At 49.9% G+C, this 251262-nt stretch overlaps 4 protein-coding genes across 7 annotated transcripts; 2 read left to right on the top strand and 2 right to left on the bottom strand.

Moving 5' to 3' along the window:
- Positions 1 to 1169: 1169 nt before the first annotated feature.
- Positions 1170 to 2870, bottom strand: Tmem251 (transmembrane protein 251). 2 transcript variants are annotated; one of them, XM_036205389.1, is made up of 2 exons: positions 2815 to 2870; positions 1170 to 1982 (listed from the first exon to the last, which is right to left on the bottom strand). In XM_036205389.1, exon 2 carries the CDS (start codon positions 1964 to 1966, stop codon positions 1571 to 1573), a length of 396 nt encoding a protein of 131 aa, XP_036061282.1. In that variant the 5' UTR covers positions 1967 to 1982; positions 2815 to 2870; the 3' UTR covers positions 1170 to 1570. The 2 variants fall into 2 exon arrangements, with proteins under 2 accessions (XP_036061282.1, XP_036061281.1); XM_036205388.1 differs by having other exon boundaries at positions 2394 to 2852.
- A 36-nt stretch (positions 2871 to 2906) lies between these two features.
- Moap1 (modulator of apoptosis 1) lies at positions 2907 to 4916 on the top strand. Of its 2 annotated transcripts, none has more exons than XM_036205387.1 (2): positions 2907 to 3082; positions 3263 to 4916. In XM_036205387.1, the coding sequence occupies exon 2, from the start codon at positions 3363 to 3365 to the stop codon at positions 4422 to 4424; it is 1062 nt and encodes a 353-aa protein (XP_036061280.1). In that variant the 5' UTR covers positions 2907 to 3082; positions 3263 to 3362; the 3' UTR covers positions 4425 to 4916. The 2 variants fall into 2 exon arrangements, with proteins under 2 accessions (XP_036061280.1, XP_036061279.1); XM_036205386.1 differs by having other exon boundaries at positions 2907 to 3110.
- A 32359-nt stretch (positions 4917 to 37275) lies between these two features.
- Itpk1 (inositol-tetrakisphosphate 1-kinase) lies at positions 37276 to 178317 on the top strand. 2 transcript variants are annotated; one of them, XM_036205994.1, is made up of 11 exons: positions 37276 to 37539; positions 70604 to 70628; positions 122484 to 122609; positions 138998 to 139115; positions 157690 to 157788; positions 158263 to 158303; positions 161887 to 162052; positions 165912 to 166037; positions 167158 to 167225; positions 171793 to 171955; positions 176498 to 178317. In XM_036205994.1, exons 1-11 carry the CDS (start codon positions 37445 to 37447, stop codon positions 176854 to 176856), a joined length of 1386 nt encoding a protein of 461 aa, XP_036061887.1. In that variant the 5' UTR covers positions 37276 to 37444; the 3' UTR covers positions 176857 to 178317. The 2 variants fall into 2 exon arrangements, with proteins under 2 accessions (XP_036061887.1, XP_036061888.1); XM_036205995.1 differs by lacking the exon at positions 165912 to 166037 and having other exon boundaries at positions 37278 to 37539.
- Positions 178318 to 181607: 3290 nt separating this feature from the next.
- Positions 181608 to 193461, bottom strand: Chga (chromogranin A). The gene is made up of 8 exons (XM_036206345.1): positions 193267 to 193461; positions 192518 to 192564; positions 190129 to 190222; positions 189306 to 189374; positions 186718 to 186849; positions 184753 to 185154; positions 183780 to 184246; positions 181608 to 182083 (listed from the first exon to the last, which is right to left on the bottom strand). The coding sequence occupies exons 1-8, from the start codon at positions 193310 to 193312 to the stop codon at positions 182000 to 182002; spliced, it is 1341 nt and encodes a 446-aa protein (XP_036062238.1). The 5' UTR covers positions 193313 to 193461; the 3' UTR covers positions 181608 to 181999.
- Between the last annotated feature and the right edge of the window lie 57801 nt (positions 193462 to 251262).

Here is a 251262-nt window from a genome sequence, read left to right as displayed (position 1 = left end):
CCCATGGAAATCTTAGCCTCTCTGCTCAAATACAGCATAAAGTGGGGTTCCTGAAAAACTTGTAGGACTGCGGTTATATCAAAGTGGTTGAGAGTTGGCTACCATGTACGAGGGCCTGCATTTGATCTTGAGCACCACAAAAGGCAGAAACAGAAAGCTTGCAAATATATAAATTGAGAAAAACTTTCACTAATACTCATTTTCATTTTTGGTATGAGTCAGTAGGCAATATACAGACAGAATAGTTGCCATTTGTACAGAGCACAGGGTGGTGTTTCAGTGGTGAGAAACAGGCGTCTGGTGATGACTTAGCTTTGCTGCTTAGTAACTGACCTATGGCAGACTGCTTCTCTATCTCCTGTTCCTCATCTGTAAAGCATAGGTAATAAAGTGCTGCTAGCTCTCAGGGTTGCTATAGCTTAAGAGTAAAGACCGCAAAGCCCTTGGTTATTAAACCAGTGTGAGCTGTTTTAGTATCATCATTACTGCATACCCCATCTCACCCAGAACAGTCTCTCTTTAGTGATCTGTACTGGACCAGACACAGATGCTGCTAGTGCAGAGTACAAGGGATCACGTCTTGATGCAGCTGCTTTAAGACTCAACGTCGGGTTAGAAACGAGTGAGAAAGAAGATGACATGATAGCCTTTCAAAAAGGTTTGATACTGAGAAAGAATTACCTAGTTTCATCTTCCATGTTATTTCTAGACTTTCAACCATTTTTTCTGTTCAGGTGCTAGTAGTTCTTAAAAGATTAGTGGTTTAGGTAGCCATTAACCTCCCCCACCCATCCCCCCAAAAAGAACAAATTCTGTGTATCCAAATAGCCATCATGGCTGGGAATGTAATTCAGTAGTAAACATACAAAAGGCAGTTTTTAATCCCAGCACTTCTGGAGGCAGAGTTCCAGAGGCCAGCCTGGTCTACAGAGAAAGTTCTGGGACAGCCAGGCCTACACAGAGAAACCTTGTCTTGGAAAAGAAGTACAAAAGGCTTGGGTTCAACCCCAGCACTGCTCCCCCCCCCAAAAAAAAAGAAACCCAGAAAGGTGGTCGCCACCACCTGAGTAATTTTATACCCATCCCTTTTAAGCCAAAAACAAGAAAGCAGTTAGCTCCAGCAGGATGAATTAGTCTTAGTCTGAAGAATTTTAAAGCAAGCCAAGTAATTGTATAAAATTTAAATTTTATGATCATGGCCAGACCTTTTTACACTTAGCACATGGAAATATTCATTGTTTTCCCCAATGGAAATTTTTCTGAATCATACTATGTTACACATAGACTAGAAATAAAAATTCGGGTACTTTTTCAAGTTTCTAAAGACTGCAAATAATAAGCCATTATTTTACTTCCAATATCTGAGGTGATCAACATGATTCTGTAGTACTGTTTCTCAGGCTTCACCTAAAAAGTCATTATTATTCAGATAAAATAGTCCTCTTGTCGAATTTTCTGTCTCTGTTCCACCACAACTTCCTGAGATTTGTGAGGAAACTGCAGTCTTGTGATCAGCCTCCATGTAGTGCCCACAGTCTTGTCATCATAAGGAAAAAACCGGTGACTGGCTTTATGTGTCAATCAGTTGTAGCCTGCTGATCTGATTAGAAGCCTTGACAAATGCCTGGTGCCGATTGCAGATAACTGCCAAGCATATGGGGATGATACAATAGCCCACTGTTTTGGGATCAGCTCTTGTACAAGAATAAAGAAACAAAAACATCTGTAGGTATGGTATCAGAAAAATAACTGTCCACAACCAAAAGGGCAGGGAAAGTAACCGAGCTTTCAAGGAGTGTGTCCATGTGGTTCCTTCCCGAGGCTCCTCAGGGTGCTGCTGAATGTGTTCCAAAGCCAGCCTGTTGTAAGTCTCATTGATTTCAAAAACATAGTAAAATGCTGCTGCACTTGCTAGCAAATACAATCCCACTCCAATCCATCCCATCCGCTGACGGAAGTTCATCATTCTCCATGCTCTGTGCCTTCAATGTAAACACAGAAAAACTACAGTTAGGGGCTAGTAATGTTGCCATGGCAACTATTCAAAGTGCACTTGATTTAAATTTGAGTTCTGAAAAGCACGAGCATATTTAACAGCTGTAAACAACTTACAGGTGGTTGTTTTTATATAACAGTTGTGAGCATGTTTGGTTTCAGTATATATTGAGTGCTGCTATTTATGTGAACCCCAGAGTGAATGAATCATCACATCTTGTTTGAATAGACACAGTACACCTTCGTTTCAGATAAAGGGGTATCTAGTTTCCACAAAGGACATTGCACTTGACAGTTGAAATGACTTAACACCATTACTTCAGACATGAACACTGGGTGTTCCACTCGTTAAAGCAATGTCGAAGCCCCCAAGTTAAGACGGTAACTCAAACACTTACAGTGGTCCCGAAAATCTTCCTGTTCCCCCAGCGAGCGTGCAAGAGTCACTCAGTTCTGAATAGTCAGGTGCCTTTGGCATTTCAGAACAAGCCACCTTAAGAGAAACCCTCTGGGTCGCACAGCTCGGTGGAGAGCGCCGCCGCCGCCGCCGGGGAGCACGAGCTAGTAGTGATTAAGCTCAGCGTGACTACGGCTGGTCACGCGGCGGCGGGCCCCATGGCCCTCTGGAGCCCCAGTCGGGGGCAGCCTCCTGGAGATGCTCGGCCGCCGGGGCTCGGAGCAGCCGGGCCCGCCCCCGGCAGCAGCGCTGCGGCGCCCGGGCTGAGCACGCTGCGCCAGACCTAGCCCGCAGAGCCCCAGCTCGGCACCCGGCTGAGCGCGGGCCAGCCTGACAGCAAGCTGAGCAGCCCCGGGTCTCACCTTCCTGTCCTGAGTGGCCCGCCCGCTCGCAGTCCCGGATGCCGCCGCAGTCGGCGCTTCCGTCTGGGGCCGGAAACGCGCGCTCGCCTCGCGTGACGTCAGTCTGTCTCCACTGTGCCTCCGCCTACACCTCTGCCTGCCTCTGACAGAGGTGGTTGTCTGTTCCCTGAGGCGGCTGCGGCGGTCGATTTCCTGCCCTCCCCCGCACCGTGTACCCCACTACCGAGCTCGAGACGTAGTCCCCGGGTCCCGTCTGAAGCCCTCAAAGGTCAGACGCCTTCCCCAGGATCCGGGCGGTGAGTCTGTCCATAACAGCGGGGCCTCAGGCCCGATGTCGTCTGTGGGCGCCCAAGGCGGGAGGGCGGAGGAGCGGGCTGCAGCGCAGACCGCTGCGGGGCGGCGCGCAGTGCGCACACCGTTAACTAACAGGGGTGCTCTGTCTCCTCAGGCTCCTGGACCCCGGCGAGTTGAAAAGGCAACTGCGCACATCACTGTGAGTGGCGGCGGCAGCACCCGAGGCGAGCTAGGACTTAAATTCTCTGGGCACCATGACGCTGAGGCTCTTAGAAGACTGGTGTAGGGGGATGGATATGAACCCTCGGAAAGCACTGTTGGTTGCCGGCATCCCGACGACCTGCGGAGTGGCAGACATCGAGGAGGCCCTGCAGGCTGGCCTGGCTCCCTTGGGGGAATACAGACTGCTTGGGAGGATGTTCAGGAGGGATGAGAACAAGAATGTAGCCTTGATAGGCCTTACAGTAGAGACTAGCAGTGCTCTGGTTCCCAAGGAGATACCTGGGAAAGGAAGTGTCTGGAGAGTGATCTTTAAGCCTCCTGATGCTGATAATGAATTTTTATGCAGATTAAATGAGTTTTTAAAGGGAGAGGGCATCACAATGGGTGAATTGACCAGAGTTCTTGGGAATCGAAATGACCCTCTCAGCCTAGACCAGGGCATGATCCCTGAAATGCGAGCCCCCGTGTTGGCACAGGCATTAGATGAGGCTCTTAAGCCTACCCTGCAGTATCTGAGGTACAAAAAGCTGAGTGTATTCTCAGGCAGGGATCCTCCAGGACCAGGTGAAGAAGAATTTGAACCCTGGATGTTTCATACTTGTCAGGTAATGAAAACATGGCACGTGTCGGATATAGAGAAAAGAAGGCGGTTAATAGAGAGCCTTAGAGGCCCAGCATTTGAAATTATTCGAGTCCTCAAGAAAAACAATCCTTTCATTACAGTTGCAGAATGCCTGAAGTCTCTTGAGACAATATTTGGGATTATTGATAATCCTAGGGCCTTGCAGGTCAAATACCTTACTACTTATCAGAAGGATGATGAGAAGCTGTCCGCATATGTCCTAAGGTTGGAGCCCTTACTACAGAAATTGGCACAGAAGGGACTAATTGAGAGAGAGGTTTTGAATCAGGCCCGGCTAGACCAAATCGTTGCGGGGGCAGTCCACAAGACCGTTCGGAGAGAGCTTGGACTGCCTGAGGGTGCAGCCCCAACCTTACTGCAGTTACTGGCACTGATAAATGATAAGGAGGCGGAGGAGGAGGAGGAGGAAGACGTCCTTCTTCAGCCTGAATTAGAAGGGCACTTCACTTGACCCAAGACCAGCAAGGATGTTATGATGAGCAGAACATGATGGAGGAATTCATTTCAGTGATCAGCTCATTCCCACCTTGTGCTGCCAATGTGTTACTGACATGGAAAATGTCATTCCACGTTGATGATTATTTAAATCAGTCAGTCATTCTGATTCTAGTCATTCTAGTGCAGTGTTCCAGGAGGCCCGACAAAGTCCATCTGTACATCTAATAGTTGTGTGTGACCTTGTTATCAGTTCAAAGTTTGAAGTGTTGCCCACATTTATAGTGAAGACCCTGAGCCAAGCTGGCTAACATATTTAGGGTTTCTTTCTTTTTTTTATAATCAGTTATTGGTTCTGTGCAATAAAAAAGCAAATTGAATACTGAGGCTGAGTCTACAACAGCTATCTTTAGGTTTGTGATATATCTAGTGTGTTGTTAGAGTGTCTGGTTTTCAGTGTCATTTTGTTGGTGTTATAAAATTGAATAAAGAAATGCTAATAATAGAATGTCGTGTTTGATGTTTCTCTACTTCGGGATTCCAAAATACTACATTTCCCTAGACAGGCTCTCTCTGCATAGCCCTGGCTGACCTGGAACTCACTCTGTCGACCAGGCTGGCCTCGAACTCAGATCTACCTGCATCTGCTTCTCCAGTACTAAAATTAAAGGTGTGCACAAAACAGGAACCAGACTGTACACAGATTATGGCAAGTAGTAGCCCAGCTACATCACTCTTGAATTTGGAGGTAGAAAGGAAACAGTTTTGTGTATTTTTCCAGTCCTAAAAATCTTGTAAAATAACCCAGGCATGGTGGTGCCTGTAATCCCAGCACTTAATGTGTAGGGCCAGTGGCAGGAAGATTGGCCTTTCAAGGCCAGCCCAAACTATGTAGTGAGCCCTTATCTCCAAAGACAAAACTCTGTACATAGGGAAACTCAGTTCGCACCCGGAGAAATGGACACATGCCCAAGATGAAAGAGGTGGTGATGGGATCAGTTCTCTTCCTTGCAAGGTTGGTGTTCTCTCCACTGCCAGGGAAGAAGCAGTGCTAAGGAAGGTGGCTACATCAAGAATCTGGGCCATTGGGGTTGGGGATTTAGCTCTGGTAGAGTGCTTGCTTAGCAAGCGCAAGGCCCTGGGTTCGGTCCTCAGTTCTAAAAAAAAAAGAAAAAAGAATCTGGGCCAGCCTCACCATACATGCATGTGGCCTCCTGTGCTTCGGAGTGCAGTAGATTACTCTGAATTAGGATACATAGTCCATTCCCTTAAGTTCCCCCACTACAGAATGGCATGTGGACTCTGGAAAGCTGTGATTCTGCCCTTATTTGTATGGTGGCTTAGGACATTACCTGGCACTGTCCTACAGCTCACTCATTTGCTGTCTCAGTTGTGAGAAACATTTTGTTGTGTAGACACACAAGTATTAATAAATGCTGCACCTCTCCTGAGAGACCCTGAGCTGAGGAAGAAAACAAATGTTGTAGGATAATTCCTGCCCTGAAGGTTTATTCAGACTCAGTTATAATAGCTGATGTTGCACATGTCCTTGGCCAAGTACCGAGTACCTATGTTCCAAGAAGCTATGTCTTCTCCCCACCTCCCATTTAATGAATGAAATGAAGCAAAAAGAAGTAATTTATCTAGGGTTTTACAGGTAGTGATGTACCAGCCCCTTCACCCCCCTCCCAACCCTCCCTCCCCCATTGGGTCTTTATTCTGGGTAGAAATCATGAGTAGGTACAGAGACCTTTAAATGCTGGTCTTCTTTTTTTTGTTGTTTGTTTGTTTTTCAAGACGGTTTCTCAGTGTAGTTTTTGGTGCCTGTCTTGGATCTTGCTCTGTAGACCAGGCTGGCCTCGAACTCACAGAGATCCGCCTGACTCTGCCTCCCAGAGTGCTGGGATTAAAGGCATGCACCACCACCGCCCAGCCTTTGACAGCTTTTATAGCCCATGGCGTTTGGCAATGGTGGCAACAGACAAGTGGGAAAAGCACATGGTGCCCCCGATGAAGGCCTAGGATATGCTGGACCATTCAGCATTACAGCTCTTTTCTGTGGGAGCCTCTAGTAACCAGACCCTTTGCTCTATAAAGTTCTAAGTTACCATGTAGGCCTCTCTAAAGTGGTACAGCGGTTATGTAGACCATTGGGATTCCTTAGCCCTTGGCAGAAGCCAGTGTCAAAGCTCACAGACCTCAGGGTTGAGACTTGCAAAATCACACAAGGTCTCTGGAACCTCTGATGACAAGGCCTGCAGTTTTTCTTTTCTGGCCCTTTACAGCCTTTTGTCCATCTCTGCTGTCTTTGTATTATCATCCTAGTCCCAAGTTATTAAAAATAGGCAAGGAGACACAACTTGAGAATATGGGGGAAGCAGTACAAAAGGGTCTCTCCTAGTAACTCAGCAAGTGAGCTCTGCGGCCTGCTTAGTTAGGCAGGGTGTTTGTGCCAGCTTCAGAAAAACTCGTGTAAATGAAAGATTGTGTCTGTACCAATCACAGCATTGGCCTTCTAACACTAGCTGTGGCAGTCACTACTAAGTGATCAGAGAAACATTCTTTCCTGAAAATGGTTGCAGCGTTAGCTAGGGTTCATTGAGGTTGGGCTAGCAACCATCTGGTAGAAGCTGAACCAGTCCTGGCTAAGGCTGCACCTTCAGGAGCTGGAGCAACTGGCTGCAGTTGGGTAGTGTTTCTCAGGGTGTCCATGGGATGTTCAAAACAGTGATGTCATAAGGATAGTCTGGCTGGCTATTTGACAATCCTTTAGCTCAAAGCAGCCAAGACAGCAAGAGCAAGACCAGCAACTAGTGGATTAAAGAGTCAAAGTGTCCCATCAGTTTGAGTGCTCACAATAAAAAATGAACTTACTAACAGAGATTTTAGCAGCACTTCAATAATGTTTAACACCTGCTGAGTGCCCCCACAGTCTCCTTATCAAATCAAATTGACAGCCCAGGATTTACGTCCAGGCTGCCCATTGCCAGAGTCCTTGATCTTTCTTTTCCAGAAAGATTTATTTTTATCTTATGTTATGATAGCTTTGCCTGCAAGTATGCATGTGCATCATGTTTGTGTGGTGCCTGTGGAAGCCAGAAAAAAGAGTGATGGATCCCCTGAGACTGGAATCACAGAAAGTTGTGAGTCATATAGGAGTGCCAGAAACTGAACCCAGCACCTCTGCAACAGCAGTAGATGCTCTTAACGGTTGAGCCATCTCTCCAGCCTCCTAGAGTCCTTGATCTTAATCTGTTCTATATATCTTGTTAACGTCTCACAGGAAAATGTCCAAAAAACAGTTTGCATTTGACAGATAGGAAGCTTAAGGTACAGGGAGATTCAGTGCCAGGAAGAAGGGAACACAGTCTTTCTCCAAAGAGCTTTTCTTAAAAACAAAACAAACAAACAAACAAACAAAAACCCTTTTTATATGTATAAATATTTGTTTGCATGCACGTATGTGCAACCACACATGCGTGCCCTGTGCCCGTAGAAGCCAAAGAGGATCACGTAAGTGGAACTGGAGTTACTCATGATTATTTGCTGCTCTATGGGTACTGGGAACGAATGTTGAGTCTCCTCCAAGAGCAACAAGTCCTCTTACCTGCTGAGCCACCTCTCCAGCCCACAGACTGGTCCTCGGCATACATCTGGTGAATGCTACATAAGTGAGAAAATAAAAAAGGGTTAAACTTAGGAAGTTGAAAAATAATAAAAGCCCAGATGCCCTTTTAAACGGCTGTGTTTCAAAAAAAAAAAACACAAAGGCACTAAAATGCTATGTTGACATACTAGGACTTGAAGGGGAATTTCTTTTGTTTAAAAAGGAAATGCTCAAAGAAATGAAAGGAAGATGGCATGTCAACAGTCAGGGGCCATCCCGGAAGAGCCTGCTCACAGCTACAGAGCAAACATCATAGTGTTAGTTCTAACCCAAAGTAAATACCTGTGAGTTGGTGCTGATGTAAATAAAGATTGAGTAAATAACTATGGGAGAAAAGATAAATCTTTTTTTTAAAGATGTATTTATTTATTATGTACACAGAGAGGGTGCCAGATCTCATTACAGATGATTGTGAGCCACCATGTGGGTGCTGGGAATTGAACTCAGGACGTCTGGAAGAGCAGTCAGTGCTCTTAACCTGTGAGCCATCTCTCCAGCCCCAGAAAAGATAAATCTTTGCATAAGAATTTCAAATAATTCATACGGCTACTTTACCTTTTTGGAAGTTTGTTAGTTACTTTTTATTCTTGTGATAAAACACTATTTCAGAAGCAACTTATGGAAAAAAAGAGTGTTTCTATTGTTGTTAGTTTGTTTGTTTTGTTTTACAGTTCCGGAGGGAGAGTCTATGAAAGTAGGGAGGGCATGACAGCAGGCTGCCAGAACAGGAAGCTGACTGAGTTTGTCATTTGTGAGGCCCAGAGCTAACTGGAAGTGGGACAAGGATACAGACTCTCAGAGTAGGTCCCCAGTGAACACTGGGAATTCCTCCAGCAAAGTTCCATACTCTTCCTCTAAACAGCGCCACCAACTGGGGAACTGTGTGCAAATACCTGAGCCTATGGAGGACAACTGTCATTCAGACCACTCAAGGAAGCAACATTATTTTTGTGTATTTTGTTTTGTTTTTTGAGACAGGGTTTCTCTATGTAACAATCCTGGCTGTCCTGGAACTCGCTTTGTAGACAAGGCTGGCCTCGAACTCACAGAGATCCGCCTGGCTCTGCCTCCCAAGCGCTGGGACTAAAGGCGTGCGCCATCACCACCCTGCTAGGAAGCAACATTTATCATGTTCCTTTCCCTTTGCATGTCAGCTCAACGTGATGACTTCTTTCTAAGGATGAAGAGTATGGAATGGGACAGCAGTAACTTTTCATGGGAAGACTTGGCAAATGCTCCCTTGGCAATATCACAGTGATATCTGTGATGCACCGAGGACCCCTAGTGCAATGTGATAAAGCTATAATCCCAGGCTAATGATGACAAATGCACCAGAGAAGCCCAGTTGGAGACATTTTTAAAAGTACTGAAAAACTATCCCAGACCAGAGGCAACTAAGGAGTCATGGTAACTAAATATAATGTGGTATGCTGGAACTGACCTTGAACACATAAAGGACACCAGTGAGAAAATTTAACCCAGAACTGGGAAAATGGCTCAGTTGCTAAAAGCACTTGTTGCTTTTTCAGAGGACCTGGGTTTGGCTCCCAGTACCCACAGGGTGGCTCACAACCATCCATAACTCTGGTTCCGAGGAATCCAGTGTCTTCTGACCTCCCTGGGCACAAGGCATGCATGTGGTAGACATACATACATGCAGGCAAAACACTTATTTACGTGAATAAATCTGAAAATAAAAGATCCAGTCAGAGGCCTAACTGTCCTCGCTAGATTCTCTGTTGCTGTGATAAACATGACCAAAAGCCATTTGGAGAGGAAAGGGTTTATTTACAGCTTACAGTCCACCATCAAGGGAAGCAGAGGCAGGAGGTTGAAACAGAAACCACAGAAGAAGGCTGCTTTACTAGCTTGTTTTCCAATGCTTGCTCAGCTTGCCTTTTTTTTTTTTTTTTTTTTTTTTTTTTAATATAACCCAGGACCATCTGCTCAGCAGGGGCACCCACCACAGTGGGGCTGGGTCTTCCCACATCAAACATCAGTCAAGAAAATACCCCCAGAGACTGGCCAATCTGATGAGGGCATCTTCTGAACTGAGGTTCCCTCTTCCTAGATGACTCTACCTTGTGTCACAGTGACGAAACTCATGGGCACACTAATAGCAGTATCTTTTTTTCTTAGAGGGCACAAATGCACAGCCGTAAGGTAAAATGTTAGTGGTAGGGAAAGCAGGTGAGTATGTAGAAACTCTGTCTTTGTGACTTTTCTGTAAGCTTAAAACTTAAATAAAATTAGGCAGAGTGATGGTGCACGCCTTTAGTCCCAGCACTTGGGAGGCAGAGGCAGGCCGATCTCTGTGAGTTCGAGGCCAGCCTCATCTATATATCAAGTTCCAGGATGGCCAGAGCTACACAGAGAAACCTGTCTCAAAAACTTAAATAAGATTATTAAATGAAATGCATACATCCATTAAGTACTCATATGCCAATAACACGACCATTGCAATCATTCATTAGGGAGTGAGTCCCAGGAGCACCCACCTTTCCCAAATGTTATTCATTTAATCCCCACTAAATGGCACAGAGCACTGATCTACACCAGCCAGAGTAGGATGGATCTCTATGAGTTCAAGGCCAGCCTGGTCTACACAGAGAGTTCCAGGTCAGTCAAGGTTACACAGTGAGATCCTGTCTCCAAAATAAATAAATAAACAAAAAGTTATATTCCTGCTTTGCTCTAGTGAAGACTTCATATTTGTGTAATGTTGCAGAGGTTGAACAAATAAAGCAAATATAAAACACAGGAGATAAATTACAAAAAAGCCACCCCTTCCTTTTCTCTTAGCTTTTGTTAGTAATGACACATAAAGCTGAGTGAAATGGTTCCTCTTTAGGGAGTGGCTAGGCCAGCTGCCCAGGATTCCTCCTAGACCAGGAGAAAGGTCCAGCCTGGGAAACTACCTGGTCCCCTTGAGCTTAGTGCAGACCGGGGCACTGAAGGGACAGGTGTCCCCATCCTCCGGGAATTCTTGGACTCTGCTGTCCTCCTGAGCCGAGGTCACCCTTCCAGCCACAAGTTTGAGGGTTTTCTCCCCACCCCAGTTCAGTTCGGCCACTTAACAGAGGTGGGTGGATGACAGCCTGTGGGCTGCATTCTTCAAGGCTGTAACCATGGCTTCAGTGGAGGGCACGGGACACCGTCCAGTAGATTGTCTAGAGCTCAGCTCCCAACTTCCCACTGAAATGTGCACTCTCCGGGTCAGGCTCAGTGTTCCTCGTCGGTCCGGTTACTCCAGTTCCATCACAATACCATATTCTTGTCTGTTTGCTTCTTTGTTGCAGTGGTGGGGATTGAACCCAGGGCCTTGTGCATGCTAGGCAAGCACTCTGCTGCTCAGCTACATCCTCTGCACCTTGCTTTACCACTCTCATACTTGCATACAGTAATGAAGGATCCTTCGATTTCTTTGGGGCAGGATCTAGTTGGGGGTGTAGTGCGGTTGCTTGTCTGAGGCCTAACGTCACAAGCCTCAGCTAGAAGAACCCTGAAGTTCCAAGAGGCTCGTCGCTCATCCACCTATTGGTGCCGAGTCAGCCCATGCCATGTGTGCTAGCATGCAAGATTTTGTCTACCAGGGCTGTCTGGGTGACCAGGGTTTCCTTATAACACAATAGAGAGATTTTTGTCACAAATGGCTTTTTATTCTGAGGGGCTGTGCTGTGTTTGCCTCACAATGGAGACAGGGAAGTTCTTATTAAATGCTCCTCAGAAGACAATATACCCAGTGGCCTTATCTGGGGGATAGAATGCTTTATCATATGCCCAACTCCAAATACCTTTAACACTGCCCCAATCCAGATGGATTGTGAAGACAAGACAAAGACCTGTCTTACACATAGGCGTTGTTAAGTGCAGTGATTCCAAAAGATCTGCAGGCATCGGTAACAGCTTGCCCTTTCGATCTTTCTGTCTTTTTAACTTGAAAACTACTATCTTTTTCTTTTCCTCCTTTTTGTTTTTAAAGGTAGTGCTAGATATTGGACCCTGTTAGGTTCTAACTGCTAAACATATTCTGATAGTGGGCTGTGCCCCAAGGCCCCCCAAAATCTGTTTCATGCATAATTATTTCATCCCACGGGCATAGAAAAGTCTGCCCTAGGCAGAAGGCTTGTTTTTGTCATGGAAGAAACACACCACAAATTCAGGCACATTCTCCCTCAGCATAGGAGGTCCTCTGTTATTGCTGCTGAATACAAGAACCTGCCAGAGCTGATATTTTCCAAGCTCCTTTTCTGACAGCCACATGGCATGTCGCTTCTTGCTGGGGTTATGTGTACTCACAAACTTTGTCAAGCTATGGAAGAAAATGCCTGGGGTTGTAATCTTGTGAGAAGTTAAGCAATCGAGTTTGGATACATTCAAAAAAATAAGAAAAAGCCTCAAATGATGCTCTGTCATTGGAATATGGGATGTCATGCAATTAAAAAAAAAAGAATTGACCCAGGATCCCTTCAGTCCAAAGCTGGCAGGGCGGGGATGCCGCTCAGCCACTGGAGTGTTTGCTTATTAGCATACACAGGGCCTGAGTTCCATAGGCACACAGAGGAAATCACAAGCCAAACAAAATAAAACAACAAAAAATCCAACCTGGTGGAGCTGTGTGCTATTCACGGTGTTGCCACAGTGTGGCGATATTCTAGCGGGTGGGAAGAAGCTTCCTCACAGCAGCCAGGGCGCCACAGCTGGCTGAGATGTGCAGGGACACGTTGTCTTGGAAGTGCTTGGGCTGCAGAATGCTTTGAGGTTATAATCAATTTTGCAGACAGATTAGCTGACATAAAGTGCTCTGAGAAACCAGGCACTGCAACAGTGTTTGTTATTAGCCCAGGAGCGGGAGAGAAAACTTCCGCAAATCATAATGCTATAGCGGCTATAAAATCCATACTATGAGGGTCATGCCCTCAATTTTAGAATTATTCGTATGAGAAAGCATTCTTGAATTTTAGAGTTTTAGATGATGCCCGTCCCAGAATCCCATTATTTGCTCTAAAGTCAATTGATTAGGTGAGACTGAGCCTGCTGGGAAGTACAGCCAACAACACCCCCTACTCCCCCCTCCCCCCACCCCTGCTTAGCCTTGGCTTCCATGTTTGATAATTCTACCCACTGGAAGTCAAAGATATTTGGGGGACTTGTGTCTAGGACTGGAAAGATAGGCCAGTAGTTAAGAGTGCTGGATGCTTAACCGTGAGATCCTGAACTTGGGCCCCAGCACCCACATAACAGGCCAGATATAGTCTTAGTACCCATGTAATGAGCAGGGCGTGGATGTGATCACTGAGCACCACTGTAACCTCAGTGTTGTCTGAGGAGGAGACAGGGCCATCACTAGGATGTGCTGGACCCCAGCACAGCTGAGAAGATGAGGCTCTTGGTTCAGGGACAGACCCTGCCTCATAATCTAGAAGTGCTTTAAAGTAGGCTACATAAAGGGCTATATAAACCATTTCTTGATTATTTATAATGCCCTATAAATAAATGCAAACGGTGTGTAAATGGTTGTTACACTGAATTGTTCAGGATATAATGGCAAGGGGAAATGTATTCACGTTCAGTGTAGACATGATGGTTAAAGATTTATTTTCTGTTCCTATGTGTGGATATGTGCTCATATGCATGCATGCCACAGTACAGAGTGCCTATAGAAGTCAGAGGATGAACCAGGAATGCGCCTTAATCCCAGCACCAGGAGGCAGCAGCAGGTGGATCTCTGAGAGTTCAGGGACAGCTTGGTCTTTGAGTTCAAGGACAACCAGGGATGTTATACAGAGAACCCCTGGTGTTTTTGTTTGTTTGTTTTGGTTTTTGTTTTTTAAGATTTATTTATTTATTTATTATACATAGTGTTCTATATGCATGTTCTATCCTTGTAGGCCAGAAGAGGGCAACAGATCTCATTACTGATGGTTGTGAGCCATCATGTTGTTGCTGGGAATTGAACTCAGGACCTCTGGAAGAGTAGTCAGTGCTCTTAACCACTGAGCCATCTCTCTAGCCCAAAATCCTGTCTTGAAAAAACAAAACGAAAAGAAAAACAAAAAAAAACAAAAAGAAAAGAAAAAAAACACAAAAGAAAGAGAAAAAAGTCAGAGGACACTACAATAATTGGTTGATCCTTCTGCTATGTGACTCCCAATGAATGGAATTCAGATGGCCAGATGTGTGAGCAGGTGCCTGATCTTGTGTGTGTGTGTGTGTGTGTGTGTGTGTGTGTGTGTGTCCAAATCAGTCTTCCAAGGACACCAATAGGTGCTTATAAAGAACTCTCAACTGCACAGCGCATACAGCAGACAACCAGCAGAGTGTGCTTGGGATCTACATCAGGTCGACATCAGAGTCACCACCCTCTAAGTCAGGGTGCATCTACTCTGCCTGAACACTTACCTGAGAACAGATGGTCAGCAGAACCAAGAGGTGTCTGTCTGTGAAGAGGTGGAGGGCCAGCATTTCTCAATAGTGTGTTTTTTCATAAATTATGTGAGCATTGCAAAGGTCTCTGATTTGCAAACTGGGTAGCTAGAAAGAGTCACACCTTCTCTCCAGATAAAATGTCACCATCCTGAGACTAACAAGGCAGTGGTGCCGTCAGTCAAGCAGAGCTCTCAGTCAGTGACTCACTCCCAAGATTCTCTTTCAGTGAATTAGCAGCCTTCCCATTGCAGAGTCAAGGAGAGGTTGATGGAAGCAGAGTAAAGAAGGAACACAACCTGTCAGCCCACAGCAAAGGCCGGTGCCAAACATTTCCTAAATCCCTGGGAAACCTGACTGCTATTTATGACAAAAGCACAAGAGGAACCTCAAGCCCGAGTGAAGCCTGGGTTGATTTACCCAGTGCCAGATAACAGGCTGCCATCCACGATTGCATCATTCTGAAAGAAAGGTGGTTACCTTCTTGATTGAGTGGAAGGGGGAAATGCAATTGCGTCTCATAATTACAAGAGAATTACTCAGCTCAGGCTTTTCCAAATCCCCTTTACATCTGTTATCTTAATTTATCCCTGGGCAATCTCCTGCTTTGAATGACCTTTTATGACAGCACTCACTCCCCCGAGTAGTTAATGTTTAGTGTATATGTCTGGCCCTCCTGCTGGTTTTATGACCTTCTTGGGAGCAGAGACCATGCATCCATAAAGCCCCAGCGCTTGGCATGGTATTGGTTAAGACTTGTGTTGCAATCCACAGAAACCCACTGGATGCAACTGAAGCAGAAAGAGGGCTTTGTTCTGAAGAGCCCCAGGGCAGGGGTGCAGCCAGGTCTTGGGCGCCCAGGAACCAGGTCCCACAATTACTCCTATCTTGCCGTCTTCCTCATTAACACCTCACCGTTTCTCTTCATTCGACTGAAAAGCTGGCTGCCAGCATCCGCCTAGCCAACGACCCAACTTGTCTAGCCCTGCAAGCAAAGCTTCAATCACTCTCTAGGTCCCAACCTTCCCCAAGTCTCCAGGGCCTGGGCCTCTGATTGGTCCAGCCTCAGTGAGGTGTTCACCTCTAGTCCAATCAACTGTGGCCAGAGGGGTGCGGTCCAATGGTAGGACCGAGGTTGTTCCGATGGTAACCATGTGCGGTGGGGGTGGGGCGGCGCAGGAAGTAAGGCACAGTTCCCAGAAAAGGGGAGAGGGCAGGGCTGCTGAACAATAGGGGGCCACGTTCTGGCAAATTCTTGGTGTTCTCTAAATGCTCACTGCGCTGCCTTTCTTGGAAGACTGTAGGTCCCCCGAATGCTGCTGAGTCCTTATGGCTCTGGTCGTCTGTGATAGCTTTTGGTAACCTGCACTCCCTTGGCGTGGCTGAATCCTGCTCTCCCTTGGGCCTCCTTAAATGTCTTGTCTGACCCGGGCCCAGAATACACTGGGGATTATTTCTTCACAGTCATCACCGAGGCCGGGCATGGCAAGTTGTAATTCCCGGCCATGGGGAAGGTGGAACAGAAGGACCTTCGTGGGCTACCTAGGAAGACCAAACGAACCAAACAGAAGCACACACCCCTAAAAAAACAGAAGCCAAAACCCAAACCACTACCTCACCTTGTTAGTTATTCATATTATTAGTGTCTTCCTTCCAAATCCCAGTGCTCAAGATTGACCCTGCCACCTGTGGAGTGGGGCGGCTAAGGAATTAATTCCGCATTGAGCAATCATTTGGCCAATGGGTAATAGGAGAAGTTGAATAAATTCTTACCCATTCCTCCCCGTGAACTATCCCAAAGTGAAATGTACCCCTTGGGAGGGTGGTCCTGGGAGTCTGGGCATCCTTGAATTGAAGGGGCTGCTTATCAACTCACCTCCCTTGCTTGCCCTCCATCCCTGTTCTCTGGTCTTGCTCTTCCTTATGAAGGAGGAGCCAAATGGGCCTTTACTTCCAGCTCTGCTTCCTAGGGAGTTAGGGATGTCCTAAGAAAAATGACTGGTCGGGCTGGAGAGATGACCCAGCAGTTACGAGCATTGGCTGCTCTTCCAGAGGACCGGGGTTCAATTCCCAGCACCCACATGGCAGCTCACAACTGTCTGTAATTCCAGTTCTAGATCTCACACCTTCACACCAATGATTAGTCTTAACAGGCAAGACATTTCAGCAATGCATCAGAGGCTGGAGAGATGACTCCATGAGTAAAATAGCTTGCCATGCAAGCAGGAAGATGTGAGTTCAAACCTCCCGAACCCACATAAAAGCCAGATGCAAAGCACAAATGTCTATACTTCCAGCACCGAGGTGGGAAGATGGGAAGTAGAGACAGGTGAATCCCTGGGAGTTTGTGGAACAGTGAGTCTGGAGTACGCAGTGGAAAAACAGCAAGAGACTGTCTCTCAAACAAGGTGGAAGGCAAGTCAACACCCAAGGACAAGGTTTTCCTGTGATCTCCACACCAGTCCCATGCCTGCACACACACACACACACACACACACACACACACCACACACACACACACCACACACCACACACCACACACACACACACACACACACACACACACACACACACACACACACACCAGTGTTGTCAGAATTCCCGGTCTATCATCTTTGGGCTCTGCTTTCCTCCACACTGGTTCTCTGTTTATTCAGACTTTCCATAAACAGAGGCCAGTTTGTCTCCAGACCCAGCTTGCTTTTCCTTCCTTCCTTCCTTCCTTCCTTCCTTCCTTCCTTCCTCTCTCCCTCCCTCCCTCCCTCCCTCCCCCTCTCTCTCTTTCTCTCTCTCTCTCTTTCTTTTTTTTTTTTGATTTATTTATTTTATATTATGTGTATGGTTGTTTTGCCTGCATCTATACCTGCAGTACCTACAGAGGCCAGAAGAGGATGTTGCATTCTTCTGAAATTATAGTTAGAGATTGTTGTGAGCTGCCATGTGGGTGCTGGGAATTGAACACGGGTCCTCTAAAAGAGTAGTCAGTGCTCTTAACTGCTGAGCCATCTCTCCAGCCCCTTATTTTACTTTTATTAATATTTTAAAGATATTACTATATAGTCCCAGATTGCCTCAAACTCACAGTGATGCTCCTGCCTCAGCATCTCACGTGTAGGGATTATTACAGGTATGAGCCACCATGATAGGATTCTGCATTGTCCTTGAATGTAAAGAATGCCTGTTCCCCACAGTTTCAACCCAGTATAGGGAGCTCTTCCTTATGCGCTCTGATTGGCTTTTAGACTGTAGTGTGTTTGCCTCAAACCAATCACTGGAAAGTGGGCGCGATGCTTGTTCTCCAGGTTTCCAAATAAATAGAGGTGGTATTGGGCAGAGAGCTAAAGTTCTGTTCCCTCCCCATTCTCCCTAAGTCCAATGGGGATCTGTGGGGCTGGGAGAAGGGTGGGGAGGGGAGGGAGAAGGAGGGGAGGGGAGAAGGAGGGGGAGGGGACAGGGTGCGGAGGGGCAAGCAGTTCTCAGAGCAGTTGAGTGGGAAGCTGTCTTAGTTACTTTTCTCACTGCTGTGACCAGACGTTTGTCAAGAGACGACTTATAGAAGAGGGTTTTGTTTATAGAAGTGGTGCTCGTGGCTGGCCACTGAGTGCTGGAGGAGAGTCATGAGCCATGGTTACCTTTCTAGAGCTTTATTGAGAGAGAGGGAGATGGGGGGCACTGCGCGGAGCGGGGAGAAGGCGGAAGGAGAGAGTTGGGGGGGGAAGCACAGAGAGAGCATGCCCACTTTTTAGGCTGGGGCTCTGTCGCAGGCTGGTGACATAGTAATTAAGGACATAATCCTTACAAGTTTATTTTGGCTCACAGTTTCAGGATAATGTCTATCATGGCTGGAAAATTAGCCATGTTCAGGAAGCAGAGGAGATGAATGATATTTGCTCGGCTCACTCCCCCCACCCCGGTCCTGGCTGAGCCCCCAGCCTATAGGATGGTGCTGCCTACATTCAGGGTGCTTCTTCCCTGTTCTACCAAACCTTTCTGGAAACACTGTCACAGGTATGTTTCCATTGTGATTTTAGATCCCATGGAGTAGACATTGAAGAGTAACTATCACAGAGGCTGGAGCTAGAGCTGGCTAGGGGCACTCTGTGGGCAAGGCCCTGGCATCCAGATGGGTCTGCCTTAATTACTTTGCAGCCCTGGCAAAGCCTCATCTGTCGCCAGGTTCTCAAACTGGGAGAAGCACCTCCATCACTCAGCAGCCAGGGGCCACACAGAGACATGATCTGTGGGATCCTCATTCACCACAGGCTGTCATCCAGATGGCACTGAGTCCTTCCCCTGGGGAGATACACAGGGATGTTGGCAAGACCATCCTGGAGGAAATCACCATCTCAAGAGATGTCAGGATTTTCCCAGAAGTCAAAGGTCAGCAGCTCAGCTCCCCTGTGGGCTATCTGCCAGCTCATGGTGTTTACTCTCCCAGTCTTTCTGATCTCCTGGCCCTTGCCTTTCTTCTTGTGTCCCCTTGTTATCCTTATGATGATGCCACACAGCAAGCCTGCCCATGGGTCCCCAGCTGGTAGAGCCAGTCTCATTTTCCTACGCCTAAGAAGACCTGGTGCTCCAGAACACAGTGTCAATCAGTGTTCATGAGTCCTGTGATGGTTAGCTTTAACTGTCACTTCCTGTGAGTCCACTGAGATGCAGCGTCACTGAGGGATTATCTACACTGACCTGTAGGCATGTCTGTGAGAGATTTTCCCCTAAGTGATGTGGACAGCCCCATCCAACTGCAGGGGTGGGGGTGGGGGGTGTGCCGTTCTCTAGGCCAGGTGCGGAGGCAGAGGTGGATCTTGAATTGTATGCATGGAGGAATTGAAGGAGCAAGCAAGCATGCATTTACTTCTCTCTGCTCTTGCCTCTGGATATACTATGACTAGCTATATGGAGTTCCTGCCTTGATTTCTCCACAGTGATGGACTGTAACCTGGAAGTATAAGCTGAGATAAACCCCTTCCTCCCCTCAGTTACTTCTCTGCCAGGGTATTTATTACAGCAAAATAAACTAGATAGGCCTCTAAGACCCTCTGAACCCCGTATGTAGGTCTTGACTGGGGTTTGATCTCAGAATGTAGTAAAGATGGCGGAACGTCTCCTTGCAACCCAGACCAACACTTTCATTTCAGAAGATTCTCTGAAGCTTTCCTGATACCCACCTCCCGACATGACCCCATCACACTGTCACCTTAGAACTAGAGCTTTCGTGTCACTGTGTCTCTTTTTGAATCTTCACCATGCTGGGAGCTCCTCACGCGATGCCCAGACTGTCACATTTATGAGCATTGGGATGACTGAGGGATGACATGGTGTGTCCCCCAACTGTAAGTACTTATCCTGAGATCAGGGTAGAGCTGCTGTTAAAGCATGAAAGTGTGCCGCCCAGAATGGCATTGACATCATTAAGGGAAGATGCTACCCACACACAGGCCTGGCACCAGCAGAGTGGAAACCAGGGATAGCATTGATGATGTATTCCTAGAACCAGGGTCACAGGGTACAGAATCTGCAGGCCAACTGTGATGCTAAGGACTTGACTGTGAGGGTTCCAGAATCTTGGCTCCCATTCTAGCTGTCACATAGTTTGAGGGTAAGAATAAGTCACATTGTCACTCTGATAGCCAATCCCTCACTTGTCCACTATTTTATTGAATTGCTATCAGCTTTATGAGAGATGGATCAATAAGATGGCTTGGGGACCATGTCCTCGATGCCAAGCCTGACAACAGGGTTCGGTCTCTGGGACACACTAGCTGGAAGAAGAGAAATGAATCAAGTATCCTCTGACCACCACGGGCATGCTGGAGCATGAGTGTGTCCTGCCCCTGCATGAATAAATATTTTAAAATTGTAAATAGAGGACTGGAAAGATAGTTCATCAGTTCATAGCACTTGCTGTTGTAGAAGACCCATGTTGGGTTCCCAGCACCCACATGATGGCCCACAACCATCCCTAACTCCAGTTCCAGGGGATCCAATCTTCATGGGCAACAGGCACATATACACACATTCAGGCAAACACTCCTACACATAAAAACAAAACAAAACAAAAAAAATACATAAATATAAAAATAATGAAAATGAACTGGGTGGTGGTGGCACACACCTTTAATCCCAGCACTGGGAGACAGAGACAGTCTCTGAGTTCGAGGTCAGCTTGGGCTACAGGGTGAGTTCCAGGAAAGGCACAAAGCTACACAGAGAAACCCTGTCTCGAAAAACCAGAATAATAATGATGATGATGAAAATAGCTGGGAAGGGACTGCTGACTCAAATCTTTAATTCCAGGACTCTGGGAGGCAGGTAGATATTTGAGAGTTCAAGGCCAACCAAGACTGTACAGTAAAGTCCTGTCTCAAAAATAAATAACTATAGCAAATTAAATATATATAGGGGGGGGGAAACCAACTGGAAAAGAGAAATGTCAATCTGGAGTGCTTGGTATAGAGGGTGGTGAATAAAAGTTAGTGTCTCATTTGCCTGCTCGTCATGTATAAAAGAGTCAAGTCTCTTAAAGGAAAGAAAAGAAGAATTTGTCACAAGAGCAGACGTGCTTGCTGTCTCTCAGATCCTGCTACCCCTTTCTTGCATGGTAAAATTATTTTTAGCCAGGTTCAGAATCGCTTAATTACTATGTGCTGCCCCAGCCTCCCTTACAGATTGACACGTTCTGCAACTAACTTCTAGACATCGGGGGTGTGAACAGAAGTGAGAGGTATATATGCATTCTAGGTCATATTCTTAAAGCGAAGGCACATATTGTCATCTTCCTTTTGACAATTTTTCCCCTTCTTTCTGGCTGGAACGGGAATGTGCCGACAGGAGTGGAGGAGCCACGTTGATTTCTGTGGCGGAAGATGAGGGTTTGTGATGCAGACCAAAGGAGAGCAGAAAGCAGGATGTGGTGGCGCACGCCAGCACTCAGGAGACAGAGGCAGGCAGATCTCTATGAGTTCTAGACTAGCTTGGTCAACATAGTGAGTTCCAGGTTGACCAGGGTTGTTACTCAATGAGAACTTCACACACACACACACACACACACACACACACACACACACACACACTCCACAACAACAAAACAAACAAACAAAAAACAGGTAATGGTGGCGCTCGCCTTTAATCTCAACACACAAGAGGCAGAGACAGGCAGATAAGTGCCATGTTATCCTAGCAGCTCAGACTTTCAAGTGCAAGCAAAATTAAAATTCCTTTTATTTGCAAATCTGTGAATTTGAGGCCAGCCTGGTCTACAGAGCAAGTTCTAGGAAAGCTAGGGCAAATCATCCATCTTTGAGTTTTATTATAACATCCAAACCCAACCTCAGTCATCAGGGAACTCACGGTATCTGAAAATGAGGCAAGAATCAGATAGCAGGAGGAGCAGGCATCAGGATGGCTCCGGAGCTTGTGGGCAGCGCTTCGGTCAGCCAGCCTTGCCAATGGGGAGTTTATTCAGCTGGCTTCGGTATCTGACATCTAGCTACACAGCATTCTTGTGTTTTGAATGCTTTCTTTTTCACACAGTGCTTTGGGCTCAACTTGTAATTTTCCAGCCCTGGCCTTGGAATTGACATTCCCAACGATGGCTTTTCATTTTATCAGTGTAGAATGGAAATTAAAAATCTGGGCACAGGTATGCAGTTTACTAAGGGCTGCTGTTTCTCCTAGGTCTCTGTCAGGGAGAGCTAGGAAGTGTGTGTGTGTGTGTGTGTGTGTGTGTGTGTGTGTGTGTGTGTGTGTGTGTTTACACATCCATCTAGATCTCTTTCTAGATCTATCCATACAAACTTAGAGTTCACACCAGCATCTCAGTTGATCCAGCGCATGCTTGCTCGCTCGCTTGCTCGGTCCTGTTTCCCCAGAAGTTGATTCTCTGCTGGGGCAGTGAGAATCCGTTGCTTCCCACTCACTCAGCCTCCCTATATGAGCCAATCCTCACCTCACACAGCTCATGTCCTCCAGCGTGGACCCTACAGGCACCCCTGCTGGTCCTCGGCTCCCACCCAGTGCCAGGGGAAGAGCACAGAGGTGCAGTGTAGAGTGATTCCCATGCACCTGCTCATCAACTTGTTTCCTCCTGCGCTCTGGGCCCCTGAACCCGCTTCTGGGGGAACCATTTACCCTGTCTCTGAGTCTCTACACAACTGGCACTGGCTTTTGTCTCCTCTCACAGAAAGCCCCCAAAGAAGGGGCTGAACAGTGGGGTACAAACGGTAGTGTTGGGCTCTGGGGCGGCACTAACCCCACACCACAAGGGTCCTGTCAGCTTATGGTACTTGGTGGTGGGGTTACTTGGGCCCAGCTGGCCCTCCTGACCCCATGCTCAAGTGGAGCCCTATCTCCGTGTTTTCTGTCTTGATGACTCCAGGAGCCAGGCATCCTGTGAGAGACTTCACAGGGACTAGTCCTCCCTCGTCTTCGGAACGACATGGAGTTCCCTGATTGGCTAGAGTAACTGGACAGAGAGTCCCTTGGGATCCTCCTATCTCCCTGGGTCCTGCTTCTACATGGGTGCTAGGGATCTGAACTCAGGTCCATAATGCTTCTGCAGCAAGCACTTTACCAACTGAGCCATCTTCCATGCTGTTGACTCCTATGTCTTCATACTTGTCTCTGCTGTCTGGAGTGCCCTTCTCTGACATACCCACGGCTCCCTGCTTCCTCTAGCTGGTCTGCCCATTGACCCTTGCTTGCTCCTCTGCCTGCCCCCGGTTCTTATCCTTGGTATCAAAGTCATTGAATTTTCCTCCCTCCAAACATTCTGCAAAGCCCCCTCTACTTTACAAGCACAGAATAAATTCATAGATAAGAAAATCTACCCACACACACACTTTTCACAAGTGGATAGGATGAATGTGAATTCACACTGAATAGGTTGAATGTATTTTTCCACATAAGCTTTCTGGCAGCTGTCTGCATGGGTACCTAGAGTCACAGTAAATGTCACAGAGGCTCATGTGGGATGACAGATAGCTGACTCAAATTCCTCAGAGATGTGATTCCTTACCACAGTAAGCAACTCTTACAGAGCAAAGACCTGCCTTCCCTCCCTGCGCATGACTCTTGAATTCTCCGTGAGTATAAAATTCTTCATATATGATGATAAAACTGAGGTGGGCTCTGCAAATACAAGCAAAATATTTAGCTGCGAAACTGGCCTTCTTGAACACTCTAGAATGACAAAAGAGGATTGTTTTTACTCTTCATATCTTTAGCTCTCTTGGACATGGCAGGATGTCTGGCGACCATGGCATCAACCGACTGGTAACACCCTCTAATTCATGGCTAGCCTATGCAAATTTCAAAGATGTCCACTAGGTAGCGCTGCTGCACTGGGCAAGAAACAGTAGGGGCCTAGGACTATTCCTGTCCCCGCCCCTTCAACCCACTACACTCTCTCTCTCTCTCTCTCTCTCTCTCTCTCTCTCTCTCTCTCTCTCTCTCTCTCTCTCTCTCTCTCTACCTGACACTTTTTGTGTGTGTGTTTTGCCTGTTCCTACACCTCTGCTGTGAGCTGTGGGAGCTTACTGATGCATCCAATGCCCAGAACAATGCCTGGGCCAGACCAGGCAGTAGGTGAAAGAGAGGCTGCCTCAGTCAATCCCCTAGAACTCTCTGTAGAATGGGTTCAGACTCTACTCTCAGGAGACCCATGATTTGGTAGTCAAGGTGATCCAAGTTCAGTCCTTTTTAAAATCCACCCCCTGGTAGGGGGTGGCTGGGAAATGTACCTCAGTGAGTACAGTGCTTGTCTGACATGCACGAAGTCCTGTGTTCGACTCTTGGGACTATATAAACAGGGTGTGGTGACACATGCCTAGAATTCTAGTATTCAGGAGGTGGAGGCAGAAGGATAGAAAGTTCAGGGTTATCCTCTGCTGCATAGGGAATTTGAGGTCAGCTTGGGATACATGAGACCTTGTCTCAAAAATAAAACACCCCCATTAACTTTGTATAGTACTGAGGTTTCCCCACAGGCTGACTGACATCATTTTTTCACAATATTTTAGTTTGGTTGGTTGTGGTAACAGTTGCTGGCATTTTTACCAATGCACACACTACCTTGTCCTCAGGAAATCCCTGAAATATGGTATCACCCTATTCCATGTACACAAGATGGAACCAAGACTGAGCGTCACACACTCAGGCACAAGGCCTGAGACATTCACTGTCCACAGGCAGAGACCAAGGTCATAGCTACCCTCTGGATATGCTGCAGGCAAGATGGGGTCCTTCAGAGGCCTGCATTCAAGGTGTTAACTCTGCCTCCATCTTGCTGTGTGACTTTGAGCAGGTCACTTAGCCTCAGTGGCTTTACTGATGAAACAAGAGAGCCATTCAAAAATGTAGTTTGACTGCAGGCCACAAATACTGCAAATCTATTCCAATAGGACACAACGAGGGCCTGCTGTGGATGGTGCGCCCAAGTGTGCTCCTAGTGTATTCAGAGGGTAGCTAGGAGTGAGCTTGGAGGACATGAAGGTAGCAATGTCTCATTCTGACCTTTAGAGAGAAGGCAGGGGTGGGGGGTGGGGGTGGGTGGGAGGTGGATGTCATGGAAACAGTGCACCAAGCAAGAGCTTGTTGGTCACGGTCCCTCATCTGGCTAGATTCCAGGCCACTGTCCACACCCTAACTGTCATACTCTTCACACTGACCTCAGTCTCACGTTAGAAGGATAGAGATCTGATCGCCCCTGAAGGAATCATCCAGGGGTCGAAACAAAGAGAGAAAGAACTTACTCGAAGCCAAGGAAGTAGCTTCAGTATGGGCTGTCCTTGTAGAGGCAGAAGCTGGGGCGTCCGGTCAGGAAAGTAGTCCATGAGCTTCAGTAAGGTCTTTGAAGTTCTTACTGTCACTAAGAAGCAGAGCTGATGGTCTTAGATGTTTCCAACCAGTCCAGCCTGCATGCTTCTTGAGGCAAAGAGGCCTTTTCGTTCCCTTGTGACTGGCCTTTCCAAGTCCTTGTGTGGCTTTCCTAGGGACATGGAAGACACTTCTGTGACTTATTTCTCCAACTCTACTGGGGCCAGGCCTGCCTGGATATTTCTGTCTCTCCCAAAAGAAAACAAAACTTTACTCACTAATGTAAGCAGGCAAAATCTTTACCCACTAAAACAAACAACCCAGCTCCCCTAAGCCATGCCCAGTGTTCCTAATATGGCATCAGGGACTGTTCCCTGAGACCCAGTGGACACAACCATCCCATTCCTGGAAGAGGAACAGGGATGGATTCCAGGTGGCAAATGAAGGTCACATTCACACTAAGGGGCTTCAGAGGTTGGATGGGGCTCTTCAAGACCAGGGTTGCCAGAAACAACACATGACGACTAACACATTTGCATTTCCTATCCGTAGGGACATTTTCAGTGTGAGTTTATCTCATTTGGGATATGCTCAAGCTTCAAAATTATTCCTTGCTTGTCAGAGTTCAGATTTAACTGGGCCTCCTGTATGTTCATTACAACCTTCTGGGCTGCCTATAAATATGGTCAGAGACATAGAATGCCTGGTGCCTGGAAAGGGACAGAGAACCTGCCAAAGAGGGTGGGACTAGTATCCCAGGGCTTCTCCAGAAAACACAGTCCCTTTTGTCCCCAAAGCAACGAAAACGGAAGTGGTTCCTGCTGAGTAGACTTCACCACCCAGGAAGTTAACGTCACCTTGAGCCTTTGGGAAACACCTGTGACTTGGAATTTGACCCTGTAATCCACCCAGGAGGAGCCATTTCCAAGAACGGAGTCATAGGTAAGCTATACAGGCCAAGACGCCCAACCCACACTATCTAGAATAATCACACACACACACACACACACTTCCATGGCTGTGCTGTTTTGCAAATGATCGCTTAGTTCACACAATTCTAGCACATCAAAATAACAGGAATAAGCCAGGTGCTCAGTTTGTGCCGACTGGTGAAGTAAGGCGACAGCGCAATTAGTTGGTAGGCTGACTATTAGGCACCCATTAAAGCTAATGATTATTAAAGTTGTTGTAACACAGGAGATGTGTAAGGGATGTTGACAGGAAGGAGAAATCAGGATTTGAGATTAAAGATACGTTGTCTATTTAATAGGAAAGCCACAAGAAGGAACTCTGTTAGCCGTGACCACATTGGGTAATTTGAGTCCCATTTTTGCAAACAACCTTTAATGAATGTGTCGTGATCATCGACATTCAAAACAGCATAAGGGCTGTCTCCACAGCTCAGTGGTACAAATGTGTGCTCAACAGACACGAGGTCTTGGAGTTGGTCCCCATACATGAGCACAGAAGCATGGAGGGAACAACAACAACAAAACCACGCGGAAAAGCTTCCAGAATCTTCCTTTTCTTCTAGCCAGGTGGAATCCTGAATCTACTCACCACTCTCTCCCAGAGGCCTGCCTTGCTGTTTTTACCTTCTTCCCCTGCTTTCCACTGAACTAAAACTAAGATTTCATAAGCTCATCTTAGTTACCAGGACCTGCAACCAAGAACAGTTGAGACAGGAAGTTGAGACATACACATAGGCCCGCCTTCGAGGGTAACGGGGGCCATAGCCCTTGAATGCTTGTGCTTATAGCTGTTCTTAACGCCCCCAGTCCCAAGATGTCTTCCAGCACCCCAACCTCAGGGTCCCATGAGGCTGAGTACTCTGATCATCACCCCCTTGAAACTGAAGATGGCATCTTCCTTCATTGCCTTTCCAGTGTGAACTGGCATCCACAGACGTGCTAAAATAGCACTCTGTGGATCCAGCAAAGGCCTGGCCATAATTTAGGGTTGAGTATTCTCTCCACCTTTAGCTTGACATTTTTGTTTGTTTGTTTTTGTTTTTGTTTTTCGAGGCAGGGTTTCTCTGTGTAGCTTTGTGCATTTCCTGGAACTCACTCTGTAGCACAGGTTGGCCTTGAACTCACAGAGATCTGCCTGCCTCTGCCTCCCAAGTGCTGGGATTACAGGTGTGCGCTGCCGCCACCACCCAGTGACATTATGTTTTTAAGTCAGCTGTTTGACTGTTTCCGGTAGGTTCCAGGCTCCTGGAGGACTGTCAGCAGGTGCTGTGTCTATGATAAAGGTAAGCCCCAAGGTCTCTGTTGTAAATGTCATGGTTTCACGCATCCAGACTGTCATAACATTGATTCATGGAATCAATTTCACCCAAAAATCTTGGACAAGCAACTGGTTGACTATTAACCAGCTTTTTTTGTTTGTTTGTTTGTTTTTTTGTTTTTTGTTTTTCGAGACAGGGTTTCTTTGTGTAATTTTGGTGCCTGTCCTGGATCTTGCTCTGTAGACCAGGCTGGCCTTGAACTCACAGAGATTTGCCTGGCTCTGCTTCCTGAGTGCGGGATTAAAGGCGTGCGCCACTGCTGCCTGGCCCAATTTTTTAATTATTGTTGTTGTTGCTGTTAAAATGCATTTATTTGTTATTTATTTTCTGCAGAGGTGGATGCATGCCACAGCATGTATGTGGAGGCCAGAGAACAGCTAGTGGAAGTGAGTTCTCTCTCTCCATTTTTTCAGTGAGGGTCCCAAGGATCAGACTCAGGTCATCAAGCTTGGCTGCGAGCATTGTTACCCCCTGAGTCACCTCACCGGCCTTTGCCTTTATAAATCGAGTTTTGTGTGTGTTTAAATTTGGTAGTGTCTGGGGTTTCCCCAAAGTGTAAGAAGGAAAAGTGAAGTGAGGAGGGAGACCCTTTTGAACTGGCTTGGCAGGCCTGGACAGCAACGACTCTAGGCCTTGACTGTCCTGCTCTCTTTCCCGATGGCCAGGAATAAGCCAGAGAGAGAACCGGAAGGAACAGCTGTCCCAACAAGGCTTGGTACGGGATGCTGGGGTCCCTCTATAACAGTCTTACTTATTAGGAATGGTGCTCACACTTTTGATCCCCACCCCCAACCATTTAAACACGTGAAGCCATTTTTAACTTGAAGGTCATACTGAAAGCTGTAGACTGGAGGGGAAGTTCATCTGGCTGTCATTTGCTCCCTTAGGAAGCAAAAGGGTTTATTTCAGTTCACAGGTCCAGGGTCTGGTCATCGCGGCAGCTGGTCACATTGCAGCTGTAGCCAGGAAGAAGAGCAAGATGAATGATGGTACCTGCTTTGGAGTTCCTTTTTTTAAAATTCGGCCTATGAGGATTTCTTTCCTTCTTTTTTATTCAGCCCATGGAGAGTTCTTTTCTTTTCTTTTCTTTTTTTTTTTTTTTCCCGAGACAGGGTTTCTCTGTGTGGACCAGACTGTCCTTGACTCAGAGATCTGCCTGATCAACCCGAGGTCTGGGATTAAAGGCGTGCGCCACCACCGCCCAGCACACTTTTCTTTTCTTCCTTCCTCTCTCTCTCTCTCTCTCTCTCTCTCTCTCTCTCTTTCTAAATTCAGCCCCTAGAATGGTACCACCCACATTTTGTGTGGGTCCTCCCACCTCAATTAACATAATCAACCCAGTCCTTTGTAGACATCTCTCACAGGTGTGCCTAAAGGCTTCTTTCTCTCAGGTAACTCCAGATCCTGTCAAGTTTGCAAGTGAACACTAAGCATCAACCATACTCCCTACTGGGTCAGAAGTGGCTGGTGATGGTTGTTTGGGGGCTTGCGGTGCTGGGGTTGAGTCCAGAGCCTCCCACATGCTCAGTATACAACTCTGCCACTCACTGTTCTCCATCTTCAGGTCCCCAAATCCACTGTGTAACAAGTTTCCCAGGAAAGTGAGAAGACACAGCTCTTGGGTACATGCAGGCTGCCTCCTTATCTTCACCAACCTGTGCTTGAACATGGCCTTTGAGCCACAGAGCTAATGATGGATACTGTTTGGACCCAAGCAGTACCCATAAAACTCTGATCACCAAGACATGTGGGCTGTGAGCCAGGCGCCCCCCCCCCATTTCTTTTCCTTTTTAAATCTAAATTTTGAACTGCAATGGTCTGTCTGGCAGAGCCTCTAGGGTGGGACTGTGCCAGGAAAAGCAATTTAGGATCCAAGAGGCCACCAGAGGCCTCTTTCCCCATGACCCCATAGGGTCGACGTCACTAAGGCCCATGGGGCTGGCTAAGGGTAGGCACTAGTTGGTATTTCTTAATATAGTTAGTCAGTAGCTGTGTTTTCTAAGTGCCACAGAGGACTAAAAGAATGTCACGAAATGTCTGGCACAGAGGGAAATGATGGTTTTGTGAGGGATAGTTCCCAGGCTCTGGGAACAGAGATCACAGAGGCACTTCATGGTGAGCAGTCCCCATTGCCAGGTCTCACTGTGTGTCCCCACGTTGGTTCCAGGCTGGAAGCAGTGATTTGAGCAAAAACAGCAGTGGCCAAGGAGGCCAGGGCTCTGTCATGCTCAGGTGCCGAGCAGGCAGGACTGTCTGAGGCAGGCTCTCCCACAGGCCCTCCCAGAGGCAGGCTCTCCCTCTTCACCTCTGTGTACTGGCCCGCATAAAGGGCTGTTGTTGTGGAGCTCCCTTTAAAAAACCTGCTTCATTGCCATACTTCTCTTCCTTCTGTCTGTCCCTTCCTCCCTCTCTCCCTCCTTCCCTCCTTCCCTTCCTCCCTCTCTCCCTCCTTCCCTCCCTCCCTTCCTTTCTTCCCTTGGAGGGTCTGAGAAGAGGCAGGACTGCCCTCTGCCTTTCTCCAACTCCGTGTGTTCAAGGATCTCCTAACCCTGCTCTTTTCTCTTCCCTCTCATATTCTCTCAGTTGAGGACTGAACTCAAGACTAGACAGGCACTTGACCTCTGTGCTACATTCCCAGGCCTAATTGAACATCTCTTTAATAATTTTTTAAACATTTGTTTATTGAGTGTGTGTGTGTGTGTGTGTGTGCCACGGTGCATGAGGACCAGCTAAAGGACATGTTGCAGGAGGTGGTTCTCTCCTTTTACCATGTGGTTCCAAGGCTCGAACTTGGTTATTAGGCAAGCATCTCTACCTGCTGGCCCTTAAATAATCGTCTCTTGGATGAACTCATCTTTCTTCCTCTGGTTTTCCAGTGTCCATTTCAACCTCTCCTGTCTCCTCTTTCCAGGGATAACTTTAGTGTCTTGATAAGTCTTGCTACCTTTGAGGAAATCACTGATTTAGGCAATATTAGCCATTGGGGTTTAGATCATTAGGAAGTCTATTGTCAGCTAGAAAATCTAGGAAACTGTGATATAGGGCTGGAGAGATGGCTCAGTGGTTTAAAGCACTTGCTGTTCTTGTAGAGGACTCTGGTTCGATTCCCAGCACCAACATGATTGCTTTTGACCACCTGTAACTTCAGTCTCAGGGAATCTGGTGTTCCTTTCTGGCACCAGGCATGCACATGTGTGTGTGTGTGTGTGTGTGTGTGTAAACACTCATACATATAAAATAAAACTTAAGAATCTAAAAAAAAACACAGAGTGAGATGAGATCTAGGATAGGCACCAAAACTACACGCTGTCTCGAAAAACAAAAACAACAGCAACAAAAAATCTAAAAAAACGCAGTTTCTAAAAAGTATGATATATTTGTGGAATGAAATAAAGCAGTAATGGTGCTATGCTGTGAAAGGTTCACTCACGTGCAGTACAGAAGTAAACAAATCATCTGTGACTTTTGAATAGGGTTGACTTATTTCCATTCAGAGAAGAGGTGTGCTTGTGTGGGAGGGAGCGCAGAAGAAGCCAGCTAGGGAACTGTGGTTATGGGATGGATACATATGTAAACATCTTAGAGTAGGGCCATGGAGGAAGCTCAGCAGTCGAGACCCTGGATTGGGTTTCTGGCACCACGCACCAAAATATCATATTGTCTGCGGTGTCTTCCAGCCAGAAGCATTTAACTTGTTTCTAACCAGGATTTTAGCTCCAATTTCCAATTTGCAGCAAATGTTAGGGCTAGAGAAGCAAGCTGACTAGCCCCAGAGAACAGCAGTCAGCAAATTGAAGGGGTACAGCTTCTGCAGTCCAGTCCATTCTGTCTCTCTCCCAAGGAGAACTGCTTTCAATCAGAGGAAGACAGGAGGTTTCATGACAGATGCCACACAGGGACCCATTTTGGATCTGGGTCGTACAAACCAGTTGTAATGAGAACTTTTCAAGGTAATTAGGGATATTTGATGTATTCATCCATTTTCTGTTGCTATTACAAAATATCTGAGGCTGGGCATGTTATCAGGAAAGAAGTTTATTTGATTCATATTTTTAGAGGTTCAAAAGCACAGCACTGGCATCTGCCTGACTTTGGTGAGGAACTCCTGGCTCCACCACCACATGGCAGATGGCATCATGGTGGGAGCCTGTGTGAGAGGGACAGACCACATGTTAAGAGAGGAAGCAAGAGATGTTCCAGGCCAGGTTTGTTCCTTCTGCATACCCAGTTCCTATGGAAACCAACCAGGGTCAAGTGAAAGCAACATTATTCTCTTCTGACATCAGCACCCCCATGACCCAGTCACTTTCCACTAGGCTCTCTACCTCTTAAAGATTCAATGCCACACTGGAACCCGCTCAAACCACATTCAAAGCACAGTGATAACAATTAAGTTTTAGATGATGGTAAGGAATAAGTGTTTAAAGGCATGGGGACTGGAGAGATGGCTCAGCCGTTAAGAGCACATACTACTCTTACAGACCAAGTACAACTGCAGTTTCAGGAGATCCAATGACCTTTTCTGATTTCCATGAAGACAACCCCTACCTTCCATATAGACACTATGTGCCCAGCCCTCCATGGACTTTCCAGTTTGTTTGTTTTTAGCTGAGGATCGAACCCAGGGCCTTGAGTCTACTAGGCAAGCGCTCTACCATGAGCTAAATCCCCAACCCGACCTTCCAGACCTTCCAGTAATAGCTACGTGTTTCCCCTGCTACAACCTCATATATTAAGTAATATATGATGAAAATATATATTTTCTATGTTTTCATGTATTTGTGGGTATGTGTAGGCCTGAGTCAGTGTTAGAGGGCCTCTTTATTTTATTTTATTTGGTTTTTGAGGAGAGGGTTTCTCTGCCTTCAACCGGGAGAGCTGGGGTTACAGATGTCCCTTGCCACACCCAGCTCTCTGATGGGTGTTTGGGATCTGAACTCAGGTCCTCATGCTTCAAGTCAAGCACTTTATCCATTGAGTCATCTTCTCAGAACTTCAAAATATTTTAATAGTTCCATAAATATGCAGTGAAAAATTAGGCTTCTCTCACCTTATGTATCTTTTCAGAAATTAGACTATCTTTGTTCACACAAAAATAGCAGGGTTCATGTTTCCCTGACTTTTTTTTTTTTTTTTTAAAGATTTATTTATTATGTATACAGAAGAGGGCGACAGATCTCATTACAGACGGTTGTGAGCCACCATGTGGTTGCTGGGAATTGAACTCAGGACCTCTGGAAGAGCAGTCGGTGCTCTTAACCTCTGAGCCAACTCTCCAGCCCAACTTTTTTTTTTAAATGTGTGTATGTTCATGATTTTATGTATGTAGGTGTGTGTGTGTGTAGGCCTTGGGACTTATCTTCAGAAACACCATCCAAATCCTTTGAGATAGAATCTTTTATCAACTCAGAGCTAGAGCTCACAGGTTAGGCTAGGCTGGCTGGCCAGCAAGCCCCAGGGGCCACTTGCCTCTGCCTCCCCAGTGCTGGGATCACATGTGTGTTTCACCACACCTAGCTTTTGTTTTTGTTTTTGTTTTTTTTGAGACAGGGTTTCTCTGTGCAGCTTTGTGCCTTTCCTGGAACTCACTCTGTAGACCAGGCTGGCCTCAAACTCACAGAGATCCACCTGCCTCTGCCTCCCAAGTGCTGGGATTAAAGGCATGTGCTACCACTGCCCGGTGTCACACCTAGCTTTTTATGTGGGTGCTGGGGGGTCAAACTCAGATTCTCACACTTGTGAGGCAAGCACTTTACAACAGAGCTGTCTCCTTGGCCTCTTTACTTGATTTTTTTTTTTCAATACAAAGACAGTCTACTACAGTCTCTATCACACTTAAATGGTTTTTCTTTTTTCTTTCTTTGAGACAGGGTTTCTCTGTGTAGCCCTGGCTGTCCTGGAACTCACTCTGTAGACCAGGCTGGCCTCAAACTCACAGAGATCCACCTGGCTCTGCCTCCCGAGTGCTGGGATTAAAGCCGTGCGCCACCACCGCCTGGCTTTGTTTTGTTTTTTAAATAACACATCTGAGAGACACTTTGATATCTGCTCCTCTGAGGGCCACAAGTGGCCTCCTGTCATTAGGTCCAGGGCCACCATCAGTCCTTGCTTTTATTCTCCAGCTGGTGGCCTTGTACTTCCCTGACTTGGCTCCCTGGACTGCACACACCCACTGGCTTTCATTTCTTCTTGGCTTTGCTGGGTCCTCTGCCCCTCCCGGCCTCTGAACCATGCCCCTCGGCTCCATCCTTGACCTTTCCTCTGCCTACTCTTACACCCTAGGTGATCTCATCCAGTCTTGTGGCTCCAAGCAACATCTCCACACTCACACCACGCCTCCGATGTTATCTCCAGCCTGAGTCACAGCGGACTCCAGCCTCTTTCATCGACTGCCTTCACGCTGTCTTTCCACTGAATAGCTGGTAGAACTCCTGACTTGAGGTCCCGAACCAAACCTGTGCCTCCTTTTGTCTCCCTGTCTACACAGCTGGTGACTCCATTCTGCAGTCATCCAGGCCAGGATCCAAATCACGTATGCCTTCTTGGCTTTTGTTTGCCATTGCACGTCCCACTCTCAACAGGTGCCGCTGGCTCTTCCTTCCAGCTTGTCCCTGAGCCTGACCATACGTACCTTCCTTGCCGAGCCACAGTCATCACTGGCCTGGGTTACTGAGATAGATAGCCTCCTGCTTTTCTCTCTCCCCTATTCTTGCTTCCCTGGCAGTGGCTCAACACAGCAGCCAAGTGATCCAAGGAAAAACCAGACAAGGTCCTGTGGCCATCCGTGAGATTTCCCATTGCATTTACAGGAGGAGGCCCACAGCCCTCTGTTATAGGGCACCCCGCTCCCCACCATCCCCCTTCTCAACTCTTGTTATTCCAGCCAGCTGGCCTCTTCACTACCCCTAGCTGACATCAGACCCGTGCTCTGCCTCAAGGTACTCGCTGTTCCTCAGCCTCACCCCGCTCAGGTATCTGCCTGACTCGCTCGATCACCCTTGTTGAACTTTTGTGCAAATATCACCTCCCTAAGGTGTCTGCCTCAATTACCTGTCCAAATCTTTAGCACGGTGCTTCCAGCCAAGCAGCCCCTTTCCTATATGCTCGATGGAAGAAGCCATTGCCCGAGAGACACCACCACTCTAACCCTGTCCCCACTTCACTGTCAGAGCATGGCACTCTTAAGACAGCACAGCCACCGACCAGTCTTTTGTATCCTGAAGTGCTTTTCTTCAGGGCTTAATCCACAGAAGAGAGGCTCTGAAGCCTAGGGACCTGCCAAGTCACTTAGCAAGTGGGTGGGCTTCCCTGGTCACTTTTAGTGGGGACAAACCTTTCTTAGTTCCAGCTCAGAAGGCCAGAAGGAAGAAGGGTTGGAGCAGGTTTTGATCAGGGGACTAAAGCAAGCCCTGAGGCTGGGTCTTAAAGGGCTTCCTGGGAGCCAGGGGACGGACGTCTAGGACCTTGCATACACTTGCCCTGAAGGCCAGGTCCCTGCTAGCATCTCCAGTCCTCTGAGAAACTCCAGATGGGGCGTTTTCTGCCCACTTTACAGATGAAAGCAACAGAGGAACATCGCCTTGCTCACGTTAGGAGGCGATCACAGGGTCCAGTCCCTGGCATCTTCCCCGATCCCCCTGGTTACTCTTCCCATCTCCAGGCTCACTGTATTCTCCCTACAAGGTCCATAGTTCTTGCCCGTTCACCCCCTGAACCATGGCACTTGCTCTGCTCTTTCTCTAGGAAATGGTCCCTAACCCCAGACTCCTATCCATCTTTCAGTATCACAGTCTGGAGTCACTCAGCAAAGCAGGACAGACTGCCTTGTGCCTTGCATCTCTCACATGGCCCTCATCACACGCTCCAGGAGTCAATGGCTTGTGTGCCTTACTCATCTCTGGACTCCAAGGCCAGAACTACCCTGCCACACCCTGGATTCCCTACTTCTGAAGAAAGGAACTCCAGCCCGTAGCATGAACCACCCAGACGACTTGCTCCGAAGAAACTCAGCCTGCACCAGGGTGTGGGGATTTCTATCCTTGGTCCAGGACCCAAAGTCTCTGCTCTCCAGGACCACCCTGCTTCTAACCCCTCTCGTCCCTTTCTCCTATTAAAGAGAAATTAAACCCACTAGATTTTATTAAAAGAGGCACCCAGGCTGCACAGCAGGGGAGCACCTGAGCTCCACTCTGGCTACAAGGAAAGATGGGTTAGTCCCAGCCAGGGAGGAGAGTGGGACATCTGTGGATGGAGAATTACTGAGCAAAACCATCAGGGCTCCCAGGATTCTGGTTCAATTACCTGATGGGATTACTATTATTATTTACGTTCATTATTTGTATGTGTACATATGCCACAGCACGACTGCAGGTCAGAGGAAAACATGGGAGTTGGTTCTCTCCTTCTACCCCGTGAGTCCTGAAGAATTGAACCCTGGTTGTTAGGTTTAGCCACAAGTGCCTTTACGGGCTGGGCCATCATCTCCTCAGCCCCGCTGACAGGATTCTTACTGTAGGCAGGCCATGGTGATCTGATAGCAGGGATGGTGAACTTCTCTGACTCAGCAGGATTCTTGTTAAAACTGAACCTAGGGGGGCCAAGGATACCGCCCAAGGTCAGGATCTACACGGAGGACTCAGTCTGACTCCAGTCCGGCCAAGGCCCATTTCTGCCCTTTTACTAACAACTTTCGATTCTTCATCTTCAATCCAAGCATTTTCTCATCTCAGACCTTCAAAAACTGTCTTTATTTCCAAAGTCAGCTTAAATGTCTCCCCCCACCCCCACCACAGGAACCCATTTTTTCCTGCCTGTGTCTGGGAAAAGCCTCCAATTTCTCCTGAAGCATTCGGATGGCTAAAATACTAATTACTACCCCATGGGCCCTGGCAGGGCAGGTGATGCAGAGAATCCAGGCACTGAAGCAGTCGCCAACCTATGCCCCTTCACCTGGCAAAGGAAAGGCTCTTCTGAAGATGCTCCGTGTACTCTTGCTGCTTCAAGTCACAGACCCTTCTCTCCCTCGGTTATAGGGCACCCCAGAGTGCGAACCTGAGTCAGCTGTGGAGATATTACAGGACAATTGCAACGAATTGCCTCCGGGGCAATCCCGCTGGGCTGCCAAGGAACAACGACGCCCAGTGGTTTGGCCAACCTCCAAGACATACACAAGGCGCCCACACCACGACTCCCTCACCCCGCACTCTGCCCTGGCCACCATCCAGCACCCCGCCACTAGCGGCGGCGCCTTTAAGACTCAGCGGCTCCCCCTGGCGGCCGCTCGCGCTTCCTCCTTCGGGAGCTCTGCTCCGGGCTCCCGCGTGTGCGCGGCGTGTGCGCGGGCGCCGGGGCACGGAGGGCGGGGGACACGGAGGCGCGCGCCCCGCGGGGTCCACGCGCGCCCGGGAGGCACGCGCTGGGGGGGGGGGAGCCGGCCCCACGGGAGGGCGTGCTCAAGTTCGGGCTCGAGGCGCGGGTGCGGTCACGGGCGGCGGCCCGATCCCTAGGACCCTCCGGCAGGCGCGCGGTGCTGCGGGGCGCACGTCCCGGCGCGGGCGAGCCCCCCGGGGCGGAGGGGGCGGGGCGGCGGCGGTGCGCGCCCACCCGCGGGGCCCAGCCAGTGGCGCGGCGCGCTGAGCCTCCGCCCCCGGCCGCTGCCCCGCCCCGGCCCGCCCCGCCGCCGCCCCGCCCGGTAGGACCGCGCGCTGAAGCCCGCTCCGCGTCCCCGCCGCCGCCGGAGGAGGTGCCCGCACGCTCGCGGCGCGCGCCGGCCCCACACGCTCGGCCTGTGGGCGATTTCCTCCGGACCCAGGCTCCCGGGCCGAGGAGGAAGAAGATGCAGACCTTCCTGAAAGGGAAGAGAGTTGGCTACTGGCTGAGCGAGAAGAAAGTCAAGAAGCTCAATTTCCAGGCCTTCGCAGAGCTGTGCAGGTGAGGAGGGACGCGGCTCGGGGACCCCCCGCTGCCGGAGCTCGGCTGCCCTCGGCGGGCGCGGGGCAGACGACGGCGACCCGGGAAGGAGCGGCGCGCGCGGGGGCTGGTTCCGAGCAGCCGGGTGGCCGCGGGGGGCCGCGGGCTGTGTCCGAGGGGAGCGTGGCCGCTGTGGGCGATGGGCTCGGACGGCGGCTCTCAGGTGCACCGGGGTCGTGCCGGGAGATCCCCGATGGTCCAGGGCGGCGGAACCCGGGAAATCGGGAGTCCAAGGCGTCAGTCAGGGGCTTGAGGGTACTTTTTGGACCGGTGTGTTTTGCTTCCTCCCTTTCCTTCCCCTTAGCAGAGCAGGGTACCCGCGTTTGTGTGGAGCCTACTACGTGCTTCGCGTGTGCACAGCTCCTGAAGCTGTCATTGCATATCACCCGGTTTAAACCCAGTTGAAATGAGTAGCGATACTTGGCTTGTCTGTGTTGATTTGCTGTCTCATTAGAGCCTCGCAGCAGCCTTGCAAATTAGCCAGGGTGGTGATTCTGGGCCACGTGTCTGAGAAGAGGGACACCCATCAACAGAGAGGTAGGGTACCTGCCTGTGGTCCCAGGGCTGAGGCGTGGCAGAGCATAGAAAGTGATGGGTGGACCCGTATAGGGTAGAATTGTCTTCTACCCTCCGGGCTGGCCACCTCGTTCTCACTGTGTTGGTGCTTCAGTGGCAGAGACCCGGGGCTGTGATAAATCTTGTTCTTAATACATTACAGAGGTGCCGAGTGCCTTGAGTCAGGTATGCCTTGCCTCTCTGCAAAGCCGATGGTTGCAGCCTCTTAACGAAAGAGAATCTAGCCCCCAAAGCCTTTTGCAAACTCGGGGTGGAAACCTTTTGTTGAGTTGTGTTTCCACTTGGTAGATTTGACTTTTAAAAATGGACATCATTTGTATTTCCATCCCTGGTGGGCGCCCCGAATCTTGGAGAATCGAGCAGTTAGTTTTCCTTATCCTTTGGTGCACAGAGGTGAGTAGCAGTCTGGGCTGGCACATAGGCCTGGCAGCGTTACCTTGTCCCTCATGGCTGTCCAAGAGCCTGCTGCTTCTCTGCCCCACAGCTGGATGGGATGGTGCCTTTTTATAAGGGGCCCTGGTTCTGCATCCCTTGGTCCCCTTGTGGGTTTGGCCAAGTCTCCCAGACAGGCCTCTTAGGAGAAAGTAGGCTTTTCATGGCTGGCAGAGCAGCCAGTGCAGCCCAGAATTCACAAGGAAATCAAGAGGAACTCAAAGCCAGAGCTTTGGAAAAGCTCAGGGCTTATGGAACATTTTTAAAAAGGACAGTTGGACGTTTGTACCGCAAATAAACACACCATGAAAAGGATGCCCTAGACAGCAGAGAATTTTGGAGAAGCCCCTCTGTCATGTTCTAGAAGTCCAGTTCAGACGTGAGGGGAGCAGAGCTCCCCCTGCTGTCATATAATTCTTAGGGAATCCCAGTTCATCCCTTCTACCTTGCTTATTGATAGCAGGATGGGTCACCCTTCATCTACACCTGAGGCTTGGCCTTGGCCTGACATGTTTCATTCTGGAATTAGTAGACTGTAGCAAAACAGCCCTAACCGAGACTGAAGGATTGGGTGCTCACTGCCAGACAGACCTGCAGCTTGGCTTGCTCTTCTCGTGGGCCCATCTGCCTTTAAAGAGGCTGGGGGTGGGAGGGGACCCAGGGCACTCCAGGGTGTCAGCCTGACTCAGGGAAATGTTCATTGAGCTTTCATTTTTTTCAGGAAGGGTTGTGAATTCAAGGTCCAGTTGCCTTCTCTTGCCCAAGTATTGGCTTCAGAGAGATGGCAGAAGGTCCCTGGGCCCTTCTAGCAGCCCAGGAATCCTAATGTGTGTTTTTATTAGAATAGCTTTAGATGCTTTGTAGCTGAAGCTTAAGAATGAAAAGAGAACGCCAGAAAGAGTTTTTTTCTGTTGCTTCTTTACTTTCAGGGCAGTGCCCCCTGGTGGCCGCGTTTTTAACTAAACAACTGTTGAGATAGTGAACTCCCCTGCCTTCCCCCCCCCCCCCCCATGTTTTGTTTATTGTGAATGCTGGAGTGGTCTGAGAAGCTCCAGAGACACTGAGTGGGCATCATCCTATTCTTGACATTCAGAAGCTGGGGGTGCAGCACTTCTGCTGTATTGATGGATGGTGAATTGTCTGTGAATTTCCTGATGAAAAGGGCCGGGGGGGGGGGGGGCTGTTGGGAAATGACTTGAATTCTGCTTCAAATGTTCGGGACAGGACCGTTCTGGGAGGACTGACTGCTAGACTGCACAGGGATGAGTAGTTTAGTTGACTGTCAGGCCTTGTGAAAATCCTATCTCGGCCAGAAGAGATCGTCTCATCTAGACCTTGTTTTACAGATGGGGAGGCGGGTGCCAAGGCTCCATACTGATCCTTTCCTTTAAGAGCTCACAGTCCACCCTGGAGACCTGGAGACTTGCTCAGAGAACAGAGCCTGTCCTTCAGGCTCTCCTACCCTTGTTAATGTCCCAGGGTTCAGCTGCTGCTAATAGTCTCCAGGGGCACTTCTCCTTTAGAGGCCGAGGTGTGTGTGTGTGTGTGTGTGTGTGTGTGTGTGTGTGTGTGCCCTCTACAATGTAACATGTTCTGTTTTTCCTGAAGGGGGTGAGCAGGGTCCTTCCATAGGTAGTTGGAACCAAATCCTGGCAGGTATAAAAGCCAACCTTTTAAATATCTGTCTGATAGGAGGGGGCCTCTGGCTGGCCATCAGATGAGCTTTGGACCAACTTGTTTCCAATGGTGTTGTTTATTCCTGTTGCTTTTCTGTGTCCTCTCCCAAGGACAGGAACACGCTCTGGTTGCGTCTGTGTACCCTTCCACCTGACTCTCTGTCTCTAACCTCGGAGTGCCTGGGATACCCCCTCACCCCTCCTCTCTATGGCTTTTCCAAGATGTGCAGCGGAGGTTCCCCAGGGGAAGTGGAGAAGAGGAGCTGGGTTGGGCCTTGGGGAGTGCTCACCTGAGGCTAGCTGCCCTGGATGTCCTTCTTTGGTGTGTAAGCCTCTCCTTCAGCTCCTCTCCTTCTCACTCTTTCCTTCTTGGAGACCTGTGTTTAGGTAGTGGTGAAGAGTCCTTTGGTGTAAGGTAGTGGTGAGCCTTGTCTGCCCCACAGTCACTTTGTTTGTTTTGAGACAGTGTATCACTGGACCAGACCCTTCTGATCTCGAACTCATGACGACCTTCCTGCCTCAGCCTCCTGAGTGGTAGGCTTAAGAATACAGCTACCACATCCATCATTCCGCTGTAGATTTTAAGGAGGTGCTTGCATGTGTCTTAGCTCATGCAAGCTTTCTAGTAGAAATGGGGAAACTGAGGCCTGAGAACGGTGAGGGACCCTGCCACCAGTTGGAGGGCTTCTGTGAGCCCAGCCTGTCTCTGTTGGAGAATGCAGCCTCCTTGTTTGCTCAGTGTCTTTTCCTTGCTAAGCAGGGCCTTTTGGGAGGCTCTTGCCCTTGAGAGACCTGGAGGCCATCTGGGCTAGCTTGGCTTTTAAGAAATCTGCTTACTGGGGCATCTCAGACCAAGTTATCTCTCTGTCCTAACGCACCAGGGCCCTGTTTATACAGGTTTCTGAAAGGACCCAGGGGTTTGTTTGTGCTTGTGTGCACCAAGCTCTTTCTGGGGTCCAGGCTAGGTATTAGGCAGTGTGTTGGCATACAGTGGTGTTCATGGGGCTTGGAATTTGGTATCAACTCTAACCTAGTCCTGGAGAGTGCTTCAAGGCCTGTTTCTTCCCCTTGGGCTCTACATTCCCACCCCACCCATCCCCTCCGCTTAGAGACAAAGTCTCACTGTGTAGCCTAGGCTGGCCTTAAACTTGAGCTCCTTCGTCCTTGTCTTCCTCCTCAGTGCTGGGGTTATAGGCATTTCTAAGCATACCTGGCAGTCTTTTTGTGTTATGTGGAGAATTGAACCCATGCATAATAGGCAAGTACTGCTAAATTAAACCCCCAACTCTATTTCATCCTTTAAAACAAGGCCATCTGGAGCTTGCTTTTTGCCGAAATAGCTTAGTATTCTGGGCTGGAATTCTAGGAGATTCTGCAGGAGGAGAAAAGAGGACCATTACCGGGATTGAATGAGCTGGTCTGTGGCTCGGCTTTTTTTTCTGTATATTTCAGCGGCGCCTGGCTTTGCCATGGTCTCAGAGCTGTGGAGGAGGGAAACATCCTGAGTCAGGTTCACTTTACAGCAGCACATGAAAACTGTAGCCCAGCCTTGCAAATAAACCTTTTCCTCCAGCTCTTAAGTGCTGACCTGCTGTGGGGGCAGACATCCAGTCTTTGATAAAACTGCCTAAGTTTCTAGGTCTGGCTTCACAGATGACCATCATGTGATGTCCATTTGGTGATCTTGGATTTGGCAGTTTGGTGGTAGGGTCTGTGATATGTGCTTATAGACCATCTTGCTAGGGGATGGGGTTGGTGGAATTGAACCTCGGGTCTTTGGGTCAGGTCAGGGAGGGGCTCACCCTGCCCAATGGCTGTTCTTTACCACTTAGCTCTGGTTCTTACAACCTTTGCCTTTGGCAGGCCGCTGCAGGCTGCTGCAGTCTCCTAGCTGGAGAATCTGAGAAAATTTATGAATGCAAAGGAGGTTGTCTCTCTCTCTCTTTTTTTTTTTTTGGTTTGGTCATTCAAAAGAATTCATTTATGCTTTGTGAAAATGTCATCTTCGTTAGTAATCCCATTACTATTATTAGCTAACATTTCTGATTTTTTCCTTTTTAATATTTAGGGCTTGAGATGCAGCTCAGTTGGTAGATTGCTTACCTACCTGGCATGCATGAGCACCTGGGCTTGGTCTCCAGCACCGCATAAAATGGGGTGTGGCTCAGGCTCCTGTAATCACAGCATTCCCAAGGTGGAGGCAGGGTGATCAGAAGTTCAAGGTTGTCTACGCAGAGTGTTCAAAACCAGCCTGGGCTATGTAGCCCTGCCTGCTGATCTAGAGTTTGATTTGTAGTAGTTCAGGGTGACCTCAAACTTACAGAGATCTGCCTACCTCTTCTTCTCAGTGCTGGGATTGAAGGTGTACCACCATGCCTCCCCCTCCCCGCACCCGTTTTCAAATACAGGCACTTGCTGAAATTCAGAGGGCCCAAAGCACATAATGAGAAGCCAGCCTGTCCTTTCTTGGCCCTGAGTTCAGCACCTCAGGGAACTCAGCAGGCTGTCTCCATGGGCGTTGATGTGACCAAAGGAGGAACCTGTAGCCAGCCTCCATTCTTTTTTTTTCTTTTTCTTTTTTTTTGGTTTTTTGAGACAGGATTTCTCTGTAGCTTTGCACCTTTTTCCTGGAACTCACTTGGTAGCCCAGGCTGGCCTCGAACTCATAGAGATCTGCCTGGCTCTGCCTCCCCAGTGCTGGGATTAAAGGCATGCGCCACCACCGCCCGGCTCAGCCTCCATTCTTAAAGTGGTTACAGTTGCTTGGTGCATGGGGCTGAGTGTCTTAGAGAAATTCCACGTTGCTGCTTCCTTTGGGCTTCTGTATTGGGGTGGTCTGTGTGTGTGTGTGTGTGTGTGTGTGTGTGTGTGTGTGTGTGTGTGTGTTTCAGCTCTTCAAAGGATTGAACCTTTTTCTTCTCCTGGGGTTGGCTTCTGCTGGCCTAGACAGTTTGACATTGGGTGCCCCATCCCTTGTCTGGATGTGCAGTGCTAGATGAGTAGTGTAGGGTCAGAGGTCACAGACATTCTACTTTTTCTTGCAGTTCTGAAACAGTTTTACTGTTTCAGTTCCAGTGGGTGACAGGGTGGGAGGGGACACAGCCCACATGTTCACCGCATGCCTGGCCAGATGCAGGGGTGAGAAGTACTGCTCTGGGTTTGCATTTCTTTCACCAGAGTGAGATTGAGGGGCTTAGCGGACACCAGACACAGCTGAGCTCCTGAACCCTGGGTGTCCTGTTCCTAATCATCAGGTCTCCCAGGCTCCCCTGGTCTCTCTCACATGAATTAGCAGGTTTGGGACATTCAGAGGAAAGCTTTGTGGTGTGGCTCCTGACTGGCTGTAAGGAGGGGTTTTGTTTTTGTTCACCTCGGTAAACGGGCTTCTGAGACAGTGTGCAGGATGTCCTTTTAAAAAGTGATACTCGCTTTGGAAAGCAGATCCTCCACTGCAAGAGCTGTGTTTTGACGGCCTTCTTCCTTTTCTGCTGGAACTGGGTCTACCCCAGCCCTCCTTCTCCAGTGCTCCTGGAGAGCTGGCCTCAGGGAAGGTGGAGAGAGAAAGCAAGACCTGCTGGGTGAAGAGGCTGGTACATGCTCACGCAGTAGGCCCTGCTTTAAGGCCCATGCCCTTCCTGTCAGCTGGAACTAGTCTCCTAACAAACAGGCCCTTCCTGGGAGCTGTGAGTGAGGGTGTAATTGTATTGGGGCAGGTCTGGCCATTCCCATTGGGCTATTTGAATTTGTCTGGGGCTTTGTCTAGCCTGCTCTGAGCCTCCTCAGAAAGCAGCCTTTGTGGCCTGCATCTCCCCAGCAGGGCCTCACAGGCTGGTGTCTGGGCCCCTTATGGTGCCAAGCTGCAGGCTGTGGTATCCCCCTCCCCCACCCCACAGTAACCCCCCCCCCCACCTGCTTTTAAGGTTCAGTAGGGTGGATCTGTCTCCAGATATGTGAAGATTTAAGAATTACTCCCAGGAGGGAACCTCCCACCCCCATCCCCCCCACCCCCACCCCAAATTCCTGCCTGAGTACCTCTGCTGCCTTCCTTAACCACCTCCCCCTCCAGGCTCATGCCTGCTGGGTACCCCACCCTTTAAACCTCTCCAAGTGTCCCAGGGCACACCTAATGGACTCTGCTAAGTCACCAGTTGTCCCTGGAGGGTGAATCAGAATCCACAAGCCAAAGGCCTTCCCCAAGAGCTTATGGGAGATGCCTTTCCTCTTTCTCTCCATCTGCTCTTCAGTGATGCTGAATCCCCCACCCCCATGGCTAGGCTTTGCATCTTGTCTGTCTCTTAAAAAAAAAAGAGGGAGAGATTTGGGATGCCAATACTTGCAACAATGCACATGGTTACTCAGAGGAGTAAGATAGGGGTCAAGGAACTGCTTGGTGCTTTTAGGAGCCTCTCTTGATCGATATGGCTCAGCTAAAGCTCCTTGTGACCCTGAAGTGCTCTGGTCAGGAGGGAAGCACCTGAGGTGGGAATTGTGGAAGGAGAAAGGGTTAAGTCCTGGGTTAGCCTCATTCATGAGCTCAGCAAATCCTGAGCAAGCGAGCAAGCAAGCAAGCGTCTGCCCAGTGCTCCTGTGCTGGGTTCTGTGGAGTTTATCCACTGGTGTCTGTGGAGATGAAGGGGAGCCAGCACTTAGGCATGTCACTCACTACAAGATTGCAGTGAGAGCCCTCATGCTTGCTAACTGGAAAGGGTTGTGTTGGGGTAGCTCATGCCACTTAGTGCTCTGGTCAGAGAAGGTCTCTGAGGAGGTGGTATTTAATGAGAGGGGCTGAGAGCTCCCTGGGAGGGGCTGAATGACTCACAGAGTGGACAGAGTCCTCTGTCTAGGAGCTACATGTCTGGCTGCCCGGTCACAGCTCTGAGCTCCACTTGCCTGAAGTGGAGCTATCTAGGAAAAGGCAGGCAGCTGCGGGTATAATTGCAGACTGGCATCTGCATCCAGAGCCTGTTCCGTGAAAGTATGATGGAGGCCATGTGTTGTGGCCATGTGACCTTCCTACCATCGGAAGGAGCTGCCACCATGCTCTGGGGACCGACTCCCTCTGGTCTGCCTCAGTTCCACCCTTGCGTTCGGGAAGTTGAAACTGTGGGCCCAAGGGTGGGACGCCGGTGGGCCTCAGGTCAGCTGGCCTTGCTCAGAGCCTGGGGCTGGTGGAAGACCCAAGTGATGCTTGTGCTTTGTGGTAGTCATTTATTTGCTGCTGACGAATGCTTGCCCAGCTTGCCCAACCAAAGGCGCCTGGGCAGTTGGTGCAACACACATCTGTCTTCATCGTTGTCCAGCCGTCTCAGAAGGTGAACCCTCTCCAGGAAAGCAGGCTGGGGGTTTTCTTGTGGAATGCCCTGGTGATGCTTCTGGAACATGCAAACTGTCATCCTTTGTGTTACTGGGCCTCATAACAAAACTCTTACGTGTAGGCAGCACTGGTTAAGTAGGCTAAACCAAGACTGGGCAGGTCCCCACTTCTTAGGCAGGGCGTTTTTCGGATGAGCACGTTGGAAGCAGAGATTACCAGACAGGTGGTCTGTGCACATAGTCTTTGGCTGTGGGATCTTGAGGCCCGGGTCTCTCCGTCCCTGGTGCTCACACTATGTCTACCATGAGCTAAAGGTCATCAGATGCCTTGCTGAAGCCCCTGCCCACAGGAGAGAGGCAAGGCAGGGTCACGAGGCAGGTGGCCACATTTTGGGAAATCCGTTCTCCACATCTTTTAAGATTTCTTGACCCTGGCTGCTGGTTTGCTTTGGAGTGTGCTGGTGGGGCTGGAAAGAGATGTTCCTGGGGTCTGGCCAGCCACAGTCAGGACTGGTTATCTGAGGAGGGAAGCTCAGAGGTTGGGGGAAGGTGAGGACACAGTTCCAAGGTGTTTTCTTCTGTAGCTTCTGGACTCTTCATCAGCTGACTGTGTGTGGCATTCATGTGCTCTTAGGCCCAAGCTGGGAAGCCGGGATGGCTGGCTTGTGAAGTGGCCGTCAAACCTTTGAAGGGCTATGTTTTACCTCCTCTCTTCTTCCTTGTACGTTAAGTAGCTCACATTGGATCTCAGAGGCTGCTGGGAACCTACACAGACCTGGCATGATTGTAGATGGGAAACCGACTCTCCCAGGTGGGTGGTACATCTATGTTTGCTAGATGAGAATTTAGATTCAGGGAGAGTCGGGATTCCCCCTTGGGGCTGGTTGACTCTTGAAACCACACTGCTTCCCCTCCGCCAGGTCACCTTGTCTTAAACATAATATCCGTCCACCATCCACTCCACTCGGTACCCAGTCTCCGAGGAAAGTCAGAGGGTTGTAAGCTGAGCATCCTCAGTGTGCATTTGCTGTCCCAGAGGGTGGTGGGCGGTGGAGATGGCACTGAGCTCAGAGCTCAAGACTTGGCCAGCTGGCTGTGGTGACTGTGCTGTTCCTCCTCCCTGCCTCTCTGTTCCTCCGGGGCTGGCGAGTGTGGCAGGTGCTTAGAGAAGGAAAGAGAAAGAGAGTCCTCTCCTAGGGGCGAGAGGCGACAGACAGGTAGCCCTCTCTCCTGAAGGCCTTTTCTGGGGGTGCTGTCCACTGTTTTCTAGGAGGGCAGAGGGTGGCAGGTGGGTACCAGGGTCAGAGAGGCCTCTTCCTTAGTTTCGCTTTCATTTCTCTCTGAACACTCTTGTTTCCACCCAGCAGCCAGGCCTGGGCTGCTGAGGCGAGGGAACGTGGGGACAGATGTGACCTAGTGAGGCTCCCAGGCCACTCTTCGCTCTGGACTAGATCTGGGGATGAGCCTGATGACTTCCTTTTAAAAACACCCCATATACTCCTTTACATGCTCATGGGATAGGTACCCATAACTACCTTCTGCATACCAGCCACCCCTGGGGTCAGGACGGCTGAGGGAGTTCTGTTAGGGCCATCGTTTGGCCACAGCGTGCCAGGCTTGGGGCCTCTTAGAACCCTGGGATCAGTTTCTTTCGGGGAATAAAGCTGTATGGGCCTGTTGGTGTCTCGCTGGATGACGTTTCCTCATTACCCTAGACCTCCCCCATGTCTCTGAGACACAGAAAAGAGACTGAAGGATGGAGCCGTTTAACCCCAGATATAGAGTCAGCAGACGGGCAGCTCAGATTCGAACCTGTCTTGGTTTATTAGGGTCCTAGTACCCATCATGCGATTCCCAAGGCCTGTTGCCTCCATCCTGGGGCAAGCCTGGCTGGTGTGGGAACAGTTGTTCTTCATGTACCCCCTTTTGTCACCTTGAGCCAAATTCAGCCACACGGTAGCCTGTATTCCAGGAGGCTTGGGTACCCAGTCCCTTTAATGCTCTGGGGACGGCTGAAGCTGTGGGGATGGTCAGAGAAGTCCACTTCCAGCTTCTGACTTGAAAATCTGCAGGTGCCCCAGTTGGTGGGACGTGGTTCCTTCTTGGAGTGGTAGAGCTGTCATGGGCTGCATAGAATGAATGCATGGGGTCAGGAGATCTTGTTCAAGCCGTGGGAGTGGAGCCTCCTGGAAGACATACTGTGTGACGGGATGTTCACAATGCCACCCACTGCTTGCCATCTCTCTGTGGAAATAGGCTCAGAAAGAACCCTCTGGAGTTTTGTGCTTGGTTGCTCCAGCGTGTGGAATTTGAATGTCAGTACTGGTGACTCCATAGCCCACATCCTTGGCTATGTATTGCTTGCCAGAGGGCATCAGGTGCTGATTCATTTATACCCATTCTGGTCAGGGTGCTGGGTCTGTCGAGGAGACCTGCCGTAGTGTGGGTGGCTGTCCTGTGCTGCCGAGCATGGCTGCCCTGTTTGTAAAGTGCTCTGTTTTAAGCCCTGACTCTGGGTATAGCCTAGTGTCCTTACCCACCATGCCCTGAGCTCTTGTGCACAAGGCCACGAGATCCACTCTGTTTAACTGCTATTCATGTTCCTTCTAGGGGACCAGTTTTGGGGACCCTGGAACCTTATCCACTAAAGCTAGAACCTTAGAAGGTTTGCAAAACTGTTTACAAAGATCTTCCAAATCTGGCAGTCTTTTGGGAATATTTTTTTTTCGGGGGGTAGTGGGCAGTCTCTGGGCCTCAGAAGAGTGGCTGAGGGATTGCTTCTTGTGTGACTTTGGGACATGGACTTAGCTTCTCTGTGCAGATGGAGTAAGTGAGGGCGCCATATTGCCAGGTTCAGCCAGTGGGAACTGTTACGCTCCAGTTGACCTGAAAAGGTTCTGTATCCTGGAGCTCCAGCTCTAGCATCCCTGGGAGGAAGGGAAGGGAAGATGGGACAAGGCAGGGATGTAGCCTCAAAGGCCTCTTGGCTAGATTCCTGTCAGAGCAGGGGTCCCCAATGGACCTCCTCACTAGGTGGCTGACTTGGCTGTGTTTCGGTCCTCTCTGGTCTTTATTTTCTCCCTGGTTGGACTTGCTCTTGGTAACTGTGCATCAGAAGTATTCAGAATGCATAGACTTCTGTCCTCTTTCCTGTCCAGAGGCTAGCCCTGGAACTTGCTGCCCCTTGGTCACCTGATTTACACGTGTTAAGGTGACTTTCTGCAGGGTGAAGGGTGGAGGTTTGAGCTAGAGGAATATGGTTTAGAACCTTCATAGCTGAGGCGGCGGCGGCAGCGCACGCCTTTAATCCCAGCACTTGGGAGGCAGAGGCAGGTGGATCCCTGTGAGTTCAAGGCCAGCCTGGGCTACAGAGTGAGTTCCAGGAAAGGCACCGAAGCTACACAGAGAAACCTTGTCTCAAAAACAAAAACAAAAACACCCACAACAAACAAACAAACAAACAAACAAGTAAAGGTCTTGGCAGGTGCAAGCTCAGAGGGGCAGGCCTTGCATGTCTGTGCAGTGGACATTTGCCCTTACAGTTCTGGAGTCCTCAAGTATCCCTTTTTTGACCTGGACAGTACTGAGTCGGGGCTGTTCTGTTCTTGGCCATTGCTGGTGGACTCCATCCCTGCCATTGATAAATTATTTTTGTTGATGTTCTCAAGGTGAGTGGTACCCCCTGCCTCAATCTAGTGGCCTTGCTGGGAATTCTTCTATTTTGGGGTGTTCTCATGGGTGAGGAGGATTGGTTGGGTAGGTGTCCCTTCACCTGAGGCAACCCTTTGGAATGTGGCCAGTTCTGTGTGTGCCTCAAACCAGCATATATGGTTGAGTAGTGGGGACAGGGTGATTGGTCTAAGGGTCAAGGTGATTAGATGGCCAGTCCTGCAAGCCAAAGGGTGGATGGGTTCTGAGAGAAACCTGGGTGCTACCTGGGTCCTGTGCTAAGGGGGATGTGCTGGCTCTCATGGTATTTGGTTCATGGAGAATCTGCCTTCAGGTATAGGTGAATCTTGGGCCTCAATCGATGGCCCTTACAGCCTGTCATGTGTCTCTTTCCCTGCTGTTATCTACCTGGTTTACTCTCAGGCCCATGTGATATGAGGTGAATCTGCACAGCTGGCTTCTAGGCTGTACCAGAGTTGGCCTGAGTTCCCTAGTGTGTTTCCTCATTTGTCCCCTGTCACAATCCTGCAAAGGCCATGTTTCCAGGACCCTAATTTCCTAATCGCACTTGCCTGGAGTCATACAGCTTGTGGGTGTTGGAGATGGCTCAGAGTTGGCCTTGCCAGCCTAGGGCCCCACTGGGTCCTCAGGCCTAGGTTTATAGGGGCAGGGAGTCATTGTGACCTGTCACCCTGAGCCACAGCCTGTCTCTGAAGCAAGATTTCATCTAGGGAGTGATAGGTTAGGGATGGGCCATTCCCTTCACAAGGTCTCAGTGGTGATGAGGTGGACCCCCAAAGATGCTGCTCTTCCTAGAGGCAGTGGGATGAGGTGGCAGCCAGGTGAGGGAAGGTCCTCTGTTTCTGGGATCAATTGCCAGCCATGTGAGGGCAAGGGCTGCTATGTATCATCTCTCAGGTCTGGAGAGTGTAAAAACCCTAGGTGGGGGCCCAAGATTTCACACACACTGTCTAGAGCCAGGACGCTATTCCTAAGAGGAGAGAGGTAAGCGCCCACATAAGTCAGAGCCTCAGCACTGGCCACCTTTGTCTTTAAATAAGTCCGATTCTGCTTTGTTCCTATGTGTCAGTCTACACAGATGTGCCCAAGGAGCTAGGGTCCGAAGGCTGGTGGATGGACATCCTTGGATGAGGGCTGGTGTCCCCAGAGTGAAGGATGAGGTTGCTGTGCGGACCCTGAGGTATTGATACCGAAGTGTTTTGGAGTGAAACAGTCCATGTGTTTGTTCTGTAAACACATCGGCCTGTTGCCATTTGGCTGTGCTCTGCTTGGGGAGAGTTGAGCTGTCTATCTGCCAGGATCCCTGAGGATCCTGTGAGCCAGGAGCAGCTGTGACCAATCAATTGGGTCATTGGATCCAGAGGGATTCTGGCCTGGGGAGGGGGGACATTGACCTATCCAGGCCTCAGCTCTAATGGTGTGTCAAGCCAGGTCCTGGCATCTCGTTGCTGAGAGCAAGTCCCATGGGAGCTGTAGAAGGCCCCTCTGGGAACATTTCCACCTGGAAAAGTGGAGGCAGTGGTTGCCAGACTGCTGTTGGCCACAGACCTCAGCAGTCACTTGAGGACCCTGTGCAGAGTGGACAGGTAGTGGGGTTGAGGGGGATACTTAGGCCAACAGGGCCTGGTTAGGGTTTGAGGCCTTGTCCTTCCTGGAGCCAGTGAAGAGGAGAGCTGTTTGGAGTTCTTCCCTCTGCTTGCTCAACCTCTCTCTGTCAGGTGCCTCCTCTACTGGGTGGCCCAGATTCCCAGGTGTGAACTTTGGCAGTAACAGCCAGGTTGCACAGCTATGTGGACGATGTGCTATGGAAGCTCTGAAATGAAGGGCTGCTCCCAGCCCTCCTCGCTGTGGCCACCACGAACAGCAGGCCTTGCCCAACCTTCGTCCTGTCCACTGGGAAGAATACTCTTGGGCCTTGAGCTGCCCAGGGACGCAGAAACTGGGGTCAGAGCTCTGTGTGGGGGGATGTGTTACACGTCCTCCGTGAGAATCCAGCTCAAAGGTCCTGGGAAGTGAGTTTGCCCTCCACCACTTCTGCTTAGCAGTGGGGCTTCCTGCTGTCAGGTTGGATATCCAGAGACCCTCAGGGCAGGGCCGGCCCGATTTAGGCCATGGGAGGTCATGAAGAGGGTCGTTGGTTAATCAGCTGATGAAGCCACAGCTCTGGAAACTGAAACTAGACTTGGTAAGTCAGGGACTTGACCCGTGCAATTCTGAGAAGCCTCTGGGGCCTGGCTCAGGCAGGCTGCGAGAGATACCAAACAACTGTGGTTAAAAGGCCCTACCCCAAAAGAAAGGAGAGATGAGGCGGGGGATGAAGACACACTAGCACACCACCAGAAGCTGAGCGTGTAGTAACCCTGGTACTGGGAAGGTTGAAGCAGGAGGATCTCCAGTTCAAGGCCGGCATGGACAAGAGAGAGAGAGAGAGAGAGAGAAACTACCCATGTCCCCAAATCAAATGGCACCAAGGGCTTGTGGGTAAAGTGGGTCCTCTTACACTAAGCCAGTTCCCAGAGGCAGTTGTGTTGCCATTTGTGTGTTCTTAGACTTGTTCTGTGTTCATAAGCAAACACGAGAATGGACACACATGCACTCTTGCGGGCACCCGAGGCCCTTCTGCACTTTTTCCTCTGTCTTCATTGACTTTGAATTGTCAGTGTTTAGGAAATGATGCCCGAAGACAGGTTACCTTTGCTATTCTTGGGCAACACTGGGCTTGTACGTGTTCTTTTCGGTCTCCTTGGAGACTAGACCTCCCCAGGGCTCATCGGGACCCTTTCCCCTTGTTTTAGTCAGCGCTGGCTCCTGTAACAAATACCACAGCTTACGGGCTTGAAATATATTCAGTTGTCCTGCTTGGAGACCAGAGGTGCAGGCAAGGCTTTCTTCCTGGCTCCTGGTGAAGGCTTTCTTCCTAACATACGAGCAGCTGCTTTCTAGGTGCATCCAGTGTCAGGAAGGGAGAGCAAACTGATCTTTTTTTTTTTTTTTTAAGTAAGGGCGCTTTCCCACGTGGGAGTCCCATCCTTATGATCTCATCTAAACCTGATTTCTTCCCGAAGACCTATCTCCAGATACTGTCTCATTGAAGAGTAAGGCTTCAACTTTTGGAAGGACTCGACTTTCAATGTGATGCCTCTTTCACACTGCAGAGGGGCTCCACAATGCAGCCTGAGTCACTGCCCTCCCTTATCAGGCTGGGAGGGGCTTCAGGATCTAGCCTTCACATCAGATGCTATGTAGGAGGCAGGCTGTCAGGTGTGCTAAAACCAGGCCAGCATCTAGGGCATGACCAAACCTGAGCTCTGTAAAATGGATTATCAGCTCCCAACTGTGGGGCGGTTTGGGGATGAGGAGGCTCCCACTGAGCTGATGGAGGTGGGTCCTAGCACAATGAACTACGGTATGATTTTGATTTATTTTCATCTAAACTTTTTTTCCCCCAGCTGAAGATACATTTGAAGGCTGACTCTTACTGTTGATCAAAATTGGTCTAGGGCAGGTGGCTAATGTGGCCCTTAAGCAGAAGGGGCTGATCTTGGGCCATGTCCCTCTCCAGTCTTATGCCAGTCAGGGTGGGGAGCTGAGGCCTGTGGAGGGCTGAGCAGGGCCTGGGAGGGTGAAGACCCAGCAAGGCTCACTTCCTCAGCGCCCCTCCCTCGTCTAAGCAATGCTTCCTCCTCACCCTGATCCCATTTGCTTGTGAGAAGGGCCACAGTTGCCCTGGCTTGCACTGAACCCCAGCTGAAGTAGACAGATGGGTATCATCTCCTCCCTGAAGTTAGCCCTCCGCAGACAGCATCAACCCCAAATCTGAAGAGATTTCCACCGCACGCCTGCCCACATTTCTTTCTTGTGTGTTCTCTTCCTTTTGGTATATAATTGTCATAGACTCCAAGTCATTGTACATGTAGCGTTTTGGTTTCTGATTTCTACACCTGGCATTGTAGTGTAAACAGAGTCCATATTTATACTTTATACTGTCTTGCCTCGCACCCCACCCCCTCTCCCTTCCTCTCTCCTTCTTTTGATGTTGCTGCTGGCATGTTAAGCACACAGTCTCTAATAGAGAGTGTCTTGGTGACCAGAAATCTAACGGTCTCCCACGGAGTACGGCCCCAGTCCCATGAAATTGTCTTTTAAAAATTTTATTTTGGGGGCCAGGTATTGTAGCATATGCCTTTAATTCCAGCACTCAGGAGACAGAGGCAGGTGGATCTCTGTGAGTTCCAGCCTGGTCTACATAGTGAGTTCCAGGCTAACCAGGGCTACATACAGAGTGAGACCCCGTCTCAAAAGGAAACAAAAACCAAACCAACAAATACGAGGTTTTTGTTTTGTTTTGTTTTTTATTTTTGTTTTTGTTTTTTTGAGACAGGGTTTCCCTGTGTAGCTTTGCACCTTTCCTGGATCTCACTTGGTAGCCCAGGCTGGCCTCGAACTCACAGAGACCCACCTGGCTCTGCCTCCCGAGTGCTGGGATTAAAGGTGTGCACCACCACCACCTGGCTACAAGTTTTATTTTGATCAGTTTTTTTTTTTATGAATATCTCTGCCCGGCACATGTGATGTTTTTGTGCATAGCAAGTATACATTAGGTTATGTGTGTGAGAAAGTATAAAAAAACTTCCCAAAGAATAAAGTACAGTAAAGACGGTCTCTAATTGCTGTAGGATGGATCTGCTTATTATGTATGCTGTGCTTTATTGAGCTGTAATCTTCTTACTGACTTTTTAGGATTCTTTCAGTTTTCTTGCCAGGGTAGGAAACACTACACATACATCACTATGAATGCAAATGTTTTCCTTCCTTTTCTGATTCCTTTTTCTTTCTCTGAGACAGGGTCTCTCTGTAGCTTTGGAGCCTGTCCTGGACTAGCTCTGTAGACCAGGGATTAAAGGTATGAGCCACCACCACCCACCAAACTTGTTTTTTAAAATTAATTAAAAGGAATCAGATAGCCAGGCGGTGATGCCTCACGCCTTTAATTCCATCACTCAGGAGGCAGAGGCAAGTAGCTCTGAGTTTGAGGCCAGCCTAGTCTACAGAGCAAGTTCCAGGCCAGCCAGGGCTACATAGAGAATCCCTGTCTCAAGGAAAAAAGAAAAAAGAAGATTTTTGTTTTTAATTGTGTGTATGTGTCTGTGTCTGAGTGTGGGTGTGTGCACATGAATACAGGTGTCTGTGGAGGTCAGAGTTGTGAGATCCCCCTGGAACTGCAGGTAGTTGTGAATCTGTCCTCAGGAGCTTTAATCTGTGGAGGCAGGTGGGGGCAGAGAACAAGCATATTAAGTAATTAAGGGGGTCAATCCAGCTGGGACCAGGGAATGGCCAGCAGAGATAGGAGTCTGGGGCAGGCCCCATTGCAGTCAGGGAAGGCTTTTCCAAAGACTAGAATCCAGGTTGCTCTCTGAACAGTGGGAGAGAAATCAGCTTCAGAAAGGTTGGCATGGGGCATCCCAGGCATCAAATAAGTTGTAAAGCCTGAGACACAGTAAGTTCAAAAGCGCTGAGATAGGACAAGGGAGCCGGGAGCTTGTGTTTGGGGATGAGGTGATGTGGTTGAAACAAGGTCTGTGAGAGGGAGGACACTGGAAAGGCTGGCAGGGGTCAGTGCTCAGGAGATTTTGGCTCATGGTGCACCTGAAGGCCAGAGCAGCTCACCCTCTGAAGCCGCTCATGGGCATTAGGTGCCTTGGCCCTGTGCGTGTTGTCCCCAGGGGAGAGTAGACGTCAAGTGAAAAGTCACTCAGCATCCTTGGGCCTGCACACCCGCAGTGGGTGATGGTGTCCTGGAGCAGGTCTCTCTCTTTCAACGGGTGGAAATGTGCCCCCAGACACAGGACTCCTCTGCTCTCAAAACAGCCTGGGCTCCAGCAGGCTTCAGTTCTAGATGTCTTCCTGCTGCCCACAGAAGACACAGGTGTTGGCTCCGGAACAGGAGGGACCTGGGTCTACACTTGTTTCTATACTTCCACAAAGCTGTGGATTGTGGCACATCATTGAGTTCCCCTGAGCCTCAGTTTCTACATCCGCAGCATTAAAGAAGCCCTTCTGTCTTAGTCGATGTTCTGTTGCCCTGAAGAGACACCATGACCAAGGCACCTCTTAGGAATTTCTTCCTAAGAATGTCAGTTTTCTTGAAGCTGTTGTGAATGGGATCCCCCTCTCCCCGCCCAATTTCTTTCTTGGCAAGTTCATTATTGGTACGTTGAAAAGCTACTGGTGTTTTATATATTGAATGCTTATCCTGTTCCTTTGATGAAATATGTATCGGACGTAAGAGCTTTTTGGTGGAACGACTAGGATCTTTTAACCAGGATCATGCCGTCCACAAACAGTAGCTCTCTGACTTCTTTCCCTTGAACGTCCATATTTGTTTGTCTCGTGATTGTGCTCTAGCCAAGATTGTGAGTGCTCTACTGAGCAGCCGTGATGTGAGTGGGTGGAGAGGGTGAGTGGCAGGTACTTTCAGGTTTCCCCCACTGGCACCAAGCTGACTCTAGTGTTGTCAACTCGCCTTTATGAGGCTAAGATACGGCTTGTCTGGTTCTAGTTTCTTGTGGGCTTTCATCAGATATTGAACTTTGTCAAAGTCGTCTCTGTGTCTGTTGAGATGACCATGTAACTTATGTCCTTAAGTCTATTTATTTGTCTTTCTGAGACAGGATTTCGCTACGTGTTCAGACTGGCTTTGAACTCATGGTGGTCCTCCTCCTCAGCCTCCCGAGTGCTAGAATTATAGGTCTGTGCCACAATGCCAGGCATTAATAAGCTCTTGAATATGTTTTGCAAGAAGTTTCCTGAGGATTTTTGCATATGTATTCCTCAGGGGTGTTAATTAATCTGTAGTTTTCTGTATTTGCTGTGTCTTTATTTTGGTATTCAGGTCATAGCGGCTTCCTAACTGAACTTCACAGCATTCCTTCTCCTTCTGTTTGTCGAACAGTTTGAATGATACAGGCATTAGCTTGTGATTATGAAGTCCCACCCCTAGCTGAGGATGATTGGTGATTGGTAGCTGTGGGAAGAGGAGAGTTGGTTTTCTTTAAAGGTGTGGTACTTGGTAGGTCAAACATACTTCAGTGGCTGGCCACACACCCTAGAATAGATAGTCAGGACTAACCGAATGCAATTGGGTAGGTTTGGAATGGGGCAGATCTGGGAGGAGCTGGGGAAGGGGCGTGAGTATGACCAAAACACAATGAATGAAATTCTCAGAGAATTTAGAGTGATTTAGTGTGTGTGCATGTGCAATACCCCACTCCTGGTACCACCTTATATCTTAGTCATTGCTTTGTTACTATGAAGAGAGACCATGGCCAAAGCAACTTTAAGCATTTAATTGTGGGCTTGCTTACAGTTTCAGAGGTCAGTCCATTATTAGCATGGCAGGGAGCATGGCAGGATGCAGGCAGACTTGGTGTTGGAGAAAGAAGTAGCTAAGTGTTCTACATCCTGATCTACAGGCAGCAGGAAGAAAAGACACTAAGCCTGGCTTGGGCATTTAAAACCTCACACCCAGGGGCAATCTTCCTCTAACAAGGCCACAATTCCCAATCCTTTTAATCCTTTCAGAGGTCCATCTACTCCCTGGTGGCTAAGCATCCACATATATGAGCTTATGGGGCCATTCTTTTTGTTGTTTTTATTTGTTTTGTTTTGTTTGGAGACAGTGTCTCTCTGTGTAACTCTGGCTGCTCTGTAGATCAAGCTAGCCTCGAACTCACAATATCCACTTGCCTCTGCCTCTCGAGTGCTGGGATTAAAGGCGTGCTCCATAACTGTCCAGCTACACCTTTTTTTAAAAAAATTATTATTAAATATGTTTATTTATTAAATTTTTTTCCATTTTACATACCAACCCCAGTTCCCCCTCCTTCCCTTTCTCCTGCCTCCTCACCTCCCTCCCACTCTAGCCCATCCACTCCTCAGAGTGGGTAAGGCCTCCCATAGTAGTCAACAAAGTCTGGCATACCAAGTTGAAGGAGAGCCTAGCCCTTCCCCATTGTATCAAGGCTGAGCAAGGTATCCCACCACAGGGAATGGGCTCCAATAGGCCAGTTCATGCATCTGGGATAAGTCCTGGTCCTGCTGCCAGGGACCCCACAAACAGATCGAGCCACATAGCTGTCACCCACATTCAGCAGGCCTAGTTCGGTCGCATGTAGGTTCCTGAGCTGTCAGTCCAGACTCAGTGAGCTCCAACTAGCACCGGTCAGCTGTCTCTGTGGGTTTCCCCATCATATTCTTGACCCCCCCCCCCTCCTCCTCCTCTTCCTCTTCCTCTGCTTCTTCTTGTTTGAATGCCAAATGCCATTTATTGAAGGAGGGAGGAGGTCTTAAATACAGACTTACAGCGCAATGGGGGAACCCCAGATGGCAGAAATTCGCTTCTGATTTTTTTTTTTTTTTTTTTTTTGAGCTGAGGATCGAACCCTGGGCCTTACGCTTGTTACGAAAGCGCTCTACCATTGAGCTAAATCCCCAACCCCACTCCTGATGTTTTACAATCTTGCATCTAAGCAGTTAACGCCCAATATGCTAGATTCACAGACGAGGAGCTTCCCTTAAGCATTCAGGAGGGTGGAATCTCGCAGGGAATCCAGCTACACCTTCTTAATGTGTACAGTGGTACCAGTGGAGATGATAGGCATAAAGGCCCAAAGCTTACTGCCTTGATCACCAGATACTAGTGCACCATCGAGTCCCCTTTTGAATGGCAGGTGTGAATTTCACATAACATTTGACAAAGAGCGTGGAGTCTGAATGTGGCTTCCTGCCTTGGAACCTGACTGCCCTGCTGGGGCCAGGGTAGAGATAAAGCAGTCCTTGCATCTCAGGTCCAGTATGAGGACAGTTGAAATGTCCCTGGATAAGCCCTGGGGCTTCTCCAGACTTCCTGGCCCATCTTAGTGTCCAGGCAGGTGATGATAGGGATGTAATTTACTGTTGGTTTTCTTTCCTTCTCCCAGAGTTGCCGGACCATCCCAGATCCTAACTTCCTCCCCTCCCCCAGGGGACTGTCCTCAGGTGGAGTTAGCCTTCCCCTGCACAGCCGAGGAAAGTAAGGCTTCCCAGAGGAGTTGAGTGACCTCCGTGGGCCCCTACCTCCCACCCCACCCCATGTGAGGAAGGTGGGCTGGCAGGAAGCATCCTGGAACAAGGAAAGCTTGGAGCTTGGCTTCTGGGGCAAGTGTTGGAGTGAGCCCGTTACACAGTGTCTCATCCACCATGGTTGTGGTCGTTGTGGGTCTGGGGCTTTGTCCCAAGGAGAACACTGCAGGCCTGGAAAGCCTGCTGCCATTGGAGGACAGTTGAGGAGGCAGCAAGGCTGGGGATGCCAGCCACTGCCGTGCCTCAGGCAGTGAAGTTGAGGTGGCTGCTGAGATGGACCAAGGTTAATTAGGAGTACTCAAGGACTCAGGGCATGGTCCAGGCAGGACCTCTTTAGTACTAGAAGTTCATGAGCAGTACAGAATGTCCCCACACCTCCTACAGCGTGTCCCACACCTCACATCCACAGGCTCAGACCTGTGGTCTGACAACCTAGGCTTCAGAAGAGGCCCAGGTGTCCTGACTGCGAGGGTTGGCCTGACCCTGAGGTCTGTGTGCACTGGTCACTTGACTTTGCCCAAGAGCTGTGGGCTGAGAAGCCCAGAGCAGCACTTTCCTAGCCTTCAAACCCAACCAGGAACAAATGTGACGACAGCATGGATTTGGATTTGGCCAGATCTAGGCTGCATCCATGCTGCTGGCCTGAGCTAATGGCTGCTTAGCCTTCCTGGACTTCATCTTCTGCTGTTGTGGACGCAGAGTGGGAGAGGCTGATGGCCCTGAGTGCTTTTCCTTGTGTGTCAGTCCTCATTCAGCCTGCATCAGCGTCCTGAGCTGTCTGCTGCTAGCATACCCATTTTCGGATAGAGAGACTGAGGCATTGAGCACAGCCTGGCTGTAGGAGGCAAGTAGTCGGTAAGGCTGGCCGTTTTACCGTCTGGCTGCTGGTAGCATTTAAGCCCGTGAGGAAGGGAATGGGAAGAAGGAGGAAGATTGGCAGGTGCCTTGTAGGGAAGGCCTTGAGCTGAATGTGTGCATCTCCCCAAGCTGGTGCTTTTCCCGGGCCACTGGAAGCACTGGTCTGGGTGCCGCCTGGCCCTGGCGCCTTCCTGAGTTCCATTCTTTCTGCCTACAGGGTGGGGCTTGGGCTGCTGGTAAAACATTTGTTGGGCCGACGTTGTAATCACTCTGCAAGGACACTTGCAATTATATCTGCATTTGGGAAGCTAATTTTCAAGAGCATTTTTTCCCCTTCCTAATTATGTGCAATCAGCCAACCAGTGCTCTTGGGATCCACTATCCTTCAGCTGAGAGGCACCTGCTTCTTTCTTCCTGCCTTTCCTTCCAGCTCCGGGCTGCCAGGACACCACAGTGAGCCCTTTTTGGCAGAGACAGAGATGAGAGACAGAAGTAGGAGAATGGGGCTGGACTCTGGCGTGGCTCCAGGTTGGAGGCTGGTGTCCGTCTTCACCAGGAGGCAGGTTGGTGGAGCAGTTGGCGGCAGGTGACTTTGCAGTTTGGACACTGAGCAGCAAGTGACAGCAAGCCCAGTTCAAATGAGCTTAAGCCAGAAGGCGAATTCCTGGATTCACGAAGTCTAGCCATAAAAGGACTGGCCCCCAAGGCCTCAGATTGTTACTTCTGTCCTTCCCTACTGTTTCCCAGCCACTGGGGATCTTTTCTCAGGTCCAAACTCTACTACCGCCAGCTCCTTCCTTCCTCAGAACCTGGTGGGCGCCCTCTTTCTCTCTCCACTGCCAGGCCCTCCTAGTTTGGGAAGCTGGTGCAGCCCTGCTCCAGTCTCTCACGGTCCTACCCTGTGCTTATTTCAGGGCTTGCATATGTACCCTCCTTGAGGTCAGGATCCGTTCCTGCTGTTTTCACTGTTGTGTTCCATTGGTGAAACTGCCTGGCACCTAGTCAGTCTTCAGAAGCACGTAAAACGTGAATGGATGGATAAAACAATCTCTTAGTAGAAGGCGGCTGAAGGGGAAAGTCAGCAGTCATCCAGGACAGACGACTTTAGCTTGAGAAACTGAAACTAACTGACCCGTCGTGAATTGGCCCCGTGAGCTGCATTCTGACATTCTGGGGTCATTCTTGCATACCCGTCGGCTTCCTGAGTGGATTGCAAATCACAGCTGACCGTTGCATGGTCCTAGATGGAAGATTAGGTCCAGAGCAGGCCTCTGGCTGATGGCCTCGGCAGGCTCCTGGCCTCCGCAATAGCCCCACTTTTGCATCCTTTGAGGGGTCCTTCTAGGGAGAGGATTTAGCGGTAGATTATAGAAAAAGGGTGCGTCCAGCCTTGGGGTAAAATATAGGCAGGTGGTCAGTGTGTGTGGGAAGCAGCCTGTGGGTAGGGCACAGCAGACAGGGCGTGGACCGCGGGTGGGGTGGTGACATCTGTTAGGGGCCTCAGTGCCAGGTGGTAAGAGAAGCTGCATGAAGACATGACGGGGCAGGATGGTGAGGTGAGTCATGCTTCTGAAGTAGAAGGTCACTATCAGGAGGGTGGACACGTGGGGCAGCAGGGAGACCGTCTGGAGACCTGTCTGCTGGTCCACAGTCCACAGGCCTGTGCCTTTTGCATATGTTGTTCCCGATGCCTGGCAGCCCTCTCCTTTCTTCTCTTCCAGGTGGAGCAAGATAGTACTGTTTTTGTTGTTTCTTCTGCACAGGGCTCTGGCTCTTGGCACTGGCGTGTTGGCTGCTGTGACCCCCGTGTGGGGCTCCGAGGGATTATTGCAGATGTTTGGGGCCTGTTGCCATGACTCCCGGCTGCAGAGCCTGGCAGTGCATGAGCACCGTGAAGGAAGGCAGTGGGGTGGGGGGGCATGTGCCTGCCTGCTGGGACCTAGCCCTGGAGGGTGACTCTGGGCAGTGGGGTCCTCTGAGGCCTTCCCACCCGTGCCACAGTCCTGCAGTGCAGCTGATTTTTCTCTCACTAGCAGATGCGGAAGCCTTTGGAGGTTGGATGGTATTCTCTAGGTTTTTCATTCTGTCATCTTTCCTGTGCATCAGTCTCCTCTCCTGACTGTAGGCATCTAGAACCTGCTTGAATTCCTCTCTGCACAGGACACTCACCTCTTTTCTTTTTTCTTTTTTCTTTCTTTCTTTTTTTTTTTTTTTTCCCCCAGACAGGGTTTCTCTGTGTAACTTTGTGCCTTTCCTGGAACTCACTCTGTAGCCCAGGTGGGCTTTGAACTCACAGAGATCCACCTGCCTCTGCCTCCCAAGTGCTGGGATTAAAGGCGTGCGCTACCACCGCCCAGCCAAGGGACACTCACCTCTTACCGGGCAGTCTTTTGCTCTGAGAGCTAACCACCTCTTCTGTGGCTTAGTAGGCATCTGCTTTCTCGTCCCTTTTGTTTCTTTTTCTTTTTTTGGAGCTGAGGATCGAACCCAGGGCCTTGCACTTGGTAGACAAAGCGCTCTACCACTGAGCTAAATCCCCGACCTGTCCCTTTTGTTTCTTAGAAGGTTCCTTTTGCTTGCAAAGTCAGCCAGGGGACCCAGGTTTATCCTAATTCTGGACCTTGGATGCTGCAGGCCATGTCCAGGCTACAGTATTACCGGATGTTTGGGACCAGCCACACCTTAGGGAGTGTCTTCTGTGCCCTTGACTTTTAGTCAGGGCTGTTCCTCAGGTGTGGAGGATTCTGCCCCTTGTGGACCAAGGCTCCAAGAGAGGATTTTAGCCAGGCTTGGGACAAGGGTGGGCTGAGGGACCAGAGGCAGCTCTGTCCAGAGCACTTCCTCTCCCAAATATCTCAGAGGTCTCCTAGCAGATCCCCATCAGAGCGTAGTACATGGTGTGGGTTAAGGAAGCTGAGGACAGTCCTGAATTTAGACCATGGCTTTGCTCTCAGCCTTGGGCAAGAGTGTTAGTGACTCTAAATTTGTCACCTGAGCGTGTGTCAGGGAGGCAGGGAGCCCACGGGAGTTAAGCTTGAGGAGTACTTCAGTGCATGAGCAATGCCTGGCACTTACAGCTCCTCCCCAGCTTCACCTCCTCCCCATCCTCTCTCACATCTGGCTTCGGGGAGCAGGCTGAATGGGAATGAGACAGCCCAGGTACTGCAGCTGCTGGCCTGTTTGTTTGAGTCATGCCCAGGCCTTCAGAATCCTCCGGAAACTGGAGGGTGTTAGGCATCAGATCAAGCGGCTTCTTTTTGAGTTGAGGTGCTCAGTGCATTTGGGATGGGGACTAGGGCCAGGTCACTCTACACTCCCAGGCCTATAAACGGGGAGCCTGACCGGCTCCTGCAGGGCCCTGGTGTGCCTGGGTGCTGGCCCAGTTTTAGGTTCCAACTGGCTCCACATTCAGAGAATCTGTTACTGCTCACAGCGCTTGGCAGAGTCCAGCGTGGGACCTGCCTGAGAGCCAGGAATAGGGTGTGGCTGACCTGGGCATCTTTCCTTGACCTCAATATGAACCTGGGGTCAGGATTTTCAACCTTCTTCCCAATTTTCAGCCAAGGTCTGAGGCCTGGGTTCTTAGGTCTGCAGGGTCTGTGACCCTCACCCAGTCTCAGGCCTGCTGTTCTCATTGGGACCCCTGATCATGCTTGCTCGTTGACCCTGTGGGTACCCTGTGAATCTGAGTGCCAGTTTCCTTTTCCTTTGGCTGTCTAGGCTCCCTTCGAATGCCTGGGCAGGTTTTCCTGTCTCTCCCTCTGGATATTTCAAGGGAGTGTCTGGGTGTCGTAGGGTGGCAAAGCTGCTGAGTGAAGCCTTGGTGCTGTAGCTGACAGAACAGGTTGCCTAGCAGTGATGGCCAGGTCCTCGTGTTCAGAGGGCACAGTGTCATCACAGGGGCGATCCTGAGGTGGGGAAATTGCCCTGGATTAGTTGGGTGGACCCAGGGCGGTCACAAAGGTCCTGATAGGAGGAAGTGCCAAGGAGAGGAGGGCAGTCAGTGATGTGGCTGGCAGCCATTGACAGTTTCCAGAACTGGAGAGGACAGCCTGGGGTAGAATCCTCCCATCCTGGGAAGGAAGAAGGCTGACCCACAGAACCACAGAAGGTTCTGTGTTGCTTGTAGTTATCTGCTGTGGTGCTTCATTTGTTACAGAGGCCATAGGCTATGAATACAGTATTCACATTGCCCATCTCAGGCTCTGGGATGAGACTGCAGCCTCAGAACGCAGTTTGGGGTCAAGGTCAGAGCTCTCCCTGGCCAGGTGGATGTCAGAGCTAGGCTTCTTGGCTCTCTGCCCTACCGCAGACCAGTGCTCCTTGGGACTTGCCATTCCGAGGTGCCTGAGGTTTGGATGGTACTTAGACAATTCTCTGAGACGGGGACAGGGCCAACTCTGGCCCTTGTTTGAATGTGAAGCCTCAAGCACTTCCTGCTGGTAAAGACAGTGAGGCTGTTGGCTCGGCTTGGGATCCCGTGGCACACACACACCAACTCATCATTTGTATTCCCCCACCTTTCATGTGGCTGTTAGCATCCTTTGGCAGGGCCTGTGGCTTAGGGGTTCCTCTGGACCAGGGTTCCACAGAGAAACCCAGCACTCACGCGATGGTGACAAGTCCTAATGTCTGTGGCTTCAGGATCCTCTCTGGTGGTCCAGGGACTAGGGGCCAGGCTGAGGGGTGTGCTGGTTGCTCAGGGGACAGTTTGGTTACAGGTGTGGAGCCTTTCTGAGTGTCGGTGCCTTGCATATAGGCAGGATTACTACTGTCACAGGAGGTGGACCTTGAAGGTAGGTGTTAGCAAAGCGCAGTCTGTGGAGGGCGGAATTCTCCCTCGCCGACTCCCTGCTTGCAGCTTCTCTTGCTCTCCAGGCCAAGATTGTTGCATTCTTGGGACTCAGAGTGCTGCATCCAGGGAGCTTCAGAAAGGTCGGCTGGTAGCCAGGTTGGAGGAGGCCTATGGGTATGTCTCCTTAGAGTCCGTCTCTCCCAGTTGAGAGCCCAAAGGCTTTCAAATAGAGATTCTTCTACTCTGGAGAGTGGAGGCGTGTCAGAGCTTTGAAGGGTTAGACTTGATGCCTCTGTGGCTGTATTGGCCATGGTGTGGATGCTGTAGAACATGTCCTGGAGGGCTTTGTGGCTCACCCCAGCCCCACTTCTGATTCTCTTCTGGAAACCAAAGGGTGGGTTGCACGGGCACTGGAGTCCCAGATGCCTGCTTTTCCTGGAAGGGCAGCAGGGTGAGTCATTTGCTCTGCCCACTTCCAGGGCCCCACCAACTTGTTCAAGGTCCGAGGGATTGATGAGTCAGGTTGCTTCATCTGTACTGGGAGAGACCCACACCTGGGCCTGCCTGCCTCCCTTGGGTGGGGCACCTAGTATGAGCAGGGTCTTCAGGATGCTGACTTTCCAAGTAAGGAAAGGAAACCCCCCCCCCCCCCCCCCAATAAAAAAAGACATATGGCGGCTCTCAGTTTATCTGGTTCTTCTCTGGTGCTGTCCAAACAATTCATATGTTTGTACTGGCTTTAAAATTCTGTTCATATGTTGTCTTTATATCGGGCCATTTCAGTTCTTGGCACTGTTAATAGGAGGAAAATCCAAATCACAGAGCAGTCGGCAAGGGAACCAGGATTCCAGGGAGAGAACAGGCAGGCAGGTGGCTCCAGGCTGGGATGTGGGTACTAATAATGTAGCATTGAACCTGCTGGGCATGGGCTGTGGGCATGGGAGGCCAAAATTAAGACCAGCCTCTGGGTCCAGGGCCTCACTGCCTATAGCCATTGAACCATTGGCAGCATTGGCTGGTACTGTAGGCTGAAGATCAACTCTGAAAGGGCCCTTGATGTAGGTAATGTGAGAGCTGGTCTTATGGGTGAGCTGCTGTTTGTCACGTGAAGACAGGCATCTATGCAGAGAACACAGCTGTGAGAGGCCAGATGTGGGCCAGGCTTAGGTGACTTAGAGAAGGGGTCTCTCTGGGGAGGGGGCGAGAGAAGGATCTGATGTGACTGGCTGCCCAGCTCTTTGTAGGCTGCTTTTTCATGTGCCCCCCTGGCCAAGAGCTGTATTAACATTTGGGGGCATGGAGATAGATTGGGTGAACCCCTGCTTCCGGAAGGGCAGTTGTCAGTCAGGGCAGGCTAGGCCAGGCTGCAGGGATAGAGTTCAAGAGGGCAGAAATGTCAAAGGCCTTAGCTCAAGCTCATACAGAGTCCATCCACTGTGGATATGCCTACTCTTCAGTGCCGTGGTGGCTCAGTGCTGTCCCTTAAGCCACGGTGGTCACTTTAGGTAACTCTGTCCTGTACATTCCAGAGCCCCCGTCTTCCAGAAGCCTGTGGCTCCACTCCCAATTTGTAGCATCCCCTGTTTTCATAGATGGGGTTCGGGGAGCAGCATCTCTCCAGCTGAGGCTGGTCTCAGACTCACAGTCCTCCTGCCTCAGCCCTCCAAATGCTGGGTGAGGGCCCTCCTCTTCCCACCCTCTCATGTCTTCAGGTCAGGAGGACTAGCTGGAGGGTCCGGTAGTCACAACCCAATGCTGCTTCCCGAAGTACATGGCATTTCAGTTCATGTTTCGTTAGCCAAGGCAAGTGTCTGGCCATGGCTGACCTAGGTGGGGATGAGGGATGAGGCCGTAGTGACGCTTAGGAATAGGACTGCTGCTGTGGATGGCCACCCTCCTGAACCTAGAGCTGTTCCTCTCCAAAGGAGGGGTCACCCTTCCTCTCTGTAAGTCCTTAATTCCTTCAGGGTGCACTCTCCCTGGAGTTCTGGGGAGGGGTTCTTCCTTCACTGCTGTTCAGCTGGAAAACGAGATTATGAGTCTGAGTAGACCTCTGCCCCTCATCCCCACCTAGGTCAGCCATGGCCACGGTACTTGCCAACTTTACCAAGAAAGCGAAAATTGCCCCTAGGTACAGGCTTTTAATAACCTTTAAATTATTAAGCTTTAACTCTTATTGTTACTTTTCCCATATTGTTGAAAGTAATGGATTTGCCCATGGTAGAAAACACTGAAAATGAAGAAATGCCTCCAGGTCATCCACTGCTGTCCCCAGCCCTGTAGCCCCAGCCTGGGCCTTTCTGACTTGCCTTCCAAGGACCCGGATGTTGACAATGGCCTACAGTCTCAGTTCTGAGTGTCTAACATGACCATTCTGTGGCCCCTCCATGGGGGGGAGGTCACTTCAGTTTGTCTCTTGGAAGGACTTGGGAGGCTGCCTGATGTTCCATCTACCCGCTGTCAAGGACACAGTGAAGGAGAAGTCCGCCTCCTCTCCAGCCCCTCCTCCCAGCTGCCCTTGACCTTGACCTGAAGCCCTGCTGAGGTCATTGTCTTGTGGTACTTTGGATTCATTCTGTGTGCACAAGTACCCATTCTCCTTCCGAACATTGTTCTCAACTGAGTTGTGCAGGGCACACAGGGTTCTGCCCCTTAGGGCTCCCCTGTGGCCTTGGAGTTGTTCCTCCTGGGCGTACACCAAGCTTCCCGCCTGGTTCTTTGTGCTGCTCTGGGCTGTTTCTTCAGTGGCATGTGGCTTGTCAGGGGTGCCTCTTTCTCCTTGCAAGTAGTTTGCTCTGATCTGCGCCCACAGTTTGGCAGCTGACATCCCAGAGCCCACAGCAGTCGTACGTTTGTGTGCTTCTGAGTGATGAGGGCGGACCGTCACTTGACAGCCAGCTCCGTTTCCTCTCCTCTCCTTTGCCTTTATGTTTTTCTCTTCTCCCTCTCTTTGGACTCATGGTTTCTTTTCTCAACTTTCTGCTTGCAGCAGGATTTCAGGAGTCTACACTTCGGGACTCCCTGATGAAGATTGAGTTGAGCCTGACGGGTTACTTAATTTTCCTGTGAGGTGGAAGTCGTAGATGTGGTTTCTACGGAGCCCCACCTCTTCCCTGGGCCGGGGAGGTCTTAGAGGCTCAAGATCTGTTGCCCAGAGGATGAAGGTTTTTCTTGCCTTTCTGAGGGTCAGGTCTAGCTGTGTAGTGCCGGCCTGGGAATCTTCCCTGAGGAACATCATCCTGTTCCTCCTTCAAGTAATGGGGTAACTCGGGCCCCCTCCTTGTAGGGCTGCATGTTGCCAGTGAGGAGTGAAGGGCGTGTGGAGTGAGTGAGAGAGAGTGTGTGTGTGTGTGTGTGTGTGTGTGTGTGTGTGGCGCTGAGAGGGGACTCTGGCAGACCCTATTTATCCTTCCTCTTCTTGGACCTCTGAGCTGGATAAGCTGCTGGGGTTCCTGGGGAGCTTGGCCCTTTGTGAGATTTCAGTCGGCCAAACTTTCTCAGTTGCTTTTTTATTTATTGTATGTATCCCTAATATGATTAAATTGCTACCAATCTACAGAAATAGCTTAGTGATCATAGGAATTTATTGGGGAGGTTAACTCACATTACAGGGAACTCACAATATAGGAAATGGGGATCCCAGAAAGGTGAGGCATGGTTCAGCACTGTTCTCCGGAGATCTGCACCCGCATCCAAGACCACGAGGTAGTGAAGAGAAGAGAGCGCACATATGTATGTATGTACTTACGTGCATCCCAGGTCTTAAGGGTCCCCGTCCAGGCAACGCCTAAAGGGGGCAGGTACCTAGCAGCTACCTGCTGCCTCTCTAGGGGCAGTGCTTCAGGGTATGGCACAGACAACCACCCACTACATCTCCCATCTGTTTCCAAGGATTGGGGTGATGTAAAGTGAGGGCTGATTAGAAGTGACTATAGGTGACTTAGCAGCTGAGAGCCACATGTTGAGATCATCTGGATAGGAGCAGGTTTCCCCCGGGGAAACTGTGGCTACCAGGTGTGGATGATATGTGCCTATGTCACCGGCCTTTCCCATCAGGTCCGTGTTTCGTTGTTGTTAAAGATCCCACCCTTGAACGGCTCTAGGCTGTGTGACTTGGGCCAGATTCCCTCACATATGACAGCAGCTATATAGTTCTCTCTCCAGTTGGGCTGGAGTGATCGGAATGAGACGGGCAGGTGATCTGTGATGCTGGCTGGCCCCTTTTCCCGGGCATGGATGGCCTGAGGCCTTGTACGGTTGTGGGAGCAGGTGAATATTGACTGTCATTTCTTCAGCAAGTACAGGAAGATGGAATGACCTGAGAATCCCCAGTGGTATTAACTATAGAGTTGTCACATTGGGTTCTTTGGGGCCAGGCTCTGTTGGAGCCTAGGGTAGAAGGGAAGGCTAGCCACATGGTTCTTCCAGTTGACCCGGCTGGTTGTAGTGGTCCTCAGCCCTACCATCTGCTCTATTGGGTCCTCTGTCGGCCCTCACAAAGCATTTGCTAAGTAGCTGGTGAACATGTAAGAAGTGAGGACGGTGACCTCAGCTGAGGGAGATCCTGCCTGCTTCCCGAGGCTGTGGGGACCCAGGCTGGCTGTGGCATTTATTTCCCCTCTGAATGCTGTGCCAGGGCTGGGAGCTAAGTTGCTTTTCCATATTTATAGCTCTCCTGGACAGCAGCCCTTTATGGGCAGCTGTTGTAGGCCAGGGGCACAGTTTTTAATTTTACTCAGTCCCTGTTTCCAGGAGCCTAGGTGAGTAAACTGTAGGCCGCTAGACTTGCCTGGACCCCAGCCTTCTCTGAGCTTGGTAAAATAAACACGTGGGCCATTTCAGTCCCTGCGGGTCTTGGTTTTACCATTTCTCTCTGAGTGACAGTGCTTCATACTCAAGGACTAAGGGCTGGGAGAATGGGAACCCAGGTTCATGGGTGTATGGTATGAGTGGGTGGGGGAGGACTCACCTGAGCTGAGTCCTGAGGGTTGGGGATGGCGAGTGCACACCCTGGAAAGGGATGAGACAGCCCTGTGCACCGGACCTCATGGAGATGGGTCCTAGCTGGGGCTTGCAAAATGTGAAGCAGGTTGGTGAATGAAGGTGGGTAGCCAGCAGGGAGCCTTAGTGTGGTGTGCTCTGGAAAGATGTACATGTAACCCATATGCTTAAATGGGGTGAGTGAGACAAGTGTGATGGATAGTTGGCTGTGGGACAGTGTGGGAAGGTGGTGGAGGAAGATGGAGTAGACAAAGCCCAGGCTAATTCCACTGTGAGAGAAAACATATTTGTCTTCCTGAGTCTGGCTTATTTCACTTAGCACAGTGCTCTTTAGTTCCATCCATTTCCCTGCAAATGCCATGGTCTCTTTCCTCTTTACAGCAGGATAAAATTCCACTGCATATGTATTTCTTCACACATTCATCTCCTGACAGAGCTGCAGACCGGCCCCATAGCCTGCCTCGTGTGTGAACACGGGCGTGCAGGAATGCCTCTCGTGTACTGACAGAATTGAGGAGTCGCTGAGGGGAGGGAGAGGGGAGCCAGTGAGGGTAGTTGAGTATGTGTGACACGAAAGCAGGAAGAGGGATATCTGAGGGGAGGAAGGTGACCAGCAAGGGGTGGCCATGAAGAGGGAACAAGAACAAAGTATAATGATGTGTCTGTATTAAAATGTTACAGTGAAACCTACTTCTTTGTATGTTAAGAATTAGCAATAAAACGTAAAAGCTATGTTGGTTACACAGAAAAATAGTTTGTGGTAGGTATAGTGGCACATGCCTTTAATCCCAGCACTCGTGAGGCAGAGCCAAGTGGATCTCTGAGAGTTAGAGACCAACCTGGTCTCCGTAGCAAGTTCTAGAGCTGCATAGTGAGTTCCTGTCTGAAAAACAAAATGAAAAACCAAAAGGAGAACAGTCTTGGAGTTTTGTCAGGTAGCATAATCACCTCCCCAAACCCAGATAACCGCACCCCCCCTCCCCCCCAAAAAAAGCAAAAAACCAAGTTCAGGCTGAGAGGGATATGGGTCCGCTAGAGGCCACGGAATGGTAGGAGGGGCCAGAAGTGGCTAGCTTTGGAGAAGTTCAAGTGGGAAAATGGATGGCTGGTGTGATAGGCAGACATGGGAACCAGACCAAGGTGTTCGGATCAAGGTGAAAGTTTCGGAGATCTACCTGTGGTAGCTGAGGCAAACGGGATTCTGGGGGCTGTCCAGACCAGAGCTCTTACTGCTGAAGACCCAGCCTGGCTCAGGGCTTGGGGGAAGGGGGTGATAGTTGCTGGCAGTTCTACAGGGTTCTAGCCAAGTTTCCCTGGGAATCAGCCATCTCTCCCAGGTTGTGAGGGGAACTGGGGGCTCAGGGCTCATAAACCTCGCCCTTGAAAGGAGGTCCCTCTAAGGCTGCTGGCTGGAGAGACATGGCCTGAGTATTGCTCCTGCTGCTCTCTCAGCTGGTCCTGCTCTCTCAGCTGGTCCTGCTCTGGCTGGCTGAAGTGGATGGTCTGGAGAGTACAATGCTTGTTTGCTGGAGTAACACCGCTGTTTCCTTTGTTTTCTCCACAGGAAGCGAGGGATAGAGGTCGTGCAGGTGAGTACAGACCACTTCTTCACATTTCCATCTGGTGACTGAAGCGCGAGCTTAATCTGTCTTTGGGAGAGTTTGGGTGGTTGGCCGCTTTCCATGGGGGCCTGGATGATGACATCCCTCTGGAGATCTGACATAGCTTCTGTCCCCAGCTGGGTACAGACTCAGGCTGGTGGCTGCTAGTGTTTGGAGAGCTAGTGTGTGAGGAATAGGAAGGGCCGGGAGTCCTGGGGGGCACGGCACTTGGATGGGTGTTAGGAAGGATGAAGGGACAGTAGTGACTGGCTGTGTGTCCTGTCATTCTGTCCTCTGCTCAATCTTGGGCTCGTTGGCTGGAGAAGGAAGAAGGATGGATGGAGGAGAAGGTGTGATAGGTGGAGGAAGGGGAAAGGAGGAAGGGAAGGAGGGGGAAGGAAAAGAAAGTGTGGATAGAACGCAGAGGGGCAGAGAAGAAAGAATGGAGAGATGGCCCTGAAGTGGCTATCCAGATGCCGTCTCAGGAAGGTCAGCAGGTTTGAGGTGTCTGAGAGAGCCTGGGCATGGGATTACCTGTTGATATTCTGCTAAGAGACTGCGGCCCTTATAGTCTTTCCAGGGATGGTGAAGTGGTATTTACCTCCTCGTAAACTCAGAAATAGAGACCCACAGTGAGGGACAGGTTGGACACGTGCACCAAAGCTGTGCCTGGTTTCCTGGGTTGCCTCCACTGTCCCTGTCCAAGATGAACCTGACTGTCCGGGTACCAGGCTGTCCACCCTTCCATCTGCTCTGAAGGCTATATCTGCCTGCCCTGCAGAGGGTCACCCAGGATGGGGACCAGACCAAGGCTGGTGGCAGACAGCTGAAGGAAGTTTCTAGAAAGCCTGCTGAGGCATACTTAGAGCCCTTGTTTGTTCGGTTTCAGGAGGCTCCGGCTCAGCATTTGTAGGAAAAGATTTCCCATCCAGGTGGGCATGTACCTGGCAGGCCTGAGATCTTCTCCGTACCCTGGCTGTGGGTGGGACGGGAGCCTGGAGCCATTATTTAGAGTGTGCCAGGCGAAAGCGTTCTGAATGCTTTCGAGATGTGTCTGTTCTTCATTTGGATGATGACTTAAGGGGGAGGGAGTGGTGGCTGGGGACAGAGTGAAGCCAAACTGGGTACCTTCTACTCTGGCATCTAAAAATAAAGTCCATGGCGATGCCGCTCCCTGCACCTCCTCCTGGCGTCCAGGAGAGTCTTGAGAACTTTAAAATGTGAAGACACTGAGAGAGACTCTGCAGAAGCTGGAAGCCAAATACCTTGGCTGGGTTTTCCAAATCAGCTGGGCTTTCGGGTACCACATCTCAGTGTGAGGTAGGCAGAGTGCCAGTCATTGGGTTAGGTATGAGTGAGTGAGTGAGAGGATTAGGGGACTGTGTCCCAGGCACCTCAGCAGCCATCTCCTTTGTCAGGTCCCAATTATACGGGAGGAGGTATGTCTTTTGTAGAGACGAAGAAACTGAGGCTGAAGATGTTGTGGCCTTTGGAGAGGTCTGCTGCTTGGTAGTGAAGTGAGGGTTGAGGTTTGGGTTGGCCTGTTTGCTCTGTGGTCATCTCTCTGGGTTAACGCATGATCCATTTACAAGATACCCCCCACTCAGTGTTGCTGGCCTTTCGATACTGTCTAAGTGGATTGGGTTCAGGACCTAAGCGTGAGGAACGTGGGCAAGATCCTGCCTGTTTATCCAGGTCACGGAAGTAATTTCTCTTCCTGTTATCTGTTGGTAACTGTGGCAGCACATTTATGGGGACTGTGGTGTACCCAGGAAGTGGCTGTTTATTTTCAAGGAACATTGGTGTGTAACCTTTCCCAGGCATGGGCATGAGCACGTGCTCTGCAGCAGTGAGGGCTAGCAGATTCCTTCTTTTGCCTCCTGCCAGGGAGATGAGGAGCAAGGCGGCCTGGGCTCAGGTTCTGGCTGTGTGATGAACCCGCTAGTCTGTACAGTGGGATAATGGGCAGACCTGTCCCAGGATCGTTGAGGATTGGTTCAGTCCAGGTGGCGTGATTGGCACTGTGGCTGGCACGCAGAGGCTGATGACCTGCAGAGCTGTACCTCAGTGTGGGACCACAGGACACAAACACTCTACCACTAAGCTAAATCTCCAACCCCATCAATTTTATATTAGTAACCGATAATGATTTAGTTCAGAAGAAACTTTTGATGTATGTGAGAGCTTTATGACCATATAGAAAGCCTTTGAAGGAGGAACAGTTATATACATAATAACTCAGAGGTGTAGTAGAAAAATAAGGGAGAGACTTTCCAATATAAAATACCCTGACAGTTTAAACATCTCCAAGGAAGAGGATTGGAAATTAGTCTGGGAAGAAAAAAGAACAGTGTTTGGTTTCCAGCTGTCTGAGAAGGCCCTGATTATATAATCTGAAAATGGATGATGGTGGATCGCAGATCACCGGGGTATTTAGACCACATTGGATCCATTTAAAAGAGAAATAGTAACAGTTTTAGTTTCTAGTGTTAATATTTACATCATGTTGGATATGACATCCTCTGCAAGTATTTAAACTTACGGGACATTTCAGATATCAGCTTAAAAAACGTGCCAATGGAGACAGTTTTAAACATTAATTTTGGGGTTTGTTTTGAAGGCTGTTTACATCTCAGAACCAGGTACTTCCTCAAAGAGGGATGGCGGCAGGCCATCAAGAGGCTCTGTGGGTCTTCCCACAGGGGATCGGTGAGCTCTCCTTGCCTACGTGGCCTCCCCTGACCTGATTTCCTGTGAGTTGTACCACTCTGCTCAGGTTAGCTCAGGAGGCTGCCAGCAGCGTGCTGGTGTGGGTCTCTCAGGAGGAGCAGAAGGCTGCTGTGTGTTTAGTGTGAGGCATTGAGACCCAGGGGTTGAGGTCCAAGGTGTGGATTGAGCAGGCATTGCTTTCTATATGGCAGCCTGGATACCTGTGTGGGCCAGTCTGCAGTAGGTGACTAGGGGCCCAGAGGGGCAGAGACATTGGAACCTTACCCCATCCATGCAGTCAGGAAGGCTCCCAGGGGAGGAGTTTGGCTGTGGGGGTTAGTTTTAGACCCAATAGGGCCTTCCTGAGAGGCATAATCCAAGCCCACAGACCCATCAGGAGAACTTGCCACCTCTCTCCCCTCCCCCTCTCCCCGCTGAGTCCGAAAGCTTTGAACATAGCCAGATAGATGCTAAAATGACCAAGTGCTAAATATGGAGCGGTGATCACCTTCTTGGAGACAGTGTCTGGGGGCGGAGGGTTATTGGGTTCAGGGGCTGGGCCTTGGGCTTCCCTGAGGGCTCATCAGAAGCCTGTGTTTCTCTAGTCTGGTCTGTGGATAAATTCAGGAGAGATACTTTTCTATGTAGGGTTTCATCACCCCTTCCTCTAGTATCCCCAATCTCAATGGAGCAAGACCCAAGAAGACCCTGCCTGCCTGCAGCTGGCATGCTGGCAAAGCCCCTGCCTCAGCATAAGCCTGGCTTCCACCCCACTGGGGAGAAGGCAGGGTCTGTTAGCCTGGGCTATTATTTTAAAATGCAAATGAGCAAGCCACAAGTGTGAAAAGTACAGTAGCCAATTATAGATTCCTCCTTCCAAATTCTTGGCAGATTCAGACGTTATGAAACCTAGTCTTGGGGCAGCCGCTGTTTTTCAGCCTGGCAAGTAAGTTTCCTCAGATTCAGGAGGGAGCAGGACCTCTACCTCAGCAGAGTCATCACCCACTTGAGATGCAGTACTTAAAAAAAATTTTTTTTAATGTGTATGGATGTTTTGCCTGCATATAGGTTTGTGCACTACATGCATGCAGGGCCTGTGGAGGCCAGAAGAGGGCGTTGGGTGTCCTGGGACTGGAGTTACAGATGGATGTGAGCTACCATGTAGGTGCCAGGAATTGAGCTGGGCTCTTCTGGAAGAGCAACCAGCCTGCCCCCAAAGCTGGCAGACATTAAGCATCCGAGGAAAGGCAAGACTGAGAAGCAGAAATTAGCAGGCTGAACACCTCCGAGAGGAGGCCGTGTGCTCAGGACTGCTGTACGGCTTTGTGCTGTGCCTATGCAGTGCAGGGGTGAGGTGTAACATTGGTGACGGCTGTTGGGAGTTGACGGGCAAGCCCTGTGGATGGGGCAGGCTTTCTCTGGTGGGTTAGGGTCTTTGAGGGAACGGAGTAAGAAGGAGGTAGGTGGAGGCCCTGTAGAGGAGGCCACAACCTCTTGATGAAGAGTGAATGAGGCCTAAGTGTTATGGGAAGTTACTAGGTTGGCATCATGGGACATAGAATAGTCTGCATCCAGACTTGGAGGCTGGGAAAGGTGTCTCTTGAGGATTAGTGGTCTAGGGAGTTTGGGCTTTGGGTCCTGAGGGGGTTGGCAAGAGACCAGGCTGTAGCAAACAGGAGAGTTCAGACCACAGAGGGGCTGGGTGAACTTTGGTGGGGGCAGCGGCTGGGCACTGAAGGGGTTCTGATGGGGGAGGAGCGCTGGGATTGAGGGAGGAGGAAGAGCTCCCTGGAGTGCACAGGGAGGGTACCAGGAAAAAGCTGGTATGGAAGGCAGAAAGCCAGGCCTCTGGCAGGAAGCTGGGGTTATAGCCTGTCAGGGGAGATGCAGGCTGGCTGTAGTTACCATGGCAATGAAGGGAGGTAGGCCAGGGGGCAGGAGTAGTTCCTGGGTGGATTTGGGAGTGAGAAAGGGTGAGGGTCAGTCTCCAGGCGTTCTTTATTCCTTTCTAGGTTCCAGGGTTCCAGACACTGGAGACGGACAGCTAGGGAGGGGCTGATGCAGATGACAGAGAGGGGTGCTGAATTCAGGGGACAGAGTTCTCCGATGCAGCAGATGTTACTCGTGGAATGTTCTTGCCTAGTTCCAGGTGTGTTTTAATAGGTTTATTAAAGGTATAGGCCGGGCTTTGGGAGGCAGAGCCAGGCAGATCTCTGTGAGTTCGAGGCCAGCCTGGGCTACCAAGTGAGTTCCAGGAAAGGCGCAAAAGCTATACAGAGAAACCCTGTCTTGAAAAACCAACCAACCAACCAACCAAACAAACAAAAAAGCTATAGATTGATCAGTCCTGTTAGGTTCCCTCTGCCAGTCCATTCTCTCCAGTGTCCCCAGTGGCTGGCCTTGGTGCCCTTGCTAGACTGTTTCTAGGTGAAGGAGACACGGTTCCTTAGCTCTTCTCTCTCACCGTTCCTCAGTGCTCTGGAGCTAATAAGCACCATGGACTTTAGTGGTCTGTTCGCTTAGAGCAGGGGAGAGCCTGTGGCAATCTCCTGGTCACCCCCATTGTAAGTAGTGGCTTTCTGGGGACCACTTGACCACAGCTGACCCTCAGCAGATTAGTACCTCCAAGGATGACCACCACAGGCCTGGGAGGTTGGTTCTGCACAAGAAGATTCCATGTGGTCACCAGAGGCCATTGGTGGACAGAGGTCCGACCCCTCTGAGGAGTTCTAAGGCTCTGGCCTGATTTTCTGCCAGTGTGTTTTCTGGTTGTGAGATTTCATTTCTTCCACTTTAAAAGGGGTCGATACTTGGCACCCTGACAAGTGCTGAAGGAATATGAGTCACTTTTCTTCACCCTTTGCTGTGAACACGGTGGCCTGTGAGGGGGCAAATGTGTCTTGGAAGAAGCTGTGCTGCCTCTTCACCAGAGGGACCTTTTGGATTTCTAATTATTAAGGATTTTAGCTTGTAAATTCTTTTTTTTCCCAAAGACAAATTTTATGTGTTTTTTCAATTAAGGTACAGATGATTTTTTTTTCTACATGAAGAAAATTATTTTCACTCTTAGCCACTTATTTGAATATCTTGAATGACAAATTTATGATCATTTGTGTGTGTGTGTGTGTGTGTGTGTGTGTGTGTGTGTGTGTGTGTGTGTGTTTATAATAATGACATATGGGGTGGAAGGGATGGAGAGGGCATTTGGAAGAGGCAGAAGCAGATACGTTTGGAAAGTGGCCTTCAGTTCCTGGGGTGAAGTCACTACTCAGTGTGGTTCTTGAGATGCCACCCACCACTGCTGGTACTGTGGGAGGCTTTGAGTGCCCCAGCCCAGTCTGAATCCGTGATCTGGGTGCATGCTGCAGCTGGAACCACTTGGTGCATGGCCTACAAGGGAGGCCATGTGGGCCTGGGGTACCATCTTGGGGAGCATAGATGCAGATCTGCAGCTGAGGGAATGGTGTGTTGATGTGACAGCCATCACAAGCTGCAGGCAGGAGCTATGCATGGTCTTCTGCTTACCTCCAAAGTACCTTGTGTTTCTATTGAGTAGGAAGGCCACATCTCCCTCCCCAGCCCGGCTGCTATTTCCCTGTGTGCCTTCAGAGCTGCTCAGGCATCCTCTTGCTCGTGACCCCTCCCTACTTCTCCTGTAGATCCTACCCCTGCGGCTGGAACTGCCTGTTAACTGTCCTCCCAAGGCCAGAGCTGGATAGTCTGTGAAGGCTGCTGGGTCCAGCCTCTGAACTGTGCTTGCAGGGTGAGTGAAGAGAGGGTCAAGCCATTGCTTCCCACAGGCAGTGCCAGCTCTGGCTGGTTAGCAGCAGCTCTAGATTCTTCTTGCACTTCTGAGTAGCAAGTGCTCATTGCTGGAATCTTGGGAAGTAAACCCAGAGACAATCATGAAACATGCTGTTACGTCTGGGTGCTCCGGTTGGGACCTGTATTTCGGGGGTAGATGGACCGTAAAGCTGTCTGTCTCCGTTGCCCATTGTCTCTGTGTACGAGTGTCTAGAGCCTCAGTTCAAAGTTGCTTCTGGCTAGCAGTGTTGCCATGGATGTCTGAACTTAGATCTTTGTAGGTTTAGATCCCAGCCCCGTGTTCACTTTGGGTGGATTTCTAGAAGTGACCTTGCTGAGTTTGAGGCATTCAGACCCTGAAGTGTGTCAGTGGCACGGCATGCTTGCGATCTGTTTGCATTCTGCTCGCTCCCACCCACAGTGCCTACAGGCCAATGTCTGCCACTGGGTCCCTCGTGCCTGGCTCTGTACTAGAAACAGGGCATTAGGGAACCCAGGGAGGCACAAGGCAGTATCAAGAACCATGTCTAGGATGGTTTGTGGTCACCACCTCAGTTTTGTGCTCTGGTATAAAGATCCATGTACATTTATTCATGTCCTCACATCCAGTTCAGTTAGGTTTATAAGACCCTCCTTTGTGTTTTAAATGAAGAAACAGGAAAGTTGCCTAAGGTTGCTTGGGAGGATGGGGGAGGGGAGGAGGGAGAAGAGTTGTTGAAGGCAGGCAATAAGGTTCTAGAAGGCTTGTTTATTATCACTTTTAAAGCTTTCTATTATGGGAAAGCCACACGACATTCCAAAGTTGGGAGAGCATAGCCAAACGAGTCTCATATGCCTTCCCTGAAGCTTGCGTGTGTCCACATGTGGCCATTATCACCTCAGGGAGACCCCACTCGCACCGGGTTTTTAGGATCCGTCTCCCCATCCTATCACATCACCCGTCGATGTTTCTGGAAGATGGAGACAAAGACTTGCTCTTCACTCCCGGGAAGTCTGTTTGGAAAGGGTGGGCTGCCAGGTGGTGGGGCCAGATCTCATTCTTGCTGCCTCTGCCTCTGGGAGGTGAGTAGGATGATGCCCAGCAGTGGGCTCTGGGCCTTCGGGGTGGTGGTCAGACACCTGTCTGCATCCACGAGGCCCTGAAGCCTTGTTTGCCTTGATAGCTCTTCAGGAGACTTGGTGTTGCAGAGAGAGGTGGCCAGAGCAAGTGTGTGGCGCACAGCCTCCATGTATTCTGGGATCTTTCCCCCAGCACTTAACTGGGATTGGAGACACGTGCCACGACACCAGTGAATTCAGATTGTTATTTAACATTCTTATTTTCATTCAGTGTATGACTTGGGGTTGTGTATGTATGTGTATGAATGTGATGTGGGTGTGCCAGGGAGGGCTTATAGAAGTCAGAGCCCAGCTCTCAGGAGTTGATTCTCTCTTACTTTCTAGTGAGGTCATCAGGCCTCTACCCACTGAACCATCTCAGTGGTTAATGAGTTATACTCATTAATTAATGAATTATACTACCTTTACTGAGAGGGGGGGGGGAATGAATATGTGTGTGTGCACATATATAAAACAGGGTCTTAAGTAACTGAGGCTGGCCTTGAACTCTGATACCCCAAAATAGAGATTATTAGGTATGCATCACTGTCCTTGGCTTTGTGTTTGCAAGTTTAGCCTTTTCCACACTAGTGTGGGCTGGCTCAGCTAGCACGGTGTCCTCCACATTGTCCCCTGACCTTTATATTCCACTGCTGGCTTTGTGGTTTTCAAAGCCAGTGGCTTTCTGTGGTCCCTTTGTCCTGGGGCACTGTGGTTCCTTCCCTGCTCTGGGCCCTTCTGCTGCATGGCTACTTAGATGTCCCTTTTCAACAAGTTTGCCACTGTGCCAGGGTGTAGAGTGATGGACTCATTCCTGGAAGGGGTCAGTGAAACCCTTGTAGTTGATTCTTGCTCCAGGAAACCCAGCTCCAGCCCCAACCACATGTGTACCTTTAATGCACCCTATACAGAGCCCCAGTGCCCCTGAGACATGGCCTGTCCTCCAGATATTCTGTTCCTGCAGCGGCCACATCCCTCCTCTCTCCCATCTGGTAGACACACATTGTTCCATCAGAACCAAACTCAGTCACCAGCTCCTTAAAGCCTTCTTGGGCTCTCCCTTTTCAAGGACCTACCATGAGCACCTAACTTTGCAGGCATCTGAGCTCATCTCAGGGTGTCATCAGGCTAGGGCCTTTCCCTGCCTTTTTCTATAAGTTCTTTAGGGACATGGGTCACATCTGTTCTTCTGGGGGCTTTGGCTACCTAGTGTACATTCTACCATATAGAAGCATCTTACCAAGAAATCTTTGGAAATTAGCAGAAAAATAATTTAATATTGCAGAAATATGTGAACTGGAGACATTCCTGGCTGTCTCATTTCCTCAAAGTAGTTTCCTTCTCTTTTGGCTGTACTTTTACTAACTTACTCTTTTATTTTTTCCTCTCTTTCCTCTCTGGTTCTGTAACACCTATTTTATTCCTTTTAGTTATTTCAAAATTGAGACATTCAGGTTTACCATGCTGGCCATGGGAAAGGTGCCTTTGATTGCTGGAGATAGTGGTTATGTGTCTGTGTGCCATGGAAGATTCGTGGTCTATACTTGGTGGTGTATGTAGTCTGGTGTTGGTCAAAGCTTGCTGTTGCTTTCCTAGGCACAACTTGATGTATCATTTGGCATCATTTCTAAAGGTCCATCCTTTGGGAGACTGATTCCAGAAACGCCTGTGGGTACCAGAATCCAGGAATGTTCAAGTCCCATGTAAAGAGCATATAGTGTTTGCATAAAGCCAATACACTCTAGCCATTACTGGCTAGGTGTCACATCTAGTTCAGTGTAAACACTGTACCTGAAATAAGGAATAACAACAAACAGTCTGTATGTGGTAAGCATGTTCGTAATATTTCCTTCAAATATTTTTAAAGATTTATTTATTTATTTATTATGTATACAGTGTCTGCCTGCATGTGTCCTTGCAGGCCAGAAGAGGGCACCAGATCTCATTCCAGATGGTTGTGAGCCACCGTGTGGGTGCTGGGAATTGAACTCAGGACCTCTGGAAGAACAGCCAGTGCTCTTAACTGCTGAGCCATCTCTCCAGCCCCCTCTTTCAATTTTTTTTTTTTTTTTTTTTTTTTTGGTTTTTCGAGACAGGATTTCTCTGTGTAGCTTTGTGTCTTTCCTGGAACTCACTTGGTAGCCCAGGCTGGCCTCAAACTCACAGAGATCCGCCTCCCTCTACCTCCCAAGTGCTGGGATTAAAGGCGTGCGCCACCACCGCCCGGCTCAAATATTTTTGATCTGAAGTTGGTTGAGTCTTGGATGCAGAACCTGTCAAAGTACAGAAAGCCAACATTCATGAACTGGAAATGATTTTCTTTCTTCTTTAAAAAAATTTTTTTTTAATGTGTGTGTTTGTTTGCCTATGTATATGTGTACAGTGCTTATGGAGGCCAGAAGAGGGCATTGAATCCCCTGGACCTGGAGTTGCAGATGGTTTGTGAACCACCATGTGGGTGCTGAGAGCTAAACCCAGGTCCCCTGCAAGAGCAGCCAGTGCCTTAACCACTGAGCCATCCTGCTAGTCTTCCATGAAGTGCTATCTTCTCTATTCCCATGCAGTGCTAACTTGCGAGGTAAATTGCCATTTAACTGTTCTCGGAAAGGGATGGATGAGTTTTTGCAGTCTAGGGTGACAAGGTTTTCAGCTTTCTGCGTGTTTTACTTCTTACCTCCTCCTTCCAAGGAAACTCTAGTAAATAAGACAATGACAGGCAGTGACAGAGCACCTCCGCTGTGGGAGCATATCAGGGCAAGTCTGAGCCTCCTGGCAGCTAGTGCGTGTGGGAAAATGAGATTAGTTACCATGGTGAAAGTCCCCAGGAGGGAGAATGAGAACTCTGGAGAGGGCTGGGTGTAATGGCACATGCCTATAATCCCAGAAGTCAGGTGGTGGAAGCAGGGGGATTGTAAATTCCAGGCCCACCTGGATTGCATAGGAAGAAAAACAAAGCAGAACCACTCACAACAGCCCCACTCCCAAACAAACAACAACAAAAAGATGATTGACCCTTTTCTTCTGCACATTAAAGAACCATGGCGGTGTTACAAAGAGGGCGTTTTGACCCAGGGGAGAAAAGGAGATCTATAATAGAAACAAGAGCTGGTGGCCTGAACCAGTCTTCTCCGGTTCTCTGGTTCCCTTGTGCAAGGTTGTTGTACGTTAGGGTCAGGGCTCTCCCTGGTCCCAGCCTCACCCCCCTGTTCTGTCTGGCCAGCTTCAATTCTCCAACATCCTGCACCCCTGAAGCTCTCTACTAGGTGGCATTTGTATTCGGTTGTCAGTAGGGGACTAGAAATACCAGTGACCCAAAGAAAACTGGATGCATTTGTCTCCCAAATTGAAGATGCCGGGTGTAGACACCACAGAGCTATGGGGACTCCAGAGTGCTGCACCCATGTCGTGACATTCCACCCTCTCTGCTGGCCTTGTGTGGCTTCCTGTTGTTGGAGCTGCAGCCAATTTGTTCTTTCTGAGCAGTGGAGGCAGTGGAGGGAAAGACCCCCACCCAGCACCCACCCGTTCTCACTTGGTGGCCTTCTTAGAGTCCCTTGTAATACTGCTTCTGACCATGCCTGGGTCAGAACTGAGCCACATCTGGTTTGTTCAGTGGGCAGGAAGTGTGATGTTTTCACGGGGCACATTGTCACCTCAAATGACCTCAGGATTCTGTTACTGAGGAGGACAGGGAGGTGTGGAATTGGCTTCGGTTGGTGAGCCTCGTTAAGATGAAGCTCACTGGGCCTCTCACTTAAAAAAGGACAAGTCACTCACCTCCCCGACTTCCCATCTCCTCGTCTGTAGAATGGGAATATTGATTGATGCAGTCTCACAGGTTTCTAAGCATTGAAATAGAATGCAAGGTAGGTGGGCACAGAGCTTGGTGCGTGGTTTGTCTTGGAAGCAGTGGTCCAGTACCGTTTACAAATGCTAATATAGTTGTCATTAGTGACCTGTAGAAAATGCAAGTGCAAAGGGGGAGCGTGTGTGAGCCAGGATACAGGGTTCTCGCTGTATGATGTATTCCCACAAGGGGAGAGTCAGACACACCAGTCACGTAGATGCCCATCTGGTTTGTTCAGAGTGGGGATGACCGGGGATGATTCTCTGTAGTGGTCTGGCTTGTGGTCCCTCCGCTCCTACTTGGCAGCCCAGCTCTCGCCTATGTCTAGGGCTGGATGCCGTGTGCTCTGCAGCACCCTTTGAGATTGGAATGGCTTTTGCCCAGGCGTGCATTAACGGGCAAAGGCTGATTCAGTTCTCGTTCAGCAGTGATGGGGTGCAGAGATACCATTGATGGTTCTAGTTTCACAAACATCACTGTCCTCAAACCTAGCTTGCCATTTATGGTTCTCTGGGGAGGTCCCAGGGAGTCCCAGGCACAACAGTTGTTGGCTTTTCCGAAAGGTTTGCAAATCTGGAGCTATAGCTTGGCTCTGCCTCTCTCTTCTCATTTTGTCCAGTCCCTGACTCGAGACTCCCCCGGGAACCAGAGTGGCCCTTCCTCCTCCACAGATCTCGGATGCTGTGTACAAGCAACAGACAGGGAAAGCCTTTGCGGACCCAGACGCTCTGGGAACTTGAGCTCCTGCCCCCAGCCTGCTCCCCAGCATCACTGTCTGCATCTCACGCCTCTTGAATTTTGTAGAATGGCTATAAAGCATGCCCTATAAGGAGATGCCGGCTTGCTGGGGCCCAGCCAGCAGCCGTGTCCCAGAAACTTGCTGTTGTGGGGCTGAGTCACACTCCAGAAGCTGCTCCAGAGGCTCTGCTGATCCAGTGGAAATGAGGTGCAGGGCCTGGACTGGGAACTTTGTTCAGGCCGTGAAGGGACGTCTGGAAGAAGGAGACAATACTGGAGTCTGGGAGCTAGGACATACCTGTGGAGGAATCCCCAGAATGCCTTCGTCACTGGGCTATTCCTCCATGAACTAGCCCTGTAGCAAGAGGATAGGCTGTTTGTGCCTTCTGTTGCTGGCTGCTGTTGTTAGTGCCCACTTTCAGGCAAGACTCAGGCTTCCCATGTGGAGCCAGCCTTGTTTGCCCTGTGCTGCCCAGGGAGTTAGCAGCAGATTTGGGTTTGGGTCCCAGAGGAAGGTGCTCCTCTGCATGTCATGGACCACTGGCTAGGATTCACCCCTAGTTCCAGCTGTGCCCTTTTGTAGCCGGGCAAGTGGACACAGCCGGATGGTGGCGGGTTGAAACCTGAGATGAGGTGAGGACAGCTGGGAGGAACTTGTATATCTCAGCCCACTGCCAGGAAATGGCTCAGGAGGGCATGCAGGGCTCTGCTGGGCAAGGACTTCAGAGCAGCCCATCTTCTACCAATCTGACTCTGGTCTCCCAAAGCTAACTTGGGTAACTGAGAATTTGACTTTGACTGGTATGTCTCTCGTCTCGGGTGGGAGAGGGGTGTGATTCCCGGCAAGGAGGAAGTCCTTGGTTTACCACCTTCTCCCATCATTCCCAGTGTTTGACAAGATGGATAGGAGCCAGGTTGGGCAAGGATGCCTCTGATGAGCTGAAAGCTCAGGAATAGGGCAGAAACAGCCTGGCATGGGGGAGGGTGGTGGGTGGGGCACCCAGTGACTAAGCTTAAGAGACTAGTGACCAGTCGGGCAGTGGTGGTGCACGCCTTTAATCCCAGCACTTGGGAGGCAGAGCCAGGCGGATCTCTTGAGTTCGAGGCCAGCCTAGGCTACAGAGGGAGATCCAGGACAGGCACCAAAACTTCACAGAGAAACCCTGTGAGAGAGAGAGAGAGAGAGAGAGAGAGAGAGAGAGAGAGAGAGAGAGAGAGAGTACTGACCTTGCATCTTCTAGAAAGCCATTTAAAGATGCCTTCTAGAAGGTCAGAAAATCACATAGACAGAGAAACAGCTCCCGAGGGGCCCTGGTCCTACGGCTACCTCTCAGCCCAGGCAGCAGAGCCTGGAGGAGCAGCATCTGAGACTGTTGGGTACTTGGAGGATAGATACTCTGGGCCCACCACTCAGGGCATTCTGCTACTTTGCTATCTGTGACCTCAGTGTCTTTGCCAGCTAATGGGCATGAGGACTCCTGCCCACCCATATTACTAGGGAGAAGACAAAGTGTCTTAGGTCCAATGGCCGGGACTCAGCCTTGACTGTAAGCCAGGGAGCCCCTCCAGCTGGACTGTTCGTGGCCCCCTTTACTTCTGAGACAGTGCAAAGCTGCCATAGGACCAGGGCCCCTCAGGAGCTGTCTTTCTGTCTATGTGATTTTCTGACCTTCTAGAAGGCATCTTTAAATGGCTTTCTAGAAGATCTATAGCGTCTTGTGTGGCCTGAATACATTTCTTCACACTCCAGGGATCCAGTGGCCACACGTCCTTTAATAGAGACAGACTGTTCATTGATGCACTTTAAACAAATGATGGCACAGATCATGTCATTTGTTCTCACCATGTACCTAGCTTCCATGAGGGCTGCCTTCTGCTAAATATGGCTGTTGTTGTGGTTATTTGATTCTCTAGGTGGATGCTGGCCCTGGTCCTCCTTTGTTGCTGTTGTGGCTAGTATTGCTGTGAGTGTCCAGCTCTCATGTTGTGGGGGCAGGGCTGTGATAACTGCTGTGTGCTACATAAATATGAGTATTTATTGGTGTGGACCTTGTTAAAGTAACACATACTTCCTAGGGGACAAATCCCCTGGGCGGGCATCTCGAGGAATTATGGAGAGTGAACACTGCGTCGGAGGTCATCCTTCCCGGCTCAGGGTGTCTTGTTGTCACATGTGCTACAGGGATGTATGTGACACTCGCTTCTCTCTTCTTCCTATGTTACTCACATTCTAGCTCCCTCTGTCTGTCCCCTGGGGTTGCCAGGTTGCAGGACAAGGCACAAATGTGGACGGATGAGGGGTGGGCCAGTGAGGAGTAGTCAGTTCCCTGCAGTCCTTCTGTTGCTGGGTTCTATCTGGGACTCACTACCAGGCCCTTTGCTGTCCAGTGAGACTCTGGGATGACCAAGCCCCTGACTCACTTCAACTGAGGCTTTTGGAGACGGATGGCCATGTGATTGCATTTCAAGAGCTGGCAAGAAGGGGGATCCCTGCCTGGTCTGTGTCTCTCTGTTACTAAACGGGTCCCCTGCCAGGACATGTGGTACCTGCTCTCCCACCTGCTGTCCGGTGATTAGCTGTCATGATGCTGAATCTTGGGTTGTGATCCTTTCTCCACCAAGCTGGAGGAGAATGGCCTAGTGCACGCCTGTTGGGCATGTAGTACTCATCACAAGAAAAAGCATCAGGCCAAGGCTATTGACTCCCTGCCTGCCCCCAGCCTGCCCACTGCCTTTGCAGTGTGGGCTGCCCTGCTTCCCTCTCTGAAAAGAGATTGTGCAGTCTCTTGGGTCCCATCTTTCTGGGCCTTTCCAGAGTCTCTGACTGACTCTTCAGAAAGCAGGAGTGGGACATCTCCCCACGGAACCATCCCTCCTCGTCTCCTCCCTCAGCCTTTCATCTTGATGCTGTGTTCATACTGCAGAATCCTGGGATCTGAGTGAGCCTTCCTCCCTGGGGGGCGTGAATGTGTGAGAAGTCCTTGATCTGCTCGAGGCTAGCCAGCCCTGTGGATGGTCTCAGTAGGGTGGATTTCCAGAGAATTCAGCTAGCTCTCCTACATACAGCCTCGCTTACACGTGATTTTTTAAAAAAATTTTTCTTGAGACAGGGTTTCTCTGTAGCTTTGGAGCCTGTCCTGAACTAGCTCTGTAGACTAGGCTGGCCTCGAACTCACAGAGATCCACCTGCATCTGCCTCCCGAGTGCTGGGATTACAGGCGTGTGCCACCACCGCCCGGCACACATGATGTTTTTGTGCCTAGCAAGTATACATTAGGGGGTGTGTGCGCGCGTGCATACACGCACACATACATACACACAGATTTGGAGTCGGGCTGACCTGCGGGTTTGCATCTTGCTTCTGACCTTGACCAGCTTTGTGACCTAGTATCAGACACTGTGTTTCACTGGCTGACTCCCGAGTTCACGCACACCTGAGTTCCTCATCTCTGCCTCACAGTGGCCCAGGTGACTTTTGGAAGGACCAAGTGTGAGAGTGCAGAGGAGGAGCAGGTACATACACTGTAGAGTGCTCTTGGTGTGGAGGCCCAGGAGGCATTCCCCACCAGGCCAGCTTTTAGCCTCACATCATCATGCTCCAAAAATGCTCGCACACAGTTTATTTAACTTTAAGTGGGGCAAATTCTGAAATGGGTTGTTTATTGTCGAAGTTGAAATTTTAATTTCTCATAAATTCCCCACAAATTGCTGTAGTCCATTTATATTTATTGAATCTGTCAGGGTTGTTTGTAGTACTGAAGCCTGGGCTCCCCGTGTTTGTGGGCTGTTGCCACAGCGACACTGGGGTCTGAGGCTTCGAGGCAGAGACCTTGCTCTCATATGGTTAGAAGGTTCTGGATTGAGCTCTGGCTGGAAAGTATTGTTGCCAGCTCTGGCTGGGGCAAGCGAGCTATTTAAGATGTCAGATTGTGTTTTAACTTCATCTGTCTTGCCTGTTTCCCTCTCCTCGGGGTACTTTGCCTGTCATCCCATCCTGCTCTCCAGGCCCTTGACGGGTGCAGGCTCCCTAGGAGCCTGGCTGCTATTCCACGGTGACCTTCTCATGGTGGGCATGGTGAGACCCGCATTTGCTGTACAACTGTGGATGACTTGAGGCTTGTCTAGTGACTCTGGCCCGTTGTTACCCTACCCTGAAGTCTTTCTAAACCCCCCCCCCCCCCCCCCGTTTGTTCTTATCTGCCCGGAATGGGTTTTGCCCCTCAGCCTGGCCACACCCAGTCCAGTCCCAGTGTCTGCTTGTACTGCCCTCGCTGGCTTCCTCTTTGTAGGCTCTTTGGAATAGGCAACTATGGAGATAGCGCTGCTGTGAAACCTTCCCTGTTCGCTCAGAGCAGGTCAGGTGCAGTTCACTGGAGCTCCTGCAGCCTGAGTACCTCACCAGGCAGGCTCTCCACCTCCCCTTCTTCACTGCGCCTCCCCTGAGTGGGTGCTATACCAGTCTCCTGGGTGCTCAGCCACCATCTGGTGATGAGGAAACCCGAGTCTGGACTTGTCCCAAGAGCCACTGTGACCTCACTCAGTGTCCCAGGGGCTGTGAGAATGGCTGAGGGCCCTCACTGGCGCCAGGCAGTAGTGGCACACGCCTTTAATCCCAGCATTTGGGAGGCAGAGGAAGGTGGATTTCTCTGAGATCGAGGACAGCTAAGATAGCCAAGGCTACACAGAGAAACCGTCTTAAAAACAAAAATACCCCCCCCCCCAAAAAAAACAACAACAAAAAAGAACAAAAAAGGAAAGAAAGCCTCACTGGCAACTGGGGCTGCTGAGTGAGGCCAGAACCTTGGGCCTGGCCAGGCATCTTTGGGAAGAAGGACTCTTAGAGGGAAGGAACTTTGTAAGAGCCCTCTGCTTGTGTGCACAGGTGAGGGCAGATGTTCTTCGGGCTAGCCAGTGCTTCCGGTGCATCTGTCCTGGGCCAAGCAATGCAAAGAACCCCTGTCTTCTTGGAGCGCACATGACTTACATAGCGAGAGACCGAAACAGTAATGAATGTGTGTAATGTGTGAGGATGGAGACAGGGAGAAGCCCAGCAGGGGAAGGGGCTCACTGGGGTTTGGGAGTGTGGCGTGGTCAATGCTGAGCACAGGCAACCTCTGGCCCTGTGGTTCTGCCTCCAATCAAGAGTGCAGTGGATGCCATGGTGAGGGCGAACTGGGCGCCACTGTGTGCAGAACGTAGCCGAGTCCCACAGATGAACCTAACAAAGGAGCTAAGCTGGGAAGTATACTCAGTGGACCTTCCATGTAGGGGAAGGTCATGGCCAGGCAGATCTGTGCTCTGGAGGTGAGAGGCAGGTCAGAGGTGGACCACCCGGGGGCGGGGCAGGGGGGGAGATAGGGTGTTGTGTGGGAACACAAGATAACTGCAAATATTTGTTTCTCAGTCTTGTCCACTTTTACTCCCCCCCCCCCCTTTTAAATCCACCCCTTCATTTCCTTATAGTACTGGGAATTGAACCCAGAGTCCTGTTCTTTTTTTTTTTCTTTTTTCTTTTTGAGCTGAGGATCGAACCCAGGGCCTTACACTTGCTAGGCAAGCGCTCTACCACTGAGCTAAATCCCCAACCCCAGAGTCCTATTCTTATCATATGTTTATACTTCAGTAAAAGGCTTGTAGAGAATAAAGGCAAGACAATCCTTGGAGACAGAGCATGCTGTTTTCCATAGTTCGTACTGCTGAGTTATCTGAAACAATGGTTCTCACACAGCCGTTGACCAGCAGAACAGGAGTGCCCTCTTCCAAAGGCTGCTTGTTGGGAAGGTCTCTCCGCTCATCAGGACTCAGGCTTTCCATAGACGCCACCTGGTAGAAGCTTGCAGCCTCAAGGCATCTTTGCACTCAGCAGACGGGAACCTCTGTAGTCAGTGGGTATAGTCTGTATCCCAGCCTGGTGTCTGCTTTGGAGCAAATGAACAGTATTTACGGGAGGAGGGGATCCGTGCCCCAGTGTCTTCTTCTTTGGGGAGCGTAGGCTCTGTTCCTGGGTGGGCAATACAATACAATTCCCTCCTGTGCTTTCAGCCTGGCCTCCAGTTCACAGTGGTGCCGGCAGGAGCTGAGGCCGCCCATTTGATGCTGCATTCCACACAACCGATGCAGGCACTCATATCTCTGTGGGGCATTCTGAATAAGTAACCTGTGTGTGCTGTGTTACCTTGGGCCTGGTAGAGCCTCATTCGAGCTCAGAGGTCAGACCAGTGCACACAGGTGCTGGCCCAGGTTCGATCCCCAGATGGGCAGTCTCATGACCCACATGGAGTAAGTCTCAGGCCGCTATCTGCTCCACAGTCTGTGCCAGGGAGGGATGAAGGCCACACGGGAAAGGGAGTGAGATTCGGGATCAGGTAAATGAATTGTAGGAACCTTCAGAGAAGGGGTTTCCTGCCCTCGTCTTCGTTTCCTTTCTACCTCGTCCTTCTTCCTTTACTCTTCAGGGTGACCTTTTCTTCCTTCTGGAGTTTTCTCTGTTTTACCTGTTGTCCTGTCTAGACTCTAGGCATCGTTCTAGGATCCACACACAACCAGAATCACAACCACCTGGGAGAAGGCTTTTATTTATTTTTTTTCACTTTTTTAAAGAAGAGACCAGTTGTTTAGCGCAGGCTAGCTTCCAGTTCATTCTTTAGCCAAGGATGACCTTGGATTTCTGATTCTCCTGTCTCTACCTCCCAGGTTTGGGAATTATAGTTGTGTACTACCACACCCATTTTATGTGGTGATGGGATTGAACCTAGGACTTCATACTTGCTAGGCAGATACTCTCCTGAGCTACATTTGCAATCTTTGACCTGGGAGGACTTTTTTTTTTTTTTTTTGTGGAGCTGAGGATCAAACCAGGGCCTTGCGCTTGCTAGGCAAGCACTCTACCACTGAGCTAAATCCCCAACCCCGAGATTTTATATATTTATATTTTTATAGTAGCATTTGGAAAGAAAGTACATCATGCAGTTGCTATACCCCACTGCAGTATATCTCCCCCACTGCTAAAATCTCTCCATTTCTTGCTGCCAGTGAACCTTCTTGGACACATCATTGTCATTCAGAGTCCACAGCTGGCATTAGAGTCCACTCCTGTGCTGTGCTGGTGGGCATGGTGGGCATGGGAGGTCTATAGTGATGTGTGCCTCTGCTGCCAGTGGGCATGGGAGGTCTATAGTGATGTGTGCCTGCTGCCGGTGGGCATGGGAGGTCTATAGTGATGTGTGCCTGCTGTCTTGTGCTGCACAGAGCACTTTCTTCATCCTGAGGACCCCCCCCCCCCCCCCCCCCGCGCGCGCCCCATGCCCGCTTCTCTCCAAGAACCTTTAAAGAAGCTTTGATGGGAAAGGCATCAGTAGAGTGCTGCTCTCTGGGGTGCATCCTCACATTGGAGTACCCTGAAGTTCTCAGGAGATTCTGACTGCTAGGCAGCTAAAGAGGTGGGGGAGGGGCACAGATTGAAGCTGTGGTTCTGAGTTGAGTGTGTGCCCAAATGCCCAGACTGCACATTCAGATTGGTGGGCAGCCCCACTCAGAGAGATGTACCTGCAGATGGGCTGTGTGTGTGTGTGTGTGTGTGTGTGTGTGTGTGTGTGTGTGTGTGTGTTAAAAATGTGCACCTCTGCTTCTAGGTGAGGTTGATGCTACCTGTCTGAGCCCCGCTGCCTGAGGACAGTTTTGAATAGCAATGAGGAAGGATGGGCTCACATTCCGGTTTTTCTCCAAGAGACCACATTGCCTCCCAAGTTCTTAGGCCTGGTGTCTAGAAGCCGAACCTTTCCCAGCTTGCATTCCCTGCTTTCGGTAGGGGACCAGCGACATTGCCTGTGTCACCAGTCCTGGGGAGACTTGGTTTGGGAGGAGGGTTGTGGCAGGGCAGATTGTGTCAGGAGGCCATGTTAGACTTAGGGGTGTACTCTAGCCCGATGAGTCTCTCTCGGACCATCTCTGTCCTCACTAGGGACTTCTGTCCCCCCCACCTGGACAAACAGGACTTCTAATATAAGGACAATCTGGGTAGGCCTTCCCAAATAGGCATGGAAGTCAGGAATTCACAAGACCTAGGTTTTATACACAGTGCCCAGGATCTGGCAATCCCGTGGGAGAAGCAGCCTGTTCCTTAGCCAGGTCTGCCCAGGGTGCCTGGCATCAGTCACAAAGGCCTTGAGTAGAAGCCAGTCGGCTCCTGGGAGTCCAGCAATAAAGTCAATGTAAATATAGCTAACATTTGGGAGTGCTTTATAAAGCACTTGAAAAAAAATCCCTCATATAAACCCAAAGCCAGTCCTCCAAGCTGTAAGGACAATTAATTGCCCTACCTTTTGGCCGTGGAAACTGAAGTTCAGAGAAGTTCATTTGATTATGGAACTGTTAAAGGGCAAAATTGGGATTCGCACGCAGCACTCTGTTGCTCTCTGCTCCCTCAGACCCCTCTTTGGTGGCATCCCCGTCAGGATGCAGGCTCCTCCCCTGTTTATTCTGGCTCTAGAAGGGTGAGGGAGCTGGTACTCTCCTGCCTGGAATATAGGAGAATTTCTTGGTACCCAGTTCCTGAAGTGGGTGGTGGTGGTGGTTCTTTGCACTTATCTGTACATAGAGGCATGGAAGTTTGTACCTGTGTGGGTGGTGGCACTGGGGAGCTACAGGGCTTTGCAGCAGTCCATCCAGCTGAGGAGGTTGTCATTGGATTGGGGTATTGGGATAGGACAGTATAGTTGTTTGCAGCCTCTTATCAAGCACACTGGGGGTCCTGGAGGAGGCACCTGCTCTTGAGGGGCCCTGAACCTTGCTTACCCTTATATACCACTGATATCTTTTGATCTGTCTGTGTCTCTGGAGTCTCCATGCGGGGTTTCCTGTCAAGAAAGACATGCAGGTCCAGTCCCCTTGCCCTGGAGGAGATGGAAATGGGGAGTGGGCTGGGGAGGGAAGGGGCAGACAGGGGAATCTGTGTCTGATATGTAAAATTAAATTCAATTATAAGATTAAGAAAAAGAAAGAAAGACATGCAGCCAGAGAGCATGGGCTCCTCTGGTGTGGAGGTGGGATCCTGGAGGTATGGCTTCTCTGTGCAGGAGATGGGAGGTCCCTGCCTGTGCAGAGTGCTGGGAACCTGCCTGGTATCAGACCCCAGAGAATGACATCAGGGTATGTGACTGGCTTGTTCATTTCCTTGGGCAGAGAGACAACAGATTGCCTCACCCTCTTGTGCCAGGCGCTTCCACTTTGATGAGGAGACCAGATGTCTTGGGTGAACTTGGAGTCCCCTTCAGTACCTTCTGGACTCTCTCTCTCTCTCTCTCAGTTTTTTTGTGACAGGGTTTCTTTGTAAAACAGTCCTGCCTATCCTGGAACTCACTCTGTAGACTAGGTTGGCCTCAAACTCACAGAGATCCCCCTGCCTCTGCCTCGCAAGCGCTGGAATTAAAGGCGTGCGCCGCCACCACACCGCCTGGCTTGGCCACTTTGATCAAAGCATTTTCCTCTCCCACGTAGGTCCTTCTGAGGGCAGCACGGCTCTTCCTCTCATGTTGTTTTTGGTAACGGTCTCTCAGTTCTCCAGCTGACCCTGGCTTCCTTCAGCTGAGCTTAGCCACCTGCACTGTGACTTGCCACCTTTCTGACTGGATGAAAGAGCTAAGTGACTTGCAGGAGCCCCGGCAGGCCCTGGGAGTGTACTTGTGCATTCGGAGGCCTCTTGGCGCCCCTTCGGTGCCGGCTCGGTATCTGAGCCTCTCCTGTCTTAGAAAGGAGGGAGTTGCTTGCCTAGGGGCTCTTGTAGAACCGTTTGAGTGTGGGGTGTGTTGCTTACTTGCTATTGTGTGGCCTCGAGGTCAGTGTGTGCATGACAGTAGTAGCCTTAGGAGAGGGAGGAGCTGCCTTTCCACTCCCCCCACCCCCCCACTCCCCAGCACACGTGGGTGTGGTAGAGAGCAGAGGCACCTCAGATCTCTGTTTTATCAGCCGGCATAGATGATAGGCCAGTATAACCACTGAGCTTTCTTTATAAGCCCTCTAGCCTGCAGCCCATCCTCCTCTGCAAACTCCACCGTCCTGGCTCACTTCTATTTAAGGCAGGGAGCGTACTTCCTCCAGCCTGCCGCCCCTGGCCTTTGCTTTGTCCTAGGAAGCATTCCTCACAAAGACCTTTTGGGCCTGGGTGAGGCAGCTGGGAGCTGCCTTCTGGGGAGGGGGTTTGTTTGGAGTCCTACTACCCCCTGAAAACCTCATACATTTGGAGTAGCTAGGCTTGGAGGGGCTTGAGCCCAACAACTCCAGAACCCAGTTAGCCCTATTTGCATGCTGTATTCAACCCACCACGGCACACCGCCTCCTTCTCTAGACCCAGGCATGGAGCTTACCAACTCCCCTGCTCCGTGGCTGCTGTGTGCTGCCTGTGCCAGCCTCCAGAGTGTTCTTTGCAAGTTTTGTGGGCTCCTGGCACTCACCATAGTACCTAGCAGAGGGCCTGGCACAGATGAGGTATTGGGAAAGGATTCTTGTGAACTTGTTTACTTTCCCCTAGGGCCAACTTAGAAGCTGCAGAGTTATTTTTAAGAGGATTTCAAGGGGCCAGTAGACTCTCTTCTTCTTTTGTTTATTTGCTTGCTTGCTTTTTCAATGTGAATGAGTGAACCCAGGACTTCCTTGCACATGCAAGGCAAATGCCCTGAGCTACACCTCCAATCCTTTTGTAAAAATTTGAGACAAGCTGTCATTAACTCACTCTGTGGCTCAGGCAGGCCATGAACTCATGACCTTCCTCCTCAGTGTCCTTTGAGGCTGGAATGACCAAGCCTGGTGATTCTCTTATTCTTCTGTCTGTAGACTTAGCTTCCCAACCAGTCTTTTCTCTTAATCTCCCATTGTCTCTGTTTGGCTATCCAGGCATACACAGCTTCCTTTGCTTTCGAGTCTTCCTGGCACTAAGGGGTCTGTTTCACCTACTTCTGACCAATGAGATAGCAGGGCAAAGAACATCTACTCTCTTATGAAAAACACATCTCCTTGGCCATGTCCCTTTTTTCCTTCCGGGTACCCTGTTGTGGGTATTTGGAGCTGTGACCCTCATTTTATGACCATGAGGTGGACCAAAGTCACCCATGGTAAACATGGCAGAATGGAAATTTGTAGAAAAGCTTCAGTTTTTGCTAACATCAAGCTGGTGAAACACCCCAGACCCCTACCTCCAAAACTTTGTTTTTATGATAGAAGCTGTTTTGGGTGATTTAAAATCAAGTACCTCTTTACTTACGAGTATGAGCTTGAAGGGACTGGTTTTGTTATAAGAAGACTCCAAGCTAGGCACGGTGATGAGCACACCCTTAACCCCAGCACTTGGGAGGTAGAGCTCTGAAGAGTGAAGGTTTTGACCACAGAGAACCTGGTGCTCAGGATCTCAGTACTAGTGTGGAAAGCTTTGTAGCAAGGATTCTAATTAGTCTATTAATAAAAACCCAGAGTCAGATATTAGGGTGAAAGTTGAAAAAATCAGAGAAGAAGAGCAGCATTACCTCTACAAAATCCTCAGCCTGAAAGGAGACTGGGCTCCTCTCTCCTCCCATTTTATATTCCTTTCTCCACCCAGCCATATCACTTCCTGTCTCAACCTTCCTAGTGCTGGGATTAATGGCGTGTGTGCCTCTCAAGTACTGGGAGCAAAGGCATGAGATCCCAAGGGCTGGGATTAAAGGTGTGTGACACTACTTCCTGGCTCTGTTTCTCTTTTAAACCGGATCAATCTTGTATAGCCCAGGGTGGCCTTGAACTCCCAGAGATCCGTCTGTCTCTATGGTTAACTAGTGGCTGGCTTTGCCCTCTGATCTTCAGGCAAGCTTTATTTGTTAGAGCATACACAAAATATCACCACAAAGCTTAGGTCCCTTGGGGGCTGACCGCTAGGTGTCATGCTCCCTTAGACATGCGTTAGAGCAGTGGTTCTCACCCTTCCTAACGTTGCGACCTTTTAATACAGTTCCTCATGTTGTGGTGACCCCCAGCCATAACTTTTTCATCACTACTTCATAACTGAAATTTTGCTACTGTTAAGACTTGTAATGTAAATATCTGTGTTTTCCATCAGTTTCTTTGGGGTTGTGACCCACAGGTTGAGAACCACTGCTTGAGGCAAATTATGCTCGTGTAGAGAAAATGTAAAGGCCCCGGAGGGTATCAGACACATGTATCTTGAGCATAGGTGCAAAGGTGAAGCGAATGTCAGCAAACAGCTCTTTCTGCGAGAGGGGGCACGTGTGTCCCCAAGGGTTCAGAGATAGTGAGTGCAGAGACGTTTCCGGTTATTAAAGACTCACATTGTCTTGTTGGAAATATTTCCTCAGGCTCTCTGGTAAAGAAAGATTTGGCTCTCTTGCCAAATCATGAGAAGATGGCTGCCAGCACTGTATCCCCTTGGCTTATCAGCTTTCTTGAGCCAGGGCTCAGCTTGAGGCCGGGGCTGGCTGGGGTGGTTGGCTGAGGTCGATCTGGTGGGTCTTGTACCTTTCGGCTGAGACTGAAGAGAACTGAAGCTTATTCTCAGCTCCGGAGGCTAGGATGAAGTCAGGGCGTTGACAGGGCCAGGCTGTCCCTAGGACCTTCTGGGGTAGGCCCTTTTCCTCCTCCGACTGCAGATGGTTCCACGCTTTCCTGGCCCGAGGCAGCATAGTTTTCGACTGCCTCCCTCCCTCTGTCTCTGGCTTCCCGTGGCCATCTCTGTGTGTAGGTCTATGTTGTCATGGTGCACGCTTGTGTCATGGTGCACATGTGTGCATGCACGCAATCCTGTACATATAAGCTTACACAGGCCAGAGGACAGCCTGAGCATTATCTTCAGGAATGCTGGCTACCTCCTTTTGAAGCCTGTGTAGCTGGTTAATTAGGTAAAAGTAGCTGGCTGGGGGAGCATCCTGTCTCTGCCTCGCCAGAGCTGAGAGTCTAAACAAATACCACCATACTTTTTTTTTTCTTCCCCACGTGAGTTCTGAGGATCCAACTGAGGTCCTTGTTCTAATGAGGCAAGTGCTTTCCCACTGAGCTGTCTCTCGGCCTTGAGGGAGGCTTTTTTTTCTGAGGACACCTAGATCAGCATGACCCCAATGACCTCACTTACCTTGACTTGATGATATCTGCGAGACCCTGTTTCCAAATACAGTCGCATATGTAGCTGCTGGGGGACACCACTCAACCCATGTGTCAGTCACTCGTCTGTGTAATGTGATGTTCTTAATTGGCCAAGCCTGTGTCACACACATATCTACCTGGGTTTACATAGATTCAGGCTGAGGAAGAAGACTCTCTGAGGGGACTGTATTGCTGCTAGTAGGCCGAAGCTTCAAGGATGATGGAAGCAGCAGTGGGAGATGTCGCTAGCATGAGGAGAGAGCTTGAGTGACCTTCAGTGTGAGCAGCCCATGTTCCCATTCTTCTGTCCAGTGTCCTCTCTCACTTCCACCCTTTGACTTAGAGGGGAGGCACGGGCCAGGGGGCAGTTAGGAAGGAGCTAGATGGAAGAAAGAAAGCCAAGCCAACAGTAGAGTCCTCTCGTGTCATCCACTAACTCCACCGTGCCCTCACTGGCTGAGACTTAGCCCGAGGCTAGCCTTGATGCTAGATGTGCTTGTGTACACACACACACACACACACACACACACACACACACACACACACACACACACCACACCACACCTAATAGCGTCCTTTGAAGAGTGCTGTTGCAGTACAGCTTGGGTAGGTGATGTCATCAGAATGCTGGAAACTGATGGACCCTCCACTGCTGTTCTTATTTATTGACAGGTGTTCCCTCTACCTTGGGAGGCAGAGAGGATGTCCTGAGGCAGGAGAAGGTGTATAGGTCATGGAGAGATGGTGGAAAAAAACAGGTTCCCAGTTTTCCCAACGTCCTAGTTGGCCACTCATTTGCTGATGCATTTGGCTATTGGCTTTTTTTCTTCTTCTTCTTTTTCCTACCCAGTTCTTTATGGAAGGTTCTGGAGCCCCAGAGCCTGAGAAATAACCTGGGCTCTGCAGCTCACCACTTCCTGTATGCTGGCCTTATCGCCTTTGGGACAGGGACGTGGCTCACAATTCCCTTTTGTTTAGAACACATGGGGTGACATGTGGGAGAAGAAACTGGAACCAGGCCGACCCCGTGCAGATCCTGGTGCTACCATGAGGCCCTGAATTAGTATTATTTCTCTGAGCCTGTTTCTTCCCTACAAAATAGGAAATGAGAATAGCCCCCAACCTATGTGGTGGTTGTAATATCCCTGAGCTGATGACATCTCAGACCCTGAACACAGGCCATAAGAGCCCTCAGGTCTTAGCTAATGATTGACCCAGAAGCTGAGTTCATAGTACCCTGGGAGGAAAGGGACAGGTGTGTGATTGCTCTGGACCCCCTCTAGTGGAAGGGCTTGGGGGGAGCAGAGAGCTCTTAGTGGAAAGCCTGGAGCCAGGTGCCCAGACCAGGAGTGGAGTGGTCTGACCAGGAAAGTGAGCTGCTTTGGGAGGCAGTGAGGTGGGAGTATGGAAGGGAGCCGGAGCAAGCACCGTGTCCTACTTTAGGGCAGTGGGGAGCCATGGGAGATTTTTTGAATGGGGGAGAACATTTTCAGGAGGAAAGGTATTTTGGCAGTTCTTATCCAAGGTGGGTTGGCTTTTACCCAAGCTAGAGACTAGATTCTGAAGGTAGTTCTAAAACAGCAAAAAAAAAAAAAAAAAAAAAAAAAAGTCTGAGCTAGAAGGTGCGTCTACTATGTTTTTGTTCTGGCCCTCTGAATCAGCTCTTCCATGGCATGCAGGCAGAGACCTTTGGTGTTTTAATAGATTTTGACGGTTATAGTAGGTTTTAGGCAGGCCTGTATTCTGGTCATTGGTGGCAGAGCCTTGTGGGAGAGGCCGCCTTGTCCTCAGCAGAGCTTTTTGGAGGCCTCAAGGGAGCTGAATTCAAAGGCTTCACTGACTTGGCCCCGTGGCTTCCTGGCTGGTCATCTGGCCCAGCACTCAGTGGGGCTATGCGAGGCTGAGCATTGACAACTGGCAAAGACAGAGGCCCTGAGGTTTGACCGGAGAGGGAGCTGGGGAGTAGAGGCCCCAAGGTCTGGCTGTCTATGCATGGCTAGCTAGGCCATGATGCCTGGCAGGCTACTACTGGACTTGGAATGTGAGCTGATGGACATTCAGCTCAGGCAAAAGCTCTAGGCATGGGCTGTGAATGCAGGATTCTGAAGTGAGGTAGATCTGTCTGTCTTCTAATGCTCCTCCCATGCCCTGATGGGGGTGGATCTGGGCTAGACCCTGGGTTACAGTGTCAGAGGGCTTTTTAGCTGCTGCTTCATGCTTAGCCTGGCTTCTCCCCTGGCTAAACTGAGGACAGGGGCCACGCCCCTCTTCATACCTTTGGGCCGCTCCTCCCCTCCTCTTCCTCTTTCCTCTAAGATCTCTGGCCTCCCCCTCCCCCGGGGGTGGTGGTGGTGCTCAGTCAGACCCCTGGTCAGTTACTGCTTGGGAATGTCCTGTGACTCCAGCCCCACCTCTGTCCATCAGCTGTCAATCCTTCTGTAGTCACTCAGCTATGCTCGACAGGGTTGTGAGTTAACCTTTATGCTGCCTTTCTCAGTAATTACCAGCCTGACTTCGGCACCCTCCCCTTCCTTTTGACTGGGCCTCAGCTTCCCCTTTCTGTGAAGGAGGCGTGGACTTTATCACAGACTGGTGACTCAGATGTAGCCAGGCCCACTCCTGGCTTCTTTGTCCTATGTAAGGTTTTTCCATTTTTCTTTAAATCCATTGCCAGTGTGTAAACCAGTTTCCCTATTCTTGCCAGCACTGGCAGCCTCAAGGTCAGGTCTTCTGTGGACATTGCAGGTTGGCATTCTCTGTGTGTGCTCTGAGACTCCCCTGCAGCCTCTGGTTCTGACTTCCAGAGTGAGGAGACAGCAGAAGAGAGAAGTGGGGGTAGGATTGTTCCCCAGAGTGCCTGTCGCCGAGGACCTGGGCTTGACGGAGGAGGCTTGTCACTTGGGTGTGGGAAGGAGTATGGCAGTGGACTTGGTGGCTAGAAATACCTTAGGAACAAAGCTGCAGCCAGGATGGTAGCCAGGTGCATGTTGGAGGGCCATTGTGAGAGAAAGAAGAACAAGCTAGCCATGTGACGAGAACCTTGAGCATGTTCCCTGCCAGGCTCAGTCATGCCCCCAGCTCTTGGCTGCAGGGTTAAGAGAGGTTGTGGCCTAGGGTGTCACTTGGGACTTTAATGTCCTTCTGTGGCCTAGACCTGGCTTTGGCAATACTGCAGTCTTGGGGTTCATTAGCCACAGAAGCCAGATTTCTATTGAGCCCCAGATGGGTCTTGCCATCTCCTGCTTAGCTGAGATTGCCCAGGTGTGGGCACATAGTCCGTGTGTGGGCATATAGTCCTTCTGGTGCCCCTTGTTCATCTAGGCAGCATGGAGTGGAGGGGCACTTTGCACCCAGATGGCATTGCCTGTGTGCCAGATGTGTGTGGCTTTCCTGTTGGAAGTATCCCCTAAAGGAGAAAGTGGTCAGTGGTGTGACTGTGTGGGTGTTGGGAGTTTTAGAGTGAGTGTGAACCCCTTTTGTGCATACACGGATAGATTTGCATCCTGGCACCCCGACTCTGTGACCCATTGAGTTTCTGCCTCACACCTTAGCGCTCTTAACTCACCTGTGGCCCATTGGGCCATCCTAGGTCAATATTGAAGCCAATGCCAAGAAGTTTCAAAGGTTTTCCTCAAAGTGTAGGCTTTGGTGGGAAGCTCCCATGCTGCACAGAAGAGTTTGTACTTGAAGTCAAACATGAGAGAAGATTGAAGCTCTGTCCTCCCCCTTGGGGAGACCCTACCCTACCTTTCTCCACCAGCCTCTCCCTCTGTTCCTAAGTTCCCTGTCCATCCTGGGTCTCCTGACAAGTTGCAGGGTTTGGCAGCCCGAATGGGAAATGGAGATAGCACAGGTCTGAGTTTGGATCTTTTTTCTCCCCACAAGACAGGGTTTCTCTGTGCAACAGTCCTGGCGGTCCTGGAACTCGCTTTGTAGACCAGGTTGGCCTCGAACTCACTGAGATCTGTAGTTGGAGATCTCTCCAGGTGCCACCAAGCCCCCGTGGTCCCATAACCCACGTATAAAATAATCACTCAGACGCTTATATTACTTATAAACTGTGTGGCCGTGGCAGGCTTCTTGTTATCTAGTTCTTTTGTCTTAAATTAACCCATTTCTATTAATCTATGCTTTGCCACGTGGCTTATGGCTTACCAGTACCTTACATCTTCCTTGTCATGGCGGCAGCTGGCAGTATCTCTCTACCCAGCCTTCCACTTCCCACAATTCTCCTCCTTCTTGTCCCGCCTACCCTATCCTTCCTGCCTGGCTACTGGCCAATTACCACTTTATTTATTTTAATCAATCAGAGCAACACATTTGACATACAGAACATCCCACAGCAGAGATCCACTTGCCTCTGCCTCCCAAGTGCTGGGATTAAAGGCATGCTCTGCTGCTGTTGCCGCCGCTGCCGCCGCCACCACACGTAAGTTTGGATCTTTGCCTCAGTGCTCTGCCAGGGCCCTGCTCACTTTGTCTCAGTTCCCAGTCTTGTCGTCTTGTCTCTTGTCCTGTTCAGGGTGTGCATTTGATCAACACCTTCAAAATGACGGGACCACAGACTCCGTCAAACCTCTTTGGCAAGTGGCTGTGTGTGGGGGGGGCTTCCCTGTGGCATCAGGTCACCCAGGCATCTAGATTGAAGGTTTTTGGCTGGGAGGAAGAGGGCCTGTGTTTGTCACTAGACACAGATGAACAGAAAGTGACTGTTACCCATCACCTGGCTGTTTATTGGGAGCAGCAGGGTAGAAGAGGATGCCTCTTTGGTTGCCTGTGGTTGAAGCTTGGAGTTGTTGCTGTGAGATCCAGGACATGTCTCTGCGCTCTTAGAAGGCTAAATCCTTAACTAGGGAAATGACAAGCTGGCCCCACTGCAGAGGGTGTTAACAAGAGAGGCAGTTTTTTGTTTTCTTTTTGATTTTTGAGATAGGGGTTTTTCTGTGTAGCCTTGGCTGTCCTGGAACTTGCTCTGTAGACCAGGCTGGCCTTAAGTGTAGAGGTCCACCTGCCTCTGTTTCCTGAGTGCTGGGATAAAGGGTGTGTGCCACCATGCCTGGCACAGGAGAGAGGCAGATATCCAATCAGTGAGGGTTCAACATAATATCCTGCAGTGCTGTGTGACATTGCTGTTTATCGTTTTGTAGGTACTTGTGGCATTCAGTGCATTGGGGGACATGGGCTCGATGAGATGGGATTCTTGCTGCCTGGAGCTTATGGTTAGAGGACATTGGCAAGGACTGTAGTGGGAGGTGTGCTGTATTTTCAGGGCTCCCAACATCTGATCCTTCCAGTTTACCCACAAAAGTCTCTTTGTAGTCTAGATTTTCCTCTTCTGGCCTTAGAGGCCAGACCCAAAGGACCTTGTTTTCTGTTGGCTCTTCAGGACACCTGTGATAGTGTCTCTACAGCACAGGAAGGTTGTAGGTGAAGAATGGTGAATCCTGGTTGGATTTGGCTAGGGTGATGAGCCTCACAGACTTCTTCTGGGAATAACTTTCTGTACCCTTGGGCCTCTAGCTTCTGTTACAGGCCTCTCTGGCTTCTTGCTTTTTCTGAGCTGCACGGTGGTGTTCAAGGGAGGCCCTTCATTACTCACACCAGCCTGGTGAGTTCTGTTGCTTGCATCCAGATGCAGAACCCCCAGGATTTAGAATGGCACTTGCTGTGCACAAGCTACCCTGCTCAGAGAGAAGGGATGCCTCCACTGCCAGCAGGGAGGATCATGGGAGGATCTGGAAGGAGGAAATGCTTGAAGGGGGATTTTGTGGCACAAGGGCTTGGAGTCCCAGGAAGGTTATGGAAGAGGCCGGACCTTGTTCGGTGTGGCAGAAGAGCATGGAACCCACGCATGCAGAGGATAGCTCCTTTCATGGGTTTTATTTGCTCACAGGGGCCATGGAGCAGGACAGGCCCCCTTATATCCCAGCTTGCCAGTCATAGCCTGGCCCTGGCCCAGCAGCTTCTTTGACTATAAATGACAGTGTGTCTGAGTGCTGGGGCCTTGTCGGGAGAGGACACCTTTGAGTGTGGAGCCCAGGCTACACACTGGGCCTGCTGGCCCCGCATGCCTGCATGGATTGGGACAGGAGGGCAGGGGGTGGGGTGTCTCCATCTTATCTGCCCTATGCATACTTTGTGAAGTGAGACTGAGTTCTCTTTCGTACAGGTGAGGGTATGCAGCTTTGGGAAGTTAGTAAATTGCCCTTTCTCCAGGCCAGTCGGCCAGCAGCCGCTGTGAGGACTGTGTTCAGTTCTTCTGTCTCCCAAGCCTGGCGAGTTCCCACCATTGCATGGGCCTGACCCGAGTGTGACGGTCACAGAGAATGATCGTGGCAGTGATCCAGGGTAGGCACAGAGCCACTTCCTGCTCAGGGAGTGCCAAGCGACTTCTGGCTTCCCAGAGTGCGGCGAATGTTTAAATGACCCTCAGAGAGGCAAGGTGCTCTAGAGCAGGGAGGTGTGGGGGGTGTGGGTGCTGGCATTTAGGGGCACTCCTAGGCCTTGGTGTCTGTGGTAAATGTGGGGTGGCTGGGCAGGAGTGGTGGACCAGAAGCTGTGTACTCAGGTTAACCTAGAACTCACTTTGTAGGGGAGTATGGCCTGGTGGGCAAAGATCTGTTTGTTTTTCCCGTGTCCTGTCTTGCCCTTGTACCTCAGAGGGTTGTAGGCCCTCAGACCTTGCTTTGACAGAGAAAAGCAAGCCTTGCTTCATGAAGCCAGTCTGGGCCTAGCTGGGCCCCGTGTTCCCTCATACAGGTCCCCTAAGTCCTCAGTTTCCTGCTCTGCGAAGTGGAAGTGAATCCCGTATTGTATTCTTCCTCTAGGTAGTGAGATGGATAATAGTTTCTAAAACTAAGACAGTTTAGTCCCGAAGGAAGGTGACATTGCTAGAATTCATGGATATTCCAGCATCTGGCCTATGGTCTGAGTGAGAGGAACAGCCCATTCCTGCTGTAACCCCTTCCAGACCCTCTCCCTCAGTGTGGTGAGGCTAAGGTGGTGGGGAGAACCAGCCGTGAGCAGAGGGCAAGGCATGAAGGGAGAGGTAGGTGGGTTCTGGTCTCTGGCACTCGGAACCTTGGCTTCATTGTGTAAGAGAAGGCAAGTCTGTGGTGTTAAACATGGTGGCATACTGTGGCATCTTGGGGTGATAGGAGCTGGGTGGGGTCAGGGAATTTACTCTCAAACTTGGGAGATATCGTTAAGGACATAGTTCAGGGTGGAGGGGAGGAAGGGGAGAGAGGAAACAGCCCAAAACTTTTAGGAAGAGTTCTCAGAACCTTATTTTCTGGCCTGCCCTGGAGGGAGGCGCCCCTTTCCCCTGGGACCAGGTTTCAGGTGGCTGCCTGAGCCTGGTCCTTTGTGGAAAGTGCTTTTCCAGTCTTGAACCCACTCACCATCCTTTCCCCTCTAACAAGGGCATATGGGTGTAATTTCCTTTTCCTGTGTTAGTATAATTGTACAGTTAGAAGCAGCCAAATGTTAAATAGTGGGAATTGGTTCAATAAATGACACTGTATTGACCTTTTACTGGTAACACTTTAGAAGACATGAAGTACCACAGGAGTGTGTTCATTATGGCATGTTATTTAAAAGTGGCACCCAAATTTGTTTCCCCTGCATTTGTAGGGGCGGGGGGCATTTAAAAGAGTTGGAAGGATATGTAACAAAATGTTATCAAATATCTCAGAAATCAAGGTGAGATTGGTATGAGTAAGTGGGGGTTTTAGATCTCTCACGATGGCTGTGAATTAAATTGATAAGGAGAAAAAGACAGGTTTTTTTTTTTTTTTTTTTTTTTTTTTTTTTTTTTAAGTGGCATTTCCTTATGGTGGCATAGGACTCAGTCAAGCAACTCAGGAGAAGCTGCATGTCTGCCCCCTCAGGCCAGCAGAGGAAGCAGTACCTGAGTCCTTTCTGGCTTGAGCCCTCAGACCTGCCCTTATCTGGAAGCTGGGTTTGAATCTCAACCCTGTGCACCAAGTTCCAGCTTAGTCTTGGGTTCCTTGGAAGGACCAGGGGCTGGCCACCTCCACAGATGTTTGCCCAGGTGAACACAGAAGGTGTTTTTGTTCCAGGTTACTTGGGCCCAGAGCCTTGTTGGCCTGTAGTCTCTGGCTGCCATTTCCTCCCACTGTGAGAACCAACCTTTGTGGGTCTTGAAATACTTTTAATAATTTTTAGTGAACTTTGAATTTTCATCAGAAGTCAGTGTGAGTTTGGCTTGTAGTCATCTCTGAAAGGAAGGAATATGCCTTCACTCTGTTCTGTCCAGCATCATTGTCCCCCCACCAAAAACCCCCACGTGCATGCAGGTGGGATCTGATGCCCTTTGTGAAGAAGTGAAGTAAAGGCCTTTTTTTTTTTGAGGCAGGGTCTCTCTTATGGCTGTCCTGGAACTTGCTCTGTAGACCAGGCTGGCCCTGAACTTGTAGAGATCCTCCTGCCTCTGCCTCCTGAGTTCTGGGATCAAGGGCGTGTGCCACTGTTCTGAGCAGCCATGATGGACTCTTGTCAGCGCCACAAAGCAGATGGGGATGGCTTCTTGTGGGGTAAAGCAGGTGGCTAGGAGGATTGCTCTGCACAGGGGCGCCTTCCGCAGTTCCTGGTAGCCTGGCCCTGCAGGAGTCACTGGCTTAGCAGAAAAGGAGCATTGCTGATTTTACGGCCGTTGCCAGAGGAAGCCTTTCTCACTAATGGTAAGGCACTGGAAATCCCACCCCAGGGCAACAGGTAGGTCAGGTCTCTTCTGGTCCCACGTGGCTGCTAGTGTCTTTCAGCCCGAATCCCTCCCTGCACTGAGAGGTTTTTCTTAGCAACTCCTCTCCTCAAGCTGCCTGCCTCCCTGGGTACTGAGTTGCGTGGGAGAGAAGGCAGCTTGTTGGTGATGGTCCCAGAGTGGTAGAATAGGGTAGTGTTCCTTGGGGAGAGCCCTCAGCTGGTCCAGGGCTGAGTCTCATGAGTCATGAGCCACATGGGTTTTAGAAAAGCTGATGGTAGGCTGGGGGTGGGGAGCATGGAGAGACTGTCACCAGCAATGATAGGTCTCCAGGGCCAGATGGGGCCGTATCCCTGCCAGCATCTTGGGAAAAGACACATTTTGTTTGGTCTGTGTTGGTATGAGAGGCGCTGATATTGGGAGCTCAAGGCATGTTACTCTTTGCTTTCTCTATATCTTTGCTCTTATCTTGAACTTGGAGAGGTGCCTGCAGTTCTTCTCACACCGTCTTAGAGAAGCTGTCCCGGTGCCTTGACCGTTTCCGATTGGTGCGGGAGACCTGGGTCAGGAGTAGCTGCTCCCAGCAGCGACTCTATGGTTCTGTCATCTGCTCCCACAGCTCTCCAGTCACGGGTTTCTCTGGGAGAGGCTGGTTCACTCACGGGTAGGGTGAACTTGGACTTGGTGAACACCTCCTAGCATAGCTGCCTATTTCCAGACTCTAAATCCTTAGGAGAAAATTTTGAGCTAGGCACCCTAGTGTTCCGGTTAAGCTAGGACAAAGTGGCTGCTTAATATCACATGCTCAAGTCCTACCACTTGTAGAGAGTAGGTCCACTACCCACATGACCCGAGGTGCTGGCTTCATCTACTGGGAACTCAAGGGGAGCTCTGGCAGAAGGCCACTACTCCAGGTTAGTGGAACCCTGCCTTTGCTGTCCCTTGCTGCCGAGTAGGATTGATAGTACACAGTGCTGCCAGGCACCAGGTTCCCATCAGCTGGGCCCACCCTCAGCAGCATTGGATGTGCCTGGTAGACCACTGCTTCCCACTCCTTAGGGTCCCCAGCAGCCATGTAGGATTGTGATCTTACTCTAAGTCCTTCTTCCTGTTTCCCAGGCAACACTGCTTTTTTGACTGTTGACTTCCCATTCCTTCTTGCTCCATATGCAGATTTCCATAGAGTTTGTGCTGTGCATTTGGGAATTTAGGATGTATATGTTCAGTTATATCCACCTCCTCTGAGTGGACTTGACCCTAGCTTGTTGGTAACTTTGGACCACTCATGGCCCCAATGGCACACCATGTCTGCTCTGAGACCAACCCACCCTCTTCCCCCTCACTCCAGCCCCCACCACCATTACTCTGGTGCGTGCGGGCTATGGAGTGAGCACTGGTTACCCTGTGTGAATGACAAACTGATACAGTGTGACCAAGGTCTCCCAAATCAGCCTGCTGAGATAAGAGTGCAGCCTAGACAACATGTTTCTGGGGGCAGGAGGTGGGGTGGGGTGGGGAGCAGAGGAGAGCAGCCTACTGTAGAGCCCAACAGAAAGAGAGAAAACCACCCCAGAGAAGCCACAGAACTGGACTGAAGCCTGCGAGGTGGCCAGGGGTCAGTGCTTCTGGTCCAGGGGAGGCCAATTAGCCTGAGATAACAAAGTGGGTGGAGGGCCAGAATGTTGGGGTGGAGGGGACCCTGGGGGTTGGGCCCAATGTGTTGGGCAATGCCAGCTGCCCCTAATGCCACCCACTGCTGTGACCCTCTCTTCTCTTTGGCCCTCCTTGGTGGGTTATTACATGTCTACACAGCCGCACAGACAACCCTTGAGCCCGCACCTCTTGCATGGTGTGAAGGATCCCAAGGCATTCAGGCAGTAGACCTTGTCCTCCAGGGAAAAGCACAGTGCCCCAGGTGGCCAGCTGTGAGGGAGCCTGCCTCAGTTTCCATCCTTGGGGAGGGCTCTTGCAAGTGTACAAGGGAGTGAGAAGGTGGAGGTGGGGACTGGTTGGAGGAGCTGGGGTCACCTTCTGAGGAGGCTGCAGGAGCCTCAGAGGGAGGGAACATTTTTGGGAAGGAGAGTTTCTGAGTCTGGATTGAGAAACTCGGGAGTCCATCTGCATCCTGGTGAATGTGACGGCTTTGCCCTTGATGGCGTGGACTTTCCATAGTCAGCTTGCTTCTGCAGGGCCCTGGAGGGTGGTTGCCATGGTAACTCTAGGTCTCTGCGGGTGGCATGTGGCTGAAGCCACCTCCCAGTTCATTCCAGAGTGATGGGGGAAGGATTCTGAGAGGGGCCATGGGAGGAAGGCCTGAGGCTGGGGAGTAGGAAACTGGAAAACACTGGTCTACTTTGGGGCTTCACATTTGGATGGGGTCCTGGGACCCCAGCATCAGAGCCTACTCCTCTTCAATTTTCTGACAGTGGAGAAAGACCATGAGCCAGACCATATCTAGACCCCTTGACTGGAACAAATCCTGAGTGCCTCCACACTGTCCCCAGCCCATGGTTCTGGCCATGCAGGCCCCATCTCTGCTGTCCCTTTCCGGCTCTTCCCCTTCTGTTTGTGTTCTTGTCCCATCCTTGTTGCCGGGCCCTCCTGCCTCTTCCCTAGTCCTGCAGGCCAGTCTCTTCCTCAGGGCATCTCACCTGGTGGCTGGTCTAGTTCTGACACAGGATCCTCCCTCCTTCCCAGCAGGAACCCCTGCTTGGCCCCTCTGGCTTCTGTGACAGCCCTGCTCTGGGCTCCCTCCCCTGGCAGCCGCGGTGTATTTACCGCACTCGTTTTCTCTGGCCAATGTGGGGCATTGGATGGGAAGCCATCCCCAGGAAGAGAGCAGTTTTTTCTCTTTGTCACAAGTGAAACCCACGGGTCCTGTGGCATGGTCCTGCTGATGTAGTTACTTTAACTCGGTGTCCATCCAAGAACCCCTGCACCCCGTCCTTGCCCACCCTAGGCCTAGTGAGATCAATCAAGGTCCTACACTCGCTTCTGTGATTGCCAGGATGACAACTGACACGTAGGCGCAGGCCTCTGAGAGTAAACTGGGTCCTGCATGTTGAATATGCAGATGTCATTTGTAGAGACCTGGAGAACCTCAAACCTAGCCTGTCGTGACAGTCCAGGCTACAAGCACATCTGTTGTCATCTTCCCTGGGTCAGAGCCTTCTTAGTGGCTCACACTGATGCCCAGTGAGATAGAACCCTTCAGGCCCTTTGCCAAAGGCCCCAAGTCCACTCTAAGAGGGAGGGACTGGCTTCCTAGGATACCCAGCCTTGAGCTACCAGGCAGTGTCTCATGGCTGTAGAGTGCATCACAGTCAGGAGACACACTCCTCCCCATGAATCTTAGTGATTTGCCAAGGTCACAGCTAGAGCTAGGGTGATACAAGTTATCTAGGATCAGGCTGATTTCAAGCTGCTCTTGCAGCACTGTGTGTGTGTGTGTGTGTGTGTGTGTTCCACAGGGATCCTTACCTCCTCAAGAGGCAGAGAGGCAAAGGGTTTAGTTGGATCCTAACATTTCTTTGAATTCTGTTTCATTCTCTGGAATTCTCCCAGGTGAAGAGGCAGGTTTCAGCATTGCCTGTCTCTAGTGCACCAGCCTGTTAGAGACCTTTAATACTCCTTAATATTATACGAAATACCAGGTTGGAAATGGCCTCAAGGGATGCTGTCTTTGGACGGGGAAGAAATGAATATAGAAAGAATACCACCCAGGGCTTTGGAAGGAATCTGTGTAGGCTTTGTAACTTAGACTCCCAAGTTTCTGCTTCTTATTGTTAAAGAGGGTACAAGGAGATTATTTTGGGCTTGGAGAATTCTTAGCCACTTGTGGTGGGGGCTGCCAGTTGCCATTCTGGGAGGAACATGGAGATAAAGGAGGCATTGAGACACTGAGCTGTCTTCCTTCCCTTGTCAGCACAGAAAGGCATCCTGGGCCTGAAGCCAGGGCAGAGGAGAGGGAGGTCTGGAGCATGAAGTGAGGATCAAGATGGGGTTGGGCAGCTGTTCTCATACCACCAAATCCTCAGACCCAGAACAAGGTCTAGGGCCTCATTTCTGGGTTTAGACCCCAGGCTGCAACCAAGGACACCTGCCCACTGCCACCTTCACAGCATTACGGTTTTGAGGTTCTTACCTGAGCTCCACCTTCCACAGAGCCATAAAAGTGACAGCTCTCAGCATTGTGTGCTTATGTGTTACCTGAGGCACAGCATTGACACAGCTCATGTATTGGTTCATGTAGCTTCCAGAGGCATCTCTTGAAACAGGGGTTGTCCAACACCCCATTGAGCCACCCACATCTCCCCACCATCCTTGGAATACTAACTTGTAAACACTTTTTTATTTGAAATAATTACGTCCGGAGAGTGGTCTCAGTGATTAAGAGCACTTACTATTCTTGCAAAGGACCTGAGTCCAATTCCCAGCTCCCACATGGAGGCCCACCATGCCCTCGGTACCAAGCACACTTGTGGCGCACAGACAGACATACACACAGACATGCAGGCAAAACGCTCAGACACAGATGTAGGTGTGCATGCGTGCGTGCGTGAGTACACATGGAAGTAAAAAACTGACTTTCAGGAGTTGGCTCTCTCCTTCGACCTTGTGGATCCTGAAGGTCAAACTCAGGTCAGCAGGCTCCTGTGGGAAGCACTGGGTCATCTCGCTGACCTACTCTTTTTTTCAGACAGGGTCTCACTATATTGCACTGGCCGGCCTTAAATTCAAGAAAATGCTCCTGCCTTCGCCTCCCAAGTGTTAGGCTGATAGGTACCACCACACTTAGCTAGCCAACTGCTAATCGTATCTGCTCGGTTCTGAACTCGCTCCTGTACTGCCCCTTACCCCCATCTCTCCGTCCCCACTCCTACATGCTCACCATGTTGCTTCTGAGACACTCAGATGCCCCCATCTCACCTGGATCCCTCTCTTCGGGTCTCCCTCGGGCGCTGCCTCCTTAGGGGGGTCCCTTATTTGCTTGGTAGGGATACTGTGACAAAGTGCCACCATCCAAGTGGCTTAAATGACAGAAGTGGGATGTCCTGATGCTTAGGAGGCCATAGTGCTGGTCAGGGTTCAGGCAGTGCTTCTTCCTGCAGGGCAGAGGGGAATCTGTGTCAGGCCCTTTCTGAAGCCTCTGGAGCTCTGGTGGATCTCCTTTCTTGATAGCAGATGTGCCACCACGGTCTCTGCCTTCATGGTCAACTTGTTTTCTTCCCCCAGTGTGCACATACCCAAATGTCCCCTTCTGACAAGGGCAGCAGTTCTTTTGAAATGAGGGTCCACCCCACTCGAAAATGATGTCATCTTGAGTATATATGCAGTGGCTCTTTCAGAAAAGGCCATATTCTGGGGTGATGGAGGTTAGGACTTGCAGGGACTGTTTTTGTGGCGTCAGTTCCTCTTGGATCGGGCCTTCTGTGGTGAGCGTCTGCTCTCCCCACCAAGTACGCTGACTCTGACCCCTGGCTGACTCTGACCCCTGGCGGCCCTGGCTTCACCGTATTTCTTTGCTGACACCCTTCTCCCTGCTGCGTTGAGCTGGCTTGAGCAGCACAAAGCAGCCATCCAGGGGTGGCCCTAGGATTCGGGAAAACTAGAACAGAATAAAGAAGCATCTTTTGGGGACGATTCGGGAAGGATCGGTGTGTTTCTTTTATTATATACACATTAGACAAAGGGCTGAAGCAAAGAGGCCTGCTGTTAGTGAGCACTTGATGTTTTTAGCGACCGTCAGGTGGGTACATGCCACCCTTCCAGCTTATTATCGTGCACGTTCTCCAGTCTGCTTTGCCGAGTACAAACGTGTGTCCCTTTGTGTGGGGTGTCCCCTTGACCTCAGTCTCTGCACCTCCTAGTGAGCTAGGCTGAGTGTGGCTTGTGTGAGGCTGCCGAGCACGCAAGTGAATGGGAGGATTGCAGTTTGCCTCTGGGAGGGATGTGGGAATCTGGGCCATCTAGCCTCATCCCACAGTGGAAAATGCAGGGAAGGTGGCAGTTTTGTATGGACTGGAGTTTATATGGCCCAGTCTTAAGTTTATCTGGCCAGGAGCTCAGAAATGCTCACCACGACCCACGTGTTCACTTTGTGACAGTCGGATATGGTGAAGGAGCTAATGTCTCAATGACTGTTGGGTATTTCCTCTGTTCCCCTTTCTTGTATGTGTGTAGGGCTGTCTAGTTTTCTAGATAGATGCTGAGAGGGAGGGTCCCCAGATATTCCCGGCTTGCTTGGAGAGACAAGACTTAGGCCAGAGAGCTGCATTCATGGCGAGTCCCCCTGCCTCTTCTGTTATGTCTTTGGCTCCTTTAGTTTCCAGGGTCACAGCTGCTAGTGTGGCAGTGAACGCAGCCCTAGAAACTCTCTGGGTCTCTTGACTATGGGTCGTGACCCCATGGCCACGTCTCCTTCCTAAGGGGCTGGAACCAGGTGACTGCAGTACCCTTGTTTGCTCTGTAGCCCAGAGAATCCTGCGATTTTCTTCCCCTGCTAGGTCAGAGTCTCCACTAACTCCTGAGACACTTTGGACTTGGAGAGTTTAACTGGGTGCTTCTCTGGTAGGACCCACAGAGAGGCATCCCTTTCTTCCCTACACCCAAGCCCAGCTTGGCGGTCCAGATCTGGGAGTGTTACAGAGAGAATATAGGCAGAAGATCAGAAGGCGGGGCTGCAAGGAAGATAAGTGGGGGAGGATTTGTGGTCAGAAAACATTTAGGCCTGTCCCTTCCGGGCAGTGACATTTTATGACTGACCTAATCCCTCTCAGGCTTCATTGTAACATTTGTCTGGAGTGGCGGTTGTGGAAGTGCCCCGTACCTGTTGTTATGTGAATGGGTGGGTGGCGTGATGAATGGGTGGGACAATGTTGCAAATCTCTCCTGTCCCCAGACATTCATTCATTCAGTGCATATTTGCTGTTGCCCTGTTATAAGCAGACAATGCAAGCTGGAGGGAGAACAGGACACAGTCCTGACCTTGGAGAGGTCTCAGAAACAGGCCAAGACGTCTTTTACAGCTCACAGTGGGCAATGATTGGCCAAGCCAGACTGTATCAGTCCCTCTAAAGTAGGAGGCTGAGGGTACCTGGGAGCCGGCATCATGCCCAGGCCCCTGAACCCGAACCTGACACTTCCTGTTTGTTATTGGAAGTGGTGGCTCCCCCAAGAACTGAGACTAATGAGGTGTTAGAGGAATTGAAAGCAGAGAAGCCCCAGGACTCAAGCTGGCATCTTCTACTGATGGGGCCTCCTGAGAGCCTGCAAGCTTTTCCAGTATTGCCTTGTCTAGTGAGGAATGTAGGAGCAGATGCCAGGGCTCCATCAGACAGATGAGGAAACAGGCTTAGATGGGCTGAAGGTCACTGCCTACAGCTGCCTGCCCTCTTTCATCAATCACAGTCCCAGTCACCAGGATCCAAAGGCCACCACTGTCATGGTAAGATCTCAGTGAGAGACCCCGTCTCATAAATACAGTAAGTAATTCATGTGCAGTGCCTACAGGTAGGCCTGGCCAAGCGCAGGTGTCCAATGGATATTAGCAGCTGGTTAGATTTGAACCCAGGGCGTTTTGCTTTAACTTTAAGTCAGAGAAGCAAGATACTGCTCTGGTTTGAAACTCCCAAGTAGCATAGCATAGTGTGAGAAGACTCATCTCATCTGGTCCCATAGAGACTCCTGTTACTCTCCACAGAGGAGATTATCACTTATATCAATTCCTTGGGGGGTACACTGAGATGCTATGGCCATAGGCAGGTAGATGTCTGTAGCCTCCCTCTGCTCATACACTCTCTGGATCGTTCCTAAGCTTTTCTATGGCAGTTTGATATCCCACCACATCCCTTCGTGGTAGATTTGATTTATTAATTTGGAGTGATTATAAACCTAATGAGGGATCAGGAAATAGCATTTTGCTAGAGCGGTCAGTTCCTCCTACTGGAGTTTCAGAATCTAGAGCTATAAGACTGGCCGAGACTCCTGTGGCAAGAACTGCCTCCGACATAATCTTGGGCTACATTGTCACTGCCTGTCACTTCCAGGAAAAGTGTCTAGATAACACCCATCTGAGAAACTGCCTCTTGGAGCACAGGGACAGAACCAGAATGTGGCCACCCGCCTTGCTTACTGGCTGTCCAATCTCAGCTCATTGTTTTGCCTTCTGGAATCTTCTTCACCTCACATGTAAATGAATGGTCCCCAGACCTCAGCTGCTCCAGACTGGGAGATTAGGGGAAATAATATGTGTGATTTGCTCAGTTCGGCACCTGGTATGGGGCTTAGGCTCCTGTGGTTCTGGGAAGGGATTGCTTGGATTGTCCTGGCGGACAGCCAACAAGAATTAAATAGAAGCTAGGAGAAAATCTAGCCTCACGTGATCTCAGCTGAAATCCCTGCTGCTGCCTGCGTGGTGGCCTGGCTCTGCTCAGGGATTGCCTGATGTCTGGGCTCTGGTGTGTGCTATGGAAGGGATGGAAGGAAGGGTATGTCCTTATCCTTGCTTTGCAAGTGAGGAAGCTGATCTGAGGATGAAGGATGCACTCCCCTGGCCTAGGCCTGTGCATTCAGACACTCAGCCCCACCCTCTGATCCTTTGGTGCCGTGCCCTTCGTCTTGGCAGGGGCTACCTCATGCCTGAGGTGGCTCAGGAGGAAGATAATTGTTAGGGAGCTGAGGCAGGAGGACCCCAGGAGCCTCTTTCTCCAGTCCCAGCATACATTGAGAGGACATCTAGACTTTGGGGTGTAGCCTGTGACTTTCCTGCATGTTGGTACAGATCTGCCAGCTCTTGTCCATCTTTATTCGCCAGCTTGTGATGTGTGCCTCTCCTCAGGACAGGAAGAGACTGCCTGGGGACAGAGGGAAGGTTTACTTCCCTTCATGCTGTCTTGAGCCCAGGGTTACCACTGTGTAGAGTAACAAGATGAACAGCCCACTTGGCTAATGTGGCTGCCATCAAGGGACTTATAGGCAGGTGGAGGGGACTCCGGCAGCTCTCCTGGGTGCTGGAGAACAGCCGGGTTCATGTGTGGCTTGTTCAGTCAAGGTTTCAGCCTAATGGTTCTAAAAGATGAGGAAGTATTCTTCCCTTGCAGGATAAATCTCTGTTGCTGTGTTCTGTGTAGATACGAAACTGTAACTATAGTTTTAAAAGCCTACCCAAACCTCACCGGGGCCCATTTGCTAGCATTTAACACGCCCTTGGTCTCATTAAATGATGAAAGAAATGGGGTAGGGAACTTCCTGCCATATCAGTCAAGATGTGTGGTTCTGGATTGTCAGGTGACCTAGGTCCTAGGGACTGACACAGTCACACACACACACACACACACACACACACACACACACACACACACACACACCCACACCCCACCCCACCCCTCACACACTCTTTTCACCTGCCACAGGGCCATCAGGAAAGAGAAAATCTCTTCCTGGGGGGCAGGGGGCAGGTGGGTTGGTGGGCGGGCACGCGGACCACTTACTCCCAGGTCATTACACCTGGTTGCTGTGAGCCAGGGTGCTGTGCTGCCCTGTGTCCCAGAAAGCGGAGCTTGCCTTCCTCCCCATCACCCTTCCTGTCTCCTCAGTTACGTCTCCACTAGGACTGCTTTGCTGCCATCTTAGCGGCTTCTGAAAGTCTCCCTGAGGTGGCATGCCCACTGTCATACAGACAATCTTTTCACAGGGGGTCTGGGTCTTCACACTTGTCCATGTGGACATTTTCCTCAGACTTCTAGGAATGGGCTTTCTGAGACAGAGGGGATGGTGTGTGGGTTTTCAGCCTGTTCTTTAATTTGGCCTTCAGGCACTGGGCTTTTGCTATTCTTTTTTTGTTTAGTTTTTTGTGTGATAGGTCTCTCTACATAGCCCTGGGTGTTCTGGAACTCACTCTGTAGCTCAGGCTGGCCTTGAACTCACAGAGATCTACCTGCCTTTCGTGCTGGGATTAAAGATGTGTGGCACCATGGCCTGCTATGCTTTTGCGGTTCTTAAGATTACACTGTCGCCGGGGCGGTGGTGGCGCACACCTTTAATCCTAGCACACGGGAGGCAGAGCCAGGCGGATCTTTGTGAGTTGGAGACCAGCCTGGTCTACAGAGAGAGATCCAGCAAAGGCACAAAGCTACACAGAGAAACCCTGTCTCGAAAAACAAAACAAAACAAAAAATTACACTGTCAATTGTCTTTGCTCTGGCCCTCCCTCCCTCCCTCCCTCTCTTTTTTTCTGGGTATGTATCTGTGTGTATATCTGTGTTTGTGTCCTGGTATATGTGGAGGCCAGAAGTAGACATCAGCTATCTTCCTTGACCACACTCTACCTTGTTTTTGAGTTTGTATCTCACTGAACCTGGGGGTTGTCTAGTCAGCTAAGCTGACTGGCCAGTGAGCTGCGGGGATCTGCTTGTCTACCAAGCTCCTACCTATAGCCCTGGGGTTACACGTGTGTGCTGTTGTAATAGGGTCTGGGGATTTGAACTCAGGTTGGCATGCTTACGCAGCAGGCACTTTTCAGACCGAGCCATCCTCCTTTGCTGCTTAGTGCTATTATTTTTTCCTCCCTCTTTAGGTTTATTTCTTTTAAAAATTTATCTTATTTTTTAAAAATTTATTTATTTATTATGTATACAGTATTTTGTCTGCATGTATCCCTGCAGGCCAGAAGAGGCACCAGATCTCATTACAGATGGTTGTGAGCCACCATGTGGTTGCTGGGAATTGAACTCAGGACCTTTGGAAGAGCAAGCCGTGCTCTTAACCTCTGAGCCATCTCTGCAGCCCCTCCCTCCCCTTCAGATTGAAATGACTATAATGATATTGGAGCTTTCAGGGTCTGAGTCTCGCTTCCCAACAAGCCAGGTTTGCCCACCCACCTACCAATTAGACCAAGGAGTAATATGAAAAGTAGAGAAAGATTTATCCTTTGTGGCCACATGGGGAAGAGGAAGAAAGAGGTCCAGTGACCACTCCTGCCCCTCTAAAGTCCATCCATCTCCAGGGCCCTGACCTGAAGTTCAGGTTTAAATATCAAGTAAGAAGTTTGCATAACTGAGGTGTGGCTCCACCCATCACTGTCTTGGCCAGTCTCCCCTACACGCTAGCTTGACCAGTTGTTGGTTAGAACTATATGGATTCTCTTCACAAATGACAAGTTCTTCTCTGCCTGGCACTCACCAAGCTCAAGCTGTATAACCTAGCATGAAGAGTGGAGTTGGGCACAAAGTCCACCCATAGCTCTTGGTAATTGATAGCTGCTTGTAGATGTAACTGTCTTGTTCAATAAGAAACACAGAGCCAAATACAGAGTTAATAGCCAAGAGGTCAGAGCAATAGCTGAGAGCTGAAAACCTTACCCTTCACTGTTGCTCTGTCTTTCCTCTCCGTAAGAGGCCTACTTCCTGTGTCCTGTCTTTTTTATAGACTTTCTGTTCTGCCTTCTTATTGGTTGTAAACCCAACCACATGACCTCATCACTGCCTGTCTGTACAGACCTCCAGGTCTTCTGTGGTTGGTATTGAGATGGGCGTGTGTCACCATGCTGGCTGTATCCTTGAACACACAGAGCTCCACCTAGCTCTGCCTCTCAAATGCTGGGATTAAAGGCATGCAACCACCACAGCCCAGCTTCTGCTATAGCTTGCTCTGACCCCAAGGCAACTTTATTAACATACAAATAAAATCACGGGGTTGGGGATTTAGCTCAGTGGTAGAGTGTTTCCCTAGCAAGTGTAAGGCCCTGGGTTTGGTCCCCAGCTCTGGTTTAAAAAAAAACAAAACAACAAAAAACAAAGAAAGCCCCACACAAATAAAATCACATTTCAGTACAAATAAAATATCACCATAGCTGCTGGGGGGAGTGTGTGGTCTGTGGTAGGTTGGTCACCCTTCAGTGGAAGGTCACATATCCTAGAGTGACTGACTGTACTTGGTGGGTTAAAAACAAGAGAGTACATAAAATTGGGTGGGTAGGGATTGGGGATAGATCTGGGAGGAGTGTCTGTGTGAAAATGGGGTGTGTGTGAAAATGATCAAAATACACTGTATAAAATTATAAAAACAACTAATAAAAAAGAGGAAAGAGACTTATATTCCATTTTTTAAAAGTTAACTGAAAAGGTAACTTGTATGTATGTGATGATGTAACTGCAGGAATGAAGATGCTCAATACAGTTCTTTTTGTTGTTGTTGTCAGTTAATTATTTTATTGTATTTTATGTGCATTGGTGTTTTGCCTGCATGTGTATCCGTGTGAGGCTGTTGAATCTCCTGGAACTGGAGTTACAGATGGTTGTGAGCTGCCATGGGGGTGTTGGGAATTGAACCCAGGTCCTCTGGAAGAACAGCCAATGCTCTTAACCACTGAGCCATGCTGCTGGATGGCTCTGTATCTCTCAGAATGTTGCTGGAGATGTTAGGGTCAGAGCATGGACTCTGGCAGGCCTAGCAAGCTAGGCCTGGCTACTTGCCTGCAGTAGGTTCATAGTTCCTCAAATGTTAGTGCCACGAGGCACTATGGTTGTCTGGCTCATTCGTTGTCTTAGCCCTCCTCTGGGGTGCAATGCTGTCTGCTCTTCTGCCTTAACTGAATTGCTGCTGCTTCCCATTGCCCTAGTCCCCGGGAACAGTCACTAGGGAACTGGGTCGGGGAATACAGGCACCAGCCTGCCTCTTTCATCTGGGGCAGAGGCCATTGGTATGACCAATATCTTCCTTGGCTTAATTTACAGGTTTGGGTGGCCAGACTCAAGCGCCTGACTGAGGGACACGTGACACTCCTCTGGGTGCTTATTCAGAAAGCACCCATGTCCTCCCTCAGACTGCTTTTGGAATCAAACCCACAGAGAGACCCTACTGTCTGCCCCTACTTTGGGATCTATCTGTTAGAGGCCCAGATTGAGAGACCCGCTCTGTCTACTATATTGTGACCTCAGGGTTGGCTCTTCTGCCAGATCCCAGGACTCTCAGAGAGCATGGAGATATACATCAGGCCTTTGATCTGGGCCATTTGTCCCACTCAGCCTTGACTTAAGGCAAAACTTTTGATGTAGTGGATCCCATTTGAAGTCACAGCTGAAAACACACCACTTCTGGGCCGCCTGCAGGGAGGAAAGGCAAAAGAAACCCCAGGTACCCCGCACACCCTTTGGTGTGAGCAGAAGTCTGGTGTCAGCAGGAGAGAAACCTGGGTTTCCATGCCATGAAACTCCATGCCCTTGGGCATGTCACGGAACCTCTGTGTGACTCAGTGTCTTCATCTGCACCCCATGTGCTCAGTGCTTGTTAGGAACACAGTGTGTAGCTTCCCGTAAGCACCGCGTGGGTGACAGATGTCATTAGCAACCACAGAGAGCTGAGGGTGTGGCAGCACACACTTTGAGGATGTTAATACGAGCCAGTGCTAGTACCCTGGCGCTGCAGAATTCAAGTTCTGACCCGTGCTGAGTTCTGGTGACATGCTACAGCCAGAGGCTGGGGGTCTGATGTTGGTCATAATACAAACAGCAAGGAGAGGGAGATAACAGCTGACCTTTATGGAGCATGCGCGCCATACTCATCGGCAAAGCACCGTTAACGTGCGTGTGGAAGTGTGTTGCCTTAGTGTTCCTCTGAGGGGGATTTAAATCACCGCTTGTAACGAGCAGGGTCTGATCATGTAAGCAGCAGCTGTGTGCGCTGCAGGCCGGTGAGGTTTCTTTAGGCGCTTGAAGGTCCGAGAAGGGGGTAGCCACAGAGGCCAGTCCTTGTCCCTGTCTTAGTCCCATTCCAGCCTCAGTTTGTAACATTTGAACTTTGAAGTCAGGAACATTTCCCATCTAGGAAGCCATGGGTTTTGCTTAGCAGCCCTGTGTCTCCATGGCCCCATGCTGGGGGGCATGCTTTTCAGTGAAGAACCCCCAAGGGGCATCCACAGCATATGGGGATAGGGGAGAGTTGTTCTGGAGAAGCAAGGGAAGTCAGGGGTGGTCCTGTGGGTGTGGGTGAGATGAGAGACCTATGAATTCTTCCTGTTTGTTGCAAGATGAGTTGAGAACCACAGCCTTGGGCCGCATGTGGAGAGCATCCTCATTTTATGAATGCGGAAAACAAGCTCAGTATAGTCTAGGCTACCCCGAGATAATGAGGTTAGATGGGTTTAGTAGCCTTGCTCACATCTCTGGCTGGTTCCAGGTGCTGGTATCTGGGATGGAGGCATAGTGTCAGGACCTAGCTTGGGACTTTATCCGAGGTAGGACATGATGATGTTAAGTATTATTGTTGTGGAAGTCAGCGGTGACTCAAGGGCCACTGGGATTTGCCAACTTTGTCCCATATTCTACCAGCCCTCCCCGCCTCCCTCATGAGCCTCACTGCCTTTGTCAGTGAGGGAAACAGTGGCTCTTTGTTCCCTCTGAATTCAGAACCCTGGGTGTGCATGGAACCTTGTCCAGCACAGTGAGACTTGGAAGTGGAGCACCCATGGTCAGGCCTTTCATTGAGATGCCTTTAACACCCAGGGAGAGGGACAGATCACACCCCTTCCAAGGGGAGAACAGGAAGTCTCTGGGAATGTTCTGGGAGCCAGGCAGCCAGAGAAACAGAATGGTGAACACACATTGAGTTCTTTATCCGAGCCCTGCCCTCGCCCTATCTAGGAGACTGGACTTTGTGCCGTTTTCTGAAGTCTGCAGTCACTCTCTTGAATGTCCCCTCCTCTATGGTGGATTCTCTCCTAAGGGCCCTCTCCTTTGCAGCATCCCGTCTGTGGTGGTCTGGTTTCACTTTACTCACTGTTCAGGCCTCTATTGAGACCCATCTCTCAAGTGGGGAGAGACTGAGATTTCTGTGAGGTTCTTTCAGGACAACATCCCCTGAGATTGATGGTGGCTTCTCTAGCTACTTGAGGAAAAGCAGAAAGACCCACTTATACAACTCAGAGATGTTACTGCTAGGCCAGCTATGGTGGCACACACTTGTTACCCCGACATGCAGAAGGGAGAATCAGGAGGATGGCTGGCTGCAAGTTCAAGGCCAGCTTGAGCTATAAAGTAGAAAAGACTGCTGGGTGTGGTGGCTCTGGAGGAGCAACAGACAGATCTCTGTGAGTTCAAGGCCAGCCAGGGCTACATAGAGAAATCCTGGGGGGGAGGAGAGAGAGAGACAGAGAGAGAGAGAGACAGAGAGACAGAGAGAGAGAGACAGAGAGGGAATGAGAATATGCCATGGCAGGAGGTGGTGGCCATGCTGCAGAGTGGAACCACATCAGGCCTGATGTGTGTCCCCAAGTTGCTGTTCTTGTGAAAGGGCTTAACTGGCATAAAAATGCTTGGAAAATACACAAAGGAAGGTGGCTGGCTTCCAGACTCAACTGTTTACCTTTTGCAGGGCAGCCAGGAACACAGGGAGCTTATTTTCCAAACAGCCCCTGGTTGTCAGGTCTACAGGCCTCAGGCTGATGCCCACCTCCTTCCCTGATCCTCAGGGGATCCCTGGCTTTTCTCTGGCTGGTTCCTGCTCTTGCAAACTCCAGTGGCCCAAGAGTCACCCCTGACGTCTAAAGCAACAATACTTATCGTAACCATGCCCTACCAGTTTAGGCTCTGACATTATTTCCCCTTCCCTAGTACCTGGTCCAGGGAGGGTTGGAGATGTGGAGACCTGCATGGTAGTTCTGACTGGACTTGGGGAATGTGCCCGCTGTCATTTTTGGGACCCACTTCTTTTTTCATACTTATCATGATCTGAAAATATTGGCCTTCTGTTTGTGGTGCCTGCCATCGTGGAACCCAGGCATGGTTATAGCTCCTTGGGTGCCTCTTCTTGTTCTGGTAGCTACTTCACTTCCCTTCAAATCCTGTTGGGGTTGGATGAAAATGTAGTGTGGAATCAGCATATAGAGCCAGAGAGGCCCTTTCTGTTTCCTCGGGGGAAACTGAGGCTAGGGGCCAGCACTGGCATTTCTGCTGAGCCTCAGTCTGTTCCAGCTACACAACGTGGTTGGTCCTTTTTTTTCCTTCCTAGGTTCTCAGTGTTCTGGTCCTAGGAGGTAGGAAGGTCATCCCCATCCCCTCGCCTTGCTGTGAGGTCTCAGAAGACACCCAGGAGGCAGAGTCAGGGTCACCTTAAGTTTGAAACCAGCCAGACCATTTCAGATAATGGCAGATGACACTTGGGCTGCATCCTTTCCTCGCTCCAGTCTGGTGTCTTGGCTGTATTTGTTTTGTTTGGTACACAAGCTTGTCACCATGGGAGGGAAGCATAGTCCTTGATGATTTCTCATTGGGAGGTCTCTGGTACTTTTCTTCTTTAAATAGGGGTGACCTTTTAACATCTCTCCTGGCAGACAATAAAAAGTGGAATTAAGGACAGCAGGAGAGAGCTGGTGCATTCCAAAGGCTTTCAGAAAAAAGTTAAAAGAAGGGTGTATCTGCAACAGGTGTGAGCAGGGCCTGAGGGCTTGACAAGACACAATATGTATTATAACCAAGTGTGAAGAACTGCCACTGTCCATGGCCTGCTGGGACAGGGGAAACAAAATGTACCTGGAGCCACAGAGATGGCTGGTAGGCCATGCAGAATTCCTGGGACTGAAGGTGGTATGATGGCCAGGTGCAGGGACCAGAGTCCTGACCTGCCTTCCTTCTGGCCTTCCACCAGGACTCCTAGGGATGCTTCTGCCAGAGGACAGCAGCTGTGTGGTGGTGACTTTTGAGACTGTGACCACAGGGGACAGAGAGGACATGGGGCAGAGGATAAAGGGTGGGTGGGGATTTCAGATCAGTTGTCTTAGGTCTTCCTTAGTGGACCTCTCCCACCCAGATCCTAGGTACTTTTTTTTTTTTTAAAGTCCCTGCCTCCCTTGCTTTGTTTGTGGATATCCTTTCCCATAGTGGTTGGAAATAAAAGGAGACAGATAGTTAGCTTGCTGTCTCCTCAGAATGACTGTTTGTAGCTGTCTTGTGTCACAAATGACATAGGCACAGCCAGCCCTGAATCCTGGAGCTAGCTGCAGTTGAGGGTGGGAAGTGAGGCGGAGATGGCCTTCTCTGGCCTGGCTGAGGCTATGTGGGGGGTCAGCCAGGTGCTGGCGTCAACATGCCTCCAAGAGTCTAGCCTTGCAGGTGGTGGCGGCCGTATGCTGGCGGCAGACATCTGGCGCATCAGGAAGCCTGGTGTCAGGCTGCCTGGCTGTTGGCAGGTGCTCTTGGCTTGGGGTCAGGTGATGCTGACTATCAGCTGGCCACTCTGGCTCCCTTGAGGCTTGATCTTCCCAACCCTGTCTTCTTGAAAAAGCAAACACATTCCCCAGTGGAGCAGCGCACGCAGTGCTCAGCTGATCACAGGCGGCTCTGTACTCCTGCACCCCTCCTCTGTCAGTGACACACCCCAGTTTCTGGGTGGAATGCTAGCGCCTGGGTTCTCAAGGCAGCGACTCCTAGACTTGTCAAGAACATCACTCGGCCTAGGCCTTAGAGGGAAAGAATATGTGCTTAGATGGAGTTTTGACTGGGTGACTGGTCATTTTTCTCAATCCCTCCAACTTCTGGTTCTCCTAGATGGTTGGGCAGTTGAGGTATGTTCAATAAATGCTTTCTCCATACAGCTAGTGTGTGGCATCCCCTGCTCATAAGTTTTCTGCCTTTGGGAGATCTACATGTAAACATGGAGTCTATCCTCAACTACCAAGAATGATGAGTAGTGGGGCCCTTGGGCTCTTAATCTGTCCGTTCAGCCCCTTCCTGTCTGGGGTGCTACCAAGGCTCCAGGGTCCCAGATGTGGGCTTAGGTACTGAAGTTCTTCTTATGTGTTCCCACCTTGCAGCTGAACCTCAGCCGGCCAATTGAGGAGCAGGGCCCCCTGGACGTCATCATCCACAAGCTGACTGATGTCATCCTCGAGGCTGATCAGAATGACAGCCAGTCTCTGGAATTGGTGCACAGATTCCAAGTGAGTGAGGGTGGTGATGTCTGGCTATGGGGTCTGTGGGGGTTGGGGGAGGGCCAGGTTGGCTGTACAGCTTAGAGCTGTGGCCTCTGGAGAAATGGCTTTGCCACTGGCAAGCTGTGGTTTCCTGAGCAAGTGCTCAGCTGCAGGCCAGACCTCAGGCTTACGTGTAACCCAGGCTTGATGTCCTGCTTGTGGTCAGAGTGCTGCTGAGCCCAGGTAAGGTTTCTGTGTCTTCGGGGCTGGTGTGCTCAGCACTGGCTGCTGATTCTGCTTTTGCCCCAGGATGGGATGCCTCTGTTGCACCTGGGGTCAAGGTAAAAGTCCCTTGAAAGCCTTTGAACCATGCCCTGCGTTTGTGGAAAGCCCCTGTATTGTTTAATTTGATATTGTGTATGCCTTGCTTGACAGTTTTCATGGGCCTGAGGGATGTTCCCTGCTTGGTCCTGACCCCTGGGTGATCTGCCTGTCACCTTAGGGTTTTCATGTGGCGTGACAACTGCCGCTGTTGCCATTGCTGACTTGCCCCATGTGTCCTCTTTTGTGGACAGACACGATTCTTTTCTCTGGCAGGCAGCTCGGGGGTCATGAAACAAAGTCATATTATCAGCGGAAATGCAGCTGAAATGGTGGCTGTTCCCGGGCCTCCCCGGGGCACGGGTGCTTGAACCAGCACTTTCCATCTGCTGTAATTGGAGGTTGGAGATCCTCTCCTCTGCCAGGACAAAGGGACTCTTGTCACACAGCAGCCATCCTGCTGACAGTGTTCCTCTCTGCCACGTGTTCAGGGTTGGTGGCCTCGGCCCCCTGAGCATCGAATGGCTCTCACCCACTTCCTGGAGACCTCATGCTGTGGAATGTCTTTTCCCACCAGCTGCAGCTACTCCTTGCCTCCCGCATGCGTTTTCTAGGGGTGGCCGCGTTGGGGTAGGGATTGTCCCCGAGGGCCTCTTTATAAAGCCCCTCTCATTTGCTGAGCTTGGTCTTCTCATAGGCTGAGGCTGTGGCCATGGTCTCCCCTCCGCCTGTGGGGCCCCCCGTTTTCTTGTTTGTAAAATGAGCACTTGCAGGGAGGGGCAGCCGGGCAGTGATGGAAAGTGCGTCCAGGCTCAGTCCTGGTGGGTGCTCGCTGCTGGAATGTGTTGTGCTTACTCCCTGGGTGTCTGCTGTGTGGTGGTTCTTCAAGCCCTTCTCAGGAGTGAGGCAAGGCAGGAAAGTTTGCCCTGACCGTCCCTCACTCCATGGCCTGGACTTAGCCCCCAAAGCAGCCAACCTGAGCCTAGTTCATCTCTGTATCCCTCAGGGCAGGTCTCATCAGCCTTGTTTTATAACCAGGAAACAAGGCACAGAGGCGTGTGGGGTGTGGCAGAGGCAGGGCTCAATATTGACTTCCGGAAGCCTCTGCTTATTCCCTGTGGGTGGCTCTTGCACCACTTCTCAGTGGTCAGGTATTCACATGCTTTCACCACCATCCTCTCAGTACTGTGGGCACTTGGTGAAGCAGCCGCCATCTTCGTTCCTCACTCATGCCTCCTGTCGTTTAGGAGGACCCTAAGGGTCGCATTCCCAAGCCCACAGCTCTTCAGGCAATGGTTCTCTGGGGAGACATCAGAGCATGGGTAGTTGTGTAGACCCTTGAGGCAGAAATGTCTCCAGGCCCACAGAGGACGGTGCTGGTACCTTGCAGGGACCCTGCCAGGCCTTGTCTGGGAATACTAGACCAGGTATAAAGAGGGCAGTGATGACCCCAGCAGAAGGTATTTATTCAGAGTCGTTCTGTGTGGGCTCTGGTCTGAAGTACCTTCTATTATGTTACTTGGACCAACATGTAACGGGACTGCCTCAAGGTGAGGAAGCGGGTACAGGCTGGGTAGTGTACTAGATACATTTCTGTTGCTGTGATAAAGCATCATGACCACAGTGACTTATAGAAGAGTTTATTTTGCTTACGGTTCCAGAGGGAGAGTCCATAGCGCTTGGTGTTTATTTAACATGTATACAATGTGCTGTCATCATGTATGCCTGCATGCCAGAAGAGAGAGAGTGCCACATCTTGTTACAGATGGTTCTGAGCCACCATGTGGTTGCTGGGAATTGAACTCAGGACTTCTGGAAGAGCAGCCAGCGCTCTTAACCTCTGAGCCATCTCTCCAGCCCAGCATTTCATTCTTAAAGCTCCTCCCCACCCCCAGCAACATACTTCCTCCATCAAGACTGCACCACCTAAACCTCCCCAGTGACACCGACTGGGGACCAAGTATTTACAGGCCTGAGACCACAGGGGACACTTCTCATTCAAACCTCCACAGGTGTCTCTGCAGGTAGAAAGTGATCAAGTGCCCTTGGAATCACTGCTGGCAATCTTCTTCCCCCTTCCCTGACACTTCTCCAGCGTCACGTGAGAGGGAGGACTCCAGTGTGTAAACACACAGAAGGTGGGGCCTCCAAATCCATGGGCCATGTGACCCCAATGGTATAAATTTGTTATCATTAAGATGGCACCTTCTGGGGCTCGAGAGGTGGTTCCAAGATTAAGAGCACTGGCTGCTCTTCCAGAGGACCCAAGTTCATCCCAGAACAAACATAGTTATATAGCTTTTAACTATCTGTGAACCTTGTTCTAGGGAATACAAAGCGCTCTTCTGGCCTCCACGGACACCAGGCCCATCAGACAATATATGCAGGCAAAATAGCCATATACATGATGATGACGATGATAAAGTTCTTTAAAATAAATAATAATAATAATAATAATAATGAGGAGGAGGAGGAGGAAGAGGAGGTGCCTTCTTCCTAGAGCAAATGTGGCCTGAGAGCCACTGCCACACCCTTGTTCACACCCATCAGTACCGTTTTTCTGTAAAGGCATGGCCTGGTCAGTAGTTAGCTCACTGTCCCCGTAGGGGTAACCCTGACCCGTCCCTCTTCTCCGGACACACTAGAGCCCTCAGCCTAGGGCAGGTACCACAGCTGCTGTAGGTGTAGGTGTAGGTGTTCTGGGGAACACATGCTTGTGGGGTGTCTCAGAGAGAGGGTCTTGGCTGGGTCTTTGAGTCTGCCATCTGCAGAGCACACACATCGCTGGCCCCTAGCCTGGGATGGTAACCTTCAGCGAGGTATTTCTGGGGAAAATCCGCAGCAGGCAGTTTCGGCAAGAAGCCAGATACATGATGAAGACCAGGACGTGTCTTCTGGGGAAGAGACCAACTCTTTTGAGAAAGAGCATCAGGGTGCATTCCTCAGAGGCCCCGGGAGGTAAGCAGGAGTGTATGTAGTCAGGGGACAATGACACCAGCCTAGGACAGATTGAGGGACTCAGGATGAAGGCTAGGGATTAGATCTCTTGGGGCATGGCACTTGGGGCTATCAGCGCTGACATGGTCATCTCTCCCTGAGAGGTGCAAGGTCAGAAGCCGAGCCACATGGACCTGGGCTTTGATACCTTGACCTTGATCATGCTGTGACTGCACCTTAAGTGTTTTATGCACAGCAGAGCAAAGTGAAGGGGCTCTGCCAAAAGGGCCCCATCTGTATTCAGGTCCCCAGGGGAGATTGTAGGATCCTATGTGGGAAAAGATGAGTTTGGGAGATGTTCCTGATGGCCCTAGAGCCTAATACTCGGTGGATGCTTCCTGAGCCCCTGGTCCTCACGGAAGGAAGGTTTGGAACTACAGCCAGCTTCTTCCTTGTGTCCAGGTAGGCAGGTGGGAGGATGTGGGCCTGGTGCTTATTGCAGGTCATGCAAGCTGGTTGTCATGGAAACCACTCCCAATCAGTTTTCCTTTTGGATTAGCCTCGCAATGGAGGATCACGGGGATGAGTCAGTTGTTTTTCTGTTTCAAGGGTCGTGTGGAGCCTGCAGTCTGGCGCCTTTGCCCACTCCTGAGACTTTGTTATCAGTGCACAGACATGGGCAAAGGTCCCCGAGGGCCCTGCCTCCTAGGCCAGTGGCAGTGGGTGTGACTGGTACAGAGGGACCCTGGGGCCCCTAGGCTTCTCCTTAAGCAAGTAAGAGCAACCCTCTGTCTCGCCACTTTCCGTGCCACCTGGCTGCAAGGGAAGGAACCGGTGGCCTCTGGACTCCAGAATCTGCCCAGGTAGTTTGCCGGTTGTCACCCACCAGGCACGCGGCTCTTCCAGGGGTAGTCTCTGATAAGGTTAAAGGGAAGCTTGAATTCAAACTGATGTTTTCTCCCCATCATTTGTGTATGAGCATGCGTTCGTGTGTATGAGTTCATGTGTGTGAATTTTGGCCTGGAACTTGCCAAGTAGGCTAGACTGCCTGGTTAGCAAGCTCTAGGGATCTGCCTCCCCAACACTGAGATTTTAAGTGTATGCTGCCATGCTTGGCTGGCTCTCTCTGTTTCTCTCTGTCTCTGTCTCTCTTGTTCTCTCTCTCTCTTGCTCGCTCTTGAGATTGAACTCAGGTTCTCATCCATTGTAAGGTGAGCACCCAACTCCCCAGCCCTTCCTCTCCATATTGATCATCTGGAAGGAGGTCAGTTGTCTCTAGTATTCCTGGACATTGTTGTTACTTGTTTTTTCAAGACAAGGTCTCATTATATAGCTCTGGCTGTCCTGGAATTCACTATGTAGACCAGGCTGGCCTTAAACTCAGAGAGATCCACCAGTGTCTGCCTACTAAATGCTGGGATTAAAGGCAGGGATTAAGGCACTTTGCCTGGCTCTGAACACGTGTTCCTGGTCACACTAGCCCTCCAGAGCAGCTACTCAGGCCTGACTCTTGCCCACCCTTTGTACAGGCGTTTCCTGCAGCCAGGATCCCCTTCCTGAGGATCACCTTCCTTCCAATAGTAGATTCCGCTCTTGTCCCAAGCCCTTCCCTCCCCACACCTTGGCCTTTGCTTCCCACTCAGCATCAGTTGTTGACCCTCCCGGGGCCACCTGCTCCCATGACCTTTGTTCTCACCGCTACCCTCTGCACCTGGCACATTTCAAATATGCCCGTGTTTTGACAATGTGTTAGGACTGTGGGGAGGATCTAGCCTGGTGCTGAATGGACCCTATAGATCAGTGGTGGGTGGAGTACTTAGCTCTGGTGGATGGCTAGGAACAGGGAAGAAGGAGGCAGCAAGGAGGCTTAGGGGGTAGGTGCTCCTGCCTGACCTGTATGGAGGAATGTGCCCCAGAGCCAGCAGGCTGGAGAGTAGGGCAGCAGGGCCACAGCTCAAGAGAGTTTGGGTTCCAGGCTGTGGAACTTAGACTTTCTCATGCAGAAAGATCAGAGAGTAAGATGATGGTAATAATAAGGTCAGATTAATTGGCAGAGAGGCCCTGTTCAGGAGTGCTAGGTAAACTTGGAACAGGCAGGACACCAGGTAGTCACCAGAGCTTGGATATTGGGGCTGAAGACAGACTATGTATGCTGGAGGCCCAGCAGGGCTCCATGCTCAGCCCCAAGTGTGCTATAGTCCAGTGTTTCCTCCCTCAGCCACCAGGACAAGACAAAAGCTGCACCACTGGCTACATCCTGTGGGTCTTCAGGATGTAGTTTTGAGGCAAGAACGTTTTGATCATCCCAAGGATTCGGGAAGCAAATTTATATCCACTCCCCCCCCCACTCCACCCCACCTCACCCCATGTATTGTTTCCTTCGCTCTCCATCAGGTACCAAGAGCTGTTTAGTTGCTGTAGGAGCCCCGAGGCAACAGACAAGAAGCAGGTGGATCTGGACTCAGGCAGGGGGTACAGCTTGCTTCTGATATGGTGGAGTTGCCAACCTCTGGTGGCTGGCAGAGAGCGTGGTGTTCAAGGCTCCCCTGCCAGCTGGCCAAGTCTCCCTTGGGTATTTGGGACCTCAGATGCTGGAGCAGGCCCTGATGACTGATTGTGTCAGGGAGTTGAAAAGGTGGAAGAACTCAGGCCTGATCTCAGTAGGTTCTCCCTGCAGGCAAGGGATTGAGCTCAGCTCAGGACTCATTTCCCTTTAAAAATTAAAATCACCCATAAGGTTTTTGTTAGCATTAGACAAATTAATATGTGCTTATTGCTTGAAACAGTGCCTGCCCTGGAATGAGTGCTGTGTTTTGCTGGCTGTGTGTGTGTGTGTGTGTGTGTGTGTGTGTGTGTGTGTAGGCATCAGTCACTTTCCCTGTTGGTGTCTGGTGTATAGCAGCACATGCAGACCCTGTGGCACCTTGGAGCACTCCGCCATGCTTCTGGGAACACTGTTACCACACTGACAGTAGCCTTTTGCTCCCAGCCTTAGCTGTGGCCCCAGCCGACTTATGACTTCTCTATTGTGACTGGACTCAACGAGGCAGCGATTATGAAACTGTCCCTTAGTGGGAGGCATGCCTGTGAGGGGACCTTGGAAATGGGGCCTTGCTTAGCCTAAGAGGCAGGGTCAGGGAGAGGAGGTGGTCAGAGGGACTTGGCTGTTGTTCCTGGCTCTGCCCCTCACTAGTCAGCCCATGTGGATCCCAGCCATCCTGCCTGCCACACGGGAACATGTTGGATGGTACTTAACGACAGTGACCTTGGGATCAACCCTGTCTAGTTCCTAAGTGGGGCTGACACCTCCCAAGCCATAGCTTAACCTACCCTCAGGTACAGATGTAGTAGCACCATAAGCATGGAGTTAAACCCAACAGCCTTCAGTGCTGAGCATGAGCAGCCACCAGCAGAGGGTCTGTGTCTTGCTGGAGGATGGAGGGGAAGGCTAAAGGCTAGGGACAAAGGTCTCCTTGTTCTTGGCCTTCCAGCCCCATTAGGAAGCCAGCATCTAAACCCACAAGAAGTTGTGTAACGGTCTTAAGTTGAGATGCTGTTGGCTTGTATGTGGCCTCTGGGGTCAGTCAGAGCACTGGGCCCAGCAAAGACCGTGTATTGTCACAGCAGCTCTACTGCAGAGGCTGCCCTGGCCTAGTCACGTACCATGTGGACACACTGCCTGGGGCCTGGCTCGTCTCTCTCTAGCTCTTCCTCATCTCAGTCATTGAGATAATAGAATTAATTATGCATTTTGCAGGCAAGAAAATCGAAGAAGTTGTCACCTGCCCAGGACAGCAGGGTTTGGAAAGCAGCAGGTTAGGGTTGTAGCTTATATTCTTTTCACATGTGCCTGAGGGCCTTACTTCAGACAGTAGCCAGTGGACACCTCTTCCCTTTCCCTCAGCTGGCTGGAGGGTCAGTGGCTCAGTGGCTTGGATTGTTTCTGACCCAGCGGGTGCCATGCACTGATGAAACACAGGCTGGCAGAAGCCAAGGGATTCAAACTGAGTCCATCCCAGTCCCAGAGCAGCAGACTCAGTACTGGGGTGACCATGAGGCCAACTTCAATGACTGCAAGTCTGGGTCACAAGGCCAGTCCTCCCGTGGTGGAGATGGCCACACAATCTGCCCATTGTTTATTTAGGCTGAGCCAAGGCATAGGGACTGGGCATTGCCCTCTCTGCCGAGGGAGGGAACACCATTGAATGCCTTTGGTTGGTAGCAGGCACTCCCCGCTACTCACCCCCAGTCCCTGTCCCCTGCCTACTGCGGGAAGAAGACCTAAGCACTTCTACCCAACTGCCCAGGACCGGAGTCCTGACATGTAATGTTTTACCTCAAGGTTTGGTACATGCTGAACTTTAGAAATGTGTTTATTATAGAACCTAAGGGTACACACCTATACCCTCAGCACGTGTGAGGTAGAGGCAGAGGAACCAGTTCAAGGTCATTTTTAATGACATAGTGACTTTGTGGCCAGATAGGATATATGAACTGTCTCAAGTCCAACGAACAAGAAAACAAATAAACAAATAAAAACCCAAAAAACGTTTCTTAGTATGTTTTCTGTTACAGGGGTTACACACCCGTAACCATAATACTTAGGGGACTAAAGGAGGAAGACTGTGAGATGCTGCCTCAAAAATAATCCAACAACACCAAGAAATATTTTCTAGAGTCCGTAAGAAGAGCTTTTGTACCCATTATCTTACAGTGTCTCAGCTGCGGTACCATTGGCATCTGGAACTGGGTAATTCTTTGTTGTTGGGGCCTGTTCTATGCCAGCCAGGATGTTTAGTGACCTGTTTGGTCTATACCTGCTAGATACAGTAGTACCCTCAAACATTCCCTGTTGTGAGGACCAGCTATGCCTCCGGATACTGCTTGCCGTCTTTATGTCTAGATGTGTATCTGTGCTTTTTTTGGGCAGTGCCCACAAGGCCAGAAGTGGGTGTTGGATTCCCTGGAGCTGGAGTTGCCGGTGATTGTGAGCCTCCTGGCATGGCTGCTGGGAACTGTATTTGGGTCCTCTGCAAGCTCTTAACAGCCATCTCCGGCTCCCACTGTGATCCCCCCCCCCCCCCAGACAGGGTTTCTCTGTATAACAGTCCTGGCTGTCCTGGAACTCGCTCTGTAGACCAGGCTGGCCTTGAACTCACAGAGATCCTTCTGCCTCTGCTTCCCAAGTACTGGGATTAAAGGCATGTGATTGTGGTTTTGGCACTAGGTCATTTTTAATGACATAATGACTTTGTGGCGAGATAGGATATATGAACTGTCTCAAGTCCAATGAACAAGAAAACAAACAAACAAACAAAAACCCCAAAACGTTTCTTAGTATGTTTTCTGTTACAGGGGTTACACACCTGTAACCCTAATACTCAGGGGACTAAAGGAGGAAGATTGTGAGATGCTAGGAGATCTAGAAGAGGGTTTTGGCAACTCTGAAAGCTTGGGGTCAGGAAAGCTAGTGCTGTTTGTGGGTATGAATACCAAAGCCCCAAAGGGGTCTGTTCTCTGGGCTTGGGGATGGGTTCTGTTGGCTTCTTTTCATGACCATACTCGGGGCAGAGTGGTGCCTGTCTCCATGCTCCTTGCTTATGTAGGGATTCTATATGCTGATTTGTGTCTGTACCACCCATGTGGGCTACAGTTGTAAAGCTAAGGTGGCTGGCTTCCTTTGACCTCATGTAAACGAATCATGTTAAGCCCAGGAAGTGTGAAGCTAGTCCTCTTGGAATAGACAGAAGGAAGAATAAGGTGGTCATCCTTTGAGGCCCCTCCCTGCATGTCTGTGTGGACGGTATCTACATCCCCAGACTCGGCCCTCCAGCCCCAGGTCTGCCCTCTACCCCATTGTCAATCTCCACTGATTTGTGTATCAGTCGGTCATCAAATGACTGCTAGAGTCATTCATTCATTCAGCAAATTGGGTACTTGCTGTGTGCCAGGACTCAAAAAAAAAAAAAAAAACAAAACACATTCCAGAAACCACAATAAATTAGATAGACCAGGTAGATACAGCACATGCGTCATGGACTGAGCCCAAATGTGTGCCTGTGTGTGCGCATGTGTGTGTTCAGGCATGATGCGGACAAAGCATGTTGATAGAAGAGAAAGGAACATGGCTCCAGTTAGGGTAAGGACCAGGAGGAAGCAGGACCAGGCCCGTGATGACAGGGAGTCTCTGAAGACAAGTGATGATGTTTTGCAGGCCCTCTTTCTGATGACCTCGAGTTGACCACCAAGTGCCGTTTTCATCTTTACAGGCTGCCCCAGGGGAGGAGAGAGCCCACTGTCCACCCCCCACACGTGCTGCCTGTGGCAGAGATTGGTGACATGAGTAGGTGTACACCTCTGAGCTTGCCCAAAGTGTGTGGCACTGGGTCCATTGTCTGCAGCACCACATGCCAGGTTAGAGCGTCTGGTAACAAGAGCGCCCCCTGTTCTCGCCCGGCCGGAGCCTGTTGGAAACTAGAAGGCTGGAAGGCTGCATGTGCAGGCCAGGAGCTCAGTGTCCTCTCCCGAGTGACCCCTGGCCTTCCCAGAGTTCAGTAGCACCACTGCAGACTGACGGAGCTCCCGAGACCTGTTTTTCTCTGCAAGTTCAAGGCCGGGAGCCTGTGGCCACCAGGAACTCAGAGGTGATCTTGCAGGCCACTCTGTTCTCTTGATGGCTGTATGTAGATGTAATTCTGAACAGTCTTATTAAATAAGAAACACAGAGCCAAATGCAGTTAAAAGCCCAGAGATCAGAGAGCAGTAGCCTAGAGCTAAGAACACCTTCTTACCACCTGCCGTCCTTCCCCTGAGAAAGAGACTTACTTCCTGTGTGTATTTTTTATTGATTTTCTGTTCTGCCTTCTCATTGGTTCTAAACCCAACCACATGACTTCCTGGTCACTGCCTGTCTATACAGACCTCCAGGTCTTCTAGGGTTGGTATTGAGATTATAGGCGTGTGCCTCCAAGCTGGCTATGTCCTTGAACACACAGACTCTACCTGCCATGTGATGGATTAAAGGTGTGTGCTACCACTGCCAGACTTTGGCTAAATGGCTTGCTATTAGCTCTGACACCACCCCCCCCCTGCAACTTTATTAACATACAAATAAAATCACATTTCAGCACAAATAAAATATCACCATAGCTGTACACTGAATGTCCTTAACTGGTCTGCCAGAAGGCCAACCACTTGTCCTCTCCAATAAACACTTTACACTATGGCCGAAGACTTCATCCTCACATGGTGTTGGCATCCCGAGGCCAGGTTTCCCTTTCTGCAGAACCAAACTGTTTCTTTGCAGCATGATTTCCTCCACCCCCCTGGAGTCCCGCTGTCTTCCCTCCATGTGGTCTCCTTTTACCTCAGTATGTTTCCATTACTGCCCTGCCCAGCTCTATGTTAGTCCTATGCCTCAGAATCCTGCACAGGCCCCTTGCTCTGTGCCATGGAAATCTTCCTCATAATCACCCATCTGGACTGTCACTCACTAATGCAGTCTCCCAAGGGCACCTGTCTTCATTTGTTAGACTTAATCCAGGGCTGGGAACCTTGGCATAGTTACTACTTCCTTCCTGAGAAGACGGGCTGGACTAAGGGATCTTCCTTGCTTCTCCATCTACAGGACTCCCACACTGGGAGAGAAGAGGTAGCCTCCTTGTGTATCTTTTTCCTGTGGGCGTTATCTGCCTCATGCTGCCATGTGGAGTATTTTAGTTTGTACAGCCATAGCCCCATTGCAGCACACTAGAAAGGCTTCCTAGGAATGAGCTAGATGGTTCTGGCCCAGATGCAACTGAGCTGTCCTTCTTGGAGCCAGGTTTTCTTGTGCCATTTTTCTTTGCCTGGTATCAGAATCAGGATCTCATGTGCTCTGAGCCCTGGTTTCTTTGTTAGAGGGACTAACAGGACCTCCTTGATAGGGTGGGTGTGAGAGAAGCATGCCTATGACCTGTGTGTAATAAGTATATTAGTAGTAATTCACCCTGGATGTGAGTCCAGGTCCATCATGGTACCAATGCTTTGGTGACAAGAAGACTCCTGGCTGTCACCCAGCATGGGAGGAGTGCATGAGAAGGCCAGCCTTTGTGACTCTCAGAGGAACTAAGAGGAGGAAGATGACGCCGAGAGGGCCCAAGGTCACCTCCTTTTCATAAAGGCTCCCATGAGAATAGTCAACAGCTCTGTGGCAGTCAGTTCAGCTCCTGCTGTCCCTTTGGAAGCACACACCTCCCGATTCCTAGGAGCCCATGGTTAGGACCAGTGGTTAGGACCTAGAGGTCCAAGATGCCCAGTGTATTTCCTCCCAGAGCCAAATGAAGTCCTGTCTGCTAGCCCCTGCTGGATTGAGCACACAGGTGGGTATCATCTACAGGCAGTGTCTCTGGGAGAACTTGAAGTGGGATTGTGCGCATATGTGTCCTGGGGAGCCTGAGACCTTTTGAGGCAACTCCCCAGTACAGAGCTAGTGATCATGAGGATATTCAGGGTAGGGACAGGGTGAGCACAGAGGTTTGCTGAGTCCCATGTTGCAAAATGTAGAACATTCTTTTTGTCTGTTTCTACCCACACTCTATGCATTGATTGTCACTGGACCCCAACAGCTCCCTAGGGACACTATCCAAAGCTTTGGTCACATCATGGGACCACAGACTTGATTCTAGAGCCTTTCTTCCAGACATGGAAGATGTGACATCTTCTCCAGTTTCCAACTCTCGCTGTGTTAAACACAGTACACAAAAGCAGCGTTTATTTCAGCTTACAATTACATCCATCATCAAGGGAAGCTGAGGCAGGAACTATGGAGGAGTGCTGCTTCCTGACTTGTTTTCCATGGCTTCCTTTCTTCCATAGCCCGGGGCTCGCCTGCCCAGGCATAACACCGTTCATGGTGGGATGGGCCCTCTTACATCAGATAGCAGTCAAGATGTGACGTTGCTTCCTCAGGCCAGTTTGGTGGGAGCAATTTCTCAAGTGAGAATTCCTTCTACCCAAGTATGTCTAGGTTTGTATTGGGTTGGCAAAAACTAGCTATCACACACAGTCAGGATCTGAATTTGGAGTTTCAAATGGCACTTTCTGTTGGAGAGTAAAGCCCGGCTCCTGCCAGGGGACTGCAGAGATATAGTACAGTTGGCCTCCCCCAGTCTTCTGATTTGTCTCAGACTGCAGTGAAAACTGTCTACCCCGCCCCCCCCCCCCGACAACCCCCCCCTCAGAGCCCCTAATGGCATTATCCTGCGGTCCCGGATCAGCCTGTGCTCTGGTGGGCACCTTGTTTGCCTCCTTATCCCTTCTCACAGTGGAACTTTCTGCCTCCTCTTGACGCTGCTGGGCCCAGGCTGTCCATTTCTGTTCACTTCAGGATCTCACTCTGGTCCCTCTTGGCAGGCCAGCTCTCCGAGGGAATGGGTGTTTACCATTTGCCATGGAGATGGTTCGTGTCTTTCTTCCAGCAATTTGTTCGGCAATTCTAAGAGACTTGTGGAAAATGCATGCAGCCCTCCATACAATAGATGAGCTGAAAAGCTTGGAGGAAAACGTACTTGTGATCGCAGGGAAGCTGGAAAAAGCCTTCGCCCTGCTCCCGTCTGCAGAGAGATGGGCTCGCCTGGGCAGAGATTCTTCTGTGTGCACCTCCGCTTTCATTCCAGTTTCAAGCGTGCTGGCCCCTGCTTGTCAGATTGTTTCCCTCTCTAGTTTCATGTGGCTTCTTTCTCTTGTGATTTTGGCTTAAGTTCCTGCCTTGATGATACTGGGTTCTATTTAAAGGTCTCTGTCCCAGTGCAGGAACATGGGACTGTATGAGCTTTGTTGGAGCCTAGGGGGAAGAAATGTATGTTCGTGTTTAGGTGGCTTCAGTTGCTGGGTGGGGAGTGTCTAGGACAGCAAGTCCATGTGGCCCTAATGTCACCTGCAGTGCTACCAGCAAACAGCTGGCTCTCTCTCCAGGGAAGCCCCATGTGGCCTTGAAACTCTGCTCCTTGGCTTTCTCTTCCCAATAAACTCCTGGAACTTAAGGCCACATGTACAAGAACCTTCAGGGTCATTTGCAGTGTGTCTTGAGAGACTCCGAGAAGCCCAGTCAGTAGCTGGCTGCCTTGGTCCCTGTCACATGTTCTTCCTGGCACACCAGGCTACTTCTGAAACAGGCTGCTTCTGGAAGCAGTAGAGTGGGAAGGGGTTGGAGGGGCTGGAACTTTCTTTTTAGTTTTTCAAGATGGGGTTTCTCTGTGTAGCTTTGGCTATCCTGGAACTCACTCTGTAGACCAGGCTGACCTTGAACTCAGAGATCTGGCTGCCTCTGCCTACCAGGTGCTGAGGGGCTGACTGGGACTTTCAGAGCTGGCTAAGACCATGGAGTTGGGAACCAGGTGTTGGGGTTCCTCTTCACTGGTGTATCTGGTGCACCTGCAAGACACCCAGCACTGGCATTTTTTAAAATATATTTATTTATTAAAATATTTTTCATTTTATATACCAACCCCAGTTCCCCCTTCCCTCTCCTTCTCCTGCCTCCTCACCTCCCTCCCGCTCTACCCCCATCCACTCCTCAGAGTAGGTAAGGCCTCCCATGGTAGTCAACAAAGTCTGGCATACCAAGTTGAAGGGGAGCCTAGCCCCTCTCCATTGTATCAAGGCTGAGCAAGGTATCCCACCACAGGGAATGGGCTCCAAAAAGCCAGTTCATGCACCTGGGATAAGTCCTGGTCCTGCTGCCAGGGACTCCACAAACAGATCAAGCCACACAACTGTCACCCACATTCAGCAGGCCTAGTTCGGCCTCATGCAGGTTCCCGTGCGGTCAGTCCAGAGGCCGCAACACTGGCATTTGTAGAATCACGTTTTGTAAGTCTGTGAGTGGGATGAGGAGGAGGGGAACTAGTGAATGGTGGGCTTATGTGTCAGCACGCTTTGATGAAGGAAAGGCCACCAGCAGGGGTGCTTGCCCATGAAAAGCCTTCATGGGAGAAGCAGGGCTCAGGAACAGCTCTCAGGTAAGCTGAGACTAGAAGAGAGTGGTAGTGGGCCCAGCGGTGTGGCCCAATGGCCATTCTTCGTAGATCTGCATGGTAGCTATAGAAGCAGCCACGGGGCAAAGGGACTCAGTCTCAGGAATGGAATCTACTAGAGTTGGTGCCAACATAGAGGCCTCCCAGGTGGCACACATCCAAGGGAGAGAGGGAGATTTAAGCATTCAAGGGAGAGGACAGAAAGGAAGTTCTGTGTGAGTTCATGGGAAGGACCATTTGAGACAAAGTGAGTATGAATCTGGCTTTTGCCTCAAATGCTCTCAAAGTGATACTCGGAACAAAAATAGGTTCTCTTAAAAAGCATCAATGGTTCTTTCTTTGTGTTGATAAAGCTTACTAGAGAAGCAGCATTGTGGGTATTCTGCCCTTGTGACCTTTGCTAACCTCAGCCTGGTGTGTGGGCCAGAGTGGGGCTGGCCTCAAGGCAGTGGTGATAAAGTAAACTTGTATGATTGATTGATTGATTAATTGATTGACTGATTGATTTCAAGGCTGTCTTTGACCATATGCCTGATGACTTACCAACCGTTTGTTCCGTCACAGTTTGGGGGCTAAAATTCTAAAATCAAGATATTAGCAGGGCTAGTTCCACATGGAGGCCAAGGGAAGATCTGGCCCATACTCAACCATACTCAGTATGACTGCATCCTAACTTGATAATGGCTAAAGACCCCATTTCCAAATAGGTGCATGTTCACAGGTGCTGGGGAAAGGTCTTCCTCGGGCCCAGCCTTGTTACCGAAGCCCCTTTTAATTACAAGCATCTTGTAATTATATCCTTCAGGTTATAAATTTGAAGAGCCAATGAGGACAGGTCTCATTTCCATATGTCAACAAGTTGTTCTGACTCACTCTGCCTGGAGTCAGGATGGAGCGGCTTTTCTTGTCTCTTGGTGGGTGTGTATGCGTGTGTCTCAGTACATGTAGGTGTGTGTGCATATGTGTGTGTGTAGGTTAGGGGTCACCCTCAAAGTGTTGTTCCTTTGGAACTGTCTACCTTGTTTTTTGAGACATTCCCTTACTCACCTGGAACTTGCCAAGTAGGATAGGCTGAGTAGGCTGGGCGGTGGTGGTGCACGCCTGTAATTCCAGCACTCGGGAGGCAGAGGCAGGTGGATCTCTGTGAGTTCGAGGCCAGCCTGGTCTACAGAGCTAGTCCAGGACAGGCTCCAAAGCTACAGAGAAACCCTGTCTCGGGGCGGGGCGGGGCGGGGGGGGGGGGAGGATAGGCTGAGTAGCCAGCAAGCCCTAGAGATCTGCCTGCTTCTCCTCCCCTAGTGCTGGAGTCACAGCATGAGCAACTGGGCCTGGGGATTGAACTCAGGTCCTCGTGCTTTCACAGCAAGCCCTTCACTGGCTGGTCCCTCTCCCCAGCCCCTCTGTCTTTAATTTACTGAGTTGTTTTATAGCATCTTGTCTCCCATGTGAGTTATTGCTCCTTCCCAGGATGATGCCAGCCTCCTCAAAGGCTCACTCCCCCACCCCCAGTTTCCCTCAATTCTGTAGGGCCCATCAAAAACCTGCTAGATATTGAAGAGGAAGTCCTGACTGGCACATTTCTGACAGGGCTGAGTGCTTGGTGGTATGGCTGGAGGAAGTGGCACAGTCCTGTTCATCACACATTTTTATGAATTTCCACGAATCTCTTCACCTTTCCTCTCTTCCTTGCCCTGCTTGGAGTCCTTATCCATTGGTGCAGGGGGCTGGACTGGAACTCTGATGGAGCATACTGAGCAGAAGGTCCAGGTCTTAGCTTTTACCAAAGGGACCCATGACCTCATCAGACTCAGATTACTCTTTTCTTCTGAGCTCAGGCCTTAGGCATACCTCTGCTTAAATTCCCATTGTGCCTACTCACAGATACCCATCTCTGTGTTTCTTCCTTCATGAGGCAGAGAAGCCCTTTGTCCCAGTGTGCCAGCAAGAAGAACCTCAAGCCTGCCTCTGATTGGACAGATGCAAGGTCACATGTCCTCTTCTGGGCCCTTTATTAGTTTAACCAAAGTCATGTAATGGGGGACGAGGACAAAGAGAGCCACAGATGCACAGAGGATTGTCTTCTCATTGCCCTTGTTACAGCGACAGCCTCCTCCTCTAACCACAAGTGGGTCTTTCTTTCAGGAGTACATTGATGCTCACCCTGAGACCATCGTCTTGGACCCCCTCCCCGCCATCAGGACCCTGTTAGACCGCTCCAAGTCCTATGAACTTATTCGCAAGATTGAGGCCTACATGAAAGGTATGGACACATGTGGTTCAGCCTCCCGACAGGTGGCCCACCTACCTCTCTGGTCACAGGTTATTCATGTTTGGGGAAGGGCAAGGATTCTTGTCTGGAGCACTTTGACACAGGAAGTTACAAGTTATGGGGGCAGCCATCATAGGTGAGGAGGACCTACGTTCTCCTTTGCAACCAAGGTTAAGAAATACAAGCCACAGGATGCTCTTGGGGAGAGTAGTTCTGAGTGCTGCAAAGGGGTTTGCCGTGATGAACCCTTGTGGGGAGATGAGGTGGCCTGATAGCACTGTGCTTAGGGAACAGGAGTGTGTGCCGAAATCGCTCATGTGGAGTAGAGTTATGTAACAGGGCAAAGGAGACAGTAGGAGATCAGGGGCCTTTAATCAAACGCAGGGAGATGCACAGTGCTGCTGCTGCTGGACATCATGGGGTGCATGCTGTTCCCCTGGGCGGAGCCTCCTCTTCACTGCATAGCTTCTGCCAACTGCTGGCTCTTATCCAGAGGTCTCGTTTCTCTTATCCCACTTGGCCGCACAGGAAGCAGGGCAGCCCCTAAAGAGTGCAGACTTCCTTTTCAAGGTGTGTGTTTCTGTGAGATGGACATTCTAGAAAGATCCTTGTGAAAGGTAACTGTCTAGTCTCCCTGCCCCAGTGTTCCCTGCTGAGGCATTTTGTTTTCAGTTTAAGCAACAGTTCATCTTTGCCTTGGCCCAGGGTCTGCTGGGCCATTCCCCTTGGCTGCCCCTCTATAGTGGCCTTCTGTGGGGGCGGCACTAGTGAGCACAGTTCGGGGGACAGGACCAGAAGTAGTCCTGAATGAGGAGCATCCACGTATTGGGTAAGCGCCATGTGCTTGGCCAGAAGCCTCTCATGCTCTCTCTGTTTGCTGGGCACAGTGATCCTGACCATTTTACAGATGAGTCACGGAGCCTGTGTTAGTTAGCTTTTTGTTACCATAACCGAGTACCTGAGCTAAGCTCTCTGAGTAGAGGGAAGGTTTAATTACCTCTTAGTTTCAAAGGTAAAGTCCAAGCAGGGCAGTGCAGGGCTGTCCTTTGACTGTTAGCTCATGGCAGGTGACTGGCAGGAAGGAACACAGATGGAAACCAGCAGGCGGTTATGTCTTGAACCATGAACACAAAAAGCTGAGCGGAACCCAACTTGATTCTTTTATAATAACCCCCCTGTGAAAACTGCTGAGTCCCATTGACTTTAGGAAACACACACACACACACACACACACACACACACACACACACACACAAAACAGCCCCCACCCCTTAAAGCAGAGGCTCTCAGCCTTCCCAGTGCTTCCACCCTTTAATACATTTCCTCATGTGTGGTGACCCCTGGCCATACAATTATTTTTGTTGCTACTTCGTAACTGTAATTTTATTGCTGTTATGAATCATGATGTAAATATCTGTGTTTTTCCATGGTCTTTGGAGAACCCTGTGAAAGGGTCATTTGGACCCGCCTCCCAGGGTCACCACCCACAGATTAAAGGTTTCACTCCCTCTTATACTACATACAGCCTTAGGGACCTCCAACCACATGGACCTTGGGAGGAGATACACACTATATTTAAACCACAGTAGAGGCCTGAGAGTTTGCAGACACACAGCTCTCCCAGTGGCTCTTCCTCTCCCTGCCCTTACTTAAGCTTGCCTTTTACAACCATGACCAGAGGGTACACAGTGCAGGTCAAGGTCCTACCAGGAGCATTGATGAGGGGGAATCTGTCCTGGGGAAGAGCTGGGCTAGGCTGTCCTGGAGGGGTCCAAAGGCTTCATTCCTGGTGCCCCATACGCACTACTTATCAGTTATTGTGGGTCTGAAGGCAGGCAGCCAGCAACCTCCTTCCTTGGGTCTGGATGGTTTGTGTTGCTTTCCAAGATGGGTCCAAAATCCCAGGTGAGAAGGAGTGTTTGGACACTGATCGCATAAAGGGCAAGTAGCACTAAATACAAGAGAAGGGCTAGCTGGTGGAAGGAAATGCAGGCCCACAGCCTTGTCTGATATTCTAGGCCTGCCTGCCCATGAGATGTGTATGTGTGGTATGGTGGGGGTTGGGAGTCTGTGGAAGGTGCACCATGGAGCTAAAGAAACAGGCTGCCGAGGGAGACAGGTTGAAGTTGGATTGGAATCTGGCTCCAGCTGCCCATGTGACCTTCGACCAATCACTTAGCCTGTTCTGTGTTTCCTGGATAATGTGGTTCATCCTCAAGGCAGCAGTTAGAATGATGGGGATTTCATCTGTAGAAACATAGTGTGCTGTAGCACGAATCTGAAAAGTTCTTATTAATAAAATCAAACCTGAAGCCAGATATTGGGGTGAATGCTGGAAGATCAGAGAAGCAGAACAAGCCACAGCCACCTCACCTGGCCAATTCCTCAGCCGATCCTGTTTCCTCAGACTGGAAGCCTCTCAGTCCTCATCCAGAATGAATCCTAGCTGAACTGCTGCGCAGAAGCCTAAAGCTTAACCAGCTCTAGTCCCTCGTCCTCACACCTTAAATACCTTTCGGCTTCCTGCCATCACTTCCTGGGATTAAAGGTGTGAGTCACCATGCCTGGCTGTTTGCAGTGTGGCTTTAAACTCACAGAGATCCAGGCGGATCTCTGCCTCTAGAATGCTAGGATTAAAGGCGTATGTGCCACTATTTTCTGGCCTCTATGTCTAGTGGCTGTTCTGTTCTCTGATGCTAATAAGTCTATTAGGGTGCACAATATTTTAGTGAACACAGTATCACCACAGTATGCTGTTTGTCCCACCAGGCTACCTAAAACAGTAGCTTCTCACTGTTCCTGCTACAGCTGCAAGAGCTCAGGCATCTTTATTGGGTCTTAGAGCTTGTTGAAGACTTTTATGAGTGGGAAAGCAGGGCCCTTGCACCCTGATTTCAAGGGCAGCTCAGGGATGGTGGGAGCGGACACCTTGTGGTCAAGGAGCAGGGCCGTGGTGCCGAAGCTGCCTCAGCCTGCACAGGAACTAGTGAGCCTGCTGGTTGCTGGGTGGTTGTAGACAATCTGGTCCTACCATGCAGACTAAGATGCATGGGATGTGTTCCAGAGGGAATCCAGTGGCTAGGTAACGGGTATCCAAGCCCCAGGTGGACCCTGCTGCTACCTGAGACATTCCTTAGTATACCCACAGGATGGTGGGCTCTTCCCTTGAGCCTTTAGGGCATCTAAACTCTGGTTCATAACTCATTTCCTAGATGAGACCTTATTAAACACTGGTTTCTGTTGCAGTCATTGTTTAAGTCCCTGTCCAAGGTGGACGGGGAGCTCAAGCCAATAGTTCAGGCTTCCTTGTGAATGATAATTCACCCTGCTGAGCAGGGCTTTGGTGGGCACCAGTTCTAGAAGGGCCAGCAGTGGGCTCATCTGCCCGGAACTGCTCTGAGGCCAGCCTTAAGCCTGACCTTACTGACCTCAGAATGCTCACTCTTTGTTTTCACTACAGCAACATTTCTCAACCTGTGGGTCAAGACCCCTTTGGGGGGGGGGTGTCAAACAACACTTTCTCAGGGATCGTCTAAGACCATGGGGAAATGCAGATATTTACATTACGATTCATAACAGCAAAGTTACAGTTCTGAAGTAACAATGAAAAAGGTTTGTGGTTGGGAGTCACTACAACATGAGGGACTATATTAAAGGGTCGCAGCATTAGCAAGGTTGAGAACCACTGTACTACAGCATCAAATGTGGAGGTCCTGAGAGTCTTTTCTAGAGTAGGAGTGAGACAAGGTGCTCAGATTCAGAGGGATGTCGGAGGGCTCCGTGCCTGCTAGGGGCTCCTTCCCTAGGTACCTATGGAGAAAGACCTCCCTGGTTAGGCAGAACTAGCATAGGCAAGGGCTGAGGATGCAATGGACAGGCTGGCAGATGAGCATTGTGGTGAGGGCATTGAAGAAAGCTGCCAAGTGGTGCTTACGAAGGACTTTGAGAATGTCAAGCCAGAGAGTATGGGCTTTGTTTTTGTCTTCAGACAATGTTGTGCTTGCTTGAGCAAGCAAGAGAGATGAGATGGGTATAGGCGTGGCTGGGAGCAGCTCTCAGAGGTCACTACCAGTGTCTTGTGAGGGGCACCTAGGGTCTAGACCTTTTGCCAATGGCTCACATCGGGACAGGCTTGGGAGGCCGGGGACAGGCCACTGGAGGGAAGGTGCCAGGCAGAAGCCATTCTGCTGGATTCAGAGCCTCAGTCCCAGACCTTGTCTTCTAGAAGCTACAGGGTAGGGGGATTTATGTAGGTCCTCCCAGGCAGGGCTCACCTGCCAGGGCTTGTGTGAAACATTGATTTTACCCTAAAGCACACATGGTTCTGGGCTGACAGGAAGTATTGAGGGGAGGCTGTGAGTGCTGCACCCAGAATTTTCCTTATTGTCTATACCAAACCAACTTGTATTCTTCCTGGAGGACAGTGGACCTGGGACTTTCTGAGCCCTTTCTTACAAACAGGGGGTGGTTCCATGGCAGTGCCCCTGGTGGCTCCCTGCTGTATCTTTCCAGATCCTCTGCAGGTGCAGGGACCCTTCTTGGGAAATGCATCCTTGTGCATGTGCCCCAAAACCAGCTTTTCCTTGGAGGCACATGTCCTTTTTCAGGCATGCTGTAAATGACCATAATTACCCCCGAAATTCCCTCAGATAATTATAGCAATCCAAGCGACAGGGCTTTTGTGTAGAAAGAAGGGGCTTGGTTAGCCTTTCCTAAGCTGCCAGCACCGCCAGGCTGAGGTGGCCCCCCCTGTTCTCTGAGAACCCAGCCTTCAGGGGAGCCAGAGCTGGCAGAGGCTGCTGCAGGACTGTTCGGCTTCTCTAGACTAGGGAAGGAGGATGCCTCTGGCCCATGGGGAAGGTACCCCAAGAATAACATGGTCTCTAGGCCAGTGTCCATGCTTATGTGGCCACCATCTCCATGCAGAGCATTCTCTAGGAGAACCACCCCCTTTAGTATCAGGGTGACAGGGAGGACTTTGGCCTAGAGCCTACTGGACCACGTTTTTGTAATCAGTGCCTTGCGGTCTCAGCCTCACATTCCCAGAGCTCATGTCCTCCCATTGCCAGGAAGGGAAGCAGGGCCCATTTTCTGCCTTACATATGCCGGGCTCAGACTCTCAGTTAGCGTGTGAGCTGCTATGACAGCAAAGCATAAGCAAAATAGGGGTTCCCTTGTCCTGTGTAAAGGCCTGGAGGATGAGCACCCAGGCAGCTTGCAGAACCTCATTCTCTGATAGCATGGCCCTCCCGGTCCATGATAGTGACTGAACCTTTAGCCATCACACCCCAAGATCTAACTGTTAGGATGGGGAGCAAGCAAAAGGGAACAAGCCCAGAGGTTCTGGAAGCTGCAAGATATTGTTCCCTCAGTGGCCAGAACTAGCTGAATGCTGAGCTGCCAGGGAGTCAGGAAATAAGTTTGGGAGGCTCTTTGCCCAGCTGAAATCTAGAAGGGCTAGCATGAATCTCAGGGAACACCAGTCATCTGCCAGGACACACCAAAAATGTGAGCTCCTCCTTTGGAGACCTGCCTTTGCCGTGGATGAATGGCATTTGGAATGGCCATTGGGCCCCTGGCCAATGTGGGGTGTAGCCTCTGTCCCTGAGCTCAACAGCAGCCCCCTTAATGCAACAGCTTGAGAGCATGAGGCTAGGAGGTTTCTGTATGACACACCCAGAGCCTAGCCCAGGACTCATTCATATAACTGCTCCTTGAAGATAGTCACTTGGTGACTTGCCCTTACCTGCACCCATCCTTGTATCCACTACCACTCCCACCCCTCAGGCAGAGGCACAGGCAACTCTGAGCCTCATCCCAGCTTAAACTAGAGGCGGAAGCTCCCAGAAACATGACATTGTTTGGTGTAGGCCTTGGGGAGCTAGGGAGGAGGCCACGATGACAAACCATAGTTTGCTTTGCATGCATTTGAAGGCCAGTTCCCACTGTGCCACACAAGGCCAGGGTCCAGAGACACAAGCCCCAAAGCCAAGGCCTACCTCTGCTGTGCCAGACTGAGCAATTATAGGCATGGCTGTAGCCAGTTCCCTAATTGGCTGAAGCCATATGTGAGAAGCATATGAGTGTCGCTGGATGGCGTGGATTTGTGGCCTTGTCCTCAGGGATAACAGTTATGAAGGGTCTTGGGAAAAGGGCAAGTCCTCGAGGCCTCCTTTAGGGCTCTGAGGACTTCAGGGTAAGGTTGGCTTTCTTGCCTTCCTCTTCCTGTAACCTCCCACATGAGCTGGGGAGGTGACAGATGGCCTGTCCCAGACACTGGCCTCCCCAGGGAGGGGTATGCATGGTGCAAGCAATCTTCTCTGCCTGTGGTTTTATGGGAATTTAATCATGGTTCATCTTGGAGGAGGTTTGGAAGCAGGATTGAAATTGAGTAATCTTGACACCAAGAGGAAAGCAAAGAATGTCACTTAGAGCTTTGGAAAATGGCTCCCTGAGAGGAGATGGGTGTTGTGGGTAGGGTGCGGCTGTCCATCCTCGGAGAGCTACCATCTCCACCCCCACCTTGTCTGAGCCATGCTTCAGGCAGTCACTTGACTTCCTGTATGTCTGACAGTGTGGTGGCTCTTCCCAAGATGACTCTATGAAGAAGGTTTGCCCATTTTAGAGAGGAGGACATTGAGCTGGATGACACAGGGTCCCTGGACGAACAGAGGCAGGTCTGGGACAGGATCTTTGTTGTCTGGGTTTAGCCTTTCCCAGGGTTCCTGAGCCTGGCTCCTAACCCTTAGGGTACTATGGCTCCTGCATTCCTGCCCACCTCTGTAGCTGTTACGGACAGTGCCATGGAGGCTTTGGCGCTTGTGGCCAGTGATTTCCAGGTTCTTCCATTATGGGGCCCTGCTGACTGGCAGTGTTCCCAGGAGTGAGTGCCTTCTAAGTAGAGGAGGTGACTGACCAGAGAAGGTCCCAGATGCCCACTAGATGCTCTACAAGTGATTGATTACCAAATCCCAGCCCTCATTGGAACATAATCCTGATTGTTCTCTGCTGGAGCAGCCCTACATTACTGCAGGGAGAGCAGGGAGGGCTTTGACCCTGAGGCCAGAGTACACTGTGGGCAGATCACTTGGGAGCATAGCCTTGGGCTGGCCACTACCCCTCATCAGGCCCAATCTGTGCCTTTTCAGGCCAGCCTGGCGGGGGTGGGTTGGGGTGGTTACTGTCCATGGCAACTCCCACTACAGCTGAGGCCCAAAAGGAACCAAAGGCTGGTTGTGTCCCTTCTGTGTTCTGTGTTCCCCGTGTTAAGTAAGGGCTGTGGCCTTGCAGGAGTCGGGAGACGGAATTACAAAGAGACTTGAACAGAAAGCAGAATTGAAAGATTTTAAATACTGTCAGTCTAGCCAGAAAAGAAGTCATTTCAAAGTTTTGGTTTTAAGGAAGATGGAGTTGCTAAAGAATTCAGTACCATTGAAAGGCGCGGGTTATTTGCATGGGGATGAAGGTGCAAACACTTGCTCCCCATGCTCCCATACCTGGCCTTCACAGCACCCCCAGGGTCTTGCCAGCTGCCTTTGCTGCTGTGATACCTGCCGACATGTCTCATGAAACTCCAGTGCCGCACCTCTCTAATCCACTTGGTACCTCCGGAAGCCCAGCAGAGGAACGGGGAAAGTGTTGGATGTGTTTAGTTACCAGTCTCCTTTGTAGTAACCCTTCTCAGGGCCTTGATGGCTACACTAGTGTAAATGTCCAGTCTGGGGTGGTATAAGCTTTTACCAATTCTAAGATGCACCGATACTTTATAACCCAGGAGTGGTAAGTGAATTGTGACGTGCCCCCTATTATGAGACCCATCTTGATTTCACAAATGGAAAATATAGAAAAACATGCCCTCGAATCAATAAGATATAGCTATTCTTTGTTTGTTTGTTTGTTTTTTGAGACAGGGTTTCTCTGTGTAGCTTTGGAGCCTGTCCTGGAATTCACTCTGTAGCCCAGGATGGCCTTGAACTCACTGAGAGCCACCTGCTTCTGCCTCTCAAATGCTGGGATTAAAGGTGTGAGCCACCACCGCCCGGCTAGATATAGCTATTCTTATCTTTTTCTATCTAGTTGTCTACGTTGTCACCTCCTCCACCTCTTCTAGCAAGAGACCTGCTCCAACGAATACACTTGAAAATTCCAGAGTTGGTACCCCAAAAGGCTCCATACTTCCAGCAATAGACAACATTTTTTATAACTTTTTTTTAAAGTATTTATTATGTATACAGCGTTCTGCCTGCATGTACACCTGCACACCAGAAGAGGGCACCAGATCTCATTATATATAGGTGGTTGTGAGCCACCATGTGGGTGCTGAGAATTGAACTCAGGACCTCTGGAAGAGCAGCCAGTGCTCTTAACCGCTGAGCCATCTCTCCAGCCCAACAACATCTTTTCTTGAGTTTTCTATCAGCCTGCAGGACCTGCCCTGCTGCTGACTCAAATATTTTTTAATCAATTAATTTATTTTATGTGATGGGTGTTTTGTCTGCATGTAAGTCTGTGCATCAAAAGCATGCAGTGCCCATGGAGTTACAGAAAGTTGTGAACTGATTTGTGGGTGCTGAGAATTGAACCCAAGTCTTCTAGAAGAGCACCAATGCTCTTAACCTCTGAGCCATCTCTCCAGCCCAGACTGGTCTTAAAAGCAGCCACTAATCAGTTTGAAATCCATCATTCTAGAGTCCTTTCTTGCTTTGCAGGAATATGTGAAATCTATACACTTTTTAAAAATAAGCAGAAGCCAGATTATGTTCACATTTACTGCTACAACCTGCACCTCCTTCATACCTGCCTTGTCCTGTTCTGAGTCTGTTAAAAATGAGGGGTAGTGGGCCTGTCTTTTCTGAACAGTATAATATTTCAGCATTTGAACCAGTCAATCATCATTTACTTGATTATTTGGGTGCATAGGGTTATCCAGTTTTGTTTGGACTTGTGGTTTTTTTTTAATGATGTTCCTGCATATTTCTGTACAAATTTATCCCCAGAAGTTGGATTTCTTGCTTGAAGATTCCAAGCATGCTCATATTGGCAGATCTTGCTGTATTACCCTTGAACAGTTTTTGTCTGATCACACCAGCCTGTCTCGGGGAGAAGACGTCCGTCTCATCTTAATACCATGCTTAGACAGGCTCAGCACCTCGTACTATGCTTATTGGTCATTTGTATTTCTCCTCGAAGGAATCCTCCATGGAGTTTTTCCTTCTCTGGGGTTGAGAAAAGAGTTGTTGCTCTTTTTCTCACTGACTATTTAGGATCCCCTTGGAATGGAGGAAACTGTTTAAAAATATATTTTCTCCAGAGCGAGCATGGTCTCTACACTGGGGCTAAGCTAACATCTCTGCTTGCTGGATGTGTCTTGCAGAGAGAGCACTCCAGACATTGTTTTATGTGTCTTGGAAACATGGGGGCTGCTGCAGTTTGGGAGTTGAAGCTGGGAGTGGGGGTGGGGGAAGGCCCACTAGGGTCTAGAGGGACTGTAAATCAGTGGGGACAGCTGCCACTGAGCTAATCCACATTTCCAGCAGCTGGTCAGGGTTCAGGAATGTCTCTGGCCCTGTCCCAGCCGGTGTCTGGCTCCTTCACTCCTGGGCTCTGAACATTCCGGGTGCAAATAGCCACTTGGCTCCTGGAGATGGACTCAGGTCACCAGCATGGTCTGGAGGCAAACCTCTCACCCAACTGCCTGTGGCATGCTTCCTCGGGCCACACTGGTCCCTGCTTGGAAATGCCACACCCTGGATATTTGCTTCTTCCGGTCCTGCACCCTCAGCTGCAGTGGCATCCCCTTACAGTATCTTACCTGTAGCCAGGGGGCCAAGTTGGGCTGTAGCTGTTAGTAGGGAGGGTGATGGGCCCCGAAGCCTCAGGGCCTCTGAATCCTTAGGAGCAGAGCAGCAGCTGTGGCCACTGTGGAATGCTCCCTTCACCCCTAGTGGCTCCCAATGACCCCAGCTAGCTGCCCTCTTAGGACTTATAGTGACTGTGTGTATAGGAAATAATTCCCAAGATAGCATGTATTCTTATCATTTGGCATCTCAGCTCTTTTTAAATTTTGAGGCAGGGTCTCTTGAGCTGGTAATCTGCCTGCCTTGACCCCCTGAGTAGCTGGGGTGGCAGGCTTGTACCACCACGCTCAGCTCTAAGCTCCTAAGGACACCAGTTCTCATGGACTAGGGCTGACTCCAGTGACCTCATTTTACCTGGATACCTTATTAAAGAGACCCTCTCTCCTACAGCCCCGAGCTGAGAGGATTGGGGCTTCCATGTGAACTCCGGGAACTGGGCACAGTCTACCTCAGTAGGGAGAGCTTGAGAAGCGAGCTAAGGTCTCTGGCTATGGGAAATCTACAGTAGCGAGGCATCGCTGGGAGGCCTGAGATGCCAGAGAGCCACAGGTTTGGGGCAGAGGATTCTGTGGAGAAAAGATGGTTATGAGTGATGGTCACAGGGAGCAACTTCCTGATACAGCTGGGAAGAAGTCCCAGCTAGGATCATCATGGCCACCCTTTTTTTGTCCTAGAAGAGAGCAGGCCTACATGATATGGTGCTGAGTGAGCTGAAGCGGGCCATCCCAGATGTCCTCTAGAGGGTGCCATCACATTGCAACAGGGCTACCTAACTCTTCTTGACAGTTTACAAATGCCCAGCATGGGTGAAGCCTCCTGTGTCCCTTCAGCAGGCCAAGAGATGAGTGACATAATTGTTCCATCTTACAGATGAGGGAGGGCAGATGAGAAGTGTGGTGACCTGGCCATATGCACAGGTGGAAATATTAGGGCTGGCACTGGGGCAACCCACTCTTCGTGTGGGCTCCTCCCTCAGATCAGGGGCGATGGGAGCCCACTCTGGTGGGTTGTTCATTTGCGAGATAACTGGTCTGCAGGGGTGCAGCCACAGCCTATTGTGCTGAAGTCTGTGAAACCCAAGCTCCAGGGAGTCTGGGGAGTATCCAGCTCAGACTGAGCCTGCAGAGTTTGTATGGACCGGAACCTGTGTGCGTGGTCACCACTACGCTGGTCAGTAGGCCTAGTCACATGTGGCCTCCTGTGGAGCCCTTCCTGGTCTGTCCAGAGTGTAATTAGAAGTGACAACCTGAACAGGGAGTTCCAGCCTGGGTCGCTGCACCTTGGCAGCCTTCTCTCCTGGGAGTAGGCCATCGTTCTGCTGACTGGGAATATGAACTGCTGTCTCTCCTGGCCCTGATCTCCCTCCTGGGAGCCTAGTGTGCAATCTCTGTGTCCTGGAGGAGGGTGAGGACAGACCATCAGGCTGCCTGCTGGCTTTGTGTCTTTGGTGTCACACACAGAACATTCTCTCCTCCTTCAGCTGTGCTGCAGCTCCTGTGCATGTCCAAGGCTGGCTTATTGTCACCCCAGACTACTGAGCAGGGACCCAAGCTCTAGAAGGCTGCCTGGCCAGCCCTGGGGCAAGTCCAGGGCTTTGCTCACGGTGGTACCTCATGTCCTGCCCGAGGTCTCTGTTCCAGCCTCACCCCGTATCAGACCTGGTGACCTCAGAATGACCACAGAGAGGGGATGGGATTCCTCACCACACTTCCCATCCTGTCCTTGCATAAAGATACTGCCTGAAGAGGGGACCAGTCAGGGCTGGGAAGGCATGGTCGTTCATTGTTGGTACCACAGTGTAATACTTCCACCCTTTGGGGGACACAGTGTGGAAGAACCAATGAAATGTCCATTCCTGTGGACCCCCAAACCTGGGAATTCATCCTGTGGAAGCAATTCCCCACAAGTAAGAGCCACATGTAGGAGAGATAACCCTGAAGTTGGCTGTGGTGGAGAATGATACATTACATGTTGGGGGGACATTTCACCAGCCAGGCAGCCAGCAATACGAGATCATACGGAACAGAGGGATAGCAGTGTTCTATACAAGCAGAAATGAGAAAGAAAAATTCATTTATTATAAAATAAACATTGAAAATGAGAACAAAAATATACTGAGGAAAGCCAATGAGAGCTGGGCCCTTGACCTTGACCTTGGGCACCTGACATGTCCTGGGAAGCTGGACTTGGACCAGCATGGGCACTGGCAGCATGCTCCTGGCAGCAACCCACCTGGGTTTGTTCAGTCATCCTCCAAGGTTTTGGCTAGTGAGTGGGTCAGCTCTGGGTTAAAATCAAGCTAGCCAGCTTGAGAGCCCCACCGTGTCATCCTCTGTACCTTCTCCACCCATCTGTTACCTTCCAAGTGGATGGGACACTGTGCGTGACCTGGGCGTTGGCACCATTCCTGTGTGAGTTCCCTTTGGACTGGTGAAAGCCCGCAGCTGGGGCTTGCCCCTCCCTGAGGGCCCTCCAGCTCCTGCTGTCTGTTGTAAAGTAGCAGGGTGGGAAGCTGGGAGCCTCAGAGTTTCTCAGGGACCAATGTTACAGCTCTTAGAGGAAGACAACCCACCATCTACCCAAAAAAAGCCTCTTACCAGTCCCGTCCAGAAATAAGATGACAGATAAATCAACAGCAGTACCCTTCCTCCGGGAGCCAGAAATAGCCTCTCCAGCTCCCAGCACAGACTTACCAAAAATTCTTCTATCCTGTCCTCGTGGTGGGGAAAAGAGCCACTGGTGAGGCCACCCTGAACTTCCCGTTACTGAGCCGGAAGAGCCTCCACTGAAGCTTTCCCTTCCACAGTACATCTTTGGGAACTGAGGTGGTGGGCAGCCAAGACTCCTGCCCTGATACTGCAGGGCCTGGACCCATCCTCGCCTTAGCAAGATGGTCCTGTGTCTACCTGCCGGACTGATCCCAGGAACATCCTTGTCACTGGCTGTCCCTTCGGCCCAGGAGGCGTTTCTTTTAGACATGTAGCTCGTCACTGTGCCTTCCCATCTCTGTTCAGCTAGGCTGTCCCTCATTGGTCACGTGCACACCCACCTCCAGGGACACCCCCCCCCCCTTTAGGTGTTCTGTTCCCTTCCAGCCCTCTCCCTTATATCTGACCCCTGTACCTGGGCACCACTGTCTTATCTATCTGCTGCTGTGTTTAGTAGAGGCTACCCTTTTGCTGTGATGGATGAAACCCAAATGCAGACGGTAATGGTTTCTAGTCCACTGTGATTTCACAGGCGTACCAGAATGACTGGCCACGGGGGCAAGAGCAGGACAGTGAGGGATGAATCCTCTCTGCTGTCCGCTTTGCAGGCTCTGGGCTGCTTTCACTCAAGACTGATCTCTTGGTGCCCAGTTGGCAGCTGGGCCCAAGGTTATGATAGGAGCCCCTCCTGACTGGCATTGGTACAGCCTTAGTCCCAGAGTCCCCTCCCAAGATGAAGGTGGACAGGCAGAAGTCCTTCAGAGGTCTGCAGTTCAGGGTGTGGATAGCCATCTCCAACTTGGATAAATGAACTAGAGCATCCATAGGTGGATGTGTCCCTCTTTCTTGGCCCCTCTGGCTCCCCAGGCTCTGCTCTTAGCTATTTGAGAGTTCTGAAAGGCGAGAGGTCTGATCTATCCAGTGCTGGATATGGCCTGTTCTCTGGAAATGTTTGTGTAGTTCATCTGGACTCCAAACATCTCTAGGGAGAGATGGGCTTCCATCCTTTCTCTGCCCTCACCTCGGGCTCAGTGGTGAGCAAAGAAACCCCTTCTGCATCTTGCTCACTGATATTTTTACCGTGAAGACTGTTGGGTTTTATCAAATGCTTTTCTTAGCCTTTACTTTATGTGCATGAGCATTTTGCCCACATGTATGTCTTTTGTACCATGTGCACACCTGGTGCCTGTGGCGGTCAGAAGAGTCATTGGGTCTCCCGGAAGTGGAGTTACAAATAGTTATGAACTGCTGTGTAGGTGCTGGGAACTGAATCCGGCCCTCTGCAGGGGCAGCTAATGCATCTCTCTAGCGCCCCAAATGGCTTTTTAAAAACATCTGACAAGATGATGGCATGGTTTCCGACTTCTGTCGTGTTACCCAGCCATCCCCTTCTCCAATCCCTAACGCAGGGAAGATGCATTCTCGCAGCCCCAGTAGATGGTTGAAACCTCAGACAATGCTGAACTCTGTGTTTACTGTGGTTTTCCCTATTCTCATTCTCTCTCTCTCTCTCTCTCTCTCTCTCTCTCTCTCTCTCTCTCTCACACACACACACACACACACACACACACACACACACACACACCCCTACAATGCATTCTAAGATATGGTACCGGGGATATGGCTCGGTAGCAAGGTACTGAGCCTTTGTGAGTCTCCAGGTTCAATTCCCAGCACCACAGAAGTTTAATTTGTAAATTATGTATCGTGAGGGATGTTGTTTGAATTTCTAAAGGTCTTGTAATAAAAAACCCAGAGCCTGATATTGGGGTGAAAGCTGAAAGATCAAAGAAACAGAGCAAACCACAGCCACCACCTCTTACCTCACCAACTCCTCAGCCTGAAAGAGCTCCAGCCGAAAGGGACGCTTCTGCCGAAAAGCAATCTCATAGAGTCCAGGGTGGCTTTGAACTCACAGAGAGCCAGACAGATCTCTGCCTCCCGATGCAAGGATTAAAGGTGTGTGCCACCACTGCCTGCCTCTGTGTTTAATCTAGCAGCTTGTTCTGTTCTCTGATCTTCAGGTAAATTTTATTATGGTACATAGTATATCACCACATTGTGGGGATCAGGGTAAGTGGCCAGAGTCCACACATACCCACTGAGTCACCTCAAACACTATCACCCCCTTTTGCAAGGCAAGGCTTCACCCTGTAGCCCAGACAGCCTTGGACTCACAATCCTGCTGCTGCCTTGGACCACCAAAGACTGGTAAGTGTGTACCCACCAGTTCACCCTAAAGTCTCCCTAATCTTGCACTTTGGACCTGTTGAAAGGGAGAAAAGTGTTTTGGAACATGACAGCCAGTCTGATAGCCAGATTGGCTCCTGAGTGTGTGCAGCATGGGTGCGGGACACAGGGACAGTTCAGGTTGAGACCACGCTCGAGTAGATGGCCAGAAAATCTGGGACCTCAGCAGGGCACACAATTTAAAATGTGTGAATCGCTCCCTTTGGGAATTTTACACACATGTTTTGGACTGGGTGACTGAAGGAGATGGAGTTTGTGGATCCGCCATGAGTGAGGGGTTCTGTGGTGCCAAGAGTTGCCTCGGTGATTTCCATGTATATATGGTGAAGCAGCCATCGTGGAAGACTGTTGTAATAAAAAACCCAGAGCCTGATATTGGGGTGAAAGCTGAAAGATCAAAGAAACAGAGCAAACCACAACCACCACCTCTCACCTCATGCTGTTCAGGACACATGGATTGGGCTTTCAGTGGATACTTCTTTTAAAAAACAAATTTTAATTAATTATTTGAGATTTGGGGGAGGGGGGTTCTCTGTGTAGCTTTGCGCCTTTCCTGGATCTTGCTCTGTAGGCCAAGCTGGCCTCGAACTCAGAGAGATCTGCCTGCCTCTGCCTCTCGAGTGCTGAGATTAAAGGCTGAGATTTCTTACAGTTTATTTTGATCATATCCAACCTCTACTCCTCTCCTAATTCCTCCCAGATCCATCTCCCCACCCCACCCCAATTTCTTTCTCTTTCTCTTTTTTAAAAATAACTCACTGAGTCCAATTTCTGCTGCCTGCATACTCACGGGCATGAAGCCATCTCTCAAGTGTGTGACCTACTCTTGGCCACACCTGATACTTCCTCCCCCAGGAGCCATCAACTACCAATCGCTACTCAGTTAGGGGTTGGTGCTTGTGAGCCCTGCTGCTCTCCAGTCTTGCATGTTGACTGGCTGGATCTCATACAGGTCTTGTGCAGGCAACCACAGCTGCTGTGAGTTCACGAGGGCAGTGGGCCTGTCATGTCCAGGAGACATTGTTTTGTTTGGTCCTCTCCAACCTCTAGCTTTGACCATCTTCCTTGATGGTCTTGGTGGGGGTGATGACATCAGTGTCCCACATGTAGCTGAGCACTCCACTGACACATACTCTCCGAACTTTGTCCAGTTGTGAGTGTCTGAGTCAGCCACCCTCCTCAAGGACACTTCTAACTGGGCGTTGTTATCAGAAGCACAGACCTGGGGTCAGGAGGCCTGGTGTGAGTCCCCAGCTGCGGCGCTGCTTGCTCGCTGCAGAGCTCCATGCAAAGAGCTTCACCTCTGTTGCTGGTTTCTCATATGTAAATGGGGTGATGGGTGCTTCTTTAGGGGGCACTGTGAGGGTGAGCGTTTTAGTTCGGGTTCCTGTTGCTGTGAAGAGACACCATGACCACAGCAACTCTTACAAAGAAAACATTTAATTGGGGTGGCTCACTTACAGTTCAGAGGTTCATGTCATTATCATCATGACAGGGAGCATGGCAGCGTGCAGGTAGGCATGGTACTGCAGTAGTAGCTGAGAGTCCTACATCTTGCAGGCCACAGGAAGTCAGCTGAGACACTGGGTAGTCTCCTGAGCATAGGAAACCTCAAAGCCCACACCCACAGTGACATGCTTCCTCCAGCAAAGCCACACCTCCTAATAGTGCCACTCCCTAGGAGATTATGGGGGCCAATTACATTCAAACTACCACAGTGAGTGACTGTGGAACTGTGGCTGGCACAGAACGAGAGTTTATGGAAATGTTGTCATAAAAAGCCTGTATGGGCCACAGCAGAGGAGATGTGGAGATCTCAGAAGCCAATATCAGAAGGGCAGGCTGGTCTGCCAGCCCAGAAAGCTCAGCAGAGAGGAGGCTGGGCACTCTTACAGGACATGGCTGGTAGAATCCCAGCAGCCTCTGAGTTTCCCTAAAAGAGGGGAGGGGGGCAAGTCCTGGGCCAGAAGTGTGAGCATCACACTCTGGGCTGCAGGGGCTGCACTCTGGGGCACAAAGCCTCTTGTACAGCCTTCCTCTTCTCTCCAAAGACAGCTGTTCCTGCCCAGTCTCTGGCTCTGGGTGGAATGCAGACCTGGGCCTCATTTGGCATAAGGCTTACAGCTGTGTGGTCGGACCTACCGCTCCCAACTCCACACCCTGCTTTTCCTGTCGTCCCTTCTGCTGGACCACTAGGTCGGCCTGCTCTCCATCTTGTTCTCCTGTCCTGTGATTTGGGGAAGTGCTGCTTCTGGGCATCTGCTGAATCTGTATAGCCAGACACTGGGTACCACAGGTTGAAGGGCAAAGGCGCATGAGTGATTGGAGCAGTCTACAAACACTGGCTCCAGAGCCCCTCCCAGGGTCCCCAAGAAACTGCAGCCCCAAACTACTGTGCCTACTTGGAGTTTGGACTTTGCCTAAGGAGAATGATCTGAGAAGGGAGGTTAAAACCCTCTGAATATGTCCTATGGTGGTGTTTGGCATGAGGAAGGTGAGGCTGGATCTTGATTTAACATGCTGATGGGTCAAGTGGCCAGGTGCTCTGGGACAGCACTTGCTGGTTTACTCTGGACTGGGTTTCCAAGTCTGTGGGTAGTGGGCTGCCCTTGCCCCACTAATGCTTAGCCTTTCCAAGTCCCTGTGTCCAGTACAGGGTGGTCCCATCTCCTGAGAGCTCGTGGTCTTTTCAGGGATGGAGACTATGATAAGTAGCAACAGTGACAAGCCAGTAACTAAATAATCATTAGGGATTAAAAATACATTTGCTTTCCCACCAATAATCTGCTTTGTCTTGACCTGGCTTGCGAACAGAAGTATCCAGAAGTATGCATGGTATGCAAGTCAGCTTCCATGGCTTTGCCCCGAGCCCAGTAGTGTTAGAACTCATGGAGTGAGGGAGCTAGTGAGATACCTCATCAGGAATGGGTGCCTGCCACCAAGCCCAAAGGCCTGAGTTTGATCCCCGAGACCCACATGATGAAAGGAGAGAACCAACTCTGGCACCGTAGCGTGTGCATGCCCTGTTCCACATATACCAATAAAATACTTAAAAAGAATTCACAAGATTGAGCATCAAAGGCAACGACCACACCTTCTGAGACTAGCAAAAGGTACAGGGAGGGCTCAGAGATTCGGAGGTTGAGAGAGAGCCTGATGGAACTGTGTGAGGGGACAGCTTTCTTCCATCCCTCTGCCTTCAGTTTCCTCCTTAGGGAGTAACTTTGCAGACCCTGGAGGATGTATGGGATGCCATCAGCACAATGCAGAGCCTATGCTCAGAGCTAACCACCTGACATTGCCTGTGATTGTCATGAAACCAAGATACAGATTGGGGGAAAGGCTACCGAGCTAAGCAGATGATAGCAATGCATCAGGTTAATTTCAGTGTACAAAATGGCATTCTGTTAGCTAGCTCTCTGTGTGTAAACATAGACTCAAAGACTGAGAATTTAGTAATTATAGCTGTAAAACTGTGGGAGTTTTTATTGCACCTCCCATTTTCCAGTTAGCAGATAAGAATTTTATGCTGACAGAGGGCTGGAGAGACAGTTCGGCTGTTAAAGGCTAATCTCACAACCAAAACATCAGGGATTTTATATTGACAGAAGATGGGAACAACTACGCCATGCTTATTGTGCACACATGCTGTAGAGCTGTAGAGTCAGGAAATGGTCAGAGCTGGAGACTGGAGGTGGGTGTAGTGGGTGGCTCTGGAGGAGTATGCTGACCAGACTTCCTCTGCCGTAGATGACAGGATCTGTTCACCGCCCTTCATGGAGCTCACGAGCCTGTGTGGAGACGACACCATGAGGCTGCTGGAGCAGAATGGCCTGGCCTTCCCCTTCAGTATGTACACCGTAAACTCCAGGGTGGCCATCACCACTGTGGGAGGGGGTGATGTTTACAGTTCCCATAGATTTGAGCTTGCTGGAAGCGATTGAAGACCCTGGCTGCCAAGAAGAGCACACAGCCCTGGATCCCACCTCTCCCCATACCTTGAGAGGGTCCTAGCAGGTTGAGGGGAAGGAACTCTTCCTACCTGGCCTGGGGATATCTGTCTATGTTACCCTGAGCACAGACACTACTTGACAACAGTGACTGTCATCTCCTTAGTTCCCACCAGCCCTTTGTGCCTTTTGCTGAAGGCATCTTTAAGAGTCCCTTACCTCCCCAAATGCCCCCAGTTTCACGCAATATCAGGATCTAAGCAAGGCTGGGCCTGGTTAATACTAAGATGGCAGGTTCCTATCCAGAGGGAGGTCCCAGTTCCCCTCGTCTGGCCTGTTAATTCCTCTCTGCTTCTCTGTCTCTCCCACATAGTTTGCAAAACCAGAGTGGCCCATGGCACCAACTCTCATGAGGTGAGTGGAAGACTTTCCTATCCGTGCGTCACATTGCCCTCACTGGGCCACTAGGTTCTGTCGGTGGAACCACATGTGCTGCTGCTCACTGTCCTGGTCTGAGTAGCGATACCTCGAGGGTGTAGGTCAGCAGAAGAACCGCTCTGCCTCTATCCTGTCTCCCACTTCACCCCTGTCCCCGGTCCTAAGGCTGCCTTCCCCACCTCAGACCCTGACTTAGTCTGCCCAGGATAAGGCTTCCAGCTGGGCAGCTAACACAGCAGACAACGTCTCCCAGCTCAGAGGGCCACAACCTGGTCCTGGTAAGAGCATACCATTGGCCACCCTCTTGGTGCGTCCTCAAGCCTTGCTTTGCATATGTGCAGAGGTGAATTCTCATGAGGACTCTCAAGAGGGACCCATCCTTGAGATCAAATCCAAGCCTCACCACCTGTAAGTGCCATCACACTGGGGTAAGGTCCTCCACATAAGGATTTGGGAGACACATACATGCAGTTGGTAGCAGATCCCACAGAAGTCACACCAGGCTGATATGTCCTTGGTTTTCTGGCCTCAAGTCCATCCATGATAGGTGCTGCCTGGACTCCCAAAGAGTCTCTCGAGAGGAGTGGCTCAGTGCTGCTGGTTCAGATGAGTTTTGGGGGTAGATCCCACCCCTTCGGAGTGCTGAGACCCTTCTTTCTGCATGGGTGCCCTCCCTACCTTAGTGTCAAGGAGTCTTGCCCCAGTGCCAGAACAGAGTCTCTGGAGAGACGGTGCTATGGGGATGATGGGGCAGTAAGCATGTGAGGACTCAGGGGCAAGAAGGGCAGAGGCATGCAGAGGACCCTTGGGTCCCTGGAGTCTTCTTAGCCCCCAAGGCCTCACATTCTCAAGGGTGAGCTAAGTGGCCCTTTGGGGAAAGCCTACCTGGATAGCCCTGCTGCCAGTACTCCCCAGGGGAAGACTCAAAATGGAAGCCCAGACACCATGACTTTTACCGGATCTAGGTCATTCTGGTCTCCTGGCAGATGTTTATGGGGAAAATGTCTATAAACAGTATCAGATCACCAGGCGACAGGCTGTGCCAGGGGGTGGCCCTGCCATGGGAAGGAAAGCATCACCAGCTGTAAGGGCAGCTGTCTGCTAAGGTCAAGAGCCATGTGGGGGTATCCTGGCAGCCTGGATTCCCAGCTGCAGCAGCACCCTGAGGTACATCTCGTGAGTAAGCGGGGGAGGGAGCAGGCAGGCTCTAGAGCGGCCACAGCACTATTCCCTGTCCCTACCATGTAGCATCTCTGTCTCAGGGTCTTAGTGGCCTGTATCAGGAGGGACCAGGAGACACAGCTTTAGGACAGCACACAGCCAGCACCAGTGTCTGTGCTGTGCGTTGTCTGCTGTGTACCTCCAGGCAATTGCTAGGCCTCTCTGTGCATCTGCCCACATTTATAATTGGGGATTTGACAGTCATGGGGTGAGGGAGTTATTGTGTAGCTTGCCATGGAACCTGGCCCCTGGTGATTATTTGATCATTATAGGAACAGCTACTCTGGGATGGGATTTATGGATTCAGATTGGGGCAGGCCCCTGTTGACTCGCTGGCATTCAACCCCTAGGTGTGTGTGGTCATCACCCTGCAGGGAGGCCATCTGACTCCCAGGTATATGCAGATACATGTCCTCTGTTGCTGTCCCAGCACCAGGTGATCTCCCAGTCCATAGCCAGCAATGGGCACCCCATCCTTGGGGACATGAAGACCCATGGGAGCAGGAAATTTGTCATTTCAGAGAATATCTTCTGTGGAGTAGGCAGGTTGGGGGCCCAGCACCTGTCTTTCAGGGATACCCACTGACATCAGTGCAGTGAGGACAGAGACAGGAAACGGAGCTTTTCACGGGGTCCTCATTGCTGTCCCAGCTGGTGATCCATGCCTCTGCCCCTTCCGGCTCCATTGTCAGCCCTCACCGATCTGTTTGCTTCTGTGGACCTGGAACCCCGGGGCATTTGTAAGCCAGTGCACATACATGAGCTCCAGGGGGCAGTCAGTCATTTCTCCCCCTCTCCCTCCCTCCCTTCCCACTTAAAGAACCTATGTAACCCACAGCTCAGCCAAGCCCCGTGGCCACATTTGCTGGCGGACATTGCCTATAGCAAGGCAAGAGGGTCTTAGACTGTGCTGTGCTGTGTAGTGTGTATTGACACCAGAGGCTTCAGCCTGTTGGGGGGGTCCACAGAATCAGTGCACTTTGCTGCCTCCCACACTGGGTCCCTCATTCTTGTAGGAAGGTTGAGAGAACATCTCTCTCTCTCCCTCTCTCTCTCTTTTTTTTTTTAAGATTTATTTATTTATTATGTATACAGTATTCTGTCTGCATGTATCCCTGCGGACCAGAAGAGAGCACCAGATTTCATTTCAAGTGGTTATCAGCCACCATGTGGTTGCTGGGAATTGAACTCAGGACCTTTGGAAGAGCAGCCAGTGCTCTTAACCGCTGAGCCGTCTCTCCAGCCCGAGAGAACATCCCTTGACACCCTCACCCCACCATATCGCACACTGGTTTTTCCACATGACTTGGATTTGAGCTTCTGTCCTGCCCAGATGAGCCTCAGGCACAAGGTAGTGAGTACCCTGTGATAGCAGATGCGAGGCTGACAGTTGGTTCAGGTGGCCATCTGTCCAGACCTGTTAGCCCTGCTTAGTAGCCAGAATATGCCTGGACTCAAGCCACTACTTCAAGTGGGCAGGGTCCCATCATCCTCGGGGCAGGTCATGGCAGACTCCAGATCCAGCCTTGTGATGGAATAGAAGAGGTCACAGTTGCTCTCCCCCCACACTCAGCCCCCCTCAGAATCTCCTTCAGCATGTTTGTCCCTAGAGGAGCTGGAGACTAGGACATAGTTGTATTCTAGTCCCCTGTGTATCACGAGACTAGGCGAGAGGGCATGGCGAGGTGCCAGGCAGACCCAACTCCAACCCAGCCTCTCCCTCGCCTGTAGCTCACTCTATGAAGCGTGCAGGGCCTCAGTTTCTTTATCTGCAAAAGTGTGGCAGTGTGCCCGTCTCAGGCACTGTGAGGATGACACCAGGGGACCCATGCTTGCAGTGATGTTATAACAAGAAGGAACTCTGACTCCTGGCCCATAGCGTCTGCTTCCTGTCTTTCCCCCTTGGATCTTTGTGGTGTTACACCCAGCCTAGGGGGCCCCATCCCCTAGAATAGCAGTGAATAAAGCTCTCAGGAGTTTTGTATGGCAGCCCCAGTGGATACGGGGTTTCCCACTACCAGACCCTCCATCCACCCCCCACAGCACAAACTACTCAATTCACAAGCTGCTCCACTCACCCTGCCTTGAAACTGTTTGGGAGTACTCAGCATAGAACCCATTGTCCCTGAGGGTCTTGGAGAGGGCCCTCTGGAGAGCAGCCTTGGACTCTGGAGGAGCCCTTCCTGTGTTCACCTCCAACCATTCTGGGCACCAGCTCTTGGTCATAGGGCCAGGGAGAGGTCATGGTGGGGGTGCCCAAGAAAGTGACAAGCCGCTTGCTGTGTTGGAGGCTGGGAGCTGATGGACTCTGACGGAGCCTTGGTCTTTGTCTCCACAGATGGCCATTGTGTTCAACCAGGAGGGCCTGAATGCCATCCAACCCCCCTGTGTGGTCCAGAACTTCATCAACCACAATGCTGTACTATACAAGGTGTTTGTGGTGGGCGAGTCCTACACAGTGGTCCAGAGGCCCTCACTCAAGAACTTCTCTGCAGGCACATCAGGTAATCTACTGCCCCTGGTATTTATTGTCTGTCACTTTGTGCCAGACCCTGGGGCGGAGCCAAGATGGATACCCAGTGTCTGTCCCCTGCTAGTCCTTGTTATTTCTGGGTTAGGGAGAGGTGGTCTGAATTGAAGGAGTTGTATAGATGGATTCAAAAGGTCCTGAAGAACCAAGAGACCATGTGCCATAGGTGCTGTGGGGCTCCAGCCCTCAGAGTTACTGCCAACTCCAGCAAATTTCTGGAAGCTTCTTATCCCTAAGAAGTTTCCTGGGCCCATCCAGTGATGATACTCAGGAGGAGTCTGCCATGTTGGGTGTGGCTAGCCGGATATGGGAAGGGAGGGAGGGAGGTGACTACTGACCGCTCTGCATGCCACCCTTGCCCAGCGCTTCCGCTTTCCAAAGGGGGTCCCTGAGTCTGAATTATCTGTGGCTTCCACAGCTGTCAAGGTGTATCAGGGTTTCCAAAGTAGGCGGCAGCTCCTGAGTCACAAAGATCCCTATGGGGGTCCTCAGGCAAGCCCCAGTGGGCACACTCCTGCCATGCTACAGTGACCATCCTCTGAAAGGATGGGTAGGGTCCTGGTGTCCCTCAGATGCCACTAGGTAGAGGTATCTGCATGACTCATTGTCCCTGAGGGTCTTAGAGGGGGCCCTCTGGAGAGCAGCTTTGGACTCTGTGGAGGAGCCCTTCCTGTGTTCACCTCCATCCATCCTGGGCACCAGCTGTTTTGAACCATTCGGTTAAAGATGTGTTGACTAGAGCTGCTCAAAAGAACGTTCTAGTGGTCCTGAGTGCCCCTCTCAGGCAAGTTCCAGAAGTTTGTGGGGCAGGACAAATGCCTTTAGAAACAGCATAGCTCTCCCTGAGGATTTCTCGGGCACTCGATTCCCCAGTGAGGCTTGCTTCTGCCTGGGAGGAGAGAGCTACCCCCAAAGCACCAGCCAGCTCCAGCAGAGCAAGCAGAGGCCTTCCTCAAGGCCCCCGGAAGGCTCTGTGCCCAGGACTGCCTGTGGCCATCCCTCGGGGCTTGTTGCAGCAGTTCCTGTTGTCTATCCCCCCCACCCCCAGCCTTCTTCCCTTGGTCACTTACCACTAACACAGTAGAGAGCAGATACTTAGAGAGCATGGATTCTCAATTCCTTGCTGAGACCAGGCGGTTTGGGACAGACCTATCCTGACACTGGTCATATGTACCACCAAGAGACAGTCTTGCAGGCTGTGGGGCAGAGGAGTCTAAGGTTTTTACAAAACATTTATTTGCCTATCAGAGTATTTCTTAGCATGAAGGGGATCCAGGTTCCAGGTTCCATCCTCAGTACCCTTCTCCCACATGTGCGCGCGCATGCATGCACACACACACACACACACACACACACACACACACGCACACGCACACGCACGCACGCACGCACGCACGCACGCACAGCTATGCCTCGCTTATGACACACCCTTTCCTTTCTTACCCAGCTCATTTCATCTCTGAATGAAATTTGGCATCTGATCTTCTTTCTTAATCCCACAAAAGCGTGTTTGTTCCCTGCTTCCTCCTCTTTCTTCCTGGTTGTAAAGTACTAGGCCGGTTTCCGCCTTGGCACTGGGAGCCAGGAATGATGAAGGCAGAAACCCATCAATGTATCTTCTCTCCTCACTGTTTCTAGGCCACGAAGCACCCTGAGGCATAAAATCCAGAGGTGGGCTGGGGATCGGAGTGACTTTCAGTGTGTCTGTCTGATCCGGAATTGGCATGGTTCCAGCTTTGGCCTGCATATTTTTTTGTCTGACCAAAAGGACCTCAGGCTTCAGCAGCCCTTTCTCCTGACTAGTTGGGAAGGGGGCTATGGGCTCTAGCTTCTTTCCAGAGCCCACCCAATTTTCCAGCCCCTGCCACATAATGTGGTAGGTCTCTCAGCCTCCCATGTCCACCTCCAGAGACAGGTCTCCTGGCTTGGGGTTGTTGTGGACAAGAGATATAGACAAGGGCATCTTCACTCCACAGCTCTTGTTCTCCTTGATTCTCACATGCATTTCTGTCCTTTTAATGTCAGTGTCCAAAGTCATATGTGTGCTCTATATAGCCCATGGCACCTTACAGGTACCTGGACCGTAACCCAAGGAGTTCTCACTAAGAGAGCCACTAAGGAACATACAACGAATGTGCTCATGTTCTCTGCCTGTGGTTCACATTCTCATGGCTCTGGGCTTCTTCCCGATGCTCTTTCATCCTGTATCTTGGCCCTGAAGCCCCATTGCCTTGGTCTCCCAGCTTTGTGTAAGGGCTCTACTTCCCCTCTCCCTCCTGGTCCTAAGGGTACGTAGAGAGTGGTACCTCTTGCTTCTTTGAAAGGATGACTTAGTATGTCCAGGGTTGTCCTAGTCATCTGATGCTATTGCAGGGTGAGAGCAATATGCAAATGAGCAGGTGGGTGAGGTTGTGCTCTGCAAGGAGACTTTGCAGATGCAGGTAACTTGGCTCTGTAGTTTGCTGAGCTGCTGACTCCAGAACGCCTGAAGTCATAAATGCTGCTTTTATTGAAAATTTCGGAGACTCACCCTGGGTGGTATGCTAGGGGACCAGCCAGGAGCTGGACAGGCAGGTTCATTAGCAGTGTGTGTTCCAGTGAGGAATAACACAAGGGAGACACAACAGGAGGGCCAGTATTATTGGAGATGAGGGCCTCAGGGGACAAAGGTGAGTACTGGGACACCAGGTTGGGGTGGTGGTGAGAGAGCCCTGTGAGAAGGGATAAGCAGGTAGGCTACAGGTACTGGCTGCAGAGGTGGTGACCAGTGACAGGATAGTGGGATACACCATAGGGAAAGATGGTGGGCTGAACACATAGGCTGAAAACAGCGTGGTCACAGCCTGCATGGCTGAGATGTCTGAGCCAATCTGGTCGTTCACCCTCCTTTTGAGTCTGGTTTGTTTTGGTTTTGGTTTTTCCCCCTTTTTTTCTCTCCTTCTGAGAGAAAAACCACTTGGTGACCGTCCCCTTGGCTTCCCACTCTTATTGGAAGTTGGGGATGGCCCCCATGCTGAGTGTTTGGGGGACCAGTCCAGCAGTAGTCCCTGGCTGGAGCTCCCAAATTATCAGTGCTCCTGGGAACAAGCACCTTGTAACTAAGGTTAGAGAGCAAGGCCCAGGCCCCTCTTGTCTACTTGAAGGGCCAGCCAGCCATCTTAAAGCTTCCTAGGGAGCCAGGCACCAGGACTCTTTGCTGCAACTAGACCCCCTCCCTCCCCTCAGTCCCTTGATGACACTCCCACCATGTGTTCACACATGATGAGGTGCTGGGCCTATGCCTCAGCCTGAGACATCTCTTACTTAGTAATCCTTAGGCCAGAGTACCCCAGGCCAGCAGTATTAGTTGGGGTAGAGGGCAGTTTCCCTTGAAGATATCTATACATTTGGTCTTGTCTGTATGAAGCTGTTGGAGACATACTCTGTCCAGTGTAGTGTGACCACGAGTCCCTGGCATTCTGTCTCTTCCCAGACCAGCCAAGTGCCTGTGTGCTCTTCTTGTAGGCTCCTACAGGCTTCCCAGCCTCCCTGAACATTTCTGTGTCTGCCTGATGCTGGTGGTGGCCTGTCCTCACACCGCAGGCCTGATCTGTTCTTCTAGCCTTTGCTCTGGGGGACATGTGGAGACTTGGGTGGGAAGTACTCTTAAGTTCAGGAGGCTCCAGGAGGAGAAGACTGGCAGTATCTACAGAAGGCCAGATCCTCAGTGACGAAGCCCTGGTCTAGCCTCTGGCCTGTCTGCCTCTGCAACCCCTGAAGGTTCACTCGTGCCCAAGAATAGGGACCAGTGGGCGTGCTTGACACAAGTCCCGCAGGGTGTTTATTTTTCCCAGGCTCCTCCCCAGGACCATCTCTCATGCCCCCCGTCTGGACTGGCTCTGGTCGGAGCAGCGGGAGGACTGTCGGGCACACCGGGGTGGCCAGGGGCCTCTGTGCCCCACTAGCGGGAAGGATGCCAGGTACTTCAGCGCCTGCCTGCTTGGCTCTGCCTGAATCACTTCCTTGTGCATGATTTTTATGGCGCCATAGAGTCGTGAAGCTTCTGGGGGTCATGGCAGCCACAACAGGCACCTGGGCCCTGGCACACAGGCCCTCAGCCAGTGCCCATCCTGTCCTAATGCTTGGGGGCCTGGGTCCCAGGGATGATCACTGGGTCCTGCAGGGTGGGGTCCGTGACACCTCTTTTGCAAGAACTCAAGCAAGCCTTGTCAGGACCCCTTGGGGGCTTCTAGTCCAGAGTGGCCCTGTGCTAATTTTGGTGGGGGTGGGGCTATGAGGGGGGCAATGGCCAGAACTCAACCCCTAGGTTTGTGGTTTTGTGATTCTTGCTCTAGCGTGTCCATGCTTCCAAGTCATTGCAAACTGTCAAGCCAACCTTACATCTCCGCGGAGCAATCGTGCCTTACACCTCAAGGACGTTTGTACTGGGGGCATAAATGAATGCACCATCACATTCCTGGGACTGAACTGCCTCTCTGGTGTCCAGTGGGGCTGAGGGATGGCGGGTGGCGGCAGCTGTGGAACAGGACATGTGTGGAGTGGAGGAGACTGGGACATTGCAAGGCTTTCCTGGGTGGGCCTATGAAAGCCTTTGTTCAGGTTCCTATTAAGTAGTTGGGAACCAAAAGGACCCTTTGTCTATTAAGCTCACATGCCGATGGCCACCCGACTGGGGACACCTGGAACAAATGGCATTTGGTAGGCTTCTTCCTTCAGGACAGACCTTTGATATCTGGGTGCACAGCGTGCTACGTCTCTTGCCCCTTCTCTTCCCAGCCTCCTGTGCATATGGCCGGTCCAGCCTTAGGTGTTAAGGAAACCCACATAAGGTGCTGTAAGATGGTGGTGAAGGTGTCCCAGTAAACCGTTCATTTCTATGTGGGATGACAAATTGAAACTGGGGTCCTAATGGGCACACATCGATCTGTGATGCAGCTGTGGGTGCCTAGCTCCTCCAGAGCCCTGGGCTGCTTCTGCTGCTGAGCCAGAGGCCACCTAGAGCGAGACTAGGGTGGTGCTGCCCCCTGGTGTCGGTATTGCCATCTCCAGGTCTAATTCACTCCATGTCTGTTTTTTCAGATCGTGAGTCCATCTTCTTCAACAGCCACAACGTGTCAAAGCCAGAGTCTTCCTCGGCCCTCACGGAGGTATGTCTCTTCCCCATGATGGCCTGGCATGAGGCCACCTGAGTCTGAGCCTGGATAAGAGTGTGATCTGCCCATGGAGTCCCCAGCTGAGCTATCTGGGAGGTCAGGATAGCAGGAAGGCCCCTGGTCCCCATATAACAGACCCACCCTGCATGGGTGTGGACGTCAGAGGACAACTTTGTAGAGTTGGTTCTTCCTGTCCCGCCTATCTGTGTGTTCTGATGACTGAACTCAGGATGTAGACTTGGCATAGCACGCACCTGTACACACTGAGCCATTTCATCCACCTGGACCACCAGGCTCACAGAAGCTGGCTGTGCACACTGAGAGATAGAAGTAGTGCCTTAGATGGGGGAAGACTTTCTTCTCCATGTGTCAGGGTCACTGGTACATACCACTAGGCCACTGAAAACCCTGCTCAACAGGGTGGCAGAAGGGAGTTGACCTTCCACAGGATTCCTGAGGAGCTGTCTTGGATGGTGTCCTTGCACAGTATAGGACTACTGGCCACTGGGGCCATTAGCCAGTGCCAGAGGGGTGCTTTGAGGGCTAGCAGTGAGCCACCTGAAGTCACCCTCTTGAATCATCACCGATTGGCTAATGGCCTGTTTCTTTTTTTGAAAAAATAGAAAGGGTCTCCCTGAACACAACAGGGTCCCCCCTACACATGAGGCCTGTGAGCCTCCAAATTTCCACCCCACCACATGGAACCCTTCAGAGCTGACACCTCATGAAAAGAATGCAGAATGACAAGCACAACCTTTTCCCTGGGGACATCACCCTCCAGGGACACCTTCAAGCTGGACTGGCAGTTGATTCCATTCCCAGGAACTAGTGACCAGGACGTCATCATCCTCCACCCCGAAGAGTGCCATGCACAGACCTCTATTAACCTTGAAGGCCCCACCTCATCCCCAGACAATGCCTTTGAAAATGGGCCCAGCTTCTCCCTCCACTTTGAGGCCCCAAACGCCTTTCACCATTGAGAGCCAGTTAGGGGATTATTAAGCATAGACTCCCAGGATGTCATACCCAAACATGGCCCTAGGACCCATCCCCAGCACTACCGTAATGGGGAAGGGAAGAGCACTTGCCTGAGGTCTGACCAGAGTTGCATCACCTGCCTGAGCTCAGTTTCTTTATTGTGCCCCTGAGTACCTGACATCTGGGAGTCACTAGAAGTGCCTGTGTCCGATGTGTAGCTCTGTAAGTTTAGTGTCAGCTGCAATAGGGGTTGAGATCACCAGGTCAGCCCACAGGAGCACCTGCTCGACTCTTCCCTTCCTTCTTTCCCAGAACCCCACAGCTCAATTGGCTTGGATCCACGGGCCCATTTCTATGCCTTTATCTAGTCCTAGGCCGGCTGTTTGGTTTGGGATAATCAAATGGCTTTGGAAGGATTTCTGAGATTCTTCAGCTGAGCTGAGAAAGTACTTTCATAAACAGCATGTCATGGGGCTCTCTAACAGGCAGCAGCAAGGGCGGCCTTGCTCCCAGGCACTGTACCATGAGCCTCAGATATCATCAGCTCAGCAGTCTTCAGCTGAGCCTCACAGCCTAGGTATTTTTATTAGCCTATTTATTGGGGTGGAAAAACAAGGTCCAGAAGGGCCATGTGACACATCAGGGCCACATAGTAGAGACAGGAAGGCCAAGGCTGGTTGGTCTGTGACTTGCTTGGGACCATGGGCTGGGCCAAGCCACTAACCCAAGTGACCAGGAAGCTCAGGCAGGGCTGAGTGCCCATTGTAGCCAGATGGTGGCTGCCCCCGAGGAAATACTTTCCCTAGGTCAGGTACTGGACACCAGGATTTCAAGTGGAGGGGGCCCATGTGTCTGTCCCTGCTCAGTACATGTCTGGAAATTCCTTACTGTCTGTTTTAAGATCCTTTGTATTAGTGACCAGGGCTTTTTTATTTGGTTGTTGTCCTAGTTACGGATACTGTTGCTGTGATGAAACACCATGACCAAAGCAACTTGGGGAAGGAAGGGTTTATTTGTCTTACTCTTCCCTATCACAGTCCATCACTGAAGGAAGTCAGGACAGGAACTGAAACAGGACAGGAACCTGGAGGCAGGAGCTGATGCAGAGGCTGTGCTTACTGTCTCGCTCAGCCCACTTTCTTATAGAACCCAGGACTACCAGTCCAGGCATGATACCACCCACAATGAGCTGGGCCTTTACCCCATTAATCACTGATTGAGAAAATGCCCTACAGGCTTGCCTACAGTTCAGTCTTCTGGAAGCATTTGCTCAGTCGAGGCTCCCTCCTCTCCGGTGACTCTAGCTTATATCAAGTTGACATAAAACTAGCCAGTATAGTTGTCTTGCTTTGAGATAGGGTCTCACTTTGTAGCCCTGACTGGCCTGGAACTCTCTATGTAAAGCAAATTGGCCTTAAACTCACAGAGATGCCTCTACCCCAAGTGCTGGGATTAAAGGTATGCAGTACCACACTCAACATTTTCTGTGCTTTTTAAATTGAGATAAAAATTCACATGCATAAATATTTTAAAGATTTTTTTAAGATTTAATTATTTTCATTGTATGTGTATGAATATTTTGACTGCATGTATGTCTGTGCACCACAGATAAGAGAAGAAGGCATCAGATCCCATGAGGATGCTGGCAACTAAATCCAGGTCCTCTGTCAGAGTAGCTAGTGGTCTTAACTGCTGAGCCATCTCTCCAGCCCCTAAGTGACCAATTTAGTAGCAACAATCACACTCCCAATGTCATATAGACAGACCTTTATATTTCCAAACCATTTTCTTCACCTTGTCCCCATGACTACTCAATCTCCATTCCTCTCACCCTAGCCCCGGGACATCTCGGGTCTTACCTCCATCTTCATGTAGCTTATCCACACATTTCTCTGTGTGGATAAGCTACAGCTTGTCCATTTGTCTGCTAATGGATATTTAGGCTGTCTGGAACCTTTGGCCATTGGGAGAGTGCTACAGTTAACCATTGGTGTCCAAGGGTCTGTCTGAGAACCCTTTTTTAACCTTAGTAGAGTGAGTATCTGGGTCCTAAGGTATTCTATATTTAACCTCATGTTGTTGGTTGTTGCTTTTTGTTGTTGTTGTTTGTTTTGTTTTGTTTTGTTTTTTTTGAGACAGGCTTTCTCTGTGTAGCTCCAGCTGTCCTAGAACTCTCTCTGTAGACCAGGCTGGCCCTGAATTTACAAAGCACTCTCTCCTGAGTGCGAGTGCTGGGATTAAAGGCATGCGCCACTTCCGCCCATCTTAAGAAATTTTTTTCTAATTTATTCATTTATTTTGGTGTGTGGAGGTCCCAGGACAGTTTTCAGGAGCCAGCGCTCTCTTTCCTCCACGTAGGTCCCGGGGTTCAGACTCAGATCACCAGGCATGGTCATCAAGAGCCTTTACCGCTGAGCCAGCCATCTCAGCAGCCCAGTGCCCTTCAAGCTGTTGACGCAAGCAAATTCATTTTCCACCTTGGCTTCAACCCACCCCTTCCCCCGGAACTCAGTACTTATTGGCAGCTAGTGTGTACCTTGTTGTGACTGACTTCAGCATGTGGCCATGTAGTCTGTGTCCTCGTATTCAAGAGCTACACCGCCTCACAGCCAGACCTGTACAGTTACCATCTCCTTCCACCTCCCCCCACCCCACCCCTGGGTCTCTCCCAGCAGGCCTAAGATGGAGGCCTAATCAATCCCATTGTACAGATGAGCAAATAGAGGCATAGGCCAGGTACTTTCCCCAAGTCCACAGAGCTGAGAAATCTCTGATGGGATCTGAACCCATATCCTCACCCCACAATTCCTCCCTGGGCCTCAGAAACCCTCTCATTTGTCCTCCTCAGAGGCCCTGGCCAGCAACTATATGTAGAGACACATGCCTTTCCCAGAGCGTGTACACTAGAGCAGAAAACATTTGGCACTGGAGGTGTCGTGGGCAGGGTGGGCAGACCTGGACTAGAGGCCTGTGGAGAACACAGCAGGAAGCTGGGCTTAGAGTCAGACAAGAGCATCAGCCAGCAGCGCCTTTGGGAAAGCCCGGGTCACATGGGATGGGCTGATGTTGTTTGCTTAGTTCATCACAGCTGGGAAGAGAGAAGCACATGGCTCCCTGGGTTCCTTAGGACCCCAGCCTCACCCCTGTAGGCTGCCAGCAGCTATGGCATGGTGCCGAGGTACTGGTCAGTACCCCTGTACCTCATCTCTACCTGGCTGTTTCCCAATCTTCTCTGCCTTCAAGCTCTGGCCCCAATGGCCTCTTCACCTTACTGTCTGCTTCCATAACAGACCATCTCCTTCCTCCCTCCTGGAAGGATTGGGTTTTCAAAACTGAAAATAGCGGATCCAAATCCTGCCCTGGACGTCCAGCTTCTGTGACCCTGGACCAGCCTCTGGCCCTCAATCCTAATATCAGCCTCAGGAGTGCTTGAGCACTAAGCACCCTGCTTCATGTACTGGTGCCTCCAGGCCCTGGCAGGCTCGGACCATGGTCCAGAAGGATGGCAGGTCTCCTCATGAGAGGGGACCACTCTTCTCTAGTACCCTAGTCAAAAGAGCCTGACTTGTGTTTGCGTTGGCAGCTGGACAGGATCGAGGGCGTGTTCGAACGGCCAAGTGATGAGGTCATCCGGGAACTGTCACGGGCTCTGCGGCAGGCGCTTGGAGTGTCACTTTTTGGAATTGACATCATCATTAACAACCAGACCGGGCAACATGCTGTCATCGATGTCAATGCTTTCCCAGGTGAGCAACAGGGCCGGGTGACCCTGCACTGGTGATCCCCTGGATGCCTGGTATCTTCAGAGGGGTGGGGACGATGAGTCAGCTTGGCTGGGGATGGAAAGGCCCCTCCTCGTTCTGGGGTTTAGGGCAAGTGTTACCCTCTTGCCATCTCAGCTCTTAAGATGTAAAGAGCAGTGAAGCCCCAGATGTCTAGCTGTAGGGAGATGCCATCGGCCTTAGCCGTGACTGGCCTAATCAGTCCATCCCCTTGGCTCTTCTAGACCCAAAGAGCTAAAAGGAACTTTTAAAGACTCACCCCCCTATCATTCACAGGTAGGGAAACTGAGTCCCCTCCAGTGGAAGCACTCTTCTGAGGTCACACAGCATGTAATGGTAGGGCCAGCTCCTCTTGAGCAAGTGCTGCTTCCACTGTCCCGGGCTGCAAGGCTGAGAGCCAGGTCCAAGCTCTGCCACAGCATTCCCCACTATCGTGCCTGCTGCCACAAAGACCCCACACTACATCCCCTCCCTGCTCCCTGCTGGAGCCTCAGGAAGCTCTGGCTTGGAACCTCACTCCACTGAATACCCCTCAGTCTCTGCTCACTCGGGAGCCCTGGGGAATACCACCCCCTGAGCACTAGCCTAGACCCATTGGGCTGGTGGGGAGATCAGGTATAATGTCCACAACCACAGCCCTGGAGACCCTAAGACCCTGCATCATCATTGCAGTTGAGAAGTGTAGAATTCTGCCAGCACTTGGGAGGCTAAGGCAGGAGGATTGCCATGAGTTTAAAGTCATCCAGGGCTATATAACAAGACCCTGTCCCAGAATCCTGGGGTGGGGTTGGGGGATCAGATGAAAGAGTTAGAGTCTAGCTTTGGGTATGGCTACCCACTACATTTGGGTCTCCATGGCCTCAGAGCAGGGCCTTGTACTTCTCCAGACCCGGGTCTCCCTGCCTCAGGCTGGCCCCAAGCTCCCAGCTCAACCACTCCTACCCATCCAGCCTCCTGAGTGGCTGGGAATGTAGTGTTCTTGGTTGTTCTTCATTTTCTTGATGTGGAGGAATAGCAAGCTCCCCCTAACTGCCCAGGGGCATGAGTGGCCAGGAAACCACCTCACCAGGCCCAAGCATCCTGGGTACTCAGGGCCTATATCTCCTCAGCCCCTCAGAGAGTACAGGGAGTACGTGAACCACTTCACAGCATCACAGTTCACAGCAGGAAACTAGGGACCCCTAAGAGCCCAGCAACCCCATCTATCATTCAGTCGGCATCTGCTAGGAACTGAACTTCTTTCTCTCAGAGCTCCCGCCACAGTTGAGGGGAAGAAGATAGAAGGTGGAGCAGCTGGTGGCTGCTCTGTCATGCATGGATGCCAGAGAGAGTTCAGCAAAGGGAAGAAACTGACTCTGAAGGTGGATCAGCTTGGGTGCCAAGAGGGGTGAAATGGGACCAGACAGGGTCCGAGGGAAGCTTCTGAGGCCTGTGTCCAGCCAACATGCTCAGACCCAGCCCACTGAGTTTCTCAAACCCTGGTGTAGGGGGTGGGACCTTTGAGGTCCGCCAGAGTGTACAGTGAGGGGATTGCTGCATCAATAGCATCATAAAGGTGAAGAGGAGCTGGGCGGTAGTGGCGCACGCCTGTAATCTCAGCACTCGGGAGGCAGAGGCAGGTGGATCTCTGTGAGTTCGAGGCCAGCCTGGTCTACAGAGTTAGTCCAGGACAGGCTCCAAAAGCTACAGAGAAACCCTGTCTCGAAAAAGATGAAGAGGAGATGTGGGGTGATCCAAGAGCACACACAGCCCACTACTGTTCAGAGGGGAGGTGACAGAACCACTGAAAAAGCCTTGGGAGGAGGGGCATACACTCTTCCAACTGGTGATGGGCAGCCCTTCCCAGCTCAAACAGCTATATGTATCATAAAGACAGGCGAGCCTCTTTTGTGTTCAGGGAGACAGTCACTGAGAGCCGATGGGAACTGAGTCTTCTGTCAGGGGAGCCAAGAGCTGGGTTGTCCCAGTGGATTGGGGCATGGGGTTGGGTGTGTGGCTACCAGATTGATAAGGCTGAGCCCAGCCAAAGCAGATGGGCCTGATGCTGAGGGATGGCCTAAGGGTCCTATTATCCCAGGGGCCTCAGGCAGAGAGGAGCTGGTGTCTGGGAGGTAACTTGGTGCACCATCCATGGTATAGAGCTAGCCAGCTCCTTGGGCCCCCGCAGAGGTAGGGGCTTGATTCTGTGGCTACTTGGGAAGCCTGTGGGGCACTGGGGTAGGTGGTAGCTCTGTCAAAGCACCAGCTTTATGAGATCAGGAAGCCTGAGAGGCAGAAGCAGCTTGTGCTACTGACCCTGTCGTGGTCTGTGGCATGGGAAAACTGTTGTACTCTGCTTGCCCATGAGAGGTGATGCTGGGAGCTAAAGGACCTTATCCATGGTTACAGCCCCCACAAGACTAGGACCCATGAGTCCAGAGCCTTCACACTGACTCTAAGGCCTTTGATGTCTTAGGACACCAGGGTTCCGATCGGGGCCCGCTTCCTCACTCTGTGATGGTTTCGGCAACCGTACTTTAGCCCCTACTTCTGTACAAATGGGAGCACTTCCCATGCTGCAGACAGATAGGTTTGCATAGTGTTGGGCATGGAGCTGGCACCCTGCCCTGCTTGTTTTCACTTCCCAGGCTGGCAAACACCAACCTACCTCAGCCTGTTTACCAAAGGCCCCCAAGGAAGTGACTCTGTTATGCTCTGGGAAGTTTTCCCTCGCTCTCTGATCTGGTCTACCTGGTCCCCTGGGCCTCATCTGGGAGCAAAAGCAGAGTGGTTACTAGGGAGTAGCCTCTTTGGTTTCTTAGCAACCGGACTAGGTCCTGGTACTCCCTCTCCCTGCATCATACCTAGACTCACATCTGCCCTTCACCCTCATTCCTAGGGCTCGCAGGATATTGGGTCCCGCAGTGGGGCCTCTCAGTACTAGGTATTGAAAAACAGACAAGATCAGAGGATCTGGGTCTATCACAGTTCTGCCATGTAGGAGCTCTGTGACCTGGGGCCTTGCAGAGCCCTCAAGGCCCCTGTAAGATGGACTGAGGAACATGGGTAGTGAGCCAAGGATCATGAGGCTCACAGCCCAGTGGTTGGCACTTTTGACACCCTAGGAACACCGGCATGGTGGCATCGTCATCTTCCCCATTGTGGTTGGCAATCCCTCATCTCCACATGTATCCTGGAGACAGAGTAGTGAAGATGGTGTTGACGTTTGCCGGGGTATGCTGCTTGCCAGACACTTCGTTAGCTTTACCATGAGCACCCTTGCCTCAGGCATCCTCAAAACCACAGGGTGGTTTGCCACATAATACAAGGTAGCCCAGTGGCCTGGCCCCCACACAGTGCTGCCTCAGCTTGAACCAGTAGTGTGGTACCAGTCCTAACCTAGGCACATCATTCCGAGCAGATGAGAGGTCTCGCCTCACATCTCTTTGGAAGTAGTTTCTTGGGAGTCCACAAATCCTCACCCTGACTCTGAAACCTGCTGGGTAATTCCTGAGAACTCTGCTGGCATTTGCACCTGCAGTGTGCACGCATGCGTGAATGCGTGTGTGAAAGTGTGTTCTTCTCCCAGGTGGTTAACGTAAATTTTTATGCCAGAGATGGTGGCCTTGGCAGTCTGTTCATAGGTGCTGATCCTCAGAACCTGGGGCACAGATAGCATCCCTGAAGGTGTTTGAGGGTGAGAGGGAATAGATTTGGTGGGGCCTGTGGCCGCTGGGTCAGACCCACCCGTGTCTAGCCCTCCTGTGGTGCTCACACTGTGGGAGCTGCTCCCCTGTTGCTGTGTAGACAAGAAACCTGAACCTCAAGACAGCTTACAGTGGCCAGAACCCAGGTCTGAGGTCAGACTCAGTTTGTCAGTAAGCGTATGAGGAATACACTTTGGCATGGCCATCTCTGACTGTACATCCTGTCAGAGTTGGATGGTTACGTTCCTCAGTTTTCTGTTACTGTAACAAAATACCCAAGATGACCAGCTTAAAGAGGAAAAGTTACTTGGGTTATTTGAGTTTTGAAGGGTTTCAGTCTGTGATGATGATGTCACCCCATTGATTTGAGCCTTTGACAGGGCAGACATTATGAGGAATCACTGGCAGAGGATACCGGTTACCCGATGGGAGAGAAGGCGTGTCTGAAATGACTGGATGCTCTCTTGGCAGGCTCTTCCACCCCTCCTAGCAGCTCCTTGAGCTGAGGACAGACTTTTAACACATGGACTTTGGAAGGCACACTACTTACCCAAACTATAGCAGTGGGTGAGCCAGGGCAGTGCCCAACAAAAACAAGATTCATCTTTATCAGCTGGAGCTGTGGGACTTCACACACTCAGGGAACAGACAACAGTCTAGGGCCAGCCCTGTGGACCATGAGCACCAGACTCTGGGACTCCCACCATCCTTCGATACTGGAAGTGCCTCCCCAAATCCCAAGAGCCCCACTATTTCTGCTTCTTTCTCCCCTCATATTCCCGGGCTGATACCCACTACCTTCCTGTCTCTCCATCTCCAGGCTATGAGGGTGTGAGCGAGTTCTTTACCGACCTTCTGAACCACATTGCCACGGTCCTGCAAGGCCAGAGCACAGGCGGAGCTGCCACGGAGGAGGTGGCCCCGCTGAGGCACAACAGGCTTCTGGCGGACCAGGCGGGTAGCCTGGCTGGTGAGCGGACGTGCGGTGCCAGCCCTGGCTGCTGCAGCAGCATGAAGGGCCAGGACACGCCCTGGAAGATTGAGACCGAAGCAGGCAACCTGGGTGCCGGTGGCTCTGCCAAGCTGCCGCATCAGAGACTTGGCTGCACCACCGGTGTGTCCCCCAGCTTCCAGCAGCACTGCGTGGCCTCCCTGGCCACCAAGGCCTCCTCACAGTAGCCACAGAGCCCAGGACCCAGAGGGGCGGCGCAGAGCGTGGAACACACCCACTGGGCCAGCACCTCCCAACGGGAACACTACTAAGAATTCCCGGTGATCTGATGCTTCTCTGTTTTAATTTTTTACCTGATTTTCTGATGTTATGATCGGAATGATGGGGGGAGACGGAGCAGAACACCAGTGGTCCAGCCTTGAGGATGCCGCCTAACTCCTGCTGTGCAGATCTCCTCACTGAGTTTACACACGCTTGTGTTCTGAACACTAGGTCTGAATGTGAAGTGGGGTGTGTGCATGTGTGTGTGTGGTTGTCATGCAAGTGTATGTGTGCATGTCTGTCTGTCTTCATGGCTGCTGTGGGCCAGGCTTCTGGGCACCCCGGAAGGAGGCCCGTGTCTGGCCAGGCTATTGCAGCTGAACAGGCAAAAGGATGAACGTTTTCCCTGTTCCTCCCCTCTCCACCTCTGCCCACACCCAGACCTCACCGTCCCTCTTTCCCCAGATGTGGTCTCCTCCAAAGCTGGCAGTTGACCCGTTGGGAGCTCTGTGCTGGGGCTCTGGGTTGTGGGAAGGGGAAAGAAGCTTCCTGTGGGCGGAGCCAAAGCCCCTTAGCTATTGCCAGTCTTCAGTGGCTCCGTGGAATAGACCAGGCCACCATCCTCTCCACCCTGTCTATTGCTCACTGGGACCCAGGAGGGAGCTCGCCTGGCTAGGAGCCCAGGAGTCTGTCAGGACCCAGGATTTGTGCTGGGACTTTGAACAAATCATTCCATGAGTCTTCGGGGTAGCTCCTGAGACAGAACTGAAGAGCTGACCTAGTGTTCTAGCCCACAAGGATGCCTGCTTCTCTGTGCCATCATCTGGGTCCCTCCTTTCAGGTGAGAGGAGGCTGCCAATAGGGCTGCTCCTGTACACACACCAGCCCCTCCTGGTACAGCCAGGCCCAGCGCAGTGTTCATGGCAAGTCCCTTGCACCGAGCCCTAGGCAAGCCCCCAAGGGAGCTGTGCCTCACCTCAGACTCGCTCTGTCCCCACAGCAGCTGGCAGACTACTCACTGATCCCAAAGCCCACAGGAAAGGACACCTGTGGAACCCTGGGTGAGCAGCCCAGGACCCTCAAGGGTGATCTTGTGTCTTAAGATATCCGCTCACTTTGCAAAGAGAACCAGGCCTTTGGATTGTCCTTAGGTCCCAGAAGATGGAGGACACTGGAAGAAGCACCCAGCAGCCCTAGGGAGGCTACTAAGTGGGACCACGGTGGGGCATCCTTTGGGCAAGGAGGGGCTGGTTGGCTTTCTTGGAAACAGAACCCCAGGACTAACCACGTTTACAGGACCTGAGTGTTGAACCTGATGATGTCTGTATGTCGCCTTCCCAGGCCTGCCCCTGAATTCGGGAGGTGGGAAGTGTGGCCAGCTCTCGCACTGCTTTGTCTCCAGAATAAACTACTGAGATCAAACTACATCTCATACGTGGTCACAGTCATTAAAGATGTTTGATAAGGCACCATTGGCCTTTCAGAATAGAATTTCCAGTCTCTGCCTTGTGAGCAGGCAGGGTGCAGGCAGTATCCGGTTCCCTAGAGCTCCTTTCTCCCCAGGGTCGTCATACTGCCAGGGTAACTACCTCCTGGTGATGCACCATTTCCACAGGTGTTGGGGGTGGTTTGCTTTTCCAGGAGTAGAAACGGGAACAGGGACCTCTGGCCACATGCATGCAGATACTTTAATGATACAGAAATGTGACTTTCACAAACATGACACTGCAAAGCACTAGCTGCTGGGGTCTGTCTTCCCCAAGGGAGATGAGTAGGGTCTGCTCTGGGTCTAGGTCATTGCTGGTGTCACAGAAGTATCTATCTAGATTTGCCTTGCACCATGGGTAGGCTAGCCTGCAGAATTGGACCCACTGAACCCTCACTTATTTAGGGGGCTATCCCCATGAGCCCCATCAATGGAGGAGACACCGCTCTGAGTGAGCATCCCTCTGAAGCTGCTAAGAAGGTTCCACGGCAAGTCAAAAGCCCAGTAGGCAGATGGGGACATTGAGGAGATGGCACAGTGGTTGAGAATGTTTGCCATGCCATCATGGCTACTGGAGTTCAGAGCCTGGTACCTATCTATATAACAAGCCAGGTAGACAGTGCTTTCCTCAAACTCCAGCTCAAGGAGTATAGGGATAGAGACGGGGACCACTAGGGCTGGCTGGCTTCCAGCCTAGACAAGGAAATATGAGCCCAGGTTCAGGAAGACCCTACCTTAAAGGATGGGCAGAGAGTAATGGAAGCAGCAGACACCCCAACCCTCTTTTGGACTCTGAGCATTTACAGTTGCTCTCTCTCTCTCTCTCTCTCTCTCTCTCTCTCTCTCTCTCTCTCTCTCTCTCACACACACACACACACACACACACACACACACACACATCTTTTTAAGGCCACAGCAAGAAGTTGAGATTTTAATGGCTGGGATAAATAGTGTCTGCTGAACAGGCATTCAGAGACAAAAGGACATTGCCATTCTGACCTGAAGGCTGGCTCTTGTCTAGAGATTCATACTGGTTGCTGACTATAAAGCCACTGGATGGCCTTGCTGATGTCCTGGGAGGGGTTGTCTGCCTTTTAATATTCCCTATAAATCAGCCACTTAACCAGTGGGACCCCAACAGCATTCCCCACCCCAACTTGATATGGCCCCTGTCCCTCCAGAGCCCTCAAGCTGGTCTAAAAGAGCCTGCCTCCTCCAGCATGGGTGAACAGGAGCCATGGCCCTCTGTGGGGATTTCTGGGGTCCAGAACCCAACCCCTTTTCTCTGCCAGGCCAGAGGCAGCATACTCTGGGGAATGACCCTTTCCAGTGCTCTGCAGAGAAGGGCTGACTTGGGTCCTCTTCCCTTTGCCTGGGACTGGGAGGTACCTCCCCAACATCAGTCTTTTTTAGAAATGATTCCTGGGCCTAATGGGGCTTGGCATCGTGGAGGGGCCCCTGCAGGACATATGAGGTGATATTTCCCTGAGGCTCCCTGCATGGAGAGCTTACCCAGGCTTTATACAGAGTTGTGCTCCCTGAGGAGCTAAGTAGTGTCCATGCCTGAGCTTTGTGATGGCTCCTGCTTGCCCACCCCCACCTTGCACCCTTCCCCGCTGTGTATCTTGTAGACATCTGTACACCAAATGCACTTGGACCTGTCCTATCTACAAAGCCACACTCTGTCCATTGGCTCCTGCCCGGCTCTGTCTTTGCTTCTTGTGATATGACAATGCAGGTGACTCATCTTTGGAATGGGGTCCTCTGGTCCCTGGGTTCTGTCGCCACTTAGTCCTGGTGGTAGATGTTTTGGGTCTCTGGTAGCCTAGTGGGAATTTGTGTAATGCCGTAACTATTAGGAGGTGTCTAACCCCGAAGAAAACCATGTCTCAGCAGTGGCCTCATGCAGGGCCTGCCTCAGCCTCAGATGCAGGCTGCAGTAGCAGTGAGAAGCTAGGCCTCATTTGAAACATTCAGGCTAAGACCTTTCACCTCTGTCCTCCCAAGTCTTCCACTGCTGAAGGAGTTTTTCGACTGCCGTCTGACACAGCCAGGCCTTACCACAATTCAGTAGAAAGAAATATTCCATATTGGGAAACTGAGGCTCTGGGAGGGCCAGAAAGGCTGGCCAAGCACTCTAGGTAGTGAATGGGTGGGCTGAGGGACTTTGGACTGTTGGGACCCGGCTCTCAAATACCAGCTGGAACTCTGGAGTTGGCTCTGTCTGGGGTAGCAGTGATGTCCCTGCTCCTCAGTCACAAGGCACATGCTCTTGCTTCTCCCAGCAGGAGAACCTCACCCAGGCAGACTGCTAAGGCGGAGCCCAGTCCCTGTGTGTTCATCATCACCACCTGGAAGTCCCTCACCAGATGGCTCTCAGTCAGGGTGCACAGGCGGAGAACATGAAGAGCTAAGTTCCCGTCTGAATTCAAAGCCAGCAGAGCGTCGAACAAGCCCAACAATCAGTCCGCATTGGCTGTAGGAGGATCTAACTTACCCAGTGAGACAGTGGTTTCCGAAGGCAGCGTTTCATCCCAGGTTTTGGCCACATACAAATGTTTGATGAGTGACTGAATGATTGACCCTGGTAGTAGCCAGCACCCATGAGTCTAGCACCACACCCCAGCCTGGCCTGATGGCATCACTTATAAAATTCCCATGCTTAAACGTTTGGTGTGCCAGCTCTACCTGTGACTTCAATGTGCCATTTCTTCTTCCCTGCCTCTGTATCCCTATTCTCAAAACTGTCCCTAAGACCTGTTATTTTCTAGTAAACTCTTCCTGCCCCATACCTCAGACACCCCATGGTCCCATGCCTGTGGTCGTGGGCACATGAGGACCACACAAGCCATGGTGGGGAGTCCAGCATTGATCTGGTGCCTATGGCCAGTGGACGGTATTATCCTGGGGCCTGTCAACCTCCACCCAGTGCCAAGGTAACTAGGGGACAGTCCAAAAGGATAGTCTCAGCAGAAACTGTGCCCAGCTCAGGGATGATAAGCTGGCACAGGTGGTGGATGCCCTGTGGTGATGGGCATCCCCACACCCTGTTCTGGGCATTTCAGCACCTTCATCTACAGATGAAACTGGGGCTCAGTGATACAAAGTCACTTGCCCAGTAAATGACCCAGAAAGGAGCCCCCCCCCCAAAAAACACACACCCAGCCCAGCATAGAAACTACCCAGTCCTATCCAACTCTGAGTGGAGCAGGAAAGAAAAATAAAGAAAAAGAAAGAGCCCAAAGCAGGTTTATTCTTCCTTCAATAAATTTTATCTGGAATATTTTAGTCGGGGGGGTTCTTGGCTTTCACCCAAAGGTCAGAAGTTATTGCCATTGTGCCCCGTGGATAAGGTAGAAGAGAAACTTCTAGAAAGCTGCCTGTGTTCGGAGAAGGAATCTGTGTTGACAGTCAGGGCTGTCCTGCGGAAGTGTCCAGGCCAGGGGCTGAGAACTAGAGGGAGTGAAGGGCAAGAGGACAACCTGGGCTCTGGTGGCTAGAGGCAGCCTCCCTGTTAGGAGCAGCATTCAAGCCATGGGACCAGGGTCACGGGGTGCCTGGAAGTCATGGGACCAGGGTCACGGGGTGCCTGGAAGCCATGGCTGGCCCCACCAGCCAGCGCCTCAGCCCCGCCGCAATGCCTGCAGCTGGTGAGCCACCTTCTCCAGCTCTGCCTCGATGGCTGACAGGCTCTCTAGCTCCTGGTCCTAGGAGGGAACAGACAGGGTCACTCGGGGCTGGCCTGCGTTGGAATCGTCAATGGCACAGTCTGCCAGATTGCCCCTGCTGTTTGTTAGTAGCTAGTCTCAGACAAGTGCCTCTGAGCCCCAGGGGATTCGTCCACATCACAGGCAAAATGATGCCATCCAGCAATGCTGGGATGCTCTGGGGACCATTATGTCCAAGGCCCTCGTGGCCTGTTATCCAACTCCCATTTAATCCTACGGGTATATGCTTCCTCTTAGGACCCTGCCTCAGCCTGGATACCAGTGCTGGTTCCCGGGGTGCAGCCAGTCTGGCTTGATCTGTCTCCTACAGCCTCTGAACCTGCTGGACCAATGGTCAGAGCAACATCACTATGGACCTGCCCCGGGGCTGGGTTCTGACACTTGGTCCTGACCCTAGAATATTCCATGCTCTGGTCAGGATGGGCAGAGAAGCAGGAGACCCTCATCTGAGCCACTAAATCTCAGTTTTACTGCCCTGCCGAGGCAATGTCCCAAGGATACTGACAGCGGCTGCCCTGGAAATAGGGACTCCAGATCCTTCTATCTTAGAGCAGCCCATGGAGTATGAGTTCTGAGTTGCTGAAGTTTCTAACAAGACTATCCCCCACCTCACCCTGTCTATAAGACCTGGGGTCCCTGCTCCTTCACTACAGGATCCCTTTGTTCATGAGTAAGAAGCTCTTATAGGTGGGTAAAGGGGTCCTTAAAACTGACCATCTTGTTCTGGGACCAGAGCTGCGGACAAGGAGCACAGTGCAGTTCATTTCACCCTTCCCCCACCTCCAAGAATGGCTCTCCCTGCCAGTGCCCACTCCTAAAAGGAGCCTATTGCTCTCAGATGTCAACAGAACCCTGCTCCAGGTCGGAAGATGGGCAGGACCTAAAGAAGGCTTCCATGTGGGTGGGAAAGAGCCTTGAGGTCAGGGCTGTGGGTAGAGCATGCTTCCTATGGAACCCCAATTCCCTCCAGAGCACTGGCTTAGTCAGGTCCATCAAGGCCTCCTCCAGCTCAGGAGGCATCCTGCCTGCCGAGAACCCCAGCTCTCACGTCCTGTGGAGTGGTGTCCCTGTATCCTCACACCACCCTTGCAGCTGCCCAAGTGGCCTTGTGTAGATCCAGGTTTTGAAGATCATGTTCTGGTTGTAATGAGGTGAATTAGAGAGACTCCATACTCCCATTTCAAAAATGGGGAAACTAATGAGACTCAGAGAGGGACAATGACCTGCCCAAGGTCACACAGCCAGGACCAGGTGGAACCAAGTCTGCCAGCGCCTCCATGCCTCCCTGCCTACTTACCAAGGTTCAGCTAGCCCTGCCCCTGCTACGCCATTGTGGGTTATATGTGAGTTTGAACCCAGGAGTAGGTACAACTGTGTTGTTTGGGAACTGGGAGGACATGGCCACCAACCAGACTGTCCCTTAGCATTCCTTCTCAGTTCCCAGGGCTACAGGTGCCCTGAGAGGCCCCAAGCTAGTCTTGTCAAGCTCTCCATCCAAAGCACCATGCCTCACTCCCATCACTCCCAAGTCGTGCTCACACACCAGCAGAGGCAATGGCCCAGTGTCCCCTATCCCAAGCCCATCTGAGTACTCCTCCAGGCTCCAGCTAAGGGAAACCATGTCCCCCCGGTGAGGGAGGGGCTGCTGGGCACAGCTGCCCTTGGCTATACTGACCTCTGCTCTACGGTTGGCGCTGCCTTCCTCCTCCTTCTTTTCTTCAAAGTCGCCTCGGGCCTCCACACTATCTTCTCTGGAAGATGGCCTCCAGCCCCGCCGTAGCTGAGGCCCGGGGTCTCTGAAGCCATAGGCCCGGGCCCGGAAAGGGAGCTTCATGGAGCGGTCAGGGTCATCCTCCCCCTCCAGCCGCTTCTCTGCTGTCAGCTCCTTGGCCAGCTGGTCCATCCTGTTCCATCGCTTGCCCTCCCAGTCTCTGGACAGATTCTCCTCTTCTTCTTCCTCCTGCTTATGCTCCAGCTCCGGGCTCTTCCCGCCTGGGAAGAGACCTTGCGGGGGCCCTGCCATCAAATCTTCCTTGTCTTCCTCCTGCTGAGAGTGCTCCAGCTCCCCCTTCCCCTTGGGTAACGGAGCTTCAGAAGCCTCGGTCTTTCCACCTCCATCCACTTCCTGAGACTCCGACTGACCTGGAGCAGGTGGTGGTAAGAACAGGAAGTTAAGTGAGGAAGGGCTGCCACTCCCCAGGATCCTCTTTGCAGCCACCTCTAAGGCCAAGCTCACCATTCAGGGTCCAGCCAGCCCCTCCACAGCAGCCACACCCAGAGCACAGAGCAATCTTCATACTGTGCTTTGCTAGATCCTCCCAAAGCTCCAAGAAGTGAGTTGACAGAGTCCCTGACTGAACCTCACCCTGTCTTCTCTGCATTCTCCAAGCATCTCCCTGAAACCCCTCATCCCTCCCAGGTACAGAAGGGTGATTGTTGCTCGGTTTGGAAGACAGAAAAACTGGAGTTGGCATCACAGCTTTGGTTACCAATTAGCTGTGTAGCCTTAGGCAAATTATATGACCTCTCTGAGCCTGTTGTTTCCCCGGATGGTGGAGATGACACCCATCTTTCAGGATTGTTATGGAGGTGGCATAAGGCTACCCCTCTCCCAGACACATCACTTAAGGTCCTGTCGGCATACATACCCTCATCTTTCTGCGTCTCCTCGTATTCGGGTTGGGAGCTGGATGCCTCAGTGGGGACCTCTTCAGGCCCAGCCTTCTCTCTAGCCTCCTCTTCCTCCTCCTTTTCCTCCTCTTGCTTGGTTTTTCCAGCTTGCTGCTGGGCACTCAGGCCTCTTTCACTGTCCCCCGTGGCCTGTGGGTCCATATGCTCCTGGTTGAGGAGGCTGGCTGGAGGCTGGGTATTGGTAGCTGCATCCTCCCCAGGGGTCTGACTGTTCCCCATCATGGAGGACTTCTGCCCAGGTTCTGGAAGGGCCTGAGGCCGAGGTCCCTCGGTGGTTCCCTCAGAGCCACCCTGTTGCACCTCATCAGAATCCTCTCTCTTCTCCACAGCTTCCTTAGAGGGAGCTTCTGCTACCGTGTCTGTGAACACAAAAGGACAGTCAAGCTGAGGACCCAGCTGCCCTCAGGGACGCCTGAGGCCAACTTCAAGTCTGTCATCGTATATCTTGGCTTCCAGGAAGCCCACCCTAGGAGAAGGATTGAGGTCACCCTTTTCATATTTCACATTTCATTTTGGAGCTTGATATGAGACCATTTGAACTGGGCATCTTTAATTCTGATCCTCAAAACAGGGTGTCATTTTGAAGACAAAAATGGAGCCCCAAATAAAATTAACATAATTTGAAATGACCCCAGAAGATAGAGACCTGAACTACTGTAACTTAGGAGAGTGGCTAGACTGTTGTGTGATTTGGGGCAGACCCCACTGAGCCTTTCTGTGTGTGAAGTAGTCCCTGAATGTCTTGAGCACTGTGTAAGTAGTACTTCCAAGGCTCCACTGAAAGATGTTATATATTATATAATAATATATTATATATATAACAATTAATATATATATATATATATATATATATATATATATATATTTAATCTTATTTCTTCTTATTTTATGTGTCTTGGTGTGAAAGTGTCAGATCCCCTGGAACTGGAATTACAGACACCTGTGAGCTGCCCTGTGGGTGCTCGGAATTGAACCTGGGTCCTTTGGAAGAGCAGCCAGTGCTCTTAACCACTGAACCATCTCTCCATCCCTAAAAGATGTTGGCTTTCAGACAGGTTTTAAGAGTAAAAATCCCTCCTGTTTGTTTGGCTGCTGAACAGAGCACCACCAGGGACATGCTACTGTCTGCCTGTCGCCAGGGCTTCAGGGCACCTGGACCACAGAATTGAAGACGATGTTCAGAAAGCCAGGATACATGTCATTGCTCAAATTCCTGCACACACACACACACACACACACACACACACACTTCCCTTCTCACAGCACCACAGTGATCAAGATACTCGTTCCCATGGGAGCGGCATGTGGGAGTCTGTGGAGCATGACAAGCTGCCACCAGGGTGACAATGCAGCTGATGTGGGGGTGCCCGACACACCTGTATATGTCCCTATTTGGCCCAGAGGATGCCCATGGACCATCTGCTGGGAACTGGCCTTTCTGTCCACTTTGGACAAAAAATCCCAGTTCTGCAGTTTGTCGCATGTACAGGATGGGCAGCTGGGTGACACCGCCCGAGGATGACCTCTAGCTTCAGGGCCAGTGACCCAGGTCATTTCGTATTTAGAACCTGCTCCTCTGGACCCTCCTTCCACACCTTCAACTAAGGTGGTACTTAATCCCAGAAAGACAGGAGCAGGAGACAGGGCTATGTGACAGGAGCCATGAGGTTGGCCCAGGGTTGTTGCTGCCTCTGGAGCAGGGGACTGGTGTGGTAACAATTCAAGGGCTTTGGATAAGACAGAGCCAGGTCCAAATTCCCAGTTATGGTAGGAACCCTGTGCAAGGGACTTAATCTTCTGGGCGGCGGTTCCCCACCTGTGAAGGGAAGGGAATGGTAGCCGCCTTCCTGCTCTGAAGATGCAGCGCCCCCTGGGGACCACTGTTCCCCTTGCAGGCCCCTCTTCTAACTGGCCACACCTACCTCCTCCGTGCCTGGCCTCAGGGCTCTGGTTCTCAAACACTTCTGAGAGCTCATCCTCGAAGCTGCTCTGTTGCTGCTTCGGCTGCTGCTCCGCCTGCTGCTTGGGCTGCTGCTGGGCCCGCTCCTTGGCACCTGGTGGGAGGGGACAAGGGAAGGTCCCATGTGGCCAAGCCCTGACACATCTGTCCATGACACTGTAGGCCTACCTCACCACTGTGAACAGCTTGTGTTCTTAGAGAGAGGCTGAGGGTACAGGCTCTCAGCTGGAGCCCATTAGGCCACATGACCCCTCTGAGTCGGTGTTTCCAACGGGAAAGGAGAGAAAGCTCTTCTTATACCTTGGAGAGCAATAAGGGCCCAAATGGAACAGAAGGTTCCCCAAGGCAGCAGGTGCTCTTTATTCAATAAACCCCACTTCTCTGGAGCCCCAAGTTTGGACCCCAGAGAAGGTGGGTGCTATGCTTGCCATTGAGCCCAGGCCTGTACCTACTCCATGGCCCAGAGTCCCTTTGCCTACATAGCTCCTGCTGCTGCTACTGCTGCCACCGTGAGAATCCTGTAGCTGTGTCTGCATCAGGACACAGCTCTGTAGCTGTAGGGTCAATGCAGGCTACAGTGGGCTCCAGGCCTCCCCTGGCCATGCCCATGGCTCTGTGACCTTCGGCAACGTGGGCTCCCCAAGGTTCAGATGCTCATCTATAAACAGACTCATGGTAGATGTTAAGGCAGAGGTCCCTGTGCAAGGATAGTATACAGAACCCAAGAGGGAATGGAGTGATGGACCATAATGGCTGAAGACGCACCCAGTGCCCTCATAATGGAAAACCACAGATGTGCACAGATGCTGTGTATTAGTAGATGCATATGTGTAAGGCTGTAGAGTAGGGCACATTCCTCTCTAATAGTCTCTATTGGAATGATTATTTAAATGGAATATCCATCCAATACTTAATTTTAAATTTATCATTAAATATCTAATGTGTTTTATTTTATTTTTATATTTTTATTTCCCCCTCCCCCTAATGTTTTTTAAAAGGCACTATCCTGGAGACCTGTAACAACCTGAGTTCCACCCCTCTTTCAACCCTAGCTACCTCCTAGGGAAAGTGGCCATGCTTCATGGGTAGGACCACAGTGCCTTGAGCATAGACCAGGTATGGTGGGTGTGGTGGCACATGCTTGCAAGCCCAGCCCTCCTAAGGCTGAGGCAGGACAGGGTCAAGGGCAGTGTGACCTACTCAATGAGACCCCGTTTCAAAACAAAAACACAGATGGGAAGGACAAAATTGATTATAACTTCCCCAGCCCCAGCCACCATCCCCTGTGTGCTAGGCATGGGTTCTGGAGCTGGGGCGGTTTGGTTGGTGAAGTGTTGGCTTAGCATGCATGAAGTGCTAGGTTCCATCTGCAGCACCACATAAAACCGTGTGGTAGCCCACACCTGGAATTCCAGCACTCTGGTAGGGGAGGACTGGAGGATCTGAAGTTCAAGAGCAGCCTCAGTTATCCAGTAAGTTTCAAGCCAGCCTGGGCTACATGAGACCCTGTCTCAAAAAAATAAAACATGGAGGTTGGTGTTTATTGCCAAAACAGACCAGCAAGAGAAAAAGGGAAAGCTACCTCAGGGAAGGAGGGTTGCAAGGGTTAATTTTGTTGTTGTTTGTTTGTTTGTTTGTTTGTTTGTTTTGAGACAGGGTTTTTCTGTGTAATCCTGACTATCCTGGACCAGGCTGGCCTCGAACTCACAGAGATCTGCCTGGCTCTGCCTCCCGAGTGCTGGGATTAAAGGCGTGCGCCACCACCGCCAGCCCTAGGGTTAATTTTTGCTCATTTTTTGCCCAAATCCCTCTCCATCTTCACACACAGTTCACGCTGCCCCAAAGGCCTCAGGGTGACCTTGGTTTGAGATGAGCAAAGGTGACAGATTCATGCACAAGGCACTGAGGTCCCACCCCACAAGCATGGCTGCTGTCCTCAGGAGGCAGCCGGGGCAGAAGCAGAGCTGGAGCCCAGGCCCTCCAGGTCTCCAGGTCGGTGCTTCACCCTCCCTTAAATGAGAAGGGACTGGGGGTGGTGATGTGACCAGAGCTTCCATCGTGGCCCGCTGGCCAGCTTGCACACCCTCAATGCTGTGAGCCCTGGGCCTCAAACCCCTGTCTGAAAAGGGTCTGGGAAAAGTCACCTCTCAGCCCAAGACACACTGTAAGTCTGCTCTGTGTTTACAGGCAAGCATGAAGCAAAGAGCCACAAGGAAGCCAGAGTCTTCTCTCTCTGTGTGATGTCTTCTGGGTCTGCAAAGAAGAATCCTCATGGCCTCCCTGGATGACTGCCCTCCAGAAGAGGCTGAGGAGTGTCAGCAAAATTGTCTCTGCTCTTAACAAGGTCTACTCACTGTGTGACCTTGGGGAAATCGCTCAGCCTCTCTGGGCCTTGATCTCTTTAACAGTCTGGACAGTAGAGTCAAGTGACATGAGGATCCCATCTTTCTGCTCTGGAACTGAGCACCTGAGTATGATCAGCTTCCACCCAGGTTCTCTCCTGCTCTCTTGATAGCTTTTCCCCCAGAATTGTGTGTGGTGCTGAAATACCTTGGAGAGCCAGGTCTTGGAGTTCCTTCAGCAAATTCTGGTGTCTCAGAATGGAGAGGACCCTCTCATCTGAAGGGAGAGATCACAGTTACTGGTGGCTTCCAGAGGACAGCCCTGGGAGAGAGTAACATGGACATTTTCAGCTGAGCTCAAGCATTTATTCTGGAAACTCAGCACCAGGAGGCAGTGGCAAGCCTGCACCTTGGTAGAACACTGGAATTCCTCATTTCCAAGATGTCAACCACCTCCCTGCTGCAGCAGGTCATCTGCTGACTCTGCCCAGTCTCCAAGGAAGGGGCTGCGGACCTCAGGCTCAGGTGAGTGTCTATATACTTCCCACCTCCGTGCTGCCTGCCCTGTCTGTTCCTCCTGACATCCTTCCTCATTTCCTACCTGTCCATCATCAGTTCTATCATGGGCTAGACAAACTGGACTATCAGCTTGAAAAGATGTGGTCCTTCTCAGGCCCACATAACACCCTCTTATTCATCCCAGATCCAGAGAATGGCTACCGATGTCAGTGGGATTCTAAACCCTGGAAACACAGCACCCAGAACCCTGGTCCACAGGGTGCCTAGTCTGTGGCTTGCTGTTCCAGCTCCTTCATTCTGCCCAGGCTTCTGGCTAACCGCCATATGTTGCCTCTGAGAGCTGACATGCTTCAGGGTCAGTTCCAGGAGCTGTCACCTCTTCATGTGTGCTCCCCAGATTCCAGCACAGACGAGGGCATTGGGACAACTTCCGGGTGAGATGGTTAGTCCTGTCAAGAACCACCCACTCCCATCCTGGCCTCCCAGTCCCTCCTCCAACCTCCAGCTCCTACCTCCTTGGAGGGTCTCCAGACACTCAGGGCTGACAGGCATGGGGCTGGGTTTGGACAGCGAGTCAGAGATGACCTCCACAACACACTTCATCACCTGGGAGACAGTAAAGCAGGCTGTGGCTGGTACAAACATGGAGCTCGGGCCCCGAGGTGCCAGGGCAACTTTCCCAGGAGGGCAGAAGAGCATTTATGTTGTTTGCAAGAGGCCCCGGGGCCTTAACCAGACCTCATAGAGCTATAGAAACAGAATGTGTGCGCGTGCGCACGCGCACACACACACACACACAAACACACACACACACACTATGGGCCAAACCAATCACATGAGCATACCAGTAGGTGCCTCAAGGGGACCACTGCTAAGAAAGGGCAGGGAGTAGGAGTATGTGCCCTCCAACTTCTCGCTCTTAGAGTAGTTTTCTAAGGATGGTGCTGCCTCTGAGACCTAAGAGGACCTCTTGGGGACCAGCAGATTCCAAAGGATCAGCTCCTCTAAGATGTCCCCCAGGCTGTCCAGTGAAGAACACAGACCCACATGGACTCGAACTTGCCAGAAACAGGACCACCTCCCATTCAGCAGCCACACGGTGTGGCTCCACACTGTTCTATGGGAAGAACTCCCAGCTGGATGTGGGATGCCAACTAGTGACATCTCAATGCTCACTCCAGACCAAGACACATCTCTGAATATCTTATCTAGCCTGGTGAGGTGCAGCAGGTAGCAAGGCACCTGGCAGAGAGCTGACCTTTGAAGACGTGTTCACTGTTGGGTGGTATGCTAGCTGTGTGATCTTGAGCAAGTGGCTTAGCCTCTCTGAGCCTCGGCTTCCTCATGTGTAAAGCAAGGATGAGAATGCACACCCAATGGAAAACACTCCATCCAGGATGAAGTGCCACACACGCTCACGGGGGAACTCACAACATCAGACCCGTTTCGACAGCCTGCAGCTGGGTGGAGGAGCAGGAGGTGCCAGACGTGAGTCAGGCAACACTGGCAGGAGCGAAGGTGAGGGAGGCTGTGTCTATGGGATGTGGAGACATTCAACCCATGGTTCCAAGATAACAAAGTAGCAAAGGCTGTCAGGGTGTGTAGTCAAAACAATCTCCAAGGGAACATGCAGGTCATCCCAACTGCTGATGCCTCTGATCCCTGCTACCATACATACTATGGTGGTGGAAGCAGATCTGGCAAGCAGCTCCTAGGAGCATGTACCCTTTCTCCCCAACACCAGACTTTGCATGGAGAATACCAGACAACCATCATCCTTTGAGGGCAGACACCAGGAGACAGGAGCTGAGTAGGGATCTCAAGAATGCTGGGAAGCTGGGCATTGTGGTGCATATCTTTAATCCCAGCCCTCAGGAGGCAGAGGCAAGTGGATCTTTCTCAGTTTGAGGCCAGCCTGCATAATGAGTCCCAGGACAGTCAGGGCTACATAGAGAGACCCTGTCTCAAAAAAAAAAAAAAAAAAAAAAAAAAAAAAAAAAAAAAAAGAAAAAGAAAAAAAAAGAAAAAAGAAAAAAGAAAAAAAAGAAAGAAAGAAAGGGAAGAGAAAAGAATGATGGGGAGATAAAAAGGAAGGCTCTAGGAAAACACTGAGGGCCTACTAGGTGCCTGTGGCTTCACCCATGAATTCTACTCTTTCTTCATCAGGATAAAGCGGCACTTGGAGAAGTTGGATTTTCCAAGGCTGCTCAGCTAGAGTGAGTGCTAAAAGTGAAATGCTGGCCCATGCACAGTTGACAACAAACAAGCAAGAAAATACAACTGGACAAATAAACGGTGAGCATCTGGTGCCTTTGGTGTTTAACTGCGGCCCCTCACAGAAGACAGCCTTCAGAGCATGGAGAAGAGAACTCTCTGATGCTCCGATGGAGACATCCAGATCCTGGGAGAACAGCCCTGGTTCTGGTAGGAACAGAGTCCAAGGATTTGGTATGACTTGTTTTTCACTGCCAGAGGAAGCCCTGGGCAGAGGTGGGAGGCAGAGGGGAGAGATAGAGTGAGGAGACAGAGAGGGGAGACAGAGTGGGGGGACAGAGGGGGAGGGGAGAGATAGAGAGGGGTGGTAGAGGGGGGTGGCAGGGGGAGGGCAGAGCCAGGCAGGTCTCTGGACACTTAGGACAGGAGAAGCTACGGTCCTGGTTCAGACCAGTGCCCCTGGTCCCAGGTCCCAGCAGGAGAGACAGGGCTCCTGGGAAGTCACTGCAGCTGGACAGCAGGGGAAGCCAGAGATCTTTGATGCCCTGCTTGTGTAAGCTGTCCACAGCTCAGCTGCTGCAGAGCTGGCTTTGGCTCTAGGCCAGACTCCCTCCTTGCAGCTGCCCAAGGACTGGCCAGGAGGTGCCCAGCCTCCCTCTCCCAGGGTACCCCAGCATTCCTTCTTACCTTAGTGTCCCCTTTTGTCATAGGACTGTTCACAGGGAGGGCAAAGACTGGAAAGAGGGAGACAGAGACAGAGAGAATGAGACTACTAACTGGGGTTATTTCTCTGCCTCCAGGGAAACACAGTCCTTCCCTATGGGGCGGGGAGGGGCACTCGCTCCCCCAGTGCTCTCCCTCAAACCGATCCCCACCCAAACCCAAATAAGTCCACAGCACTGATTCCTGCTTTCCTCCCATGCTGCCCCAGGGGTTGGCCCTCAGAGGCTACACTGAAGAGCCTCAACCCTTCCCCACGGGAGGAGGGTACGTGCAGAGCTGAAATCAAGTTCAATGTGAACAAGACCAGAGTGTAGTGGGTCTCGGGCAGGTAGGAACAGAGGCAGGCAAGCAAAGAAACCCCAGAAGTGGTGGCGAAGAGCTGGGGTGAGGGAAGAGATCAAGGGCAAACTGGAGGGTGGAAGGGCTGGGAGAGGGGTTGGGGAGACAGCAGCAGTCCCCTATCTCCCCCAGTGACCTTGGTCGGCGCAGAGCCCGGCACCGTGGATGATGCGTGGGGGTGGGTGGGTGACGGGGGGGTGGGGGGGAAAGAGGGAGCTGCCCCGCGGGGTTGGGTCAGGCTCCATAGCCCCTCCGGGTGTGGTGGGAGACGCTAACGTGAGGTCTGGGTGCTGTCCGTGGTGCTGAATCCTAGGGCTCTGCTAGGGACCTGGGGCAGGAGAGGGGACCCCGCTGCCGAGCCCAGAGCCGCTCACCTTGCCCGGCGCACAGCAGAAGCGCCAGGATCGCGGCGGAGCGCATGGCGAGCTGGGTGGTGCAGGAACTGCGGCAGGAGGATGGCGGGAGTGGCTCTATGATCTGTCCACTCGAGCTCTGCCCCAGCGGGAGCACTGCGGGAGCGGCGGTGGCGGCGGTGGCGGCAGCAGTAGCAGCAGCAACGCTATGCCCTCTTTTATACACACATACACACACACACAAACACACACGCGCACACGCACACGCACACAGCACACGCACACACCCAGGAAATTACGTCATAGGACCGCCCCCTGCGCCCTTTTCCCACCTTCGGGTCCCGCTCCACCTCCAGCCTCACTTCAGGCTGCCTCCACCCTGCTCCTAGCTGGTGGCAGTGAAGAGTCCCCGGCTTCCGGAGGGGCCCAGCTGAACCTCCACCTGTCAACTTGCTGTGTACCCGTGGACAAGTCACTCCTGTCTCTGAACTCCGCATTCCTCCCCTATTCACCCAGGTTCCTGTACCTCTCCAGACTGCTGAGTTCTCCTCTACTTAGCGTACTTTTCTCTTGATTTCACTGACTGGAGGCATGCTCACATTTCAGAACTCCCTGGAATATCCAGCGAGTCTCACTGAAGCCTCCTGACCCCCGCCTGAGTGAGGGAGGCCTCTCTCGCAACCCAGTTTTGTGCCTCACATTCTGTCACTGTGTGTATGTATTTATTTGTTATTTGTTACTGGTTAGTGGTCACTGCTTTCACAGTGCTGAGAGTTCCTCATTGACAGCCAGTGATTTCACGCTTGTCCGATGTATGGATTGAAAGTTCAGCCCACATCTAGGTGGGTCTTGGGGCTCACAGCTCTCGAGAGGCAAATGAGGCGGCAGTGGGAGGCAGTTTGCACCATCAAACTAAAACGGAAGTGGTCCATCCTAGTCCAGTACTCCAGGGACACCTCTGTTTCCAGCCAGCCTTGCCGCTTCTTAAATGTTCTTAAAACCTGGATATTTGGGATGCAAGCGTAGATATCTGTTGGTTTTAGACAAAGAGAGCAAAAGCCAATCTCATGTCCCAGAAGAGGAAATTGAGACTCAGAAATGGATAGTCCCATGGCCTGAGTCACACAGCACGTCCACAGCAGGGCAGGAGAGGCAAGTCTTTGGGTCTTCCTGTGTGGACAAGGCGGCCTCCTTCCTGAGATTTTGGGTGATGATGCTAGAGTGTGGGTTGCTGCCAGTCCTCCCCCACTGGCTCAGTGGCTTGGCAGGGGCTCATTATGAGCATGGACTCTTGTTTTTGTTATTCAAAAAAGGGTTTCTCAGGGTTGGGGATTTAGCTCAGTGGTAGAGCACTTGCCAAGGAAGTGCAAGGCCTGGGGGTTCGATTCTCAGCTCAAAAAAAAACCCCCAAACAAACAAACAAATAAACAAACAAACAAACAAACACATCAAAATAGGCTTTCTCTGTGCAGTGCTGGCTGTCCTGGAACTTGCTTTGTAAAGCAGGCTGGCCTCGAACTCAAACACCTGCCTCTGCCTCCCACATGCTGGGATTAAAGGAGTGCCCCACCACTGCCTGGCCAAGCAGGGACTCTTTTTCATTAGTTCTACTGGGGTCATTTGGAACTGAGCCAGAGATGTTTTGTTACCCATCAAACACTCATTGAGCGCCTACAATGTGCTCTATGTTCAATGCCTGGAAGGAAGGTCAGAATTCTGCCTTCTTGGAGCTTTGCTAAACTGAAGAGACAGGCAATGAGCAATGAGCCATAACAAAACACATTAGATAGTAAGTTAGAAGGCTGTTGTGGAGAAAAGGAGAGCTCTGAGCAGGGTGAGAAGCCTTGGAATAACAGGCCAGTCAGCTTCCTGATGGTGGCAACTTGAATAAGGACTGGGAGGAACTGAGAAAGAGGGATGTATAACTTGTGGAAGAACATTCTAGGGAGAATGGACAGTTCATGCAAAAGCCTGGGGGCAACCATCTACCCAGAAAGTATGAGGTGGAGAAGAAAAATAAAGCCAACGTGACTAGAAGGGAACAAGCCCCACAGTTGGTGGCAGAGGGGAGACGGTGTTGAGCGAGGGTCATGGGGAAACTCGTGGGCCTCTGTAAGGACTTTGGTTTTCAGTCTGAGGGAAAGGAAGTCATCAGAAGAGTGGAGTAGAAGGCACCAGGGGCTGTGGTATTATGCTGGATGTAGCCAGTTTCTGCAGCCCTGGCCCCCTCCCACCCTCATCCTGCCAGCTGCCCTTGGTGACTAATGAAGCCCCTTGGGTAGTATCTGATCCTAGATAATGCTGGGCCTCTCTCTGACTGTGGCTCAGGGTGTCTTCATGCTGACAGGCTCTGTCAGAGGTCCTGGGAGGAACAACCCTGCCCATACCCCAGGGAACCTGGCAGCTGCTTATCTGGCAGTAGGTTCTGGCATTGGGCAGAATCAACACACTCTGGCCCCCTTACAAAATCATATTTTCCAATCACACAGCCTCACCAAAGCCCCTTATCAGGCCTCTGGGTGGAAAAGCCCTGTTGCTTGGCAATGAGGCTTTATCTGTGAGGTGTGCACCAAGGACTGTGCGAGGTGATTTCATTAGATCTCCTCCCATCTGCCTCTGCAAACAGCCCTGGGGGCCTCCAATTAAGGGTGTGCTTTCTTTGTTTGTTAAATGTTTACTTTCCTCTAATAAAGGTCTCCTCAGCCTGGGTGGGGGTGGCAGACGGAAGTGCCTGGTATTCCAAACCCTGGACCCTGAGGTTGGTTCATTGAGGATGTTGAGCATAGGAAGCAGGCTAGCAAGAAGAGCCAAACCTGGGAAAGCTTAGAGGCTTTGGGAATCTTCCCTCCACCTTGCTCCGTCCCCAGCTTCCCAGTCCCTTTGCCCACAGCCTCCCAGGCAGCATCACCCCCTGGGGCACACAGTGTCTTCTAGGGTGATACAGATAGATTTTGGGCGTCTGCAGCCAATCAGAATCCTCTAATGGGGGCTCCTCAGGGGTTCCACAAGAGGGCGATGTGGGTGGGACTGTGCTTTGACGTGTAAGCCCCAAGTCACGTTGCAGGATTTCTTTGGAGCACGTGGCGCCAAGCCGAGTGGTGGGCTAGGAGGCTGGGACACGATGGTCGCTGTCCTCGGTGCTGAATCTTTTGTCCCACCTGGACTGCCAGGCTTTGGTTGGAGACTTACCTAACAAATTGCAGGAATCATAGTGTTAAGATACTATGTTCTTCTAATGGCTTAAATTTTAAACAAATAAATAAAAAACAATTTGTGAAGTTTTATAAAATTCCCAATGGTTGGTTGTTTTTCACCCCTGAGAAACAGAAGCCTAGAAGAGTGATCCTCTCTCCTCATCACGCCCCTTACAGCGATGTTTTACGGTCTAAAGACCCTGCTTTCTCTACAGGAGAGTCAGTGGTACTTTTGGGATATTGGGTCTCATGTAGCCCAAGCTGGCCCCAGACTTGCTGTATAGTAGAAGCCGGCCTTGAACTCCTGATGCTCATACCTCCACCTCAAATGCTAGAATTATAGATGTGTGCCACCCTGTCCTCTTCCCCTGTGTTCACTCCAGTAGTCAAAGCTTCGAGGCTTTCATTAAGATCTTTGGTCTATTTTGAGTTGGGTTTTGTACAGAGTGGGCGGTAGGACTCTCGTTCCAGTCTTCTACGTCTCAGTGTCCTGCCTTCCCAGCACGGCTGTGCTTGGGCGGATAGATTTTTTCCCTGAGTTCTCTGTTTTATTCTGTTTGTCTGTGAGTCCATTTTGATGCAAAGATATTGGTGAAATTATTAAGGCCACTCCACATAGTTAAAAGGGAGGTTTATTTTGTGGGGTAACTTACAAATGAAGGGGTAGGTAACAGGGTCTGGCAAAGGTATGGCGCAGTCCGGCGGTGTTCTCTGGAGAACTCTGCTCGGTCTACCTCCAGCGTCCAGGGGCCCAGAACCAAAAGATCTCTCCTCTCATCCTGGGTCTTCAGCGTCCTCCTTCAGCCCCGCCTTGTGGGCGTGACCATTACTGAAGCCTCAATGGGGGTTGCAACTTCCAGGCCAAGGCTGGGATGGCTACCCACTCCACAAATACTATGTTAATTTAGTTACTGTGGCTCTGTAGGTTGTTGTTGTTGTTGAGACAGAGCCTTCCCATGTGGTTCAGGCTGCTTTGAATTCAAGACCGTCGCAGTTCAGGTTCCCAAGTGCAGGGATTATAAGCACACACCACCACGGCCTGGTTGCATTAGCATCTTTTTGCATCATTTAAAAAACTTTATCCCAGCTCTACCTCATACTAGCTAGATGACTTTCGACAAGTCAATTCACACCATTGCATTTTTTTTTTTTCCCTTTAAAATGATGAAAAGCAAGCCGGGCGTTGGTGGTGCATGCCTTTAATCCCAGTACTTGGAAGGCAGAGCCAGGTGGATCTCTGTGAGTTCAAGGCCAGCCTGGGCTACCAAGTGAGTTCCAGGAAAGGCACAAAGCTACACAGAGAAACCCTGTCTCGGAAGAAAAAAAAAATGATGAAAAGCGGGGCTGGAGAGATGACTCAGGTTAAGAGCACTGACTGTTCTTCCAGAGGTCCTGAGTTCAATTCCCAGCAACCACATGGTGGCTCACAATCCTCTGTAATGAGATCTGGTGCCCTCTTCTGGCCTGCAGTCATACATACTGTATACATAATAAATAAATAAATCTTAAAAAAATAAAATAAAATGGTGAAAAGAGCCAGGTATGTAATTACAGCATCTGTAATGCTAAACAAGGAGGATCATGAGTTTGACTCCATCTTGGGCTACATAGTGAGACTCCGTCTCTAATTACTTAGATTAACTGACTAATTAGTTGATAAACTAGTAGAAGCAATGGAAGAGATTTGAACTGGATTATCTCCAGATTCCTTTCTTTGGTGACATGTGCCCTCTGGTTTCCTGGTCCCACTTCCCACACCTCCATGAGTCCTCCTCCTAAGCTCTCCACAATAAGCCAGAAAATCTGAGGGACTTAAGAGATGGCTCAGCAGTTAAAAGAGCTTACCAGGGCTGAGCATGGTGGCCATACCTTTAATCCCAGCACTCAGGAGACAGAGGCAGGTAGATCTCTGTGAGGTCCAGACCAGACTAGTCTACAGGAAATCCAGGACTAAATAGAGAGATCTAACTCAAATATATATATATATATAGATAGATAGATAGATATAGATATAGATATAGATAGATAGATATAGATATATAGATATAGATATTGAGATATTGAGATATTGAGAGAGAGAGAGAGAGAGAGAGAGAGAGAGAGAGAGAGAGCACTTACTACTTTTACCAAAGACGTTGGTTCTTCTGTAATCCTAGTTCTAAGGGATCTGAGCCTCCTTTTCTCCATCGGCTTCTTCACACATACAGTGTTCATCAACTCAGACACAAACACATCGGTAAGATTAGTAAAGAAATTCTCATTAAAAAAAAATCCCACATCATATCAAAAGTTGGTTTCTTGTGGATAGCCTTACTTCTAGTTGCTAAGAATGTTGGGAGAGCTTTGCCATGATACCCACACCCATCTTACAAGACCATCCAAGCACTTATTTTTCTGTGCTTCTACACAGAGCTCATACAGATGTTCCTCCTGAAAGCAAGACGCTTGGAACAACAAAGTCTACTGAATTAGCCTTAGAACTGAGGAGCCTGCCACCTTGGAGGGCCCCAGAAAGCTTCAGCTGCTGTCACCCTTGATGAGGGAGCCAGAAGAAGCCAACTTCTCCTTCCCCTCAGCTCTAGCACACATGGTTCAGGTCTAGTGGTGAGATAGGGCAGCTCAGAACCCTAATCCTGGCACCCTGCTCCTGAGTCAATGAGTCAATGAATACTAATAAATATCACATACTAAAGCTGACTGGGGACAGTGGCAATGAGAAGTTAATTAACATGTACTACAAAAGGAAATCTGAGCCTCCTTTGTCCTGGAATCACAGGCCTGGAAAGGTCCTTTGGAGGTCACCTCTCCCCTATAGTTCTCTGGTAGCAAGAAGAGAGAATGAGAGCACACACAGAGAACTCTAGGGCTCTCTGAGCCCCACCCCACATCCCAGCTAAGTCCAGACTGGGGAGAGGCTTGGGGCCCAGGGGTTGCAATGAATGAGGCCCACAATATAGCCTATAACACAGTTCTTCAGCCCTTTAGTCTCAGTTCCTTCATCTGATTGGAAGTCATGTTTCTCACCCTGTAGAGGGCTTTGGCAAGAGGAATGCTCAGATCAGTTCAGTGACTACTGGCTAGTTCACTTACCCATCATTAACTCAACAGTTACTTATTTGAGCACCCACTGTATGCCAGGCCTGATGCTTGGTGATAAGCCTCTTGCCACAGCTTGCTTTCTTATGTTGGGGAGAGACTATGGGGGTGCTGAGGCAGTGGGATATTCAGTGAGGCAGGATCTTCTTTGCCCACATCCTTAGAGGAAGAAGGGTGACTGAGCAAGTGAATGGTGAGTGGAAAGTATTAACTCATTCATTTAATATGAGGGAGAGGTAACAGCATACTTGTTTCATTGATCTCCAATATGATACTCAGAATTAAAAGAAGCTAATACGTGCTGGCAGCATGAATCAGGAAATCTGAACCCTGATATCCAGTAAATGTGCACACAAAAATATGTAAGATGCCATTACAGCATTGTTTGCAAAAGTTCCCACATGTAAAACACCCAATGTCCACATACTGAGGGATGAGTGCCATTAATTTACACACACAGTAGAATATGATACAGACATTTGGACTGATGCATTAGAATTTAATCAACATGGTGAAATGCTCATGATATGCGGTTAAATGGAGAGCTCATGTCTGATATGACTTTCCACATACACTCATGCATGAAAAGTACCTGAGGACATACATCATGTTAATAGCAGCTATTTAAGATGCTGACTGTCCAGTGTTTGTTCCATTTCTTTACGCTTAGTGGTATTTCAAAAGTAAATGTTTTTTTTTTTTACAGAGCTGGAATTTTCTTGGAAAAGCTGCCGTATGAGGACATGAAGAGTCTCAGCAGTACTGGTCTTCGGGGAACACAAATTGAAAGGGGTTCTCCACGTACAGTGACAAAGAGTAAAGATCCAGGCAGTGCCAAGCATTGGTGACAGGGTGGAGGAGCCTGACCCATACTCCGTTGATGAGAATGTAAAATGGTGCTGCCATTCGGGCGGTGGTGGCGCACGCCTTTAATCCCAGCACTCGGGAGGCAGAGCCAGGTGGATCTCTGTGAGTTCCAGGCCAGCCTGGGCTACCAAGTGAGTTCCAGGAAAGGAGCAAAGCTACAGAGAAACCCTGACTCGAAAAACAAAAACAAAAACAAAACAAAACAAAAAAAGGTGGTGCAGCCATTTTGGAAAACAGTTAACAGCTTCTTTAAAAATTAAGCATTTGGCTGGACAGTGGTGGTGCATGAGGCAGAGGCAGGTGGATCTCTGTGAGTTCCAGGTCAGAGCCTGGACTACAGAGTAAGCTCCAGCCAGGAATACACACAGAGAAACCCTGTCTCAAAGAAAGAAAGAAAGAAAGAAAGAAAGAAAGAAAGAAAGAAAGAAAGAAAGAAAGAAAGAAAGAAAGAAAGAAAGAAAGAAAGAAATTAAGCATATGTGGATGGGCATGACAGGCTGCCTCTAACCCTAATGCTCAGAGTTGCAGATAGGATTCCTAGAGCAAGTTGCTTATCCAGTATTTGCAAGCTCTGTGTTCAATTGAGAGACTCCACCTTGGTGAATAATCCTAAAGAAAGAGCAAAGGAGACTCAGCTTTGGGCTTACGCACACACACACACACACACACACACACATACACACTCACACACATACATGTGTACTCAAGAATTCAGACAGATGGGATTACACATACACACATGAGCACCATACACATGAAAAAATAAATAATTTAAAAAATTAAGCATATACCTTTGCATGCCTCCATATATATCTGTGCCTAGATATTTGCCCAAGGGAGACTAAAGCATTCACAAACTTGCACACAAATGCTCATAGGCACTTTATTGGTTAACACTTGTCCTCCCAAATGGATGCACTGGACATGGGGTGCACACTGGTAATCCTGGCACTTGGGAGGTGGAGGCAGGAGGATCAGAAGGGTTCAAGGCCAGTCTGGGCTACATGCTTGTCTCAAGCAAACAAAACCAAACAAAACTGAAATGTAGACAAACCAAATATCTACCAACAGGTAAGTAGGAAAATAGGTTCTGCTTAGCAATAAGAACCAGGATCATAACTGTGATCCCAGCACTCATGAGGCTAGCTAGAAAGATTGAAATTTTAAGGCCAACTTGGGCTATATATCGAGACCTTGTATCAGAACAGAAACTAAAATAGCAAGAGCAAAACAAAAGCAAACCAGGCATCTGTTCATAGTTTTGATCGTAGTGATGGCTGCATATAAAAACTCAGCAAACCGTGCAATTTAAGTATGAACAAATATATGTCAGATAAGGCTGTCATTGTTTTTAAAGCCACCATAAGAACACAGGATTTAGATATAGGAGTCTCCAAGCTTCAGGTTGGTGTGATCATTGTAGGAGAAAGCTGCTGTTCCTATCTGACCCATGCAGAACCTGGGGTCCAGAGAGGCTGAGCACTAGTTCTGAGGTCAAATAGCCAGCTTAGTGCAGAGCTTGCAGCAAATTCCATGTTCCCTCCTTATCTATGTCTGGCACTCCCATAATGTACTGGCTGTGCTCCCAGGAGCCACCAGGGCCTTTCCCCACACCCTGAGCAGAGGGACTGGGTGTCCTTTCACTTGAAGATGCAATCTCACCTCCCTCCCTTCCACTCTCTTTCCCCTAGCAGCAGTCCTTCGGCCTGCCTTGCGACTTAATTGTGGAGAAGCCCTGTCCACAGGACAGTGAGATAAGGATGATGAATACAGTAACCTAATAATGCTCTGGTCTTGGGAGGGAAGGGCAGCCTTGCTAGAGATTCCTGCCCCAGTGTTCTGAGGAGCCTTCCAAGGCCACCATCCCAGGAAAGCATCGGGACAAGGGGTCGGTCATATTAGGAGCAAGAAGAGTTGGAAGATAGTAGACGTTAGGGCAGACTTCCGGGCTGCCCCAAGCCCCCATGAGCTTTCTGTCCCTTGTGTCCTGCCCTAGCTCTGGGCACCCACATAGAGGTCAAAGTCAGAGCAAAGAAGACAACAGAAGCCAGAAAAGGGTAGGCTCTACACATGGCAGAGCTGGCTACGTGTGTCAGCCTCCTGCCTGTGAAATGGTTAGTGCCATAATGACCCACACAAGGCTCAATTGACACTGTAAAAATCAAGGATGAGACAAGGTGAACTGAAACAGGAGACCTTGAGTCCTGAGGATGGATGGGAAAATGAGACCAGAACTACTGGGGCAGCTGCATTTACAGGGTACCTACTGCATTCCAGGTGTGAGCCTTAAGTCATTCGGTCCCCACAACTACCTGCCATCCACAATACCACCAACAACATGAGGACTCACCTCACTGGCATTGGTCTAAGGTCCCAAAGCAGAGAGGCAGGACAGGCCTTTGCCTCAGGTCATCTGACTCAAGTCCATGGCCTTATGCACAGCACCTCTCACCCCCACCCCACACAGGATCCTAGGTCTTCCTATTTCCCAGTCTCATCCCACCAGGAGGCTCACTCCTGAAGCTCCGTGGTCAGATTCTGTCAGCCACTCTGTCCACTCAAGCTATCCTAGGACCCCCTCAGGAGTGCCCAACACCCAATAGGTTGTAAAGAAGTCTACCATGACTTAGCCAGTCAGTGTTCCCAAACTCTTGGGTGAAGAGAGTTACTATTGCCCCATTGCAGACATTTATGGGGAGTAACAGCAGTAGAGTTCACTTTCTTGGGGACAAGTGGATATTTACCAACAGGGGCCATTTTATCTGTATGACATTCCTGAGAAGCCAGTGTGATTAGAATCAATTAACATGTATGAAACTGAGGTCTGAGTTTGCAGTGCAAGTGAGCAGCTGGGCCATTGCTCTGCCCAGATTTGACTGACCCCACTGGCCCAGCTCTCCTGCACTTTGGTGGTGCACTTGACCCTGAGCTGGCGTTATCTCTCAGATGCTGTGTTAGCCCACCTCAGGATGATGATGGACTTGGTTTCCCCAGTCCCTCCAGAGGGAGGCTCCATGTCTAGTATCCGCAGACTTGGTCCTACTATTTCCCAAGTCGATCAATTACATTCCTTCATTCAAGTATGGATGAGTAACAGCTGCCTCTCAGCAGGCTCTGGACGCTTGGCTTCTGCTTAGTGGTGGAGACAGAAGGAAAAGGTGGGTGCCCTTTGTGCATGACAAAGAACAGCAGCCCCACCCCACTTCCTGTACTCAACACCGAGAAAACCTATTTAGGTATGAATAGTCAGCAGTTTCCATGGATACCAGATCAAGTATGAATCAGGGGCAAATCAAGTGTTTATGGCAATCTTTGGTGCCATCCACTTGCAACCTTTTATCCACTTGTATGTGGAAGTATCTCAACTCATTCAGTAGCTTTGGTATCAAAACACATAAACTGCAACAATAATCACACCGTCTAAAAATAATAGTCATTTACCAGGGCTTATCATCGTGAGTCTATTATATGCACTGTTTCGACGAGGTGGCCCTTTGAGGGGAATGCTGTTCTATCCAATGAACAGGTTGAGGAGACTGAGCTGGAGAAATAACAAGTCATTCTGGGAAGAGATGCCCAGTATCTGACTTACCGTGGTCCAAATTAGTCAGTGTTAATTAAGATGCTCACTCCTCTCTGGACTGCCATGATGACCTAGTCGGCACAGTGCTTGCCTTCCAAGTGTGAGGACCCAAGTCTGAGTCTCCAGAACCCACATCTTAAAAAGCGAGATACAATGATGTTGGGGAAGTAGAGATAGGTCAATCCCTGGGTTTGCTGGCCAGCCAGCCAAAGTGGCAAATCCCAAGCTAGTAGGTGATGCTGTCTTAAAAAAAATCAAGGTGGCTGTCTCTTAAGAAACAACACCCGGGGCTGGAGAGATGGCTCAGAGGTTAAGAGCACTGACTGCTCTTCCAGAGGTCCTGAGTTCAATTCCCAGCAACCACATGGTGGCTCACAACCATCTGTAATGAAATCTGGTGCCCTCTTCTGTATTAATAATAAAAAATAAATAAATAAATATATAAAAAAAGATTGCCTCTAAAAAAAAAAAAAGAAAAGAAACAACACCCAAGGTTCTCCACAGACATCTCCAACTCACATGCACCCACACCTGCACCTACTCATGCACCTACACACACATGTGCACTTACACACACACACACACACACACACACACACACACTCCCCTGGGGTGGCTTTCCCTGACTCATTCAGCTTCAATCTTTGTCATCTCTGCATCTTTTATACATGATATGTGGCCTGCACTCAGGGCCTGACTACACAGGATTGTGTATGAGGGCCTTCCTGTGGTGTCCCTGCCCAGGGGACCTCTGCCTTTGCATTTGTTCTGGAATCATGAGCTCAGGAATCAGGAGCTTGGGACTGGAAACCAGAGGAGCTGATTCAGTCTTCAGTCTGATGCCCTGCAGGCAAGAGCTGGGCAGGTCTGACCCTCTGATTCTAGGTGCCTTGTGTGTGGAGTGTGATACTAAGCCCACCTCTGGCAAGGTCAAGATCACATGGTTCATTTGTGTTTTGATTTTGAAATCAGACTTGAGATGGGTGTGTGTGTAGTTAGTCATATATCAAGACTTGAACCTAAGACCTCTGTTTCTGAGGTGGAGACTCTCCCACCTGTGTCACGCTATCTCTGCTGTGGAGGCTATCTATACTGGGAGGCAAGCCTGGGATCTTAGCCTGTTTCCGTAGCTCTAGGGAAGGCTAAGCTGCAGCAGGTGCCTAACAGACATGAGTCTGTGTCCCCAGGTGTCCTGCCTTCCACGAGGAGCAGGCCAGAGCCAGCAAGCAGCCTCCCTCCCACAGCGCATGTGACCACCCTCAACATCCGTCCCCCATATGGATAACTGGTGCCGCTTGCTTACCCTTCTCCCTCCTTTTCCTGTGGAGGAGGTCCTTCCTTCCAAATTGGGAAAGGTACTTAGAAGAAAATAGTTTTGCAGCTGTCCTGAGACACACTCGCCTCCAGTGTTTGGCCAAGGCTGGGCTGTTTATGTTAGAGTTCCATACGGTCCATGACAGCTGTTGTTTCTCCAGCTTCAGCCTTGGCACCCCTCCGTCTGGGCCCGCATGGGCCCCCTTTGACACCAGCTGCAACCTCTCCAGAGAGTTATCACACTCACTGGTGGCTTCCCAAACTGGAGCCCCTCCTGTGCCTCAGCTTACCTGTTTCAGAACTTTCCCTGGTGGAAGGCAGAAGTATGAGTCTCCAGGGACAAGCCTTTCAGGTGACAGAGGTCACGTCCCAGCCTCTCCATCATCTTTCAGGTGACAGAGGTCACGTCCCAGCCTCTCCATCATCTTTCAGGTGACAGAGGTTACGTCCTAGCCTCTCCATCATTTAGCTGTGCATTTTGCACACTTTCTCAAGGACTTTGGAGGAGTCAAGACCCCGTTGCCCACATCAGTGACAGTTCAATCACACTATTGAATGGCTTGTCCTTCTCTGTTTCACTGTTTGCTCCCCTGTGCTAGTCTCCAGAGATGGCCTCAAAAAACAAACGAACAAAATCACTGGGTGGTGGTAGCACACGCCTTTAATCCCAGTACTTGGGAGGCAGAGCCAGGTGGATCTCTGTGAGTTCGAGGCCAGCCTGGTCTACAGAGCAAGATCCAGGAGAGGCCCCAAAACTACACAGAGAAACCCTGTCTCGAAAAAAAAAATTCCTTTGGATCTGAGTCCTTGCCTCAGACTCTTCTTCAAAGACAACACAAACTAAGACCAAATACGAGCTGGGCTGGCAGAGTGTTGAGTGGGGGAGCGGCCCCTACACACAGCGGCTAAGGGGCCAGGAAACCTGAGCTCCATTCCCCGCTGCTGTTTCAGCAGGGCCCTGCATCAGATGGATGAGTGAATAGGGATGCTGGCAGATGTCATTTTGTCAACTGTGCAAAAGAGTGGCTGACATTTTGTTGCTCCTCAGTTTCCAGGCATCGGTTTTCATCCTCTGATGATGACAATCCTAAACCTGTGCCTTGAATTGAGTGTGGTCATGGGACTTCCTTTACTCAGTGAAGTGTGAGCAGAAGCTGTGTGTTTCAGTTCTGGATGAACACATTTAGGAGCCAGTGTGTGCTGCTCTCCATCTGCCCTAGAAGGCCCTGTGCAGTATGTGGAGAGGAAAGAGCCAGAAGATGAAGCGCCTTGATTGGTGAGCCACCTCATAAAGGACAGGATCCTGGAGATACCTAGGGCACCAATTTGTGTGTAAAACAAACAAACTTCTGTTCTTTTGAGACATTGAGATGGAGGAGGTGCTTGTTACTGCATCATAACTCAGCTCATCCTGACTGATACGCAAGCCAAACTCCTCCACAGGAAGCTGACTGCAAAGGTGGGTCTGGAACTGGAGCATTTCTCCTCAGCTCAGGTGACTTGTCTCCCAGGGGGAACTATGTGTATGCTGCTCTGTGTGTAGAAGGGAGGAAGGGAGGGTGGCTGGCCATTTCCGTTCTAATCAGCTTCAAGTGAGATCCTTCAGTGTTCTGTCTCTAATTCATCATCATTTGTTTGTCTATTTATATAAAGAAGAAATCGGATATGACTAAGGGTTCCTTGGAGGTGTCCTGGGTTTGGTGGAAGGTATCCATGTTTCTTGTCATCTTTCTATGCTCTTGGGAGAAGAGAATCCACTGGCAGCTTGACAAGTACAGCTGGAAGATGCTAGCATCTCACCCCAAATCCCTAGAACTTGAACTCACCTGCTCCTACCCATCCCTGTCCAGATGTGCAGCTCCAGGGATCCTCATCCCTGACACACCACAATTCCACAAATCTTCAGGTCCCTGGTGTGAACAGCACACAGGAGGCATTCTGTGCACATGGCTACGTGCCCAAGTGTGTGAGCAATCACTTCCCCACACCGCTCAGCTGGATCACAGAGCTGGCTTGAAGCCCTCCCTGAGCAAGGAGGTTTTATATGAAGGATACAGGACCTGAGACTGGAGGCTTTGACTCCAGCCCCGGCTACATCCTTGTCTCTGAATTGTCTTGCCTGTAACTCAAGAGTGGTTCAGCATTGTATTGAACATGCCATAGCAAAGCCTGCTCCAGGGCAGAGTGGAGGAGGGAGGTGGGGGGGGGGGGGGGGCTGAGAAAAGCCAGGTGCTGCGCAGGGCATGAGAGCAGACTTCATAATGCCATAAAGCCCTAACAGGGAAGGAGAATTGGATTTTATTTTCAATCATGGCACAGAATGTTTTCTGTTTATCAAAGATGACGGGATAAGGACTGTGTCTTGCTTACTTTCATGTCAACAGTAGGAGTGTGTATGCAGTAGGTGCTCACTAAATGCTTACTGAAAGGCTGCAATCGTCACCTGGAGCTTCCAAGAAATCCAAGCTCTGGAGGAACCATTGATTTTTCTCTGTAGCGTCTGAGTCAGCTATTTCCTCTCTTAATTAGAGTCCAGAAACAGACTTCCTGCCGCTCGGGGACCCTGTCAGCCTAGTCAGAAGTGACTGGAAAGTGGGTGGTTAATTACCTGGGAGGGGGGTAGCAGCTGAGCCGAACTCAGGTGGGGGGGGGGTGGGGAAGGGATTAGGGAAAGTGACTTAAGGGAAGGAACAGGCTTCTTCCCATTAGACAGCCATCGTCCAACACCTGAAGCTGTGAGTGGCAGGATATGGCAACCCTCCTGGTGACAGCAGCTGGAGGGATGGCCGGCACGGGGACTCACTGCAGTCGCAAGTTCACATGAACCTATGGCAGAAAGGGTGCGCTGGGAGGCAAGTGTCCTGCTTTGCCCTAGAGATAAGGCAGACTTGACCTGAATCTGCCACTGGCGGGAACAATCCCAAAGTCAGTAGTACTAGGGGGTTGTCACCCAGGGTAAGTGGTTACTCCACTGTAGACCTGGCTAGTCAAGTCCTCACTGAACCCAACAGCCTCCAGCTAAGCCTGCCAGGACTCCATGTGCCAGAAAAACTTCGGAGCCTCACAGATGCAGGCTCAGAGCCTGCTCCATCATCCTTCAGAGCCCTGTGATATTGGGGCAATACAACCTTCCTGAGCTTCACTTGTTAATGGGGTCTAAAACTGGCCAGGGATACTTCCCAGCCTTGCTACCAAGACCTGAGACAGGATCTGGCCTGAGCAGGGCTTGCTGCTCTTGAGAAGAGCCGAGTTCAGTTCCCAGCACCCATATCAAGCAGCTCCCAACAGCATGGAACTCCAGCTCCAGAGGATCAGATGCCCCTTTGTGGCCTCTGTCTGTACCTGCATTCTCTCTCTGCCTCTTTGTCTCCCTCTCTCTCTATCTCTCTGTCTCTCTGACTCTTTCTCTGTCTGTCTGTCTGTCTCTCTCTCTCTCTCTCTCTCTCTCTCTCTCTCTCACACACACACACACACACACACATGAGTAAATAAATAAAATTAAAAACAGAAAGATCTGAGATAAATTAGAGGCACCCAGCCTTCCCTGGGGGCATTTTGTAGGTGGTCAGCGTTGTTCAACGCTGGCTGCTAAGAACGTTAACACTACTGGGAAGCCTCCTGTTGATACTCACTGTTTCCTTCAAATAAGCTAAGCTGTTGGGGTGCTGGATGATTTGACCTTTTGATTGACAGCTAACAGACCCTTCGCTGTGCTTGGCTGCCTTGAGTCTTCCCTGACTCCACATACTCATAAGGGCCTGCACACCTCTCCGCTGACTAATGAGGTAGTACCTCCCACCCTCCCCCAGCCACCCCCCTCCCGCAACCCCTCCCAACATCTTCAGAGGTCCTGGAAAGTCTGGCTTTGAATCTTGGTTCCACCTCCTATCAGCTGCGTGGTCCTGGTCAAGCAACTTTGCCTGTCTGCGCCTCAGCCTCCTCATCAGAACGTGATGGCAATTCCTACTTTGTGGGGTTGTGTCTTCCCCTACTACACCATAAAAATGTATCTTGAAATCATGGCACAGTCCTCAAGCACAGACAAGAACATAGATGCATATTTTGCTATTTGCTTCAGACTTTAAAAAATATTTATTTCACGTGTGTGAGTGTTTTGCCTGCATGTATTCCTGTGCATGATGTGCATGCCTGGTGCCTGTAGAAGCCAGAAGAGGGCATTGGATGCCCTGGAACTAGAGTCACAGATGGTTATGAGCAGCTAAGAAGTGACTGGTGGGGCTGGAACAATGGCTCAGCAGTTACAAGTGCTTGCTATGCAATTGTGAGGATCAGAGTTCAGATTCCAGTACACGCTACAATTTGGGCATCCCACACCTGCTTATAACTCCAGTTCTGGAGAGGGCAGAGACAGGAGGATTACTAGAACTTAGTCAGGAAAACATGAGCCCTGGACTCAAGAAAAAGACCCTGCCTCAAAGGAAGAGCTGAAGAGAAAACACTTGATGCCCTCTTCTGGACTTTGCATGTACACAAGGGCACACATGCACTCTCTCTCTCTCTCTCTCTCTCTCTCTCTCTCTCTCTCTCTCTCTCTCACACACACACACACACACACACACACACACACACACACACTGATGCATATACATCACACATGCAGACATATACACACACACAAATAAATAAAAGATTCATTTTTTAGTTGTGTGTGTATATGTGTGTCTGTGTGGGTTTGTGCACCTGAGTATATGTACCCTTGGAGTTCAGAGAAAGATGTCAGGTCCCCTGGAACACAATTGCTGGTAACTGTAAACTGTCCAGTGTAGGTGCTGGGAACAGAACTCAGCTAGCTCCTTAGCAATGGCAGCAAGGACTAATACTTCTAGTCCATTCAAAACCAAATATTTTTTTAAAAGTGTGTGTGTGTGTGTGTGTGTGTGTGTGTGTGTGTGTGTGTGTGTGTGAATATGACCAAAAGACACTGTGTAAAATTCTCCAATAGTTAAAAGTATTGTTTAACGGTCTGGAAGGATCACTCCTCACCTAAGAATGATCCAAATTCAATTCCCAGGCACGCATGGTGGCTCACAACTGTCTGTAACTCCAGTTCCAGGGGATCTGACACTCTCTTCTGGTCCCATGGGCACTGCATGCATGTGGTGCACCCATATACATTCAGGCAAAATATTCACACACAAAAAATAAGTAAAGCTTTTCTTTAAAAAAAAAAATGCAAAAAGCAAACGGTTATCTAACTGTGCTCTTAAGGGTACCCTGTTCTCCCTCCACAGTGCTCTGATTAAACACTGTGCATTTTTAAACATTATAGAATACGAGATTTGTTTTTCTTCTATTCCAAAAGAGTAGGATTTGAAAAAGAAACTGGTATTGCTTCAGCTGAACTCTGCCCTGTGCTGGATCCTTGCACAAAGGCGGAATGTTGTTTCTCTTCACTGTTGTGACTCAGCACCTGACAAGAAGCTTGGGAGGAAGGCTTTCTTCAGGCTCTTGGTCTGATGGCACTGTCAATCACAGCAGGGAAGCCACGGCAGTAGCAGCATGAGGCTGCCTGCCACAGATTAGGAAAGAGAGGAGACAGGAAGTGGAGTCGGGCTATACATGTCAAGGCCCGCCCCCAGCAGCACACTTCCTCGGTGAGGCCCCAAATTCCTAAAGGGTTCACAGCCTCCCAGTACTGCGCCCCTAGCTGGGGACCACATATTCAAAACCATGAGCATGGGGGTGGGGTTCACAATCAAACCATAGTACAGGGCCTGCGGGTTTTGGCTGGACTGTGCAGGCCTGGAGCTGAGGACAGGGATGCCAGGAAATAGGGTGTAAGCTTGCTTAGTAACCCAGGAAAGGTCATGATCAGACACACCTGTTTCAACAGATCCTTTGAATCTTGCAGAATGTTGGAGTGAGGCAGGGAGAGGAGGTGAGTTGGATAGCAGGGTACCAGCTAAGCAAGTTGGTTATGTAATGCAGGGGTGATAGACAGCTTGGAACAGAGTGGAGGCAGTGAACACTGAGGGCCAAGTGCAAGTGATCGGAGGTGAGAAAGGAAGGAAATCAGGATGTGGGGGCAGGAAATGAGTATGGATTTGGGATGAAGGGAGTGTCCTAGTCAGGGTTACTATTGCTGTGATGAAACACCATGACCAAAACCAACTTGAGGAGAGGTTTTATTTGGCTTACATTGAAGGCAGTCAGGACAGGAACTCAAACAAGGCAGGATCCTGGAGGCAGGAGCCGATGCAGAGGCCATGGAGGGGAGCTGCTTCCTGACTTGTTCTTCATGGCTTGCTCAGCCTGCTTTCTTACAGAACCCAGCACCACCAGCCCAGGGATAGCGCCACCCACAATGCACGGGGCCCTACCCCATCAATCACTAATTAAGAAAACGCCATACAGGCTTGTCTATAGCCTTATAGCCTTATGGATGTATTTTCTCAATTGAGAGACCCTCCTCTCTATAGCTTGTATCAAGCTGACATAAAGACTAGCCAGCACAGGAGGTCAAAGTAATGGTCAAGGATGGGCTTGGGGGAGCTGAGGGCAGTGTTGATGCTGGTGAGTAGTCAAGGTGGTCAGGGATGGCCGCAAGTGTTCAAGAAGCATGCCAGAGGCTGGAGGGTGAATGGGGAGGGCAGAGGGAATGGAGGGTGTAGAATTCAAGCTTGCAGAATGGGGACTTGAGGCCAGGTTGAGGCCTAGCCTACCTCTGCCCTCCAGCCCAGAGATAAACTTCAGACACTCTCTATAGAGATGTCAGAGGCTCAACCCTTGCTGGCGCCAGCCCCTGCCTGCCCACCCCTCACTCTGCCCTCTGTAAACCTGAATCCCACCTTGACTGAGCTGGTGACACCTGCCTGACCCAGGCATACAGTCTGCGGAACTCATCCCCTCCCATTTCTTAGCTCCTTTGAGCCAAGCAAATTTCCATCTTGCCTACCTGAGGAGATGGCTCATAGACACAAGTCTCAAAGTTGGTGTGTGTTGGGTGTCGTTCTTGAGTCTTCAAGAAAAGCTCATTTCTTTTAGAGATTTTTCCAGAGTCACCCAAGCCCGTCACATTGCTCAGGCTCATCGGTTGATGAGCAAGTGGGTCCCGTCTATGTTCTCAACTGTTGTGTGACTGTCCTCAGCAACATCATTGATCAGCTCTGCTCTGTAGCTGGAGACCTTCTCTCTAGCCCCGCCAAGCCCTGTCAGTCCAACAACCCATTTTTAAAATAAACACACAGACGCTTATATTATTTAAACTGCTTGGCCATTAGCTCAGGCCTACCATTGTCTAGCTCTTACTCTTATATTCAGCCCATTTCTATTAATCTATACTTTGACATGTGGCTTGTGGCTTACTGGTACCTTACATCTTCCTTGTCCTGGCAGCCGCTGGCAGTATCCCCTCCTGCCTTTCTGTTCTCCCAATTCTCCTCTCTCTTAGTCCCACCTATACTTCCTGCCTGGCTACTGACCAATCAGTATTTTATTTACTAATTAATCATCCACAGCACTGCTCAGCTCAGCTTAGGAGAGACAGGAGTCCAGAGTAGCTGGGTAGGGTACTGGCTAGGGGCCTCCTTCTGAGGCTCTTCTTGGGGTGCTAACCTGGACTGTAATCATCTGAAAGCTTGGTTGGAACTGCAGGGTCCCCTAGCACATGGCTTGTCCTGTGTTGGACTCCATGCTGACTGTTGGCAGGAGGCCCCAGCTCCTAATTGCATGGACGGTTCCTTAGGCTCCTCATGAGGGTTGCTGGATTCTTCCAGAAAGAATTGAGAGTGAAGCCTGGCAGCGGTGGCACACACCTTTAATCCCAACACTTGGAAAGCAGAGCCAGGCAGATCTCTGCGAGTTTGAGGCCAGCCTGGTCTACAGAGTGAGATCCAAGACAGGCACCAAAACTACACAGAGAAACTCTGTCTCAAACAAACAAACAAACAAACAAACAAACAAAAGAATGAAGTGATCCAACACAGTACCCCTTTAATGACCTGACCTCATAGGTCTGTTAATAGTCTTTCCTGTCACACCCTACTGAGCACACAGGACAGCTATGTCCAGCAAATGCACAGGACAACTGGGCCTGTTAAAAACAGCAAAACAGCTCAGTGGCTAAAGGAAAGTGCTGCTGAATCTGACTACCTGAGTATGAGCCCCAGGATCCACAGTGTGAAAGCAGAGAACCAACTCCTACCATGGCACGAAACACACACACACACACACACACACACACACACACGTAATAACAATTTTAATCCCATTTTAGAAAAAGCACTGTGTGAGTTGGACATGGTGGTGAATACTTACAATCCTACTATTTGGGAAGCAGAGACAGGAGGATCAGGAGTTCAAGGTCATTCGTGCCTACATGGTGAGTTTGAGGTCAGCCTGGATCACAGGGAAAAAAAGCAAAGGAAGTGAAAGTGGACTAGAGGAAGGGAAGCAGGGGCCTGGGGTGGGGGTAGTGTGGAGGACTGGGACACAGAAACTGAAAGACCAGGAGGGAGGGGAGGAGGAAGAGGAGGAAGGTCATAGTGCTAGGGATGAGAAGGAGTGTGGACCAAGGAGCAGATGGGCTCAGATCTTGGCTCTTACTCTTCAACAAAGAATATTCTGCTTGTTGGCATCTAAATCTGGGAATGGGGGCAGCGATTGTGCTATCAAAAGACAAGTTTAGGGGTGTATCTCACTGGCTTTTTTATTAGTACCAATGAGATAGCCTCAGGTCTACAACACAGAGTGAGCATTCCTACTTGGTAAAATGGCGGTATAATGGGATTGGCAAGGGGGGCTAGGAAATACAAGAACAGAAATAGACTACAGTGAGTTACTTTCCTGTTGGGTGTGAATTAGAGGGGACTTCCGTGTTTTTCTGGCTCAGGTGGACTGGTGATTCTGGGGTGGATCTGATTCATTAATATCTTGTGCTACGGTGTTAGCGTGAGTGACTTCATTTTGGCCAGGCACGCCAAGACTCAGTGCTCAGCTGTGACCAACAGCCTCCTATCATTACAACAGCAGCAAGAGAGTGCTGTGTCAAGGTCCCAGCACACACTTGACTCTGAGGTACATTCCTGTGGTGTTCACTTTCCTGTCCCCATCCTCAAGAGGCAGAGCAGGGAGGAAACTAGTGGCTGAAGCAAATCTAGGTTTGACTCTGTTGACCTCTTCCTCCCCCGGGCCTTCAGAAGGCACTGCCCCCTCCCTAGCACCTTGTGGCTCCCCATGGCATCCTCAAGCCACTCTCATGAAGGCCCTAGGGGCTCTTGTCCAGATGTGACCAAGTGCTGCTGTCCTGTGGATCAATCCTTGCACTTGGAAGAAGGAAGGGATGTCAAATTAGGTTACCCATCTGGGTACAGACTCACACCCAGTGCTACAGCCCACTTCCCACAGTCCCACACTTTGGGGCCTCAGCAGGGGCTGCTGGGCTCCTGGTGTCCCTTGGGAAGGATGATTTAAACAGCCGAGTCCTCCAATGAAGTCTCTTTCTGGATTGGTGGTGCAGGACCCAGGGTTGGAGGAGGCCAAAGCTGAGGTGGCCCTGTGAGCTGGAACAGGCAGAGGTGACAGTCTGAGGGGTAGATTCGTTCCCTAGAAGCATATGCCCTGCAAGAGATGCTATGGGTACCTGGGTGCAGGTGGAGGCCAGAGTCCAGGTTCCAGGTTGCTTGGCAACCATTGTTCATTTAACCACAGTGGATAAAAATCAATTTCCTTTATGACGTGAGCCAGGGGACCAGATGATCCCCTAAGTTTGAGCAGGCCATGTTACTGCCCAGGCTTGTGCATGAGGACACACTCTGGTCACAGTAGGAAAGATTATAGGGAAGAACTAGAAAAACGTGCCCAGAGGTGTGATTTAATTAAAGCCCTCCCTTACAATAAGACATTCTACAAAAGAAGGACGGTGGAGACCCAGGTGTCCTGACAGGGTCATGTTCTCACAACATGCATGAAAAATAGCAAGCAGCTTGCAAGCGGTATGTATCACATGCAGCCGTTTTAATTTTGGAACAACAAAATGTGTGTGCCCACCTGTGCCAGTGAATGAGAACGTTCTGGAAGGACACATGGCAAAGCAGGATGTTCCCCAAGGAACAAGACTGCAAGTCATTTTCATTTTCTATTTTAGAGTTTGGAGAGATGGCTCAGTGTCTTGTTCTTGCAGAAGACACAGGTTCGATTCCCAGCTCCCAAAAAGAACCTCATTACTGCATGTGACTTCAGTTCTAGGAGGTCTGACACACTCTTCTGGCCTATGCAGGCACCAGGCATGCATGTGGTATACAGATACACATGCAGGCAAAACACTCATATGCATAAAATAAAAAAATACACCTGAAATTTTAAAAATTTTTCCTATTTTTATTACTGAGTTAAAAAACATTCCTGTGCTCTTTCTTTTTAAACTATGCTGCCATTCCCCTTTAAACTAGAGAATTTCAGCAGTAAGGACTCAGGTCCGTGGGGGTTGAGACTGTGTAGACCACATCTCAGTCTTTTCAACTTCTGTGACAAAACGTCACATGTCAGGTGGCTGAGGAACAACCTGCTCACATCCTGGAGCCTGGGATATCCAAGACGAAGGTGCTGGCCGACTTGATGCCTGGCAAGGACCTGTTTCCTAACTTGTAGATGGTGCTTTGTTTTTTGTTTTTGTTTTTTAATTAAAAACTGTATTCTAGCTGGGCGGTGGTGATGCACGCCTTTACACCCAGACTCGGAAGGCAGAGACAGGTGGATCCCTGTGAGTTCGAGGCCAGGCTGGTCTATAGAATGAGTTCCAGGATAGGCTCCCAAGTGGCACAGAAAAACCCTGTTTCAAAAACAAAAAAGCAAACAAATTGTATTTATTTATTTATTTATTTATTTATTTATTTATTTATTTATTTAGTGTGTGTGTGTGTGTGTGTGTGTGTGTGTGTGTGTGTGTGTGTGCTCGAGTGTGTTTGTGGGTATATGGGCACACATGTGTCAGGGCATGTGTGGAGGTCAGAGAACAACTTCTATAAGTTGGTTCTCTCCTTCTGCCATGTGGGTGCAGGGGATTGAACTCGGGTCCTCAGGCTTGGGGGCATGTGCCTTTACCTGCTAAACCATCTCACTGACCCTTAGCCCATGCTTTCTCTCCTTGTGTGGTAGAATGGATAAGGCAGCTCTGGAGTGTCTTCTGTCCCGATGACCTAATAACCTCCTAAGGCCTTGAATGTAAACACCACTCTGATGATCAAGGCTCAACGTAGGGCTTTCAGGAGACCTTGGCAAGCCGAGAGAACCAGGCTGGACTGAACAGGGAGCAGATGGAAGAAGGGAAGCTGAGACTTCCTCTAGGGCTAACCTGTGCTACTACACACTGTGATGATGGGTTCCACCTTCTAGAATCACCTGAGAAGAGAATCCTAACAAGGGATTGCCTACAGGCACGTCTGTGAGTGATTATCTTGATTATGATAACTGAGATGGGGAGACTTGCCCACTCTTGGTGGCCCCATTCCCTAGGCAGTGGACCTTTAGCTGTGTAAGATTGGAAGAAGTGAGGTGAACACTAGCATGCATATTAACTCCCTAATGGTAAGGCTCTGAAAATGTATTCCCTCCAGAAAACTTGCTGGCTGGAATGCAAAGTGCCCAGAATACCAAGGAGTAGACATCAGGGTTGCAGTGTCCCATAGTGAGAGGACTATGCTGACCGTCCTCATATCATGATTTCTGTGGTGTTGGTGCGGTGCCTTCTTTGCATGGAACAAACAGTCAGGAGAGGGGCCAGGCAGGTGATCTGGATACCAGCTGTCAGGAGGCTGCGTCAGAGATGGAGCCCCTAATTCATTAGTCACACAGGCCAGCTAAACCTCTGTCATTATCTCTCTCATCTCCCTGCCATGCTGCCTCTGACCAAGGCAACAGAGAGCCATTTGGTAAGTGGCAATCTAATCCAGCTTGCAGCAGCTCAGAGCCCCTGGATGCCCAGAACTCTGGTTGGCTCTGGGTCTCTGCTTATCTGGAAAGCTGCTTCCTGCTAAGGTGGTGCTCTCACCCACCCACCTGCCGCCCACCAACCAGCACCCACCCCCCACCCTTCCTCCATCCCTGGTCCTCACAACAGGGCTGTGTAAGATCATGGAAACTGCAGCTCAGGCCTCTTGTGGGAAGAAGGGCTGACAGACAGAGTCTGACTGATACAGCGAGTTTTCCCAGTTTCCTGCACAAAGGGTACTGGCACGTCTTCGTCTCAGCCAGGCTGAGATGCCACTCAGCACAGTGACCTTGCTTGCAGGAGTTCACATGCAGGAACCTTCTTCCTGAGTCTTCATGTTCATATCCTTTCATCTCCACGCATGGCTCTTGTCATCTGCCATCTGCTCCTTGGGCAGCCTGGTCTTTCCATGGCATCCAAATCTCTCTCAGCCATCTCTTCCCCTGGCCACGATGGGGCCACCAAGTTCAGGCCCACATAACTTCATGGCAGAATCGGTGCCCCGCCCCCGACCCCCATGTCCCTAATCTTGATGTCCTTGGCTTTCTGCTGTGTCACGAAGGGATCTTTCTGCAGAGCTGATCTAGCCAGATCTCCCCATCCGCTGAAAACCTCCAGCGGCCCCTATCACCTGCTGCTGCTTGGAAGTACTTTCTGGAAGCTTCCAGGGGAGGTGTGTAAGATGATCGGACAGGCACAAGGACTGGAGCACAGCATTGGTACTACTATGGTCTGCCTGCCTGCTGCTTTCATAGTCCTTCTGTGTTTCTTTACTACATGCAGAATAAATTCAAAGCACATTGTGTAGACTCCAAAGCCCTCCACTCGTCACCCTGGACTGCCTCCCTTCCACACAATGCCCACCCACTATTTGCCATGCAAAACACACTTTCGTGCCTCAGTGCTAACAAGCCTCTTCTACCCACAGTCCCTTTGCTCACAGAAGGCCCTCTGCCTGAATCCTGCTTTCTCACACTCTTCCCAGACTCCAGTGCATCCCATTCTCCAGACTCTATTGATAGGGGTGGTTTCCTGTTCTGCATCCTAAAGACATGATTGCACTTCAAGTTGTAAAAAAACAACCTGCGCGCTGTGCGGTGGTGGCATACACCTTTAATCCCAGCACTCGGGAGGCAGAGGCAAGTGGATCTCTGTGAGTTCAAGGCCAGCCTGGTCTGCCAAGTGAGTTCCAGGAAAGGCGCAAAGCTGCGCACGCTTGTTACAAATAGCTTAGCACGCACACACTGCTGACGGTTTGTTTGTTCTGAGTTAACCCCTCCCAACCCTAGCACCCTGGAGGAGCACAAGGTTGACTCGGCAAACACTAACTAGACTCGGCATCTCAATAAATCTGAGCCCAGAGGGCCACAGAATATGGGGAGAGTACAAGAGACGTTGATGAGAGAGAGTCATGAGAGAGGCCCAGACGTCACAAGTCTCACCTGAACCGAAACAAAGGATTGAGCTCTAGAATGGTTGACAGCCTTGTATAATCTACTGGCTGGAGATGATAAGGAAAGGAAAGGATTTTTTTAATGTTAATTCACTGTCTCCTCTCTGAATGAAGCCCAGGACATATTTTCTAAATTTTTTTATTTGTGTATATGTGTATATGCCCGTGTGTGTGTGTGTGTGTGTGTGTGTGTGTGTGTGTGTGTGTGTGTGTGTGTGTGTAGATATGTCAGAAGGCGCTGTCAGACTCCCCTGGTGAGCTAAAGTTACAAGCAGTTGTGAGCCCCCTTACATGGGTGCTGGGAACTGAACTCCGGTCCTCTGGAAGAGCAGCAAGGCCTCTTAAGCGCTGAGCCTGCCCTCTAGAGATACTTTTACTCAGTAAAATTTGTCTTTAATGGCCCTAAAGATTAAAAATGTAAGGAAATTGTTTAACCCAGTAAAGATCAAGTGCCTTGGGTTTTATGTTCCTACTGCTTTTTAGGTGAACAGCAGTGGGATTCTCTTCAAATCCAGGTTAAGAGGAAGCGGTCCCTTTTGTTCGATCAGGCATTAGCTTGTGAATTACAAACTACCCCAGTAGCAACGGGCTACACTAAAAAAAGGACATTTTCTTCTAGGTAAAGGAGTTTCAAAAGTAGAAAAACCCAGGACAACTCATCGGTACTAGGAAAGAGAAGCTTTCTGTGTCTCCCACTGTCCCTGTGTCCATCCTCAGGTCTGCACCAGTGACAAGCTTTCCCTGTGTCTCCCACTGTCCCTGTGTCCATCCTCAGGTCTTTATTAGTTTACTTTTAGCTGCTCTAACTAAGTACAATAGACTTGATCATTCAAATTCACACAAATATATCATCTTGCAGTTCTGGAGGTCAGAGTTCAAAATGGATCTCCTTGAGCTAACCCCAGGGCTGCGTTCCTTTGGGAAACTCTTGGTGAGGACCGATCACCTTGCCTTCCCCAGCTTCTGGAACTTTCTGAATTCCTCAGCTCATGACTTCCTTCTTCCAACTTCCCTCTGACTCTCCTGAGGCTAACCTGTCCCATCTAGATAAAATTACACACAAAGCAGTTAGCCTTCCCTCCTGGCCTATGCTTCTTTTCAGCCTCTCTCTACCATGGGTCAGGGACAGCTTGGACCTCATTCCCCAACCTTGTATTTGAGACTCATACTTGCTGAGAACTAGACATTTTCCTTTAGCACCTCAAACTATCGTGGAAGATTATGAGATTATAAAATGCTGCTCCGGTGTGTATCCCTGGAAGTCTGGTTTCCTTTGTATATAAGCTGTCTTTTCTTTCTGTCCTTTGAAGAGTTCTCCTAATTCCAGCTGAGCAAGTTTCTCTCTAGTGTGCTGAATGTGGCCTTGTCTCTCCTGCTCAAGGCTCTGGATTTCTTCACCTTAAAAGTTTACAATTTTTTTCCTACACTAGAAATTTCTCAGCCTCTTTTTCTCCAGTGTTACCTTTCTGACATTTGGTCGTTTCTTTCTGTTCTGTCCCAAAGGTCCCTGAGGCTTTTCTCCCTCGTCTCCATCTCTAGCTCATTCCTGCCTTTGACCTTGTCTGATAACAGACTCACTTTCCTCTCTGGAGGCCAGCACCCTGTGGTCTCGAGTCATCCAGCCAAGCAGGGTGATAGTCTCCCAGGCCCAGCTACAGAAAAGTCGGCAGCTTTGGGAGACCCAGTGTCCAGCTGACAAGCTGTTCAGGGTAAAGGGAGGATCCCAGAAGAGGGAGACCAGGGCTTCCTTCTCCCTCAGTACTTCAGGAACTGTGGGAATGACACAGGACTTAAATTTCATCCATGACAGAGACAAGAAGGAGGAAATGTCCACAGAGGCCTCCAGGTTCTGTCTTCTTCCATTTTAGCAGAAATATCCAGAACCTATTTTATGTGGCCCTGAATGAGACACATGCCTTAGCTACACAGGCTGGCTCCTTTCAGCTCACCTGGAAGTAAGGGACATGCTTTGGGCCTGCTCAAAGACCCTGTTCAGTGCCCTGCCACTCACAGAAGCTCACAGAAACCCTGTGTCTAGGACCCACAAGCCCACCTGGGACCACCTTGTCTTTCTTAAGCATCTGGGGTTGGGCCACACCAGTCTGCTCACTTCTCTGTTACCATTGCTGAGAGGATTTGACTGGGGGTCCAGTGTGGCACATCCAGATATCCTAAGAAGTTGTCATGGTTACATGATGAACAGAGCATCCAAGCCACCTTGCAGGGGCCAACCAGCAAGGTCTTTGTCACCTGGAGGGAGTGGAGGTCACTTTATTACAGATATTATAATGTCCCCCTATACAGAAAGCTATTCTCAAGCCCTGCCCTGGTCTTAGAAGGGAAACAGTGGTCTGCACCCAGCTTATCTCACCAGCAGTAATACCACCAAGACCATCCACTCCCTGCCTTCCCAGGCTCTGTGCCAAGAGCAATGCAGGTGCTCTGCCTTGGTGCCCCTCTGAGGGAGACTCAGAGAGGTCTAGCAACCTGCCTGTGATCACACAGCAGATCAGGGGCAGGATTTACAGCCACGAAGCCCCAGCTCTAACTGTCCCAGGCCAAACCTCTCCTAGCCCAGTCAGGGATGAAAAGAGGTCTTGCAGGTTAGGAGGGCAGACGTAGGTTTGAACCCAGGTCTCCTGAGCCCCTCCTCTGTGTCTTGTGAGTAATAAGGTCAGTGGGTAGAGATAGGCTCTGCTGCATGCAACCCTGCAGTAGGAAACAGGACTTTCTGCAGGTCACAGAGAGAGGACCACCCTTGCAGAGGCCTTGGCCAAGGCCCTGTGGGTTTTGTTACGAAGTAGCTCCCCCTAGCGCACTGAAAAAAATTACATAACTGGTTATTAAAGTGAGAAACCCCAAACACTGGAGGAGGGGGTGGAGAAGAAAGAAGAGGAAAAGGGTGGGGGGAGGGGATAGATTTTAGGCCCTATGGTGTGTTTGGGGCAGTCTGCCAGGAGGTCTCCAGTGTTACTGAAGACAGAGTCACCATTCATTGGGAGATCCAGGAAGAGATGTTCAATAAATGGGACCAGAAGCCAGGTGGATCTAAATTCCATGAGAAGTCTGTGAATTGGGCCAGCTTCCAGTGCCATCCTGGGGTCTAACCGGGGCTCTGCGGAGAGCTAGATTGTCCTTGTACCAGGAGAGCCAGCCACCCTTGATGGCTGGGCTGACATACCCCAGGGCTGCTCCTCTGGACCCTCAGAGCCAACTGATGATGTCAGCAAGTTGCATCATGGAGGAGCTTCGGGACTGTATGTCTGTCACCTGCACTTCCTTTGACCAAAGCAATGTGACTTATTCCCATCTGCTCACCCCGTGGGCCAGTGGCAGAGCTGGCTCTGGTGAGTCCCATCCCTACTGTTCTCTCTCATTCTCCAGTCACTTCTAAGTCTTTTCCAAGCCCATATCAGTTAATTAATTTTACGTGTATGAGTGTTCTGCTAGCATGTGTGTCTTGTGTCTGCAGAGGTCAGACTTCAGGGTCTGATCCTGTAACCAGAGCTTTTGCACCATCATGCAGGTGCTGGGAATTGAACCCAAGACCTCTGCAAAAGCAGAGTCTTAACTGGTGAGCCATCTCTCCCTCCCCATGGTGGTCAGTCTGGATTGCCAACTAGATGTGATTTAGAATCGGCAGAGAAACAAACCTCTGGGTATGCCAGTGAACAAGTTTTTAACTGGGTTTTGGAGATGGAAGATCTACCCTAAATATGGGCGGCACCGTTCCGTGGGCTGGAGTCCTAGACTGAATGAGAAGGAGAAAGCCAACTGAGCAAATGCTTTCATCTCTCTCTTCTTGACTGTGTGACTGTGGGTGTCATGTGACTAGCTGCCTCAAGCTCCCGCCACCAAGACAGCCTCCCCCACCCCATAATGCTGTACTCCTTCCAACTGTGAGAACAATAAGCTAAATTAACCGTTCCTTCCTGTTGGGTGTGTGATCGCAGCCATAGGAAAGGTAGTTAATATGCTCCCCCAAGCGAAGTTCACATTTACTGAGGGACACCACAGTACCCAGTACCGGGTGCCATTGGATTAGATACAGTTCTTGATTTAACTAATATGTAGGAAGACCAGGTAATAGAGGAACACTAAACCATGAAAATGCAATCGGTAAAACGCCAAAATCAAACCCAAACTCCACAGGACAAACAACTTGATTTCTTCCACAAATAAATCACAAGGTTCAAAATGAGGGAGAGATAATATAAAGAGATTAGGATATGTATAATCTCAGTCTGCCTGTGCTGCTATAAAACATAGAGATTGATTCTCTGGAGGAAGGGGGGGTCTAAGGTCAAGGCGGCATCAGGTTGAGCATCTCATGAGGGCTCCTCGGCTTCAAGATGGCGTCTTGTTGCTGCATCTTGCTGAGGGAGGAACGCAATGGCTTCACACAGAAAGCAGAAGGACCACGGGGCAAATGCCAGTCCCCTTCAGTCCCTTCACAAGGTCACTGATCCCATCATGAAGGTTCTGTCTTCATGACTTAATTGCCTCCTACAGCCCCAGTGTGTGTGTGTGTGTGTGTGTGTGTGTGTGTGTGTGTGTGTGTGTATATGTGTGCACACGTGCATGCTTGCACATGCTTGCACACTTGTATGTGTGCACACATGTACACAGTGCCTGCAGAGGTCAGAAGAGGGCATTTGATCCCCAAAGCTGGAGTTATAGGTAGTTGTGAGCTACTCTACATAGGTGCTGGGGTGTGGGGAATCGAACTCTTCCAATAGCAGTAGGTGTTCTTAATCATGAAGCCATGTCGCCAGCTTATCTCCACCTTCTTTTAAAGGGAGGGTCTCTAGCTGAGCCTGTACTTACTTCACTGATGGTTAGACTAGTTGGCTAAAGGGCTCCAGAGATGCACCCAGCTCCAACCCACCTTCCTCAGCACTGGGCTTAGAGACATATGCTGCAGAATCTGGCTTGTTATATGAGTGCTTGGAATCCAAACTCATCCCCATGCTGTGCAGTAAGTACTTTACCCATGGAGCCATCTCTCCAGACCCCATTTTTAATTTTTAATAATATTGAAGATTATCTTTCCACTTATGAAATTTGAGGGTCATATTGAGGTGATGGCCTATGGCAAACAAATGTAAGGTGTGGGCCTTGCTTAGAGCTGGCTTGGCAAAAACTAACTAGAGGAGAAGGGATTTGATTAGAATTCCCATGTTCTTGAGAAACCTTTCATATCTTTAGGGGTGCTATTATATTGCGATGATGTTAAAAACAAAAAAAAAAGCACCTTTTGTAGATATGAACTACAGTATAAAGTACATAATATATAAAATGTATTCCATAACAATATGGGAAGGAGACAGGATTGGGGCTGTGGATGAGACCAGGATTTTTTTTAAATTCTATTTCCACTAACTTTATGTATTTAGCTATATTTTATAATTTTTAAATTAAAATGTTTATTTTGTGTATAGGAGTATTTTGTCTGCATGTATGTCTGTGCACCATGTTCATGCCTGGTGTCCATAGAGGCCAGAAGAGGGTGTCGGAGCCTGTGGAACTGGAGTTAGAGATGGCTGTGAAGCTGCCATGTGGGTGCTAGATATTGAGCTCCAGGTCTCTAGGAAAGCAGCCAGTGCTCTCAATCCCTGGCCACCGAGCGGTCTCTCCAGCACCTGTGTATTTAGAGTATTTATCTCAGAACAGAAACAATTAAGACACAAGGGCAAATGTGACACAAAAGAGCCAAGCTAAATAGGGAATTTCATTTTTCTTGTCTTTTCCTTTGTATGACTCCTGGAAAAAGTGGTAACTAATAGTCAATCATTGAAAATCTGCAGACAAAGTAGCAATGGGACAGTGACAGTGTGTTCTGGTGGCCCTGGCAGAGCTCTTACTTGCCAGTGGTTTTGAGTGCCCTGGTTCAGCATTTTCTATCTTTCTGGAGAGAAGGGCCCCACAATCATGTTAAAAGGGACAATGCAGGCCAGCCTGTGTGCTAAGCTGCTCCGGGTTGAGGTCACAGTCTGTCCCCAGCTCTCTCAGGATGGGACACAGACCAGGCCTTGGACACCAGGACTGGCTGCCATAGACACTGATTGATAGCACCCTCAGGGGCCTCTGGCCACCTCTGGCACTCAGCAGGTGGCCTCTTGGAAACAGAACCGGGGCTGGTGGAGCATCAGATCCTGCAGGAAACACTGAACTCAAACAGGAATCACTAGCCTGTGCACCCTGGGGGCTTGGAAGGACAGGTGGGGTGTCTTGACTTGAAGTGGACAACTGTGCTATTTCAAAACCCTGGCAAGAGGCTGACCTGAGGGGACAGGGCCAGGGCAGCGGTCGTCCCCCTCTTCAGGCTTTCGGGAATGTTTGTATAAGTCAAGTCTGAGAAGGAACATGCTAGGGGAAAGCCAAGCGGGAGAAAGAGCAAGGACACCAGAGGCCCTGTGCAAGGGACACCAGCGAGGCCCCGTGAAAGAGCAGGGCAGGCTGGGGATTTAGCTAGAGGAGTGCACGCTAGAGCTGGGCTCAGTCTGCAGTATGGGGGTAGGGACAAATGAGAGAAGGCAGGGGTTTACACCACAAGACATGTTCAGCTTTGTCAGAAATGAAACCAAGAAGCCATCTTGGGCCTTTCCAGTTGGAAAATGCATTTAAAATTGATAATGGCCCAGATGAAAAGTGACCCAAGAGGCACACCAAGTAAATGCAGTGTGCAGTCCTGCAGTCAGACCCTAGTTGAGGGGAAAACAAAGGGATCCTTGATGAATTCTGAGTTCCGGATTGTGGGTTATGATCAAGGTTAAATTTCTGGTTGTTTTGTAAGTGTGTGGTGGTTACCTAAGAGGTTGTTAGGAAAATGCACTTTGCTTCCCCCCTCCCTTTTTTTGTTTTTTTGAGGCAGGGTTTCTCTGTGTAGCTTTGCATCTTTCCTGGAACTCACTCTGTAGCCCAGGCTGGCCTCGAACTCACAGAGATCCGCCTGCCTCTGCCTCCTGAGTTTTGGGATTAAAGGCATGCGCCACCAGCCACCTGTGGAAATGCCTTTGAAATCACAATGGATAAAGGGATTCAGAAGGGAAGGAGACTGGAGGAGGAGCAGGCGAGCTGTCGGTACTTGGTGGTTCTCACGCCGCTCTTATGAAAGCTTTGCAAGCCTCAAATTATATTTGTAATGCCTGGCATGGTGGCACATGCATTTAATCTCAGAACTCGGGAGGCAGAGGCAGGTGGGTCTCTGTGAGTTCAAGGCCAGCCCGATATATATAGTGAGTTCCAAGACAACTAAGGCTGCATAGTGAAAGCCTGTCTCAAAAGAGAAAAATTACATAATTTATTTCTGTAAAATTTAAATTATACTTTAAATTATATGAAATTTAAAATTTTCATTTCTGAAACAGTTTTTATTTTTAAAATCTTGCAATTGAGCTGGATGATGGGTCAGTCAATAAAGGGCTTGTTTGGGACTGGAAAGATGGCTCAGTGGTTAAGAGCATTTGCTTTTCCTGCAGAGGATTGAAGTTCAGTTTCTTTTCTTTTCTTTTCTTTTCTTTTCTTTTTTTTTTTTTTTTTTTTGGTTTTTCGAGACAGGGTTTCTCTGTGTAGCTTTGTGCCTTTCCTGGAACTCACTTTGGAGACCAAGCTGGCCTCGAACTCACAGAGATCCGCCTGCCTCTGCCTCCCCGAGTGCTGGGATTAAAGGCGTGCGCCACCACCGCCCAGCAGTTCAGTTTCCAGAACCCACATGGCAGCTAACACACATTTGTAATTCCAGTTCCAGACATGTATGTGGTGCACAGACATACACATAAAAACTTAAACACACAAAATTAAAAAATAAATGATTTTTTAAGAGCTCGCTCCCCAGTACTTCCAGTGTGGGGGGCTCCCCTGGAGCCCCAGAACTGCACAGGTAGAGACAGGAGGCTCCCCAAGGATTGTTGGACAACCAGGCTAACTGTATCAGCAAGTCCCAGTGAGAGACTCTGTTTCAAAAAACAAAGTGGGAGCTGGGCGGTGGTGGCACACACCTTTAATCCCAGCACTCAGGAGGCAGAGGCAGGCATATCTTTGTGAGTTGAAAGCCAGCCTGGTCTATAGAGTGAATTCCAGGACAGCCAGGACTACACAGAGAAACCTTGTCTCAAAAAAACCATAAACAAACAAACAAACCAAAGTGGGCTGTTCTTGAGGGACAACAACAGCGGTTGACCTCTGACCTCCATGTGCATGGGTGTTACATGTGGGTGCACACCTGTAACCATAGTGCACACATGAGCATTCATACCTCCACACACATCCATATATTCCCTGACCCCAGACCACCCCCACTCCTTAGGCCCCCACCCCTGCCCAAACAACCTTGGAATGCTCAGTGCTGGCAAGGTGCAGAGAATAAGAACTCTCATCTTAAAAACAGGAAAGAAAACTAGCCTAAGTGTTTTAGAGGAGACTTGGGAATTGATAGCAAAAAGTTTCAGCTACCAAGGTCACTGCTAGGAACTTAAAGAGTTGGCTGCAAGGTAGGCTGTCTTTACAGTGGAATGTCACTTAGCCTAATTAAAAAGGGGATTCTGACACATGCCACTGCATGGAGGGACCCTAAGGATGGCATGCTAAGTACAATCATCTATTCACAAAAAGACAGGTGCCGTCTGATTCCACATATGTCAGTGACTAGAATGGTCACATCTGTATCAATAGGAAGTAGGAGGCTGGTTCCCAGAGTCTGGGGGGATGGGGAAGAGGGATCTGGTGTTTAAAAGGCACAGCATTTCAACTTTGTAAGTTCAAAGAGTTCTGGGACAGAGTCACACAGCGACATGAGCACACCAGCACCCTGTGTAGGCAGGTTTCCTACACAGGACCTCTGACTCCCCAGTAAACAACACAGAGACTTATCATTAATTATAAATGCTCAGCTGATAACGTAGGCGTGTTACTAACTAGCTCTTACATCTTAAACTAACCCATATTTATTATGTAAGCTCTACCACATGGCAGTGCCTTTTTTCAGCACAAGTTCATATTGCTTCTCTCTGCATCCTGGCAACTCTGCCATTCTTCATCCATGCACCCTCTTTTTCCCTGTCCCCAAGTCCTGCCTGACCTTTTCCTGCCTAGCTATTGGCCACTAGCTCTTTATTAAACCACTAAGAACAACACATTTTCACAGTGTACCAAAAGACTATTCCATAACACCCTTGAGCCATACTCCTAAAAAAAGACTAAAATGCTAAGTTTCAGGTTGTATATATTTTGCTACCAGAAAAAAGAAAAAAAAAAAAAAAAAGAAGAAGAAGAAAATAAGGAAGTAACCACGGATGTGTACAGAGACCCTGTTGGAAGGACTTTGCTTGAAGCACTCTATGTTCAACAACAGATTAGCTTAATAAGTGATGGTCCATTCACGGAGCTGGGCACAGTGTAACCTTGGAGATGGCGTTTTGAAACAATGTTTAATCCCATAGTGAATGTTCATTGTGCATTATGTGGAAAAATGTTTCTAAGACATTGTGTTCCGTGCCAATCAGAGCCCAACTCTTGCCTGTTCACCCATTTGTGGGTGCATCCACTTCAAGAGGTCCCGGCTCACTGACATTGTTTTCCTAGTGCAAGGACAGCACTGACACCTAGTGAATAACAATGTGGTTCTGTTCAATAAACAAAGGAAGAACGGAGGGAGAAAGGACCAGAAGGTTTACTTCAAAACCTGCAGCTGCATTTCTTCGTGGTGTCATGGCAGTTGATCTTAAATTTCTTCTTCTTGTCCATCTGCATGATCTAAGGGCTCTGCACAGAACACTGATGAGTTTTTGTAATAAAGTAGGTAAAAACAATTCAAGCAGCTGTTCAAAGCAATTGTGGGTTATTATTAAAACCACGAATGCATCAAAATACAATGTATGAAATTCCCAAAGAGTTAATAAAATACTATTTACTTATTTGTTTGTTTTTTTAGGTTTTTTGAAATGGTTTCTCTGTGTAGTTCTGGCTATCTTGGAACTCACTCTGCAGACCAGGCTGGCCTCAAACTCAGAGATCCACCTGCCTCTGCTTCCTGAGTGCTGGGATTCAAGGCATGAGCCCTCATCACCCAGCTTTAAAATACTATTTTGAAAAAACCCACACATGCAATTACTTTTTTTAAATGTGAACTATTTTAAAAATGGTAAGTAAAAGAAAATCAGGAGGAATCTCAGCCTTAGTGACTTTGGGGACAAGATCTCTCAGGATGGGGTTCAAAGTGTCCTTAAACCTCTGGGAGCTTCAGCCAATCCTCAAAATGCACGCCCATGACCAGCCTCCCAGGCCAGGCGGGAGGCTGTGGTAGCATTAGACTCCTCTTTGGCCTCTGCTAGCTCCTCTGAATGCAGATGGCATCCTTGGCTCATGAACTTCCCCTTCCAATTTGCCATGGGCCTGGGAAGGCATGGAAGGACTGGAAAAAAACTGGAGGTCATTGCTGCCATTTGGCAGACAAGTATTTGGCACCAGGACGCTGGAGCCAGTGGAGTTGTGGGTTTATGGAAGTTTTTCGTTGGTTCTGGACTCCCTTCCCTGCCTCCCTGTTTCTTCATGGCCAGATTCCAACCACCTGGGGACAGATGGCTGAGGGAGGCAAGGCCAGCAAACATCAGCTGTCCTGGGAGCACTCTGTGGAGTGCAGTCCCCGCCAGGATGATCAACAGCTCCTCTCAAGGTCTGACAAGACCTGCAGCTTCTCTGACCGGGATGAGTCCCAGATGACCCTCTCTCCCAGAATAAGAGCCTTCCCAGGCCCATTGGAAAGAACCTGCAGCTTGCTCATCCCATGTCAGCAGTTGACAAGACCCAGCCTCTGCATTTAACAAAAAGCAAGTTTAGGATGAGAGAGAGAGAGAGAGAGAGAGAGAGAGAGAGAGAGAGAGAGTTTAGGTTTGCAAAAATGGAGCAGGAAAACCAGACTGTATAGATAGACAAGGAGGGAATTAAGATCAGCTGTCATGACACATGCCCACAGACTGTGCCCTTCCCTCCCTGCATTCTCTGTGAACACCATGTATCATGTTGTGCATTCATGACAGCTGAGGAGCCAACTGTCGTGATCATCTCCTGAAGTCTGCGGTTTGCAGAATTCTTTCCCTTTTTTGTTTTTGTTTTTGTTTTGTTTTGATTTTTGTTTGTTTTCCAAGACAGGGTTTCTCTATGTAACAGTCCTGGCTGTCCTGGAACTCACTCTATACACCAGGCTGGCCTCAAACTTAGAGATCTGCCTACCTCTACCTCCCCAGTGCTGGGATTAAAGGCATGTGCCATCATTGCCTGACGAATTCTTTCCTTTTTAAAACTGAAGAAATATGACACCCACTAATCTCACCCTTCCCCCACTAATCAGTGCTCAGGGTCTGATTTCCCGACACCCTCCCAGAACTTGTCATTTTCTGGTCTTTTTTCATTTTTAGAAGATCTATTTTATTATTTTTTTAACACGCGTGCGCGTGCACGTGCATGCCAGACCTGGAATTACAAGCTATTGTGAGCCATCTGATATTGGCGCTGAGAACTGAATTTCAATCCTTTGTGAGGGTGGTGTGCACTCTTAACTACCGAGTTGTCTCTCCAGCCCCTAAGATACAGATTTTTAAGAACCATAAGCAATTATCCAGTCAGTACTTTCTACCCTTGATGTCTTCCATTGGAGACCATACTTCAAACAGATTTTACATAACAAGCGATGCCAGCTTCCTCCTGCCTTCTCTTATGGGCATGGCTTTTCCAGCAGCTACCTGTGGCCATGCTACCAAGCTGATGACAGAATGGGGACAGAGCTTTTTGTGCTGCTGCCACCGTTGCTGCTGCTGCTGCTGCTGCTGCGGATGCTTCCACTTAAAGACTGGCTCTTGCTAGGTGGCGGTGGCGCACACCTGTAATCCCAGCCCTCGGGAGGCAGAGGCAGGCGGATTTCTGTGAGTTCAAGGCCAGCCTGGTCTTCAGAGTGAGTTCCAGGAAAGGCGCAAAGCTACAGAGAGAAACCCTGTCTCGAAAAACAAAACAACAACAACAAAAAAGACTGGCTCTTGCTGGACTCGTTCAAGCTGGACCCACCTGGCTGAGGCTGGCTGGGTTGTGACTTGGTCTCTCTGTCTCTCAGTGTCCTGTTCCTTGTCTCATCCAAAGCTGAAGGTCCAATGCACCTGGCCAAAGGACCTGGGCTCCTCACCGTCCAGTCAGTGTGAATTTTTGGGTGACGTCCTGTGATCTAAAGACAAAACAGCCTGAATATCCATGTGTTGGTTGGTTTTAGTATCTACTTTCTACAAATTAGGATCGCCTCAAGTAGGGAGCCTCACCCAAAGCGTCGCCCTGATTACTTCACTTGATGTGGGAAAGCCCCACTCCCAAATGTGGACATCACTATCTGGTAACAGCCCAGATCAAAAACATCATGGTGGATGACTCCTTCACTGATATCAAGACCAGTGTTTCCAGGCTTTTCAGTGCTGACTAAGAACCAGCGGCTCTCCAGGTACGTTCCAGGTTTGGGACTGCTGAGGTACTTAGCTTCAAGCACCAGGCAACGCCAGCATCCTCAGCCTCTCAGGTGTGAAATAACTTGTTACTATTTTAATATTTTAATATAAGCTGGATTTGTACATTCTTTTAATATGTTTATTCACTCTGTTGGTTCTGTTCCTCTAGAGAACCTTGACTAATAAAGTTCACTGCTGTGGAATGTTCTGTATGCTGTGAATATGTTGCTCTGATTGGTGATTGGTTGATGAATAAAAAGCTGATTGGCCAGTAGCCAGGAAGGAAGTATAGGTGGGATAAGCAGAGAAGAGAATTCTGGGAAGAGGAAGGCTGAGTGAAGAGACGGCAGCCTGCCGTCCAGGGAGCAGCATGTAATGACACACAGATAAAGCCACGGAATATGTGACAACATATACATTAACAGAAATGGGCTGAATTTAAGTGTAAGAGCTATTCAGTGGCAGGCCTGAGCTAATGGCCCAGCAGTTTTAATTAATATAAGCCTTTGTGTGTTTATTTGGGTCTGAGTGGTTGCAGACCAGGTGGGACACAGGAAAACTTCAGCTACAATCCACTGCCTAATAGATACTACATACAGTTTAAGACACAGTTAGTTAGCTGTCTACAGAATTCTGTACAGGTGTTAAAACACAAGGACACCTACTGACTTACTGTTTCAATAAAACTCAGAGGAACGTGCAGAGGCTTCCTATCTATACCTTCTGCTCCTGAACATCAATCTTCCCCCACCATTAGCATCACTAGAGAGCTGCATTGTCTATAATTGACATACAGTGGTACAACATATCCCCTCTGCTACCACACACACATTCTTCTTCTCTCTTAGCATCCCTCACTAGAGAGCTGCATTGGTTATGACTGACAGTGTATAGTGGTACAACATATCCCCTCTGCTACCACTTCCTCTTTCTCAGCAGCTATCACTAGAGAACGCTGGTTATGATTGACAGATGGCCCCCAAGGTGCACAGTTGACACCAGTGTGCTAGGTGGATCCTGTGGATTTAGACAGGTGCATAACACAGTTCCACTATCATAAGAGGAAGCTTTCCTGTAAGAAAAAAATCTTAGTATGTTTGCTAACAATGTGTGTGTGTGTGTGTGTGTGTGTGTGTGTGTGTGTGTGTGTGTGTTTATGTGGAGGAGAGGACTTGTATTTGAATGTGTTTACACAATGGTCATGGGTGGAATGGAGGTTTTCAGTTTGTCTTTTCATGCTTGTTTATCATTCTGTTTCATATAAGATCTTGCTATGGAGTTCACATTAGCCTCAAACCTGTAATCCTCCTGTCTCAGCCTCCTGTGGGCCAGGACTACAGGCCAGAGTTACAGGTGTGTACCATCACTCCCTGCTCCTTTTCTTATTTCAATTTATATTAACTTATTATTATTTGTGTGTGACGCATGTGTGTGAATGTGAGTGTGCACATGCCACGTTGCTGGTGTGGAGGACAGACAGCGGGTGCTTGGTGCCTGTTTTTCTTTCCTTTGATGAGATCAAGGATCTTCTTGTCTCTGCCAGGCTGAATACTCCAGGGTAGCTTACACGAGAGGTGCCAGATGTTTTGCCTGTCTCCATCTCCCATCTTACTGTAGGGGTGCAGGAATTGCAGACGTGCATCACAACATCTGGCTTTGTATGTGGGTTCCAGAGATTGAGTTCAGGTCAGCAGGCTTGCTTGACTGAGCCATGTCAAGTCCACCCTTTTTATGCATTTTGATGTTAGAACCATGCAAATCCATTGCCCATTCAGAAGGTAAATAAATAAACACAGCATCAAAGTTTAATTAATTTTTTTCCATTGTGCTGTAACTAAAACAATCCCTGGACAGTCTTTTCAAGTGTTAATTCCCTGAACTTAAAAGCTACCAGTTGAGGGCAGACCCACTGGGGTTGAGCCCTTCCTGTGGCCTCCTTGTACAGGGGGTCAGCTGGGCCACAACCTCCTCCAGGGACTCTTGCTCCTATCTGGCCCACTAGGCTCAGGCTAGGACCAGCTTCCATCTGCCACCTAGACAGGCAAGCTGCTCTCTGAGTTTCTGCCAACTGAGCATCCCAATTATGTGAGAGTCACTAATTGCCTGTGGCGGGGCTCTTCCCCAGTCACAAACATTAACTGAGGACATGCCTAACAAGCTCCACCATTCATTATCTGTGCTGGCTGCTGCAGGATTTAATTACACTCTGGCAGGGAAGAACAAACCACATGAGACACTGAAGACACGGAGTCTGCAAAGACCTCTGTTCTCACAGAGCCTGGAAAAGCCAGCCCTTTCCGAGCACCTAGGATTTCCCCAGCGAACAAGGGACACCAAGGAAGGGAGCCTGTGTTCATTCAGCCAGCACCTGCTGTGTGCCAGGCAGACTCTCAAATTCACAATCTCCCCTAATCCTGGTAATCACCGCAGAAGATGGCTCCTACTTTGCAGAGAAGAAAACAAATGGGAGACCACGCAAGCTGCGTGAGCTGCAGGCTCGCACATCCGCTGCCTGTGGCTGGAGGGGTGGTCCCCATGATAGTTCATCTCTCTAAAACTAGGTGTCATTTCATCTTAGCATAGGATTTGTTGAGTGAGAGCTGAACTATCTGAAGCCCAGAGGAGTTGTGTGCACAGCCACACACATAGGTGTCCTGGTCCCAGCCCCATGGGCAGAGGAGCAGTGGAGCTGGCATTTGAGAAGCTGGCCCTGGTGCCACTCTGCCTGTTCATTTCCTGGCTCTACTAACTCCCAGCTCTATCACACAGTTCAGGTTGTTTGCTCTCTCCCCAACAGTGCATAACAAGGGAATTAAACAAATCTCAAAACAGCATGTCCATAAAGAAAGGACACGTAGCTAGATAGAAGCTCCTTAGAATAGAGCACGGTACCTGGAAGTCATCATTTTCCTGAGATTTTTTTTTTCTTGCTTGCTTTACAACCACATTGGCTTGTGGCTTTTCTTTCAAAGTCACTTTGCAAGCACAAGGCCCTGGGTTCGGTCTTCAGCTCTGAAGGAAAAAACAAACAAACAAAAAAAACAAACAAAAAAACAACCAACAACAAAGTCGCTTTGACAGACTAATTGAAAAAATGCTCAATGACTTATAAGTTCCCCTCCTGCCTTTTCCCATGTCTTTTTGGTTTCATTCTTTAAGAAGTAGAGTCTAGGGCTAGAGAGATGGCTCAGAAGTTAAGAGCATTGACTGCTCTTCCAGAGATCCTGTGTTCAATTCCCAGCAACAACATGGTGGCTCACAACCATCTGTAATGAGATCTGGCGCCCTCTTCTGTATACATAATAAGTAAATAAATCTTTAAAAAATACATTTAAAAAAGATTTATTAAAAAGAAGAAGAAGTAGAGTCTAGTTGGGTGGTAGGGAAACACACCTTTAATCTCAGCATTCAGAAGGCAGAGGCAGGTAGATCTCTGTGAGTTCAAGGACAGCCTGCTCTACAGAGTGAGTTCCAGAACAGGCAAGGCTGTTATACAGTGAACCCCTGTCTGGAAAAAACAATCAGAAAAACAAAGAAGAAGAGGAGGAGGAGAAGTCTAGGGATAGCCAGATAGCTCAGCTGAGTTCTGTCCCTAGAGCTCACATGGTAGAAGGGAAAAACCTAAGTTGTCCTCTGACCTCCACATAGGGACCATGGTTTATTCACGTGTGTACATATATGCAAACACACACACACACATACAAATGGTGAAACAATTAGAAGAAGTGTAGTAAGTCTCTCTCTGTCCAGCCAGCTCCCAGATAATGATAGGAACACTTACTATCAATTATGAAAGCTCAGCCTTAGCTTAGGCTTGTCCCACTACCTCTTATAACGTAAATTAACCTGTATTTTTATTAATCTATATCCTACTGCGTGGACTTTACCTCTCTTTCATCTTGAACTTCCTGTTCCTCTCTGTGTCTGGCTGGCTTCTTTACCTCTCTTCTTCTCAGAGTCCTCTCTGTGCCTGGAGTCCTGTCTCTACCTCCTGCCTAGCTATTAGCCATTTATCTCTTTATTAAAGCAATCAGAAGGCATTTTGGCAAAGACACATCTTCACAGTATACAAAAAAAAAAATTATTCCACAGCATTTCCCCCTTTTTGTGTAAATAAAAAGGAAAGGTTTAAACTCTAACATAGTAAAGCTACATACAATAAGAATAGTTAGCCGGGCGGTGGTGGCGCACGCCTGTAATTCCAGCACTCAGAAGGCAGAGGCGGGTGGATCTCTGAGTTTGAGGCCAGCCTGGTCTACAAAGCGAGTTCCAGGATAGCCTCCAAAGCTACAGAGAAACCCTGTCTTGGAAAAAATAAAAACAACAACAACAACAACAAAAACAAAAGAATACTTATCAAGTAAAAATTATATTCACAATGTTTAGTCTATCTTAGTGAATTCAAAGTTTTAGACCTAAACCACTTTCTATCATAACTCATATTACCATCCTAAAAATATCTGTTTAGACTTTAAAACATCTTAGATAAACAACTTAAGCTTTTATGTTTCTCAACCTTATAAACTTTACATCTCTTATGTAAGTTTATTTTCTGAATTTGATAACCAGGAAAATTGTAACTATAACTATCTAGTCTTCAACCCTATCAAAGACCTAAGAAGCATAAAATATTACCTGAGTAAACAGGAAGTGCAGAGCAAACAACTTCCAAAACTATAGAAATGACAGAGACATCTGGCTACCTGGACAGTCACCCAAATTTCTTCTGTAACATTGGGTCATCCATCTTCATCCTACAGGCCTAGAATATCTGACAGACTTTGCTGTGGGATGTCCTTCTGTATGTTGTGAATATGTGTTGCCCTGATTGGTTGGTAAATAAAGCTGCATTGGCCTATGGCAAGGCAGCTTAGAGGCAGGCAGGAAATCTAAGCAGATATATGGAGAAAAGAAAGGAAAGGAGGGAGCAGCAAGATGCCAGCAGACCAGTAATGCCACTGCCATGTGGCAACCTATAGATTGATAGAAACGGGTTAAGTTATAAGAGCTGGCTAGCAAGAAGTCTGCCCGGGTTGGGGATTTAGCTCAGTGGTAGAGCACTTGCCTAGCAAGTGCAAGGCCCTGGGTTTGATACTCAGCTCAAAAAAACAAAACAAAACAAAAAAACTAATTTGAATTAGGGGCTCAAGTCCTTCTGATCGAGGCCCCCCCCACACAAAAAAAAGTCTGCCATAGGCCATATAGTTTGTGAATAATATTAAGCCTCTGAATGATGATTTTATAAGTGGCTACAGGACCACAGGGCTGGGCAGGACTGGAGAAACCTTCTGGCTACAAGACTTTGCTGTGAAACAGGAATTTTGAAGGACTGTCCTACCTTATGTTGGCAAAGTTTGGGAGTCACCTTCTTTTATGTCCTGCTCATCCAATTTGTACAGTATATTGTCAGTAATTAAGGCAAGGGCAGTTTCTTGCCCAGTGGCTAACTCTGCCACAATAAAAGCAAACTCCATATGGAGGAAGAGAAGGCAGAGTCTCGAGCTCTTGGAGCTGGATTGGTCTTACACAGTGTACCTGAAGGGAGATGGGAGTGATATGAGCCTGTGCTAGGTCTGATTTTGTATCTACTGGCCACAGTTTGTCCTGAAGCTCAAGTTATCCCATTGGGTAGATGGTGAGTGATATTCAGCTTAATCATCCACTCATACCAGTGGTAAGGCCACATAGACCAGCCATTGCCCAGGAGACCTGCCAGCTAAGTATAGCCAATCTGCAGGTTCAGCCAAGATCAGCTGGCTTGGGCCAGATGGCCATAACTTTCTCCTGACCTGTGAGCAATAACATGTGTCAGGTCACTGAGTTTGAGGATGATTTTTTTAGAAAACAGTAGCTTATTGATGGGGTCATTTGTATAATTTATCCTCAGGTGACAGCCATGTTCAGAACAGTATGTTTCTAATTTCTACTGGTCAGGATTGGGCAAAGTAGGTGGTCCCAAGCATCCTGGAAGGGACCTGATAGGAAGGACATTCACCTTGCAGTGGTTCCCAGGCTACAGAGCTGGCTATTCAGGGGTGGAACCACTGTTCCTATCCCCTTGGGGTCTGTGAGGCTCTGGCTGATTGTTGTAAGTAGCTTTCAAATGCTTCCCACATGTTTCCACTTCAGTGAAGATGGATCTCACTTGAGCTTGGAGCCAACTGCAAGGAGCAGGACCCCGCGAGAGTCTTCGTTTTGGACAGCTGTTACCTATGAGGCTTCAAGAAGTCTCCTACGTTTTCCCAGACTCAAAAGCTTCCCACATGTGCAGTGGCATGTCCCAGTGAAATGGAGCTGAAGAGACCCAGGCTTTCTACTTATTTCAGCTAAAAAGTGCACGCCCTGGGTCAGACAGATGGTTCAATGGGTAAAGGCATTTGCTGCCAAGTCTGATGACCGGAGTTCAATCCCTGAGACCTCACATGGTGGGAGGGAAGAGCCAATTCCCCCAGGCTGTCTTTCTGACTTCTATATTTGTGCCCTGGCATGATGCGTGTGTTCTCACACAAATAGATAAGTGTAATTTTTAGAAATTTTAAACTCATTTTCCCAGGATACCAGTAATCCGTGTTGAGGATTCTTGATGGTTTTCAGACAGGTTCACATCCCAGGCCCAAAGCAGGAACCCACACCTGCTTGGGCTAGGCCCCAGTGAGACACAGCCAGCCACACATCTTGAGGTGTCACATCATGGCAAAGTGACTAGTCTGAGGCTCCTGCGCTAGGGTCCCAATCCTGAGGTACTGGCTCTCAGTTCTCCAGCCGGCAGCAGAAAACTGAGTGGAAACCCCATTTTTCAGGTCTGTTAAAATGAAGGGTTTGGGTCAGCTGGGTCACTTGGCACCCTTCACATCCTCAAAGTCCACCCTGTTGGGTCCTAAGTGGGGGTTCGCTTTGGGGGTTGTCCTCGTGGAAATGCCAGTGAGCTGCCCTTCTGGAAGGGGTGAGTCTTATTAAAATGGCTGAGCCTGACTTCTGTGGAAAGCACAGCTGAATCCCAGCTGTGTGAGGTCTGCGGCTTCAACAGCAGGAAAGAGCTGGAGTCTCCCAGCACGGCAGTCTGCAGCGTCCTACTCACGGAAAGCTGGTATACTCTGGTAACAGTTCTAGAAGGATTGGCCTATCCTGGGAGAGAGCCACAGGGGAGAGCCCTCTCTGGCCTAATTTAGCCTCCTGCACTGGGATTAAATCTTACCAGAACTTCTGAAATAGTCACTTCATTCCTCCAGATTTCTAGTTAAAATGACTAGCTTTTGTAAAGCTTCTTCAAGGAGTAGACACAGAAGATTCTACCTTATCTCACAGCCATAATAGACCTGTAAGACAGCATGCTGTGTGTAGACAAGCCTGCCTTCTAATCCTTGCTGCCTGTGGGAGCACAGAGAGTGCCTCACTGTGGGTGGCTGGGTGAATTCATGCAATCTTTCTGGAAGGTAATCATATGACTTGCAACCCAGTGGACTTTGATGTGCCCTGACCCCTCACTTTCACTTTAAAGCCAAGGAAAGATCGGAGCATCCAGTTTTTCATGACAGTACTAATGTGAATGGTGAATTTCTCTCTCCTAGTCATCCAAGGTTAGTGCAATGGGGTAACTTAGTTCTGCTATGACCGAGGACATAAAAAAGAAATCTCAGGCAGTGCTTAACAGTTTTAGGACTTGTATAGTGTGTTTGTTTGTTGTTGATGCAAGCTAGGGTCATTTCAGAAGAGAGAGCTCATTTGAGAAACTATCTCCATGAGATTGGTCTTTAGGCAAGTCTGCGGGCATCTGGGGCATTTTCTTGATTAATGATTGATATAGGAGGGCCCAGCTCGCTGTGGACACTATCACCCCTGGGTTGTTTAAGAAAGCAGGCTGAACAAGCCATGAAGAACAAGCCTGTAAGCAGTGTTCTTCCATGGACTCTTCTTCAGTTCCTGCCTCCAACTCCTGGGGAAGAGTCCAGACCAGGGCAAATTAGGGCAATTTCAATACCAATAAGACCAATGAAGATAATGAATTCCAATGAATTGAATTTCAGAAAGGACTCTGCAAGTGACATAATGACAGGATTTAAAATGGGGACAGAGCAGAAGGAAGGCCCTCAACCATACTAGAAGGAATGACGAGACGCCGTGACAACCATTTGCAGCCACAGATGGGATAAGCTGGCCAAGGACGATCCAAGCTTCCGCACACCTGCTCCAGTTTTGTTGCTAGTGGAAACTTCACATTATCTCCAGGTGTCACCCTCCCCATCAGGCATTTGAGCAACCACGAGGAAACACAGTGTGTGTGTATGCGTGGTGTATGTGCATGGGTGTCGAGCACAGGTCTGCACACACCACAGAGGCCAGAGGAGGAGGTCAGGTGTCCTCCACTGTCCCTGTCTACCTTATTCTCTTGCAACAGGGTCTCTCACCAGACTTGGAGCTAAACTAGCAGCCACAGAGCTCCAAGGATCCTCCTACCTCTGTACCCTTCAGCACCGGGACTGCAGGTACGTGTGTGGCCATCCGCAGCTTTTGACATGGGTGCTGGGGAGTCAAATCCGGGTCTTCATGCTTGTACAGCAGGCATTCCTATCCAGTAAGCCATCTCCCCTGAGCCCAGAGATCATTTGTACTGCCTGACCAAACAGCCTCGCTGATGTCTGTGCCTCCCGGACTGATGCAGTGCCAGAATCTACATGGTCCATTCTTCCCCAGAATGTTGACTCCGAGTCATGGGTCCAGAGCTTGTTGTCAGTCAGTGTGGTTAAAATAGTGAGCTCTGGGTTCAGTGACAGACCTTGTCATTGTCCTCCCCCCCTAAAAAGTAAGTGGTAGAAGGCACCCACATTGACCTCTGGCCTCCATACATGCATGCACACACCAGTAAACACACACACACACACACACACACACACGCACGCACGCACGCACGCACGCACGCACGCACGCACGCACGCACGCACGCACGCATGCGCACACAGAGTTGTGAGCTCATCAGGACAGATAGCCACACTGGATAGCTATTGTTTTTACTGAGCCTTCATTTCGCCTTCTTTGTTTGTTTTGTAGGCACTGCTGGGAATAGAACTCAGGATGTCACACATGCCATTCAGATGCTCTGCCACCAAGCTATACCTCTAGACCCATCAAAGAAGGACAGGAAAAATTCACAAAAAACCACCATAGCCACCTTCCCTGCTTCCAACACATACTTGGTGAACTCTGGGTAGCTATCCTGTTTCTTCCTAAGTCAACAGAGTTGTCACTAGGAAATGGAGGGAGAGACAGCCTTGAGGAGCACCGGCTGTTGCTTGAAATTTTATAATGAGGGTATATTTGTGTATTGTGTAATTAAAAAATACAATTAATGGGCTGGAGAGATGGCTCAGAGGTTAAGAGCATTGACTGCTCTTCCAGAGGTCCTGAGTTCAATTCCCAGCAACCACAGGGTGGCTCACAACCATCTGTAATGAGATCTGGCACCTTCTTCTGTATACATAATAAATAAATAAATCTTAAAAAATACATTTAAAAATGGAAATTGTGGCTAGGGTGGAGCTTTGTGGTAGAACTTATCAAAAAAGGGAGAGAGAGAGAGAGAGAGAAAGAGAAAGAGAGAGAGATGTACAGCATAACTTCACCCAGAGCTTTTCTTCTTGTGATTCTAGGCCTTTCTATAGACATGCATACACAGCCAAAGGAAACAAGTCTGGAAGGGAGCAGGCCAGAACACTCTGGCTGACTAACATGGAGGAGTGGGACTGTGAAATATTGACTGGAGTCTTTAAACGTGTGTCTTCCACAATTAAGGAATGCTACTCTAATAATCAGGGTGGGAAACCCGCTTAAAATGATTTGAAATACTTTTAGGTCTAATTTTATGGCTGGAAATACAACAAATGCTCTTGTTCACCTACTTTGGAAAGGCAATTTCCTGCTGGGGTGGTTGGAGAGGTATCTGTTCCTAGAGTCCAGAGCCATGGATCAGACCTAAGTGGGACGCACCTGCTTCCTCTCACCCTGCTGGAGGGCCATCACCCTTCATCAGAGTGCACCTGGCTCTGCCCCAGGACTGCATGTCCTTTGAAAGAAATATGGCAGATTGCCTCCAGGGACTAAAAGATACTGGGAGGTTCTAGCCAAAGATGTTTGGTTGAAGGCCACATGCCAGACAGCTCTTAGGGACTGCTTGTAATGAAGTCATCCAAAACCACGGCCATGAGAAAGCAGGATACGTGTGACCCTGACAATGAGTAGTCAGAGGACCTTGGTGGCTGTACAAACCTGTCTGCGTGTCTGTACGTTTATGGAATTAAACAGGGAGAGTGTCTGCCAAGCCACCTGTGGTCACAGTATACTGAGCACAAGTCTCGAAGTCAGGCATGGGCAGTATCACCTTGAGTAAGGATGGGGCTTCTTGCAGGATGAGGCCCATGTTGAGAGGGCAGGGGGAAAGTTAATAAATAGAGAGCTCTAGGTTGTGTCCAGAGCCAAGGGCTCTCTGGTGCCTGAGAACCACTATCATCAATTAGAGGGAAGGCTCCACATTGTTATTTCTGACGGAACAGTGGTCTCTCAGCAAGGAACAATGCCCAGTGGGATGTTCAGATTTCTGTGTTCCTGAGAGTGGCCTTGTCAATGTCTCCTCCAAGGGCTGTGTTTGTTCCACAGGGCTGTGATAATTGGTTGTCAGTGAGGCAGGACATTTTATACTTTCTGTCTCCTCCCACTTGAGAACAAACCACCCAACAAAGCTGACATTTGAGTAGGCTTCATCACTTCAAAAACACCCTGTTGGGACAGTGGCGTTCTCCCCATGTCTCTCAATGAGACTATTGAGGGTTGGAGAAGCTGTGTCTTGCTGGACTCGGCAACCTCTGCCTACCAGCCACAGACAGTCGTGCTGCCCTTGCTCTTGGCCTTTTTGTCATTCAAATAGTCCTGGCTTTGAAATTGATGGTTTTTCTACAAACCTACCTTGAGTTCTTAAAAAAAAAAAAAAAAAAAAAAAAAAAAAGCCAAAAAACAACTTTCATTGCATCTATCTATCTATCTATCTATCTATCTATCTATCTATCTATCTATCTATCTATTAGTGGGGAAGGCATGTGTGTGCCAGAGCTTGTGTGTGGAGGTCAGAGGGCAGCTTTCAGGAATCGGTTCTCCCTTCCACCATATGGGTCCTGGGGAATTGAACTCAAGATGTCAGGCTTGGTGGCAAGCTTCTTCGTCAGCTGGGCCATCTCACTGGTCCACCGTGCCTTGAGTTCTTAAAAGCGCCTTGCACTGCTCTAGATTCTGGGTACAACTGTAGCAAGAGAAGGACCTGAAGGCTGGAGTTGGGCTAGAGTGATGGAGCCTTGGTCCTGTGCTGAGAGGCTCCTATGCAGTGAGCACGGATCACCAGGACAGACACCGTTAGTGTTCTTTCGCTGCCAAAGCTGATTGCTGTGAACTTAATGGCTTAAAATAATCTAATTTACCCTATAGTTCTGGAGGTGAGAGGTCTGAACCGGGTTCCACTAGGCTAAAGGTCTGGGCAGGACTGTTTCTTTTGGAGTTAATGCTATTTTGTGATTCCTTAGCCATACCCGAAACATCCCTCTGTAACACTGGTTACGGGAATTAAAACATGGGGAGGGTAAGGGAACATTATTCTGTGTGCTGCTGACTCCTAACCTGGGGTTTTGCTTGCTTGCTTTGTTTTTTCTTTCTGGGTGGAAAGAGCCTTAGCTTTGATTTCACAGAGAAAGTAGCAGCTAAATTGCCAGGCTGGGGTATGCCAGGGAGGAAAATATCTTAGCAGAGGGGATGTCTGTGTTAACATGGGTTAAGAGCAAGCAGGGATTTGTTAGTTATTGAGAGGTATGTCACAGTAAAAACCCGGCGCCTTCATTCAGGCTTCACCCCCACACCCCACCACACCCCACCCCAGTGCATTTTCCCCCAGGAGGAGTACATATATGTCTTCACTGATATTTCAACATTAAAGCAGGTCAAGTCTCATGGCCCAGGCTCAGGAGCACAGGAAGCCAAGCTTTACCACAGGCAAAGGCAGCAAATGGCTGGCACAGTAACAGACTGCTACCATGGGGGAATGTCACAATGCAACTATGTACTTGCAGACAAGTCTAGGCTTCGTGTGTAAAAGCAGTAAGGAATTTTTGCCTCCCCCCACCTTTCTCTCTCCATGGGAGGGTGGGGGGCGGTTGAGTGAGGCAAGGACATTGAATTCACTGGGGATGGAGTTACCGGCAGTTGTGAGCTAGCTGCTCATCATGGGTCTGAGGATTGAACTCAGGTCCTCTACAGGAGCAGTGCATGCTCTTAACCGCCAAGCCAGCTCTCTAGCCCAGCTTTGATGCTTTGTCTATGGCTTTCCTTCCTGGGAATGCTCACATACCTGTCTACTTTGTTTCTCTTCTTTGCTGTGGCTTTAGGACCCAGAGCAGCTGTGTGAACATGAGGGGGAGAGAGTGGAGAAGCATCAGTTACATGACAAGCAGTGACAAGGGGCTGACTATGACTTTCGTGTAATGAGATCAGGCATGTCTAAGTTTTGATGACGTGACAGCAGGGATGCCTGGCAGTGGCTCACACTAAAGTTAGTGAAAGGGAGATGCTTGCCTACAGATGCCAAAGGTTCTACTCCTGGATTTTGTTTTTATGTTTGTTTTTGACTTGAACAGAGATGAGGGGTTAACCTTGAACATGGAGATCAAGAAGTCTGAGGAGACTTTTTCTTTCCTTGATTTGGTGTTATCTGATGCAAGATTTCCCCCCACAAGGTCATGTAGCTTGGTTACAAGCTGCTAAGATTGTATGGTAAGTGATTGGGTCCTGGGGGCCTTGACCTAATAAACAGACTGATCCTTTGATGGATTTATAATAGAGAGGTGCTGCAAGGACAAGGTGGGGCCTAGTTAGAGGAAGTTGGGAGGGGTGTTCTTGGGGGTCACTTCCCAATCCACTGCATTTCCCTTTGCTTCCTGGCCCACAGTGCTCGGTCCTTCTCCGTGCACTGACCCTTCTTGAACTGTGACCCACAATAAATCCTCCCCTTAAGCTGCTTCCGCAGCTTTTCTGTCACGCCAATGAACAGTTCAGTGCCTTTAGTCTTTCTGGTTAAACACATGCAGGTGGGCAGCGATAAAAGTGAAGATGTCTTCACCTTGGCCAAACCCACTGCCACACTCGGAATGCTCACATGGGCCGACAGCCATCTCCAGACCCCAGACAAACAGAGAAACCCTGTCTCAAAAAACCAAAAAAAAAAAGAAAAAGAAAAAGAAAAAGAGAAAGAAAAAAAGAAATATGATTAGAAGTAATAATTCTGTTCTAAATACATTTATTAATTTGTGTCAAAAGATAAATGAGACTTGAGAGCTATATAAATGACACACTTCAGACTTCATTCCCTGGCTCTCCTGATGTTTTGTTCAGGCTCCAAGGATTCATAATTTTGCTCTGACAAATTTACCACTGTTATATTGCTAACATGTCTAAGATTTTGTCTATTAAGAAGGTTCTTTAACCTTTTTTTTAATTAATTTTTTCGTTGGTGTTTTGCTGGGAGTGCTGTCCTATGGAATGGGAGTTACAGACAGTTTTGAGCTGCCATGTGGGTGCTAGGATTTGAACCCAGGTCCTCTGGAAGAACAGTCAATGCTCTTAACCTCTGAGCCATCTCTCCAGCCCCAAAAAGGTTCTTACAAGCTTCAGGAGATCAAAATTTGCCAACGCTCACAAGCCAAGAAGGACTGGGAGGAATGCAGCCTGACTACAGTTCTTACCTCCCACTTACAAAATGTCTTTTTCTTCTCTGGTGGGGGAGGAGCCTTCCCTCTCCCTGGCCTGGATATCCCCTTCTTTCATCTGCTAACCATGCATTTAATATTCCATAGGTACACCTAAGAGAAAAAGTCTCCTCTTTAAAACTCCTCAACTGCATGTTCTACCATGAATACATGTATTTGTTTCCGGCAGAAATTCTAACCATTCAAAGAGTTATAGGTTTTCATCCTCTGGACCATGGACATGCTGTCTAGCTGCAGGTCTACATCCCATTCTCCAGCCCACATGGATGTGCTGTCCAGCTCAACCCTGCATCACACCCTCCAGTCTTTGAGACAGAAAATTCTGCTACACCATGTGTGTCACAGAGCCTGAAACAGCCTGCGCTTCCTGGGTTTCCACTGCATTCCAGCCTTCAAGACCTGCAGCTTTGCCCCCCACCCCATCTCAGCAGGAAGTAACCATGGATGACTTCTACAGCCCCCTTTGTGACATACCCCTTTTTTTTCTGAACTGAACTCTCCAGCCCAGGGGCTGGACTGCCCTTAAAAAACATTCTATTATTAATTATATAAGTTCTGCCCATGATCCTGAAGTGTATGTACTATCAGATATTCTCATGTACTTATGACAATTGTTCTGTATGTAAGTCTTGCTATATATACCCTGACACAGGTTATTACTGTTTTCTCATGGCTAGTGGTTTAATATTGCATTGATTACAAATTTAAATTAGGTAACTATGCCTCCTTAAAATACAGGTTAACCAAATTAATACCACTAACCAAAGATTAATAGATAGAGTTAATGTTCCAAATTAACCATTTATTTTTTAAAATTAATTTATTTAATCTTTCTTTTTTTCTCCTTTTTTATTTTGTGTTTTAATTTTACACATCAGCCATAGGTTCCCCTGTCCTCCCCCCTCCCGCCCCCACTCACATCTCCCCCCAGCCCCTCCCCTCTATTCCCATCTCCTCCAGGGCCAAGACTCCCCTGGGGATTCAATTCAACCTGGTGGATTCAGTACAGGCAGGTCCAGTCCCCTCCTTCCAGGCTGAGCAAAGTGTCCCTGTGCAAGCCCAAGGTTCCAAACAGTCAGCTCATGCACTAAGGATAGGTCTGGGTCCCACTGCCTGGATGCCTCCCAAACAGTTCAAGCTATTCAATTGTCTCACTTATCCAGAGGGCCTGATCCAGTTGGGGGCTCCACAGCTTTTGGTTCATAATTCATGGGATCGCCCAATGACAGAGAAATGGATGAGATCTACATGAACAACCTGGATGACAGTGGGAGTAATGAAGGGCAAGTTTCAAGGGAAAGAAAGCTTAGGGGAGCAGGAGATCCCAGCTGGATCAAGAACAGAAAGGGAGAACAAGGAATAACAGACCATGATAAATGAAGACCACATGATAACAGGAATAGGCAGAGTGTTGGAGAGGTCCCCAGAAATCCACAAAGATATATCCGCTGTAGACTACTGGCAATGGTCGAGAAAGCCTGATCTGACCTAGTCTGGTGATCAGATGACCAAACACCCTAACGGTCATTCTGGAACTCTCATCCAATAACTGATGGAAGTGGATGCAGAGATCCTCAGCCAGGCTCCAGGTGGAGCTCCAGGAGTCCAATTGTCGAGAAAGAGGAGGGACTTTAAGAGTGTGAATTGTTGAGACTAAGATTGGAAAAGCACAGTGACAAATAGCCAAACTAATGGAAACACATGAACTATGAACCAAAAGCTGTGGAGCCCCCAACTGACCATTTCTTTTTGATAAATCACAATCACAGTATTCGGACACTTTTGACCATATTATACCATACTAGCTAATGATAGATTTTTTATGTTATTCCTCTGCTCCCTTTTTAGGACAGAGATATTCTAACTATATGTAACTATAGCTATTAGATGGTTATACAAATTCTCAGCCTGCCATCTATATAGACTATTGATTATAAATATATATATAGTATTGATATATTGATTAAATATCAATATTAATTAATCATTATCATTTTTCAAGTCATCTCCAAATTTAAGTTTATCTACATATTCACTATCTTAGAGAGAATGAAAACTTTTTTTTAACTAAATGAAAAAACAGGAACTGCTACGGGCCACAGGAATGTATCATAAGAACTCAGCTGGTTATGGCAAAGTCACTACCTGGAGGGATCAAGGATTTCCTCCAGAGGAAGCCAAATTCCAAGGAGCTTTTGGTGTTACTTGACTTGTTATATATCAGCTGTCTTCTGTTATGAAAATCATGTGTGCCTTTGTAGTGGATAGCCATCCCAGCATTGGCCTGGAAGTTCCAACCCCCATTGAGGCTTCGGTAATGGTCACGCCCACAAGGTGGGGCGGAGGAGGAAGTGGAAGACCCAAGATCTAGAGGAGGTCTCTCTCTTGGCTCTGGGACGCTGGACGCAGGAGGTAGACCGAGCAGAGTTCTCCAGAGACCACCGCCAGACTGCGCCATACCTTTGCCAGACCCTACAACCTATCCCTTCATTTGTAAGTTACCCCACAAAATAAACCTCCCTTTTAACTACGTGGCGTGGCCTTAATAATTTCACCAATATGCCTTCATAGTTTTCCCAATTGATTTTCCCCTAGAAGGGCTAACAGTGTGGACTGACCACTCTCTGAACATATACATTCCAGGTATTTGGAGAACAGCCTCAGGAAAGGCTTTCTCTGGAATCAGATATCTCCCTTAGCCACTTTCAAGGACTAGCAGTAATAACAGTCTCCTGATTTAAGGCAAATTCCGAAAGGAGACACCGCCTAGGTCAGGTGGACGTTAAGTAATAGCTTTACACAATTTAGCTCAGACCCTCCTTTCTTACAGCCTTACTAACTTTATAGACCTCTAACTCCTTTCCTAACCACTTCTAGGAATATTTAGACAACCTTCTGTGCTTACAGCTATGCTCAGCCAGAACCCCAGTTCAAGCCTCCCTGTAATTATCATCTTTGGCAGCATCTGGCCAGGTCCATTCCCAGATGCAGGAAAGTACCTTTTCAAAGATACCTCTGGGCTCTGTACTCTCTAAGAACAGACTTAAGCATCCAGGCTACCTGTTTGAGAAGGCCTAGCGGATGTGCCAATTAAGCCTTACTTCCTCCTTTCCCAAACCTTACCTCTAGTTCCAGATCTCCCTTTAACTATCACCAGAGGCATCTAGCTGTACACAGGTTGCCTACCAACCGAGCTCACTTTCTCCCACCCTGCAGATAAACAGCAGATAGCTTGGACAGATAGGAGCCACAGGAAAAAAGAAGGCAGTTTTATTTTCTCCCATTGACCTAGCAACTTACAGATTCTTAACATTTTCTACCAATCATGTTTAAGACTATAATGGAGCACATAAGATCCCTCTTCTTAGATATTACCTGAATTTAACCTTTAGTTAATTCATTTCCCCATTGGTCACTTCCCTTTGGGGTTGCAAGTGATAATTAACAGTTATTGCCTCTCTATGTGATTCTTATCACCCCTCCCTTTGGCCCTGGAAGCCTGGCTTTGCACTGCCATGGGATTACTGCTTGTAAGTGTATCTATACCAGGACTCCCAGGGCACAGGGGGACGGAGAAGAGAAAAGAGAATGGAAGAACTAGATGGAGAAGAACTTGAGAGGAACAAACTGAGATGGGGAAGAACTAGATTGAAGGGTTAGAAGAGAGTACTAGAGGAATGAGATGGAAGATGAGGAAGAGCCAGATGGGGAAGTACTAGCTGGGTAAGAACAAGATAAAAAGGCCCTAGATGAGGCAGAATTGAGACGAGAGAATTAAGATAGAACTTAGAGGGAGCAATAGATAAGTATAGAGAGAAATCAGGCAAGAAAGGAGCTAGGCACGAGAACAGAACTGGAGCTGTGTAGATAGGATGTTATGCCAGAGGAATTAAAGCAAGTGGACTAAAGAGCTCAGTGTGCTGAGATATTGTTTCCTGAAAATAGTCCTCACCATTAGTAGTCCTCTCTCCTGAGCGCCTGGGATGTATAATATTAAGGCTGGTCCCTCTAATATTATACAAGAAATGGACATCTAGATGTCCAACCCTTTGGAACCAAATTCCCATATAAGCTCTTCCTTCTGATACACACACACACACACACACACACACACACACACACACACACACACACACCCTTTCAGGAAAGGCTATTAGCTATTTTGACTTATGGTTTGAAAGGTACCTTCCATTGTGGAAGGGAGGGCATGGCAGGATTCACACAGCCATAGAAGGGAGGCGTGGCGGGGTTCAGCCATAGAAGGGAGGCATGGTGGGGTTCACACAGCCATAGAAGGGAAGGCAGGCGGGGTTCACACAGCCACAGAAGGGAGGCATGGTGGGGTTCAGCCATAGAAGGGAGGCATGGTGGGGTTCACACAGCCATAGACGGGAGGCATGGTGGGGTTCACGCAGCCATAGAAGGGAGGCGTGGTGGGGTTCACGCAGCCATAGAAGGGAGGCGTGGCGGGGTTCACGCAGCCATAGAAGGGAGGCATGGTGGGGTTCACGCAGCCATAAAAGGGAGGCATGGTGGGGTTCAGCCATAGAAGGGAAGGCATGGCGGGGTTCACACAGCCATAGAAGGGAAGGCATGTTAAGGTTCACTCAGCCATGAGCTACCTGCTTTATATCCTAGCAGGTTAGGAAGACAGAGAAGTGGGGCTAGACTCTATAGCCAAGGCCTCCTCCTAGTGGTCTACTTCTGCCAGCCAAGTCTTAGCTCTAAAGGTTTCAAACCTCCTCAAACAGCACCACCAGCCGGGACCAAGAGTTCAAACACAGGAGCTATGGAGTTTACACACAAACCTTAACAGGTGAAGAATTTCTAGGAGGGAGGGATGGGAAATTTCCTCAAGCAGGCTTTACTCCCCTTTTCTTTGTACAGGTTCTCTGAGTGCCATGGGTCAGATCCAGGGTGGGAGCAAGCAACTTCACAAGCAAGGGCAGGAGTGGTTATCTACATCAGGCTAGCTCGTTTGGAGTGTTCTGCTCTACAGCTGTGCTGTTAGACTGGCCGTTAGCAGACTGCCTCTTTCTCCTCAGAGTTCCATCCCTTGATTCTAAGAGGCTGAAAAGGAGAAAGATCCAACTGTTTCTCCTTCGGGTTTCTTATGGCCAATCAGTCTCAAGAGTCTTGGGCCATTAGTCCTTGCCTCTCAGGCATCACCAACTCCTCCCTTCTTGTACCCACACAGAAGTCCATTCTGCCACTTCTGGCACTGAGGTGGCCCCTGGCAACAGAGGAATGGAGCCCAGTGAGGCCTAAGGAGTGTGCCCTATCTCACAGGTAAGCGGAGCATCTGGCTGGACTCTGGGCCCTTCACCTTCTGCTTCAGGTATGGTGGTACACACCTTTGATCCCAGCACTCAGGAGGCAGAAGCAAACCAAACCAAACCAAAAGGTCTTTCCTTGGGAAGTTTGGCTCTGTAACTGCAGAAAAGATGGCTGGCCTCCTGCAAGCCCTCTAATGAGGTCGAAGTTTCACATTGCCTTGCCCAGTTTGTGAGTGGTCAAGAGTAATGCATCTGAAACTCAATTAAAGACAACTAACTGCAGAACCATGGTCCTGGAAACACTTAGTCAAACATTGCCAAAGCCAAGAATGTGCAGACTGGACAAAAGACTCACAGATGTCCCAACAAAAGCCAGGAGGACACAAAGACAGGAAGTCTGGCAACACACAGCAACGAGCATGTGCTGTTTTCCATTTTAAGGGTGGAATATGGTTTTAATCATTTTCCAGAAACATTTCCAAATTAGGAGAAAAAAAATCTTAAAATCTATTAACAAGATTGAACTCTTCCCTTACTTGTCTGAGACAGACCTGACTCCACACTCCGACTGTGATGGCGATCTCCTAGACTCAGTGCCAAGCTCTATGCCGAGCCCCCATTTATAGGATGTGAAACCCCTACCCTTTTTCATTCCTGCCACACTGAAAACAGAAGCCTAATATGACCTCAAAAACTGCATTTGAGTGTAGGACACAGGAAACACGCACTCCATAATGTGCAAGGGTCTAGGGCTTTCTGCTTACTCCCTGCATGCCAGTTCAAGTCATGGCAATGGAGTCACCAAGGTTCTCAGCTGGCATCAAGTGACCACATCAAGACAGGCCCAAGAAGGAGACTGTTCCCACTCACTGTCCAAGAGCCATGTGTACTAAGTACATACAGAGAGACCAGCAGGACCTGCGTGACAAAGCAACCTGTGACTCCATGAAGAGGAAAGACAATTCAAAGATCATGCTGGCCCTATAGAAAAGGACCCCTTCAAAGGTTCACT

The sequence above is a fragment of the Onychomys torridus genome, chromosome 14, assembly GCF_903995425.1.
Source record: "Onychomys torridus chromosome 14, mOncTor1.1, whole genome shotgun sequence".
Classification (NCBI taxonomy): domain Eukaryota; kingdom Metazoa; phylum Chordata; class Mammalia; order Rodentia; family Cricetidae; genus Onychomys; species Onychomys torridus.
The sequence above is the reverse complement of the archived record's forward strand: the minus strand, read 5'-3'. Positions and strand labels throughout refer to the sequence as shown.

Coding starts and splice junctions, on each gene's coding strand:
- Tmem251 (XM_036205388.1), bottom strand. CDS start 2,473: ATGCCAAAGGCACCTGACTATTCAGAACTGAGTGACTCTTGCACGCTC. Junction 1,983..2,393: donor GGAAGATTTTCGGGACCACT/GTAAGTGTTTGA, acceptor TTTACATTGAAG/GCACAGAGCATGGAGAATGA.
- Moap1 (XM_036205387.1), top strand. CDS start 3,363: ATGACGCTGAGGCTCTTAGAAGACTGGTGTAGGGGGATGGATATGAAC.
- Itpk1 (XM_036205994.1), top strand. CDS start 37,445: ATGCAGACCTTCCTGAAAGGGAAGAGAGTTGGCTACTGGCTGAGCGAG. Junction 70,629..122,483: donor GAGGGATAGAGGTCGTGCAG/GTGAGTACAGAC, acceptor CCCACCTTGCAG/CTGAACCTCAGCCGGCCAAT. Junction 167,226..171,792: donor CTTCCTCGGCCCTCACGGAG/GTATGTCTCTTC, acceptor TTGCGTTGGCAG/CTGGACAGGATCGAGGGCGT.
- Chga (XM_036206345.1), bottom strand. CDS start 193,312: ATGCGCTCCGCCGCGATCCTGGCGCTTCTGCTGTGCGCCGGGCAAG. Junction 185,155..186,717: donor TGAGGCCAGGCACGGAGGAG/GTAGGTGTGGCC, acceptor TTGTGTTCACAG/ACACGGTAGCAGAAGCTCCC. Junction 182,084..183,779: donor GCGCCAACCGTAGAGCAGAG/GTCAGTATAGCC, acceptor GTTCCCTCCTAG/GACCAGGAGCTAGAGAGCCT.